Source organism: Salvia splendens, chromosome 16, assembly GCF_004379255.2.
Source record: "Salvia splendens isolate huo1 chromosome 16, SspV2, whole genome shotgun sequence".
In the NCBI taxonomy this organism is placed as follows: Eukaryota; Viridiplantae; Streptophyta; class Magnoliopsida; order Lamiales; family Lamiaceae; genus Salvia; species Salvia splendens.
Genome location: NC_056047.1, coordinates 10858756 through 11114664, shown reverse-complemented (window position 1 = coordinate 11114664; position 255909 = coordinate 10858756). Strand labels below are relative to the sequence as shown.

Here is a 255909-nt window from a genome sequence, read left to right as displayed (position 1 = left end):
AAACATTCTCTTCGCATGACACATCTGATGTGGAGGTAAATGATCTAATATCTGAGTTGAAGGTTTTGAAGCTAAGTTTGCCGGAAAGGCCAATGTCTTCTATGGACATTTTTGAGTATGTTAGAAAAATGGATTCTTATCCAAATATCTCAATTGCTTATCGCATATTATTTACTGTGCCTGTGACTGTGGCATCGGCAGAAAGAAGCTTTTCAAAGTTGAAACTGTTGAAGAATTATTTAAGATCTACGATGTCTCAACAACGGCTGAACGGGCTTGCCACTTTATGTATTGAGAAGAAATTATTAGACGAGGTTGACAACAACACCATCATCAACGACTTCGCATCAAGAAATGTTAGAAGAAATTTTTGAAGGCAATATGTAATAATTATTTGAAGTGAATTTCTTTTGATATGCTATTAGTTTTTTGCTGGATGAAACTTATTATAAAATGGAAGGAAAAAATATATAAATAGGGCCTCAACTTTTAGTCTCGCCCCGGGTCTTTGGAACCTCAGGACCGGCGCTGTTTGCCTTGAAGACTGAAATAGGTAAAATGGAAGAAATGAGAGAAATAAGTATAAATAGAATTACCTTGAATGAATTAAAACTTTAAGTCCAGAGACTTTCCAATTTATTTTAAATAAATTATCAAATATGCCGGCTGTAATAAATGAGCATGAAAAATTGATTGCTCTCATTCGCATCAAAAAAATTGTTAATCCTGTTTTATACTAGTACTACTTAATTACTTTCATAGTTCGTCGGAAAAATATTACTCTCTTCGTTCATCAATAAGTGTCTCATTTTGCTAATTTTTACTATTTTTTTATAGTGAACCTGATATTACACCAACTTTATTCACTCACACTTCAATATAAAACTAATACAGTATATAAGACCATTCACAATAGGAAGAGCCCTCCCAAAAATAACTATATATATATATACAAATTTTCGAATAAATAAATTGCAAAAATTGTTAAAATATTGAACAAGTTTAATAATATTGTCTGTATCATTGACCTAGGTTAAAAGCTCATCATTTTAAAAAACAGGTTTTAAATATTTTATGATTCAAAAGCCATACACTGTTACCCATTAAAAACAATCCATTAGAAAAAATGAAAAACAACGTAAAATAATTAAAAATCTGATAAATTTAAAATGTATTTGCATCCCTGTTGTCAAAGTCCAAAATGTGTCAAAAGTAAACGGTTCCATAACCATCGAACTCATCACAAATAACAGAAAATTAGACTAATACAAATATATCGCATGCAAATGATCTATATAATATACTGTAGATTAAAAGTGATGATTGGCTTGAATTTATTTTTGATACAATACTGCTTTACTAAGCATAATTATTCAATAATTAAACCAAATCTGGGCCACTTAATCTTATAGGTCATCGTCTAAAAGCCCAATAACAAAATTTGGGCTACTTATTTTAAAGCAAATAAACGTTTCCTTGTCCGAGATCTCCCTCTATTCTCATTCCCTCACTCTCAAATGAATTCCTTAAACCCTTCTCCAATTTTGCAGTGAAACACGCCACCCTCAGCCCCCTTCCTTCCGTATCCTCGGCCGTCCTTCCAGCAAGTCGACTCCCCTGCCGCTGCTGCCGTGGACGTGTTCTCGCTGTCTTCTTTCTCAGCAACATAAAACTTAGTTTACTTTGTCTACCAGGTCTATTTTTCTTTTTCAGTGTTGCAACTTATCATACTTCCCATCTCAATCTACTCTCGTGTGACATTGCTTGCCCATTTTCTCGAGAATTGGAATTTTGGATCTAAAAATTAGTGATATTATAAGATATGCGAGGTATTGAAATTTGATGTCAAATTGTTTAAATTTATCGTTGCGAAGTGTAAAAGTGTATTGGACAATAAGTAGTAGCTCATGGCAGTCTATTGGACAATCAATCAACAGTAGCCGTTGGCGGGAAAATGACATTTATGTGATTTCCCCGGAAGCTCTGTTTTTGTAGTTAGTGTAGATATAGATGTTCTTCACTTTCTTTCTCCAATTCATGATGCCAATACGGGTTCTTCAACCTTACAGAATGCCACGGAAACCAAAAAAGAATAATCGACTAGTTACCTTTTCCCCATTTGGTCGGTCGATAGCTATGGCTACTCGGAGTTGGAGGGCCACAAAAGAGGTTGAGAAGCCCGAGCGACAAAATAAAGATTTAGCAACCTCTTCCCGTATGATATTTGTTGGCTTTTCTGCTTCCTTTTTGCTTCAATGTTATTATTGCATTGTTTTCTAATGTTGTTTGCTTATCTATAGTTAATGGATTCAAAGACAATATCAAAGATAAAATCCAGCAGTCTGACTCTTCTGATGATGAAGAATTTGAGGTTGGTTTGATTACCACTATCTCTTTGGTTTCATTTGATTGTTGTTACTTGTTAGCCGCATTAGTAGGAATGTGTTTCTTGTTAAAATATTCTAATTAATCAATTATTTGTTTGCTTAGGGGGATGTTCAAGCAGATTTTGTTTTCTTTGATCCAAAGCCTGATGATTTCCATGGGGTGAAGCTCCTCTTGCAGACTTACCTTGATAACTTACAGTGGGATCTGAGTGGCTTTGTCGACTTAATATTGGGTCAGCCGACTGTTGGCACTGTAGTCAAGATTGAGAATGATGAAGATGATGGAGTATATTCTGTTGTTTCTGCTCTCAATTTAGGGAGATATAAGGCAAGCAGCTGCTTTCTTTTTTGTGTCTTTAACAATTACAATTAATTTCTTCCTTCACTCATAATTAATTTCCAAACAATTATTGTAATTATATCTCTCTGTGCTGATTATAGGGTTTGCATGATTATGACCATATTACATGAGCCCTATATGCATATCCCTCTTCCGGAAACCATTGAGAATCTTGAAGTTGAGTTCTGACATGTGCTATTTTATGTTTCTATCAGGATAGCAAATGTGTGCTTGAACTCAAGGATTTCTTGCTTAAAGTGTGCCAGGATATGTATGTGTTGGGAAAACTCAAGTCTTTAGTTGGAGAGCATGTTCAACATGTTGGTCTCTTAGTATCACAGCGTGTTGTAAATCTCCCACCTCAGCTTTTGCCTCCACTTTATGATGGTCTCTTTGAGGAAGTGGAGTGGGCTACAGAAGATGAGGTAAGTGACAATATTATTATTATTATTATTATAGACATTTATATTAATTCCGAACCTACTTCTTGAGTTCTTGGTAGAACACAAGTTTCTTGAATTTTTTAATCTTGAATTGTATTGGATAAAAATCGCGTAAACTTTCTAATCGTTGGAGTTGATAAATTATACGCCATGTGGTTGAACTTAATCATAACAACTTCAATTTTAATTTTTTTACTCTTGTTACACAACAACCCCTTAGGGGAAGGGCAAAACAAGGGGGACAACGGGTAGGAGAAATGGAGGTTTGGGCTCTAGAAGGATTTGGTGTTGCTCATATTTTACAAGAGATGCTTACTTATAAATCTGATCATATTAGAGCGCGTCAAGAAGTACTTGTGTAATTATCTCTGGTGATGCTTGAGATGCTTACCTTTTCCTTTCCTAGCTTTTTAATATTGATCTATATGTCTAGTTTGGGGTGATAATTTTCTTATATCATTATCTCAAGTTTTCTCTTACTATATTTTATTTTTTCTAGCCTACCAAAGAGCTCCAGAGTTCCTTCCGCTTCAGATTTTATCTAATAATTAGCAAAATTTACAAGGTAAATTGTTGTTCGTTCTGTCCTGGATTGCTAATATTTGTAAATCACTAAATTTCTGTGTAAATTTACAATTTCTCAGAGTTTGTTTGTATGCATGCATGCAGCACAAAAATGCAGACCAGAACAGAGGGACTCTGAAAAATGGAGAAGAAAGTGTGATTTACAACAGACCTGAAGATGAAATTTTCTTTGAGGTACCTTCTGGAATGTTTTCAGTGCTGCTACTCTCTTATCAGTGTGCAAACCTGACTTCTATAAAATGCTTCTGCAGCTTAGCTCATGGTCATTCAGTTTTCGCCTACATGCACAGCAGGTTACTGCTAATGAGGCAAGTTCTTCCATTCAACCTTAAGATGTTGTCTTTAAAATATAAGACGGCCGTGTATTCCGTGTTTTCAGCGCTTCTCCTGTGCATGTATTCCCATATTTCAAACCACATTTTCTGTTATACGTCATTCTGTGTACCAATGTGGTTCTGTATTGCGAAAATATTATATAACCTCATCGTTCATAATATTTCAGTTACCTTATTGCTAAACAGGGACACGCTAATTGGCAAATAAATCATGAAAGATGGTCAAATTCCGGTCTGTACCACTCTTTTAAAAAACTGAATTATATCACAAAGTTTGCAAGTTTTGCAATTATCCCATCCGTCTCCTTTCTGATGAAATACACTGATGATGCAGCAACCAGTTTTCAGCAAGCCAGCCACCACATAAACATGTATCACATAAGGAAGGGAGTTAACATTCATAACAATGCCATAACATTTGCATGTGTTTAAAACTGATTGCCACATCATTGCGTATTTTGCTGGATAGGAGAGTGATGGGGTAATTGCGAAATTACAAACTTTGGGATTTATAATTCTTTTTTTCGAAAAGTATGGGACATAGCAAAATTTGACCATTTTCATGATTTATTTGACAATTCCCTTTAAAAAATTACATGTAATCATTATTCTAAAATCTTTCAAGTATCCTGAGGTGAGCACTATTTTCTTCTATTGCTTCAGGTTCTATTACGTGTGTATTTTCTGATGCATCAGTGATCTGCTTTCATATCCATGATTATATTGATTTATAGTTTCTCTTAAAGTGCAAATGCATTCATCTTCTTGCATAAGAAACTGTTTCTTGCTGATTTGAATTCTCAAAAAGATGCAGCTGAAGAACTATCGGCCAATGGGTTTAGTGATGGCTGTTGAAGCTTGTAAGATATCAAGTTTCAGGGAACAGTTGCATTTGTTGATAGATGAATGATACCATATGAGGTTTCAGCAGGTATGCTTTTATTACGACTCTCCCTCTCTCTTCATTTGGTTGTCTGTACATGATCTCCAAACTTTTCTGGCAGTCTCTTGAGTTGTATGTTTGCTTCTCTTTTACTCTCAGTGGGTACTACGAATAGTTGTTCCACATTTCAAGTCTGCAAAGATAGATGCACCGAAGAATGGGCAGACCTCTACAAGTCGAAATGTGCCTTTTATAACTTTATAATCGAAAGAAATTTTGGTTAGTCAGATGTATGTGTTCATGCTGTTTTGAATTTGTGCGTTTTTAGCTGCAAATCTCTTGGGAAGCTACGAGTTGCCGATGCAAATTGCACTGCTCTCTCTGCTCACAGACAGCAGTATGGATTGCTTTATTCATGCTCAAATTTTATTAATTACCAAGGAGTAGTATTTAGTCACTCAAGGTTCATCATCTTTTACAAAACATCCAAGTCCTTACATTCTTTCTATTTTATACCCCATGTTGTATGATCTTTTCCCCTAGCATTGTCTTCAAAGTGTTGACTGAATGAGATCCATGTGTAATACTTAGTAATATACTAAGAAATATCGATTAGAAGCTATAGTAGAATGGTGGGGCTATTCTATGGTAGGTTAAGCTATTGCCTAATGTGCATGTGATCCCATTACTTTCTCAATTCCTCCCATCCAGTCTTTCTCTCTCTCTTCATGTGTGTGTGTGTGTGTGTGTGTGTGTGTGTGTGTGTGTGTGTGTGAGAGAGAGAGAGAGAGAGAGAGAGAGAGAGAGAGAGAGAGGCACCATTCTAAATTCTCCTAATATAGATAAAGATGGATGTGGAACTGTGGATCCATCCTAGTAAGAGAAAATGAATTCATACTTTTATTGAAGCTTATGTTATGTCTATAGGAATATTGGGTACCTTTATAATTATTGATGCGACCCATCCTCTACTCGAATAACATCTCACCTTTTTCCAATACACAATCATTCCCATTTTATCACTTCATATGCAATACACATTTCAGATGTTTATCTTCACAACTAGTACTACTTGATAACTATATTAAACATTATTTTATTTCTTTCAATTTGTGAATCTCCCGTCATATTATGTTATACTCATCCGTCGCTTAAAAGTATGAACATTTGGTTCGATACGAGTTTTAATGTGATTGGTAAAGTAAGTGATGGAGATAAAAGTTGTGTAAGTATTGTAAGTGGATAGTGGAATGCACATCATTAGTAGTGTAGATGAAGAATTTTATTTTCATATGCTAATTTATTAGTAGTTAAAAAGAACGAGATAAATAGCCAAATTTGTTTACCTTCCATTGGTGGAATTACGCCTTCATTGCAAAAATTTAATCACCATGCTTATAAAGAAACAATCGGATTAATGGCAAGACTAAGTTACAACAAATAATCTTATAAAGAAAAGGACTCTAACCACTTTTATAAACAAAAGTGACATTCTTTCGGAATAAAATTGGAGTTGTTAGGCCATCAGCAACGCGTCTCGTTGCCACGAGACGGCATCGAGACAGTGTTGCAGCCCCGCGTCTCGTCCCGGTCTCGGCGAGCGTCTCGTCCCAGCGCCATGTGGCGCGCGCTGGCGCTTGGCCGCGTGATGCAATAAATCACTTTTTTAAAAAAAAAATTGATTTTAATTATAAAAAAAAAATTAATAAACGGTAATATGACTGTTCAACGGTTATTTCTATAAAATTGTATTTTAAATTATTATTTTTATTTATTTTGCCACGAATTTAATTATGTATTTTTTTAGGATTTTAAGTTGTAATTTTATTTTATTTAATGAAGTGTGTTTTTATTAATTGAATTTGTTGGAAATAAAAATAAAAAATGAAATTGAATGAATAGTTAAGGGATGAGATGATTAAGAGACGGATAAGAGATTTAGGGTTGCAGGTGTTGTCTCTTAGTTAAGAGATGAAGTGAAAAGTATAGTGGGACCCATGAATAGTTAAGAGATGAGACGGTTAAGAGATGGATAAGAGACAGCGTTGCGGATGACCTTATGCATGTAAGATAATTTCGATGAGCAAGAAAAATGGAAAAAATGATTTTCAAATTTCTCGAGTAAACGTGGAGTTTTTCAGAGAGATATTAATGGAAAAGGGACTAAATTATTTTCAAATTTATAAGTGTAGGATGCTATTTTCAAAATAGAGTTGGGCAATATGAATTATAAGGGTGGAAGTTAGGTTTAACATACATGGTGCGGATCACTTGAAACCTATTAACCATAAGTTTCAATAATCTTTAATTACAATATTAATTATCTTGCATAAGAAGGGAAAAAGAAGCACCCCCCACTACATTTCTGTTCATGCATGATCGTTGCTCATTTATTTCTTTTTCCTTTTTTTCCCTTTTGTAAACGTTCAACTTGCAATATTCCTTTTTCTAATTCCGCTTATGTCAATATAAGTTAGGCGGGATAATAATACTTCCACTGAAAATTGATAGGAGTAGTATTTTTTATAAAAGGAAATTAATCATTGTTAATAATCAGTATAATTATATACTACTACTAGTAATATTGCATGATTTGAAACGTGTGTATGTTGAAAAAGTGTAACATGTATTGAAAGCTTTGAATATCGAAAATAACGAATAATTATGTCTTGAGCTAAATCAGAACAAGATTGTGGTGGATGATATGATATGCGTTTGCAAATTTTTATAAAAGAAAATGTCTTTTTAGATCTGTCATTTTGTTCAATCAAATCGTATGGCTAATTGGTTTCTCTTTTTCCTTTTCTTTTTAGATCTGTGGTTTGGGTTTCGCAGATTGGAATCTTTGATTATTTAAATTCTAAGCTACTGCTACTCTGTTGAGTTACCAAGAGTAGGTAATACTACTATATGATTATTTATTTGAATGATATTCTTATTAACTTAAGAGAACGTGGAAAATATATTTTTATTAGAAATTCTTATATACTCCTAATTAGTAGAAGAAATTATACATATATTGTTGGGTATCGGTGGTGCACACCCGAACTCCACATTAGTATGATATTGTCCGCTTTGGGCAAAGCCCTCACGGTTTTGCTCTTGGGGTACTCCCCAAAAGGCCTCATACTAATGGAGTTGGGGTAGCCCATTTATATGCTTGCAACTCTTGTTCATTCTCCGATGTGGGATATGGTTTGCTTCACCACAATCCTCCCCTCAAACCAAGACCACCAGACCAAGACCACATGTCTGTGCCCCCATATTACAGGTCACCAGGTCACCACAAGTCTTGGTCGAGCTCACGGAGAGACATCGGAGAACTTGCAAGCGCAACCCACCGAACCCCGAGCCACACAGGCCCAGCCCCTGAACCAGGGCTCTGATACCACTGTTGGGTATCGGTGGTGCACACCCGAACTCCACATTAGTATGATATTGTCCGCTTTGGGCAAAGCCCTCACGGTTTTGCTCTTGGGGTACTCCCCAAAAGGCCTCATACTAATGGAGTTGGGGAAGCCCATTTATATGCTTGCAACTCTTGCTCATTCTCAGATGTGGGATATGGTTTGCTTCACCTCAAACCTCCCCTCAAACCAAGACCACCAGACCAAGACCACATGTCTTTGCCCCATGTTACAGGTCACCAGGTCACCACAGGTCTTGGTCGAGCTCACGCAGAGACATCAGAGAACTTGCAAGCGCAACCCATCGAACCCCGAGCCACACAGGCCCAGCCCCTGAACCAGGGCACTGATACCACTGTTGGGTATCGGTGGTGCACACCCGAACTCCACATTAGTATGATATTGTCCGCTTTGGGCAAAGCCCTCACGGTTTTGCTCTTGGGGTACTCCCCAAAAGGCCTCATACTAATGGAGTTGGGGTAGCCCATTTATATGCTTGCAACTCTTGTTCATTCTCCGATGTGAGATATGGTTTGCTTCACCACATATATAATTAGGAAAGGGAAAAGAATGCCCGCACGGGCTTAACTCAGTTGGTTCCTGGGTGGTAGATTGTCCCTAAGCAGACAGGATCGAATGCTGGCAGCCGCAGTGTGGGAGTTTCACCACTGTGGTGGCTCCTTGTGTGCTGGTTACCAGTGTAAGTTCCTCCCACCTAATGGGCCGCTGAGGTATCGTGTTTGAACCCCTCCATAGCGATGTCGGGCCGGGTTATGGGGGCGCCTGGGGTGAGCGAATCACCTTTTTGTCCCTAAGGAAAGGGAAAAGAAACATGACGTATATATAAATGTGCTGGAATGAAAAAAAAAACTGATCATGTATAGACTATAGAGCACCAATAATCATTCAAAAACAATTGTTAAAATAGTGCGATGAATAAATATAGCAAGTACATGATATATAGCCGGCTGTTAACTATAGTCAATATATCTATTTATAGAGAGGGGTGGATATAAACTTATATAACTTTTTTTATTGGTATTATTTTTATAAATTTATTTATTATTTACATATTCCAATAATAATTGTACTAATAATTTCAAAAAATTTCGTCAATTCTTGTTTACCCTATATAATAATAATTATAATAGTAATAATTGTAATTATTATTTTTTATTATTATTATTATTATTATTATTATAATAAAAACTAACCATATAGTGTTAGATTAATGCTTTTTTATTATGACAATTGACAACTGCTAGATCATATAAAGATACTATCCAATAAAATTAGTTTTTAGGTCACATGTTATAAAAAAATTATTCGATCATAACCCTGGTCCTGTATACTGCTATATTATGTAGTAGGAACTAGGAAGTTACTCACATTAGTCCACAAATCAACTTAATTAAATAATTTAACTAAAACTTCAATTAATATCATATTTAAGTCTCACACTCCTACAGTTTATTCAAGCTTCTCATACATTTAATTTTACTATTTAAATGTAACGCTGGAAGATATCTTTTGGTTTTAAGTTAATGAACTTATCATCAATTAAACGAATAAATGATACAACCGACAACTATTCATCTACTGTTGACGTCATAAATATTTCCAGAGTACTTGGTCAAACATTTGTGCTCACAAATATTTGATGTTGGTGTATGTTAGTAGTAATATATACATATCGAAGTACTAATTCATATATTCCTTCAAATGAATAGCAAAGTCTAAATACTGAATTTTTTTCCGGCTTCCAACTAAAATGTAAAGTGTTATAATAAAATAAGTTTGTGAAAATTCGACGTATTATCCATGTCCAGTATGTCCTCACTATTTAAATTTATTAATAATAACGCCCTACTATAATATAAAGTATTAATATTAACAAATAAGTTTGCAAAAATTTCGACGTATGTCCATTATGTCTCGACTATTTAATTTCATTCAAATAACCAATTGGCATAATTGTAGCATATACTTAGTCACCCATCAAGCAGCCGGCAATTACATAAAAAAAACTATATAACACAATTTTGATTAGGAAACTTACTAATAAAACTATATAACACAATTTTGATTAGGAAACTTACTAATAAATACTCCATCCGTCCTATAATAATAGAGTCATTTTTCTATTTTGATACGTTCCATAGTAATATAGTCATTTCTCTTAGTAAAAGTCAACACATTTCTCCACACATACTTTACTCTCTCTTACTTTATTCTCTCTACCTTTTTTTATTTTTTATTTTATTCTCTCTTTACTTAACTCACCTAACACAATTTTCTTAATCTCCGTGCCGAAAAGAAACGTTTCCGTTACTATGGAACGGAGGGAGTATTATGCTAGTCATCCATCATGGTTCCAAATGATTGCCAATATTTTATAATAATTTGATGTGAGATTTATTAGTTAATTGTAGAAAAACTAAAAAAAAAAACTTTCTGTAGAGAGAGAGTGTGACCCATTCATACTAGGTGTAACAGTTAAATATTGACTAGTGCGATATCAGAATGAGGTATTTGCTGTCCAAGTTTCCGAAAATTGGCAATAATTTATAGAATTAGGCTGCTTGTTAACATTTGATTTCTACTCTAAAATATTGACTGATAAAAAGTTGAGTTTTGTATGTAAAATAGTACTACCAGCAAAAATTATAGTGGAAGAATTCAAAAATATAGTACATATAAATAGAGCAGGGGAGTACTGAATATATTTTACTAATATGTATTGCGTATATATCAATACCATTTCAAAATAGAAAATAGCGTTAAGAACTAGCACTTTGACGTTCAAGCTATGAAATTAGTGTGTGAATTTACGAATTGTGGACTTCTAGATTCTGCACACCGTTTTAGAAAAAATATTTGAATTCAAACACACAATTTATTATATCTGATTTTCCTTCATACCCCAAATTAGTTCCAACATTAAAGTGGCCAACTCTTAATTTAATCATTTCATGCCATCAAACGGGACCTAAGAGCACCCACAATGGGGCGCCCGATGACGTCCATCGTCCTCAGGCGCGCCCGATGCTCACGGCCTATCGTCCGCCGCATTGTGGGCTCCGCGGACGATGGTCGCGGACGATGACACGCAGTTTCATTTTTTTTATAAATACCCTTCATTTTTAACATTTCATTTCGCGATTCCACTCTCGAAACTCACATTTTTTATTACTACGAAATGGATTCATCAAGTCCCAACAGTCCGATGTTCAGTGGTGAGGCGCGTTGGTCGGGTACAGAACCCGGCGAATATCGATCATTCGCAGCCAACACGCAGTACGAACCCGAATTCAGCACGGAATCGTACGATTTGTCTGATATGGGGCCGTCACCAAACCGACCCGTCGCCCCCTCCCGCCGTGCCACCGCCGAGGCCGCCGCCACCCCATCCGCCGCACCCGCCAAAAAGAAGCAGACCCGGCATCGCGGGTACAAGTTGCCACCTCCGGAAGTATGTGAAGAGTACGCACCCGGCCGTACAAACTACCAGCCGGATGAAACCCTCATATTGGCGAGGTGTTGGGTGGATATATCGGAGGATCCGATATTCACGAACAACCAAAGGCAGATCGCGTACTGGGAGCCCATCGCCGAGCGCTACAATGAGGCGAAGCCACCGAAAGCGTACAAGCGCCAACAGGAGCAGCTTCGCAAGCACTGGGACCAGGTGAAGAAGCAAATCAACCTGTTCTCGTCGGAGTACGAGAAGTGCGCGCGGGGGCAGGGGAGCGGCGAGAGCTTGAGCGACGTGCGCTCCAAAGCGCTGTTGTCGTACCAGTCCCTGTACGGCGAGTTCAAGCACTAGGCCATCTGGGCGCTCTTGAGGGACAAGCAGAAGTTCCAAGGCGGGATTGTGCACACCGGGGGAGAAAGAGGCCGAAGGCCACCGAAGCTGGTGGTGGCACGAGCAGCGACTGCGGGAATCGTCCGGTAGACCTCAACCAAACGTACATGGAGGATGGTAGTACCGGCACACCGATGTCCTCCCTGCGTCCCATAGGCGTCAAGGCTGCGAAGGCCAAGGGGAAGGCTACGGCGAAATCATCCTCGACCACCGCAACCGCATCTTCGTTCCCGGCCCCGACCCCGACCCTGAAGGCCGTCGCCTTTGAGTCGTTGGCAACAGCCTCGATGGCGAGGACGTTGTTGCAGACGCACAAGGCCCTTAAGAAGTGTACGGACCCCGATGAAGCCGAATATCTCCGGGCGTTGATCGATGAGCTGCGCCGGAAGTTAGGAATTGCGTAGATTAGCCGGTTTTAAGTGTAACTTGAATCGTGTAACTTTTTTTGTAATCAATATTCGCCGGTTTTTAATTACTCATTTTTTTGTTAATTTTCGTTTGCATACTATATTTGAAAACATTTAAATTAATTAAACAAAATAATAGTACAACTGATGACGTGGCGCGCCTTAGGGCGCCCCACTGCAGGTGGAGGGTAGGAGGATAAAACTGATGATGTGGCGCGCCTTAAGGCGCCCCACTGCTAATGGTCTAAGGTCAGGGGCAAACGAGAACTCCTAAAATTGGACGGAGGGAGTATTATTGGAATAAAAAAAACTTTTGCATATATTTCAACACCAATTTAAATTTAAAATAGATATAGTTTTAATAATGGGGTAGGGTAAATAAGAAGTTTTCAAGATGTAGAAACGAATTTCAAAAGCTACATTTATAAAAGGGTGATGCAAAATGGCCATAATATGGCCAGCCATAAACTTATAAATATTTGTGCGAATAATGCTAATTCAACAAAATCGATACACCTCAAAAAGAGTAAACATGTTGAGACTATTGTGCCCTTTACTTGAAATATACAACTCCTAATATCGTCTATACAAATATAAGTATAACCCATGTAGTTGAATATTTTTTTTATATTTTTAATTTATTATGTAGTTTGTAAATGCATATTAATCACAATAATTAACTATGGTTGACAACCGTCATTTATACCAATACAAATTCGACAATTCACTTCTTATAACATTTGCACCTCATGATACGCAAATTATTGGAGTTAGTATTTTCATAAAATTATCATTAGCACAATTACAAATTCATTAAATTTGCTTTATTATATATATTGAATTTAAGTAGTTATAACATTGCAATAAAGAGAAAAAAGATAATTATGTAAACACAACTATATCATAGTATATAAAAATAATTAGTATGTTTATTTTTAAAATTATATTATAATGCACCCTACATTTTTAGTATAAATGATAATTTTAAACTATAACATGATTAAATATTATAGACTATCTGATTGTGTTACAACTTAGTTATTATTGATTTCAATTTAATATGATCAATAGAAAAACATTTAGGGAAAGATAAAAACTTAATCTTAGACTAAAAAATTGTTTAAAAATAAATTACTGCAAATAGAAAATTAAAAAATAAATAAATTAAAAAAGAAATGTAAATATCGGATTAAGGAAATGAAATTGGAAAACAATTATAATTAAATAGAAAGGGTAATAGTGTAAAATTATTGGAACATTAAATTACCTATTTGAGCTATAACATTTAAATTTTACTAAAATACCATTTTATGGACGGTCATAATATGGCCACCTAGAATTTCCCTTTATTAAAATACCTGAAGAAATGCTGATGCCACGTGTCATTGACAGTGAATACATGCATGTGCTAAAAATAGAAAACAGCCTTAAAAGTACCAACGATGCAGGTTGGCGGTAAACTGATGACACGTGTCCCCATCAGGGTGAAGGTGGCTACTCTCATCACATGATCTTTAACAAACTCGGAATGGGTATATTTCCAAAATGTATGTTTTTTTATTCTTATTTGAAGATACAATTTTTATTATTATTGTAATATTTTTTTATCATTTTAAATTTAACTATAGTTACTTTTAGCATATAGTATGGTGTAAAAGTATGACATATCGGCTCCAAAAACCCGGGCGAAATCAATAGTTTAAATTTTCTATTTTCAGTCTTTAGTTAATTTCGTTGGTTCATGAGTCATACTTTAACTAATACCTTTAAAATGAAGTTTATACTAAAGTTTCTAAAACTGAAAAGATATACTACTAATTGCTTGGATATCGTTTTTTATCTGACTAAATTAAAACCTGTATAGTAGTTTGTTGAGATTCACATTTTAGTATTTTAGATATCTTGTTCTCTCTATAATAAGAAATAAAATATTTTCTTGTTCTCTTAGTAGTATTTTATATGGTTCTTTGATGCAAGTGAAAGTTTGATTTTATGTACTTTAAAATCTTGACTCCACTGAAAAAGGGGTAAAATACAATGAGTACTTATTTAAGAGGACGTTTTATTGAAGATTTTGTTCGGAGAGCAGTCACAAAAATTATTATTTTTTTGGTTATTCATTATGTAAATAAATAGATTAGAGGGGCCTAACATTACTTCCTCTCTCCATCAACAATGTGTAACAAATAACAACTGCTTCATTTGGTGTACAGAGTGTAATTTTTTAATCCATTTGTAGTAATTTATCTTACACAACATTTCTTAAATAATGGAATACTTTCCTCACTAATCTATCTACTACTATAGTATTTTACTTACTAAAATGTGTCATTTCTAAGAGCATCCGCAATAGAGGCGAGCACACCGGCTCACCGATTTTTAGCGCTCTTCGGTCCGCTCACCGAACTATTGCAGTCGACCAGCGCCGAATCGGCAAGCGCACGCCGATTCGCTCGCCGATCAGCTCGTCGCTATTGCAGCCTCCGATCGGCGAGCGACCGACGAGCGCAATTTTACTTTTTTTTTTTATTTTCGAAACTCTATATATACGCGATTTGAACTTCATTTTCATTCGCACCACTTGTTTTAAGGAGTATTCTCTCTATCTTAATTTCTGTACAAGATCAACAACGCGAAATAAGTAACGCGGGTGGTAGTAGTAGTGGTAGTGGTGGGGATGCTGAGGAGTACGAACGGTGTTTGAACGAACATTTGGATGCCTGTACGTCCCGAGAGATAGACCGACTGCTACAACGGGCCTTGCAGCCAGCGGTACCTCGACCTCGACCTGTTGTCCACCGCCGATCATTGATTGAGCGGGATCACGTAGCTGCACATCAGCGGCTATATGCCGACTACTTCGCACTGGAGCCGCGGTTTAACGCCAACCTTTTCAGGCGGCGTTTTAGGATGAGCAATGCCTTGTTTATGCGTATTGTTAACGCTTTGGAGCATCGATATTTGTGTTTTCGCTTCAGGCACGATGTGTCTGGTAGACCCGGCCACACACCTATTCAAAAGTGCACTGCGGCAATCAGGCAGCTGGCTTAAGGAGGCACGGCAGACATGTGGGACGAGTACCTCCACATCGGCCAGTCGACTGCCCTTGAATGTATGAAGTATTTTTGTCAGGGCGTGATTGAAATATTCGGTGAGCAGTACCTTCGAAGCCCTACCCCCGAAGACTGCCAGGAGCTGATGCAGATGCACGGGGTGAAGCATAGGTTCACGGGTATGTTAAGCAGCATAGATTGTATGCATTGGAAGTGGAAGAACTGCCCCGCTGCCTGGAAAGGGTTCTACACGACCGGCTACAAGGGAAAGAATCCCACGATGATCCTCGAGGCCGTAGCTGATTACCGGCTGTGGATTTGGCATGCATATTATGGGGTAGCCGGGTCAAACAACGACCTCAACGTCCTCAACTCGTCGCCCATTTTCAACGAGCAGTGCCAGAGCGTTGGTCCGACCATCAGTTTTGTCACCAACGGGAACCAACATGATATGGGCTACTACTTGGCGGGTGGGATATACCCTAGGTGGCCCGTCTTTGTGAAGACGATCAGATGCGCATCGGATGAGAGGAAGGCCTACTTTGCGGAACGCCAGGAGTCTGCACGCAAGGACGTGGAGCGCGCATTTAGTGTGCTCCAGGCTCGATGGGCGGCAATTAGGGGTCCAACGCGTTTGTGGCATATCGACTGCATTGCTGATATAATGTACGCCTGTATTATCATGCACAACATGATTGTCGAAGATGAAGGTGTACAACTGACTAGTTGGGCCAACGACGATAACGAAGCCGGTCCAAGCCACGACGATAACGAAGCCGGTCCAAGCCACGACGTGGCCACCCCGAACGTACGAAGTGGGGTACCTCACGATGAAGCCGGCCGCATCCAAGCACATGCCGACATGCGCTAAGTGGAAGCTCATATTCGACTCCAAAAGGATTTAATTGAAGAGTTGTGGACGCGGAGGACTGCACGACGTTAGGTTTTTTTTAATTATGTAATTTTTTTAATGTACCTTTTTTAAATTTAAATGAAATTAATGCATTTTCCCGTATCTGTGTCGTAAGTTGAATTCTGTATTTTGTGTGATTGTTAATTATTTGTTTTAGTGCTGATGATGTGGCTAGACTATGTCTGGGCTATTGTTTATCCAGTTGCTTGTCCTGATGATGTAGTAGGAGGGATTCTAGTGCTGATGATGTGGCAGATGAGTTTATGGATGAGCTATGACTGAGCTATTGCATGTCTAGTGGATGATCTAATTCAATTCCACTCTCAAATGACTCTAGGTATGTAATTTTATTTAAAAGTAAAAGAGGGTAAAAATGAATGAATAAAAAATGGTAGAGAAGTCAGCAAAAAGTAAATGTACACGTGTGGGGTAGATGTGGGAGGAAGTCACACGTAGACTGCGGTGTGCGCGCGCATAGGAAATTGAGAAGATAAGGGTGTGCAGTAACGGCGTTATATGTTCCGTCCTCGTGCTTTGACGGAGGTAGTGTGTGATGTTGACGGCGGGGCCGTCTGGTCAATATGTCTCCCTTATGTGGGGCACATCTCAACCTGAATCTCCTTATCATTCATCGGAACTCAATCTTAGCCACACATTCAACACTCTCTTTTCTTTTCTTTTTTTTAAAAAAATAATCATATTATGTACTCCTCCAGTGGTATGTATTTTGTGCTGAATAATGAATATTAGTAGTTCATTTAATAGTTGAATAACTTCTTAAGCTGAAGTAAATAGATTTTATAAAATTAAACAAAATGTTCTTGACAAATCTGGATTTGAATTTGAAAGTGAAGCCACTTGCGATAAAGATAAAGACAGGCAGTTCTACCTTCCATGCTTAAGCAAGAATAAAGCTGATTTCTTCAATATATAAAGTGTATTTGACAGCTATAACTAAATTAACTAATACTCCTCCACAAATAATCCCTTGCATTTCTTGGGCAAAAAAGACTTTGGAATTATTCATGCACGTTTTTGCACACACAGATTCTCACACAAACCTCACCTCTCTCTGCGTTATTTTGCATTGAAATTGTCAAATGTTAAATCCCAATTAAATTTATTATTTTTTAAATCCCACACACTAATTGATAAGGGAATAACTATTTTAAATCTCAAAATTCATCCTCACTGGCTAAAATTTTATATATACAGTTAATTTAGAAGTGTAAACGCCTAAACAGTAAACAGAGCTTATCTACCAAGATATAGAAAATAAAAAATGTTATATTTGTCAGTATAATATTTTACTTAGATATCTCATAAAGTAAATCTTCATCCTACAAAAGTAAGAAGGTTAAGGTAATCCTTTTTTCATTTACTTGAGGTTTTATATAGCAGCGTGAAGTTGACTAAGCAAGAGGCTAGCTCCAAATAGAAGCAATTCTTAAACATCTTTTATAATTGTTAATTCATTTTAACAGCTTTACCATCACAAGTTCCCATTCACCATAAAAGAAAGAGAATTTTAAATCGATGTAACTACTTTAGAAATTAACCACATTTAACATTTAATTTACCCAGGCTGTGAACTAGAACTTACCAATCAAAATTTGGGATCAGTTATGATGATGTTCTCTCCCAAGAGCATGCACAGTGGGATGGACGATAGCCCGTCCTATGCATCCTCCGCCCCATCGTCCTCCAATGTAGCTCAATGGACTATGCGATCTCCTTCCTCCGCGCCCTAAGCATCCTCCGCAGACGATGAACTAATTTTTGCATCCTCCGGCCTATCCTCCGCCCCATTGCGGGGGTAAGGAGGATAGGTCCGGACGATGCACACATTTTTCATTTTAAAAAATTTTTTATTTTGTATTTTCTTCTATATATATATCACAAATTTTTTTTACTTCATTTCACTCCACTCTCTTCCCATCTCATTTTCTCTCTAAATTCAATAATGAATTCCGACGATTTTTCATATTTGCAAGCATAAAATATAGTAAAAAAAATAAATACTTACAATAGGATTTGCCTTTAATTTGTGGTGTTTTTATATTTATTCTTGCTAATTGATATATTTGCAAACATAAAAAATAAAAAATAAATACAATATAGGAGTTAAGGTTATAGGGCAGGCTATAGGGTGTCCCACTGCAGGTGAATGAGATGAAGGATAAAATACTGATATGGCAGAGGATAGGGCGGGCTATAGAGCACCCCATTCTGGATGCTCTTGAGCTCATTTCATTTCACTCAACATATGGAGGAGTAAATAAAGGTGAATAGGATTTGAATTATTGGTCTTCTTTGTACCAATCTCTATGCTGATTATTAGTAAAACAGCATAATGTTACTAATTATGATACTAGCAACATCTCCAGTAGTGATAGGAGTATTATATTATTGAGTTTCTAAATTCTAAACTTTCTTAGTTATTTATGTCGCACACAATAAAATAAAAAAAGAAGAAAATATCACTTGTCACCCTAGTATATGTGTATGATTGATGTGATTTTCGACTTAATAGTTAGGCAGATTGGTCCGAATATAATTGTCAATAATATAACTGTGATTTTTCTAAAAATATTATAGATTTATAGTATATAGATTTCCAATTTCGATCATGTTCGAGAATAATTATGATATATGTAAACGTCCCTATGTTGGGGTTATGGACCGTATTATGCCTAAAAATGAGTACGATTTATTTCATCTTTAATGAACTCACTTTGTGTTCCCTAATCTTTATATGGGTCCTATCATCATATATATAAGTTCAATTTATTCGTTCATAAATCCAAGTACAACATAAAAAGTAAAAGTATATTAAAAAAGGTATTTCAATAAAAGGCACCATTATAGCTTTTTTTACCAACTCAATTTCGTTAGCTTTTTTCACGGTGTATTAATTGGGTGCAATTTAGTTTCAAATTTTTTATATACTCCACTTGTATAGAAAAAAATGGCTAGGGTGTTTTATGATTTTATCGACTGAGGATAGTATTTAGCTATCGATGAAAATAATCCAATTATATGCTTTGTTGATTATTTGGATTGATAATCCAGATTTGAAATGTGAATAGGGACGGAACAGCACCAATAAACACCCGGATGGTGCAACTTAACTTGCACCAATATTTAATGATTATTTTTCTATAAATAGAATTTTGGAAGAGATGGAAAATTAAATGCGGAAGCCTATATTAGAAAATAGTTGAGTGGAAGCTTTGACCAATATTACTATTTCCCAACTCCATTGGTAGAATAGTTCACATTTTTTACAGATCTCGGATGGATCATTAACCTAACTTGAAAAGAAAGAGATGAGATGATAGAATTTGTTAGCAGTAAGAAATTATTACCAATGATACCTCTGGTCTGGTAGTTGTGTGTCGAAGGCATCTCTTCAATTCAACTCTCCCTTTGATTCGTACCTCTATTTTTCAAGTCCCCAATAAACAGAACACACACACTACACTACACTACAGACAGTACTGTCATCTCTCTGGGCCACCGAGCAAAAACTCAGAAACAGAGGACATATGAGAAAAACCAAGCAACCCTAGGCCAATCCCCAATGTCCTGATTCTTCCCTTCTTCTTCACCTATTCAACACCTCTACCAAGCCAATCTCCGTTCTTGATGAAGCGCGACCACTTCAATCGACAGAATTTCTCCTCCTCCGCCAACCCCAACATGTGGCCCTGCCAGCCCGACGATGCCGGCGTCGACGAGCTCTTCGCCGTCCTCGGCTACAACGTCAAGTCCTCCGACATGGCCGGCGTTGCTCAGAAGCTTGAGCAGCTCGAGGAAGCCATGGGCACTTTCCACCAGGAAGGCCTCTCCCACCTCGCCGACGAAACCGTCCAATACAACCCCTCCGATATCGCCTCCTGGCTCGAATCCATGATCTCCGGCTTCAATACGATCCCCGAATTCGATTCCTCCTCGGATCCCTTTCTAGAATCTTCCACTTCTGCTAACAGCAAGATGCCGATTGACCTCGATTTCGGCTCCGATCTACTCGCCATCCCAGGTAAAGCCGTCTACCCTAGACCCCAGCCGTCGCCAGAACAGCACCAGCCGCTGCCGAAGAAACTCAAAACTTCAATCGCTGCAGTGGCGCCTCCGCCTCCTGCGACGCCGCTCCTGGTTGACTCGCAGGAAAACGGCATCCGGCTCGTCCACACGCTGATGGCGTGCGCCGAGGCCGTACACCAGGAGAACTTCAAATTGGCGGAAGCGCTAGTGAAGAACATCGGATTTCTGGCGGTTTCGCAGGCCGGCGCGATGAGGAAAGTCGCCACCTACTTCGCCGAAGCCCTAGCGCGGCGAATCTACAAATTATACCCAGCCAATCAGCAGGATTCGGCGTTCAACGATATGCTGCAAATGCACTTCTACGAGACCTGCCCTTACCTCAAATTCGCCCACTTCACCGCCAATCAAGCGATTCTCGAGGCCTTCGCCGGGAAATCCCGGGTCCACGTCATCGATTTCAGTATGAAGCAGGGGATGCAATGGCCCGCACTGCTACAAGCGCTGGCACTTCGGCCCGGAGGCCCGCCCAGCTTCCGATTAACCGGTATTGGCCCGCCCTCACACGACGAAACCGATCATTTAAAGGAAGTCGGGTGGAAATTAGCTCAATTGGCGGAATCGATCAATGTGGAGTTTGAATACAGAGGCTTCGTAGCAAGCTCCTTAGCCGACCTCAACGCCGCAATGTTGGAAATCCGCGAGGGAGAAACGGTGGCCGTGAATTCAATCTTCGAGCTCCACCAGCTCTTAGCCCGGCCGGGCGCAATCGAGAAGGTGCTTCAAGTGGTCAGCGAGTTGAAACCGGAGATCTTAACCGTGGTCGAGCAGGAGGCTAAACACAACGGGAGTGCCTTCCTTGACCGGTTCACCGAGTCTCTCCACTACTACTCCACCTTATTCGACTCACTGGAGAGTTGCGGCGGCGGCGGCGGCGGCGGCGAAGAGGCGGTTAGCGTCCAAGACAAGGTGATGAGCGAGGTTTACCTAGGGCGGCAGATATGCAATGTGGTGGCCTGCGAAGGGGTGGACCGGGTCGAGCGCCACGAGACGATGGAGCAGTGGAAAACCCGGTTCGGGTCGGCCGGATTTGAACCGGTTCACTTGGGGTCTAACGCGTACAAGCAGGCTAGCATGCTGCTGGCGCTGTTTGCAGGTGGGGATGGTTACAGAGTGGATGAAAATAATGGATGTTTGATGCTGGGATGGCACACCAGGCCATTGATTGCCACCTCCGCTTGGAAACTCAGTTAAAAGACTCAACTCACTGGGTTGACTCAGTTAGTGAGGTGTGTGGCCCACCACTTCGCTATTGTGGGTGTGTCTGTTTCATTTTCATGACCTAGTTGAAAATGATCTCAATTCTTCTTTTTTTTTTTCCTTCTAAATTATGTTTAGGTATTTGTTAAAGTGAATTTTGGTGTTTGGTGGAATCCTGTAATTGTGAGGGGTGAATCTGGAATAGCACAATGTGTATTTGGATATAGCTTATGCATAATAATAATAATAATAATAATAATAATAATAATAATAATAAGAAGAAGAGAAAAGCAGTGTTTTGGGAGGGTCAAATGGGGAAGTGGCACGGCATAATAATAATAATAATAATAATAATAATAATAATAATAATAATAAGAGAAAAGCAGTGTTTTGGGAGGGTCAAATGGGGAAGTGGCACGGCATGCCATGTGTTGGTGCTGTACTCAATCTAAATCATTTTGATGAAAGTTTGTTATATTTTGGTATAATTATTGGAGTGTGGACCATTTGATTCTTTCATCTGCAGTTGCGTTGTCTATGCTTCCTGAAAATGATGTTTCACACAAACATTTTTGGAAACCAAAACAGAGGTAAAGTTATAGTGAAAAAAGTAGAGCGTGTTTTACCTGTTTAATGCAATCGATTGCTACTATGAAACAAGCCTGTTTTAGTTTTAGTACTACTAAACAAGGAGTGAGTTTATGAATGTTTTAAGGATACAATAAGTTCAACTAGGTTGTCTAATACTGTCTTAATGGATGGTTACAAGTACATTTGTTGAGACCACTATGAACATCCCCATAGCCACTCTCCAGGGCGGACGGCGTCCGTGCCAGCGGCGCGATACAGCCCCGTCCGCCGCTGTGCTGGCGCCAACGGCACGGCGCTGCTCGATAATAAGAGTACGTCCGTGCCACTGAGCAGGCCGACGTGGCAGCCTCCTATTGGCCAACGGCAATGCCGTTGACTTTTTCTAATTTTTTTAAAATTCAAATTTAATTTAAAAAAATCTTTTTTAAATAAAAATATTTTTCTACTTCCCAATAAATTATATCCGTTTTCTCCCCACTTTTACTTTATTTTTCATTTTTCCCCAAAATTCACATTTTTCATCTATAAATACCCTCATTTTCACACACAAAATTTCACAGCACACTATACAATTATCATCTAAATTCTCTCATAAATTCTCAATCTTTCAACGCCGGCCGCAAGAAGGAAGAAGGCGACTGCCAACCGCCGACGGGCCGCGGCTCCATCCGCCCCGCTCCCTTTGTGCCACCTCAACCCCCCACCAACTCGTTGTGGACCCTTTTGGCTCAACTCGATTTGGCGGATAGGTCTCGGATGACTCCCGAGCAACTTGATTCACATTTGGCAATGATACGGGGTCACCGAAAAACATTGGGGATAGTGCAAGAAGGCTAGTCTTCCACGGGGGTATTTTTAATTATGTAATTTTTAATTTGTAGTATTGTAATTATGTAATTTTTATTTTTTTAGGATTTTAATTATATAATTTTTAATTTTTAGGATTTGAATTATGTAATTTTTAATTTTTTAGTAATTTGTAATAGTATTCCGGGTTTTTTTAATGTATTCTAATATTATGGAAATGTTTTTATTTAAATTGAATAATAGAATGGTGTGACCCTTGAGCATGTCATTGTGAAAGAGCATGACTGTGAGTGTTGTGCTCTTGGGGAATAGTAATGAGTAAAAAATGAATAAAAATAGGTCCGGGTCAACTTCCATGCTCTTGCCTAAGAGAATGGATGGGAATGCTCTAATTCTCGAGACCTGGGGTATGATATAGGGTGGAAGAGTTTAGGGCATCAGCAGTGGGGCGCCCTATGGCGCGCCACGTCATCAGTTTTATCCTCCTACCTCCCCACCTGCAGTGGGGCGCCCTAAGGCGCCCCACATCATCATTTTTTTTAATATTTACAAAATCCATACGAATTTAAAAACACTTAATAAATTAAAATACGAATTTCAAAAACTTCATTTCATTTAATAAAAATTAATACATTACAATGCGAATTAAAAAAATGCAAACTCAGCGACGGCGGTTACGAGCCCACACTTCTTCAATCATGTCGCTCATGAGCTGCGCATGATCCTGTTGGTTGCGCATTGAGGCCTGTCTAGATAGAACCTCATTGAAGCCTAACAGTAACCCTCTATCGGGTGTCTCGGTCGACGTGCCGGACGAGCTAGATGCACGGTCATCTTCATTCCAATCGGAGATGCTTCCGCCTTCATTCTTGACTATCATGTTGTGCATGATTATGCACGCATATATGACATCGGCGATGACTTCCTTGTATCAGGAATGAGCCGGCCTTTTCACAATTGCCCACCGTGATTGGAGCACACCAAATGCCCGCTCGACATCCTTCCGCACCGACTCCTGCTTTTGCGCAAATAAAACCCTCTTCTCACCAATTGGGCAGCTGATCGTCTTTAGGAAAACTGGCCACTGTGGGTAGATGCCATCGGACAAGTAGTACCCCATATGGTATTGGCGTCTGTTGGCAGTGAACTCGATGGCCGGGCCATTGCCGTTACATTGCTCGGTGAAGAGGTTGGACGAGTTGAGGACGTTAATGTCGTTGTTCGACCCGGCTACGCCGAAGTAAGCATGCCAGATCCAGAGTCGATGGTCAGCGACGGCTTCGAGGATCATCGTCGGGTGGCTGCCCTTGTATCCACTTGTGAATTGGTCTCTCCACGCCGTCGGACAATTTTTCCACTGCCAGTGCATACAGTCGATGCTCCCGAGCATCCCAGGAAACTCGTGCGCCGTCTCGTGCATCTGCATCAGACCCTGGCAATCAGTGGCAGTCGGCTTGCGAAAATATGTGTCGTCATAGGCCTTTACTATCCCCCGACAAAAGCGCTTCAGACACTCGCGGCCTGTAGAATCCCCCCAGTGGAGATACTCGTCAAAAAGGTCCGCCGTGGTGCCGTATGCCAACTGCCGAATAGCAGTCGTGCACTTTTGCAATGGTGTAAGGCCGGGTTTGCCGATGTCGTCCTCCCGAAACGTGAAGTATTCATCACGTGAAGACAATGTCCGAACAATGCTAAGAAAAAGGTACCGCGACATTCTAAACCGGCGGCGGAAAACAGTCGGACCCCATCGTGGTTGATCGGTAAAATAGTCTTCAACCAGACGTTTGTGAGCTTTCGGGTGGTCGCGTCGGACATACGTCCTATGTCGAATAGGTCTATGGACTTGCTCAGCCGCCGCTGCCGCCGCCTCCTCCTCGCTTTGCATTGCCGCATAGCATGCCGCCATGGCCACTTCAACGGCTGCATCTAATGCTTCTGACGTCGAACTACTGGACTCAGAAGAACTAGAACTATTGGTGTCGTCGCCGAGATTCATTTTGGTTGGATGTTGAGAGAGAATATGTAAAGAGATAGTCGATATGTTCGTATGTACAAATGAATGAGAAACGAGATTTAAATAGAAAATAAAAAACGCGTGCCATCGTCTGCGACCATCGTCCGCGTAGCCTACAGTGGGGCGGACGATGGCGCGGCCGATGGCCTATCGTCCGCGGCCATCGTCCGCGTAGGCCGCAATGGGGCGGACGATGGCGCGGACGATGGACATCGTCCGCGCTATACTTCGCGCCCTTAGTATAGGGCGCGACGATCGTCCGCGGCCTATGTCACGCACCCGCAATTGGGCGGATGATGGCGGGCGCGGACGATGCGCGGCATCGGGCGTGCCATCGTCCGCCCCATTGCGGATGGCCTTACAGGAAATTAAACAGATACACGATACTAGCATCAATCTTGTAGAAGCGATAAATAAGGGAATCAGCATGATTTGCAATTATTGTTTGTGATATTATCAATGTTCATGGCATGTTATTAGTGAGCTGGATGCTTAATTAATCATTTAACCATAACCACAATTAAGTGATTAAAATTCTGTTAGCCATCAACTAATAATGACACGGTTTATCGATCACTTCGATGCCACTTTCTTCCGTTTCTGCAATGCTTGAATTCGAGATTATTGAAATTTGAATGATTAAATGTATTAATCGACATATTATTGTTATTTATGTGTGCCACTGATAGAATTTATTAATTTTAATTATAATTACAGAGTATAAAATTTGAATAGAAACACATAATCTTGAACTTAAAGAAACATTGAAAGCAGAACACACGTGGAAAACAGAAAATGGGATAACGAACATAGAATTAAGTTGTACCTTGCGTGTAGGTATTATATTGATTTCATTTCATTAATTCAAGTATCATGGTTTTGAATAGTTTGATTTGCATATGTTATAAAAAGTGAACTGAGAAAATAATTAATGATGGTATGCAGATCTAGTTAGAGCCTTCATTTCAATTATAGTTGAGCTAACAAACATGATCGATGTTCTAACATTAATTAATAGCAACTGCCAGACAATTTGTTGCCTCTCATGACAGAAGCTATGATTAATCATGTTATGTCTATCTATTAGCCATGAATTACATCTTCTAAGGCCATCCACAACGCTGTTCCTATACCGTTCCTATACCGTTCCTTAAACCACTATTTGAGGGCCCCACTGTACTTTTTTACTCCATTCCTTAACTAAGGAACGGAACCTGCAACCCTCCGTTCCTTAACCGTTCCTTAACCGTTCCTTAAATTACTATTCATTCAATTTCATTTTTTTTTATTTCCAACTCAATTCAATTAAAAAACACACTTTAATAAAAAACAAACACACTTGATTAAAAAACACACAACATTAAAAAAAATTACAACTACAACTTAAAAAAAATAAAAACCACACAATTAAAATCCTAAAAAAATAAAAACACACAATAAAAAACACACAATTAAACGTGGGAAAATTAAAAAACTACTCTGCCGGCGAATCATCCTCCGGAGGCGGTCGAGGTTTAGGGGGAGTCGGAAGGTCAAGATGTGCTGCCATAGCAACAATTCCGTTCCACCAGGCCGTGAATTGGGCGTACGAGAAGCGGGAAGTGTCCGCCCGGTCATGTACGCCACCATAAGTGTGTCCGAGCGTCCCCGCGAGCCCGATCCCGAGGCCGACTGGCTTGATTCGCCTCGGCCCTTCCTCGCTCTAGCCGCCTTCGCCGCCTTCGTCCCTTGCGGCCGACGGCGCCCAACGCTGGATCCCCCGTATTCGCCGGGCGTTGGATCCCCCGTACCCCCAAACACCTGCGGTTCACCCTCGCCGGCCTCACCGGTGTCACCAGACGAGTAGTTGCCGGTCGCCGTGTGCTTCGTGCGCTTTGAGGTTGAGCCCGAGCTCGAGCGGACACCGCCGGCCCACCTTTCCTCGTCCTTGACGAGCTGCCAAATATCAACATATTTGAACTGTACACCGGTGTCCTGGTAGAAGACGCGCAAAGCCGCCCTCAGAATGTCGGCGCCCGAAGCTCCGCTTTGGTAGTTCGCCGCTTCGGCCGTGTAGATGCCGCAAAATTTTTTGACCTGTAGGTCGACTCGGCCAAAGTGAGCACGGAGCATTGTATATTTGCGCTTCCGGGCCCCTTTCGGCTTAGTCTGGTGGTAGACATCACGGACCTTTTCCCAGAAGCACTTGGCGGCTTGTTGATTCCCGACGATGGGATCGTACGAGACGGTGAGCCAGGCGGTGTACACCGCCTTTGTTTCTTCGTTGGTGTAGGGATGCCGGCCCAGATCCTCCGGTTCCTCCTCCTCCTCCTCCTCCTCGGGTGCCTCAGACGCAGCCCTGGAGCTTCCACCGCCTCGGCCTCCTCCCTGGGTGGGTTCAACGGGGATATCCTCCCGAATCTGGGACAAACTCTGGGAAAGCCGCGAGCCGGAGGGTCGAGCGTAGGCATCCACATCGAAAGTGGGTGGTTGGTACCCACCCGGCGTCGCCGACCCCTGGGTGCCCGGCGTCGACGACCCAGAACCACCAAGTGTGTTGTACATGGTCTCCCAATCGCCGAACGCGTTGAGATCCCACCCACCGGCGCCGCCACCACCGTAATTGCCGTCGCCGGACATTTTGTGAAGAGATTGAATATGAAAATTGGAGAGGAATTGATGTTGATGTAGGAAGAATAGATGTGTAGTTGTGTGAAATGAAGATGAAATTAGGTGTATTTATAGAATAAGAAAATAAAAAAAAAATAAAAAAAAATGTTAAACGGATATAAAAAACGGTCATATGACCGTTTACACATTTTTAAATTTTTTTTTTTTTTACAAAATTCGAATTTTTTTAAAAAAAAATGATTTATTGCGTCATAATTAACGACGCCCACTCGCGGGTCGGCGAGTGGGCGTCACGCACGACGCAGGGGCGGCCACGTCTCGCAGGCAGCGGCGGCGCGCGTGGAGGAACAAGCCGTGCCGCGTCTCGCCGGCACGGCTCACGGCACGGAATGGGGACGGCCTGGGAACGGATTGGCGAGCCGCAACGCGTCGCGCCGGCGAACCGTTCCGCCGGAACGGAACCCGCGACGGCCACGGCCCGCGTTGCGGGTGCCCTAATAACTACTAAAATCACAAAGATAAATATTGATATACTAATTAGGAGTACTTTCAAAAAATGAATAAATAATAACCATGCACCGAACTAATTAGTGTGTCAAACATTTAACAATCGAATATTTCATGAATGGGACAATCAGACATGTGATATACAACAAAAGTAAAAAAGCAGTGGCATGAATATAATTTAGTATAGTTATATTACTTAATCATGAACTTTCACAATAATTTGGTTTTTCTCGTAAACTTTAAAAGTTGCGTAAAAAATCATGAATTTTATCGGATTGTGTAAATTTCTCAAACGACCCGACCCGATAGTTTTCCGGTATAAACATATCCTATGTGGCAGCCGGAAGCGTGACTAGGCAGCCGGAACACAAAATTATGTCGTTTTGTGTGTGGCAAAAAAAATTTAAAAAAATGCGCTGCATATCACAAACAATTTCGCTGCTGGAGGAAAATAATTTCGTATCACAAACAATAGGATTCATTTGTGTGGTTTATACTAATATTTGAATTGAAATATACGGAATACAACACTTAGTTTTTATTTGCAGAACCTTTTCATACTCTCTCCATTCTCTTTTATGATTTTTGTGTTATGATTTTTGTGTGTTATTTTCTCTCCTCCGTCGTGAACCCATGCCACAGAAGCAGCCATAACTCCCTGATGTCGCTTGTCTCCCTCAGCCTTTGGTCCATCTTTTCCCCCAATTCCATGTCAAAATCATAAATCCCTAAAATTTCCCATCCATTTTGCTTGAGAAATCGACGCCAGCAATCGTCGCCGCATTGTACGACTGAACTAGTGGAATGCGGCGTTAGTCAAAAAAGGGGTCGGCGGTGGAGAAGAGATCGACGTTTCGAGAGACAGCAATGGAGTAAGAGAAATAAAAATAGAATAAAAATGTATTAAACTTGTCAGACCGGTTTTAAACACTAGTTAAAATATTTAAAAAATAAAAAATTTAAATCCAGCATATATCAGCGTCAACAACATCATCCACGTAAGACACTTAGGGTGTGTTCACTTTCGTAGATATAGCAAGAATTGGGGTTAATTCTTTGGAAATATGGGGGAAATCTGTTGTTTGGTGTACATGTTTCAATTCCGTTAGGCCCAATATTGTACAAGGGCCCGCACTGTTGCAGCCTTATTTCCCCATATTTATATCATTCAAAATTCGTGTGTTTTAATTGTTGGTTGTATTGTTGGACCATGAGTTGGACATGTAAATGCCCCTTTTGCCCCCCAAAAAATCAATTCCCTCATGCAGTCAACCAAGTAAAAGGGCACGGGATGGAAATATGAAATTCAGTGCATAAAACATCTCTCCAAAACATGTCTAATTCTTATTAACTGAACATTTGTTTTTATTTCATACTTGGTGGGCCACCCACCCTCAAATCTGATACAGTTTGTTAACCTAATAATTTCATATCAGTGAAACTGAACACACCCTTACACACGTCAACACTCTACTTAGCCGGAATACCCGACTCAGGAAATCGGCATACGGGAGCAAAGTTCATGATTTTTGACGCAACTTTTAAAATTCACGGGAAAAACCAAATTATTGTGAATGTTCATGATTTTAGAAGCAATTTACCCTTTGTTGGAAAGAAATAAAAAAAATCAAATCACAAGGAAACAAATCAAGGAAATATGAAATTAATATTGTGATTGGTAATTACCGTGTAATAGGCAATTAGAATTATGGTAAATCTTTACCTTATTTTGTATAGTCCATATCCTATATAAAGGAGTGTAAATCCTGAGATAATTCAAGTTAAATGAAATTAAAACATTTCAACATGGTACCAGAGCATGACTCAAAAAAGAATTCATCATAGCCTAAACAAACCTCTCTCGACCTAAGGCAGAATCAAGTCATGGCCGAAGAAGAAGAAACCGAAATCAAACTCAAAATCTCAGACGACCACAAACTGGGAGTGAGCAAAAATGTTACCTTTGTCGTGAAGCTCAATGGAACGAATTATTCGTTATGGGCGCGGCTTATGAAGATCCAGATCAGGAGTAGGAGGGTACGCCGACACATCAACGACAATCTGCCACCACTCGAACCAGGGGAGGCCGATTACACGGAGTAGGATGAGACATACTTAATTGTCTTCTCGTGGATCCTAGACAACATCGAGACTGATATTGTTATCGATTTCGCCCATCATTAAACGGTAGAAGCCTTATGGAAAAGCCTAGCCGTGACATTTGAGAGCACATCCGATCCATTTTTACTCTTCGACCTGGAAGAGAAGGCAGAGAATGTTAAGCAAGAAGAACATAGTCTTGAAACATATTGGCGTCACTTACATGGAACGTGGATAGACGTAGATCGATGCCAAGAACAGCCGGTCACATGCTGTGACAAAGGAGTGGACCAATTCCGGCAGTACATCGAAACACAGCGGTTGTTCAAATTTCTAACCGGACTCAACCCAAGATATGATCAAATGAAGCGAGAAGTCCTCAAAGATCGACCATGACCCTCAGCCGAGGTCACGTACGGCTGGATAAAGAGGGAGACCGCCCGACTTAAAATTATGCCGGAAACCACCGTCGAACCAGTCGGCGCAACCAACGACACCATATCATCATCGAGCAGTATCGGGCTCGGATTCGAGGCCTGAAATCAGCAGCGGGGTGGACCACCGCCGCATCGAACCGGGACACCAACCCCCCCAAATCGCTGACCATTCAAACAAGACAAATCGAAGCTTTGGTGCTCACACTGTGGAAAGCACAAACACACCAAGGAATCGTGTTTTCTCCTCGTCGGATTCCCGAAATGGCGGGACGAAAATCAAAAGGCCAGGGCGAAATTGGCGATCGGGATGACCGAAAATGGAGGGGGCGTGTTCCCGGCGACCGGAGCGGGCAACCAGGAGGCCGCCGACTCTCACGGTTGGCAGGAGAACAGGGGTGGTGCAATCAGGGAAGTGGCGATCGCCGAGTTCAGACGAGATCTTTTGGAGGTAAAGGGTTAGAGTTTTTTAACCCTAACCCCTCTTTATTGTTTGCAAATAAAACCTCAAAATCTGCTAAATCTCGTTTTTTACCCCATGACATACCCACCAATTCTGGTTTATTACACAATACACCCCATGATGAGAATAATGTGCAATTGAGTCCTATAGGAGTTAAAAATACGAAAAATAACCCCACAACTTCAGAAAAATCCTTTATTGACCCTAATTACTTTGCACCCCTTGAAAATACCCATATTGCGTGTATGGCGAAAAAATTACAGGGTAACACTGGAAGTGAATGGATCTTTGTGAGGCTACAGATACTATGACTTATGATAAGAAAGATTTTTCTACTTTTAATGAGGCAACTAAAAGCCAAATTCAAACAGATGATGGGGAATTGACATCTGTGAATGGGAGTGGAACTATTGAAATATCCTCGAGTCTGAAACTTAAGAATTGTCTCTATGTGCCTAAACTATCTCACAAACTAATGTCTATTAGTCATGTGATAAAGGAGTTGAACTGTACTTTATTGATGCACCCAAATTTCTGTGTTTTACAGGATATCAGGAAGAGGAGGATAATTGGGCATGGCACTGAGCGTCAAGGCCTCTATTATGTGGATGAGATAGCTCACCAAGGGGGCGCCACGATGCTTGCTCATGGATCTGCTGATAAAGAAGCTTGGTTGTGGCACCGGAGAATAGGTCATCCTTCAGCGGGTTATTTCAAATTACTTTTTCCAAAATTTTCCCATCTTAAAGACATTCCTTGTGAGTCATGCGTTTTGGCTAAGAATCATAGACAATCTTTTAAATCCAGTAATGCGCGTGTTAAAGATATTTTTTTCATTGTTCATGCTGATGTGTGGGGCTCTGCGCCTATTACTGGTGATCATGGTTTTAAATATTTTCTTCTCTTTGTCGATGATTGCACGAGAATGACTTGGGTATATTTTTTGCGAAATTAATCTGAAGTTTTCGAAAAGTTTGCTATCTTTTTTAAAATGATTCAGACACAGTTTCATAACTATCTCGGTTCTTAGGTCAGACAATGGTAGAGAATTTGTTAATAGAGACATGGAAGACTTTTGTAAGAAACATGGGTTAATTCACCAAACCACATGCCCTTATGCACCGGAACAGAATGGGGTAGCTGAGAGAAAAAATAGAATTTTGCTTGAAATAACTCAAGCTTTGTTTTTTGACTCGAATGTTCCAAAATTCCTTTGGCATGAAGCTATTGCTACATCGGTATACCTTGTTAATCGTCTTCCTACAAAGATTCTTGACATGAAAACACCCCTCCAAGTTCTTTCAAAATTGACAAAAATCCCTCAACCTTTCACTCTTCCGCTTAAAATCTTTGGATGCTCTGTCTATATGCATATACCGAAACACGAGCGCACAAAATTTTCTGCGTGCGCCGTGAAATGTGTTTTTTTGGGATATGGGATTAATCAGAAGGGGTATAGATGTTATGATCTGTCTTCTAGGAAAATAATCACAACTATGAATTGTAACTTCCTTGAGTGTGAATACTTCTATCAAACCCAACTTAGCGGTCAGGGGGAGAGTATGAATACCCTAAGGGATATGAGTGGACCCCCAAGTTGGTTGGTGCCCCAATCAAGCAACTCAGAGGCGGAACTAACAGAACAAGCTAGCGCCACCTCCTCAGCCGACCATGCCTCAGTCTAATCCTCCTCCAGTGATATCTGAGGTAAACTCCGAACCTGCCCATGAAAGTACAATCATTACTTCTGACCTTTCTGAGACAGATGAGGTCACCACTATTGATGGGGATACTGGTCGATACATTCTTCCTCAACGCGGCACTCGAGGGATTCCGCCCAAGAGGTACAACCCAGAGAAGATAGGGGCTAAAAGCAGATACTTAATGGCAAATCTTGCTAAAGCTAATCTCACAGAAATGGCTAGAGCATTCACGACAGCTCTGTATGAAGAAGAAGAGATCCCTCAAACTGCGGAAGAGGCTATGAAAATAGCTCATTGGAAAAATGCAATGATGGTAGAAATAAAAGCACTAATGAAAAGCAAGACATGAGAAGTATGTGCCAGACCGGAAGGTGTGCGAGCCGTGGGATGCAGGTGGGTCTTCACCATCAAAACGAGACTAGATGGGTCAATTGAGCGATATAAAGCCAGGCTGGTAGCAAAAGGGTACACTCAGACGTATGTAGTTGATTACGCTGAGACGTTCTCCCCAGTTGCTAAGATGAACACAATCAGGGTCCTTTTCTCCATTGCGGCCAACAAGGAATGCCTATACACTAATTCGATGTCACTAATGTCTTCCTACATGGTGAACTCTCAAAACCAATCTATATGGAGGCTCCTCTAGGTTTCTCTGAAGACTTTGAAGGTGGAAAAGTATGCAAGCTTAAGAAAACGGTGTATGGGTTGAAGCAGTCGTCTCGAGCTTGGTTTGGGAGATTTACCGAGGTAATGAAGAAGTATGGGTATAAACAGAGTAATTCTGATCACACTCTGTTTCTGAAGAAAAGGGAAGGGAAGATCACATGTCTTATCATCTATGTAGATGACATGATTCTCACTGGTGATGATGAGGATGAAATCGAGCAGATGAGACAAAATCTTTTCTCTGAATTTGAGATGAAGGACCTTGGATTACTAAAGTATTTTCTAGGGATAGAAGTACTAAGGTCCCAACATGGAATCTTCATAAATCAAAGGAAGTACGTTCTTGACTTGTTGGCAGAAACTGGAATGTTGGACTGCAAGCCAGCAGATACTCCTATGGTCCAGAACCATGGTTTGCAGGTAGCAGAAGGAGCAGAACCCACTCATCGTACAAGATACCAACGCCTGGTTGGGAAGCTGATCTACCTGTCCCACACTAGGCCTGACATAGCATATGCAGTTGGAGTTGTGAGTCAGTTTATGCATAGGCCTCAGGCAGCCCATTGGGAGGCAGCACTGCGGATCGTCCGGTACTTAAAGGGAACACCAGGATATGGGGTAATGTTCAAGAAGCATGGACATATGGACATATATGGATACACAAATGTTGATTGGGCAGGAAATCTGAATGATCAAAAATCAACTGTAGGGTACTTTACATTTGTTGGCGGCAATCTGGTTACCTGGAGAAGTAAGAAACAAAAGGTGGTAGCTTTGTCAAGTGCAGAGGCAGAATTTCGAGGGATCAAAAGCGGATTAACCGAGATCCTGTGGCTAAAAAGGCTAATGACCGAGTTGGAGCTGATGCCCTTCGGACCTTGCAAACTGTTCTGCGACAATAAGGCAGCCATCAGTATATTCGAGAACCCAGTGCAGCAGGATCGGACAAAACATGTTGAAGTAGATCGACACTTCATCAAAGATAACATAGAAGCAAAGGTTGTGGAACTACATTTTGTCAGATCCGAAGACCAGCTAGCCGATATTCTCACCAAGGCCGTGGACTCAAGAAGCTTCCATGAAGTATTGGGCAAGTTAAGTATGGACGATCCCCTTTCTTAACTTGAGGGGGAGTGTTGGAAAGAAATCAAAAGAAAATCAAATCACAAGGAAACAAATCAAGGAAATATGTAATTAATATTGTGATTGGTAATTACCGTGTAATAGGCAATTAAAATTAGGGTAAATCTTTACCTTATTTTGTATAGTCCATATCCTATATAAAGGAGCGTAAATACTGAGATAATTCATGTTAAATGAAATTAAAACATTTCAACACCCTTTAGTATATTATGAAAACATGTAGAAATTTCAATATTTCAAAGCTTGAAAGTGCTGTGTCATTAAACGGATTAATAATCTGTATGAAACTGAAACTAATTGTAGCATGCTCAAGTATTAATTGAAACTTAAGGTCGTATCAGCATCGATAATTAATTATAAATGAGATTAAATGAAGTGGAGCCATTGTTAGTTAGGGTCTGTGCCACGTAATACAGCCCACTATATTATCAATTCACTAATAATTGTCGCCGGAAATTAATTACTATCAGATTGGATCAAAAAAGCCGTTTGTAAAAATATTAATGAGTTTGTAGTCTCTACACCACAATAATCATCAATTTCATAACCATATTTTTATGAAAATGTTTATTGTTATTTATGATAAAGTCACATAAAAAATAGACAAGGTTATACTACACCCGTTCATAATAAATAGACAATTATACTACCTCCGTCCATAAAAAATTGACAATGTTGTAAACGGCACTAGTTCACATTTGAAATGATGTGTATGATTATTATTTGTTTAAAACTTTACATAATTGGAATTGGTCTAGCTAATTTTGATTGCCGGATCAAATCGGTAAAATTAGTCTATTTTTGTGGACAAGTAAGCATATGTTAATTTTAGGATAGTGTTGAATATTGATTATATGAATGGAACTTGATTGGGTGATTTGCACATTCTAATAAATGACGTAGAAATTAGTTAAAGTTATAAGACCCAATCCATTGAATTTGTGCTGTTGTGCATAATTATGAACCATTAAGACATCATTATCCACTAAGAACCCACAAATTTATTTGTTAATTAATTTGTTACATAGTATAGTAGTATTATATAGTTAGGGGTTGTTTGATTTGGAAAATTATATCTCATGATTTAATATGTATTTATATTTAATTCATATAATTAAATCTCATAACTTAATTTTATATCGATTGTCATATAATAATTAGTCATAGTTATCCATTTAACTAAAATAATTCTATAACTTAATTTTAGGCGGGATAATCATATAATAAAGAGGTATGACAATCGAACAACACATTAAATAATATTTTTATCTTCCACCTAGGATAAAGCAAGGACATTGGATCTAATGCTAAAATAATGAATTATACACATATTTCGTCTTAGTTATTCATTACAATTATAAGAATCAATGTATCCAAATTTACTGCTAGTATTTTTATATTTTAGGCGGCATCCAAATTTATTCTATATATTGAAACTTTAACATAACGGAGTATATACTTCAACGAGGATGACATAGAATTAATTGGTTGCATTGACTTTTTCAATGAGATTCTTAATCTACATGACGAATTGAACCAGTCAATTATAGACTAGTATTAAATGAGGTTTGAGTCGTACGTTGTTAATATTTCCCATTTTAATTAAATATAATCAGTTATTCTTAACACTAATTCAAGCCTGTATCGGAGTATGTTATACTGTGGAGTACAATAATTTTCAAATTGTGTTCAATCATTCCAAAAAGTACAACGTTACTAGAATAAATAGTAAACTACGCAAATGGTCATTGAACTATGCGTTTAGCACGCAAATGATACCTAAACTTTAAAAATATCGTGGATAGTCCTTGAACTATAGTATAATCACATTTTTGATACTTTTTCACTATTCATCACAATTTTGCACCAAAAATGTCCTACAAGGCATGAAGTACATTTTTGGACTTTCATATCTAGGTACTAGATTTGATATTTTTTTTATCTTTATCTCTAGTACTAAATATGATATTTTCTTATAGTTTGAGTATCTAAAATGTTATTATTCACTTCACATTTTCAATCACTTTATATCATATCTTCTTTCTCTCTCTTTCTCTAAAAATTTTAGGAAGTAGAAAAATTTAAATAAAAAATAGTATGATTAATTTAAAAAAATTAAAATTATAAATTTATAAAAATAATTTGGAGCAAAATTTCATTTTGATTGTGATTTAATTATTTTTTTAATATTAAAATTTATTTTTTAAAATTAAAACTAAATTCTTAATTTTCAATTAATTATAATATTTAGTAATAATAAATTTATTGAACCAGAACCAAATTAAATTTAGCTAAAATTTATTTTGATAATTAAATTTATAATTTTAAATTTTATTCCATATTTAAGAATTTCATAGTGTATTCTTTTATTTTAAATTTTTACTTCCTAAAATTTCTAGAGGAAGAGAGAGAAAGAAGATATGACATAAAGTGATTGAAAAAAGTGAAGTGAATAATATCATTTTAGGTACTCAAACTATAAAAAAAATATCATAATTAGTACTAGAGGGAAATATAAAGAAAATATCACATGAAAGTCCAAAAATGCCTTTCATGCCTTGGGGGCATTTTTGGTATAAAATTATGATGAATAGTGAAAAAGTATAAAAAATGTGATTACACCTTAGTTCAGGGACTACCCACCATATTTTTAAAGTTTAAGTACCATTTACGTGCAAAACGCATAGTTTAAAGATCATTTGCGTAGTTCACTCTAAAATAAATCCTTGTGTCATTTTCACTATAATTGTAGTACTATAAAATAATTGGGGACTGGCACTCTAAAATTTACTAACATTATACACTTATTAGCATTTCGTTCTATTAAAAAAGGGGTTTCTCTGCAAGTTGTAGTGTAACTTCTAGATGAAGTGTAGCTCGAACATTAACTACCAACGAGCAATATTTAATGTAGTACTAAATATTGATACAATAATAACAATTGGGTAAACACCACCTCTCGAATACTAATTGAAAGTAAAAAAATCCATCTCATCTTACTTATCGTCATTGATATTTTTTTATTAGGCTATAACTGGACATTTTCTCAAAGTTAAAACTATATGCTGAAAAATCCATATCACTCACTCACTCACTCACTCATCATTAGGCTTCTAATTGGCTGAAAATGAGCTTTAGGTTTAATTTACTAGCTGCATTGGGCTAAACTCAGCTTTTTGTCAACCTTCAACCCCCAAAATTTGGATCATGTTATGGTCTTGTTCTACCGTCTAGGTCGGCCCAATACTCGGTTATCCTAGAATATCATTGAAAACATTTGGAATGCATAGCTAAAACATTGCTTAAAGGCCCCGTCGGTTTGCCAGGAAAGTAAAGTTAAAAAATGAAAATGATTTCCTGGAATATGATTCCGATCACTTTATTTCATATGTTTGGAACATGTCAGGATTTAAAATTCTATATTTAATTTAAACATAAAATTAAGATATATTATCAATATCATACTTCAATATATTTTACTAATATAACTTTATACAATGTATTATTAATTGGGTTGTAGTTTTCATCATTTTATACAACATGAATATATATCTAGCAAAGCATGAGCTTGAAATAAAAGGGGCTCAACAATACAAACTAGTGCAGTTGATTCAAGTAGTGTGAAAGATATAAAAAATTATCTTGGCTATAAAGAGATCAAAGAATGTGATTATAAGTCAAACGTGAAAGCAAATTCGTTTGCAAAGCCTAAATATGCTTTTCCAAAATGAAGTTCAGGCAATCAACATTGTGATGGCTAATTCCAATTTATTCCCCACACAGATTCTTTATCATTCTTCCTAATTTAATTGGAGAATCACATATAATGGTGTTTCAATCTCAGGCGGCCAACCCCAAGATTACTATGGTTGGCTACAGTTTCGATTTTGCTAACAATCAATTACACGATCATGTCAATCACAAGAATAATTCCATTACAAGAACGTATCACATACATCAAAAGTAGAAAACAGAAAAATACTCCAAACACTAAACTAGATAATTTTGTCAACTTGTTCATGAATTGAGAAATACAAAAAAAAATCCATGAAGAACTTTGGTTGAAGAAAGAATTATATAAACTACATATATAGCAAACCATAAATTCGTTGATGTGAATCAAGAATTTTAGTAGATAACCATGAAATTGAAAGATAAGGGAGAACAAAACTCGATAGAGGTGAGATGCGGAGGAGAAATCGGTGATAGAGATAAAAAAAAATCGGCAGAGATATGAAGGAGGAGGAAAAAATTCAGTAGAGATAAATAATGGAGAAGAGAAATCGATAGAATTAAAAAGAAGATATCATTTTTTTTTCGTATTGTTCAAAATCCTCAAATTAGGAAAAAGAATAACAGGTCTGAGGAATCAGAATCCCATAATTTCCACTAACTTTCCCTAATTTTAGGAATCACATTACTTTCCTTGTTTTCTTATTATTGAGACAAACACATGATTTTAAAACTCCAGAAATCAAATTACTTTTCCCTGTAAAAATCCTGACAAACAAATGGGTTTGAATTGATATATTTTGCGTCTGTCCTGGTCTATTTGGACTGCAGATAGATCATATGCATTACATTGACCAAGAATTGTGGGGATATTCCTGTAGCAATTTTCCAATTGAAAAACTTGAAGCCATGATATCATGTAAAAACCTTTTATTTGTCTATGTTCATTTTGATAAACTTTATCTTTTAGCATGAGGATATATGACATGAGTTATCCCTATTTGCAAAACATGATCACAACCATGAAGTATTGTATGATTATTAAGAAGAATCGTGATTTTTTAATGTCCAAGCCAATTAAACGTGGCATCTTAAGAAATTGTTTAATTAATGATACGACCCACCATGGCATGGCAATTTCCGCGTCATCGCAAGTATTGTGCGAATGGGTGTCATCGCGCGACCTGGAATCGCCACGTCGCCTTCAGGATGATCCCTCCATTAAGGGACGTCCTTAGATAAGGAATGGTTGTAAAGGCATCCTTTAAGATCTATAGCGTATCAATACTTCTAAGACCATCTCCAATCATACACTAAAACTCATTTTTGGTGTAGATAATTTCTCCAACCATCATACATCAAACCCAAACCCATTTTTGAATTTTTCAATGAAATAACACCATATTTGGTGTGGCTGCAAAATTTTTGTGAGATAAATATATAAAAATAGTGTAAATGGTTGGGGTAAAACTACGTAAATGGTTGGAGATGGACTAAAGAGGAATGGTAGCATTAAAAAAAGTGGGTTATAATAAAATCCAAATCCAAGTAGTTTTCATCCCTCTTAAAAGAAAGTGGAGTACATGGATGACAGGATGAACATTGTTAGAATTTTACATCCAAATAATAAGAAGTGTAGCCGTTATCCAAATTCCAATATTCAAAATTAAGCAGAATTTGGGCTTCAGAATAATCAAACTAGAATGGGCCAAATTTGGGTGATTTAGGCAGGAGAGTGGAGATAGGTATAAGTTAGTGGGCCTAAATCAGTGATATTTTACCTTTTCGCCAATTGTAACGTGACATAAAAAAATCGCTTCATCTATATTGCGTTACTGGCTGCAATTCAATTTTTTTTTTCTTGACTAGTTGGAATTGATCTTAAAATGTCATTTGATCATGATGATCTTTTTACATAGAACAATTATGATGGTATTTTAAAAAAATGCTTAGTAGCAACCAATTAGCTATTATCCCCAAAATCGTTAATCTTTGTTTGTTTTCAATTAAAAAAACTGAATACCTTATCTTATTAGTTATTTCAACCCAAATTAGAGGATGAGATATGAGCCTATCAAGTTTGATGCTGCTTTATTAAACCGATTTGACTACCAACTGTTCTCTTAGAAAGCAACATGTAACAATAGGACTTTAGTCGGCGGGGTTACGTACCTTTATAGGAGTATATATAATATATAGAACGTGGCCGGTTTATTAGAGTATCCACGGTGAGGGAGCAGCGGCCCGTGGCTCGGTGCGCGGCCCCCTACTGCAGAGAGCCGAGAGACGCGGCTGAGGCCCGAGAGCCGCGGCCGCGGCCTTCACGCGGCTGAGCCGTGTGAGCCGCGGCCCTCCACTGCAGCGGGCCACGTTTCGCGGCTGGGCCGCGATATAATTTTTTTTTTTAATTTTCAAAAATTATTTTATAAATATTACTTTCATTTCCATTTTTTTCCACTCCATTTTACACTTCCAATCCCCAATTCAAACACCACTCTTTCCAATCTATTTCAATTCAACTTTTGAATTATGGATTCCGACGATGAACAAATCCAAGAAGTGGTAAATCTGGAGTTCCAAAACCTTGTTGCATCGGTGCAACGTGAAGCTGACGAGGCGGAGGCGGAGGCGGTGGCGGTCCCTCGGTCGTTCTATCATCGGCGGTATATCGATCGTGAGCATGCCGGGGCTGACCGCCGGTTGATGGAAGACAACTTCAACGAGAACGCCCGTTATCCGCCAGAAATTTTCTGTCGGCGATTCAGAATGTCGTAAAATCTCTTCGTCCATATAGCGACCTGTTTGGCGCAGCGGTTTAAGTGCTTCAACTTGCGATATGATGCCACCGGCCGACCCGGCTTGTCGACATACCAGAAGTGTATGGTGGCAGTTAGGCAGCTTGCCTATGCCGGGCCCGCCGACATGTTCGACGAATACCTACAGATGGGCAAAACGACTGCCCTACAGACATTGAGGCAAGTTTTGTAGGGGCATTAATGATATCTTCAAAGGGAAGTATCTAGGGAAGCCAACGGCCGATGATTGCCAGCAACTGATTGATATGCACGGGATGGTACATCATTTTCCAGGGATGTTGGGGAGCATCGATTGCATGCACTGGGAGTGGCGGAACTGCCCGGTGGCTTGGAAGGGGCAGTTCACTTCTGGTTTCAAAGGCCGACATCCCACGATGATCCTGGAAGCCATTGCTGATTATCGCTTGCGAATCTGGCATGCGTATTTTGGGGTCGCTGGGTCGAACAACGACATCAACGTTCTACGCTTGTCCCACCTGTTCAATGACGAGAGCCGGGGTGAGGGTCCGCAAGTTAGATTCATGGCCAACGGCACGCAGTACAACATGGGATACTATTTGGCCGATTGGATATACCCTCGTTGGCCCGTGTTTGTGAAGTCGATCCGACAACCCGTTGGGCCGAAGCAAACCTACTTCGCGAAAAAATAAGAGGGTGCTAGGAAGGATGTTGAACGAGCTTTTGGTGTCCTCCAAGCGCGATGGGCCATCATACGGTGCCCGGTTCGACAATGGCACGAAAATGATGTATCAAACATCATGACTGCATGTATCATATTGCACAATATGATAATAGCTGACGAAGGATTTGCTGCAGAGCGATGGACACCGGAAGATGGTGCTAGTTCGAGCTCGGGTACTGCCATGGAGCCCCTGCAGATGGGTGTACCACGTACGAATGAATACTTGATCCAGCGGTACACCGACATACGGAGCCATATATCGCATACATCACTGCAGGCTGATATGGTTGAAGAGGTCTGGAACCGTAGAAGGCGCGCCGCAGAGTGATATGGGTTTTCGGGTTGTTGTTTTTAAACTAGAAAACTTTCGTTGTATAATTTTCCTATTTTAATATAATACAACGAAGTTCTTATTAAATTTTTTTTTAGGTTATGAATTTTTTTTATTCCAAATTATTTTATTTTAATTAAAATTATAAATATAATAAATTATAGTCTAATAAAATTTATTGAACTTAAATAAAAAATATCATTTAAAAAGGAAATCAAATTATTTTTTTTAGAGAGCCACATTTCGTGGCCCTCTTTGTTTTTGTTTAGTTTTGTTAATTTACCATTGCGGAGGGCCACAAGAGAGCCACAAATGATGGTCGGGCCAACTTTGGTGGCCTTCAAGGGCCACCATTGTGGACACTCTTACACATGCCGTAGGTAAGTTGGCTTCAGAACTAGAATAACATTAATTTACTTTACTACTCTCTTTATCCCATAAATTTTATCGCATTTTTCATTTTTGTCCTTTCACAAAATTGGTCACATTTCACCTGTTTATCAATTTTTAGTAGTGGACCTCATATTTCACTAACCATTCTCACTCGTATTTTATTATAAAACGAATACTTCATCTGTTCCATGTTAATTGAGTCATTTTTCTATTTCGTGAAGTTCCAAGTTAATTGAGTCGTTTTTATTTTTGGCAAAAAGTTACCATCTCTCTTACTTTATTCTCTCTTAATCTCTCTTACTTTATTCTCTCTAACTTTGTTCACCACCCACTTAAAACACTATTCTTAAACTCCGTGCCGAAAAGAAATATCTCTATTAACAAGGAACGGGGGGAGTACTATATAAAAGTGGGACCCACGTTCAATTAACATTTTCAACTCACTTTCTATTATATTTCTTAAAACTCTTGCCCATGTGACAAAATTTATAGGACGGAGATAGTACTATTTGTTGTGAATATGGTGCAGTATGATTGACTCATGTATTATCAAGATCAACCTTCATGTGCTTTTTTTTATGATAAGCAAACGCTCAAGTCACAAAACGAGCTACAAAAAGGCAAGCCAAAAGGCAAAGCCGCCAAAAAATCGAAACCCCCTACCTCTCAAAAAAGCAAAAAAACGACCTAAAAAAACAGCCACACCAAAGTAACAAGCCAACCATCCCCTCATCTAGCCAAAACCCACAAGTCCACAACAATGCCACAAGAGAAGGTAAAAACAATAAGAAAGGAAAAGAATTTAATGTATTTTGAAAATAATGCTAAGCCCTTTAATCTTTATGCTGACGCCAAGCTCAGTAAGCTGCATTGAACCCTCTACTTCTAGTCTACAGTCTTCTATGTTAATTAAAAGCCAGGGTAAATCCAATTAGCTTAAAGATTCAGCTACGTAAATATTTCAAAGATCTATTGAATTCTCTCTTTGTTTAATAATGATTATAATCGTTTTCGCATTTTAGAATTAAATAGAATAAAAATAAGAACAAATTCACCGATGAAATATCTATCATAACTGTAAATTTGTCCAATTTACTTTATTTATTTATTTTGAGGCAATATTTTATGCCCTCTTTTTCGGTTGTGGGCAATTGTTGGTCCACTTTTATGTTATGAAAAGTACAACATAGGCCCATTAACTACGGAAAGTTGCACTGCAAATTAACTGCAACATATACATACATATACATACATATACATACATATGCATTTACTCAGTGAGAGGCGTGGGAGAGAGAGGATGACTTCTTGTTGCAACTTTGACTAACTTTTGATTTCTAAATTATTAATTTTTGCTTCCAAACGTGATTGTAACATATACATACATACATATGCATTTACTAATACAAGTGTCGTGTTTCATATTTTTCAATATGAAACACTATTATTAACTTCTCTACCGCTTGGTCAACTCATACATACTCGTGTCATTCTTATTAGTTAAAAGTTGTATTGATGTATGAAAAGAATGTTCTTGTAAGTCACATTTAGATTCAAAGTCATATTTGAAACACACAATTATAATTTTGATAGTAATTATATAATCTTTAATTTCACATAAAGTTATCCATAATATCATTAAAATAGGCTGTCCATTATATTTTGCGACTTGAAAAAAATTCCTTTCCCCTTTTTTGGAAAACAACCTCTTAATTAGCTAGAACCATAGAAAAGATTGCATTACAAAGACATACTTTCATTTTCAGTCAATTGATCAGAGTTTGATTCTTCATTTATTATAGCACATGGAGTTGGTCACTAACAATAACAATTGCATTTTCAATGGAATAAAAAAAATGAAAACTTTAAATATACATGTGCTATAAGTTCAAAACAGCATAAGTTTTTTTTATGGGATTTATCTATTGAAATACAGTATTTTAGGTGGTGTTTAGTTGTTTACTTTTTATTCTCAATAGTACAAATATTTAAAAATCTTAAATTTTTATTATAAATTTTTAATGTATTCTTTCTTTTATATTTTTATTCACTGGGACACTCAAGTCGACACTAATATCTATATGATTGGAAACTATCAGCCGATTATTAGAAAAGAAAATAAATTAATTGTAAAACCTATCAAGAGTATGTTATCCCAAAATCTCAATTCACCCATCACAATACACAAAAAATACGATTAGTTAAACTAGTTGCATGATTAAGCTACTTTTTTGAGATATCCCAAAATTTCAATACCACGAAACTTCATTTTGGTTAGAGACTTGCTTTCCTTAGATTTTAAGTTACAGAAATTATATACTGTAGTAGATTATAATTCGATGGAAGAACAAGGGAGTTTCGTAAATGACCAAAAATATATAATTAAATATCTTAAGAAAATTTGCAATAATCTGATCCCATGTGATAAAAGTAGTATCTTATGTTTTTAATTTCGTGGGTGTATCAAAATTGACTATTGGTCCGTTAGTACGTGTTCAACGTCTGATAATAGGTTATTAATCAACATATAATGTTTGTAGAAATCATGGTAATAAATATGCTCGGTCAATGGATTTTGACCACATAATAAATGTGACGAGACATTTAATTTTGTGAAATTAAATGACATAGCGTCGATCTACATTTTACGTAGATAAATGTAGTATATTCACTTTCTCAAATCCGATTTCCGGTGAGTGAGAAATAGTTGATTAAAGTTGGGCATAATTAGCTTTTAATTAAAGTTTGGAGTTGGAGCTTAGGGAATAATTAACTAGTGTTAATTATCCCACATTGGAGGATTAACACATCTTTTAATGTGTATAAATTAAGTGACTTTATGTTACTTAATAATTATAGTGGACCAAGATGGGTGAAAGAGCCCACACGCGCGCGCCGCCGCCACCCGCCCGAGCCCGTGCCCGTGCTCGCGCTCGCGCACGCGGCCGCGGGCCTCGGGCCCGGGCCCGATCCCGATCTCGGACTTGGACTTGGACTTGGCACACTCCAGCCACACGCCTGCCACGTGAGAAATCCACACGCTCCACACACGGGCACAGTCACGGCTGCCACGTGAGAAATCCACACGCTCCACACACGGGTGGCACACTCCAGCCACACGCCTGTAACCGACGTCGGTTACGAATTGCCATGATGAGCCTTCAATGGCTGGTTGACCCTGCATGGTGGCTTGGCCTATAAATAGGCTAGCCATACCACTGCATTAGGATACACATACAAGCACTCTGCATCATAAGCTCTCTCCCTCTCTCTGCATTGTTTTCTGTCGAAGCTCTGCCCTCTCCTCCATCCCGTTCGCCGGAGCTCTACTGATTGCGGTGCTGCATCAATAGAGACGTAGCCGTTTTACCTTTGGGGACGACACGCCAAACCGAAGAGCACTACCGGGGCGTATCTCGTCTTGCGGGAAGAGGCCTCCTCGACTCGGCTAATCATACTGGTTTAGTAGTTTCGATTCTACGTTGTAATTTCTAAAGTTCAGTTCTTTCTTTTCCTTTCTTTTGGGTTGTATTACGCCCAGTTTTGTTATCTCTTGTAATCCCCAGAAACCAACAATCGCAAGACGAGATAACTTGCCTTTGAAGGGATTTGGACCTTTTAAATTGAACTTAATAATTTCGAAACTTAAACACCTTTGCTGGAGATGTCGACGGAATCTAACACCACTGCTGCCGCCACCACCGCCGCCATTCCTTCCACCATGGCGACCACTGGACCGGTCAACACGTCGTCGATTCCAACGATGATGCCCACTCCCGGGCGCTATCCCTCTTCATCAACAACCCCTTGGGAGTTTATTAACCCTCTTGGGCTCACTGGTGGATCCACCTCGAGTGGATCGGTTGGTTCCACTTTTAGTGGTTCCTTCGGATCCTTTAATCGATCGAGTGCTGGGGTCTTCGGGCCTCACACGAATGTTGGGGCCTTCGGGTCTCATGCGAGTGCTAGTCCCTTCGGGGATAGTACGTTCATGGCGGGCTCTATGCCTAACGTGAATGGTGGGGGCTCTATGCCCAACCACGTTGTTGGCTCCTTCGGGGGCAACAGAATTTGTTCCTTCCAAGGACCAACTGCGGCACCTTTGGCACCAAGAATGATGCCACCGGCCGAGAAACCATCCAAGTTTGGAGGATCAGACTTCAAGAGGTGGTACCAAAAGATGTTGTTCTACTTGACAACATTGGGCGTCGCCAACTTCCTCACGGAGAACGAGCCGCCCGCGCCAAGCGACCAAGAGACTAGGCTCGAAGTCATGGCGGACTATGAGGCTTGGAGAAAAGTGGATTATCTATGTAAAAACTTTATATTAAGTGCATTAGATGATAGCCTCTATAATGTATACTCCAATGTAACCACATCTAAACAAATGTGGGAGAGCCTAGAGAAGAAATATAGCATAGACAATGCTGCAGGGACTGAACAGGTTGTAGCATCCAAGTTTATGGACTACAAGATGGTCGACTCTCGACCCATCATGAAGCAAGTCCAAGAGCTCCAAATGATCATCCACTCCTTAGTGGCTGAAGGGATGACCTTGCCCGATAAGTTCCTAAGGTGCACGATCATTGACAAACTCCCTCCAAGTTGGAAGGACTTCAAGAGTTATCTCAAGCACAAGCGAAAGCAGATGACCGTTTGAAGACTTGATCGTGAAGTTGCGCATTGAGACAGGTGTGCGCAAAAGCGACCAAAAGGCTAAGGGATTCACCCCAAATGAAGCCAAAGCCAACCTGTTGGAGCGGGGCGGTCCCTCCAACAAACCCCCTCGCCCAAACCGTCCAAGCGACAAAGGGAAGGGAAAGCAGCCTTCAAAGAAGTTTGAAGGCGACTGCTACAAATGTGGCAAACAAGGCCACTTTGCTAAAGACTGCCGCAGCAAGAAGAAGAAGTCGGCTGCCCACGTCATTGAGAAGGAGTTCAAGGACTGGGATGAGAACGACCTCATTGTTGTGGTCACTGAAGAGGTCAACCTTGTTAACAACAACAAGGGTGGCTGGTATATTGATACCGGCGCTACTGCACACGTCTGCGCATATAGAAGTATGTTCTCCACCTACAACAACGTTGAAGGGAGAAAGATAAACATGGGGAATCAAGCCTCGTCTGAAATCCTCGGAGTTGGTGATGTAATCCTCAAGATGACGTATGGCGTCTCAATCACCTTGAAGGATGCGCTGCACGTTCCGGACATCCGGAAGAACCTAGTTTCAGGATCAATACTAGTGAATAAGGGTTTTAAACTTGTATTTGAATCCGATAGGTTTGCATTGTATAAGTTTGGGAAGTCCCTCGGAAAAGGTTATGTAACCGACGGACTTTTCAAGCTTAGTGTAGCAACACTGCGTGTTCCAAAGCCATTGGCTAATAAGAATAAAGCTTCTACTTCCTCTTATTTGACCGAGTCTTCAAATTTGTGGCATTGTAGATTGGGACATGTAAATTCAAAAGCCATTAAAAGATTAGTAAATTTAGATTTACTAAAGGCTAATGATTTGGATATCCAAGATAAATGTGAAATTTGTCTTGAAGCAAAAATGACTAAGTTGCCGTTTCATTCGGTTGAACGAAGCACAAAACCCCTTGAATTAATTCACACGGATGTATGTGATTTAAAGATGGTGCAAACAAGAGGTGGTAAAAAGTACTTTATCACTTTCATAGATGATTGCACAAGATATTGCTACATTTATCTTTTAAGAATTAAAGATGAAGCAATAGAGGCGTTCAAAAATTATAAGAACGAAGTTGAGAATCAACTTGGTTGTAAAATCAAAATGATTCGAATCGATAGAGGAGGAGAATATGTAGCCCCGTTTGAGGAGTTATGCAACGCAAGTGGTATAATTCATCAAACAACTGCTCCATATTCACCACAATCTAATGGTGTTGCAGAACGCAAAAATCGAACTCTAAAAGAGATGATGAATGCGCTGCTTCTAACTTCAGGATTACAACATAACATGTGGGGGGAAGCTGTTTTGATAGCCAACTATATCTTGAATAAGATCCCTCTCAAAGGAAAAGATGTCACTCCTTATGAGTTGTGGAAGGGAAGGAAGCCATCCTACAGATACCTCAAAGTGTGGGGGTGTTTGGCAAAGGTGATGGTTCCTCCGCTCAAAGAAGTTACAATCGGACCTAAGACGGTTGATTGCATCTTCATTGGATATGCACTTAACAGTAGTGCATATCGATTTGTTGTTCACAAGTCTGAAATATCGACTATCACAGTAGGAACAACAATTGAGTCGAGGAATGCTGTATTTCTCGAAAATACATTTCCTTGCAAAGAGAAGGAAAAAGTCTCAACCAATTCTGAGACAAGAATTGAAGAAGCCACTAGTTCTAAACCAGTGGAAGAAGAAGCCACTAGTTCTAAATCAGCGGATGCGGAACCTGAATCGCGCAAACGTGCAAGGCCCGATCCAAAAGATACAGTACTAAGACGTGGTAATAGAGTCAGAACACCAAAAAGTTTTGGTCCTGACTATATTGCTTTCATGTTGGATGAAGAACCAACATCGATAAAAGTAGCCTTTGCTGGCCCAGACGGGCTGCATTGGAGAGAAGCTGTTCAAAGCGAAATTGATTCAATTTTGCTAAACCACACATGGGTGTTGGTTGATTTGCCCGAAGGTGCTAAACCTTTAGGATGCAAATGGGTTCTTAAAAGAAAGTTTAAGGCCGATGGAACAGTTGATAAGTATAAAGCCCGATTAGTAGTAAAGGGTTTTAAACAAAAGGAAGGACATGACTTCTTCGATACCTATTCACCTGTAACAAGGATTACATCTATACGAGTGCTTCTCGCTATCGCTGCATTACACAATCTTGAGATTCATCAAATGGATGTAAAGACCGCGTTTCTAAATGGTGAACTAGAAGATGGAATCTATATGGAACAACCCGAAGGGTTTGTAGTACCTGGACAAGAGAAAAAGGTATGCAAGCTCGTAAAGTCCCTATATGGATTGAAACAAGCGCCATTGCAGTGGCACTTGAAGTTTGATAATGTGATGTTATCAATTGGGTTTAAAATCAACGAGTGCGACAAATGTGTCTACATCAAGAGCACTAATAACGGTCATGTTATAGTGTGTCTCTACGTTGATGATATGTTAATCTTGGGTAGCAACACTCAAGTAATTAACGATACAAAGGCAATGTTAAAGAGAAACTTTGACATGAAAGACATGGGTCTAGCCGATGTAATTCTTGGAATGAAGATTCTAAGAACGAATGATGGAATCATCTTAACACAATCACATTATGTTGAGAAGATATTGAATAAATTCAAAGCCTATGATGGCGCGTCGGTTAAGACTCCAATTGAACTCGACGTTCACTTGAGCAAGAACAAAGGCGAGCCCGTTGCACAAGAAGAGTATGCACGGGTCATCGGGTGCATTATGTACTTGACTAATTGCACTCGACCTGACATTGCTTGTGCCGTGAACAAGTTGAGTCGTTACACGAGCAATCCAAGCAAAGAGCATTGGAGAGCTCTTGTGAGGGTTTTGAGATATTTAAAACATACTCAAAATCTTGGGCTACACTTCTCGAGATACCCCCCGGTACTTGAAGGGTACTGTGATGCCAATTGGATATCCGATAATAGAGACTCACTTTCAACAAGTGGATACGTCTTTACTATTGGGGGAGGTGCTGTATCGTGGAAATCCACAAAACAGACATGTATAGCCCGATCAACAATGGAATCGGAGTTCATTGCCTTAGATAAGACGGGTGAGGAAGCCGAGTGGCTTAAGAACTTCCTTGAAGATATTCCATGTTGGTCTAAGCCAGTGCCACCAGTGCTAATCCACTGCGATAGCCAAACGGCTATTGGAAGGGCAAACAATGGTTTCTATAACGGTAAGTCTCGACATATACGTCGACGACATAACACCGTGAGACATTTGATCACAACTGGCGTGATTACAATTGACTATGAGGAGTCAATAGATAATCTAGCGGATCCGCTAACCAAAGGGTTAAACCGTGATCAAATGAATAAGTTGCTAGAGGGAATGAGTTTGAAATCCACAAACTAAAGAATTATCATAGTGGTAACCCAACCATGATGACTGGAGATCCCAAGAACTTGGTTCAAAGGGACAACTAAGCTATGAGAGTTCATGAGAAACACTCAACTATATCTATTCCCTAGAGAGCAATAGAGTGTTGGAGAACTTGCCTAGTGGTAAAGGCCAAGTCTATGACTTCTAATGGTTCTTATGAATCTCAAAGAGATGGAGTTCTCAAAGAGACCAAGTATGACAAGATACTTGACTAAGAATCACCTATGTAAGTGGGAAGTGTGGTCGCTTCATAAAACACACTTATGAATCCAAAGTGGTGTCCAAGACCGCAATGGACACAAAACGTGAGAACGGATGAGGTTGAGGTGTTTAAGCGTTAACACCATTGTCTCGGTGCACGCCGTGGGGGATTAGTTCAAAGCATCGCGCTACTAAGCCGCCTGTGTATCCGATGGTGTCGACTATGGAAGGTTCAAGGCCAACAACTACCTATCCTTATGCTTATATGCCTCTCGAGGGTTGAGCTTGTGTCTGCATGCATATGCATTCGGCTATTTCCACTCATGTGGGGGGTTGTAGAAATCATGGTAATAAATATGCCCGGTCAATGGATTTTGACCACATAATAAATGTGACGAGACATTTAATTTTGTGAAATTAAATGACATAGCGTCGATCTACATTTTACGTAGATAAATGTAGTATATTCACTTTCTCAAATCCGATTTCCGGTGAGTGAGAAATAGTTGATTAAAGTTGGGCATAATTAGCTTTTAATTAAAGCTTGGAGTTGGAGCTTAGGGAATAATTAACTAGTGTTAATTATCCCACATTGGAGGATTAACACATCTTTTAATGTGTATAAATTAAGTGACTTTATGTTACTTAATAATTATAGTGGACCAAGATGGGTGAAAGAGCTCACACGCACTCGCGGGCGCGGGCCTCGTGCCTCGGGCCCGGGCCCGATCCCGATCCCGATCTCGATCTCGATCTCGATCTTGATCTTGATCTTGATCTTGGACTTGGACTTGGCAATTGGTTTTTGGGTGGTCTTTGGGCTTGGTGCTTGGCCCAAACTATTCTTTTTAGACCACCGCCGAGTCAGCAATCCAAGTGGCTTGACACGTCGTCAAGCGAGGCACAGTCACGGCTGCCACGTGAGAAATCCATACGCTCCACACACGGGTGGCACACTCCAGCCACACGCCTGTAACCGACGTCGGTTACGAATTGCCATGATGAGCCTTCAATGGCTGGTTGACCCTGCATGGTGGCTTGGCCTATAAATAGGCTAGCCATACCACTGCATTAGGATACACATACAAGCACTCTGCATCATAAGCTCTCTCCCTCTCTCTGCATTGTTTTCTGTCGAAGCTCTGCCCTCTCCTCCATCCCGTTCGTCGGAGCTCTACTGATTGCGGTGCTGCATCAATAGAGACGTAGCCGTTTTACCTTTGGGGACGACACGCCAAACCGAAGAGCACTACCGAGGCGTATCTCGTCTTGCGGGAAGAGGCCTCCTCGACTCGGCTAATCATACTGGTTTAGTAGTTTCGATTCTACGTTGTAATTTCTAAAGTTCAGTTCCTTCTTTTCCTTTCTTTTGGGTTGTATTACGCCCGGTTTTGTTATCTCTTGTAATCCCTAATGTGGTGATTATAAGTAATTGGAACGCCATTATAGAATATTTTCAAGACATTGAACTAGTTAAAATGTACGCTACATTTGCAAAAGATTATCTGTCAGTGTGTCCAAGCACTAAATTTGTTATGGTGTAATTTAATTTGTGATCATTGTGAAAAGAGTCGTTCTCCACATACAGTGAGTGATACAGATATGAATATACTAATACTTATTATTTTATTTAACGCGAAAATAGATTATAAATACATTTAATGTTTAATCTCCTTAGTTTTTAGCATAATACCATAATTAATGCCATTAATTGTGCGTACCAAATTGTGAACAATCATAAGTATATATATGGTCGTCGCAATTTGCGGAAAAAGTGTACATACATTCATACTTGCCTCCTTTCCATGTAACAGATTAAACACGTTTATTTTTCTTTCACCCATTTAATAATATATTGTTTCTATCCCCGTACCAAATCTTATTCCACAAAAGAAATCTCGATTTAAAATCTACTATTCAAATCATATTAATAGTATAGATAAATCTCAAATTTATTTAATACTCCGTATTATATTATTTCTATCCCCGTACCAAATCTTATTCCATAAAAAAAATCACAGTTTAAAATCTACCATTCAAATCAGTCATATTGTATAGATAAATCGCAATAATATGAGATTATGTTCAACACTAATCAATATATACATTATTTATAGTTAGAGAAGAAAATGATTATAAAGTTACTATAAATTCAATACAAGTCTCTTTATGAACAAATAGAGAAATTTATCAACAACTGGAAAAAAATATCAACAACTGGAAAAAAATATACTACTATCAAATACTAGATTTTTCTAAAAAAATTAGAGTAATAGAGCAAAAGTAAGGTGACCTTAAAAAAATTATATAGCATGAATCATTTGGATTATATTCCGCAGCTATCTCAATCATGAAATTGCAATTTATTAAGATCTAACACTATGACGAGCCTTTTGATAAACAAAAGAAGGTTTAGGTGAAGACTCGAAGGCCGAGTTGCAGTGAGTTTAGATAGTGATTAATAAAGTTTTACTCATTTGTTTTTGTTTTTTTTTTAATTATCAAGGATATTCACTGACGGGTCCAATGACTATTCCCCGCACTAATTTGTAGACACTTCAAAGGGTTGATTTGTTTCAATATCATTAATAAGATTGGAATAATGGTAATATAAAATCAAAAAGATGAAGAATTCTAGGGGTGGGGATTCGGTCGGTTCAGTTCCGACCAAACCGATTAGTCGGTTAACCGAATCCTATTTTTTCCAAAATCTAGAACCGGAACCGCACCCTTTGTCGGTTCGGTTCCTTGAGGAACCGATTGGTCCTAACCGACAGGTTCTTCGGTTCCACCAAAGGAACCGAATGAGAGAACACCGGAGTGGAGAGTTGGACGGCAGCCTTGTCGGAGAGAGCAGCGGTGTGGAGAAGGCAGCAACCTCATCGTCCCCGGCACGAGAGAGAGCAGCGCAACGAGGAGAAAGCAGCAGCCTCGTCATCGCCGGTGTGGGAGAGAGCAACGGTGTTGGCGTGCTGTGAGAAATCGAGAATTTAGATGAGAGAGGAAGATAAGTCAATGTACCTATATCATTATGGGATATTTAAGTTATTTGCTAATGCTCCATATTTATCTAATAAGTTAAGTTCTAAATTTTAATAAACAAAGTAGTTGTCATGAGATTTGTTATCTCTTTGATTTGTGTATTCCCTTGTCTAAAATGCATACAAATTATAGGGACATAGAGTTTGGTTTCTATCAAGTTCTTTGAAACTTGAAAAGATAAAGTTTATGAAATTAGATTGAATTTATAAAAAATCAAAATTAAACACACTAATCGGTTCTTCGGTTCTAACCTTTTGGTTTTCGGTTAGAACCAAAAACCGCCTAAATCCTAAACCCACTAACCGGGACCGAACTTTAACCTTATTTTTTCGGTTCTCGGTTAACCGATAACCGAGAAAATAAGGTTCGGTTCTCGGTTAACCAAGAACCGAGAACCGTTTCCCCACCCCTAAGGAGTTCCTTGCCTCTTCCTAGTTTTGGCCTCTCAGTTTATTTATGAGTTATAAATCGCATATCAAACTCTCTTTCGTTTTCAACTGCAAGACCACATGTCGTTGAATTGAATTTTGACTTATTGTAAAAGAATTCATGTTTTACCATCTATCCAAGGCAACTTGTGAATTGATTTAGTAATTTTTTGTAAAGGAAATAAATAAAATGATAAATTATAAATCAACGGTCACGAAACACTCGGTTTTTATCTCAACAAAATCCAGCTCACACACAGCGGCGGATATCATTTTCAAATAAAACGTCTGAAAAATAAAATTAATCACATTCCTAACCTAACCCTAATTGGAGATTGCATTCACATTGCGTTATTATAAATCCACACATTCCCTCCTCCGCCTTTGCGTCATCACAACTCTACCTAATTCCTCTCCGTTCAATTCGAATCGATTTCTCCCACACTCTCTTCCTCCGCCGCTGCCTCTCGATTGATCCTTTTCCTGTTTCAATTCCTCTTTCCAGTTGTGTGATCATCCCAAAACGATTCACAGTTTTCCTTTGTGAATGGTGGAAATCTCGGGCGCACAATTGATGGTCATCCCTTCTTCTTCTATTCAAAGAAGAGGGGTTTCGCTTTCGACCGCTACCTCCTTCTGCTTCGGCTCTTGCATGGAAGGCTGGTACTACCGCTGCCAAGGCCTCGACCCGTGAACTCACGCCAGATTCATTTTTTTTTATTTTCCCCCTTTTTGATTTAATTCGTTAATTCTCACTCGTAAAAGAAAATCGAAGAAAAAACAATGTTGCTTTACAAGCAGAAGAAGACTCCGGCGGCGAAGGTGAACCGGTTCCTGATCAGCGTTACGTTTCTGGGTAGCGCCGGTCCAATCCGGTTCGTGGTGAAGGAGGAGGAGCTCGTTGCTGCTGTGATTGATACGGCGCTGAAATCGTATGCGCGTGAGGGCAGGCTCCCTATCCTTGGATCTGATCTCAACAATTTCATGCTCTATTGCCCGATTGCTGGAACTGAAGGTAATCAATTGAAAATTCCAAGTGCAATTGCACTAGTTTGTGTATTGCTCTGTTTTTCTCCAAATTCAAGGCTATATTTTTGATAATTTGTTTGTCTAATACTGTATATGTGTTGTGTTACAGCTCTGAGTCCATGGGAGACGATTGGATCGATGGGCGTTCGGAATTTTGTGCTGTGCAAGAAGCCTGAAACGGAGAAGGCAAAGGCGACTGAGAGTGAGAAGCTGCCCCGCAAGGGATCTGGCAGCTGGAAATCATGGTTCAATAAATCACTCAATTCCAAGATATCTTCCCATTGAATAATGAGATGGTTTTATTTATTATCTATATTTTGTTGGTTTGTTTCGGCTTGGTTGTGAATTGGGGTTGAAATAACTTGAACCTTTTGTTCTGGTGCCCTGCTTTATTTTGATTCATCAGTCATTTCTTGTTTTTCTCCTCTTTTAGAATTGTACTCTTCATTGATTGTGCAATTATTTTTATTTTGATTCAGTCGGTTCTTGTTAATCTTTTCAATTGTACACTTCATTGAATCATAGAATCATTTTTTTTATTTAGTCAGTTGTTATTTTTATTCGCTTTGCCAACGTAGTTTCGGACTCATTCAGACCAATTACCAAACGATGTTAGTATTAGTACATCCGTTGTTAGTTGTGACTCTTAAATATTGATGTTTGATTAATTAATTGTAATATTCTTATGACTTCAATACTACTACTAGTAGTAGTTTTTAGTAGGGTATAAGTAATTTGTAGTAGCGTTGATCTTATAATCCTCGTGGGCTTTCTTGATGGCAATCGCATCACCTGGGCTGTCGATTGGGAGTGTAATTGGTTGTGAGTTTGATTCATTTATAGCTAATAAATCGATGCCCAGAATCTCCAGATTTAGTATTGGATACTTTCACAATTTTTTCAGAAATTAGTTTATACTCCCGTCCCATGTTAGGAGTGACTTTGACTTTTTTGTTAAAATGGAGAAATACTAAAAACTTAAATTACGCTTCCTCCTTTCTATAATAGATGTCACACTCTTTGGGTTATCCACAAAAAATATCATATTTTCTTTTTGGAAAAAGATCGGTCTCACGTCAATGTATAAGATTTAAGAATATGTTTTCTCTCTTCACCTAACACATAAAACATCTCTTTTTTTATAAGGTTAAATGAACATAAATTTAAAGACCGCGCCACGGAGGACTCAAACCTGAGACCTTTGGCCTCGAGCAATATTAACCTCTCTACCATTTGGCCAACTCACACATAAAACAATATCTCTTAAAATCATGCGTTATCGCTCAAATATGACATCTTTTATGAGATGAAGAGAGTACTAACTTTTTATATTAAAATTATTTTGTTCATATGCCATAAATCAAATTAAAGTAATTTTATGATAATTCTAACGAAATCTCAATTGTATACGTTCCGACGAAAAAATATACACGAAATTGTAATTTGTTTTCTTTAACGACTTATAGAGTAATGCTCTTCATTGCATTGCTAGATGCCCTAAGTCAATATACATAATGCCCTAAGTTCAATGTAATGTTGTTTAAGTATATTTTCAAAAAATTTATAGGCAGTTGTATATAATGCCCTAAGTGATGTATATATAATTTTTTAAGTATAGTGTATGTAATGTCCAGAGTTCAATGTAGATAATGCCGAAAAAATTGTAATGTTGTTTAAGTATGTTTGAAATAGCAAATATATAATGCCTCAATTATTTTATAATTTATTAAAGTACTTGTTTTATTTGAATGTTGACCTTATAATAAGTTAGACAAAAATTGAGAATTAGAAGGAAAAACTAGTTAGAAAGAGAAATTTGAGAAAATATCGATATTTGAAGGGTATTAGGTAAAATTAATGAAAAGAGAAGAGTTGAAAAAATATTTTGAAGATCATTTATAAAGTTATAAATTGTTTATGACTTATTTCGCAAAACACGTCTAAATAAATGATTATTTGCCCGAATGAACACCCCATACACTTTAAATACTAGTCGCGCATGGCTTCGCCTGCTTTAATAAATGTTCCTTTCCATTGTTATTCTGTTTGTATATGTAATTCTCATGTGTATTATTTTATTTGTTGTCGAATGTATAATTTGTATTGAAATGTTAGAAACATAAATGTAGTGATAGTTATTTTGTAAAGCCTGATAATGGTATCGCGTATTTGCAGTTATTGGATAATCTTTCTCATCAATTATTGTTTTGAAATGTGGCTGCAATTTGGTGAGTAACGTGAAAATCCATTCAGCTGCAACACTCACATGTGAACACTACAAATTCTGATATGTCAAGTATTATTTTCAATCATTTAATTATGATCAAGATTTAATTTGAATTCATCATTTTGCCAAAATGAATTCGTAGTATAGAGTTCAAATCTTATTGGTGTCGAAAACTATATCATTTTGAATTCATAATATTTCATCAAACGGAATGTATGAGTGTTTGTTGGTCTAGAAGAAGTGATTTTGGTCAATATTTTGTAGCTTCTTCCTCTCTCGAAATTGAAGTTGTAATCAGTTTGTTTGTATAGCCAGCCTTAGAAACTTGATGTACACATTTTGGGAATGATATAGGTCAATTAATCTAAAATTTAAAAGATATAAATGCAATTAAACAATGGAAATCACAATTTCTGAAGTAACACCTATTAATAAAATACCATAAGATTCCATCTTATTATGTTATACCATAAGATATAACAATGCATTTAAACAATGGATATCACAATTTCTGGAGTACTACTCATTTCAATTTCCCTTTATTCAATCAAGGCTCAAAAGCCCGAAAATGAATCGAATGGGCCTCGAGCTTAATAAGGTCCAACGGGCTTGTTGAATTGGCCGAAAATATTGAGAAAACTCTATTTTCTTTGGAAAAAAGGAGGAAAAAAAAGGCAAAACTATCCAAATCCTATTCATGGCCACACCTATTTAAATTGAAGAAAATCTTTTTTTTTTATAAAAGTAATCAGAATGTTATTGGTAATCTATATTACGCTGTTAACTTGTATCTCCCCTAGTAATATTAATTTAAATATACCAACAAGGTAAATTATGATAATATATCCAATTTGAGATAGGTTGAAGAAATATAAATAGACTGTTCAGGTAGAGCGAGGCATTAACTTGGCAGGAGTAGCGATGGTCATTAAATTTGTGAGACAAACTAAAAAATAGTGTAAATGGTTGGAGTAAAACTACTTTTTAGTATGACGTATACTTAAAAATGAGTTTGAGTTTAGTGTAAATAGTTGGAGATGCTCTTATCATCTTCCAAAATGCAAAATCCAAGTCAGATATCTGAATTTGCAGTTACTATTGTAAATTTTGAAACATTAGGGTTGAATTTGCAATTTTGAAACTCTGAAATACAAATATAGTTTCTTTTTATTTTTTTCTGACGTAAGAAATATGCATTCATAAAACACCCAGCCCGCCTAAATTAATCCCCCGCCGTCCAGCTCCGCCGCACGCGCACCGCAGAGGTAGCTCAACTATTCAGTGGTACATTTGATGAATGACGGAATCAATTTAACTGTTTCTCTATGATTCTGTAAACTTGGCACTGCCGAACACAGTAAATTTGGAGGCAATTCTCGTTTTTCTATTTTTATCCAATTAGGTTTTTTATGTATTTGTATAAAGAATTGATTTTCCTGAGATTTATCATGCTTTCCTTCGATTTTAGTTTCCTTGACAAATATTTTGATGATGCTGGGTATGCTTATTTACCTAACTCGCTTATGCTATTTGTATTTGATGGCATGAAAATGCCATTTTAAATTTAAATCAAGCATCGAATACGGAATAGAAGTTAGCATATTATGAGTGGATTTAGCCTATCCAAGAAACAGCAATTTATTTCCTCCATTGCTGTTTAGTGGTGTGAAGTCCTTTAAGTAGGAATGAAGTTGTATTGAAATATTTGATGTTTCTGCTTGATCGGTAGTTTGGCTTTGCACATATAATCTTGTTCCCGATGCATATGTTAGGTATTTTTATAGTAGTATTAAAAACTGAATAAGATTTTTTTTAACTTTTATCAGTGAAAAGAACAGTCTTTTGTACACCAAATATGTAAAACAAAAATCATCACCATTCACCAATGTCTCCTGAATGAAGATTTAATGAGCGTAAAAAACGGTCGCATTTCAACTGATTTTTTTTGTGCATATTGAAAGAACAATCATGATTTAGTGACAATTTGGTGTGTGTGTGTGTGGGTGGTGGGGGTTGGTTGGATGAGTATTTTGCTATTTGGTTTGACTTTCATATGTTGATAGATTTGGTTTATCAGTTAGCATGGTGTGTTTGGTTTTAACCAAAGCGACCATATGGTCTCCCCTAGACGTCACCACGGTTCCGGAACCGGCGGTTCACGGTTCGGAACCGCCGGTTCCGGTTCAATAAATTGATGAACCTGAACCGGCCCGGCCAAGGTGTGGCGGTTCCGGTTCGTGAACCGTGGAACCGCCGGTTCAAGTGAACCGTGGAACCGCCGGTGATTGGCCGGTTCCGGGCCGGTTCGGCCGGTTCGGCGGTTTGTTTTGATTTTTTTTTTTTTTTTTTTTGCATTTTGTAAATTATAATTCAAGTTTAAAATGTAAAAAAACTTGCGTAAATAACATTAGAATGAAGCGATGTACAAATGTAATTTTATTGATACAAATTACAACTTCAAAATTACAAATTACAACTTTAAAATTACAAATTACAAGTTAAAATTTACAAATTACAACATAAAAATTAGAAATTACAACTTCAAAATTATAAATTACAAAAGACTTAAAGTCTTCATTACAATTTACAAAATTACATATTCGAAATAAAGGGGAGAAAAAAGAAATAAAGGAAAAGGACTTGAGCTCAACTTAAATTTAAACTTAAATTTAAAATTTAAGTTGAAATATAAGTTGAGATGCCTACGTATCCTCAATGCTCAATTGCATTTTGGAATCAAAGTCCACGTAGTTCTCTTACCTTGCTTACCTATTTGGCTTGATCGGAAGTATTGGCGCCTACTCTTCTTCGTCGGGGAAGTAGTCTTGGTCGGGTTGTACTACTAGTTTGTCCCAATCCGGTTCTTGGTCTCTAATTTCGGCGGAGCACCAATCATCAAGTAACATGGTGGCTTCCATGTTTTGTCCGGTGAGCCTACTTCTTCGGTCGTCCAAGACGTTGCCTCCAACACTAAAGGCGGACTCGACGGCGACAGTGGAAGCCGGAACCGAAAAGATCTCCTTGGCCATTGATGCAAGGATGAGAAAATCTTTCTCGTGTGAAGACCACCAATCTAGGACGTCGATTTGTTGGGGAACGGGACCTCCTTCTTCCTCATTGAATGAAAAGTGTGAGTCTAAATATAAATCTAACTCACTTACCGAATGTGCCGTCCTTCCTCCGCTGCTGAAGGCGTATAGGTCCGCCAATTGGGATTGGGTGTCGGGGTCATCAACTTGGAAGAAGCCAAAGTTCTGTGTTTGACGGGGGGGTCTAGGTCGAACTTGGTGGGTAGTGTTGTACTTGACTTCGTAATGGTGAAAGAGAGACCGCAAGTCGAACTCAAAATTTCTTTGGAGGCTTGGGAGGTGGGGGAGGTTTATTTGGAATGTTTGGGCAAGGTTTATGTAGTTGTCGTCGTCGTCAGTTTGCAAAGCTCGGAGTGGTTCAAGATCAATAGAAGCTAAACTGTTGTAATAAAATTCTAAAATTTTGAAAGTACCAACTAGTTTCCACTTTGGATCCAAAACTTTGGCAAGCAAAAAAACTGTTGGGATCTCATTGAAATACTTGAGCCATTTTTCAACCATGTAATATAAAACACACATAAGCTCAAGATTGTTTGCGGAATTTTTCATTGCAGTTTTAAAACCAAGTGATATGATCATGCAATGTTCTAAAACACGAACGGATGTGCAATAATACACACCCGATAACTCCATAGTTGCACTTCGAAATTTTTTGAATAATTTAAATAAACTCAGGCTTTGTTCCCAACAAGAAGATGTTAGATATAAATCATCAACAGGGTAAGTTCTATAAAAATCAACTAAATAGTCTATATGCTCCATTGTAGATTGCAACATGTCATATGTAGAGTTCCATCTAGTAGAAACGTCTAAAGTAAACTTTGTGTACCTTATTTTCTTCGAGTGGCAATACTTCTTCCACGCCTTGCCAATTTGAGGCTTCTAGTGGATCAAGGATACAGCTGTAGTAATAGGTTGAATATGTCTTTGCCATAAAGACAAAGCATCTTGTACACATAAGTTTAAAATATGACAAATACATCGTTGATGAAAATACTTACCACTTAAGGCGGTAGTCCGCACATAATCTTTTTCCGAGCAAGTATACCAAATGGTGTTCTCAAATTAAAGACTTATCATATAACATATTAAAACATATTAAAACTTACTAACATATTAAAACTTATATCATATAACATAATAAAACATATTAAAAAACTACTAACATATTAAAACTTATTATAACATATTAACATAGTAAAACATTTAATTTAGAAGTTTAGAACTTACTTGTAATCGAAGAGCGGCTCGCCTTCCCACCTCCTCCGCAACTTATGCTCTAGAAGGGGCACGACGACGACGAGAGTCACTTTGATCTTGGGCAATTCCCTTGCCCCGATCACCACCACGACGAGATGAAGACATGATATTATGGAAATTGGAAGTAGAGAATAGAGAGTAGTGTTTATGTGATATTAACGTAAACAAGAACAACGTGAGTAAATTATGAGCGCAAATAACGTAAACAACTTGAGAGAAAGAGGATGGAGAATAGAGAAATTGAGATTGAGAGAGAAATTCTTATCAACACAAGAATGGGGTAAGTAGAAAATGAAGATGAGGGGGTATTTATAGGGGAAAAATGTGATTAAAAAAAGAAAAAAAAAAGAAAAAATTTCAAATTTTTGAAATCCGGCGGAACCGCCGGTTTTTGGTCAGAAACCGCCGGTTTCGTCAACGGTTTTCTGACAAAAACCGGCGGTTTCTGACCCGGTTTCTGAAAAGGCTACCACTAGGCTACGTCTAGGCCGGTGGTAGCCTGAAAAGGTGTCGGAACCGGCGAACCGCCGGTTCGGAACCGCCGGTTCCGGTGAAAACCGGCGGTTCGGAACCGCCGGTTACGGTTCGCAAATTTCATGAACCTGAACCGGCCCATCGGAACCGCCGGTTCCGGTCACGGTTCGGAACCGCCGCCGACGGTTCCGGTTCCGGTTCGGAACCGCCGGTGACGGTTCCGGGCCGGTTCAGCCGGGCCGGTTCGGTTTGGTGATGTCTAGTCTCCCCTAGTTCTGGTGCAGTGCAAACACATTTTTATGTTTGAAAGACGTGAAATGAGTTTACTGTTAGGTTGGATTAATTTATTCATTGCATTTTGCCATTTGTAGAATCGTAGTATCCACTGGAGTCTGGAACTGGCTTAATGGGTTCGTGTTTAAGTTGTGTGTATGCCTGAGAGGTATATCATTTGGTTTTTCGTCAGAAGCAAATTTGAAACTTCTGGTGCACCATGAAAGCTCCCATTACTGGTAATTTTCTTTCTTTTTTCATGGCAGATTGTATCATGCTGCTGTTGTGTTTCTTTCTTCTTCGTCTTCGTCATTCTTAAAAAAAAACAATCTTACTCTTAGAAGTTTAAAGGTTTTTTCTTCTGTCTCTGTTTGTGGTTTACTGTTTGTATAGGGGGATTGTGGTCCATTTTCTATTCCTCATGTTGTTTTCTTCTCTACTTGAACTTTAAAAGTTTTGTTTTTGAGTTGCATGCAGATCTGCTACAGGGTGATTTTCCAGAAGTGATAGAGGAGTATTTGGAGTATGGAGTTATGAAATGTATTGCATTTAATCGCCGTGGAAACCTTCTTGCTGGTATAATTTTGCTTTAATTTTTTAAATCTCTTTCAATTTATTTATTTCTTTATTTTACTATGTATTGTCGATAATATAACTAAATTGGGTCTCTGAAAAGCGAGTAAGTTGCATATCATACTGGTCTTGCATGAGTGGAACTTTACCAGGTTGTTCTTGGAACTTTCCAATCTTTCCGGAGTACTATTTAGCTTGCTATATTAATGCTATTATGTTTTAGTCCACTCCTTGATTTGATTTTACCAGGTGTATAATCTGCATGTTCTTTTGACACTGCTAACTCCATTCTTAGAGCCAAAACTTATAGACCTCTAGCATTGATTATTATTGATTTGAAGTAAGGATCCTTTCTGTTCCTTAAAAGCATCCATAATGGGGCGGACGATAGCGCGCCCGATGCAATTTAAAGTAAAGATTATCTCTGTTCCTTAATTACTAAGAGCATCCACAATGGGGCGGACGATAGCGCGCCCGATGCAATTTAAAGTAAAGATTATCTCTGTTCCTTAATTACTAAGAGCATCCACAATGGGGCGGACGATAGCGCGCCCGATGCATCGGGCGTTCTATCGTCTGCCCCTGTGGGTTGCCGGACGACGGACGAAGCGCGGACGATAGGGCATCGTCCGCCCACTGTGGGCGACGCGGACGATGCAACACGTTTTAGTTTTTTTTTTTTAAATTCAAAAATTTTGTTTATATAAATACCCCATCCTCAGATTTCATTTGTAACTTTTCGATTCACTTTTCAACTCTCAAATTACGCTATAAAATGGATTCCGGTGGATACTCAAGTCCTGGTAGCCCGATATTTGGAGATGGCGCACGGTGGCCGGGTACACAACCTGGCGAATATCGGTAGTTCGACGACAACACGCAGTACGACCCCGACTTTAGTTTGCATTTATATATTTGAAAACATTTAAATTAATTAACAAAACAATAGTAAAATCTATAGGGCACCCCACTGCAGGTGGAAGGGCAGGAGGATAAAATGCCGACGTGGCGGTGCATAGGGCGGGCTTTAGGGCGCCCCTTAGGCCGCCCCACTGTGGATGCCCTTATGTGAAGAAATTCTTATAGCTTGTGGTCTTACTGCGCAAGACATGCCTTGATGCAGTTACTCTTTGCATTTTGATCCATATGGGCAATACCTGGTCATTCTTGTTTCCCTTGTTCCTTTTGCCTTTTTTGGTCTTGCAAATTACCGCCATTCTAACTTTGCTATGTTTAACATGCCAGCTGGGTGCTCCGACGGAATTTGTATCATATGGGATTTTGAAACCAGAGGCATTGCTGTGCTGTGGAAATAACAAGTGTTTCTTGGTCCAAGTATGGCCACTGCATACTAGCTGCAGCTGTAGATAAGTAGCTGACTCTTTGGGATGTTGTCAAAGGAGAGAGAATGGCTCGAACTGTACTACAACAAACGCCTTTGCATGCTTGTCTCCATCCTGGTTTATCCAACCCGTCAATTTGCTTAGCTTGTCCTCTGTCATCAGCCCCCATGATTGTCGACTTGCTTACAGCGACCACAATTGTGCTTCCTGTGTCATTGTCTGACATAGGAAATGGTGCCGCCCCTCCGTCTGGTAATAAAATTCCAGATGGATCTGCTCCTTTTTCACCTGCTATTGCGTGCTTCAGCAAGTATGGCGATTGGGTGTATGTGGGAAATTCCAAAGGAGAGATACTAATTATTGATAGTGTAAGCATCAAAATACGTGGTATATTTTCTATACCAGGGAGCGCGCTGATAAAGAATATTGCATTTAGCAGAAGTGGACAATATCTTCTGACAAACTCAAATGATAGAATTATCAGAATCTATGAAAACCTTTTGCCATTGAAAGGCGGGCATGAAGTGCTGGACAGAGCAAACCAGGAAGCCATTGAGCAAGATGAAGTACAAAGATTGAAGCATGCAGGATCAGGGGCTCTAGCTCTTTTCCGGGAGTTTCAGGATTTGATCACCAAAGTGCATTGGAAAGCACCGTATTTTAGCGGTGACGGAGAGTGGGTTGCTGGAGGTTCTGCTAGCAAAGGAGAGCATAAGATCTATATCTGGGACATGGATCGGCGTCTTGCAAAAATTCTGGAGGGTCCAAAAGAAACATTGCTAGATTTGGCCTGGCATCCTGTCAAACCTATAATTGCTTCCGTTTCCATGACTGGAATTGTTTATTTGTGGGCAAAGGACTGTACTGAGAACTGGAGTGCATTTGCTCCAGATTTTAGAGAGCTCGAGGAAAATGAGGAATATGTGGAACAAGAAGTTGGGTTTGATTTGGTGCCTGAAACAGAGAAAGTGAGCAGTGCTTTTGGTTTTTATACTTCTTTGGTGTTTCCATGCTAAGATGTTGATATATTTTCAGGTGAAAGAGTTGGATATCTACGAAGACAGAGACATTGATATTGTGACAGTCGAGGAAGGAGATTCTGCCTTGAGTGATTCAGACATGTCACAGGAAGAAATATTGGTCATCTAAGAAATCCAGAATGTAAGATTTTTTGTGTTATCAAGAATCAGCTTATCATTCTTCGCCTCTTCAATTCAAGGATTGCAATTATTTTGAAACAGAAATTGTGAGAAGCAGAAAGTAATCTCCTTGGAACTGTAAGGTGTGTTGTAGCTTGAGGTTTCTAGTGAAGATAAGATGTCTCAACAGCAGATGAGGGAGATCATGTATAGCCTAAGATTCGAGGAGGGCGTCGATTCATGTGATAACAACTCTTAGAAACAAGTACGCCTCTATATTGCTTCCTGCACTCAAATTTTCTTGTGAAAATACTATAGTGGAATTGTTCTGTTTTGTTATGTTGTCAGATTTCTCGTTGTCTTGGATAAATTCCTTGGTTCTTCTCAGTTCATTGAATTCCCTAGGAAATACCAACTGTATACTTTAGAAATTTTAGCATGCATAGTGAATCTACAAATCTTCTCACATAATCTTGTATGGATATATGTTTGTCTGGGACGAACGACGGGAGTATATGATATTACTAAAACCAAACGAGACGTTTGTTTCGAGTAAAACGATGGATTGATAAAGTGACCCAAGCTAATATACTATTCACTTCGATACATTGATTAATTTAAAGCTTGTTTTGTCATTTTATACATCCATATAAAACGATATCAATTACTGCAAAACTGTCCCTTTAACTAATTGAATTTTGTTTTCCAAAATTTTAAAGTTAGCATGCTTCAGATTCATTGTACCAGTGCAGTTTGAAGATAAGTTGACCGTAAATCATAGCTAGACTATAGTTTAAGTTTCAATTTTAGAATAAATTGTTTATTTTGAATTGTTTGACAGAAAGCCAAAGTTGTGAGACATAGGATCTGACATTGGTAAACCCACGTATTATAGAAACACATTAGCACACCATGTAACAACTTGAAGTTGGACAAGCAAATCACAGACAGCACCCAGATTTCACACCTAGCAATAATTATATTTGACATTCTAGCTTTTAATTTTGTTTTAGAAGGTAAGCATCAATGTCTTTGGCCATGGTCCCAAGAAATTGAAGATGAGAGTGTGGATGAGGCACACCATCATTAGCCTTGTCATATTCCACACTCCATTTCACTGTATTCACACCTCCAGCTTCGAGTGTCGCTTTAAAGCTTTTGAAGTACTTGGTAACCTCTCCGTCGATGAGCTCAAACGTGATCGACTTATTCACTTCGTCCACTGCCACGATCTTGTCCGTAGCAATCACAGGAACGCCTAAAACACGATAAGAATATATTGTGATGACGTATTGGTGTGAAAATATTATCCCTCGTTCGAGTGTGAACGATATAAAAGAAATGAAGGTTTTCTCGCATGATAAATTTACACACGCAATCCACTTAAAATAAAATAAAAATAGACATTGTTACCCATGACATAAGTCCAGAGCCTAACGGAGCCGATGCTCTTTCCGTCTCCTTCGAGCACTTGAACGCTTTGCAGCTTGTCGGGGCAAATTGAGGGCATGAGGTAGGTTTTGTTGTGGTAAATATCGAAGAATTTATGGGGTGATGATGCTATTAGGGTTTGGAGCTCGAGTTTATGAAGTTGAGCCATTGCTTGGTTTTGGTTAGTAAAAATCAAGTGGAGATTATGGCTCTACTTATATTGGATTCGAGAGGGAGTGCAATTTATCCATTGTCGTAAGAATTTATTCGACCTAGCAATTGGTGGGACTATTATTCTACGCATATTTTGACCTTATGAGCACACTAGATTCTTAATTTATTTATAAATATGCTTAATTATAAATCTATAGTGCTTTAGCTGAAAGTGGTTCTAACTTTTAAAGTGCTTTATTGAGCTACAAAAAAGGAAATTTTGATACTAAAAAAAAGGTGAGACAAGAATAGAGAAAAGTTTATCCATTATTGAATACAATGGAGAATGATTGAAAACAAAAATGTGCATGATTCATTCAGTGAAAGAAACTGTGCACTTATAAAAAATTGGAAGAAATTTAGTGAATTCTGACGTGGCAAAGATACTACTCCACATGTGATTACGTTCAATAATAATTAGGGATTTTTAGCTGGGTTTTAGGAAAATATTAATCCTAAAACCTTATTTGCCTAGTTAATTTATTGTTCACCGCAAAGCCCAAAATTTCGATTTTTCTAGTGAGTTGTTGCAATACTCTGCCAAGTTAAATATCAAAGGTTATTTATGAAGATTGGTAAAGAGGGCTGTAATATCTTTACCAAAAAAATAAGATGGCTGCATTATCACGCGAAAAAAAAAATTAACTACTACTACTATATATAAGGAAAATTAAATTTTGTATAACAAGTTTATATGATAATAGGTATATAGCAAGTGATTCAATTGAAAATTATCTTAAAATGAAAACTTGAAATGTTTTGTGTTGCAAACTAATATCAGTTGAGAATTGTTATGATCTGTTATCAACTGATATATTTTGTGCTTCCAATTGATAAATCCCCAGATTCTTATTTGAATATAGTTTTGAATTGAACCATTCCCTATATATGTATATTGCTATTTTATTTTTTGTACGAAACTCTGAAAATAGAAATTTCAAGTTAAAAGATACTACTAGTTCATTACATGATAGGTTATTGGGCTTCTGGGCCTGACCTTTTACACCAAGCGTATTTTAATCGGGTCCAAGCTAAACTTAGGACTTACATTTTGGTGTCTTATTATTAGTATAATACCTCAACTGTATGTCTGTAACATATATATGTTGAAGAAATGAAAAATAAATCTGTGCTGATTTTATATAGTTTAGTCGATCAATTTTTCTAAAAGCGGTTAATTTAGACATGAATGGTTGTTATGGAAACTTTATGGAGATAAGTCTTGAATTAGGTTATTGATATTGAATAGATTAGGCAGTCAATCATAAAATCAAAAAAAGGAAATCTAAGTGTCAGCAGAATACATACAAAATCTTGATAACCTTAATTCAGAAGAGTCGGATATAAAAGTTGGGAGTTGGAATTGGAATGTCGTTCCAAATTTCTCTTCTTTTTTGTTGGTATACTCTTTCCTTTTCTTGGCTACTAATTTACAGTGGTCCTCACTTCCCACACTTATTTCTCATACTCTCAAATCTTGAGGTTGGTCCCCTCACTCTCACACACACTCATCAAATTATAATATTTCATCCCTAACTAAGTGGACCTTCATGTCATTAATCCCTTCATAAATTGTGATAGCATCACCAATTGTTTAAAATTTCCTAATACTATGCGTAGCTTGTGTGTTTTAGCATTTGTTGTAACAAGTAATTATACATTAACCCTACATAGTTTAAATTAGGTTAATTATCCCATTATAAGTAACTCTTCTATTCTATATTGTTTTTTGGATATTTGGATACAATGCACATGGAACACACATGCATAGGTATTACTATTTCACAAGTGTAATTCGTATTTTTGGTAAGGTTGAGTCTGATATGAATAAGCATATAATTATGGGATGTTGAGGGGGATGGAGGTGACCTTCATTGATAATTATTAATGGCATTAGTAATAAATATGGTATGCATTTGATTGGTTGATGCAACCATCCTTCATCATAAAGGACTTTCCCCACCAGCCTGTTTTGGCTATTCTTCTTAACTTCATAATCGCCAGCTTTCATTTTCTTATATTGGATGACAGGACAAATTCCTACTCCATGCTTGTTTCTAGGTCAATCTTGAGGAGCACTAGATAAACTAATTTCTTTACAAAAAGAATATCATGCAATTAAATATGCTAATTTGTATTTTAAATATATTATAGTATGTCAAGAAAATGTTTTTAGTCTTGGTGTCCAATTTAAATTAAGAAAAACATATTATAAAAAAAGCAAAAAAAATGTACTGATTGACAAATATACCTTCAACTCAAAGGAAGCTTCTTTTGCGCTTCACATTACAAAAACTTTCGATACAAGTAGTTGCGTCTCTAATTTTATGTCCTTATAAGATGAGTTTGTTGTACTGTATATTTGTTTCATAGATTGTCGATTCATTACTTAATGTTTTGTGCATAAGTTTATCCAATATTGTATTTTGATTATATATAATAGTTTATACTCTCTCCGTTCCATAAAAATATGGGCATTGGGTATGACACAAGAATTAAGATAAAATTGGTAAAGTAAGAGAGATGAGAAGAATGGTATGGTAAAGTAAGAGAGAGAATGAGAATAGTAGTTAAAGTAGAGTTAGTGGATAGTAGGACCTACATTATTTAATTGATATAACTTTTCCAAAAAATGGAATGCACATATTTTTGTGGGACGGACGAAAATAGAAAGTGCACATATTTTTATGGGACGAAGGGAGTATTTATCAAGCGCCTGAGGTTCGGGGGTGGGACTGTGTGTCGCGAGGGAGAGGTCGGGCTTAGATCACGATTGGGCCGCGAATGCGGTTTGGTTCGTTGACCATGCCGTGTACTTTTTCCTTTTTGTATTTTATTTTCCAATTTTATAATATTTTTATTTTAATTATGATAAAAGTAAGAAATTATTCGTAAAGAAATCCCCATTTTTCTAAGTAGCTTGTACAAATCTGTGTGCAACAATCACTAGCTATTACCAAATTGAATTTCTAGAGTGTATTTTCAAAATCTAAAATTTTAGTGCTCAAATTAATAGTCCACGATTTTTTTTGGAAAGCCCCTGCATATACAGTACTCCTATAATTCTAACTGGTATTAATAAATATGAAAATTAAATGGATTATCTATAGTTGTACGTACACTCACATGTCATGTAATAAAAACTAATTGTTCATGAATGAGTGATATTTAATGTTGCATCTATCTGGCTTAGAAAATCATATTGAGTGAGAAAAAATTGATCACCAAGCAATTGCTGCGTACCGTAGCATATTTGGTGGGGTACATGCAATTTTAGGCTCAGTTTTTGTCGTTGATGTTATTAATATCCAATTATCAAAGCTCGTTTGTTAAGAGTTAAGACCGTGTTTGAGCTAATTAAACCATTCTCCTAATCACAGGGTCATGTCATGTGAATATGAATATTTAGTTTGAAGCATAATGTTATTGGATCAATTACATAAGACTGGAACTATGGTGTCTAGAACTATAGAGTTTAATAAGGTTCTTTTCAAGTTATTGATAGTTTAAATCAACATCAAATAAATGAAGAATAATTATTGACAGACCATCACTACTTAATGATTATTGCTAAGGCGTCTTCTCCTTGTGCTACTCTGTTTTACCGCTTGAGCACTGGTCGGTGAAGTCTTGGGTGTTGCGTTTGTCGGCTCTTTTAGTATGGTCTTTTTGGTCTAGGTGTTTTTTCGGGGATAGGATCCCCTGCTGTGCTGCCTCAAACATCCAATTAAAATAATAATTTATTAATTTAATTAAATTGATTATTTTATTTCTTTGTGTGAGGCTGCAGCCCCTGCTGTGCATTTCAGCACAGCAGGGGATCCTATCCCGTTTTTTCGTTGCTTTTGTTTCCTTAGCTCGTTCATTTTTTTAGACTGAATTATATCTTGAACTGCACCTATTTTACATGTGGTTTAAGCCTTTATTTTATATAAAAAAAAGTAAAATTCAACTAGTACATAATAAATTAACATCAAATACTACATTCGAGTGTGGTAGGGATTGGTCACACAATATAATACAGTATTTAGGAGCAAACATTCATTTTGAGGAGGGAGGAAAACTTTTTAGCTCGTTGACAAGATTAATTGGTCTTACATTAAATTCTGGCTTTTACGAATCTTTCGAAATATGTGTAGTATATATATTCATGCAAAATTAAATAATCTCCCATTCCAATAAGAATTGTTTATGTTTTTTAGTTAAAAGATGCAATTCCCACGAAGTTTCTACGCCTACTTTATGGATCTCTTCACCTTGAGAACACCTACCTTTTGTTACGCAAACAATGGCATCGAAACACCAAATGCTCAATACATTAATACTACTACTAATTTGTTATTCATTTTGGAGCAGCTTCGAAAATTTTAGAATATTCAAATATATATATATATATATATATATATATATATATATATATATATATATATATATATAGGGTTGTGATCAATTGAGATTTTTTAGCCTAATTGAGAATTGAGATGCATTATAAGCCACTCATTTTTATTAAATGAGTGGTCCAGAATTTGCCACATGGAAAATATTTTTACATTAATTAATTGTGAAAGGGCATATTTGTAATTTCATCATATATTTTATTTAATAAATATTGTTTTTATTTTTTTAAAAAAATTTATTTTTTTTTTCGATTTTTTATTTTTTTATTTATTTATTATTATTTTTTGTCAACTACATATACAATTCATGTCAACTACACACATGTAATGTCAACTACATATACAATTCATGTCAACTACACACATATAATGTCAACTACATATACAATTCATGTCAACTACACATATATAATGTCAATTATAAGCTATTGACATTTGATGTGCAGAGCTATTGACATTTGATGTGCAGACTACACATCGTAGTTGACATAATGTCTCAGTAGTTGACATCGAGCGAAAATATAAAAAAAATAAAAAAAATTAAAAAAAATCAAAAAAATTAAAAAAATTAAATTTTTTTTAGTTGTTGACATTTTAATACGAGTTGTTGACATTTGATATTCTGGCTATTGAAATGAAATGACGATAATACCCCTTAGTTGACATAATCTACTTGCAGTTGACATTTCAAAATGAGTGGCTGAAAATGCATCTCAATTCTCAATTAAGCTAAAAAATCTCAACCTAACAAGACCATATATATATATATATATATATATATATACACATCTTCATGTAATCTGTAAAGCAACATTATCCTGTTTCATTAACTTTCCTCTGAAGTAAAATTTATAGAAACTAATACTAGCATCACTTTTGTAAATTAGTGGCATGTTTAGAATTTTATACTAATGGATTAGATATACTAGAGTCTTATAAACATTGTTTGATTAAATGAATTGACGCGGTACTTAATTTGAACACAATGTCACTTATAATTAGTCTTTGATTTATGAATCTTAGCACACACGATTGAATTTCTGGTAATCTCATGTCAAATTAATTATAAAAATCGAAACTATATAATTAATGTAATGAATATAGGATTGCGTTCACAATCTTGAGAATGCGTGTTGGACATGTGAGAGGGACAGGCATCCCTCATTGAGAAAGATAATCAATTAGAAGCATTTAATTCAATTAAACCACTCTCCAAATAATTCTCTCATCGTTTCGCTCACAACCTTACGTTTCTCATGGCTTTTTTCCAAAAAAAAAATAGTACTCCGTATTTGTTTTTTATTTTTACGATGAGGAAAAAGTCCTCAATTTTATCTATGTACACAAATTAATTTAGTGACGTTAATATTTAGTTAGTTATTAATATGAAAGCTTTGATGCGTAAGAGCCAAGAGGCCAGCGCAATCAGTGAACAATGATGGTAAAAATCATTCATTTTAATATTTAAGCAACAAGCTAGTATAGTATTTATACTTTGACGTAGTATCTATTTAAAAAAGTGAACCCTAGTCTCCATGCACAAATATAGCCTGTTTGTGAATTTTTCGACATATTAACAATATTTTCTTTGCCTTTTTAAGCACTTGTCTGAAAAAAAAAGATAGATAGACTAGCTAGATTCAATCGACATACAAAGTTGTACAGTGTAAATTAACCTCAGTGTGGTTTTGAATTATCAAATCTGTCCCCTAAAAATGAAGAATTTGGTCAGAAAGTTATTATAGCCTCATTAGTGAATATTGCAGCGTCAATTTTTGCCAATAATTCCAGCTAGCAAAGAATTGAATACAGTATTTAAAAAAGGAATGGGTAGTAGATGCATATGAGTAACTACAGCAATTAATACAACCACAGCAATGTCTTGACAGAAGAATGTACATACATCATTTTGAAAAATAAAAATAAACAACTTGATGCTGCAAATATCATTTCATCTCCTATTCTAATATTGATAACAGTTATCGGAATATGAGATGAAAAACTATTAACAACCTTTTTTTTCCCCTGCTCTACTGACCTGACCAAGAACAGTCATGCTAGCTACATTAAATTCTAATTCAGAAAGAGAAAAAAAGATGATGAGTGAAGCTAATAGTGGAATAAACTTGCACAAACTTTTCTCTACCAGAAATCTAAAAAGGCCTCATGCAATTTTGTCACCTAGTTATGAAGTGGGTTTGGGCCGGTGTGAACCAATCTCTTCTCCTCATCATAAAAACCCGGTCTGGTCGGACCGGCCGGTGTTCCGAACAACCGGAATTTTCTCGTCGGAGCCGCGGCGGCGGTGACGTGGGTTGTCTCGGCTTGCGATAGAGAACAAAGTTGGGAGAGGATTAAGAGGATGCCAAGAGAGAGAGGAGCAATTCTTGAAGTGGGATCCAATCTTCTTCTTCTCCTCTCTCCTCTTGAAGGGAGTGTCATTTTTAGAGAGAGAGAGTGTGGGTTGTTAAAGTGGGGCGGGAGAGGAAGAAATAAAAAAAGATGTATAAATAGGTAAAAACTGGTGAGATCGTTTATACTGACTGACACTATAGCTAGTGGTATAGTAGTAGTATATATATATATATATATATATATATATATATATATATATATATATATATATTAGTATATCAATTGGAAAATTCTAGTGTGTGTGGGTGAATACTCTCCTTATCTCACATGATACTGACCCTTGATTCATGGAAGCTTCTTATGTCAATGAATCTTCCAATTTAAGTAGGTGCAACAATGTTAATAAAGCATGGTTTTTGATATGCATGTAATTAGAGAGAGGGAGGGGTATTAATTAATAGGCGGTTTCGACGAGTCAAGAAATGAAGATGAATGTGGAAATGGAGGCCACTGTGAAACGTGATCTTGTAGTACCAATTTTGTTTGCCCCTCTCGGAGAAATTTTCTCTCTTTTTTCTTTCAAACATAGCTAGGGTTCAGGGCTAGTTAGGGTAATTCATTTATACGAGGTATGTGTATAAGAATAATTAATATCTAGGCTTATTGTTGCACTTAATTCGACTCATCTCAAATTGTTATTTTTATTTTTTTAATGAATAATTAATGATACCTACATTGGTTGAATACCCATAAATTCACCTAACTTTCAATATTTTTTTCGAACGTTTTGAATCTAGTATGCCCAACTCTTTTTTTAATGATACCTACATTGGTTGTCTAATTTTTCTCAGGAGGTGGTAACGATCAGAGAGAAATGGAGAGAGGTAAAAGAATTTTCTTTTTTTAATCATTATTTATAAATTTAATAAAATTAAAAGACGGTTGTAATTATTATGCTAGCTAGTTTTGATCTTGCAGTTTCTATTTTTTCCAATTTATTTATATGACAATCAGTCAAAATCTCGGGTATTAGTAATTTTTTAAAATCAAGTGGTTTGACCTACCATCGCAACATATGTGTGCGTGTCAGACTGGCTTTTGTAAAAATGTAATTTGCATTTCTATACATGACATATGATTTATTTATGGTCACAATTTTGTCAAAGATACTTTAGTTATTTTTCTTACTTTTATAGACGACTTAAGCAAAAGTCCCCCGTAATAAGAGAAATATCAAAAATTTAGGCGGAATTGTTAACTATAGTAAGTAGAAAGAAAAAAGAAATATAAAAAGTGGACAGAGAAACTAAAAATGAAAGGTGAACATCGATCGTGAATGGGACGTAGGGAGTACGTATTGACTCCAAAGGCTCGTTTCCCACATAATAAAAGCTGAATTCAAACCCATTGTGACTAAGATCTAAAGATTCAAGCTTTGTAAATTTCACAAATCCACTATAGATAAACCCTTCCCAAAAATATTGTGAAGCTAGAAGCTTCGGGAGTGGGTTTATTTGGTACTATTAATTAGTTTTCCTATAATTGTTTCGAATTCGCCTTATTCGGTCGGCAGGAGGGAGAGGAAGCGGAGGAGCTCGACCGGCCTTACCCCGATATGGTTGGGTATGTGGCGGTGGAGATTGGAGAGAGAATTCATTGGGAGATTTGAAAAATATGCTATTTAGTCTATGAAAAATAATCTGGAAAATTTGTAATATAAAGCACTAGCTTTTGAAAAATATGCTATTTAGTCAATAACTTATAAAACTAGCTTATTAAATCATAATTTTTGTAAATTTCTCAATTATTCACATAATTAAATTTTTGATAAATTTATTATTTTTTATACTTTTCTTCATTATATCTTCATAATTACATGATAATATCATATAAAACTGCTCATAATAATATTGAACAATGCTAAATTTATACAAAAGTTAATCCAAAATTATGATTTAAATGACAGATTTTATCAAAATTTTAATTGTATTGGATAATTGTTTTGGGGTTGATGAGAATTCAACCAAAAATTGTGATTTAAATAGGAAATGAAAGAAAAAATAGATAAAGTAGTAGAGGGAAATAGAAAAAGTAAAAGAGAAGGAGAAAAAATGATAAAGTATTAGCGAAAATTTTCAATTTTAGAATGAGACTATTTTTCATGGACATCCAATATGACAGAATAAGACTATTTTTCTTGAACAAATGGAGTAATATATTTTATTTATTTTGGAGTACTAAATATAAAATATTGATTTAAAATTAATTAGTTGAAGTTGGGTCCAATATTAAGCCCGTCGAATCCACATTGACTTATCAATGTTCGACATCTGTTGAATTTTATCGACAAAAGGCGGATTGACAATTGGGAAAATTATTACACAATTCATCTAATCACATTAACTATTTTTTATGTTAAGAAAAATTAGAAAATGTCATAAGTTGGAGATTTTAGCAGTTATTACTCTTTTTAATTACTGAAACTTTCATTTCAATTATGTATATTTTAAAACTTTTAATACACTCTATACTTTCAGATTATTTACAATTTACAAATATATATAATACTCCATAAAATAAGAAGGAATTTTTAAATAATAAGAGCCAGAAATAATGAAATTGAAAGGGATGAGACAAGTAAGTGGCGTGAGAGATCAAGTGAGGTACACCAAAAAAAAAGTTGTTGATGCCTTTCTAAAAATGTCAATAATTATACTTCTTCTTTTATTATTGTCACAGTAATAATTATAATTTCTGATTTATGGATTCCAGAAAGCTTTACCAAGTCAAATCCATGCGTCGTATGTTTTTTTTTTTTTAAATCTCAAGACCATGATCTTTATTCAAGTTAGGAAATAAGTGAGGAGAAAAATATTCTGTCATGCCTAATTCCAGAGAGAGATTTAAAAGTCAAATCGATGGACCATAGTTGTCCCTAAATTAGAAATTCTTCAATCAAGCCCATATAATTAACAATAAATCCCTATTTTCTGCCAGAGTTTCCACCAAAGTTCAATTCCCGCGGTATTTCTCTCTTTTTCATCTACTCTCCAATCCATGACGGGTTTTTTCGTTGTTGATAACTAGGTGCTTTACTATTTCCTGTATTGTTAATTTTAGGATTTTTATACTGCTGATGGAAAGCTTAAGGATGCTAATTTATCCATGATTTGTATCTAAACTTCTTAGCTAGATTAGATTACTGTCGTCATATTAATTTCGATGCAATATGCTTTTTGATGATCTTTTTTTTCTCTTTTTTTTTTGTTGCTGTGATCTGTTTGTTTAAGAGAGAAATCAGTTCATTGAATCTGAAGATGTGATCTTAAATGAGACGGAATCTATTTGCATAATTGAACTTCCGTCACCTCTACTGATGTTTTCTGATCGTGTTATTAGGAAATTCACTGCAAACGGAGAAAGAATTAGGATTTCCTTCCCTTTTAGGTTTTATCTGCATAGCCAAAACTTTCCCTTGTCTTTCTCCTGGGAATCTAAATCAGCTTTTTGACTTAAACTATGCAAATTGAAGTTTCATCTCTTGTTCGCTTGCATCAATTTTTCCCTTTTAATATACTGGTTTGTTTTGGTAGAATTTTTTATACTTGACTAAAGTTTTAATGTGCTTGAATAAACTGTAGTGGCATGCATTGTTGAATCCCCTACTCCATACTGAGGCCTATATGTTATCTTTGGCAATCAGCCAATTCTAGTTGACTGATTGCCAAATTTGTCATATACGATGACTCCCGAGGGTTCACTAAAGCCCAGTAAGAAGGCCTTGAATGGAGTACACGGGGTTCACTTATTGCCCCACTCACCATTTACAGTTCAGGAGATAAAGCAACATGGGGAGTTGAATCGGTCAGCTTGTGGAACTTCCAGCCTAAGACGCAGCAAACAGCCAGTACCTCTGTGAGTCTAGATTCATATTTGACATTTATTGTTGATCTTGTTTCCTTCTCATCGTTGTATATGTAAACCTCTATGAGTAAATAAGTAGTATTTCGTCTTTATAGTAATTTGTTCTGCTGCTAACATTAGGTACATTATTTATCAGGAAACTTTGGCAAGAAAGACCAGCTTTCCTAAGGCCCATCCATTGCTGTACTAATGGTACCCTTTAGGCACAAAATGATATTTTGTATAATTGAAGTTCTACCAACTTATTTTCATTTTCCTTTTGGCCTTCAGTTTCTGAATTAACGGGTTTTTTGCTCCTTTTAGTTGATAGAAGCTTTGCTGAGAGAGTTGTTAATGTGCTCACTTCACTTCCATTTGTTGCCCTTGGGATTCAGGCCCCAAGGTGATAATGTCATATCATCACAGATAATTGGCAGATAGATAAACCTTTATGTGATTTTGTAACATTTTTTTCGCTGGTGCAGGAGAAATCTTAGTTGTACAATATACGGGAATTCTCTAATTGGAGTAGGAGTTGCATCAAGTTTGTATCATGTTTCAAGAGGGACATGGAGGAAGTATCTTAGATGGGCTGACCGCATGATGATTGCCACATCAACATTGGTGAGTAATGAGTATAAATGTATAATCCTGTGGGTTTACATTTCTGTCAGTTTTGAGTTGCAGCCCTAATTTCTGTCTACTTTCCGGAAAATAAGAAGTTATGTAGTTGGGTGTAAAATTTGTCAGGAACTAGGGATTAATGAATATTTTAAAGTCGATACAGAGTTTTTTTCAGTCAACAAAATTCGATTGTAGTACTATGTTAAGTCAATACAATTTTGTATTCAAGAAAATTCATTTGATACTAAAAGTTGACAAGTTCATAATATGTACCACTACTTCTGAGAATGGTTAGCCATAGAACACATTCCATTACCTATAGTTTGCTAGTAAGGAAGGTGAGACCTTTTAGTGGAATTACTTTATAGTGACTTATACCATAGTAGTATACTGTGGTGTTTTGTGCTCTCTCGCTTCTGCACTGTTGCAATATCAGGCCAAGAAAAAGTTTACTGAGTGCCCATACTTTAGCTTTGTATTCTTTCAGGAGAAAAATAATCAACATGATTGTCAAAACTAGTTTCTAGATACGAAAACCAATCAAGACGCCCTACCTAAAGAATGGTAAACCTTACATGTAAAAGATGAAGTAGTATAAATGAACGCCTAGAACAGAAACTAATTCTATAAGTTTTATCTCGGAACATCCTGATCACGTGCAAAGACAAATCTGTGCACAAATAAAAGGGTATCTTTTATAACTTCTTTTAATGTTGCTCTGTCACGCTGGTTTTTTTCTTAGCTCACCCTCTTAAAGCGCACATAATTCCTTTCAGTGTTTAACAAGAGCACTTAGGAATGACAACTCAAAGTTGTTGATGGCCACATCTGCTCTGGTTCTACCGATACAGCCTCTGATGGTGACAACAGTTCACACAGGATTGATGGAGGTAGCTTGCATCTTTATATACTGGTATTTAGTCAATGGAGAATGTAGATGTTTCTCGTATTACAGTATTGTCTGCACTTGTGACCTATTCTCTAGCTTCTTATAATTATCAGGGGAAAGAAAAATATTTTCGTTACAGAGGCAAAAGAACACCATGTGATTATAGTAACAGGGATTATAAAGGAAAATATTAGTTCAAATACTCAGGAAATTTAACATGGACCTTTTGTATTTTGCTCAGATTTTTGCTATTAATTATTATCAGTCACTAATTACTTATGCCTCAATAAAAATTGCCTCGGACACATATAATTTGATGATTAAAAGGTGTTACTTCAAATCTTGTTGCTCTCTCCCTCTCTGTGAGATTAGAGTGGCATGGTAATATATCTTGGCCAGCTTATCGTTAGCCCGTTCGCAAACTGTCTTGAGTTTGGGGGGTTTCTTGTTTATGCCAGAGGTAAAGAGAGATAAGAGCAGCATGGAATAAAAATGACAGGATATTTGGTACAAGCGAAGGGGCATTAATTGCCGCCTTTCTTCTTATTTGTGAGATGAGACTATAAGTACTTGATGCTCTGTTTGGACTAAGAATATTCCACTTTTCTATAGTTATATTACTTCTTTAACTTCAGACTCATTGGGCAATCAATGGGCAATCTTAACAGCATATTTGAAAGTATTCAAACTTAATTTTGCTCACTTTATTAAAGACATTTAATGAGTCCACATTCTATACATGGATTGAAGCTTTTGGATTCTGGGGCATAATCTTGAGAACCTTTTTATCCATCATCTCAACTTTTTAGAAGATATAACTGTTATCATCGAATTATCATGTTTCCAACTGCATCATGGATTACACGTAATAAGGAGATAATGTTAATGACACTTCATTTTCATGGCTTGCTACTCGTTCGAACCTGTGAGCTTGTTCTGATTTAAAATCTGAACTGTATTTCTCTGTGCCCTAGTGAAGTTTGGGTCACAATAACAAGGTCTTTGACAGGTATGACATCTGCTTATTGATTTAGGTTGCATTTGCGAAGCGAGCTGTTGAAGATCCAGACCTCAGAGTGGCGCATAATGTGCATAAAATGTCATCAATAATAGGTGGTGCTCTTTTCATTTGTGAAGACTATTTTCCTGAGACCCCATATCTACATGCTGCTTGGCATCTTGCTGCTGCCGTTGGTGTTGGCACTTGCAACAAACTCTTGGAGTAAGCACGCCTCTCCTTATTCATCCACATAATTTGCCGAAAAATCACTATGTACAATGTACATGCATCTTGGAAGCCTTAGGATTCTCTATACTAGAAGCACAGTTCCACTCACATTAGAGTACTCATCTGTCTCATTATTGACTGTATCATTAAGCAGTACTACACATGGAGGCATTGCTGCCTTTGGACGAAATGAGCAGTTTTGGAAGGTGAAAACTAAATGAAAATCAATTCTTTATTGAATGACATTGTTATGTGGGCTCTATTGTTGATGTTTATTGTGCTGTAATTAATACAATATCTTCCCGCTATGAAATATACATTTGGTATTGATTTTGTCAATGACATGTCGTCAAGAATCATCAGCTAAATGTTACATTTTCTTTAATTATCTCGTCCCATATGGATCAAAACAACAATATATGTAGGCAAAAATTTGTACTGAATGAATCTCTGATGTATGGTATGGTGCATCATCGCAATCAGAGTTTATTAGAACTAGAATTTAATTGGGATAAGATGCATCGTCGTTGGAGTATCCCACATATATTTGTATGTGTTTAAGAGAACGACCATCAATCAGTCAGTACTGACAACTTAATATATGTATACATATTGGGTTACACACAAAATAGTTCAATGAGTTAATCTAGGAACCTTGATTACTTATAGATACAATTAATTATCTCCTATATATAGTAATATTACATCAATTTCTTTTGGTGTTGATTATAGGGTAGTGATAAATTAACAAAAATTCTATATACAAAATTGGATAATTTAGTTATTTTACATTTCAACATATTTATAGTAATAATATATTACATGTTTACCCTTATATGATTATTGAAGAAAACATTAAGTTCTCTAAATTGAAGATGTATAAATTAAGAAAATGATTAATTATAGCTTCCAAATATGTTGTATCTGAACAATATTAGCAGCGTAATTTTTTCTTATATAGTGTAGACAAAATATTGAATTTCTTCTTCCATTTTATTTTAAACTCTAAACTTTTTATTTGCAACTTTACTATACATTGTCGTCTCAAAAAATCATGCCTCGTTATCTAACAATTTTATGAAAGAAAATTAAATATGTTATATAATAGTAAAATTTGAATCATTTTATTATTAAATCATTCTTAAAATAGTAATAAATTAAAAAAAAACACTATCACCTTTACTAGCTAATTAATGATTACTAACTCAATTTTCTTATATACTTTACTCCTTCATATAAAAATTATGGGACGAAAATAGATATAAAATATAATAGTGAAAAATAAATTTAAATAATAATAGTCATTCATCGTCTAACAATTTTTATTTTAAATAATTCTCAAGATTGTAAATTATTAATATGACTGCACATATATATAAGGTTTTAATCCATGAAAATCTAGATCTAAATATAAAAACGCAGAACAAAATCATACTCAATTAATTGATAATTATTGAGTCATTTTCTCCATATGTTTTACATCTTTATGTAGAAAATATGACATAAAATTATTTATGATATACTCCATTCGTACACAAAATAAACTAATTTTATCATTTTGAGTCGTTCACCGAAATTAAATCAATTCTAAATAAGAAAAGAGTTCAACAAATTACATTACACATTATTTTATCTACAACTTATGCCATTAGAATTAAAACAAAGACAAATGAACACTATTAATAATGTGGAAATGGTGAGTACTTTACTAATTGCGCATTAAAACTCGTGTCATATACAAATTGATCTATTTTTTTATGGAAATGGTGAGTACTTTATAATATAAAAAATAAATTAAAATGATAGAAGTCATTTGCGTCCAATTATTTTATTCTAAAATAATTATCAAGATCGTAAATTACTATAAAAATGACTATACATATACATACTTGCTTTTTAAATACTATCTCCTAACTAATAATGTTAATTTTCTTGTATGCTATATATCTTAACGCAAAAATATTGAAAAGAGATTAGAAATGATATATAATATTGAAAAAAACTTTAAATTGACAATATCCTCATTAATTATTTTATTATTAAATAATTTTAATGATTAAAAATTATAAAAAATCCTGCATGTAGACTATATCTTCACACAAAACATGAAACGAATTAGATATGATACTATAATAATGGAAAATAAATAAAATTGATAAAAACCATTCTTATCTAATTATTTTATTACTAAATATTTTTTACAGTATGCGTATAATATAAAAGTTTAAAATAAATTAAAATAATAATGATCATTAACATTTAAATTTTAAATTATTTTTAATGCTGTAAACTTTACAAATGACAACATATATACATACTTATATAATTTGTGTAATCACTTAACTAATTGTTGATCATCAAGTCAATTTTCTTGTATTACTCTATCTCTTCACGCAAAATTTTTGAAACGAAATTAGATATGATATATAATACTAAAAAATAAATTAAATGGATAATAGTCTTTCACGTCTAATTATTTTATTAGTATTAAATAATTATTAAGATTGTAAATTATGAAATTACCACATGTATATATACTACTTAATGTCTCACTGCTATCACCCACATAATTGATGATTATAAAGTCGATTTCTTTGTATACTCTTTGCATAAATAAATTAAAATGATGACAGTCATTCATTCAATTATTTTATTTTAAAATAATTCTTAAAATTATAAATTATAAAATGACTATATGTATATATTTTTAGGTTTATTGTTATCACTTAACTAATTGATAATATGTATTTTCTTGTATACGTTGCATCTTCAGGCAAAAATCTCAAAACAAAATTAGACATGATATATAATAATAAAAAAAAATTACTTTTTTAATAATCATTCTTATTCAATTATTTTATTGATTTTATTACTATTAACCATAGGTGCTCGAAATCTAGGATTAAAATACTTAATAAAAAATAAGTTTAAAAGTTCTTAAAAATGATTTTAAAAATAATTAGCCATAAGGAATAAGTCAATAGGATTTAAAAAATGATTTTAAGTTTATCGGTTTTATTGTTTAATGTTATATAGATTTGTTAACGAAATTTTAAAACTTGTGATATCTTCTAAATATTAAAAATCAAACACTTTAATTTGAATTAGCTTAAATTTTGGGGTTTCTATAAATTCATAGATGTTATGAATGGATTTAAAGATATTTAATGCTGATATCTGTACAAATATAAAAAGGGCAATTTAGTAAGAAAATAACAAATTAATAAAAAAACCGTTTTAAATAAAACCGGTTTAAAATATAAGGGTATTTTGTGTATACAAATTGTTGTAAATTTATCTTTACTCTTGATTATATACTATGGGATTTTAATAATATAATGTTCAATCATCATAATATAAAGTCAAATTAAATAGTTATATATGATCGTAAAATTACAGTGATGACAAGTTAAAGCAATCCCAGATATGTGGTCTATTAATATAAGAATACACATGGAGTAATTAGTTATGTGCATTATTTTTTCTCTTGCAATAAACATTAGGTTTCGTTGTTTATGATAATTAAGTTAGGTTGGTATATTAGCTTCCCCATTTGAAGAAATTAGAAAAAGAGCGACGACCAATTAAAAAGAATGAAATAGGTTTAAAGATATGGAACAAGAATAATAGGAATAGGGTAGTAATAAAGGGCGTAATAAAGAATATGGTTGCACGTGTGCCCAAAATATTAAAAAGGGTGTTACTATATGCTTAGGCTTATCTACTATAGTCTATATAGGTAGCACATATAATTAATTTCTCAATAATGACGTGCCGCATTTATATAAATAAATCAGTCTTTAGCTAATTATAAAAACACTGCTACTAAAGGCCAACTTCTTGGGTAGACAAAGAACTAAATTCTGGTTTTTATGAGTTTAGTTGAGCATTAATCTACCTCAATAAAATCACATTCACACTCAACAAAATCAAACTATTAAAATTGTCACACTCTAAATGGTCTACAGATGTAACGAGCCGTAGAGGTGATTGCACTACGAAGCCATCACTAATAGTTACAGGGGTGATTGCTTGTTTATCAAATTTTGGCCATATATCTTAATTTTGCTCATCATCATAAAAGATTTTTTTATTTGTAATAATACTTTGAATTAGTTCATGGTAATTATGATTTGATTATATAATTTTTGAACGGGAGGAGTGACTTAATTAGACTAGTAATAACTTTAGCAAAACCCCAACTATCGAAGTGAGGTCGATTGGACTACATTTCTGATTTTAAATGCAAAATTAGGATCAAATTCGAAATCGTTTTTAGTTGTATAGGAATTTGGTAAAAACTGTGAATCAGGGCATGTTAATAAAGATGGTTAATGTAGATTGGATGTTTCACACATTATAAATTTTCAAGTATGAGTTGTCAATTTTTGTAGTATGAACAGTGAAACTTAGGCCATCCACAATGGGGCGCCCTTGTCCTAGCGACAAGGAGCTTAGACATTATTGTATGAGGTGTCGAGTTCGAGCCCTCACATCAGTTGTAATTTCCTCCTATCTATAGTATAGAAGTTCATTTGTAATTTCCTCCCTTATATATAAGTTAATTTAAAAAAAAACAATGAGGCGCCCTAAAGCCCGCCCTATGCACCGCCACGTCAGCATTTTATCCTCATGCCCTTTCACCTGCAGTGGGGCGCCCTAAGGTGCGCCCTAAGCATTTTCTTCTATTTGAATATTTAAATAACTACAAAAATTAGGAAAACCCTTTATTTCATTTACAAAATTAATACATTACAATACGGATGCAAACTCAGCGACGGCGGTTACGGGCCCACACTTCTTCAATCATGTCGTTCATGACCTGCGCATGGTCGTGTTGGTTGCGCATTGAGGCCTGTCTAGATAGAACCTCATTGAAGCCCGTAGGTAATCCTCGAGCAGGGGGCGCAGTCGCCGTGCTGGAGGAGCTGGATGCAATTTCGTCATCGGTCCTATCGGTGAGCCTCCCACCTTGGTTGCTGGGCAAAATAGGTAACGAGGTATTCTAAACCGGCGGCGGAAAACAGTCGGGCTCCACCGTGGTTGCTCGGCAAAATAGTCTGCAAATAGACGTTCGTGAGCTGAGGCGTGATCGCGTCGGACAGACTTCCGATGTCGAATAGGCCTGGGGATCTGCTCCGCCGCCGCTGCCGCCGCCGCCTCCTCGCGTTGAATTATGGCTAAGCATTCCGCCATTGCGTCGTGCACGGCTGCATTTAAGGCTCGAGTCAAGGTCGGACTACCGTCCTCCTAGGAACTCCGGTCCTCGTCGTGGTTCATTTTGGCTTGTGAGATTTGGAGAGATGTGAGAGATGAGAGAACTGATGCGAGAAATGTTCGTATGAAAAATGGAATGACAATTGAGGTTTAAATAGACAAATTTTGAATTAAAAAAAAAAACAAAAACGCGTTGCATCGTCCGCACCATCGTCTGCGCCTCCCACAGTGGGCGGACAATGACGCGGACGATGCCCTATCGTCCGCGCTTCGTCCGCGGACTAAGCGTCAGGAACGGACGACGCATCGTCCGGGGAGCCACAGTGGCGGACGATAGCGCCCCCGATGCATCGGGCACGCTATCGCCCGCCCCATTGTGGATGACCTAATTAGCTGATGCACACGGCCGTGAAATTCCCTGCTTTAAAAAACAATTAAGAGAAAAAAAGAAGATAGTGTAAATAACTTGTTTTGAAAGTGAGACAGTAGTAGTAGTAGTGATAAGCTCATCATTGTCACGTCGCTTTTACCATAAAAAATCTCCCAGAATTTCACATCACTCATCCATCTTTCTATTGTCCTTTTCACCTCCCTCGAATGTGAACTGTCAAAACATACCATACATATATGTATATATGTGTGTGTCAGTGTGTGAAGTTGCATGTAAAATTTCTCCTGTCAGAAAGAAAAAAAAGAAGTGATATCTATATTTTGAAGTAATGAATGTGTGCAATTCCCTTCCCATTTCAGAGTCAAGTCCTTATCCCTAACACACTGAATTCCCTCTCAATTATAGGAGTACATCCCTTTCAATTTCACACCTATATATTTGACATCTCTCCATCAACATAATCAAGATTATAGAATGCCTCGCCCTCTCACCCACTTCTGCTCCCTTCACAACCCTAAACTCAACCCATGGAGTAATTTCATTTCTTCATTTTTTTAAATATTTTTTTAAAAATTTGAGTTTGTTAGTACGTGTATAATAATGTATGATATTGGAATGATGTGAAGGTGATGAGTATGCGGGAAAGAGAGAGACGGCGAGATGGAATCCGACGCCGGAGCAAGTGCAGGCTCTTGAAGAGATGTATCGGCGCGGAACACGAACGCCGTCTGCTGAACAAATCCAGCAGATTGCAGCCAAGCTGAGAAGATTTGGAAATATACAAGGCAAGAATGTGTTTTATTGGTTTCAAAACCACAAAGCAAGAGACAGACAGAAGAAACGTCGTCAGCTTGGACTCTTACCTCCCACAAAACAATCAGGTTTATATTCTTTATGTTACATTACTATATAAATATTACTCCACTCATTAATTATATTAAAGAATATGATATGAAATCAAAATTTGTAGACAATGCTCTATTTTTAGTGCATGCATGTTTGCCGAAATTAGATAGTATTTCAATTGAAGACACTTGGTGTGATATAATGTTGATGATGTTGACGGCACAGTAGCTAATGTTTAACAATTGAGATTCCAAATAGTAAAAATAGCTCCCCTACAAATTATTTTTTAAGTACATGAATTTAATCAGAATATGTCAAATTCTTTTTATTTAGACGCAATATATATTCTTTTAATAAGAGTGAGATTTGCTGAAGACTAAAGCTGATTTGACCTTGCAGAATTAAGCAGGAAATACTTGGAAATAGAGCATCCTAAGAAAGTGGCTACAGTGTCAAATTCCATCACAGCTTCAAAGGTACTAGTAGTAGTAAATAGCCTCCTATATTATTGCCAAATTATTTAGTAATAACAGTGCACAAAACTCGAAAATGTTTGACTTAGGAGACATTTAATAGAAGCAGAGATTATCGTAGTAGCATGAAGGTCACAAGGTTGAATACAAAAAACATACTACCCTTTTGTATGGTGGAAATAGAATGAGCCCCAAAAGCTGCAATTTGTCATGTTTTCTGTTGGAGCTGTTGTCTTGAAAAGATTCCAACATCTTGGACAGAGTGCATATTTATTTACTCAAATTTTCTTTAGATAAAAAAATAAATAAAAAATACTCCACTACTACTGTGAGTTGGAGCTCAATACCATATTTTTTACAGTGTTAGGTAGGGATGTCAATCGGGTCGGTCCGTCGGGTTTCGGATCAATCCTGGTCAGACTGCGGGCTAATCGGGTTGTGATTTCTTTCGGGTTGTAGAAGTTCAACCCTGACCCTAAAAGCTCGGGTTTCGGGCTAGCCCATCGGATTAATCGGGTTACTACCGATAAGATTAACATGCGATCAATCCAATAAATAATGACGAAAATTAGTTATATTCATAAAATGCTAAATATTTAATTATGATAAATTTGAGATATATGCTTAAAATCAATCATAAACATGAACAAATACTATTATTTGAGATATTTCGTGAAATTTTAATGCATATTTTAGAAATTTAAATATTTTTTTAGTGAATTTGAAGTTTTTAATTTGTTTATCAATTATTATATTAACAAAAATTTAATATATAATTTATATATTTAATATAAAATTAAAAGCTATTTTTTAGCTATCTATATTATAAAATTAATCAATGAAGTGCCGAATTAGGATTAAAAAAGTAGAATAATATAAATTTTATCGGGTTTCGGGCCAGCCCATCGGGTTTTCGGGTCTGGCCCTAACGAGTTGCGGGTTAATCGGATGCGGGCTAATAGGGTTTTGATTTTATCGGGTTAGAAATTTCCAGCCCTAACCCTATAAATTTAGCAGGCTATTCGGGCTAGCCCACGGGTTTCGGGCTACACCGACATCCCGAGTGTTAGGTCTCTTGTCCATGCATTGTTTAAATTTTTCTTCATCTTCTTCTTTCGTAGTACTATGGAGGAGGAGAGGTGGAAGAATGTAAGAGTGAGAGGTGGGCACAATTGGAATTGCAGCAACAGAGTGCAACATCAAATAGTTCAGACACCAGCCGCAGAGTAGCATTGGACTTGTCTTCTTCATGCATCCCTCCCAATAATAAAATTATTCACAAGAGCCAAGAAAATGGCTACCCCTTGATTGCACCCAACCTCTGCAAACTGCTTACCCCGAAGAAGAATGATGATTTCGGAGAAAATCCAACTCTCGAGCTCTTTCCAGTGAGTGGAAACAGTTTGAATTCGACTAAGGAAGAGTTAGATGATGTTTATGCTTCAGCTAAATTAGTTCCTACACAGTTTTTCGAGTTTCTTCCCACAAAAAACACTCATGGTTAGGTTGTGAAGAAACATGTGTTATGTGTACCTTTAGTTTATGCAGTAATTTTTAAAGTTGAAATTACATTTAAGTTGATGTGACTTGGCCCAACCAAATCTAGTGTCTATTACTGCACAGAATCTGAAACAAGACAGCGACACATTAACTGAAACCAGACAATGCTATCAAAAACACTGCACAACTCTGTGATCTGTTTTCTTACAACACATGTGTGAAGGGGATGGATGAGATGCAATGTATTTTACATTTTAGAACACTTTGAATGAATGGATCCTGCTCTAGGGTGGTGTTGTACAGCTAAAATCACTAATATACAGTACAAACATGGACATTTCCGAGCTTTTTCCACAAACAATCTTTCGCCGGAGCTTCTTGAGTCGATTGATCCACAATGATGCGCTAGGCTAGCTAAGCTGAAGAAATTGACACGGTGTGATTTTCCGTGCTGTTCCAATAAGTTACAGGGTTATACCTACTCGTTGCATCAAGCACAAAAAGATGCAGATGAATACCCTGCTAACAATCATACTCTTCCTACAAATTACTATCCACGATCTGGATAAGCAGAGTGGTGCCCTCTCCGCGAGGGAGAGCTAAAAAAATTAAAGAATCAGAACCAAGATATCGGGTTAGCAGCAGCCACATGTGTAGGACCCCTTATGCTGTAGATGATGATCTTGAATCCTCGGTCTTGTTCACTTTGCACATGCAATCTGGGCAAGGAACTGAATATATCGAGTCATTCGGTCTCTTGAGCTCAATACCCTTAGAGTCGCTATGACTTCGGATATTTAGCATTTGACGCTTGAAGCTTGTCCACCTGGGGAAACCATCCAAGAGAAATATTAAGTTATCATGGACATGTTTAAGACTGAAACCATCATCAAGCAGCCGAGACGATTAACTAGAAAATATAGTGAAAGTGAAAGATAAGAGCAACTATTCTCATCCATGACAAACCATTGGCATGTTGCCCTTGATAAGGTGAAACACAAAATTGAAACACTGTATAATTCATAACTCATAGAAAGAGTGGAACCAATTTTTAACTATTTTATGAGTCCCTTCAGATTTCACTATTTAAAACTTGAAGCACTGTATAACTTCAAACTTCCTGGTGACTGCATAACCAGCACCAACACTCCACATGAGAATTGAACAAACTGAGAAGAAAAATGCATTACCCGTTATTAAGATTATCAAATAATAATGCTAATTTCCGCTTGTCAGGCCTAATTGTCCTGGAGTGGCCACCATACAAATATCTTCTATGCCCCAAAAGAAACTGAGGGAAATTCCCACCTTGAGTTGTTACAAAGACTTCACTATGAAGACACACAGTGTAATCAATGGCAGCCATTCGGGATGAGTAATTCTGGAAATGGTAATGGAATCAAGCCGCATAACAGTATGTGAATAAGAATTGGAATACCACAAAAGACCAGAAGAAAGAAATAACAAAGAAATGTAGTGCTTTATCCACACCTGGAATGGAGCTAGTTCCTCAGCAGATGCCAGCATCTCTTTTGTTTGTAGTAATGGAAACATTTCCAATAATGGAGCCATGTACCTCTTAGAGTCATATATCTGTCCTGATGCCAAATAGATTGATGTACTTTTGTCGAAGCCCATTCCCCTGAGCATCAAACCTACCTGATCAATAAAACATCAGTAGGAGATAACATGATAACGTGTTATATGATTATGCAACAGCCAATTGTTTTTGTTTTTTACTCAGAAATGCAAAAGCAAGTTTCCTAAAAGAGAAAAACCAAAAACAGATCTTAAAATATGGAAGACATGGATCAAATTCAATCTTTATATTTTCTTCGGAATTTTCCATCTGCCAAGTGTGACACAGTACAGATCATGAAACTACAGTACACAGCACACTGTCTATTAAGTCCATGAAGTTAAACAAAGATTAACCTTTAGCTCATAGAATCACCACAGTGTGCTATACATCTAGGCTATTTAACCTTTAAGTTAAATTATAAGGAGTTTTGAACAAATTTATGATGAGAGACGTCCCCATGAAAGACGGAGAGAAGACAAAAAGAAGTGGTTTATGTAAATGATTAAAACAAAACAATACTATCATATTCTAGAGAACCAAAAAAGTGATCAGTCTTTAACAAAAATGAAAAGTGTAAATTCAGAATATACGGATATAATATTATATAGTTAAAAAGTTAAAACTCATAATATACGGAAAATTCAGAGTATACAGATTTATATAATATAGTGACCTCTAAAGGTGTTAATGGACATTTCCCATTTAATCTGATCGCTCCAGGCAGAATGACTTTGCCACGTTTAGTAAATTTTCCCTTCCAACCTCTTTCCCTAGCAGCATCCATGTCTAGTTTTTCTTTTTCTCCACCATCATATACACAACAAGAAAATGCAACCATGTCCTACAACAAGAAGATAATCAGTGATGAAATATTTATTCCAACATTTCAGGTAGACAAAATCCCATCACATCCTATCTAACCTCCTCAAAGCGAAGATGCACAGAGATATATTTGCCACTATTATTTACACTGAGCTTTTTCATTCTTGCAACCAAAGTTTGACCCAAACTTGATATTGGGTCTGAAAACCTTAGAGCTTGATAATTTGCCAAGCATCTAAGTCTTTGTACAGCTGGTGGAGCATCAAATGACAATCGATTTGCAAAAGGAGAAATCCTTATAATCCTGAGATGGTCAATTAAAAGGGTTACAACTTTGAATATCTACTTCCAATAAACAAGTAAATTCAGAGGAGAGAAAGGGAAAATTATCTAACTAGAACAATTTCATGTCCCTTTCTCTCTATCTCATCTTATAGCTACAAGTTAGTTTCAGTAGTGGTGAGATAGAGTTGTTGAGAGGTCATGGATATGAGGAAGTGATGGTGGCAGTAACAGAAGGGGTGAAGGAGGGAAGTAAAGGGGATGGTGATGGTAAGATCTTAATGATGCGTACTTATCAGATCAAAGAGTTTGTCAAATTGGCACATTTTCACTGAATTACTCAAGTCAGGGATAAATTGAAGAATTCAGAAGACTTAGCCGGGTAATACACTCAAATACAGCAACAGTTTGGCTTCCATTCCCGGGCTATAGGCCTCTGTAATGGATCTCTACAGTGATTCAGATTCAGAAGCCATTAGCATTACCTTGAATTACAAGTCAAGTACAGCAGTAGAGTTCCACAAGCTCATATAAGCATATAACATAGACAGCATTAGCAAACTCTTCCCAATGAGAAAAAAAAATCTCAAAACGCGTGTATATAAAGACCCATGTTAATCTTATTAATCAGACATCAAAACAAATTGTTCTGAACCATTAAGAAGTGCATGATGGAGACTGACTAAGAATTACAAAGAAATGAACACAAGAAAGACTGAAAGAGGAATACTCACTTTTCTTCAAGTAGCTTTGGAAGAACTGTATATGTATAGTATTTGATAGGCGACCAGGCTTTTATCCTGAAGTTGTACACATTGCTCATGTTATGGTCAAATCGCTCCATTATGTTCCCCGGAATCGTTCCAACTATCCGAACATCATTTTCAAGGGTTTTATTGAAGAATTCTTCATCATATATGTCACCAAATTTGCTGGACATAGAACAGCAGCATTAGACATTCGCTCTCTGGAACGAAAAATATGTCATCCACGTATTGACAAATGCAACAACCATTTAAACCATGGTAAATGTAAACATATGAATATTCATTGACAATGTGGACTAGGTACAACAGCATACCACTCTGAAAAAGGTAACCTTTTTAATCAAAATTAAGAGCCTAATGCCTACATAATCAAAGTTCAATATAAAGCACTACACACATAGCTATTCACACTTCCCAGATACTTGGGTGCACATTTTTCTGATCCCATAATAAAAGCTGAAGTTATGTTTAGAAGAACTCAGTGTTATCGAAGCAACGTTTGCTTCAGAAAAAATAATTCAGAAATGAAACATGCCACGTAAATCCTAGGAGGAGAAATGGTGCATCCATTTATTATGTGACCTACTATTAGTCAAAAGATCAAGCCTTTTCCACCTTACTTTGAAGAAGGCTCACTCAGTCAGTAATTAAAAAAAGTTTCTGTGCCTTGATGGCCCTTGTTACTTAAAACCATGAGCTAAGACATCCTAGATTATGTACAGTATCACAGGAAACTCAAACCATATTCCCCTTTCGACTGTTAAAGGTGTATTGAAAAACGGTTCAGCTAGAATCAAAGAAAGCTAAACAAAATACTAATGCTTTCATGGAGATCCAACACAACTTAAACATCTCCATCCTACATTTTACTGATTTGGAATCTCTCAGAAAATCACGGAAAAGTGGACTCAGGCGTATGTATATACAAACCATATCATGTCTTTCAAAATATAAAGCAATGATAATTTAATAGTGTCTGCAATGACAGAGAAATTCCCAATACATTAGCTTCACCAATTAACCAAATAAATACTGTACTTCCCAGGAGATGATAAATCAAATGGATGCACATATGTATTTGTGGTACAGGTCACAGAAACATAAATTCCATATTTGCATCAGTATGATAGAAACATAAGAAAACAATCAAGTGAACTAGCTAATACAGTTGATAATTCTGCAACTCACCTCGGATCCCTCCAGATACTGTGATAATGAAAGTTTGGAATCACAAGAGTTGCATTAAGGTAGCCAGCCACAGCAACAGCATTGCATATCTGACATCATGAAAATGGTACGGAGTGCTGCTAAACCCATGATACAAAAAAATCATCACAATAAATACACTGGAACAGAAACAAAAGGTACCGATGATCTCTGTTGATTTAGACCACCATTGGCCTCGACAAATATATATCCATTTGACTCTGGTAAGCCTGAAGTATCCAAACAATTATAGAAAATTTCAGATATCCTCAGTTGAATCTCAATAGTAAGGAAGTTAAGCAAACAATTATGGTATCAAATATTTCTGGAGTTAAAAGAAGGTAACACAGGACACAGATGCAGGAGAAAAGAAACCATGCAAAATAAATTGATGCCTAGACTAGTCACTTATCAAAAGAGAGAATAATAGACAGTGATTACTTTGTTTTAATTTTATTATCACTTTGGGGTTTGGGCCTTTGGGTAGGAGGAGGAAAACATTACAGATTGTAGTGCTAATTGATCCTTAAGACCATATGCATAACTTACTTCATTGATGAAAAGCAGTTCGAGTGTAAATGACCGAAGAACTGTGAGCCATATACACACTGTGGAAAAATGTTGTGAAACATAAAACACAACGCCAAAGCTTCAGTAAGTTTATCAAAGTTATTTTTTTATCAGGTAATAGTACTACTCTAGAACTGCTCAAATTTGAGCATTATGCTGCTAACTACATTTAAGCCAGATTATGAGCAACATAATAAAAAGAATTGAATTTATTAATCCTGCTCCAGGTAGTTCCATTATTCCATACCTTCAGAAGACTTGTTGATACATGGTCTCCATTCACCGACTTTATAAGAATGTTTCCATATAGTTGATATCTGTACCCATTAACAGCGTTCAGCATTACAGCTATTAAAGATTGAAAACTTTCATCTAACCATACAGCTTCAATATTTCTCACACTGATTTATTTTGTGTGTCCACATAAAGACAAGCATACATACGGAGCCCTATAAAAGGGAATGAAGAATGTGAAAACTACTACATAACAACTATTGTCCTTTTGGCTGGTCAGAACGGTGAAAGCCCTTTCAGAGTATGGACTTCTCCCTAGTGTACAGCCAAATGTGATTGCTTCAGACCGTTAATCCGGTTCTCACAAACATGGCTGTACTATACCACTACTCCTCAAAACCTCTTTGTGGCCCGTTACCTCACAATACTACACATTATATTTAGATCAGCAAACAAGTTATTCAGCTCTAGACTACAAACAGCATAATGTGTGAGGCAAATTTCAAAGCTATACTAATGAGAATTGAGAAATCTTGGCACCTCAAATTCAACAATGCACAGCTGGCGGAAAGCTACTGTCTCAATATTAACAAAAAAGGGTCTAAAACACCGTAAAATTCCTCAATCTAAAATCGAAGCAATATCAATCCCGGTGACAGATTACCAAACATATGTCGGGAGTTGGGCAGATGAAATAAATTGCATACAAATCAGGCTTTTAGCTGAAAGGAAATCTACCGTGCATACTTTACTGAGTACTAGGAATGTGAGGTGTCGAAATCAATAAGAAAATGAGAAGTCGCTATCGATCTGAATCTTAATAACTAAAGTCTTGAGCATTTAATATCCTAACCAAAAAAAAAAAAGAAATTCAAAATGAGGCGAAGAACTGACCGCATCGGCAGAGGAATTATCGGAGTCCATTTCGGGACGGAGCTTGTCATAGAGCTGGGGGCTGCGGTAGACGGAGCCGGGGGGAGGCCTGTGCGTAATGACCGGAACGATGTCGAAGGAAACCGTCCCCATGTAGAAGAGAATACCGGCGATGTAGAGGAGAGGCGCGAAGAGGAAAATCCCCTGGCGCTTGAGGAGGAAGGAGAGCAGGAACCAGACGAAGCGTTGAGTGAGCGTCTTGGGCGTGGAGCGGCCCGATTTGGAGCTGCGGGGGCGGTAGCGCGGGGAGCGGCTGAGCGGCGAGGAGGGCGGCGATTGGGGGCTGCTTTGTCCGCTGCTCGGGAGCCGATTGTAGGCTTGCATCGCGCGGTTTTCTTCACATGATAATGATGATTGTGGTAATTCAAATTTTCATGATTCAAATGGCGATTTGATTTGGTGATGCAGAGGCGCAGGCGTGGTGGTCTGTGTGTAGGTGGAGGGAGAGGGAGGAGCTGTGAGAGGTGGCGGGGCACGTGACGTGAGAGAGGGACGCACGTGCTGGCAACAACGGACAGACAGGACAACAGACACAGTAGGAGGGGAAGGAATGAAATAGGATGATGATACACAAATACAGAGAGAGAGAAACAGAGATGGGTTTCCTTCAAATTGGTTTTTTTAGGGAGTCAACCCTCGATTTTCCTCAACTTTCTTCGATTCTTGAGTTTTTTCTTTCCTAATTCAATCTATTTTCTCACATATGATGGCACCATGGACCATGGGTTTTTTTTCCATAAAATTGACTTCTATTTTCACCATTTTCTCAACGTCAAATGGACCTTATTTGTAATTATTATGGTAATAATAAAACCGATGTACCTTTGAAATGGAAAATGATAGTTATTGAGATAATAAAAAAAATACTATGATTGTAAAAAATGTTATTACAATCTATCCATAAATAACCTAGCAAATGTCCGAATTATTGTGGTAATAATAAAATTGTTGTAGATAATGAGTTTTGATGACATCTCATTTCAAACGAATGAGAATTTAATAAACGCATTTATAAAAAAATCAAACACTCATGGATGAAAGTTGTACGTAGAATGAATTTGGGCAATAGAATGAATTATATCAACGTTATTTTTTCGGAATTATATTACAAATCGTATTATTTAGAAAGTGCTGAAAATTATAGTAGTAAAAGTTCGCTAATGTTCTACGAAAATAGTTGCAACATTATTATACGACTTCAATAACTTCTCTGTGAGGGAATGTAGAATTGGTAGAGATCAAAACAAATTTGCTAACTGTAAAATTCTTATGTAAATCATAGTAGTATATGAAGACTAATAACGGAAGGATTTAATGATTTGCACTTGAAGACAAACAACATTCACAAATTCAATCTTGAATAATGTCTACGATAATTTGGGGGAAGAATATGTAAGTTATTCAAGTTGGACATGAGCTACGATGCAGATGAATACACATCTATTAATCAATGATTTCCAAGATTCACTGATCTCGTCTTACAAGAATAATACTATTAATAATTAATAATGGAGGAGGATCTGGCTCCACAACTTTAGTCACGAAGTTTCCTTGTTGCTGCATAACAACATAAAACAATCTCCTAATGTATTGAATAACATATAATATCACATGACAAGATCCTTGAATATAACATCTTTGTATGATAACTTATAAGAATATTCCACTTCCACCCAAAAGATTACACATCTTCAACAATATAGTATATTGTTAAATGGAACATCAACTACCCCACTTGGTTTACATAGGCATTCATAATTACCTTATAAATTGTTAAATGCAAGCTTAAATTTCTCTCTTTTAACGTTCCATGTCAAGGACAAGTGGTGTTACACTCTAATATCTAAGAAATGTCATAATTAATCTGGTCGAAACAACAAATTTTATGCATTCCCACTTCTCCAAACCATATTGTTCTACTTCTACTCCTATTAGCCCCCTCAGCAATTTTGAAGACTTACTTCTTATTACAACTAATTATCTATGATGAAACAAGTATTCAGTTGTGATAGCAAACATTTGCTGGTAATTCAAATAGTAGATGATATCAGGCTATATATACTAGCTAACAAGTATTAAGGCCACATTCAAACACTTGTGATAGTAGAAAGAGCAGAAATATACACAATACAATTTGGTTTTCTAAAATTTGAATAAAACCTTATACGGTTCATCACCTTCACAATTCCAACACAGAACCTATGTTTTCTATCTATCCTTCCTAGGTAAAAGGATTTAGAAGCAGCTCCAAATTTATCCAACAAACATCAAATTTCAGGACAAAATCAACACAAAAGCACAAGTTAAATGAATCATCATTAGAATTCAAAAGAGATAATAGCAACAATCTCAATGAGTTGTACCATTGAAAAAGCAGCAGCAGCAACTAGACTTAGAAATCCCAAAACCATATCAGACCTCAATTGACAATTCGCAGGAACAAAGTCCCCAACAATACATTGTTAAATGGAACATCAACTATCCCACTAATAATTGTTAAATACAAGCTTAAATTTTTCTCTTTTAATTTTCCATGACCAAGGAAAAGTGGTGTTACACTCTAATATCTAAGAAATGACCTAAGTAATCTGATCAAAACAAAACATCAAAACAACATATTTTATGCATCCTCATTAGCCCCCTCAGTAGATTCAAGTTCACGTTTTTGAAGACTTACTTCCTATTACAACTATGGTAAAACAAGTACTCAGATTGTGACTGCAAACATTTGCTGGCCACACTTTAGCTATCATGGCCACATTCAAACACTTGTGATAGAAAGGGCATAAAATTACAATATGGCTTTCTAAAATTCAAATAAAATCTCGGTTTCATCACTTAAGCACAACTCCAACACAGAACTTATGCTTTCGATCTAGTCTTCCTAGATAAGGAATTCAGAGCAGCTCCAACAAGCATCAAATTTAAGAGCAAAATCAACACAAAAGCACAAGTTAAATGAATTATCCTTAGATTTGAAAAGAGATAATAGCAACAGTCTCAATGAGTTGTACAATTGAAAAAGTAGCAGCAGCAACTAGACTTAGAAATAGCAAAACCAAATTCCCATATCAGACCTCAATTGACAATTCGCATGAACAAATTCCCCAATCAGTCATGCAAAGTGCCCAACATATCTTCATCTCTGAACAAATGATACCTGCATTCCACCCCAAACCAAAACTCAGTCAAAATATACCCCAAAAATTACACGATTCTAAACAGACACAATCTTGACCATAAAAGCTTACTCTTTTTCACCCAATTTCACTTGGGTGCCGCCGTATTCCGGCAAGAGAACGGTGTCGCCTTCTTTCACAACAGCTGGGATATTATTCCCTGCTTTGTCGCGTAGCCCAGGTCCAACTGCAATCACTTTACCAGAGTTCAACTGCACACAATCACATCAAATCTCCCATCAAATACAAATCGAAATCAATGGTTCCTGAAAAGAGAAACGGAGAAATCAATTAATTTTAATACCTTGGATGATTTTTCAGGGAGGAGAATTCCGGCGGTGGTTTTGGACGGCTGAACAATTTTCTCCACAAGAACTCTGTTGAGAGTGGGGATCAGTCGCCTCGCTGCCATTGCTCAGAAACTGGATTTGGAGAGTGCAAAGGTTTGCTATTGCAAATGTGGTAAAGGCTAATAAATATTTAGAGAGAGGGAGGCTACTAGTCCAAGGATGGTGGTAGAAGGTTCTGGACTTTCTTAAGAAAGGGGTTAGGGTTTAGGGTTTTGAGGAAAAGATTCTGCCCTAAAATTTAATTGACATATTTTAACAATTGTAAATGAATCAACGAATTCACATACTCATATTAAGAGACTAATTCACATATGCATTATGTAAACATCATCTGTAGATATTAGTATCGTTTAATCCATATTAGTAGTATTATTTTTTTAAATTTTATCCATTTCATTTAGTTCTAATACTTTGAAATGATTATTAATATCATTAATTTTATAATTTACACAAAAATCAACGTTTCATTTGTTCAATTAGTAACAAACTAAATGTATAAAATAAAATAAATAATCAATGTTTCAATTGGATAGATCGAATCACTTTTGTAGTTTATTCATAAGCTCATTATGTTGTAGATTAGTTGCCTGAGTTGCCTCCACATTTGCATGTCACCAGAGCACATCTGGGACACCATTTTGCAAGTGCCGGAAAGTTGCTCTTATACGACTTGGTAAGGGGGTGCTAGTGTGCTACTCCTTCAGGGCTGCCGGAAAATCAGAAAACAGTGGCAGAGAATTCATAACACTACTAAATCCTTATATTTGCCCATATCATCTTTTTTTTCTTAAATCCTATCACCATTTAACTATTTTGTCAGATCACATCACTGCTACCAAATAGATAAGTTAACGATCCCTCAATTCAACTATAAGCTTTTAGTCTTCTCTTTATGATGGAATCATAAGCTCTATATACAACTCTCCTCTATTTAAAAAAAAACTCTCCTCTATTCTTCATAGGTGAACACCGTCAACTGCTGAATATTCGATCTTATTATGAGATCTCTTTCACACATGTACGCAACAACAAACATATAGAGTTTACCAAAAACAAAAACACCACAAACTTGACCTCTAAATGTATAAATGAAAGCCAATAAGCTTACTACAAGAAGATTCCAACAAAATTTCATAATCGCCAGCATCCGCCTTTGGCATAAAATTATTAATCATCAGTCATTTGACTCCATATAGGAATTGAACATGGAGTTTCAGAAGAACAAAGACGCAAACTGGTTATAAATGTTGTTTCACTTGGGTTTTGGCTGTGGGGTGTTAGCAAATTTCCATGATATCTTATAAAGAGCTTCACCTTGTCTCCCTCCTGCCACTTCTTCAACGGGGACAGCTTCACAGATCTCTTTCAGATCATCGTCTGTCAGTTTCACATTCACAGAACCGACGTTCTCATGTAGATTCTTTATCTTAGTTGTTCCTAAACAAATCACAAGAGAAATAGAGATATGAGATTTATTAGCTGAGCCTTCTCATATTTTTTTTAGTTTATACGAAAATTGCTGCTGCTATTATAATTTCAAGAACCTTCATCTTAATGGAAGAAATTCAACTGATTTATGCTTTAGGCCTGTATTGATAATGGTTCATACCCAGCTACATGTTAAATCATGATGCAAATGATAATAATAGCAGTACTTGCAAGAAGTCATCATCTAAAGTTTTTATTATGTCTATATAGCCCTATCTAATGAATTATTTCATTACAGGAAATGCAAAATCACAGTAAGAGTCACTGACCAGGAATAGGAACTACATCAGCACCCTGATGAAGAACCCATGAAAGAGCAAGTTGAACGGGAGTACAGTCGTGCTTCTTAGCCAATTCTTCTAGGCGATAATAGATTGTCTTGTTCTTTTCCCAATTCTCCCCTGTAAACCTTGGGTGTGATTGCTAGTCAAAGAACGTTATTGCCATTAGTTAAGTTAAAACAGCGACCAAGTAGGAAATCGGTTTTGAAGACTGCAGGCATACCAAGTAACTTTCTTGAGGTATGTTTTCCACAACTTTCTTCCCAGCAAAAAGGCCACGGCCAACTGGGCAGTATGGAACTATACCAATGCCAAGTTCCCTGCCATCCATTTTAAGGGGTCAAAAAAATCATTTGATTTGAATCAAGCTCTGAAAGTGAAGTAGAGTAATAGAAGTTAAAAATGAATATAATAATGTGCATGCGTGATTGATCCGAGCAACAGAATATAACATGAGATATGTGCACAATATACTATGAGATAAGAATTGTTGGTTAAAATGGTTGCATTTGAACTGAACATCTATCCTGCTGGAGTGCTTTATTCAATGATGATGGAAAAACCTGCAGAGAGGAATTATTTCTTCTTCGATGTCACGGGTCCAAAGGGAATATTCCATTTGTAACGCTGTTATGGGATGCACAGCATGTGCCCTTCTTATAGTGTCTGCATTAGCTTCAGATAGACCAATGTACTTAATTTTACCTTCTTCGACTAATTTTTTGAGTTCCTCCATCTGCAAAAATTACCAACAAAATGTGAAAACAAGAATACAATAAGATTGATATAGGATTATGTGAAAAAGACTTACTGTTTCCTCAATGGGTATAGTGGTGTCAATTCTATGTATGTAATACAGATCAATGTAATCCACTTGGAGGCGCTTCAGGCTCGCTTCACAGCAAGAGCGGGCGTACTCAGGAGTACCTTTAACTAGAATCCCAGAGCTCGTAAATGCAAAAAAACCAAACTTCGTTGCTAGTTGGACTTTTTCCCGAGGCAGCTCCTTCAATGCCTGACAAGTTCGAGTTTTCAAGTAAACGCCCAGATAGAGCTGTATAGAAATTCATCTTGGATAGTAGTTCTGTGTTTAGCATTTTTCTTTTATACTAATGGTTAAAAGACAGAACACACTACCACAAAGAAAGATGCACCTCAAGTGGTTCAGATTTGTACAAATGAATCTCCTTGAAGGAAAATTGACAGTAAAAGTCTCTTTTATAAGGTGAATAGTTTTGGTTAAAGGCAACCCTGCTACAAGTGGTTCAGCATTGTACAACTGAACCTCCTTGAAGGAAAACTTGTAGTAGCACATTTTATAAATGCAATGTAGATACCTACTCACACTCGGTTTCTCACACCAGTGGACTAATTGGTGGCTGAAAATCTCTATTTGGAGTATATCATAGCTGAATGGTGCACAAACCAGGTGAAAGCTAACAATATTCTAAAACCCTACTTGCATTTTTTATCCACTTCAATAAATGATGTTATCCTTATAAACATTCAATTCTGTCTTCTTAAAGTTCCACAAAGCACTTCAAGAGATTTGGTTGCATTAAGGGTACCAAGTTCAAAAGAAATAGTCACCTGGAAGTAAACCAAGAAACGAAAGACCATGTTCGACTAAATGCAATAAGTCTAATATCATTCTAATGATAAAATGCTACGCCTGCTTTGTCCTCTACATTACTGGGTGATGAATATATTCACGACGACTACTTTGTCTTATACAGTTATACTAGACTGATAGCACAATAAATGCTCAGAATATGAATAATCAATAGTATGTGATAAAACATACGGAATTGATATTAGTCCACACTTATCAAAAGATCAAATGCTGTTCCATTTTTGAAACTATAGCAAGCACAATCACCCCATTTACTTATTTTCGAAGAAATGAGCTTGCAGTTACGTACTGATCACTTGGCACCCCATCATAACGAGGATCAAGACGAGTTACCTGCCCTATCATGTATTCGTTCGAATGTTCCTTCCCATAAACATCAGCAGTGTCGAAGAAGGTTATGCCATTATTAAACGCCTCTTTGACTATTGCAATGCCATCTTCCACAGAAATAGGGGCATTGTAGAATCCAGTGAGCCCCATGCAACCATAACCCAATTTTGACACCTGAAGGAGGGAGAGTTATGTCATGTCAGATCAAACGACAAATTGAAGAACTGTCACTGCTCCAAACTAAACATTCCAACTTTTGTAACTAGCAAAATATACTTTTATCTCCATAATCTTTTGGTAAAAAGAAAAAAAAATCAGGCAAATTTGAATGACAAGTGTTAGGAATGTCAAACTCAGATCTAAACATCTCAAACCACCATTGATAACTGCTACTTCTATACACACACACAAAATTTGAATTTGTACACAGTTGTGAACTTCTACTGCAAACGTAAGAGTAGCATGAATCGAAAAGCAAGCATATCTATGCAGAAATTCAAAACGCCTAGAGTTCCTTACTCAAAATTCGATGATAAAAATAATGGGAAATGATGGATCAAATTAAGTGTAGGCGCACAATATATTCACCTCAAGTCCTTGGTTTCCCAATTTGACTCTTTCCATAGAAATTTGCGCATCCATGGCTCCCAAAACTTCGATAATGCAGAAACACAACTTAGAAATTAGCAAACTTTGAGAGTTGGTGTTAAAACATGATGATACTTCACCTAACTCCTCCAACTACCTCTGTTCCTTTGAATTTATTTTTCAGCTTAGTTGAAAATGGGCTAAACCAATCGGTTAAGGGAATTCTGTTTGGGCTACATCTCTCCTTGAGCCCAATTTAGTTGGGCTCTCCATTTCAACAATAAAGCACATTGTCGCGGGCTTCATTTATATTTAGAGCCACATTTGAGAATCTAATTTTGAATTCGGCTAAACACCAATGACTGAAATTTTAAATTATTTTCTTATTTTACAGATGTGACCAGGTTTCGTCCAAATCAGAAAATAATGGAGTATAGTATCACTAATCGTTAAACACCCGAGATCTAGAACATATCAAGTGTTATAGTACTATATGTTTTTAATAGAATTGACGACAACTGACAGTCTGACACAATAGAGTTTGAGAGAGATTGCCAAATTAGGGTTTATGATATAAATGAGGGTGATATTGAAATAGGGAAAACATAAACCTCGGCATGATTTTGTCAAAAGTTTATGAACAACCTTGTAACCTTTTAAAAATCGGCCATATAGTAGTACTAAGTAGTGGTATAAATTTTAGAAGCTCGTGGCTAACTATTAGTTTATAACTATCCTAATTGGGCGATTACTTTATAAATACATTTAAACACTGAAAAAAGACTAGTACTACTATATGTTTTTTTATTTATTTTAGTAGTAGTATGTAATATTTAATTTGTTTACATAAATCTATCAACCACTTAAAGTATGACAAGTGTACTAATAGAATTGCTCAAGAAACCAGGACTAATTGATACAAAGCGGCGGACATGATATTACCTTTTTTGTCTTCTTCTGACCCACCCAACAAAGGACCATTGGCTATTGTTTAAGTAAATATAAGGTCGAAATTAAGAAAAGAATAGGCAATTCATAAGAGTGGTGCACACACACACTTGGAATATTCTAAAGGCTAATCTTTGCACGTGTGGGCCTACACTTCCATAATAGATATTCGAGAAAATTATTCTAGTGCACTTTGAAAACGGAATCTTTTATTATAACCACTAGTATTATAATTAGAGTGTTTTTAGTACATTTAACATATGTTAGTGGTAGTATGGGAAATCAAAAGGTCAAATGCCAATTAAAATGTAATACTATTTGTTACTCAAGTATTTTGTATGGAATCCCATCACTCTTGGATTGAATAATTATGATGATGAGCTCGTGGTATGTGTCATAGACTCATAATGGAATATATGAAGTTCAAAATAGATAGCTACTACTCCCGCCGTCCCCTATATAAATTTTGAGGGAATATCATTTTTGGTCCACGAACTTTGCCAAAATATCATTTTAGGTCCGTGAACTTTGAAAATATCATTTTAGGTACGTGAACTTTGAGTTAGTATCATTTGAGGTACTTTTTACTATTTCCAAGTTTTTTTGGACGAAAATACCCTCAATACCTTAAAGTGTATATTTTTAATAAATTTATCATATACTCATAATTTTTTATAAATATCTTACAATATATTTTTGACAAATTTTCTAAATATAATTTGACCTTAAATATTATCACTTAATTTTGTGACATGCAAGTAAAATTGCTTCTTCAATTTTTTATATTAATTTTTTTTAAAATTGAACAAAGAACTTTTCTTTAATAATAAAAAATTGACAAATATATTTTTTTGACAAATTCTTTAAAAATTGACTTTACAATATATTTTTGACAAAATTAAGAAAAGTTCAATTCTTTAAAAATTGACTTTACAATATATTTTTGACAAATATATCTTTTATTCAATTTTTTATTATTAAAGAAAAGTTCTTTATTCAATTTTTTAAAAAATTAATATAAAAAATTGAAGAAGCAATTTTACTTGCATGTCACAAAATTAAGTGATAATATTTAAGGTTAAATTATATTTAGAAAATTTGTCAAAAATATATTGTAAAGATATTTATAAAAAATTATGAGTATATGATAAATTTATTAAAAATATATACACTTTAAGGTATTGAGGGTATTTTCGTCCAGAAAAACTTGAAAATAGTAAAAAGTACCTCAAATGATACTAACTCAAAGTTCACGGACCTAAAATGATACTTTGGCAAAGTTCGTGGACCACAAATGATGTTCCCTCTTAAATTTTTTGGTTTGATTTAGGCATGATAAAGGTGAAGAACGGTGGTGGAAAACGTTAAGTGGAATGTAGATCCTATTTTTTTATATTTTTATTTATTTTATATTCGAATGTGAGTGTAAAAATTTAATTGAGTGTGATTTACTACGTACCTAAAATAAAAAAAAAGTCCCACTAAACTGTGGATATCCCAAATTAGCAAATTACGACATTATTTCATGAACGAAAAAAAGTATTTAAAATAAATGAAGAGATTAGACATGCACCATAAGTTTTTTGTTGTAGAGATTAGCCAAACATCACAAGTTTTTAAAATAGAGTAGCTTATATACAAATAGACGATATTGTTTAACTTGCTAGCAACGATAGTCACATATAATTTTTCAATCATATCATATACAAGTATCAACCGTTTTCATTGTGGGATGGTTTTAAACAATGTCAAACATCATAGCTTTTCGACTGATTTTTCAAGTTTCAAGATCATAAATCTAGATTTTAACTAAATTATATGGTTAATTTTTCCTTTATTTAATTATGTACTTATAATTATGCGCATATGTAGAATACTAATGAATACAAGTATTTTAAATAAATTTTAATTTACGGAAGTATATATTTAACAATTCATCCTCTTTTTTTTCTTGGAAAACATGATTCAAACAATATCAAATACACTAGGTGTTCATATTCAAGAGAAAAACAAATGAAATAGATATTATAATTAACACGCTTAGTTTGATCCATAATATTTATTTTCAGTGTAATATTTATAGAATTAAATTAAATATAAAAGTTTGTGTATCATTACCACTCACTTCATATTTCTACAGAAGATCAAATGGAGTGTAACTAAATGTGGACCTTGTGTGGTAAACAAAATATTGTTGCTCAGCCAAAATTCAGATCCATATTATATACGGTCAAATATAGATATGATTGTCTTTGTAACAACAAAGTGGTCGTGCCGGAGTGGTTATCGGGCATGACTAGAAATCATGTGGGCTCTGCCCGCGCAGGTTCGAATCCTGCCGGCCACGGCTTTTTTGTTTGTTTTATTGGCTAATACTGGCTATCAATATTAAGAATTAATCATTTTCATTGATGCAAAAGATTTTAAAATATTACTACTTTGAAATCTATGAATACAACAAACATATCTATAAATTTTTAATAGTACCCTAAGCCAAGGAATTTCCCAATTGAACATGATTTAACTAAAATTTTTGCAGATTGTTTAATATTCACAATATTTTTATTCTCATTACATTTGACTTTGGTAGAGAGAAGTGCTATGAACTTCAATTTACTACTCAATAATTTAGTAAAATTATTGAAGATGGATTTCAATAAACTAGGAAATATATTTTGTAAAGGTACAAAACAAAAATAATGTAAGAACAAGATAGCATCTTGTTATGGCCGAACAAAGATAAACTAACATTTGTAAAAGTCAAATACTACTAAAAGTGCTTAGAAGAATGAAAAAAGGGTGAAAGATGGTGAAATATATTGTATCAAAAGATATTAAGGTGAAGTTTCAAAAGGGAAAAATGTTAATTAATAAAAAGATGAAAGTTCATGTACTTGGCTTTCATAAGACGAAAATAATCAAACAAAACAATTGGTCAGATTCCATATTTGTTAAATAATGCTTGAGATTAATATATTTAGGAAAAGTTAATTTTTTTTAAAGTTAAAAAGTTAAGATTTATATTATTATCTTTCTATTTTTAAAATTCTTTTTGAAGCCAAAATTGTTAGCAGACACGTATAGAGGATGGATGTTCTTGGTAAGCTAACCTTCATTGGAATTCAATTTTGTTTTTGTCAAGAGGGTGAGATAAACGCAAATGTTGCATGGGAGTATAATTTAAAAATGTCATATTATTCCCCCTTTTTCTTCCCATCCACAGACCACAGCTTCCTTAGAGAAATATATTCTACACCCTTATAGTATTTGCGTATAATATATCATTACATGCATTTGTTTAGAATAAATCATTTATACTCCATGTATTAGTATCTTTATTGTGATATGCATTAAATAAAATAAATGTACTAATAAATGTCAAGCGCCCAACATATACGAAATGAAATACTAGCTATGTAACTAATGTAAGTTTTTTGGTGATGTTATGAAAATACAATGCAAATGTTTATACGAAATGAAATGTCAAGGTGCTATTTGCAATTAATTGCACTTTGTATATATGGCAGTACCCCGATCGATTTTTCGTCTATTTTTTTTCCAACTCTATACTAACTTTTGAAACTCATAAAAAAGTCTGAACTTAACATTTCTTTACATTCGATTTTGTAAAAGCAACATTATTAACATTTGGTTTTTGGCCACAAGAGTCCAAATCCATGAATTTTTTTTGACAAAGGTAAAGTTCTTTTTGATAACTGATTTCAAAAGTCATGAGATATGAATTTGAAAAAATAGCGAAAAAGTTATTAAAATTCATATCATGGGATCTTCATGAAATTATATTTATGAAATTTACTAGAGTGTATAAATTTATGATTTTACGGAGGCTAAACATTTTTATTTTAGAGACCAATTAAATTATACTACCTCTTATACTTAATGTTTACACATACGTACCCAAACTCTCAACCTCTGCTTATAAATGAATTGAAATGTTCTACATGTAACAATGTATATACTAAAATCAATTCTACAATACCACCTTCAATATTCAACCAACAAACACACCACTCGAACTCGACCCAACAAGAAATTAATGGAAGAAAATTGGCCAATTCCCTAAAGTGCCCTCACTTTTGAGGTGTCAATTGGCTGAATACACTCCATCTTCTTCGACTGTGGAGAGAAAATTGGATTCAACTTCTCATTCAAGACGTGGAGCGGCGGGTCGTCGGAAGGGGATACCACATCCAAAAATTGCTGGGAAAGAAGCCGCAGAACCCGTTTCAGCTTTTCCCTCCCCATGTGTAATGTCCATTTTTTTTTATTTAAGGGGTGTTTGCTTTTTGTGAATATCTTGTTTAAGATATGGTGTGGTATGTTTTATTTGTTTTATATTATTTATGGGTGTGAATATTTAGTTTTATGGTCATTTGAAAAGCAAATTAATATCTTAATTAATAAATTAAACCCCCCCCCTCTCTCGGTTTTTCTCTCCCTCTCCCTCTCTCTTTTTCGAAAACCCTCCCTCTCTCCCCACTAATTTCTCAACCTCCCCCACTCCCTCTTAACCGATTCATTCCCCTTTTTCCAATCTTTTTCTCTCTTCGGTCTCTCTCAATCTCTCATCTCTCTCTCGAAGTGTTCTCTCACCGGTAAGCTCCCTCTCTCCTCCTCCATCTCGGTTTACCTTTCCCCATTCATTCCCCCTCATCATCATCTTGAATTCTTCAAGGTGTTACGCTCGCTCGTTGTGAATCGGAGTCGGAGGAAGAAGTAAACCGCTCGAATTACGTTTGAACTATCCGGGAAAGGTAACCCAAACCCTAACCCTTGTTAAATTCGAAAAAACATGCATGTAGGACGTTTTTGGGAAGGTTTAGATGCTGAATAGGTTTTGTGATTATGTGTTGTTGTCAAGCATGTTTTGATAGTAACTGACAGTGGGTTCCGACCCCGTTTTGACTGAGCAAACGATCTCCTTTTGGTACGAAATTTTAACCGTATAAACTTGGATGCGTCTTCGGTGTGGTGTGTAAATTTCAGCTTCATTGGATGTCGTATGATTTTATTATGATTTTTGCAAGTAGACTGCGCAGATTCGCGAGTTGTATGTTTTTGGGAGATGTTTTCATGTGCTTTGGGTGTGTTTCTGAGTGTTGTGTTTTGTGAAGTATGTGGGTGTGTTTGGCCAAGAGATGGCTCGGGAAAATCAGTGTTTGGTTCGAGAGTTTCGTGTGTGTTGGCCGAGAGTTTTAGGGTTCAGCCTAGGGCAGTTTTGTGGAGAGTTTGGAAGGGATGACCCAGGTGTTTGGGTGTGTTTTGGGACGTAGGATGCGTGGTGTGTTTTTCGTATAGGGTTTGAGAATCGGGGGTCAGAGGAAAAGGGGTGTAAACTAGGTGCCGAGCCGGACGGCCGAGATGGTCGGCCGAGGTGCCGAACAGGCGGCCGAGACGGTCGGCCGAGGTGCCGAGCCGGACGGCCGAGATGGTCGGCCGAGGTGCCGAGCCGGACGGCCGAGACGGTCGGCCGAGGTGCCGAGCAGGCGGCCGAGATGGTCGGCCGAGGTGCCGAGACACAGGCGGCCGAGACAGCCGGCCGAGGTACCGAGCCAGGCCGAGACGCCGAGCCTTTTTCCCGAACCTGTTCCGAGCCAGGTGAGCCGTTTGTGCAGTGTGGGTGTTCCGGGAGTTTGAGTGTTGTGTTTGTGTCGTGTGCGCGTCTTGGGTACGTGGTATGCGTGTCGGGTGCGTGCGTGGTGTGTTTCGGACGTGTTTTTTTTTGTGTGTTTGTTATAACATGTTGTTAAGTGTGTATACGTGTAACGTGCTAGATGTTGAAGTCATCCAAGTAGGAATCATGCATTGTCGTTAAACATCGTCTACCCTGACTCTAATTATGATATTTATTTATCTTTCAAAAGGGTGACTGTTACGAGGAAAGTGTGGTTGAAGGGAACTGTTTTAAAAGCTAAGCAATCGAGGTGGGCTTTTCTACCCTACTTTTATGTGGGCTATTTTTTTTTAATACGGACTTTGTTCCGGAAATGTTTATGGAGGTGAACTGTTTGTCTTGCCAATTGTTTTGATTTGAAACCTATCTGAAGTGGTTTACCACATATGTTTAATCGAATTCGGGTCTGTTGGGCTGCGAACCCTCAGGCTAGTGTACACGAGACCGGGAGCCATCTGAGAGCAAGTTGGCCGGTCTAGTTGACCTGGGGTGTGGCCACGCCCCTTGTCACCGTTGGATCAGATAGTGTATGATGGTGGGAATAAGGGTGGCAATATCTGAAAATGACTGCGCAGTCGAATTTATGAAATATATTTTGTGTACTTGGGTTATTTTCTTACACTTAAAACCCCAAGGTTACACTGATGTGGCATGACAAACTATGATTTTGGCGTGTGTCCACTGAGTGCAATAAGTACTCAGCCCTGCATGTTGTTTTTCTTAATGTGCAGGTTGAGCGACGATGGGGATGACGGATGTTGAGCAATTATAGTCAAAATTGTGTTTTTACTTTGCCTTTTGGATGGTGTCGTGTCGTCATACCCGGCATTATCTATCTCTTGGTCTTTTCCGCTGCTTTGTAATCCGATACAATGTTTTCATTTAACTCTGTTTACTTTAACTTTAGGAATGTCGCTACAGTACTTTGTTTTGAAGTGAACTTCCTCTAATTAAACGTTTTCGGGTCAGGTATTCTTGTTCCCCCCTTTCTTCCCCGCTTCTTTATTCCTCCCCTAGTCGCGGTCCACCGTACTTCCTATCCTTAGGAAATGCGGGCGTGACAGAGTGGTATCAGAGCCTAGGTTTTCTTTCTGCTCTGGACCCAAAGGTCTTTTTCTGTTTTGACTAAGTTTTCAAAAGTGTCATTGGCTCACCATCCGACTCATCGCACTCAACCTGAAATGAGGTAATGAAAATTTTGAATTTTTGGAAAGTATATGGAAGTGGAGGAAATTATGAATGGGTTTGGAAGTAAATTTTGTAAAGTTTAAGAAAAGGTTGATGCATGTAAAAGGGTACAAATTGATGTGAAAAGTTGGGAATTATTTGAGTTATGAACTGTTTTTGTGTGTCGAATGTACTTGAAAGCATGTAGCTGATGTATGATGATTTGATGACGTGATTGTTGATGTGAGCTTTTATGGGAGAATGTGTTGGCCTTTTGAATGTTTGAACTTAGACGTGATAGGATTTCACTAGTGCTTCTTGGACCTATAGTAGACAAGGACTTTTGGCCTTCGAACACCAGCGGGTTGGGAGTTAGAACATCGATACGTCTGCATACACATATCTCTCTCTCTTCTTCGGTTATGCACTCTGTTTTTATACGCGAGGCGGTTGTTTCTGTTTTTCTATAGATGGCGCGTATGTTCCGAACCCCGCGACGGAGTGATCGCGATAGACTTAGGGCACAGAGGGTGCTCAGAGATTATAGAGTGTACCGGAAGAAGGATCATGTACCGTTGATCGAGTTCGTGGCACACTTCGATACCCTCTGGAGGGCAGCTCAGGAGTTCGGAGTGACAGAGCATGACGGCATTGAGAAGCTAATAGAATTGCTCCCCGACAGCTGGAAAGAGTGGGCCGAAAGAACGGCGAGGAGGTACACGTGGCATGAGCCCGCTACCGATGACATGGTGGGTGACATGGCTGGCTTTCGGAAGGCCGTGTATTGTGCACTGGTAGACTCTCGAGAGGAACAGCCCCCACAGGATGTGCAAGAGAGGATTGTGTATCAGGACAAGTATGTGAGCATGTACGAGGGTGAGCAAGGGTTTGAAGGTGACTACGGGGAAGAACCCGAGGAGGCTCCGCAAGGGAATCCCGAGGTGGCTCTGCAAGAGAACCCCGAGGAGGACGATGACGAAGACCCAGAGGAAGGGCCTATGGATGAGGATGATAGAGTCGTAGTCTAGAATTAGAATAGTTCGTTGTCTTTTCAGTTTTTGCTTTCAGTACGATCTGCTCTTGAGAACAATGTTGACCTTCCTTCTTTTATGAGAATTTTGATTTTGATATATATCCTATGTGTTGCATCTTATACTACATGAAGATTTTAAAAGAAAATTTTGAGAAAGTGGTAATTTTGGATGAGAATCGTAGTAACACTTTTTGGATATTGAATCAGAATGCCGCCAAGACGTGTACGCCAACCACGACAAGTACCCAACGTGGAGGCACCACCTCCACCACCACCTCCACCCCCGCCTCAGCAAGAAAGATTCATAGTTACATTCTCCAGGCAGAATCCCCCTAAATTCGATGGACAGGGAGATCCCTCAAAAGCCGAAGAGTGGATACGCGGCCTCGAGCGTATTTTCAGGGTCATGGAGTGCACAGATAGGGAGCGCATTGCTTGCGCCACCTTTCAACTATCAGGTGATGCCGATTACTGGTGGGAGACTCGGCAAAGGACTATGAATCCTGCACGCCTGGAAGCGCTATCTTGGGAGGAGTTTAAAGTGGAGATTGATAACAAGTATGTCCCAAAGACGTACAGACGGGCCAAGGTGGTAGAATTCCACACGCTGAGCCAAGGCCGAATGACTGTAACTGAGTACGACCGAGCCCTCGCGCAGATGGCACGATATGCGCCCGAGTTGATGGACACCGACGAGAAATGGGCGGTGAAGTTCCGGGCCGGGCTCAAGGATGAGATAAAGGCCGCATTGGCTTGTCGAGGAGAACTCTCCTACTCGGAGATCTTGACTTGTGCACTGGACGTGGAAGATGCACTCCCTAAGCCAAGAGTTGTGGCAACAACAAACGCGACACCCCTGCAAGCTCAGTCAGGCCACCAAGAGAAGAGGAGGTGGGATGGTGACCAGGCTCAGTATGGTGGTAAGAGGCCACAACACATGAGGAACCCACCCTACAATGGCGGGAGACAGAATACTTTCCAACCGAGGGCAAACTTTCCGCCGAGGAACCCTCAATGTGGAAGGTGCTTCAAGTACCACGCCGGGGAGTGTCGAGACCCTAGGTGCTTCAACTGTGGTGGAAGTGGCCATTACTTCCGAAGCTGCCCAAATAAGAACATGGGAACGGGAACGAGACAGAACCAGCTAGGTTTCCGTCCACAATCCCAGGCACTACCTGCACCTCCACCGCAACAACGCCGCCAAGGATTACCATCGCAAGCAAGGGCCTACGCCTTGAAGGGGAAGCAGCCGGCAAACGGGAAAGAAACCTTTGGGCAAGGAAACTTGGCAGGTATGGGCACACTTCTCAATATGCCTATAGTTGTCTTGTTTGATACGGGTGCGTCGCATTCCTTTATATCAACGTCTTGTGTGGATACTTTGGAATTACCTACTGTTAAGACCGAACCCACTATGAGTGTGACCTCACCGGTAGGCGGGACTATAGATATATCCCGATCTTGTGCATGTGTGAACTTTGGAATAGGTGAACTCAATTTGTTGGCTCATAATTTACAAGTAATGACGATGGGTAGCGTAGACATAATCTTGGGTATGGATTGGTTAGCGGAGAACCACGTTACCCTTCATTGTAGAGAAAGGGAAATCTCGTTTGAAACCCCCGGAAAGGAGCCGACGAAGTTTCACGGAATCCCATTGAGCCGACGCAAGTCCATTGTCTCTGCGCTGCAAGCCACTACAATGATGAGGAAGGGATGTCCAGCGTACCTTGTTTATTTGAATGGGGAGGAGAAGAAAGACAGGAAGATAGAAGATGTGGAGATAGTGAGTGAATACCCCGATGTTTTCCCCGATGCATTGCCGGGACCCCCACCCGACAGGCAGGTAGAATTCACGATCGATCTGGAGCCCGGATCGGCACCAATATCCAAAGCACCTTATAGGATGGCGCCAAAAGAGTTGGAGGAGCTTAAGGTGCAACTACAAGAGCTACTGGAATTGGGATTCATTAGACCTAGCGTGTCGCCATGGGGAGCACCAGTTTTGTTTGTAAAGAAGAAGGATGGAACGATGAGGATGTGCATCGACTATCGAGAGCTAAACAAACTGACGCTGAAGAACAAGTATCCACTACCAAGGATAGACGACTTGTTTGACCAACTTCGAGGGGCAGGAGTCTTCTCTAAGATGGACTTGAGGTCTGGGTACCATCAGCTGAGGGTTCGGCGAGAAGATGTACCCAAGACGGCTTTTCGAACAAGATATGGTCATTATGAGTTCGTCGTGATGCCTTTTGGACTGACGAACGCCCCGGCAGTGTTCATGGACCTTATGAACCGCGTGTTCCATCCATTTCTGGATCGGTTTGTCCTAGTTTTCATCGATGATGTGCTTGTTTACTCAAAGAACGAGGAGGAGCACAAAGAGCACTTGAGAACCGTCCTAGCAACTCTAAGGGACGAGAAACTATATGCCAAGTTCAGTAAATGCGAGTTTTGGCTCAAGGAAGTGAATTTTCTGGGACATGTAGTAACCTCAGATGGAATTCGTGTGGACCCGGCCAAGGTGGAAGCGGTGCAGGAGTGGAAGTCACCTTCTACACAAAACGAAATCCGAAGCTTTTTAGGACTGGCGGGCTATTATCGAAGATTCATCGAGGGATTCTCGAAGATAGCAAGGCCAATGACGCAACAACTGAAAAAGGGAGTCAAGATGATTTGGACACCAGAATGTGAGGCGAGCTTTCAGTTGTTGAAGGAGAAATTGACCACCGCACCAATCCTAGCCGTGCCAGAGCCAGAGACTGACTATGCGGTGTATACGGATGCGTCGAAGGTGGGACTTGGATGTGTGCTTATGCAGAAAGGGAAAGTGATTGCATATGCATCGAGACAATTGAAGCCCCATGAGCTGAATTATCCGACGCATGACTTGGAACTGGCAGCCGTGGTACATGCATTGAAGATCTGGAGACACCATCTCTATGGAGTCCGTTGTGAGATATACACGGACCATAAGAGCCTAAAGTACTTCTTTGAGCAAAAGGAGTTGAACATGCGCCAACGTAGGTGGCTCGAGTTGGTAAAGGACTACGATTGTGGTATAAATTACCATCCGGGAAAAGCAAACGTAGTGGCCGATGCTCTTAGTAGGAAGTCTCAATCTCAGCTGGCCACCTTTCTTACTATCGAGGAGAGTTTAATCCAAGAGTTCAGTAAGATGCGGTTGGAAGTAGTGAGAATACCCGAGACTGTGGAAGGAATAGTAGCCACGTTGGTAATGGAACCCGACTTAAGAGCCAGAATTGTAGAAGCTCAACGGCGAGATACGTTACTAGAAAAGATTCGCTCAGAAGTGAGGACGGGTGAACCCGGAAGTTTCCGTGAGGCAGCGGATAACGGTCTCACCTACAAGGGAAGGTTGTGTGTGCCTAAGGATGAAGGCCTGAGGATGGAAATCATGAGAGAAGCACATGAAACCCCATACGCTGCTCATCCAGGGAGCACCAAAATGTATCAAGACTTGAAAAGACAGTTTTGGTGGAACGGTATGAAAAAGCATGTTGCGGCATTTGTGGAGAGATGCCTGGCATGTCAACAAGTAAAGGCGCTACACCAACGGCCCTATGGGAAATTGCAACCCCTCGAGATTCCGGAATGGAAGTGAGAACATATTGCAATGGACTTTGTGGTAGGACTGCCAAAATCCCAGCGAGGGAACACGGTGATTTGGGTGATTATAGATCGCCTCACCAAATCTGCCCATTTTGTGTCGGTTCGTGCCACTTATGGATCCGATCAGTTGGCTAAGGTATATGTACGGGAAATTATACGCTTGCATGGAGTTCCAGCGACAATCACATCTGATCGTGATGCTAAATTCACTTCTAGATTTTGGACAAGCCTGCAGCGCGAGTTGGGGACTAAGTTGAGTTTCAGTACAGCTTTCCACCCACAAACCGACGGGCAGTCGGAGAGAACAATACAAGCCTTAGAGGATATGCTACGAGCCGTGGTGCTTGATCGAGGCTGGGGTTGGGAAGAAGTGTTGCCATTGGTAGAGTTCGCGTACAATAATAGTTACCAGGCGACTATCAAGATGGCTCCATATGAGGCATTGTATGGGAAGAAGTGTAGGTCGCCACTTTATTGGGATGAAGTGGGTGAGAGAAGAATTCTCGGACCAGACTCTGTAGAAGAGATGATAGAGATTGTCCGACAAATCCGTGGGAGGATCAAGGAGGCACAGGATCGACAGAAATCTTATGCGGATGTTCGAAGGACCGATTTACAGTTCGAGGTCGGGGAAAAGGTCTTTCTGAAAGTTTCCCCTTCTAAGGGAATAACCCGTTTTGGAGTGAAAGGAAAGCTGAGACCTCGATTTATCGGCCCATACGAGATTTTAGATAGAGTCGGCGTGGTAGCATACAGATTGGCCTTACCACCAAGCTTTGGGAATGTGCACAACGTCTTCCATGTGTCACAATTGAGGAAGTACGTGTTTGACCCCACACACATCGTTCACCAAGAAGAGATGATGGTCCTAAATCCCGATCTAAGCTATGAGGAGAAGCCCGAGGCCATTTTGGATCGAAGAGTGCAAGAATTGAGGAATAAGTCATTTGCTTCGGTGAAAGTACGGTGGAGGAATCATGGAGTCGAAGAAGCAACATGGGAATTAGAAGATAAGATGAGAGAGAAGTTTCCGGAGCTGTTTGAATGATCTTGGACGAAATTTCGGGACGGAATTTTTTTTTAAGGTGGGAGGAATGTAATGTCCGTTTTTTTTTATTTAAGGGGTGTTTGCTTTTTGTGAATATCTTGTTTAAGATATGGTGTGGTATGTTTTATTTATTTTATATTATTTATGGGTGTGAATATTTAGTTTTATGGTCATTTGAAAAGCAAATTAATATCTTAATTAATAAATTAAACCCCCCCTCTCTCTCGGTTTTTCTCTCCCTCTCCCTCTCTCTTTTTCGAAAACCCTCCCTCTCTCCCCACTAATTTCTCAACCTCCCCCACTCCCTCTTAACCGATTCATTCCCCTTTTTCCAATCTTTTTCTCTCTTCGGTCTCTCTCAATCTCTCATCTCTCTCTCGAAGTGTTCTCTCACCGGTAAGCTCCCTCTCTCCTCCTCCCTCTCGGTTTACCTTTCCCCATTCATTCCCCCTCATCATCATCTTGAATTCTTCAAGGTGTTACGCTCGCTCGTTGTGAATCGGAGTCGGAGGAAGAAGTAAACCGCTCGAATTACGTTTGAACTATCCGGGAAAGGTAACCCAAACCCTAACCCTTGTTAAATTCGAAAAAACATGCATGTAGGACGTTTTTGGGAAGGTTTAGATGCTGAATAGGTTTTGTGATTATGTGTTGTTGTCAAGCATGTTTTGATAGTAACTGACAGTGGGTTCCGACCCCGTTTTGACTGAGCAAACGATCTCCTTTTGGTACGAAATTTTAACCGTATAAACTTGGATGCGTCTTCGGTGTGGTGTGTAAATTTCAGCTTCATTGGATGTCGTATGATTTTATTATGATTTTTGCAAGTAGACTGCGCAGATTCGCGAGTTGTATGTTTTTGGGAGATATTTTCATGTGCTTTGGGTGTGTTTCTGAGTGTTGTGTTTTGTGAAGTATGTGGGTGTGTTTGGCCAAGAGATGGCTCGGGAAAATCAGTGTTTGGTTCGAGAGTTTCGTGTGTGTTGGCCGAGAGTTTTAGGGTTCAGCCTAGGGCAGTTTTGTGGAGAGTTTGGAAGGGATGACCCAGGTGTTTGGGTGTGTTTTGGGACGTAGGATGCGTGGTGTGTTTGTCGTATAGGGTTTGAGAATCGGGGGTCAGAGGAAAAGGGGTGTAAACTAGGTGCCGAGCCGGACGACCGAGATGGTCGGCCGAGGTGCCGAACAGGCGGCCGAGACGGTCGGCCGAGGTGCCGAGCCGGACGGCCGAGATGGTCGGCCGAGGTGCCGAGCGGACGGCCGAGATGGTCGGCCGAGGTGCCGAGCAGGCGGCCGAGATGGTCGGCCGAGGTGCCGAGCCGGACGGCCGAGATGGTCGGCCGAGGTGCCGAGCCGGACGGCCGAGATGGTCGGCCGAGGTGCCGAACAGGCGGCCGAGACGGTCGGCCGAGGTGCCGAGCCGGACGGCCGAGATGGTCGGCCGAGGTGCCGAGCCGGACGGCCGAGACGGTCGGCCGAGGTGCCGAGCAGGCGGCCGAGATGGTCGGCCGAGGTGCCGAGACACAGGCGGCCGAGACAGCCGGCCGAGGTACCGAGCCAGGCCGAGACGCCGAGCCTTTTTCCCGAACCTGTTCCGAGCCAGGTGAGCCGTTTGTGCAGTGTGGGTGTTCCGGGAGTTTGAGTGTTGTGTTTGTGTCGTGTGCGCGTCTTGGGTACGTGGTATGCGTGTCGGGTGCGTGCGTGGTGTGTTTCGGACGTGTTTTTTTTTTTGTGTTTGTTATAACATGTTGTTAAGTGTGTATACGTGTAACGTGCTAGATGTTGAAGTCATCCAAGTAGGAATCATGCATTGTCGTTAAACATCGTCTACCCTGACTCTAATTATGATATTTATTTATCTTTCAAAAGGGTGACTGTTACGAGGAAAGTGTGGTTGAAGGGAACTGTTTTAAAAGCTAAGCAATCGAGGTGGGCTTTTCTACCCTACTTTTATTATTTTTTTTTAATACGGACTTTGTTCCGGAAATGTTTATGGAGGTGAATTGTTTGTCTTGCCAATTGTTTTGATTTGAAACCTATCTGAAGTGGTTTACCACATATGTTTAATCGAATTCGGGTCTGTTGGGCTGCGAACCCTCAGGCTAGTGTACACGAGACCGGGAGCCATCTGAGAGCAAGTTGGCCGGTCTAGTTGACCTGGGGTGTGGCCACGCCCCTTGTCACCGTTGGATCAGATAGTGTATGATGGTGGGAATAAGGGTGGCAATATCTGAAAATGACTGCGCAGTCGAATTTATGAAATATATTTTGTGTACTTGGGTTATTTTCTTACACTTAAAACCCCAAGGTTACACTGATGTGGCATGACAAACTATGATTTTGGCGTGTGTCCACTGAGTGCAATAAGTACTCAGCCCTGCATGTTGTTTTTCTTAATGTGCAGGTTGAGCGACGATGGGGATGACGGATGTTGAGCAATTATAGTCAAAATTGTGTTTTTACTTTGCCTTTTGGATGGTGTCGTGTCGTCATACCCGGCATTATCTATCTCTTGGTCTTTTCCGCTGCTTTGTAATCCGATACAATGTTTTCATTTAACTCTGTTTACTTTAACTTTAGGAATGTCGCTACAGTACTTTGTTTTGAAGTGAACTTCCTCTAATTAAACGTTTTCGGGTCAGGTATTCTTGTTCCCCCCTTTCTTCCCCGCTTCTTTATTCCTCCCCTAGTCGCGGTCCACCGTACTTCCTATCCTTAGGAAATGCGGGCGTGACACCATGTAAGGCTCTTCATCGTCCTTTGATTTAATTTGGAGTTTTTCCTCATCCGAAATTAAGATCAGCATATTCTTCGACAATCGAAGAATAGCTTGGGATTCTTCGACATCTGTCCGGTTTTACACCTCTACACGTATTGCGGCAAATATTTCGGCACATAGCAATTTTAAGAACAGGTTGCAGACAAATACAAACACCAAGTAATGGAGTGGGCACGACTCACCTGTTGAAGTTAGTTTCTTCAACCCAACTTCAACAATTGCACCCTCTGCTTGTGAACTTTCTGAAAAATCGCTATGTGCTCCCACCATATGCTTCCCGCCTTTTTTTCCCGCATTGAGACGGTGATGGAGGATAAAAACTAGGGTTCCCCAAATGCTGAGGACTTTTTCGACATTTCATCAAAAAGAATTAATTATTATTCTGAGCAGTGGTCACTGTTGGATACAGGAATGGGTCTTGGACAAATAAGCCGAACAACAACATAATTTTTCATTTCTGTGGGCCCATGCTGAATACACAAACCCAGATTTTATTTCATGGGTTATCTCAAGTTGAAAGGTGAACAAGCCCTTACTATCATATGATAGCCCTGATTAAAATTTACGCATTACTGAAATTTGAAACTAGAAAAAATTATCTATCCCAAATATAGATTAATCAACCTTAATATTTACTACTACTACTACTACTATTTACAAATTGTGACTTAATTATAATAAATAATTATATTTGTCTGTGTGAATTCTAATTAATGATTTAGAAAATTATAAGCTTAAACGTATTGGAACAGAGAAAAATTTGTTAGACAAGTGGTTTTTCATCACGTGATATATATCCAATTTAAGTTTCCTACTATTTCACTAGTGTGTAATGATAAAACTGTTGATTTTAACCCTGAAAACAAAACATATCTTCAAAGGTTTGTCTGTTGCTAGATTATATTCTATTCCTTTATCTCATTTTTCCAATAAAAGAGCTATTCTAGTTACAAAAAGTAAATAGATGTTGGTATACTAATCAATCCCACTCCATAACAAATTAATCCACGTATTATTATATGGATTAATTTGTTCCTCGCGATGGCACAAAATACGCGGAACATTTGTTTTTAAATGTATAGTGTTGAAATATCACCAATTGACATGTTGTTGTGCACTCCACTTCGTGTAAAAGTAGAATACTCGTATTTTGCCACCAAAACAAAAGCAGCATATTGACACATGTTGACGTTGACACGTTATTATTCTCACTTAGTGTGTAAAGCATCGATCGGTAGATCATATACGTCCGCAAAATACTACTCACTATAATATTTAAAATAAAGTATCTAAATCCAATATCATATCAATAATATTAATTTCACTATATTGACTTTTTGTGTTTTTTCCTTTTGTGGCAGTGGTCATGGCAAACGATATTGATGGGCCTTTGCTTCTTGGTCTTTCTTCTATTAGCAAGACATATCGTACGTTCTTAAAACCAATTCTGATTTCTGATATTTAATTTCTACGCACTTTGGAAATTTTATCTAAAAAATCACAAATTTTGAAAATATGAAATGTGAAAAATTGAATGAATGAGGTGGCATGCAGAGCACTAAAAGGCCAAATTTGTTCTGGGTATCAGCTTGTGCACCATTAGCATCGGTCATCCTCTCAACTTTGCTGGTTTTCGCTTTCCAAGCTCAAAACCATGGCATCACCGTTGTAAGTCTCTCTCTCTCTCTCTAGATCTGTCTCCAACGCTTGATTAATTAGCGTATCATTTTGTTAATTAATTATTAGATCGGACAACTAGAAAAAGGACTAAACCCTCCGTCGTGGAACATGCTGCGTTTCCACGGCACCTACCTCGGCCTCGTCGTCAAAACCGGCATCATCTCCCTCACCGTAAACCACATCTTCTTCTTCTTTGATTAATAATCAAAGAAAGAGACGAGATTAATTGTTTTTTTGCAGGAAGGAATTGCAGTTGGAAGGACGTTAACCGCGCTGAAGAATTACGAAGTGGACGGAAACAAGGAGATGATCGCGATCGGGATCATGAACATCGTCGGATCCTCCACCTCCTGCTACGTCACCACCGGCGCCTTCTCCAGATCCGCCGTCAACCACAACTCCGGCTGCAAAACCGCCCTCTACAACGTCGTCATGGCCGTGACTGTGATGGTCACGCTCCTCTTCCTCATGCCGCTCTTCCACTACACCCCTAACCTCGTGCTCGGGGCCATCATCATCACCGCCGTCGTCGGCCTCATCGATCTCCCCGCCGCCGCTCACATCTGGAAGCTCTACAAGTTCGACTTCCTCGTCATGCTCTGTGCCTTCTTCGGCGTCCTCTTCGTCTCCGTCCAGGACGGCCTCGCCATCGCCCGCGAGCATTCTCAAATAGGACTACACAAATATTTTAATCTTTTTGCATCGGATCAATTTTAATTTTCTTCTACATTTGTTGTGTTTAATTAGGTGGGAGTATCTGTGTTGAAGATGGTGATGCAGATAACGAGGCCTAAAATATTGGTGTTAGGAAATATAGGTGGTTCAGATTGTTATCGTGACGTGCATCACTACAGAGATGCCGCTTCTGTTCCTGGCTTCCTCATTTTGAGCATTGCAGCTCCTATTAACTTTGCTAATGCTACTTATCTTAGGGAAAGGTAATTATGTATTTAATTGGCTGCAAATTAGATGTTACTCACATACTACAAGGATTAATTTGTTTGGTTATTTTCTGCCAGGATTTTGCGGTGGGTATGTGATGAAAATGGCAAAGAACTCAAGTTTGTGATTCTTGATTTGTCAGGTGAATTGAAGACTAATATATGTTGATGTGCATGATCAATGTTTTTTTTGTAAAGTTATTATGAAAATGGTGTCAGGTGTGAGTGCAATTGACAAGAATGGAGTGTCATTCTTCAGAGATATGAGGATGGCACTGGAAAATAAGAATCTAGAGGCAAGAAAAAAAAATGTAGTACTACTAATTAACTATATGTTGAATTGCAAAATAAATGTTGTTTAATTTTAAAAAAAATTAGTACATAGTAGTGATGATCTGATCCATTCACAGCTTGTGTTGGTGAATCCACTTGGTGGAAAAGTTGGAGCGAGGCGACGACGGAACAGCCTATTCTCTCTTCTTGAGTGTTGCCCAAGCAGTGGCTTCTCTTACGCCAAAAATCAAAAAATAAATAAGCATGCCATCTCTTGTCTCAACAATCAATACTATCGTGCTTTCAATTTGTATCAACCAAGCATTCCTCATTAGTTAATTTATGTTCCTTGCTTGATGACTGGTGTGGTTTCTAGCTTCATGATTCAGCAACTAATAGTATGTAATATGTGCATGGTGTTCATCATGGGCACTTCATAAAAGGCAAACACACAAGTTCCTTTGGGAAATCCATGAGTAAGAAAGCGATGTCTAAATTATACAAGAAAATTTACTTATTGATAGATGGCTGTTGTGGCTATAATAATATTAATATGAGATTAATTTGATCGTAATAACTTTGATTCTAGTTTGTCGACAGAGGCCATTGGACTCTAATTGGGCTCATATTTATACCTTAGATGGGCCTCGGCCTACTAGGGATGATCGTCGATCCACATTGGCACGTCAACCGTCATTGTAAGAGCATCTCCAATAGCACTGGACGTCAAATAGCCATCAAATAGCCTTCACACTGCCACATCATCAGCACTACAATTCTCCTGCCACATCAGCTTGCCACATCAACTGGACATCAAATAGCCCTCACATAACCTTCACACTACCTATCCACATCACTAATAACAATTATATAATTTAATTTACACTCGTATCAACATACGGAATTTAATTTACGAGACAAATACGGGAAATTCGAATAATACTATTAAAATTTAGAAAGTACATTAATTTAAAAAAAAAGTACAATAATTTAAAAAAAGTACAAAAATTAAAAAAGTACAATATTTCTATATGGAAACATAAAATATTCAAGGATGTCTCTATAAAAGAGAGACAACCTAGAATGATTTTTGTCCCACATCGAATGTGAAACATAAAACATTCAAAGATGTCTCTATAAAAGAGAGACAACCTAGAATGATTTTTGTCCCACATCGAATGTGAAATATAAAACATTCAAGGATGTCTCTATAAAAGAGAGACAACCTAGAATGATTTTTGTCCCACATCGAATGTGAAACATAAAACATTCAAGGATGTCTCTATAAAAGAGAGACAACCTAGAATGATTTTTGTCCCACATCGAATGTGAAACATAAAACATTCAAGGATGTCTCTATAAAAGAGAGACAACCTAGAATGATTTTTGTCCCACATCGAATGTGAAACATAAAACATTCAAGGATGTCTCTATAAAAGAGAGACTACCTAGAGTGGTTTTTGTCCCACATCGAATGCGGAACATAAAACATTCAAGGATGTCTCTATAAAAGAGAGACAACCTATAATGGTTTCATAATTCGCAAGCCCATTAAATATATATGGGCTATTACGAATTTCTTGTATAAATTTATTTGTAAAAATTGTTTTTAAATATTAAAAACAATTTTTATAAATAAATAGTATTTTTAAATTTTTTTTTAAATTCGAATTAAAAAAAAAATTTAAATCCGACGCCGATCCGGGACGCACAATGGCGCCCGTGAGGATCGGCGTCGGAACCGGCGTCAGCGCGGGAATCGGCATGGCGACGCCGATTTCGCCGACGCCGGTTCCAATGGTTCGGCGTCAAACCGGCGTCGGCGAAAAATCGGCGTCGCGGTGGTGACGCCGGTTAATGGAGATGCTCTAACATAAAATCAATAACTATACACGTTACCAAAGAAATATGACTAAATATTTTGTAACGAGTATACATCAAAATTAGTACTCCTCCGTCCCATAATAGATGTCACACTTACACGAGATTTTAGGAGATATTATTTTGCGTATTAAGTGGTGAGAGAAAATATAATTTTATAATTAATGTGAGAGGGAACTTTTTCAATGTGACATCTTTTATGAGACAAACTAAAAAAAAATGTGACATCTACTATAAGATTAAGGGAGTAGTATATATATGTGTAAAATACATGTAAGATCCAAGACGAAACAAATTAAAAGTGTGGGATACCAATCTTTCCATACATATAGATCTTACTTAATTTCATAGTTCAATAGGCGCTTGTAAATTTAAGTAATTCAATAAATATTTCGTCTGGTATACTGAGTAATTTTTATTTCATGTTCCAAGAGGATCACACATAGTGAACAGAATTCTTAACCTATTAAGTTGCGTTTCATTAAATATTTTTTATTGAATATATCAATTTTTCATATTATAAAGGATACTCGGAAATGCAGTTGAAAATTTCCTTATACACAAAAATTACTATATAGCTAAATTTGACATTGCAAGGACAAAAAGGGGGTGAATTTATACAGCAGCAGGACTTAATTGTGGAAAATCTGTACAGAGCAAGAAACCATGGGAAAGGGCAAAGAAAACGACCATGAATTGAGCTCCAACAAATATGGAGTCCCTCTCTACGGCGCCGCTTGGGTCCCATCTTTCGCCCTTCCAGCTAAATCTGATAGCCAAACTACTTCCAATCCACTCGTTTTCCTAGCCGGAGGCGGCGGAGACGGCCACAGCGGAATACCAAATGCCCTCCTCCTCTCCGCCTTTGATCCCGAATCCAGCTCCCTCTCTGATCAGCCGGTCACACATTTCACCATCTCAATTTTATATTCCTCGAATCATGATTCATTCGTTGACATTAATTTGTAGTTTATTTTGTAGAATTCTGAGGCTGTTTGGTTGAATCTGGCACAATTTTTTCGATCTGATTATTTTGTAAGATGGAACTATGAAAAATCAAGGGGGTTTTATCTGCAATTGCTGAAAACAGCAGATTTTACTCTTGTGCATTGTGGGTAGGCTAGATGATGCCCTATCCTCATGATTGTATCGTATGCAATAAAGGCGAGAGATTTGAAGTGTTACTTATGTTGTTTGCTTGAGTTTGATATTCCTTTGTTTTGCCATGTGTATTGTTTAAGGTGGCAAAACTTGGAACTGGTAGTGATCTTCCGTACAGAATTGCAGTTCATCCCGGAGGAGATGGCGTTATTTGTTCATTTCCAAAAAACTGCAAGTATGTTCAGTCTCTTTTATGCTAATGAAGTACTAGCGCTTATGTCGCAGTTTTGGATTCAAATGCAAAATTGCAAAGTTCTTTACACCACTTCTTCGCTTTGTCCATGAATTATTGTTGAAACTTTTGATGAGTTTACATTCATTGGTTCATCTCTCAGATTGTTTGAATGGGATTCAGAGGCGAGCACGGATGACCAAAGTTTAAGTTTGAAATCATCAGAGAAAGTCCTTGAGCCTTTGGAAGAGGAAGATGTTGTACAACAATTAGCGCTGACCTTTAACAGTGAGGGAACTTTACTTGCTGCTGGCGATGAGGTAAAGAATTATAGATCCGAAAGTTTCATGAATGTGATTAAGACTTGAAAAGAAAAATTGCTAACAATATTGAATATTATAGAGTGGAAAAGAAACATTGTTTAACCTTAGAAGTATGTGATATGGTTTTTGAAAGAGTTGCTACCTCTCAACAATTGATCTTTATTGGAGTACGTATCCACAAAGACCAATTGAATTTCCTATTTTAATGTCCGATAAAAAGGTGGCTTGAAACAAGATCTATATCTATGGACTATGTAAGACACGAATGATGATCTAGTTTCTGCTTCCTTGGTCACAACTGGCCTTTTCCCTGTCACTGTAATTTTAGCTGTTGCATTATTGTCTGGATGAGATTATCACATGTGATTGAATGGATTGTACGCTCATTCATGTTTAACATAGTCAATGACAGTGAATCTGAAGCCTCTTGCATACTAGCAGGTTTAATAAGTTTTGGCATTTTAGAATCATTTATAAAACTGCACATTTGTTCTAATTATCTGACACTTGTGCAATGCAGGATGGTAAGTTAAGGGTTTTCAAGTGGCCAACCATGGAAGCTCTTCTCAGTGAGGCAACTGGTCATTCTTCCGTGAAAGATTTAGATTTCAGGTTCTCTGTAAATTGCATCATATAGCACATTTTGTGGTTGAATAATAGGAAGCAGGTTGTTACCCAAAAGTAGAGATTTTGTTTCTGATACTTTGGTTGTTCGATGCAGCCCTGATGGGAAGTTTCTTGCCTCTGTTGGTGGTAGTGGCCCTGGAAGGATTTGGGATGTTGAATCATCATCATCTAGAGCTTCTCTACCAAAGGAAAATGTAAGGGCATTCGCAAAGTGTTTGGGCATGGCTAATTATATATTCTGCTAAATAACAAAAATGCTTAGCTTGCTGTAATTTTATTGCAAAGAATCCCAAACATTTTGAGCAATGGTTGGCTGCTTCAGAAGAAAATATTGATTGAGAAAAATAGGAAACAGGTAGTAAAAGCTTATTGGTGTACTAGGAATAGTGGATATATTTGGTTGTGTATGTGGATAAAAAGTAGAGAACAATTTCCTCCACAAGATCATTTGGCAAGTTTCTTCTCAATATAACATTATTGGTTTGTCTGTTCTTTCTCTTCTTGCCCCAACTTCTTTCTAGAGACTAGAATGCACCGTCAATATTAACTTAGTGCTTTCAGCCACAAACAAAACTGGATGTGTCTGTTTTCTATATAAGACCACTTAAATTTTCTCAACTGCAGGGTGAGATTTTTGGTTTTTGTCGGTTTTCACGCTGTACTGACACAGATCAGGTTCTGTATACAACGACAGTGCGAGGTTTGTAGCTTCTAGTACATCCATGTATCTATTGAAAAGGACATGTTAATTTAGTACTTACCATGTCTTGCTAAATAGATAAAGGTGGTAGTATCGTAAAGTGGAACCCAACTTCGTGGAAAAGGATAAGTTCAACATTTGTCTCCAGGGATCCAATTTCTGCTTTTAATGTATCACCTGATGGGAAGCTCCTTGCTATGTAAGAATATGATGATTGGCATGGCCTTTTCTTTGCCCATTCATGAAAATAAACTGTTTTTACGATTTAGAAGACTAAGAATGATGCACTCTCATCATTATAAAATCTGATAAAGATTCTTAAAACTGTGATAATATTTTAAGATGCTATTAGTTAGCATAATCATGGATCCTGTTGTTTAACTTTGACGTCTCCAACTGATAATATTGCAGAGGAACAATTCAAGGGGACATTCTGATTATAAGTTCTGTTAACATGCGGGTACAAACTGTTACCAAGAAAGCTCACCTAGGCCTTGTAACTGCATTGGCATTCGCACCAGATTCAAGGTTATCAAGTTTTGTACATCTCATAACAGTTTGTTAGTTTTGCAATCTTAGTATAAAACTATAAATTAGTACTGATTTACTTTGTCGACAGGGCTCTTGTGTCTGCATCCCTAGATTCAAGTTCAAGGGTGACATTAATCAAGGATGTGAAGAAAGGTGGTGGTATGTACTCTTCTCTTATATGTTTGACATACTATGATTATCTATTACTCGAGTTACCATTATTAGTTTGCTTGAATAGCTGATCGCAATGCACATACGATATACTACTATCATATATCCTTAGATATTACATATAGCTCAACTCTGTTTAAGCATACCAGTCTGGATCTATGAGAGGCTAAATTTTTTTCTAGGAAATTATATCGTTTGAACTGTAACTAGGTCATCTAACAAAGTCTTCAGTCAATGAATTCAAGCATTGGAATACAATCACAACTTCAACGGTTTATACTTGTATCATGCATCAGCTTCTCCACAAGTGGATAGTATGAAGTGTGAAGACAGTATTTGATTTATCAGTTTCTTGATATTTTATTATTTAAACCTGCTTATCATTTCTTATAATTTGCAGGCATAAACTTATGGATCATTCTATTCTTGATTTTACTAGCGGTAGCACTGTATTATGCCAAAGAAAGTGGATATTTATCTCTGCAGCAACTTAAATACAGAAATCACTAAGACACCATTTGTTGATGGTGGCAGACAGATTCCGGATTTACATATTATTTGCTTCTTTTGTGTTTCACAAATTCATATAAAAAATCGGGATACCTTTTGTATGTAGTAGAATGAGTGCATGTACCATTGTTGTTATGCTTAACCCAGTTTTGCTACGTTTACCAGTGGATGGATGCTCAATAATGTAAAGATTATAATATAATTAGTTTCTTTGTATGAGCATTTTGTAACCTGTTGCTGACCAAGCAAACTTATACTTGTTTTGTGAAATCAGTTTTTAAAATTTGTTTTAACGGCATCTATTTCTTAAACATATCGAGGCGTTCTACATTTACTGTTTTCTCATTTTATGACTGTTGATAAGAGAAATGAAGCACGGCATTCACACTGCCAAGAAAATCAGATTATTCACAAATGAATGGTCTCTTCACTGTTAAGAGGGGTGAAATATTATCGTTTTTGTTTACAGAACCTTTCCTAACTGTTTACTGTAGGCTTTGTCCAATGTATTTCCTATACAGAGGGCAAAATATGTATAGCAATAATCAAATTCATGCCCTTCAATCCTCCAATCTCATATCACTTTTGAGGGTTAGAAGTATCAATTATTAGTTTATTACTGTGAAGCTGTGAAGGGGAAATTCGGAACTGTGAATGGCCCTCGTAAGCGAACCCAGCATGGCTGGAATATGTGTTCTTCTGCACTATCATTGTCGCTTCCTTTGGTAGAGTGAATACCCGAGAAACGCAGACATTAGAAACGTCCAAAGCACCTGCAGTATAAAGTACAAGTAAGTTAATGTACACATGGCAGGTGCAAGAATATCAATTACTTAGAACACAGAGAGTATATACAGTGTTAATTGCATGCAATCTTTCAAGACGTTTAATTCTCGACTGCATGTCTTCAATAACGCCTTCTAGTGGAGAAGCACCCCTACTTTGTGACGATTCTGAGGAAGAACGGCTACCCTGCTCAGCACCATAAGAATATACCAGAACATGAGAAACTATAAATTTTTCATGTGATATTTACCCCTAACTTGCTTGATTCTCGCAACCAAAAATTGACAATTACGCATGATGCTCGTGTTTTTTTTCACCATTATATAATTAAAAACAAACGAAAAGTAAATGCAAGATCCTCAGAAGTATGAAACCCGTGAAACCAATTATAGACACCTTCAAGACATTATTATGAAGTCAAACATGAGACATTACGTCATCAAAATCAATTACTACTAACTTAGGAAGATTATTCCTGAACTTCCCTTCTCTCTCTTTTTTAGGAAGATTATTTGCCTGAACTTGATTGTAAGCAACAATCGACTAAAGAGAACAGAAAGTTTAGTCTAACAACTGATAGTTACAAAACAGAAGAAAGTCTACTGTTAAACCCCTTGAAGGCTAGTGCCGAGGCATTCTAAGGTTGTTCCTTGCTTGTGGATTCACATTAACTCGCTGTATTATTATACACTCTGGCGATGATGTGGATGGCTGCTTTGCGTGATCGATTCCGCACAAGGTGAAAATGTCAGGTTCAAAAGATACCCTAGGTTGGTTTGAAATTACAGTGTTTGCTATCCATTAGTTGTCTAATACATAATCTTAGAGGTAAGATAGTTTTCTATAATAACCATGCATATCATCTTTTGTGGGTGTGACAACTACTAAGTTTGAAAAGCAGAGGCTTTTAGTTACGGCTGCATAAGTAGTGGGTGATTATTAGTTAAGTTGTATTTCTAGAGACATCTAGGTCCAGATTGCATCTACATAAAGCTTCAATATTTAAATTTTAGCATGCAGCTCAACCTACCACCCCTCAAACAAAAGAGGATACCTGAGACAATATATATTCAACAAGTTCTTGCAATCTTGCAGCTTGCTGAGAATGAATTCCCCTAGAACTCCTTTCCACAGCAGGTAAACTTTCCAGAATTATCTCTAGATAACTCTGAGATAAAAAGAAAGTGAATTGGCCAAACCAGGAAAAGATTTCACCCACTGCCAACTTATAAAATGCATCAATGTATAGTGGTGCAACAGGGTATATGTAAAAGCAACCGCTACCTTTGTGGTATATGAACCATCCAACTTAAGAGTTGAACCAGCAGCTACTACTGTTTCTTTGTTTACCGCCTTGATTTGAAGGTAAGGATTTGGAACATCTTGGAGATGATCCATCTCAATAAGAATCTAAAAAAATAGAAAGAAATAGGAGCAAATGAAAAAAGATGATAGTTTTTAATAAGTATTAAGTAGTCAGTTCAATGAGAATAAAGTCTTCTGGAGATGCAAATCAAGTGCCAAGCACATGATGCTGATAGCTATGATGAAAATTAAAATCCTCCTATGTTAGGATCCAGTACTTGCTTATGAGGAAGAAACTGATAGAGATCAAGCTAATGATCTCCATTATCTCTTGAGATTATTTTCATTATTATGGAGATTGTTGAAGATTACAATTGATAGAGATCAAGCTAATGATCTCCATTATTTCTAGAGATTATTTTCATTATTGTGGAAACTGTTGAAAGGTTACTTTAAATGTTGAGGATTTGTTTCTTTGTTTATCTATAGGTTGATCCTTATAAATAGCTCCTCTTTAGAAGAGCTAGATATCTCGGAAAATAAAGTGTATTAGGACGGTATCAACCGTAGGCCTCCTCGGAGGATTATCTTGGCCTCTTTGGAGGATTGTTCTTCTTTTATATTTATTGAATCCCAGTTCTTGTTTTACTTCCGCCTTTCACTCCATATCAATTTGGTGCGGTGAACGTGGATCGCATCATGTGAACACTCAGAGCACACTGAAAAACGTCTTGACAGATTGGAGAAGGCGGTCGCGAACATCAAAGTGCAAATGAGCACATTCGAAGCCCGGATCTCTAACTGTATCAATGATGCCATGGCACCATTCTTGCAGGATCTGCAGTCTCGTGGCTTCATTCGGGAGCGCAGGCAACAGATCGCATTCACTTTAGATGATCAACCTTTATCTCACACCAACAATACCAAGTCCCACAACTTCAACACTGAGCCACCGCCGCCCCTACTTCCTCTTGCACCTAATCCGCCCCCAACCAGCCCCCTTGTGCAGGAGATACAACCAGTTCAGCAACCCGTGACTCTCCCACGTTTGGATGCACCATCCATCCCTGCAAATCAGCATCTCCATAAGTTGCCCATCACCCAACCTAATTTTGCACTTTCACCATCCATTTCACAATCAAAACTGCTTGCACTCTCTCCACCCCTCACTGTACGTCCAGTTGGGGCAGGCCATCTCTCTTCACTCATGTTTTCCTCTCCCAATTCCACATGTGCATTCAGTGAAGCTAGTTGTAGGCGTATGACAGCCAAACATCTTGAGTATGAATGGCTACTTCCAAGCAATGCATTAATGTTGTTGGTCGTTCTCTATTGTTTGGCAATCTGGATTCTCTTCGAAAGCACGAGTACGAGCCTCCACCGATCAAAGCAATGTGTTTATGTTTCAACTCCAGCCTTGTGGGCAAGGCAGTTTTGACAGCGAGGCAATTGATAGAGATCAAGCTAATGATCTCCATTATCTCTTGAGATTATTTTCATTATTATGGAGATTGTTGAAGATTACAATTGATAGAGATCAGGCTTAAGATCTCCATTATCTCTGGAGATTATTTTCATTATTGTGGAGATTGTTGAAAGGTTACTTTAAATATTGAGGATTTGTTTCTTTGTTTATCTATAGGTTGATCCTTATAAATAGCTCCTCTTTAGAAGAGCTAGATATCTCGGAAAATAAAGTGTATTAGGACGGTATCAACCGCTGGCCTCTTCGGAGGATTATCTTGGCCTCTTTGGAGGATTGTTCTTCTTTTATATTTATTGAATCCCAGTTCTTGTTTTACTTCCGCCTTTCACTCGATATCGATTACTAGGAATGGAAATGATGGTGATTGGATCCAAGTGATTGCTGATTTCTAGGCCTATTGCATTATCTTTGATTTAGTTTTAAATTAAGAAAGTTAGGATTTCATGGGATTTGAATAAATTAGGGATTGATTGAATAATTGAATTAATTAGAGCAAATTTGGTGGGATTATTGTCTACTGCACTCCTATATATTTCATAGGGGAGCTTGAAGAATGTATCCAGAGAGATCAAAGCTATTAGGCGGTGAAAACTGAGGCCTCGGTGAGAGGATTATTATCTATTTTATTTCCAAGTTCTGTTGGTTCTTGTTTACAAAAGCTTGAGAGTCATTTTATGTTCTTTATCTTTGAGTTGTTTATCCATTGGTTCTTACTGCCTTATCACTCCATAACAATTTGGTGCGGTGAACGTGGAGTGAAAATAGTCTCCCCAATGTGAGGCCCACGGAGCTCGCGTAGAACAGGTTCGAGGCAGCGAAGAATTCTTTCATCAAGTGACGTATCTAAAGAGCGGACATGAGCAGTAAGTTCTGCCACTGCCTTCTCCAAACCCTCGACACGTGAGAGCATGTCATCCGAGCGTGATACAGAGGAACGTGTATCGACCATTGTTCACCGCACCAAATTGTTATGGAGTGATAAGGCAGTAAGAACCAATGGATAAACAACTCAAAGATAAAGAACAGAAAATGACTCTCAAGCTTTTGTAAACAAGAACCAACAGAACTTGGAAATAAAATAGATAATAATCATATCACCGAGGCCTCGGTTTTCACCGCCTAATAGCTTTGATCTCTCTGGATACATTCTTCAAGCTCCCCTATGAAATATATAGGAGTGCAGTAGACAATAATCCCACCAAATTTGCTCTAATTAATTCAATTATTCAATCAATCCCTAATTTATTCAAATCCCATGAAATCCTAACTTTCTTAATTTAAAACTAAATCAAAGATAATGCAATAGGCCTAGAAATCAGCAATCACTTGGATCCAATCACCATCATTTCCATTCCTAGTAATCGATATCAATTGTAATCTTCAACAATCTCCATAATAATGAAAATAATCTCAAGAGATAATGGAGATCATTAGCTTGATCTCTATCAGAAACTGTCCAAGTCCTGACTTATCATTATGAAATTTAGTTCATCCGATAATAAAAAGACTAGAAATTCGATTTAGTTCAAACTTCAAGGTGTATTTTGGAATTTTAATGTTCGTTGGAATTTATAATCCATGTCATATAAAACTTGGCTTTTCAGGTAAAGAAAAAGAGGCAAGTTACATAAAAATATAAGAATAAAAACTGACACACATATAGACACATTATTATTCTTAATTGGAGAACAGTTGCAGAAAATCTCTAACAGGACATCAGAATATAAGTACCAGAAAGCTCAATACAAATATACCATAACCCTTTTTTAAACCAAAAAATAGATGTTTAATGCTTACAAATTTTGATATACTTTTAAATATCCAACTTATTTTCATTTCTAAGGATTTTAGTAATTTATATACACATTATCTATTTTGATATAAAATGAAAATGGTTTGAATCTAAATATTTTCAAATTGTTATAAAATTAATCTATTTGTGAGTGCATTACCTAAAATGCATTACTTTTACATGCATCACACAGCGTTTAGCTAGTCAAAGAATAAATGCAAAAAGGTATTGTGTCAAAGTCATCCAACCAACAGTTTTTATGGACATCCAATTGAGTGGTGTTTGGGGAACTAATTGAGGTGAACAATGCACGAAAAGAAGCAAACCTTTCCGTCTTGGTAAATATAGGCAGAAGCCTCAATATATGCCACAGCTTGATACCTGAAATCACAGGGATATAGCATGGATAATTAGAAACAGAGGAATGTGGTATCAAAAACCAGCTCAGAGCATCATCTGTCTTATTACACAGCATGTTGACAAACTTAATGTGATGAAAGATAACTCTTGTGTTTTAAGATCACCTCATAGCTTACACCAATTAAAAGTATCATAAAAATAACAAATCTGTCGGGAAGTGGTGAGTTTTGTAGACCCTACCCACTACAATAAATGGAAAGTGACAATATTTGTGGATAGGCCGAAAAATGAATTATGACAATTTTTTCGTGGATGCAGAGAGTATCAAATGATCATAAAAAATCTGAATATCATTCAAATTTACAAAGAAGATCTCAACATGATCATACGTTAAGGAAGAGAATAAGAAGCACAATCAGACATACCCAAGATTAAGAAGACCCGCTACTGTATTTATGCTGATATCAAAATCCACTTTTGGCTGAATAATAAAGTCACCTTCTGTAATAGGCTACATAAAGGAGGAAGTGAGAATGAATGTCCAAATGACATACAGATACAAAACAACATGCACAAGCTGCTGGGAAAGAAACAAACAGGCTCAGTATAAAAGCAAACCTCTCGAATAAGCAGGGCGAATCTACCCTCACATATCCGGACTCTTATACAATCACCCTCTGTCAACTGACCATTGGCAGGTATTCCAGACAGCCGTAGATAAATGTCAATGAAGTTCTGAACTGAACTGCATATCTTAGTTGCATCCAGAATTTTTAGAATATCTTGATAAGCAACCTGCAAAGTAATAGTACATTAAACAAATATGAATTACAATTCAAGAGAAGTAAGAAAAAACTTACTTGCTTGTTACTTTTCAACACAAACAATGAGCTCTCAGGTGATAGCACTGGGTCAAAGTCATTTCTGATCTTCAGCTGCAGATAAAAAGCTTCCATATCACAATAAAAACTAGTGCATTACTGAAACTTCTAATCGCATTTCCCTTTAGCAACCCAAGATCTTTATTGACATAAGGAAACAAACGTTATACTCAATAATGTACATATACAAAATAAGTAAAATAGTGGTAAGTCAAGAAGATTCTCCAAAACGATTACAAACCAATTTTGGCACATACAGCATCTTGTACAAGATAAACTGAAAATACTGATCCTCAACCTCAAGTATCATGAAATTCCAAACAACATACTTGAATAGTGATCATGCAATCTTTTCAAGAATCATAAATTGAACTCCAGTGAAGAACTAACATGAGCTTCAACAAGATGTGGTTCGATATGCTGCTGGAACATTGGAAACACAGTCATCATAATTTCATCTTGGGACACGAAGCATCCGACTCGTTTTTTGTCTCGCTGAACCCGAGAAATCAGATGCGAATGCACCCCTCCGACCTGTTTTATGATATGGGAATCATATTTCAGCTAAAGAAGTGAATGAGGTTCGATTGAGGAGATCCTTATCATACTTACAACAGCAATCCATAAGTCAAGATGCTTTCTGATATCAGGATGCAAAGCGTAGACACCTTCAAAAATTATCTAGTACACAAACAAACAGTTCCTTTAGAAGACAAGAGAGGTCAGGTATGGAAGCAAAGCAATCATCTCATTGTATATATTTCATTGTCATCCAGCATAGCATTCTTAGTCATCTTTCCAGTTTCAGTTAAAAAAGTCTCCACTACTAGTACTATCCCTTATCATCGAGTGGTTCATATATATATATATATATATATATATATATCTTAATGGACACTTCTAGTAACCCCACTCAACTATTTTGGCAATGTGGGGACAAATGGCAATAGGTGATAATGGAATCTGTTGTATTCCCAAAGTGCTACGGTCCCCATTCCCGTGGGCTTTTTAAGTGTTAGTTTTAAACTACTAAGAGGCAGAGCAAAGAAAAACCAACAAGTGGATACATTTTTCCAATAGAAAATGGAAGCAGAGAAACTCAAGTTTTACCACAGCACAATCTTCAGATACTTCGAGCTCTTTGAGACCACTTCGAGAACCAGTCTCCAAATCAAATACAGGCACCTTTGTTCTTCTGCTATGCTTTACATCATCAATGTTCTGCAATTGCCAGATAGGCAAATGGTTACTCAAAGCAAGAAAACAGATTCTTGAAACAAGCGAGGATAAATCCAAACTATCATGGATCTTATAATTTTCTCCATCCAAATACAGACTTCTCATGATGACAATTTTTTTGACATCCTACACTAAAGTGTTGATGCAGAACTACTGAAAATCTGTATATGAACTTTGAAGACAAGGATGAATATTTGTGCTATTTCTTCCCCACTACAACTGCTTCAGTACTGCACAATCTCCACAGTGGTCATACAAAAGTGTTGTGTTTAGCTTTGCACATGAGTATCAAACTAATATCTAAAAGATAATTTCCATCCATGCTCCTACGATGGCATTAATGAGAAGCCTTGAGAATTCACAAAATTAAGCCTGTATACTCGCCACTCCCTCACAAACCATAGCAAGTTTATTAACCATTAAAAGACACCAATATCATGGGTGTTCAAACATTTACCAAACCAATTCCAAAACCGAAACCCATGGTTTAACTGTTTTATGAATTATGATGGCTTCAATAAAGTAATAAGCCAAATTCCGTGATGTATGCACTCAAACAATGAGGCGGGGAGGATTCCATTTCTGCATGAGTAAGTTTACTGTAAGTTCCAAATAACTCATACAGCTATTCCTCACTACCTAACCATATGGGCAGCTCTATAGTAGATAATATTCTTATATACGTTCAAAACATAAATTGTCAGGAAAACTAAAAAGCATATTAAAGATGCATACTTTTGACAGTAAAGCCAGATCAAGAGAGCTGAAGTCATCGTACTTAAAATCCTTCATTTGTTCAGATTTATAGTAGCTCTCCAGTGAGATGACTTCACAACCAACTATGTTTGCCATCTTACGAGCCAAACTCGTTTTTCCTGATCCACTGGGACCGCCTGAAACAAGGGTGAAAATTGGTTAAATAAGGAATTTAAGCTGTGGAGACCCCTGTTTTTTTGTCCATTTCTACACCAAGGGGTTGAGTGGCTCATTTCTACATAGTATTAAAGCAGGCCCAATTCAATGATGGATTTCTTTGGTTCACGTATGGAAGTCCAATAATCGTTTCGGCCCATACGTGTAGGGCATCTTGAGACCCCTAATTCTTGTCCTATATCTACTTGGTAATGATCATGTCTCTTCTATATAAGTTTGGATAACCTACCCTCTTATAAGGCATTTGAAGGGGTAAGTGGTCCATTTCTACCATGCCACATGCCAAACTACTGCATTTATACTTTTATAGAAATGATATGGTATGGAAAGCCTTAAATAAGAACAGAATGCAGATTTTGAAAAGAAAAAAAAGCATTGTCGCATAGTATATAACAATCTGATGCAATGGTTATAGCTCTTCAATAGAAATTGCAAACATACATGCTTTACAATAGTATCATTGACAAACTAATACTCCCTCCGTCCCATTTCATGTGACACATTTCTTTTTCGCACGTGTTTTGGGAAAATCATAATAAATAGTTAAAGTAAAGGAAAACATGTGCGAAAAAAATGTGTCACATGAAATGGGACAGGGAGTAAGAAAATATGGCATAACGAAACTACACAAATGCAGCAATGACATACCTATTCTGGATGTTTGGAGCAAAAAGAACTGGACAATTTGTAGACCCCTCCTATTATCCTATATCTTGAACAGTTTACTCATACCATTTTCAAAAAAGCCGTCTACCGTCCTAACCCTTTTAAGAATTCCACCAGTTTCTTCTCTAACCCAGCATTTCTTTTTCATCTCAAATTATTTTCTAGATTATTTCTTTAGCATAACAACAAAGTGGCTTCAGACTTAGACCTCCATTTGCATACATCAACTTTTTAATCAGATCATTCTTATAAGAATTTCTCAAGTACACCATTTGCTTATGAAAAAAACATAATCTTGTTTCAAAAGATGAAGTCCATATTCCACTGACAGTGATACAATCTTTGCTGGTTTTTCTCCGAAGTTCAGGTAGCTATCTGCCTAGAGTATAGCCATCTTTGTTTCAACTAACTTCAGTATTGTAATTAATTGCTTTAAGAAGTATATATAACTACAAAGTTTTCCATTAGAGAGCTTATGATAAAGCGTTTATCTTACCAATTCCTACTATCACTGGAGGTCCCTTATTCTCCAACAGCGCCTGAAATATGAGCCCACATGACAGAGTATGAGAGTATGGCATATAATAACTTTAAACTGTAGATAGTGGAAGAAGTAAGAGATTACTTGTATTGCTTGTACAGCTAGAAGCAGTCCTCTATCTAAATCATATGACTCGGGCATTGGGGCAAGTAGCTGGGCATCTGCCGAAGAATGAGGACCTGTAATTTTTTTGTGAGAAGGATTGAGCCATAAGGATACAATAAGAAGTTTCTACCCAGCTTTCAATTCACTTATGCGGACATATCTACGCACAATATTAGCAAAAAATGCATACCAGTGGCAGTAGATCTATCGGATAGGAGAGGATCTGGTGTGATAAAATGCCATGTCGCTAAAACAGGCTCCATTTTAGACTTGGTAGGTGAACGAGTCCACGGCTGAGGTAAATCTTCGATGTGGTTGACTAGATTAGGAGAAATGCGAAGTGGCTTAGGAGCTGCAATCTTTTGCTCTTGAGTGGTGGCAGAAGTTGTACTGGACAAAGGTGGAGGTGTATTAAGCCGTGGAACCGCTGCAATTTTGATACATCTATTAGATAAAACTATATCTGATGATCACATAAGTTTGATTTAATGACACTGAGAATGTCAAAAAAATTCAGAGGTTTCCACATTGAGCCACTAGAAGATCCACCAAGTAATCATTAAAATCAATTTCTTTCCTTCTCTCTTCTTCTTCTTCCCCACTCTCTAACTTTTCTTTGGAGTAAACCCTCTAAGTTGTGGAACCATTGCAACTAAGAACCACTCCTCCACCATTTTTAAATCCTCACAGTAACCACATTAATTTTTGAATTACTCAGGAGAATAACTTATCATGACCTCAAACCATCAAAATTTGACATTTGCATGAGCAAATTATTGACATTTTTTTAATAAATAGTACTCCCTCTGTCCCCGAAAATTTGTCACTAATTTCCATTTTCGTCCGTCCCTAAAAATTTGTCACCTTTCACTTTTACCATTTTGGTAATGGACCCTACATTCCACTAACTTATTCCCACTCACATTTTATTATAAAACTAATATACAAAAGTAGGACCCACATGCCACTAACTTTTTCAACCCGTTTTCTATTACATTTCTTAAAACCCATGCCGGGTCAAATGGTGACAAATTATAAGGGACGGAGGGAGTACTATAAAAGAAAGAAGGTACAAACAAGAGAAATAAGCTGAGTATACACATGCGACGTGTCTGTATGCAATAAGTACGTGTGTATGTACATTCATGTATAGAAAAGTTCCAACCTTGTCTCTCTAGTATCATCTCGAGATATGATTTAGTGATCCAAGGTCCAGTTATACCTATCCTTGATGATTCCATCCCAACTATCTACAAAAGATATAGACCACATCAAACATTAGTTCAAATCCATAAATTTTCTGGTTAAAGAACTCAACAGTAATTTTGGATCCTTCCATTTAATATGTTGTGTGTATTTGAAAAAAGAATAAAAAAGTGAATATTCGTAAAATAGTGTTACATCTAAAATGATGAGGCCATAATCAGTAGTAGCTGACATGGACAACAAATTCCAAAGATAGGGAAGAGCTACAGAAGATATTACGGATATACGACATCATCAGCTAAAAGTGGACATGTAAGACTTGCTAAAAAGGGTTCTGTTGGAATCCATCCTCTTGTCCTCATCATAGGATATCTAGCCATTTCACGCGCATGGATGCGCCATGACATGCTTAATCCAAAGGCTGGGGGTGTTCTAACCATCTAAACAAGCAATCTCGAGCACCCTTCATCGGGTGATTACATTTTCAATGAAATTTAAAGGAAGGCTTTGCGCTTAATCCCGGAGAGCAGAAAAGAACGATGTCAGAATGTTAGGTATCCTAACCAATCTGTTCTTTCTGGTCAGTTAATTTATATATGTATTTTAGTTATAAGTTGCAGAGCATAATTAAGTTTTGCAAGATTGAAATTAGCACTGTGCTCGAGTATGGATCTACTTAACGCAAAACCTGTTTTCCTGGTCATTGGTCTGTGGCTGCTTGTTTAGATGGTTAGAACACGCCCAGCCTTCAAATAAGCATTGCAGGGCTTGTCCAGACCCCTGAAATTGCTGTATATCATATGATGTTGCTGGGAGGATGGATTTAAACAGCACCTTTAGTAAGTTGTATACCAACTTATAAGCAAAAGTTGTTGGATGATTCCAAAAACACAGATGAGACTTTACTATTGGGGTAGAAATGTAGTTATTTATGTCCCGGAAATTATGGAGGAATTCGAAAGTTGTGGGTTGTACACCCGACCCTCATTTTGTTGCAAAGAAGGCTATCCGTGTAGCCAGATGTAATAGTTACCGATAGCATTACAAGGACCAAACCAGAAAGACATGGATAGGTAAAGCAAGAGAAACTGGACTTGACCTCCTGGTGTTATGGAAGTACTGCGTCCACCAAATGAACTCGAAAAACTATTATTTCCAATAAGAGAAGCAAGGGGGCTAGTAGAGTTTAGAAAAAACAGATGATTGTTTAAGAGACTTTTTTTATTAATAAAGTATTTCTTATTTTCATTTGAAATACATTTATGTGACTTGTACTAGGAGTTACAGCTAGAAGAAGAGCAAATAGCACCAAGAGAATTATCACAGTGATGATCAATTGTATCATAAAGTGTCAGAGATTTGAGGACACTCAATCCACGGAAATTCCAAACGACAACAACATCAACATCAATGGTTTAGCCCATGAACTTGCACAAGATTTGAGGGAATTGTTCCAACCAACAGCAAGAAAGAAATGGTCCAAAGTTAAGGAGTGGTATAGAGTCCAGATTTCGTACTGCTAGAGTCAAGAAAATAAAGGGACTTGGAAATACAGTTGTCTCGGATTACAGTTTTAGAAATGCAGTAAGATTCGTAAGGGAATTGGAAAAAAATAGAAGAGTTCGCACCTTTCTACTTGTGCCCCTGAGAACCATATAGGTCTCTCCTAAAGTGTCAATTGTTTCCATTGACACTGAAAGATTACCATCAACAGCCGATGTCGATGCCCTTTTATAACTCACTACCACTGTATATCCCAAAGCCAGCAAACCTCCCAATGTCATCCGCCCAACCTGATACAGTGTCCAAAGGATAAGTTAGAGACATTAGGCCTCGACAGAAAAAGCTATTGGGTAATTGGTTAGATACAAATTCTAGCAAGAATGCCAATGGGTACATAAAATATGGAGTATCGCAAATCTGCAGGGCCCTGCCTTTTTTATTTATTTATAGTGGAGAGTAATGACAAGTAAAATTAAAAGAGCAAGCAATGAGCAACATCAATCTCTCAAGTTACCAGTGGAAGGTCACTGCATTCAATAATTGATAAGACAATCTTTTATACATATATACATGAAAATCTCATTTCTGGATGAACTCTTGTTTAACACATTCAATGCTGCAGTTACATAAAGAATAATCGTAGGGAACAATTTTTTTATCCTCTAAAGTTGCAGAATATTAGAAAACCTAAAGATTATGAACTTGGATGGAATGGAAGAACTTGGTGCATATTCATGCAAGTGAGAAATCAATACAATTAGCAGCTAACCAGGTCATGGCATAAACTCAGACCACTTCTTCTGCTTACTTTCAAATGTATATTGCTAAACTGATGTGAATGGTGTACTCAAAAGTTTACTGGCAATGAGAAAAGAAAAAAACTAAAGAGGGAAAAAAAAAGGAAAACCTAAGTCTGAAAAAAAGAACATAAGACAGCAAGCATCGAATAACTGAGCAATATATATATATATATATATATATATATATATATGAGTATGTAGTGCACTAGCTGTACAACTGCAATAGCAATCTATTGCAACATGTGTTGCCCTTTGATTGCAGGAACAACTTATTGCAACGCATTTTCTCCCAAAAGCAAATATTGTAATAGCAAACTATAGTTCCATACTTCGATAAGAATCTCCCTACTTTGCTCATACCAGTAAAAATAATGCTCTTTTTTCAGAGTCAACAACTCTTTATATTTTTTGGGAGCATAATTTGGTGAAAACAGAATTATATTCAGTGCAAGGGAGTTGCTTCAAATGTAGTATCTGAGAGTTTAAACAAAACTTATTTTCAGCTATAGAGAATGTAAGTACAATCTTTAATGCAAAAATGTTTTACCTCAAATTCAGCTCTTGGCCGGATGATGTAATTCTTATCAACAATCCTCTGATCACCCAGGGACAGATAATACTTAATACCAGACTGCCGTACCTTGATCCAATCATTTATTCTTGCTTCTTCACTTGCACGAGGTGGTCTCAAGTACATCTCGATACAACTTGAAGCAAAAATCCACAAGCTCAGATTCTAATAACATAAAGAAAGTAGCAACTGAAATGGAAAGTGACCATTGTAATGGACATCAAGACCAGAAATCCCGACTGAACAACTTACTTGTCAACTTGAGCTTCCTTTCCTTCAAAAATGAGGGCATCATATTGAGACTGTTGCAACAATGAATTCCGGATTCCAAGCTAATAGTTAGGTAATTGAAGATATAATATTAATGAGATCATAAATTGCAATACCAAGATTTTAGATTCTACACATAAAACATTTTTTCTTCTGAAAAGTCAAGCATGGTAGAGAACCTTTTCCAACTTACAAGGACTTCTCCTTAGTTGACAGTAGATCAGAAATCAACATACCTCACTTTTACATTTAAGCTTGTAGATTGGCTCTCTAAATGACGAAACAAAACTGTTGTTAATTCTGATCTACGGAAAAAAATAAATCCAATCAGAAATAAGAAAAAATGAGATAATAATCAACGATACAAGGATACCATATACCAACCTGTGCATGATGGAGGTCTGGCTCAATATGCTTAGTGAAGAGAGGAAAAATGCTGTCGATGAGGTAATCCAGCGAACAAGACTCACCAATATCATATTGAACTTTGGAAAGCAAACTAAAATGAACACCACCAACCTATTTTGCCAAGCATATAGAAAATTAAATTCATAGAAATACGTATTATGACTAGAGCACACGTTCTCATAAAAGAACAGGTTCTGGACAGGTAAATGAATATCCCCAATTCGATAATTTGATATAATGTAGATTATGGTTACCACAGCAACACGTATATCTAGCAAAGAGCGTAGTCTTGCATGAAGGGCATAAGTGCCATCTACTATAATCTGCAACCATGCGAAGGAGAAACAATTCAGTGAGCTTATATACAAGTTCAGCAAAAGAGTAACTACAAGTCGACCTACCACACCAGATGAAATACTTTTTATGGTATTTGATCCAACTTGTCTTCTTCCTTGAAAATCAAATATTGGGATCAATGTATCACGGCCATTTACCAAGTCCTATAACAATTAAACCACAGCATTAAAATTTGTACTATTCCTAAACACCCATTATATTTTACTGAAAAAACACACATTCTTAAATCAAAGCACAAAATATAGGTTTCGAGTACTTTAATGGCATTCAAGGAGCGACCATTGGCAGCCAGGAAGGGGACAGCATAAAATGGAACGATGCAGTGGTGACCAGTGCTTCTTTGGTAGGGCACATACTTGGCACTGGGGCCTATTCCTTACTCTTACGAACACCAAGTCACGCTTCATACACAAATCAAAAGGTGTTCTTTCCAAAATCAAAATTCTGAACTTTTCTCACATTTTAATTTGTGTAAAAGAAGCCTCTTGTAAAAATCATTGTTCGTGTAATCAGGAGCTACAAATATATGATCTCTTATAAGCTATTTTACAACATCCACATAGTATCAAGTTTTCTCCACAATCAGCTTACTATTTTCATTATGTTATAAAAATTATTCGAAATGAATTGTAACTATGTTCACTTAGTAGATGTAAAAGCATAACCAAGGACATTTAAATGTCCTGCCCATGCTTTTGGCTTTTTAAACTACTAGTGTAGTACTATTTTAAGCATTCCAATAGTTGTTCAATGCATTCCTAACCAAATTAATGAAGATTTACTTACCTACATGACAATGTTGGTGAAGGAAAATACATACCTCAAGATTCCGGACAAGGAGTTCAAAATCAATAGAATCTAAATCATTGCCATCATCAACCCCTGTGCGATAGTTCTCCATTGAGATAACAGTGCAACCAATTACAGATGCTACCTTTTCAGCCAAGCTTCAATAACCATAAAATTCGTAAAAAGAACAGATAGTGTGAGAGTAAACTCTAGAAGCAACAATAAAAACTATCACTGAAATCACATATATTTATGTAAGAGGACCTTGATTTTCCTGATCCAATTGGACCACCAATTCCCACACTCACTAATCCATCTTTCTTTGACCTAAGTTCTTGAATAGATTTCACCAACAAGTAGTACCCATGATCAAATGACTGCAAAAATACAAAAATTTCATTATACGATACTAAAATGACAAGTGAACAAAACAAAGAATAAAAAAGTAAAGCATAAACATTCTACCAATTCAGAACTTCAAATGTAGACTTTTCCTAACTGTGAATCATAAATTAAAGTGAATAAAGGCAACAAGATCACAATAAATACAGCAGAACCAACCCACAGATGCATATGACTTGATCATAACACAACGTCAGTTTCCCACATTACGATAATCCACCGGCTAGCTTCTTACATCAACACAACGGACTTATAATTCAGCATACCAAATTTCCTTAACTACTCCAGAATTTCTCAAATTAGACTTCTTTAACCAATTCAACAACTGCCACTGAAGAAAATAAACTACCCAAATCCAAAGAGGGGGGGGGGATAACTTACCACGTGGAGAGGGAGAGACTGGAGAATGGATGATGATGAAGAAGAAGTGGAAGGCTGCTGTTGATAGAAATCACGACCACCTTCTTGGAATACACGCCGCACCACCTGATCATCCATGCGCTGCTGATTCACCGAAAATGATTCGATTGCTTCCAACTGATTAAAATCGATTTGATGTTGGGGGCGACAAAAAAATTAGTTGATCGAGAGAGGTGGAGTGCTTGATTTAACAGAGAATCTGTGGTGCTTTGCTTTGTGGGTTCAATGCTTCAGCGGTACGAAAACTGTTGAACATCCGAAGAAATTATTTTTCCCCATCTCTAATTTCGCGTATAAATATTAGGCGGGTTTTATGCTGTGTCGATGCTCCCACTCACAAAAATAGTCCACATTTTTATATTTTTATCACTTCACTAAAATTTTTTTACTGTAGTCTGTTTTATTAATTAAGCATTAAAATTAACATTATTTTTATTAAATTCTCTATTTTTTCTAATATAACTATTTAAAGAGGGAGAGATAGAGTATACTTTTTATTTACAAATTCTGAACCAATTTGAAGTTTGAAAGGTAAAAGCAACAATTTTTTTTTGTAACTTACCTATTCTTAACAAATTTTAATTTGAAAATATTGATGGCATTCACAACATCATACACTAAAATACATTTCACTTATATATCTATAAGTCTCACATCTACTTAAACTAGTATTCACACCCGTGCTATGCACGGGGCATAAGATTTTTAACTAATGAATATAAACTAAGAATTAAAAACAATATGCAGGTTTTCACAAAAAAATAAACGTAAGGAGGGAGGATGAAGGAGCGGTGCTCTGGCCGGGGAGATGGTTTCCGCCGCCGGTTAAGGAGGAGGAGGAAGGAGGGAGGGAGAGAGAAACTTGATAGAGATGGAGGCATCGCATGTTGCATTAGGGTTTTAGAATATTATTAATTTATTGTATATTGTTTGAAATTTTTGTTTAATATTTTGTAGGCTTTTAGTACTTCTTATAAAACTATGTAATCAATTTATAGTACATCTTTCTTGATTAAATACAGTTTTTAATTTGCATTTTATATTTATTGAACTTTGTATAATATATATTTTTTAAATAATTTTTTAATAAATATTTAAGTTTATACATGGTTAGAATTAAGTTGACTTTGATTTACTTATATTTCTATCTTTTAGACTTTCCAAAATTTTGAAATATGTATATATTAAATTTAAATTTGGCTAAACCGAAATAATTATACAAAATGAAGTTAAATTAATGTTATTATTAAATCACACTAATAAGATGTATGACTAATGAGAAAAGTATAAGTGGAGTAAAATAATAAGATGTATGAGTAATGATCAAAAAGTATAAGTTTGTTAGATAAAGATACACAAATAAAGAACCTGTTAGTTGAGTAGAGATTAAAGGAAAAAATTAGAAAGGCCCAACAAACAAACCAATTGTTCATAAGTTTTGAAAAACTTCTTTGTAAACAACATTAATAGTAGCATCACTTCTATTATCATCTTCATCTCCACAAACTAAAATCTTGAGACCTCCACGACTCGTAACTCTAGATATAACAACATACAACTGTCCATGACTGAAGACTGGTTTTCGTAAAAATAATCCAACATGAGATAGAGATTGTCCTTGACTTTTGTTGATGGTCATTGCATACGACACAGCCAAAGGAAATTGTCGTCGTTGGAATTTGAATGGCAACCTTGGATCAGATGGTATTAAAGACATTCGGGGGATCAAAACTTTATGACCAACATTATGGCCACCCAATACTTGTCCCTCCAAAACATAATCACCCAAACGTGTAATTACCAGTCTAGTGCCATTACACAATCTATTCGAGTGATCTATATTCCTTAACAACATCACAGGAGTACCGACTTTCAATAACAATTCATGATTAGGTGTACCTGAACACTTCAACTTATTCAAGAATTCAACAGAATGTATCTCAGCTAAGCCATTTGAGGTCAAATCTGAGTTTGAGATACTATCAGAACTCAAATAAACTCGACCCTCAGACTGATCCAACGACATCATGAATTGGTTAACCTCATCGACAACCTCTAAAGTAGGAGCAAGTATGGCACGATCATGCAAACATTTCATCAAGTCCTCATGATTCATATAGGATGGATATATCGTTGAAACAATTGTTCTAAGAGGATCCCCAGAATTAGACAAAACAATGTCAGAAGGAAGATCAATAGTGACATCACCATCATTTGGACCACCAACAACTCCATCTCCAATAGAAGCAACCCAAGAAGAAAATTCCTTCAGTTGTGAAACTTCATCAGAAGGTGCAGCACTCAAAAGTCGCATGTTTTTGGTCAACCTCAGAACTGTGCAATTCCTCCAAAGATATGAAGAGTTAAGAGCGGCATTCACAACATCTTGCCTACTACCCTTAGGAACAACTGGTAAGATTTGTCTGAAATCACCTCTAAAAACAACTGTTTTTCCACCAAAGGGTTTGTCCGTACTATGTTCATTACATACACGCATAATATCTCTAAAAGTCCTATCCACAGCTTCTACGCAATGTTTATGAATCATCGGAGCTTCATCCCATATGATAAGCTTAGCTCTTACAATCAGTTCAGCAAGTGCACTCCCTGGTTTTATATTGCACATAGAATCTTCATTAACAATGATGGGAATCTTAAATCGAGAATGAGCTGTTCTACCTCCAGGCAAAAGTAAAGAAGCTATGCCACTCGATGCCACGTTTAAAACAATATCACCCTTAGAACGAATCTCGGCTGACAAAGACTTCCATATGAAAGTTTTACCAGTACCTCCATAACCATAGACAAAAAACATTCCTCCATCACTTGAATAGACAGATGACATAATAGTATCATGAACATAAAGTTGTTCATCAGTGAACTTGGTAAGAAATTCCAAATGTTCTCTTCCTAAAGATTCACGATCATAACATAACTCATCGCTAATCAACTTATTGTCAAATGATTCAAAATACTCCGATCTTGGATAAGGCATGCCCTGGAAATCGCGCAAACTTTTCCCAAAATTTAACAACAATTTCTCAATCTCCGCCAATGCAAAATTCTGAATTTCTTCGTCATCCAACATCAAACCTACGATAATACATAATTCATTACTACAACTAAACAATAATATGTAAATAAAAAAAGAAAATAATAAACTAATTGTATACCTGCATCATTTCTTAATTTTCGTTGGTTATACTGAACATCATCTGATAAATATTTCCAATAACTTCGCCAAACAAAATCCAGCCTTGAAATAGATTCTGATGTCAATAAACTCACAAATAACAATCTTATAGAATGCGCAGAAGACCAAAAGGATGCCTCTATAATGCCATCAACATATTCTTTATCATCATCCAACAATCCTAATGCATAGCAGGCATCTCGAAACGTATCATATTGAACCCCATTGACACATCTAATGTCTTCGTATGATGTAGCTCCTTTAACAATATTCAACAAACATCTCAAGTAATAGATATCACCAGAACCTGGAGCAACATAAAACAACCTCCCTATGGAAAACCGTTGTTTTCTAGGTTGCCAATGATGGGTTTTCCACACAAATTTGGTCGGAAATTCTCCATAAGTGAGATTTCGACCTTCAGAATAAATCTTATTTGCCTCCATCCAACCCAAAAACTTGCTTTGATGAATAGTATGACGATTTAGAACGTTGTCCAACGGATCTGATTCATTAAAAATAACATGTTGTTCATTCGGAAGGTGAAAACTCAGTCTTTCAACAGAAGGCTCCTTATATTGAATTTCAAATCCGAAAATTCTCCAAGCAGCTTCACATGACGATATATACCTACAATCATAGTACAAACTAACTTCATCCAAATTCTGCCTAGCACCATCCGCACCAGTTTGGAAAAAAGACGTTGTAACACGATCATGACCATTGTTTATGTACTTGAACAAATACTTGATGGATTGCGATTGATTGCACCACTCAACATTGATGTGACCACCGTATTTCATAAGCAATGCACGGTTATGTGGAACAATATATCTATTATCCAAGGGCACACCATCCTTCATAACAACACGACCATTATCTCTACGTCTGTAAACCGGAAAACCATCATCATCAAACTTTGTGGCATCAAGATATTGCTTTGGGAAATATTTTGAACATCTTCCATCACGCATGCAGGGAGAAGATTTACGAACAATACCACATGGTCCATGCACCATGAATTCTTTGACATTTTCATAATAGCAAGGATCAATTGCTGGATCAGGAATTTCAGCAGAAATAATCTCATCAATGCGTCTAGGTTGAGGTAATTTGTCCTCATTGCTTAAGAAAAGCAAAATATGGGCATGAGGCAATCCACGTTTCTGAAACTCAATAGTATACACAACTGCAAAGATTAATTTAACAAACATATTTATTAGAAAAATCAATAAATGGATTAGTTAGAAGGAAAGACATAATTTTCTAAACAATGATAACAAACCTGCTTTCACAGCTCCAAAAATTTGGTTGGTCTTAAGATCTCTTATCAAATTATCCAACTTCACTTTAAAAATCCTACAGACAACATCGGGTCGATCATCCGGTTTCAACCCCTTGGCACCAAGAAATCTAACAATCTCTGGCCATTTCGGATTACAAGTAAAGGTAATAAACAACTTTGGATAACCAAACCATCTACAAATTGCCATGGCATCTTGGTAATTCTGAATCATATATCTTGCCCCACCAACAAAACTTGAAGGCAAAATGATTCGTTTACCATGCATTGAACCATTTGTCTCACCTCGAAGAACAGCCTCCGCAAGACCATTATACATTTCAGCCCGTAATTTTTTCTGTTGTGTGCGTACGAACCTTAGACGACCAGTCTCAATCATAGTATAAGCATCAACAACAAATTGCTGGAATAATCGCCGAGCGTACAAAATAACAGAACACTCATTCAGTCTATCATGCAACCGGTATGCAAAATATTCTTTCAGACTAATTTTCTTTCTTTTGTTTGAAGAAGTGCAACTATCTGAAAAACCAATATCTTCGCTATAACCATCCTCACCATAAGCAAAAAGAAGTGGATACTGAAGTGCAAGATAAGAAGGACTTCGTTCCGTAATACGTTGCAATCGGCCTGATTGTTTTTCAACAATAATATCTCTATCACCCAAAGCTTCATCAAAATCACCAACCACAAGCAAAGCAACCTCGGAAACAGTAGGAAGGTTATAAGTTCTCCCATCCCTACCTCTCTTGCCAAGTAATCTTAAACTGACATTTGGATGATTTTCTTCATTAATCTTGTCTTTGACCATTCGGAAGGATTTGACCAAAACATTTTCTTCATCCAACATTTTTTGGAGATCAACAACTATTTCTGAATGCAGATTATTCAAATCATTCCTCCCCCTATAAAATAATATTTAATTCAACACAAATTAGTTACATAACAAAAAATTATTTATATTGTCTTCATAAGAAAATAAACATACCTCACAGAGTTTATCCTACGATTAATCTCATTTTCCGTATCATAAATGTACAATTGGGCAAACTTTGGAATACAACCATCTTCAGGCAAATAGACTACCCATTAAATGGTAATTTTCGCCATGCAAACGAAAAGTGGGTGGAGAATGACCTGTGTTGATACTATTATCAACTTTACCTCCCATAGAGGTAAATCCAAACATCGAATTATATGATCGGATATTTTTCAAATAATGAGTACTTTTCGAGTCATTAGAAAACATCAACCGATATAATACTCGAGGAGGAGGTATCATATTAGGAATCTGGATATTCCCATTCATACAACAACCCGAATATCTTGGATTTGTCACATTACTTGGTTTCCCAAGACGTTCCTCGAACCAAAAAAATGCACCACAATGTGAACAATTTAATATAGCATCCCCGATATCCCAATATTCTGTTCAATATAAAAATAGTATTTTAACAAAATATACATTTTTCAAAAATAATAATTCCCTAAACCTTATCATGTGTATACAACAATAAAAGCATGATATTTTAATAATTCTTTTTTTTAAGATGTAAAAATTAAATACCTCGATTTTGATTTACGATCGACGAACAAATGATACTATCATTCACAATACACGAATTAGGCTGATCAAGTACACCATCACTCATAGATATTGAACTTTGAACGGATACACCAACATTAACTACATAAAAATGTAATAAAATTAGTAAGTTAGAATACAATACAATATGTTTCAGAGATATAATTCAATATTCACCATAAAATAATTTGCATTAAATTCTCAAAATAATAAAAAGAGTTTTAAGTACTTATTTGTCAAGAAGTTATTCATTTATATATAAATATCTATATTATATTAAAACAGGATAGCCATATATGCTGCACTTTAAAAAATATAATATATACGCATAAATTCTGTTCAAAAAAACCCAATTGAAATAAAAGATAAAAAAAATAACAAAGAGTAAATTAAATAAGAGGCCGAAAAAATTTATTTCATTAAAACGTGAACTTTTTGTTGAACACAACAATGAAACACATATTTGCTAAAAAAAATGCATTAATACATAAGAGAAGTCATCATCAATATTTTACAATGTTTTAATTTTAAAAATATACATAACTCATATTCTAAACCCTATACTACAAATAATACTATAATTCACAATACATGAATTAGGTTGATGAAGAACAATATAACTCATACCTATTGATCTTGAACAAATATACCAACATTTGATAGACCAAAAAAATAGTAAGATCAAACAAAACAAAATATGATTCAAGACGTAACTAAATTTACTATACAACAATTTCATTACAATCAATATAACAATTACAAATTTAATTTTTTTTCTCAAGTTATTATTATCTAATCTAAATACATTATATAAAAACAGGCCCAAAAATTATTCTACATCCATAACTTATCAGTCTAAATAAATTAAGAGAATGGCCCATCTGTAAACTAATAAACAGCCCAAATAATAAATTGCAGGCCCAAACTTTGGCCTACATTTAATCCAGTATAAACTAATGCTAATATCTTGTTTTAAAAAATATATTACGTAATCTTAACTTAGGTTTTTAACTATATCATTTGATAAACTAATTACATTATTGAATTAAATGAAATGGGTTAATTCAGAGTTTGTGTTAGAATGCCTTCACCGACCAAACACGGGAAACCCTAGCGGCTCGCAGATCCGCCGCTTTACACCCCTCCACCGCTGTCTTCTCTCCCTCCTCCACCACTTTCTCCTATCCCTTCTCCACCACCACGAAAAACGCCTCCTTGATACCACCACAATCGTACTCCAAATATCATGGGTATCCCTAAGATTCCGGTCAGCAGATCTGTTCCATCCTCCACAACCACGAAGAAGTTTCACGCCATTCTCCAAATCTACTGCTTCTCGAAAGCCCTAAACGGATTTGAGGGTACAAATCGAAGAGTTTCTCCACAAATCTATACACCAACTTCGATTTCAAACGAAATAAAGGTAAAATCCATTTCTTGCTTCATGAAGTTTAACAGATCATTAATTGATTTACATTTCCGATCTGTTATCATAGAACACTCATTGTTTTTCTAATCGATGGCAGATATTTATTCATCTGTACAATACCAGATCTGAGGCAACAAAATGAACATTGTTGGCGTCGATTCATCATCGAATATAGGTTTCTAACCTAACAGAGGATGTTAACTGCGAAAGGTAACTAAAATCCTTTCCCCAGCCGTTATCTATTTTGGATTTCTGTACATTATTGTCACATATTGGTGAAAACCTACACAGATCTGCCACCAAAATCGAATGCATTCATAATAGGCTTTAAAAAATTGTCTCAAAAACGTATAGCATCTTCAACATACATAAATCAATTATTTTTTCAAAGCATGTGTAAACATTAATCATAGTAGGCAGTTAAGACAATAAAAAAAATCAGATGGGTGTCAAATTCCAGTCAAAATAGAGAACTTGGTCTTTTGCACCAAATATGTACCTGAACTTGTCATAGTTAACTTCTCAGATACCATACTCTTAAGTCTTACTGATTTTTTTAATTTCTTCATTGCTTCAGAGCTGTTAATTGAAACCTGCACAGATTATAGTATAATATGAATCTCAAAACAAATACAATTTAAGAAAACAATGAGAGATAATGGAAACTGGAAAAGATGATATTTTATAGGTTTAGAACTCCACATAACCCCAAGATGACCTTTCAGTTCATCCAAGCTATGCAGGACCCTATACCTTGCAAAATGGGCTTTACATTTGATAACTTAGGTATTCCTGTTGGGCTTGTAACAAAAAATCAAAAAATAACTTCAAAATCAGCATATATCATTTATATTTCCCCAAAATATTTAAAATTTATCCAGATACTGTGAACTCTATGGGCTCAATTTGATATGTTACTTCATACTTGTTTTCAACAGGAAATGCAATGCATAACTGCCCCAAATCAAAATCACATTTTACGTGATTGATAAACACAAAAATGGCTACAACTTGCGGAGATTAGCAGATAAGTGTATAAACTTTAATGATATTTATGTTCCTATGCCATTTGCTTTTGTATTACATGTCTTTCACCCTGCCGAATGGGTTAAAATGATAATTTCACAGATCTTGTCTTTACATATGTCTTTCACTTCTTCAATGCTTACATCTAATTGTGATGCACTACAAATATTGGGTTAATAAGCATATAAGTACATAAACTTCAATGAGATTTATGTTGTTATGCCTAACACTTTTGTACAATCATATCTTGAAATCTCTTTAACTGTTCCACATGGAAGGTAACTGATCTTGTCTGTAAATATTGGACCAAATTCTTCAATGCTTACATCCAATTTAGATGCAGTACTAATATTGGCCTTACAAAGCATGTAAAATATGTCACAGTGTTAATAATCTGTTCAAGAATCTATGCAAGTGCAGCAGTGATAAGTTTATTAATAATCAGTACCAATCTATGCAAGCCTTACAAAGCTTGTCAAATATGTAACAGTGTAAAATATGTCACATTGTTAATAATCTGTTCAAGATTTTGATTCACAGTGTTAATAATCAGTACCAATTTTGTCCTTAAACAAAATATAACTAACTACAAAATTCAATCACATCAGATTTACGGTGAAAACATAGAATGCAGGGATAGTTTAGATCAATTTGATGTATTGGATGTAAGCATTGCCAGATGTGATTCACTCAGTTTTTAAAAGTTGCCTTCTGAAATTCAATCTAAAAAATCTGCATCTGATATTGCAGGTTTTTCTGTTTTGAATCAAAGGGGTTTCTTATCATTAGTTTCAAGAATGATAGACATGGCTGATAGAGAAGCAACTTAATTCCATAACTAAAAACAGGTTGGTGATGGAAGCTTAGACTTTCACTATTAATTTCATAGTTTTATCTCATATAGACATTTTTTTCACTGCTTTAGCTCTAATAGTGCATGGGATGAAAAAGTATCATTAGTTAATTTTGTTATTAGTGACTCAGTTACTCTTAAGATTGATTCATTAAAGATGTAAACTTTGATGGCACATGCTGAAATAAAAACTACACTTGGAATTAAGGGATTAAGGGATTAAATAAAGCAAAAGAAAGATCTTTAAACTAAAGCAAGAAGACCAAAACATGCTCATATAACTGTTCTGCCAACAAAACTAAAAACAAAATAGATAATCTGAGCATTCCACTCTGCCATGACATCAAAATGTTTCTCATCAATGGCACAAAACACCTAAAATGACTGAAAATCTATTACTCCTTGCTGACTTTTTGATTCTTGTTCTTCTGACAGCCAACAATATCATCACAACAATTAAAATCATCCTCCAAACACCTCTTAACAGAGCCTTCAATGTTGCGTTCATGATTAATCTCATTTGTTACACTTGACAAATCCGGAGTAACAAAACTTTTCTGAGATACCTGAAATAAAAATAATAACAGAAATATAATCAGACATTATTCAACAACAACAACATGTATTATTAAAAAGCAAAACCTCAACACAAAATATAATTACCTCTGGAAGATCAGAACCAAAAATTAGATCAGATAACTTTAGTTCTTTCATAACTTCCTGCGAACCAAGCAGTTGGGGGGTATACTTCTCAACAACATGAGGAATATTGCATACTTTGTTCACAGTATGTGGATAAGATTTGTAATACTCCAACTGATTTCTGAATTGGAGCTTGAACAACACACTCTGCCCCACCAGCTTCTTTGCTATTTCTTTAGCAATGTCCTCCACTGGCAAAATCTGTAATGTAAGTGTTTTTAGTAAAAGCTATCATAGTATAAAAGCATAATATCAACATTGTAAATAACAAACCTGATTATCAGCCCCTACGAATTCATAAACCTTTTTTCCTATCAGTTGGATCCCCTCCCTATCCCACACTAAAAGTGAAGTGTTGCTTGTATCATCAACAATATTGACAATAAATCTATACCTACATAAGATAAAAATTTAACATATGTTACTTAACAAATATTATAAAGTTTCTGTTCTATGCTGCAAAACAAACCTAAAATATAAAATTAATGCTATGATACCTTCTATAAGCATGGGAATAGGTGCTCTTACATACTGAACAGTTAAACTTGTTATCCTCTGCCTCCACCTTCTTAAAACAGGTCTTACATGACATGTAATACCATGTATCATAATGTGCTTCCACAGATACAATCTTTCCAAAAACCCAATATAAACCATCCTGTGAATAATTGGCAGAAATGAACTAATCTAATGTAAGACAGTTTAATTAACAAAATAAGTCAATGTAAACTTATTCATTTCAATTGGACAAAGAAGTATTTAATACCTCTAGACATTCTAAATCCTCAAGAGACTTCACTGTAAGATTTTCAAACTCACTGCTAATGAATGGTCCAACTTGACCCAAAGAACCATAGGGAATAAATCTCTCATCACCTTCAATTCTATAAAAATATCATCCAAAAATCAGTTGACAATAAGAAAATAAATAACTACATAGCTGTAGAACATATTCATCTTACAAAATGTGAGAACTATATTACACCTAATAGCTTATACCTTTTCCTAAAAGCAGTAACTTCATCTAATTCTGGATTAATTAGAACCTTCGACGCTTGAAAGTGTGTCGATATTCTCATTTCACCTAATACATAAAAAATCAGATTAGGAATACAGTTTATGTCAGATAACCAATGAAGAAAAATAAACAACAAAGAGACAAATGTAAGAGAAATGAAACCTCTGAATAAATTAGTCTTGCAAATTTGAACAATAACAATGGGAATGGTTCCTTTACTCTTTTTGAAATCTTCCTTGTAAGAATCAACATTTGATTCCCAAATTGTACAAAATATTTTATTATGCCTGTACACAAAAAAGAAGTGTTAACTTTCAGACAAATCCAAGTACAGAATTTTAATTTACAACTCTTCATACAACTTACTGTTCATCACTGATTTCAATCTCAATAAGCATGTACTTAGATTGCTTGACCTCTTTTCCTGGATTAGTGATAACTCCAATAACAACTGTAAAATAATAAATCAGAAATAAACCTATGTACTGAGTATTAAAACAAACATATTACAACATAGAATTTAAATCCTTACCAAAAAAAGTTGTGTCATCATACTGTCTCAATAGGGAAATTTCAGGGAATGGCTTGAAAGCAAACATCATTCTAGGAAATGTCAAATCTTTAACCTCAAACACCTCAGTGTAGCTATTCATCACCAGCCTAAACTGGTGGTTTGTAGCTTTGTTTTTTAGAGTGTTATTCTGCACCAAAAATTTTTTAATATAAAACACACAACCTTCCCTAATTGGAGAGGCCAGCTTTTTCATGATGTTATTAGTAAATGATGCTTGTATTCTTGTCCCCTGTAATAACACAAGACATTAGTAATTAGTTCCATTTAGTTTACAATAACAGCCTACTTCATTGGTAAACAAAAGATGATACCTCAATATCATGCAACACACACTCTAGGCTGTTATCATTCTTATCTTCGGGAACCCCTTCATACCTACGGACACATCTTACTTTGATGGTTGAGGTAGTGATTGCCTTGGAAAGATTAGTTAAGCATGTTACAAAAGGCGACATTTCTTCACAATCTGCTCAATTACATGGAAACATGAAATACTGTCAGGAGATGGACTGTACTAACAGATTAAACACTTAGTCCACTTATCATTGACATAAACCAATAACAATATAATCTCTTATTTGCAGAAAAAATGCAGGGGATGAGGTTGGTAATCTGTGCAAGCAGAAAGATGCAACAACGGGAGAGCTATATGTTGAAACTAAAGGGACTTGAAGAGGAACTTTCACAAAAATGGTAAAACACTTTTCTATTCTACATACTTCCTACTGATTTTAATAGAATGAAAGAAAGAAATAACTACCAAAATGTTAAGATACTTAGATTTCTAACATTCTTCCTACTGAATGTAAAAGAATGAAAGAAAGACAGCACTACCAAAAATCGAGTGCTTAGCTCTGTGAGAAGAAGTTGATGTAAGTTTTTAAAAGTGTGTAGCTAACTTATGTGTAAACTGAGTGATTAGCCATATTTATAGAGCAAGGATACCACCATGCACTGCACACATGTACACCAATCCATATTCCAAAAAAAACAGAATGATTAGGAAAACCATTCACATATCTCATTAAAAATATATACCAGATAATATTTTAGTATGTATCAAATAGGTATAAAAACTATAAAACAGTGTTATAAATGAATTAGCAATATTAGGTAATGCATTACACGAATTAATTATAAGAATCATAAATGACTGGCAGTTGTGTCTTGGAAAACGATCTACACAGTAAATGAAATTAATTGAATGGTCCATTTGCCTTGCCCAATAAATGACTGTGTTGATTGGTATTTCCTCTACTTAAACTAATCCAATTTTGCAGGAGTTCAAAACCTTTTGATTACAACCCTAAAAAGCAGCCGCCTACCACTCTCTCCACAAGAAAAAAATAGAGATAAAGCCATTCAAAAAGAAAGCTACCTACACAGAGGCTGCTAAAGTTCTAAAAATGGATCCTTCCATAAGAACCTCTTCAAGTCTACAAAGGTTAGGAGAAGGCCAAGCAATGCATATCAAAAGGTAACATATTTCATTAATAATATTAGCTGTATATCAATTCGAATAAGTATCATAATACCCTTTCTGTATCAAATCACCAATCATTAAGTACACTTCTAACATCAATAGCATACACCTAACTATCTTCCTATCAGTATAGAGTGTGCACTATACAATTGTATAAATTCAAATACAGTTAATTCCAACCTTAATATCTCCATTTTATGCACAGGTTATGAATTCTCATAAGGAAGAGAAGCAATTCATACCATAAATTAAGGTAATTACATTGCTGTCCAGAATACTTATACTACTTATCAGGTAATTACATTACTTTCCAGAATATTTATAGCAAGATAATTACATGACTTTCCAGAATACTTATCCTACTGCTTTCAAACCATAAATTAAGGAACCTTCTTCAATTGTGTTATTTGCGGATAGAATATATGGCAAGATTACTACAAATTACATATAGCACTGTACTGACCTATTCTTCAAATCAGGGAAAAATTGCATTGGAAACAGGTTTAATACCAAAAAAATTGCTTAGCAAGAAAGATATATTTAGATATTAAGCTGTCTCCTCTCTCTCTCTGTCTCTCTCTCTGTCTCTCTTGTATTCTATCTCTCTCAATATCTCTCTCCTCTCTCCATCTCTCCATCTCTCGTGTCTTATATTTCATATTTCATATTCTAATTTGTGAGTTGATGCTCTTCCCAATAGTGCTAAATAATACTAAATATCAGATTTTATAATTACAAATACTAACTTGGTGAACTGTTTTTTGTACAATAACACACTAAACGAATGAAATTATGTGTGTTATTTAATTATAGATGTATTCTTAATTTGTCACAGTAACACATTTGGAATTTTATTAGATATTTACAAAATGATACTCCTAAAAAGAATTTACAGCTTTGGAAACATTGCATATTTCTTGGTTGCAGTGTAGAATGGCCAATCAGCCGTCCATTTACTTGTAAACAATTACCTAGATAGCTTTGCAATTGTATTAAACATTAAACATTGTTTTAAGTAAATAAATTTGAATATAAAATATAATTGAAAACTTGCTCTTCAATGGTTGGCCATATGGAGAAATGACAAAAAGGGTAATCACAATAGCAGCACAATTTCCCGCCAAAAAGGGTAATATTGACTTTTCAACAAACTGTCACTTTAGATTAGTATAGATTACTAAAATTTCACATGTGCAATTGTGTCACAGAACTACTTCACTTTCACTATTCTTGTACCCAACTATTTTTCTCATTTTTTCATTCTATTATTTATATATTTTAGTTAATTTGATTTACGTATAAATGAAATTACTATTAAACCAACAAAAATTACACAACTTGAAAAAATAAAAAATTTATACTCCAATCAAAACAATTACATGATTAAAATAAAAAATATAGTAATTAATAAGTAATCATGATTATTATATTGTAGTATTACACACAAACCAAAGTAAATTAGTAGTACACTCTTATTTTTAAAAATCTGATTTAATTTTTTTTAAAAGTAGATTAAAATCGCATCATGTGGCGGGGATTTAGTTTGGCGACGTTTAAGCACTACGTAGTTTGACGACGTTTAAGCATTACTTTGAGTTAGAAACTACGAGATTAATAAGACAACATAAAAGTGATAGTCAGATTTCAGTTTTTCAGATATTTATTTGCACTTCCGATTTTTGGGTAAGGATTATTTTCATAGTTTGGGTTTTAGATTTTTGTTTTTTTAGATAATTCGATTTTATTAAGACATAAAGCTGAATGCGCACCTATAAACATAAGGCAAAAGTGAATTATGAATTTGGTGAAAAGATATTCTACCTAATTCATTAGGGCACCCGCAATGGGGCACCCGATGGCACGCCCGATGGCGTCCATCGTCCTCGGGCCCAGACGATGCCCACATTGTGAGTGCCCGCCATAGTCCGTGCCCTACGTCCGCGCCCTACGTTCCGGACGATGGCCTATCGTTCGCGCCATTGTGGGCTCGGCGGACGATAGGGCATCGTCCGCGACGTACGGCGCCCCATTGCGGGATCGGCGGACGATGGTCGCGGACGATGGCACGCGTTTTTTATGGCTATTTAAACCTCGTTTCTCATTCACTTGTTCGTACGAACATCTCACCTCTCTCATTTCGCTCATCGCTCACATTTCTACCTCTCTCAAATACCAAAATGAACCACGACGATGACGCCACTAGTTCTAGCTCCTCGGAGTCGGGTAGTTCGACCTCAGCCACCTCGGAAGCCTTAGATGCAGCCGTTGAAGAGGCCATGGCGGAATGCTTAGCCCAAATGCAGCGCGAGGAGGCTGCGGCGGCGGAGCAGATCCACAGGCCTATTCGACGTCGGAGGTCTGTCCGACGCGACCACGCGGCAGCTCACGAACGTCTGGTTGCAGACTATTTTGCCGATCAACCACGGTGGGGACAGACTGTTTTCCGCCGTCGGTTTAGAATGCCGCGTTACCTTTTTCTCAGCATTATCCGGACGTTGTCATCACGTGATGAATACTTCACGCATCGGGAAGACGGCGTCGGCAGACCCGGCCTTACACCGTTGCAAAAGTGCGCGGCTGCACTCCGTCAGTTGGCCTACGGCACCACGGCGGACATTTTCGACGAGTACCTCCACGTCGGGGAGACAACAGGCCGGGAGTGCCTGAAGAGATTTTGTAGGGGAGTTGTGGAGGCCTACGGCGACACATATTTGCGCAAGCCGACTGCTGCTGATTGCCAGGGCCTGATGAAGATGCACGAGACGGCGCACCGCTTTCTTGGGATGCTAAGGAGCATCGACTGTATGCACTGGCAGTGGAAGAATTGTCCGACGGCGTGGAGAGGCCAATTCACTAGTGGATACAAGGGCAGCCACCCGACGATGATCCTCGAAGCCGTCGTTGACCATCGGCTCTGGATCTGGCATGCTTACTTCGGCGTAGCCGGGTCGAACAACGACATTAACGTTCTCAACTCATCCACCCTCTTCACCGAGCAATGCAATGGCAACGGCCCGGCCATCGAGTTCACTGCCAACAGGCGCCAATACCACATGAGGTACTACTTGGCCGATGGCATATACCCACGGTGGCCTGTTTTTGTGAAGACGATCAGCTGCCCAATTGGTGAGAAGAGGGCTTTATTTGCGCAAAAGCAGGAGTCGGCGAGGAAGGATGTCGAGCGGGCATTTGGTGTGCTCCAAGCATGGTGGGCAATTGTGAAAGGGCCGGCTCATCTCTGGTTCAAGGAAGTCATCGCCGATGTCATGTATGCGTGCATAATCATGCACAACATGATAGTCGAGCATGAGGGTGGGAGCATCACCGACTGGAACGATGATGACGGTGCATCTAGCTCGTCCAGCACGGACAATTACCGCTGGGCTTCAATGAGGTTCTAGCTAGACAGACCTCAATGCGCAACCAACATGACCATGTTCAGCTCATGAACGACACGATTGAAGAAGTGTGGGCCCGTAACCGCCGTCGCTGAGTTTGCGTATTTTTTTTAATTCGTATTGTAATGTATTAATTTCTATAAATGAAATGAAGTTTTTTCCCAATTTTTGTAGTTATTTAAATATTCAAATAAAATGAAAATGCATAAGGCGCGCCTTAGGGCGCCACATTGCAGGTGGAGGTAGGAGGATAAAACTGATGACGTGGCGCGCCTTAGGGCGCCCTATTGCTAATGGCCTTAGTGTGTTCTTTTTTAATCTCTTCATTAATATGGTGCACTTGTCTAACCTTTTTCTTTGTTTACATGACTCTTCAATTAAATTTAGTAAAAGTACTTATATAATTAAACTGTACAACCATAAAACGCTCAATCCGGTAGCATATGATATGATGTGTATCGAGCTTTCCAATAGCCAATAGTGGGACCCAAATAGGTAGGGGACGATCAACCCTATTGTCGGCTCATAAGGGTAAAATACCTTTATCACTCCCGGGGTCCCTTATCGGAGATCCCTGGGGAAGAGGATCAAGTTGGCCCTTGCGAACAGCTTGGTGCACTATCTCCCTTCAACCCTTTGAGCGAAATGCGGCAAAAGAAAAGGAAGGAAAATCCATTTTAAAATTACAATTGATAAAAACATTTCATCAATGATAAAACTTTATTAAAAACTAAAAAATGACATTACAAATTCCTAAAAATTAAAACTTACATAATGTAAATTCTAAAAATTTTAAATGACATAATTTAAATCCTAAAAATTGAAAATGACATAATTCGAGTCCAAAAAATTGAAATCTAAAGCGGCGGTATGACCAGTATACCCATGACGTTGGAGTGCTTCAATCATCTGGTCATGCACAACTTGTTGTTGCGGTTACATTTGGGTTGTGTTGGTATTGAGTGCAGCCTGCAAATATCAGAATAAAATTATCGGATTAGGCGGCATAGGAGGGGTGGAGCTAAGGGGGTTGCTTAGGCTTGGGTCTCTCTTTCCCAGCGGCTAGCTTTCGTCGCCTCTATCCCAGGTGGACGACGGTGCGAACCGGCTCCGGACTCTACTCCCCCCGGCGTCAGAACTATCCAAATGTTCTCCAGCAAGCTAGCTTGCGACCTCGACCGTTTGGAGGTGGAGCCTGAGGAGGATTGGGTGCCACCCGCCCATTTATCCACATGGCGAACCCTCTTCCAAGTACTGACATGCTTGAAGGATCTGTGCATGATCTCTTAGAAGAACAACATGGTTGCAGTCACAACATTGGCTTCGCTTGTTCCGCTGCTGCACATCCTCATTTTGTCGCTTGCTCGGGCGAAATAATTTCGCAACATACTTATATTGCGATGAACAGTTCCACCGATCGCTTTGCGTTGTAGCTTTCCGTGACATGCTCCGAAAACCTTCTTCTAGTTTGGTTGGTGCCAAGAATTGGATCTTCAAAAGTGTTAATATATACCTCGAATAATTTACCAGCCTCGTTACTGTACGGAGTGCATACGTTGAAATTTGACAAAACCATCCCCTTCCCTGAGGGCGTTGTCCCCCACTTTCGTTGTCAAAATTGTCCCCCAATTTTCGTTGTCTATCATTTCTCATTTTTCTATTCGTAGACTAGTTAGAGCATCCACAGTGGATGCCCGATCTCACGCCCGATCGCCTGAGATCGGGCTCGGGCGTCGTCGGGCATCCATTGCAGACATCGGGCGTCGTTGGGCGCGACCAAAAGATCTGTCGTCCCGATCGGGTGCGTGATCGGGCGCCCACTGCAACGCGTCGCCCGAGCCCGAGCCCGATGATTTTCTAATTTTAACTATAAAAAATTAATTTTTAATTATAAAAATCGATTTTTAATTATAAAATATTAATTTTTAATTAAAATCATTTATAAAATTAAAATAAAACTATAATTTCACAATGATCCATACTAAAAGATGGATCCGTGAATTAGTGAAAGATTATATTTTGTAGAATATAATACTTCACACTAGGTGAGCAAGTTTTGTATTACTTCAGTAAACCTTTTATAGATAGGTTTTCAACTCCAATTTTCATTGTGACTTCGATGTGGGATAATTAGTTTTACACTTAAAAGAGAGTTTTTGTTGCTCCATGTAAAACTTTGCTTTATTTCAATACAAAATCTATGATTAGCCTAGTGGTAAATGTATTTTGAAAAATCATAAAGGTTGTGAGGTTCAAGCCTTAAACTCAACATTTTGTTTTTAATTTTGACTTTTATTATACTTTTCTCATTTTATTCGATTCTTTTCTATAAAAGATGTTTATATTTTTATGATAATATAAATTTAGTGTTTGATGAGTGCTATATTTTGGATCATGCATCATGTATTGTGAATTTGAGCAAGAATTAGATTTAGATGACTAGTTTAGGTTTTTTAAAATTTAGTAATGTAGTTTTTTTAGTTAAGTATGATATACTTTTTTTAATTAAGTAATGTAGTTGTTTTTTGAAATTTGTGGTGTTTAATATAATATATTTTGGTATTTTAATAGTTAAAAACAAAAATAAAAAACAATAATATTAAAAATAAAATGCAAATTGAGTTTAGTTAATAAGGCTTCCCACTAGGGCATCATTATTACAGAAAGAAGGGTCGGACTAAGAAATTCCCATTATGGTCTATCCGTGGATGCTTTTACTACTAATTAAAAAAGGAATTTATAAGAATGACATGAGTGAGATAAAATCATAAAACTGAAGTCTCATTGAATTGTCAAATCTTCTCTCGGGAAGATCGAAATGAGATCATATCTTGCAAAGTCAATGTCACCTAATAAATACAACCTCCTTTCCAATTAAGTGCATTTTAACAAGTGTCAAATATGGACAAATTAGAGCACACTTAGGTCATTAGCAACGCTGTCTCTTATCCGTCCATTAACCGTCTTTTAAATTACTATTCATGGGCCCGCTGTACTTTTTGACTCCATCTCTTAACCAAGGGACGGAACCTGCAACCCTCCATCTCTTATCCGTCCCTTAACCGTCTCTTAAATTACTATTCATTCAATTTCATTTTTTATTTTTATTTTCAACAAATTCAATTAATAAAAAACACACTTCATTAAATAAAATAAAAATACAACTTAAAATCCTAAAAAAATACATAATTAAATTTGTGGCAAAATAAATAAAAAAAAGACATAATTTAAAATATTAGAAATTAAAATGCAAATTGTTGACCATAAAAATTCCACGAACAAAAGAAAATCTTAGTCAAACCAAATTTATAATAGATGTGTATGAGAAAAAGCAAACGTCATCGATCGTTATTTGATGAAGTCCACTTCAGGTCATTCAACTCTGTATATTTTGATGCTCTAAATTCATTTTCATTTTTTATTTTTATTTCCAACAAATTCAATTAATAAAAACACATTTCATTAAATAAAATAAAATTACAACATTACATTCTTTGGGCCGGCGCGGCTTCCTCCGCCTCCCGGCGTCGATCTTCTTCAAGTGATTCTTCCATTATTCGACGCATTTGCTCAAATGGATCCATTAGATCGATTAACTTTGAGAGAAGAATAAAAGAGATGATTTGAGATGAAAATTGGAGTGGAAAGAGAGATGATTTGAGAGGATTAAATGTGTGTTTGTGTGTGAAATGAGGATGAAATAGGAGTATTTATAGAGTAAAAAAATAAAAATAAAATAAAAAAGGGAAAATAGTCGAAAACGGTCAAATGATTTATTGCGTCAGCGTGACGAAACCCACTCGCGGGCCGGCGAGTGGGCGTCACTCATCGCCCCGGAGCGCGCCACGTCGCGCAAGCGTGTGGCGAGACAGCTCACGCGCTGTGTCGGCGTGACGGGGTCTCTGCGGGATGGTGACGGGACGAGATGCTGCAACGCATCCCGCGCCCGTCTCGTCACAGAGGGACGGGACTCGAGCCACCCGCGTAACGCGTTGCGGGTAGCCTTACCGAGTCAATGGGAGATGAAAATATTAAGAACAGTAGATAAAAAAAATTAGTAGAATATAAATTATATATATATATATATATATATATATATATGTGGATGTGATCAATGGGAGATGATTAATGTTTAACTAACTTTAAATGTATAACTAGAGAACAAATCTTAGCCACACATTATTTTAATCCAATGAATAAAATAAGTAAACATTTTTAGTTAATAAAAATTGCATAGGGGTATTTTAGGAAATCAACTTTGTTCTCATATTTTACATACACACACCATTCATGCTCACACACAAACACACACTCTCCTTCTCTCACGAAGAAAGTGGCGGAGCAGCTTGCACCTCCTCTCCGGCGACACCCTCCTCCGGCCTGCCTGCCTCTCACGGCTGTCTCCTGATCTGTGGCCCCCTCTCCTCCGGCGACCCCCTCCTCTGGTCAGCCTCTCGCGGGCACCGGCAATATCTCTATCACCAGTGCCCTCGTCGCCTCTTGCTCCCGAACTGATTTTTGTAATCTCCATCGCACATACTCATGCTCAACAATCTCCATCGCCAATTGAAGAATCTTCATCTCAATAACTAATTTTATCCATCGTCAATTATCGATTTCACAATCTGCAAATTCACAATACATTCGATAGATTTTTATCGCTAGCGCTGAGATCTCCATCACTCACGTTGATTTGTTGTGATCTCCCTAGCCAATTATACAATCTACATAGCTCGCGCTCATGCTCAACAATCTCCATTATCAATTGCAGATTCTTCCACTGAAATATCAAACATCAATAAAGGCACCATCATGCATTATAATACTTCACTCTAACCATGAAATACATCACTCTAAGCATGTTTTTACTTCACTAAGATGAAAAAAACAGATCACTAATAAAATGCATCACAAACACTTTACTCTAACCATAGAATACATCACTCTAAGCATGTTTTTACTTCACTGAGATGAAAAAATAGATCACTAATAAAATGCATCACAAACACTTCACTCTAACCATAGAATACATCACTCTAAGCATGTTTTTACTTCACTCAGATGAAAAAACAGATCACTATAAGCATGCATCACATACACTTCATTCTAACCATTGAATACATCACTGTAAGTATGTTTTTATTTCACTGTGATGAAAAAACAGATCACTATAAGCATGCATCACAGACACTTCACTCTAACCATGGAATACATCACTCTAAGCATGTTTTTACTTTAATGAGATGAAAAAACAGATCACTATACGCAAGGATCACAGACACTTCACTCTAACCATGGAATACATCACTGTAAGCATGTTTATACTTCACTAAGATGAAAAAATAGATCACTATAAGCATGCATCACAGACACTTCACTCTAACCATGGAATATATCACTCTAAGCATGTTTTTACTTCAATGAGATGAAAAAACAAATCACTATAAGCAAGGATCACAGACACTTCACTCTAACCATGGAATACATCACTATAAGCATGTTTTTACTTCACTGTGAAGAAAAAATAGATCACTATAAGGAAGGATCACAGACACTTCGCTCTAACCATGAAATACTTCACTATAAGTATGTTTTTACTTCACTGTGATGAAAAAACATATCACTATAAGCATGCATCACATACACTTCACTCTAACCATGGAATACATCACTATAAGCATGTTTTTACTTCACTGTGATGAAAAAACAGTGCACTATAAGCAAGGATCACATACATTTCACTCTAACCATGAAATACATCACTCTAAGCACGTTTTACTTGATATCTCACACAAATTCCTTGAATTGCAACATTTGCACACCCTTTTATTTTTCTCCAATGTAAATTATGTTCTGCCAACAAAATTCCGCATCTCCAGCTTCATTTTCCCTCAGCCGTCGGATAGAGCAACTGAGCGACACGATCATCGCCTTTTTCTCTTCTGTCGCTCTCCGCTTTCCCAGTTTGAAGCCATTGGTCGGAGGAAACGGTGCTGGAATGAAGAAAACACGACGAGGAATGGAGGACATAGCACCGGAAATTGATGGAGGAAAGCATGGTGATGAGCCCTAACTATGCGACGACGAGGAATGGAGGAAATGGCGGCTGGAATAGAGGAAACTTGACGAAAAATAGAGGTCACGGTGGCGGAATCCTATGCATTCGACGGAGAGAGAATGAGATTCAGAGAAGAGACAGACGGAAGTGAATTGTTCAAATGAGGGAAAGAGAAGACCCACCTCATTTTAATTCAGCAAAATGACCAATATACCCCCAAGTGAACTAAATTATTCGTATAGTGAATCAAAACATGAATATAATACTAGAATTCTAAAAGTAATCTTAGCCATTGATTTTTTTTATCTTGTGGCTGAGATTTGTTCTCTAATTATATACGTAAGAGGTATTTGCCCCATATCACTACTCTGTGATCAATTGCTAACTAATTAGCGATTCAATATTAAAACTAATTTTTAATTATTAGATTAGGTGAGCTAGTGGTTGATATAACCTCAATAGATTATATTTTAAATTTAAATAATTATTAAATAAAATTAAAGGGTATTAATGTCAATTCTCTCTTATTAAAATTATCCTAAAACTTTAGATTTACGTAACCCATTCGATTTAAATTATTTTTCGCAAAAAGTATATTAATTAAAGGTAATTTTATAATGATTCTAACGAGATCTCAATTGCACATGTTACGACGACGTTCGGATGATGGAATTTGATGATTATTATTTCAGTTTTCGTATATGTTGGATTTTTATCAACAAATACATCAAAAGATCTCAATATAATGCATGTAAAATCTCAATATAATGCATATAAAATCTCAATAAACCGTGTTGATATTTTCGTGTACTCGAAACCGTCAACACAATTAAAAATGTCACCTAGAATAAACTTTCATTCAGCCAACTTTTTCTAGAAATATTAGTACTCGAAACCGTTCACTGCACGGAATATTAACATTTTGTTTGATAATTCCCTCTATTCATTATTAAACTCTCATTTCATCATTCTAAATCGTCCTAATAGAATTGTCAGCTTATTTTACTATTATTAAGAGTCACATTCCTTTACACATTCTAATTTGAATTTTATTATAAAAATTAATGAGTATAAAAGATGAGATTTATATTTCAATAATTATTTCATATTTTATTTTAAAATTCGTGACAAAAAAGACTCCTATTCGCAAACTTATTATATATGATATATTTAAAATTATAAAAGAATAATGTCAAAATTTTCATTTATTATGGCTGAATAGCAATAGCTACTGATGCTATAATTGTTCTATTTTCCATATATACTAAGCGTAGATCAAGTTGATAATTAAGGAAGGCATATTTGGGTTAAATATTCATTACTAGCAAGAGAACTAAATTGGTTGAGAATTGAGAATTGAGAGGCGCAGCGCGGCGGCAATGTCGTCGTTGCAGTTAAGCCCTCCCAAAATTGGAAGCCAAAATCTTGCCAAACAAGAAGAAATGCAACAACGTGTCCACAGTACCAACCAACCCATGATAAACCTGCAAAATTTCGTCTTGGCACTCGCCCAAGCTCGCCCAATACCTCCCTCCGCCGAAACCCTCATTCGGGATCGCCTCCACCGCTTTATTTCCGACTACAGAACCCCCGACCACCCAACCTACTCTCATGTAATCATCCTTTCCCTTTCGTATCTGTTTGTTACGTTTCTTTTCAAATTATATATGCGAATTTCATGTTTGAGGCCATATACATTCAATGTCACATTGTTGTATGAAAAGTTGAAATCTCATGTATCAAATCGTGGTAACATTGTTTCAATTTGGTGAAATTTTGTGCTAATATGTGGTATTTACCTTTTCAATTATATGGATTTGTGCGTGGTTTCGTTTTGGCAGTGTGTAATCACACATATTCATATGTTCATAGTAAAGATGGTTTGTATGGTGGCATTGTTTTGACCTAGGATCTCTTATATGATAGTACTTCTGTGTGTATGTGAGATGGAATTTGAGTTCATAATTTGAATGATAATTTTAATAGATGTATGTAGCATTATGCCTCCTATTTTTAATTGAGCTGGTCTCCCGTTGAGGATGGAGGGAGGAGGGAAGGGAGGACTGAGGAGGGTGTGCGAATTGATGTTTTCGCGTTTTTAGTTATCTGGTTGAAGTTTCTCATGTTCCAGATTTTGTTTTCTCGTTGTGCTTGTCAGATGATAGAAAAGGCTCTTGATGTGTTGAATGAGAGAGGAGGCTCCTCTCAGAAATCTATATCCCAATATCTCGAGAAAAACTACGATAATCTGCCTTGGGCGCATGCTGGTTTGCTGAAGCATCATCTGCAGAGGGCTTGTCAAGAAGGCCAGGTTATAAGAAGTCGCAGAAACAAATATCGGCTTGCTAGGGATGTGGATTCGGGTACAAAAGTCAGCAAGAAACCACGACAGACGAATTGGAAATGGGAGTGTGAGGCAGAGAAGCCCCAACAGCTTAAGCTTAGGTTGGTCAAGAAAAGAAATGACAAGAGCGAAGCAGTTAAGGAATGTGGTGAGAAAGAAGAAGCTTTAACAGAAAACAGGGAGGATCAGACGAAAAGTTGGCTATCTTGTGTAGATGGAGAAAAAAGTTTGCATACCAATTTTCCTTCCATTTTGCAAGATGGCATGATTGCTGCCGCTGATGAAAAGAACTACTCTGAGGAGGAAGACGGACCTTGCTCAGTTGCAGAAGCCGACATTCATACACCAGAGCATCGAGGAGACCATGAGCAGCCCGAGCCTTCCACTCCTGAAAGGCCTCCGGGTTTTGATTCGTTTGGAGTTGAGAATGTACATGAGTTAGATGTTGTGGATGTCATCAAAGGCCACGAAGAATCTGAGTTGCCTGCAGTGCTTCAGACTGAGCCAGATATGATGACTATAGATTCTTCGAAGTTTGCATTGTCGATTGAACAAGAACCTCAAGAACAACCCCCGTTGCCAAAAGAAGAGATTTTGCAAGGGAAGCAACTACGTAGGAGTCTGAGAACTCGCCCCGCCAGACCCCAAGTTGCTCAAGATATAGCTGCATTGCTGCCAGTAGATTGTCCTAAAGGGCGTCCGCTAACAGTCCGCAGGGGTCAAAAGATGTTGTTGAAGCAAAGCCCTAGGAGCTGGCCATCCACGAAAGCCACCTCTGTGGACAAACTTCAGGATTCTCCCAAATCTCGAAGCGAAATAATGTCGCAGCTACTCAAACAAAGTCCTGTAAAGTATGTGGATGACGGCAGAGAAGAGTTCAAGCAAATGGGATCCACTCGTGTGCCTAAACCGCATCTGCGCAAAGCTCTAAAAGAACAACAGCTTGGAAGACCACCAACACGTCGTTCTGCCAGGCTCCTGAACCAAACATGACGCATCCTCATCATATTTAACGCGCTTACTTGAATTTGGATGAGCAGAGTCTCAGCATTCCACTTAAAGCCCCAAACGTTGAAGCCACTGGAGACCTGCTAGGGTCGAATGCAAACCTTAAGTCTAGCCAGCTTAGGTGACTGGAGGAGGCTTCAAAAGACTGATTTTCAGTTCAACCTAGGACTTTATTCGATTAACTTATTTGTTTATTTATTTAAACCAATTTAATATGTTCTTGAATAACTACTGATTAGTTCATTATAAGCTCGTTGTATTACTTTCTAACATTTTATTTCTGAACTCAGAAACAATGCTGGCTAGTCAGCAAACATGGTAAGAGATGAAAACATCAAATTTTCACTATTTGTGGTATCTTGAAATGTATTTAGACGAGGAAGGCTTTGCACATTATATTAGAAACATATGTATACTAGTTGAGAATATGAGCATGTGACAGTAAGCCGAAGCATGAGCAATCATGAATGGCCACACACACACAGATTTTATATAGAAATAAAAAGTAATTAGAATATTGTTAGTGAAAGGTTTTCCAATTCGATATGTATTCAAGCTCTGATTCTATTATGAATAAAGCTATGCGGCCACATTATGACCAGCCATAATGTAATTAAATAACAAAAAAAATTGATTTTTTTTCAAATTTTTGGTTTAATACTACTTGATTTTACTTTTATATCATCTTCATTATATGTTGTTCAACATGTTAGTGTTGTTCTTTCGTAATTTTTGCTCAACTTATTACTACTGTCATTTCTTGATTGTTGCTCAACGTATACAGTAATTTGTGATATTAATGTGTTTTATGTAATGAAATTCAAAGATAAGTATCAACTCACAAGTTCATTCACACACATATAAGTTTATATCAGTAATTCTAATTTTTTTATACATGTAAATGGACTAAATTAACTCTTTATGGCCGGCCACGTTATGGCCATTTAGCATCACTCTTCTATTATACCATTACCAAAGATACTCTAATTTTTGTTTTTCCAATTCAAATTCCAATTCCAAAATTTCCAATTATATTTTGTGTAAATGGGGTGGTGAATGATGAGAATTTCCAATTCCGTGATTTACACGCTTGGGAGACGGGAGGGGACCACTCGCATTCCGGTGCCCTACCGTGAGGTCATAATTGGGTTCGTTGGTAGAGCAGAAAACAGAGGGGCCCCACCTGTCCAGGTGGTGGGCCCCCACACAACGGCATGTTTGGACTCTGCCCTCCCATCATTAATTAATGTCGCCCTCGTGTGTGTAATTCTACATCTACATTTACCCTAATTTCGTGTTTCCACAAAATTGCACCTCCCTATTCCGGAAATTTTAATTATTCATACAGCATCCTTCATGATTTACTTGTCTCGTTGCTCCATCATCCATGCTACAATTTTCAACTATGCTACTCATTTCTAATTATTGTGTTCCACCCGTGGAAATTTACCCAATCGAATCAAATTCTTTTGTTACTATATTTTAACTTAGAATTAAATAAACTATGTTGTATAATTTAGATTTAGAACTGGGTACGAATAATAATAATTTTATAACGTATCTTGATAAACTCGTGACATGATATCGAACTAGTTTGTTAAAAATATGAAGATACTTACCAATATTTTAAGAGTTAAAAACTAAAGAAAAAATATGATGTTTTTTCTCGAAAGTAACCCCCAACCAACATAGAGACATATATGATCGAAAGTGATCGTAATTAGGAGCTCGAGACACATGCTTTTTTAATTTGCATGATATACCAACAAATTGAATGGTTAGTAATCGTATATCCTTTCACTTTGAACTATTCTATATTGAGTCATTGTTGTTTGCTATGCTTGTACACTCCAACGTGATCTGCTCCGACTTCTATAGATATAAGTTAGTATTTTTTTTAATTCATTTTTCTAATTAGCATTGATAGTGATATGATAGTTAGGTAAACGTAATTTAAACTAATCTACTATTCATTTAAATGCCTAATATTTTCTTTGAAATACATGCATATATTGAGAAATTACAGTCACACGTGCATCGCCATCACCAAATAAATCTTTTCTTTAGGCATAATCATACATAAGTTCGTTCCACTATAAGACCAATCGCATATATTCATAAATTCTTGTTGGTCCATGAATACTAGTAATTCTTATATTTAGCAACATCATTTTCATAGTTACACTATACTACTACCTTTCGAGCATTTTTTTCACGTATTGTATGTAGTTATTTGAAATAGTATCCAACCTACCTAGCCAATGAAACATGGACCAAATTAATTAACGCTTAAGATACCATGACCAATTTAATCTAGAGAATATTATGTTGCTACATTGATTTGGTCCTGCTATTTTTCATGACATAGTGTGAAAGAGAGAATTATAAATTTATACTGTAATACGGGATGCATAATAGAGTAATATAGAGACTGAAGTATGTGAATTTGTACGTGATACATTAGAATTAGTTAATTAGGATTGACAATTCATATATGTGTTTCATGTCGTTATCATGTCAAGCACTTAAACGCGAGTATGATCTGACAGGGATCAGCTTGACATGCATGTGTGTTCATATAGTTTTAAACTTTAACTAAAACATGTACTAATAAAACAATAAAAATATTAAAACATTGATTTCTCGTGTTAATTAAACAAAAATAATATTCCAAAACCGGTTTGAAGTTGGTCTTACGTCGCATAATAATTAATAAGGATAAATAGGGATTGCTTTATTTAGTAACTTCATTATGCTTTTGTTAAGGGATAAGTTCCCTTAACAAGATTCCGGCGTCGCGATTGCGATCGTCGGAGGGATAAAAGGTAGTCGCGGGAGCTTTTCCCGTCGATCAAACCAAGAACAATACGGAATTGAAATAAAAGCGTAAAAATAAAATAGAAAGATAATTGATATTTCTTAATTGATCGAAATGAATAACAATGTCCACTATTTATAATAGTGGATACCCTAACTTAAGGAACAAGAAAATAATCCTAATAAATATGAAAAGATATGGTAAATCAATAACTAACTAATTAATAAAGATATGGGGATATTATTGAAGATATGCTCGTATAAGCTTTTCAAACACAATGTGCTGCCTGAATTCGTACAAATAAACTTGCCAGTAATCTGAACAAGTCCAAAGATTAATCCATTTTTAAATTAGTGACATTGCAATAATTTGGTGGATGCGATATGATTAGGAAGTTAATACCACAATATATCATGCTTTATAAGGTTTTAACTAGGGTTCCGCAACATAGATAAGGCTGTCTTTTTCATCTTGATGTAAACGAAAGAGCATCCTGCTTATTTTTCTAAACACTTAATCCCCACTTGTTCTCATTATTTTTTGAATATTTCCATTTTTAGATGCAAAATATGTAGTACTTCGCGTAACTCCAGCTCCCAATTGAAAAAAGGAGAAATAAATAATCCTCCAAAATGAAGGATTCTATAAGAACTTTGGTTCTTCCAAATCTTACAACTAATACGGATATTTATTTTATACATGAAGTGATGAACTGAGAATATAAATGCATATTACTCCATTATTTATTATTTAGGACATATTTATATGAGTATTATTACTGTATTAGGAATTTGTTTATTTATTTTAGTAGAGGATATATCTTTAATTGTATCTGAAAAATACAGTACGGAGTATTATAAATATCTACAGAGTCTTTATTAATTAATAATGAAAAATATGGTACTAATTATTGTTTTTTCCTAAACTCTCTCACTCTACCCATCGATATCACTCTCCAATTTCTATATCTCACGAAGTCACGGTTCTTTCTCCCTCTCTTCTCTACTTCTATTTTATTTTTGAGTGGTGCTAAATGGCCATATTATGGCCAACCATAATATTAAAAAATTATTAAAATTCTGTATAGTTAATGCCAAATTGTTGAAATTCATGCATCTAGATAGTAACAATCTTTTAAAGACTAATATACCCTCAAATATAAAATAGTTATGTAGAATATCTATTTATGTAGAATATCTATTTTTTAATCAAGGTCGAGACCTTAGACACATCACACATGTGCCAATAATATATCACCAGCTCGAAATTTGTCAATGGCCTACAAACTAAAATAGAAAGAATATAAAATACTAGTACTAGTATAACTGGAAATTGAAAGAAAAATTGATTAATTATTTTCCAATAATTTCATTTCAAATTCAAAACTATGGAGATGGATCTGAAATGGGAATACATTTTTTCTATTATTTATTTATATAAAGTACTTGTTGCAGAATTGATAGTTTTGTGTATTGAATTGTTTAGTTACATTGTTATACCATATTTAGAGAAGTGCAAAATCAAGTAATAAATGCATCCACGGCTAGAGGGAAACTAAACGATGAATTTATTCGATAAACGCAAACTATAACTTTCTATGAGTATGCTTTAAATAAATTATGTTACATTTAACATTTAACAGTATGCTTTAATTATATTCATGATATTATTCGATAAACGCAAACTATAACTTTCTATGAGTATGCTTTAAATCAAAAAATTTTTTGATTGATATCTTATTAAGTCAATCGATTTTCAATTCGATTTTATATTTAATTGAATAATTTGATATTCAAATGGTAGATCCATACATAGTTGAAATAATTGGATGTTTTATTGATTTTATATTGAATTGATAATTTAATTAACCTTAAATTTAATTGAACAAGTACAAAATTTAAAAAATAAAATTAAAAACACTGTTATTAAGATTATATACTAAAGTATAATATAAATAGAAATAAAGTGTAGTAGTAAAAATGTTAAGTGGCAAAATACGTCTAAAAAAAGAATAGAATAAGTGAGTTATAAAGAAAGGGTAATATTGTCAACGGAATTAAACATTAAATGAGATGATTATTTTATTAATATCTAAAAACACCTATATTTACTGAAATGCCATTTATGGCCAGCCACATTATGGCCGCATATACTTACCCTTTATTTTTTTTTTCCATAAGAACAATCCTGGCAACACATGAAATGATGTGTGAATTAATTAGTTTGGCATTAATATTAGGGAGGTGGTTGCCAATCATTTCAGCAGCTGACCTTTAAACCGACAGCTCCGGTTCAATAAAGCCTTCCCCCCATCATTCCTGCCACGTGCCCTTTCATAACCCTATTTTTAATTTGCCCCTGCTTTCCTTTCTTTTTTATCCTCAACCCTTTTCACTTAATTAATTTCAAAGGATTAAATCAAATCTATTGAAAGATACTAGTAGTATGAATATGCTGCATTCACATACACACAACAAGTATTCGGTTATTGAGAAGAAATCTACTACGACACCAAGACATGGGATGGGACAAATTCTTGTTTATTTCCAAGGCAGCCAATGTGAATAGACAATAGTGAAAGAGACTAGTACATGGAATCAACTGAGGGAACTATTAAAAGTCTTTTTTCCCCCAATCCTCTACGGAAAGCCCAAGCATGGAGCAAACAACTTTGGAGTAATTTTTAATGTACATCCTTAATAGTTAATACTATATGTAATTCTTTAATTTCTCGTGAAAACAACACCATTTCAGGGCAAGCATTAAATTGCAAGAAAAAGAAAAAGAAAAAGAAAAGGTGACGTTATATTTTCCAAAATCATGCGAAATTATATACATGTAGTACCTCGGTAGAAACATATAGAGTATATATTTAATGAGTTACATTTAGCATTTATGTACCCGTCCAAAAAGAAAATTATTTTTGTTTGAATAACCGTAACTCACACTTAATCAATGATCATGTAAATATTTGATGTTTGGACTAAGATAGAGGAACAACTTGTATAATCCTAAGTAGTGAAAAAAACATTCCAGTCTAGACGATTATATATGTGTATATTTCAAAGAAATCATGATTTTTTTGCCTTGACCATTTCGCATATGACCTTTCCACATTTCATTACTACCCTTTTCCCATTTACTCTCCGATATACTATATATGTATCACTCCACACAACATTAATTAAATATTCGTGTCTCCACAAATATAAATTGATAGCTTTTGTGGTCCTCTCTCCTTAATTTCTCATCATTTCATGGAGAATTGTCATACTCCCTCTTTTTGCTTGGACTTAACCATAGGCTTCTCTTCTTCATCTCTTCTATCCTCCGGTAAGAAACTAACCAACCTTTTCATGATTTCATTTCTTATTTACCTCACAATCTCTGATCTAGCTAGGTATTTCTCTATCATAACTCGAGTTTGCTTAATTTTGATGTACTATATTTTTGCCTTTTTTGTATTTTAAATGTGAGTTTTTCCTGATCTAAATGAGATGGATATAATATATATGTATTGTATTTTAGATGGAACTAAAAAGGGAACCTTTTATTGGGTGGTAGCATAGAATCAGAAACATGATAGTGTACTATATTGTTTGTCTTTTTTTTGTATGTATGCAAAATTAGGTCTGTGTGGTAAGAACTAATTATTTAAAGAATGTTTGTAGGGGAAAGTGGTGGTGGTAGCACAATGAAAGAGCTGGACATAAACCAAGTGCCCTCATCAGGAACCGAAGAAGAATGCATGGAAGTTGAAGAAGAAGACGAAAGCCCGAATGGGGGCGGCCCGGCTCGGAGAAAGAAGCTTCGCCTCACCAAAGAGCAGTCTCATCTTCTTGAAGAAAGCTTCGGACAAAATCACACCTTAAACCCTGTATGCAATAACAAAACCCTCTTTATTACATCTCCAAAATCTTCAATTACTAATATTTACTTGTCAGAGAAAAGTGATTACATGTTTTGTATTTGTATGTATTTAATCAAATGCAGAGAGAGAAGGAAACTTTGGCAGAAATATTAGGCTTAAAGCCAAGGCAAGTTGAGGTCTGGTTTCAGAATCGTAGAGCAAGGTATTTTCATATTTTGACTAATTCTAAATGGAAATCTACCTTAATTTCGTGAACTATGTTTTTAACATGTTAATCAGGTTTAATTAATTAGTTACAATTAGGCTCACTATTTTGGACATGAAGGTACTAAAGAGTGGAGTAGTATGTATCATTATATGTGTACTTTTTCTGAACAGTTGTATGTATAGCCGTATAGGTTGTTTAAGATCATGTAATTGTAAAAATTATATACTCCACATAGGTAGTTTATGAGATATAATTGTAAAAACTATAGTAAGGTTGCATTTGGCTATACTAAAGGTTGTCAAGGCACAATTTCCATGTCAATTGATTTGATATAAAGTGCAATTTTGTGCATCTAGTTCATTTTAGATATTAAACAGGCATCTTTTTCTTTGCTAGATTGGAATAAAATGTAAATAGTTATTTTTAGATTCTTTAATAATGTCGAATCATGTGAAAAATGCATAAAATAACACACATATACACATTATATGTTTCGACATTTATGGAATAAAAATTTAATGGTCTGGTTCTAAATAATATTGACCTTGTCTTGAATTTGGGTTTCATAAATTTATGACAATTAAAAACATGCGAAAATAAAAACTGGTAAATGTGTAACTGATGCGCAAGAATAAATGAAACCAGTCAAGATTTTATGCATACACGTTAATTTAAAAAAGACAATTTGACCGAGTCAATTAATTAGTAATAAATAGCTTTTCATTAATCACAATTACTTAGCCTAATTAATCTTGATTATCAACATTAATGATTCAACTTTGTATTACTAATGTTTAATAGGAGCAAGCTGAAGCAGACAGAAATGGAGTGTGAGTACTTGAAAAGATGGTTTGGATCACTGAGTGAGCAAAATAGGAAGCTGCACAAGGAGGTGGAGGAGCTCAGGGCAATTAACGTCGGCAGCCACCTCTTCCCGCCGGCTTCTGCCCTGTCGATGTGCCCTCGCTGCGAGCGCGTCACTGCGGCCTCCAACACAAAGATGTCTCATCTCCGGCGACGGCAACTCTCCGCTGCTTGCTATAATTAGTACTCCTAGTATTACTATTAAGTGTTGTGTTAATTCACCACTACTCTAATCTGAATTAGTATATATAATTATATAGACTAGTTTTTGAAGGACTCATTGCTGAATGCACTTAATATTGCATGGGAACAATCTTTGTTTCGCTTAATATGACATTATGATCCTCCAAATTGCGTGTTTTTCGTCTTATGAATGAATGTATATTATGATTTTGAGACAATCTATCAGAGTTTCGGATCAATCGCAATTTCATCGAGTTAGAAATTTTCAGCCTTCACCCTAAATATTAGGGTTTTGGGCTAGCGCAATTAACGAGGGATCTAGCTAAAATATTTAATTTAAATATCTTGTATATTATTTTAATCTTAAAGATTATAAATATTTTTGTGATAAATAGTACATACACATCTATATTATGAACACAATAAATACTAGGAGTATAAATTAAATATATTTAGCATATATTATGAAAATATAATGTGAATATAAGAAAAAACATCACCGCAACAAAAAACATATGATGAACTCACAAACAACGAAATATAATCAATTTTCAAAGAAATTTGGAGGAATAGTTCAAATGAAAGAACACATTAGGGCATATATATTTTTTTTAAAAGGAAATGTGGAGGAATAGTTCAAATTAAATAAAAAACCCTACTTTTTGCATCCAACGAGCTAGCTTGATTAGCTCGATTCCTAATTGGGTTGTAATTTTTCAACCATAACCCTCTAAATTCAGCGGGCTACGGGTATCGTATTTATATTGAAGTGACATCCCTACATGATAGGTATAGATACTAAAAGATTATAATTAGTACCATATTATATCGTTTGTAACAAAATTACAAAAATAGTTCGCTAGATACATGCATTTTTACTCAAAGCAATCTTGTGCATTTAATTGGGCTACACCTACACAAACAGTTCCAAGGCCTGTAATGGGCTATTTGAAAACAAGAAGCACATCCTTTAACTTTTATCTACAACTAAACCCAAAGTAGCTAGAAATTAAGTAGTTGGGCTGGGAACTTGGTTCAAGCATTATATTCAAATTGTTTTAAAAAAGCCTAAACTAGCATTTAATATGATCCAATTAAATGTGAACAAATGTATGCTTTGATAATTGATACCACCGCAACACAGGTGCAATCCAAATGTTATATTCCAAAATTCTACTAACTAACCACCAAAATAAATATGGAGTACTTTTTATATATACTAACTATCGCAAAGATTTAACTAACGATGATCATAAATGAACGATGATCATAAATGCAACATTCGTGTTTCAAATATTCATTGAATATATAAAAGAAGTCACGATTCAGACAAGAGAGCAACTTTAGGGTTGTTTCGCTAAATAAAACAATATTCCTTATAAAGAAAGAATAACGAAGAGACTATACACAAGAGAGCCCCTACGACAAGACCCTACTATATACCTTTCGCTCTCCTTTTCTAACAAAAATAAAATAAAATAAAATAAAATAAAATAAAAATAGCAAGATATATAGGCGCCTCACTTTTAACTTTATTCTCTATATTTTTATGAAAAAACAAGTTAGACTATACAAATTGAAGAAAATAGGTTCTGCTTTTCCTTCCACTCTTTTGTTGATAAAGAGGCTACGGCAAGAGAATAATGCTGCGGTCTTTTTTTCTTTTCAGGCCAATGTGTTGGGATTTCTTAACAAGGAGTAATAACACACCAAAAATCTAAATTGAGAGTTATTAGGCTTAATTTTTTTATGCATATGGAAGTATGGTGCAAGCACATTACGGCGATTCGCGTCATCAACTTCAAACACAAAGATTGCTAATATGAATCATAAATATTCAATTCGGTAAAACCAAACGACCAAAATAAAGTAATAAAAATACTAGATATATATATGATTAATTGAAATGAGCTAGGATAGGGACATCTTAGCGAGATTTAGAAGTAACCACACCACAAACTAATGTGATGGATACTAGTCCAAAATCAATGTCTACATATTTTTCATCAACTTTATATCTATATAATGATAATTAAAATAGTATTATTTGTATTAGTGTTAATTGACACAATAACATAAAATTTACCTAACTTGTAATCAGTACACCTTTATAACATTTTAACTACAACTTGACGACCTTTTAATATGGCATTTACAACTCTAAATTTTCATCTGTAAAACCATGTTTTATTAGTATTAAGGTGCTGTCGGTATTGCAAATTAATTGCACATTTATTTTCGGCAACTGACCACCTTTTGTTATTATCGTAATTATGTTCTTTGCATTAATTATTAGTAGTAATTATTAATTATTCTCAATGCACTATACACTTTGAGATGCTGTATAGGTTGGTATTTCAATATTTCATAGTCAACACACTATTAAAGTGCCCACGCAGAATATACAGAAAATCAATATTCATTCTTTATGTGAAAGAATAAATTGGTAAACGAAGGGCTCTAAAAAGCTGTTTCGCCTTTGGAATTTGCAAAGTGATAAAGACCATAGGCCATATACATAGTACTCCTAGCTTTAATTCGATTTTCCTTTTTTTTTGTTTAACCCCAGCCCACAGGTGTACTGAATCCGCCTTTTGGCAGAATTCGACTAATCCTGCTCGACCGGGCTTGCGGATTAAGGCCGAAAGTCTCCTAAACTAATTATGGTGCAATAAATTACATTAAAAATACTTCAGTCCTACTTCGTCCGTATGCTCAACTATATAGACTATCGTATACTAATTGTACCAATAAATTCAAACCTCTCGTTGTATATAAATAACAACTACCAAATTATATTTACGAATTTCTTACAAAAAACTGATCCAAGCGATTGATTACACTACTAGAAAAATTGCTTCTCACTACACTTTTTTTATCACACTTTATAAAAAGTGTCAGCATAGATGTACTATCTACACACTAGCTTTTCACTGCACTTTATAATATATTGTTATTGTACTTCAACATAAAAAGTGCCATCATAGATGTACTATCTACACACTACCTCTTACTACAGGTACCCGGTGCTACACTTGCATAAGTGCCATTATAGATGAAGTGTCAGCACAGTAATTTTCTAGTGACAATTTTAAGTGTCATTACAAGCCAATTTTCTAGTAGTGTTATTGCTCGGATTAAATATTTTTATCTGTTTTATAACTACACATGATACAATTTTAATGATCATAATTGATTTTCATAGCTATTGTATAATAATGACAAATTAACAAATTCAATTCAAATACAATGGAAAGAAAAGATGAAATAAAAAATTACTCCTATTAGCAATCTCATTAATATAGAAGTAGAAAAAAACCGACAATTATGTGTTAGATCACACGCCTCAAACGAACAAAGCTACTATTAATATTAATAGAATGCAAAATAATAAAAAACAGTAATAAAGAAAACGATGAGGAGTGATCCTTGAGCAGCAGTTGATGCAGACTGATCTTGATGTGGTGGCTTCCGGTAGTAATAGGGAAACCACGGCACTATAGGCTCCGGCGGCGGCTGTGCGCCGCCGTAAGAAGTAGAGGTTGGTGGTGGATCGTATGGGAAGATTCCGGCGGGAGGGTTGTTGGAGAGGGCCGGAGGGGTGGTAGTGGTAGTGGTAGATGGCGGCGTTGTGATCACCGGAGGGTTGTCTCCGGGGTAGCACGGATACGGGCACTCCTGCGACGTCGGGGTGGCCAGAAAGTTGAAGATTGTTGAGAGAAAGGCTAGAGTTAAGAGTAGCTTGTGAAGAGTGGAGGTAGCCATGCTTGAATGGAGTTGTGTATTTTGAGAAGAGTCAACACTAAGTATAATAATTTGTGAGGCGATGGGTATATATATATAGATATATATATGTGCCTTTTTAGTTAGAAATTCTCGTAAAAATAAGTATAAGGTATATTTTTATTTACCTTTCAAAAAGGTAAATATACCTTTTCAAATATTAAAAAAAAAAGTAAATAAAAATAATTACCATATTTATCTTTTTATGTGGAGAAGAAATAAATAAATTCTACTACAATATATTTCTTCAAAACTGGAGAAGGTATGATACCTTCTTAAATATATTTCCTATTAGAGAATGAGTTAAATAGAAGGAATAAATACAGTACTCTAGTTATTTGTATATGAATTTTATCATGATAGAAAGAGACCAAAAAGCTAGGTACAACTAAAGCAAAGGCTGAGGGGAGAGCTACTTTTAATGTTTTTAGTGTAAACTTTTGAAGCTGAACTGAAAATAACCAAGTTCTTATATACTATATTGATATATTTTACATACACTTTTATATGGAGAATTTGTATTATGGGGGTTTTTTTTATTTTGTTCATTTATATTTAAAGTACAAATTAGATTAAATTGTCATGTTCATGTGTGTAGTCCTCGTACACACGATTCAAAGTTTTATGTTATAGGAGTGGGTAAAGAATCACTCATCGGTGAAGTGGGCACACTTATCAAATCAAATACTACTACTACTAATAATTAATACTCCGTAAATAGATTCGGACCACGTATGTCCTACGTTTCTCGTTATAGGTTTCATTTTCCTTGCAACTTTTAATACACACAGCACAATAACATGAGTACATATTACACCTTTACCTTATTGAAGGTGAGAATAGATATGGTATATGTTACATTACATATCAAGTAGGAAAATTTATCCTAAAAAATATAATACCAATTGCTCTTACAATCAATATGAGACATTTAAGTCAATCCATTCGTAATTTTACCATTACTCTAAATTACAAATGATTTACAGTATGAAACTAATTACTTATTTTTTGTTGTAAATATAAGAGTGCCATGTAGTGCATGCGTGGGTGCTACGTCGTAGCTACTGTTTGATGAACTCTTTCACCAATCATATCCACCCACGTCCCGCATCTCACTTCTATTTAACAAAGATATTGGAGTTCATGGAGATGCGCCGCTCTCTTCCTCACTCCCTCTCTTTCTGTGTAGATGTATGTGCGCGTGTTTCATTCATGCTTATGAAGGAAAATGTTTGATTTGCTGTGGCTTTCAGAATGTGATAAACGAGCAAGATAAATATATATTGTGTTTATTGTAGTATGATGATATATGATGAATAGTATTGCACACAAGAATTGGTACATGAATGACTTCATGTCTTGTTGGACGAGTATTTTGAATTGCTACATTCTGAGAGCCAGAGCTAATCACTCATTTTCGCCCCCCGGCAACGCATTCAGATCAAAGGCCGGCGGCGTCTTCGTCTTGCTCACAGAAATCTGTAGCCAGTGAGTATCAAACAGTTATAATCACCACTTTTACCATCTACTCTTTCTACTTATCTACTTGCACCATGTATACTACCTTCTCCTGCAGCATTTTATTCTCTTCCTCCAGCAGCTTCTCCTGTTCTCACATATACATTTAATAAGGTAAGTGCCTAAAATTTATTTTTTATTTTCCTTTTATTTCTTGAATACATCTCGATCTGCAATTTCATCTAGTTTCTCCTTATACATTTGAATACACTAGTCAATTCAAAATCATGATATAGCTCTGCCTTGAAATTATCAAAGGTTTATGCAGTTCATGTGTAAAATTACAAGATGGAAATGTCTACCTTTCCGTGAAGGCTAGATAAAGACTCCAGAAGCAAATTTGTCTGCACAACCAACACAATTACATATCATATAAAACTCTTAAACACGAAATAAACAAAGTGAATACTGAATAGAGCATCAAGGGAAAAGGACACCCTAACAAAAATCTACCAAATTATGCACCCAAGGTAGATATCAATGGTAAGCATAAGAAACTTGTTAGCTAGCTTTAGATAAACTCAACTCAGTCCACTAAGAGCATCCACAGTGGGGCGGACGATAGCGCGCCCGATCTATCGTCCGCCACTGTGGCTCCGCGGACGACGGACGATGCGTCGTCCTCGCCCGACGCTTAGTCCGCGAACGAAACGCAGATGATAGGGCATCGTCCGCCAACTATGGGCGAGGTGGACGATGGCGTGGATGATGCAACGCGTTTTAGTTTTTTTTTTATTTTTAAAATTCGAAAATTTTGTTATATATATACCCCAGCTTCACTTTTCATTTGTAACTTTTCGATTAACTTTTAATCTCTCAAATTACGCTATAAAATGGATTCCGGTGGATACTTAAATCCTAGTAGCCCGATGTTTGGAGATGGCGCATGGTGGCCGGGGTACACAACCTAGCGAATATCGGTCGTTCGACGCCAACACGCAGTATGATCCGGACTTCAGTACGGATTCGTACGGTCTCTCCGACATGGAGCCGTCTCCAACTTGCTCAGCCGCAGATTCCCGTCGCGCCGCCGCCAGAAAGAAACGGACCAAGCACCGAGCGCACAAGTTGCCACCTCCGACAACTTATGAAGAGTACGCTCGCGGCCGTACGAACTACCAGCCGGATGAAACCCTCGTCTTGGCGAGGTGTTGGGTGGATATATCGGAGGACCCGATATTCGCGAACAACCAAATGCAGCTCGCGTACTGGGAGCACATCGGGAGTACAAGCGCCAACGGGAGCAGCTCCGCAAGCACTGGGATCAGGTGAAGAAGCAAGTCAACCTGTTCGCGGCGTAGTACGAGAAGTGCTCGAGGGATCAGGGAAGCGGCGAGAGCTTGAGCGACGTGCGCGATAGAGCGCTGTTGTCGTACCAGTCCATGTACGACGACTTCAAGCATTTCAACATCTGGGCGCTCTTGAGGGACAATAAGAAGTTCCAAGGCGAGATTCTGCACACCGGTACGGCGAAGAGGACGAAGACCACCGACACTGGTGGTTACATGACCAGCGAAAGCGGAACTCGTCCAGTGGACCTCAACCAGACATGCACGGAGGAAGATACTTCCGGCACACCGATGTCCTCCCGGCGGCGTCCCATAGGCGTCAAGGCTGCGAAGAACAAGGGGAAGGCGAAGGTGAAATCCTCCTCGGCCGCCGCCCCCCATCGCCGATCCTGACCCCGACCCCGGCGACACTTGTCTACGCGGATTTGGTAACGGCCTCGATGGCACAGACGTTGTTGGATACGCACAACGCCCTTATGAGTGTACGGATCCGGCCAGAGCCGAATTCCTCCAGAGGTTGATCGATGAGTTGAGCCGGAAGTTGGGGCTTTTGTAGGATAGTAAATTTTTTTTATTTCTAACCCGTGTAACTTTTTTTTATAATCAATGAATTTTTTGCCGTTCTTAGTTAATCGTTGTGTTTTTTCTAAGCTTGCATTTATATATTTGAAACATTTAAATTAATTAACAAAACAATAGTAAATGCTTAGGGCGCCCCACTGCAGGTGGAAGGGGAGGAGAATAAAATGCTGACGTGGCGGTGCAAAGGGCGGGCTTTAGGGCGCCCCACTATGGATGCTCTAAGAGGTGGTCTCCTGCAAGGAAGGACATCGGACTGCCTTATTCCATAAGGCAAAACTGGCAAACTAATTATAGGACAGAAAAATTCACTAAATCTTATTTATACTCCCTCCATCTCATCTCACCGTGGTTGAGTCTTATTCCTTTTTTGGCCGTCCCGTTGTAATTGAGTCTTTTTCCTTTACGGAAAAAAATCAATAAAATCAAACTTTCTTACTGAACTCATTCCTACTCTATTCCACTTAATTCATTGTCCAAAAGAAACGCCTAAACATTGTCGGGACGGAGGGGAGAATTCTTTACTTCGCCTCCTGGTCCCCACCTCTGGCATGTTACATGTTGGAGAATCAAATGGTTTAGCCAAGATTTTAAGCTCAGCTCTGCCTAGTCATGGTTAACACAAATGGCTTCCAAAAAGTGTAATTGGGCATAACATAACAACATAGTGGCCTATTGCTATATCTGCCTAGTCATGGTTAATACAAATGACTTCCAAAAGGCCAAGTAAGACTGATAACTTTTGGCAAAAAGAAAAAGATGGGATGATTTGATATTTGAGATGAACATGAAAGTCTAGTTAGGTACCTTAGTTGCCTACTCATGATTAGTACAAATGGCCTCCAAAAGCCAAGTAAAGACTGATAGCAAAAAGAAAACAGATGGGATGCTTTGATAGCTGAGATGAGCATGAAAGTCAAGTTAGGAACCTTAGTTGCTCGGGTCTGTAGTAGTGCAGTTTCAAACTGTTTCTCCAGATGTACAAAGTCGGTGACGCTGAGGTCATCAACGCATGGCTTGTCGAGCTCCCTGCAAAGATAAGAAGGGTTATTGTAGCCAAGCCACTACTTGCAAACCTAAGAAAGTAAAGTAGAGGGATGAACTGTCTGCCTTTCCACAATTTGAAGAAGCTCTTGACATTTGAGGAAACGTGAGTATTTTGAATATTGAGCCTGACAAGCAAACAGAAAATCCTTCATGATTTATTTAGTTTTAGGCATACCATCACCACCCTAAACTGATTTTTAGAGGCTAATTGACATGGATATATAGCATATAAAGAGAAGAAAAAAAAGATTCTTACTAGATTCTGTTTTAAAATTTAGTGAGGGAGAGTAGAAAATATCGAGAACCAAAAACTATAAATTCCGCAGAAAGTAGAATAAACTCAAAGAGAACTAAAGGTAGATAATTGACATGGATATACTCCCTCCATGCATACTATTATCTTCATAAAAAAAGTAATGATTACTACTGTATAAAATGTCAATAACTCTACAGAAAAAGTAATCAAACAAAGCATATGCTGCATACATATATTTATTTACATTTATATGTAGTGCATTTTACTATTTTATACACATAGTTACATAGTCATACAATAATCATGTGCATTTTAGAATGAAGATTGTCTAATAACATGTCATAGGGATATAATTACACATGTCCATTTTGTTTATGGTCTTTGGAGCGAACTATTAAAATGCCACAAACCTTAAAAAAAACAAAATATCTATTGAATTTTCATGTAAGTTGTGAAAGAGCCAGAATTTTAGAAAATGCAAGAAAATGTCTTTCACGGGAGTGGCAAATATAGCAAGATATTGAACTTGAAAATGCAATAAATGTCATGAGTTTTCATGGGAGCTGCAAAAATTGCATGCGATTGAAATTTCAAGCTTTTAGCTATGAGGTGGAAAATCTGAAGGTGAAGTTGACAAGTCCATTCTGCTAATACACTTTATCCTACCCGAAGTTGATAAAAGTCCTTTTAACAAGAAAAATTAAAAAAAAACATTTAAAAAAAACATATTTCAAATTTGATGTTTACTAAACTTGAAACGGCACAAGGTGGAATAAATTTCTACAGAATTTGCACATAACATGCATGTCAACTTTAAGTCTTCCATGTTATAGATCAAAGCAAAAGTGTAAGTCCAGGCCAAGCTCCATGAAAATTGTGACATTTATTTTCGTATTTCACCTTCCACAAATGTTCAAGATATTTTTGTATTTTCAAAGTCCAGGTTGTTTTATGGATAGTTCAAAACTTTAGGACTACAATGCCCTCTAGTTATGCGTATGTGCGGTAACATACAACAAAAATTCTATGTAGCAAATGAATATATGGTGCTTTATTCATCTACGGCAGGACTACAGGGAATCACTACATGATTGGTACATGCCATACTTATCTATATTATACTCGGACAACAACATTCATGCATGCATATACTTTTCAAACTTATTATATAGGAACAATGATAGAAGTTAGTTGGGGGGTTGAGAGGGTGATGATCAATAAGCTTTAGAGACAGAGACAGAGACAGCAAAACCCCCACCGAGAAGAGAATACAAAAGGGCTCGACAATAATATACTCATATAAATGAAAAGTAAACGATCACAGGATAACACCTTCGAGAAGGCCACACCTCCAAGGAGGGCAATGCCGGCAGCTTGACAAAAATCAATTAAATTTCTGAACGCTTTAAACTGAGAAGTAACGCTGTGTATAGACGACTAATGATTCTAGCTTGAAATAGAAGTCAAAGAATGTAAACTCCTAAACATGCTCAAACCAGGCAAAGATAAACTAAACATGCTAAGAGATATGAAAAAATCTGCAGGAAAAATAAAAGAGAAGTAATTGAAAATGCTAATGCTGCTCATCGAACTGTTTCCATTTCGCTTAAAAAAACGAGAACGGTATAGGAAAGGCACAGAGATTAATCAAATACAAGTGTATGAGACAGAAGGATAAAAACTGATGTATGGGGGTTTATAGGTTGTCCCATAATGTGAGGTAAGATGAATACACACCTTGTATGCATACCACAGACATGTTTTTGGCTTTACCAATAGAGAAACCCAAAAGGTTAAACCAGTTTAATTTCATAGGCAGAATCGCTTACCTGTGACTCACCAACTTGATTGGAGGGACCTGCTTCTGTCTCAGCCCGATTATTATACCGTTGAACAATCTCAGTCAAGCTGGATAGCAATATAATTTCAGGTAAGTGAGAATATCATTAAAAAGACAGAAGTTCACATGCAAGATTTATAACAGATAAATTAATAATATCGCAGTCTATAGGTAACTAACTATCCAGAAATCCTTGATACATCTATCACTCTGAAACTGAAAAGTAAAAACTATAATACGGATCGAGTTCGCGATTCTCTCTGCTGAAATCACATGCCGTAAACAGCAACCCTCTATCTCTATCACTTCGAGCAGAGATATGTGTTGGACCCTTTTCTCTCAGTGGTGCCGCCACCCATCGTCCTTTCTCCCAATAGAAAATTAGTGTGGTGAACGTGGAAAGAAATAGTGGCGCGCATGAGCGAGCAAGTCGAATGGTCAGAGGAAGGTAGAGACGAACATAACCACAATTTTGAGAGTAAATCCGAAAGCTTAGGGAACTAATCATGAACACACCCAGACCTGTCGTTCTCAAATGTTCAAGGCGTTCCACGAAAATGGGGAAAGACGGTGCTGAAATCCAATTGTCATTACACCCAAATATAAAGTCGCCTACATTCAATGAAAGTGACATGATCTCTTTGATAGTGAGGGCTGAACAATACCACCTTGTCACAACACACCAGTGGTATGCGGCATGCAAGTGGTCCTAATTTCTCCAAAAGTAGTTTGGAATGAGCTTCACTTTGAACACCTATGAAGCGTGACATGCCACTACGTAGGATGGGTCCTTGGAAGAGTACGTAGCAGTTTGTGAGATTCAGTTACCTCAGTTTCCAGAGCTAACATACCAGCAGTACGTTGGTTATTTCTTGGGGATCTCAAACCACGCATACAGTTACAAATGAAATATACAAATATCTAAAGCTACTCAATGCACTCCTCGGCAATCCCTCTTGGTATGCACTCCTAGGCAATGACCATACCCCATCGTTAAGCTACATCAACCTCAATCTCCATCCTATCATATGAACAACGACAGCATGGCTACAGTCATGGGTCCGAGGGCTTACTTATTGTAGGTGAATCAAAGTACGACAACCTTTACACCGCAAACTTTCGGCCATTCTAAAGTATTTTAAATGAAGAGTTTCAGAAACACATCGCCACACATCGCTGTGGGGACTTGTTTCAAAAGTGGGTTGACATCTAGTCCAACCCCTTGATGTCCGCTAAAAACATTGCAAGTTTTACTCCAAGAGGACAATGTTGAGAATAGCTAAACGTTCCACGATGTCTCCAACATAGAATCGGAGGGGACGCTGAGTCACAAGATCCTAGAGAAGGTTCAATTTCAAGTCCAATGTTTTAGCCTTGTGGAAAAGGCTAGTTTTTTGGGGGGGGCGGGGGGGGGGGGGGAAGGGTTCATACGCAACATTAAGACAATTACAAATACGATATTGCTAAGCTGAAGGAAGTGGGGGTTGTTAGTTGTGACAAGGTTGTGACAGCGGTTCCAGTGTACTATTATAAGGTGGATTTAACATTGTATTAGTCATGAAATGGTGGAGGAAGTGGCCATCATGCCGTCTTTTCCTTGCAAGCACTACTATGTTGACAACATTGTCATCTTTATTGCTTAATTTCTTGAACAACTTTGGTATTGAATTTTCACAGCAACAAAGGAAAAACATAGCTCCCGGTAAGAAACATATAACTATGCCTATTCAAATTCATGAATCCTAATTTCAAAATTAGTAAGTTTATATTTTGGTAGGCAGCTCAATGGCATAAGATGCATGGCCATTCAACTACCACTATGGCATAAGATGCATGGCCATTCAACTACCATTTTGCAAACACTTGCTTTCAAGATCGTAGTTTGATATGTAAGGATGCTAGAGTGTGAGTTACATATATTTTTGCTAGTACGAGTTCACTTGAAGTGTTTTTAAACAAGTAATAATTCATCTAGTTTCTTTTAAAATCTATTTATATTTTAATGACTTTCTCCGTCCTATAAAAAAATGTACACTATTTCTATTTTGGGCCGTCCCAAAAAAATACTTCCCTTCTTTTTATGGTAACTTTATTAAAATATTGAGGTTGACTCCCTACTTTCACTAACAATACTCCAATCACTTTGTTTCTATATGTGTCCTACTTGACCAATTATGCATTGCGACCCATGTCATTCCAAGAGTGTCTATTTTTATGGGCGAAGGAAGTATAACATAATACCATAATTAACAAACATAAAATAATACTCCCTCCGTCCCAAGTTACTTGAGTCGTATTCCATTTTGGGTTAGTCCCAAGTTACTTGAGTCATTTCTCTTTTTGGGTAAAACCAAAACATCTAATCACATTTATTTTATTACTTCTTTTACTTCACCATCTCTCTTACTTTATTCTCTTTTCTACTTTATTTTACTTTATTTAACTCACTATACACAACTTTCTTAAATCTCGTGCCGAAAAGAAACGCCTCAAGTAACGTGGGACGAAGGGAGTAGTTTTATTAAAAATAGAGAAATAGGCTCGTTCACAAGAAGATGCATGATTTGGTTTATAACAAATAAAGTAATTTGTACGAGAGAAATAAGATTCACTTGATTTGAATACTATCTATAAGGCTTCGGTCTTCAAAGGGCTAGAGAACCTAGTAGTATGTATAAGAGGATCCTAATTTTAAATGTGGTGAGTCTATATATTATTGTAGTTTGGTAGGTTGTTTAATATTTGGGAAACTTGCACAAAGTTGTCAAATGCAAGTGAAGGCTCATTTAAAAAAATTTAAACTTTAACATGTTACTCCACTATCTTGAATTTCTCCTCTATAATCTATCAATCTATCAATTACTATAAAATTGCTCCTTTCTTCCATGAAAAAAATCCTATAAGATGCTTTAAAATTTATTATCAAGCAAGTGCAAGCCATATTTATCTATAGATTAAGGCTCATAAGCTTAATCTAACTAAATGAGTTTTATTAACTGATTTAAATACACCTCTAATATTCAGGCTAGACTTAAGAGCATGAAGATATAATGCTATTAGTTAGTTTTTAGTTTCTATAAAAATATAAAAAAACATATAGTATATTAATTAATAATTAAAGTATAAATTAGTTATTACTAAGTTAATAGTGTAGTAATATTTTCAAGCTAATTGAACTAACTAATCTTGCTCACAAGCAAACTGAGAGTAATGTCCAGTTTATGGCATTATGCTACTCATTTAGTTAACAATTTCACCAAAAAATATATCTAAGCAAGATCCATGTTTCATTTACTCATTTTATAGCCTTAGGACTAGCCATATTACACACACCTAAAATCTATGCAAAATAACTTTCTCTATAAATACAAAGATTAACTATGTAAATATAAGTGTACCATGTAGCAACTTTAGAATATATATCTATATGGTCTACTATGTTTCTTTATGATTTTAACTATTCCAATGTTTAAATAAATACAAAGATAACTATGCTTGACAATATATAAAGAAAACTATGCTTGTGAGCAAGATTGTTAGTTCAATTAACTTGAAAATATTACTACATTATAAAATTGGAGACGCAAGGGAAAGCATCCTTAAGAAGGACAAATTTATCAACCATATACTAATCTTTTGGGTTTCTAAGATGTTTCTAGTTGTGTTCCTTAATTTTTGTTGAGACGCCAAGAATGAGGATACTTTTTGAAGCGTAGGTGATGTATTTAGAAAAAAACAAAAATAAACATCCTTAAATGAATACCTTAATCGTTCTTTTTATGTCGTGTAACTCACATATAACGTACGACCTTTCAATGCATTGCAATATATAAAAGATCCTCAAAAGTCAAAACGTTCCAACAAGGAAATTTTTTTTATTATATACCAAAGTTGACAATTTTGATTTTTTCGTTATCCGAAAACTTGTGGTACAAAAATGTAATTTTGTGTGAAGGGCGGAGCCAAATAATTAGTTTTAAGAAAGCTAAAACCAAATTTTTTAAACGGTAAGATGTGCTAAAATAAAAAATATAGTGAACATAAAGCACAAGGCAATTTTTTGTTTGGGGTCCTTACCATAGCACTGAATGGATTCACCCTTTGTTTGTGATGTTTGTGTGTACATAGCAAAAACTTCTTATCTTTTTGAAGTATACATCCTTAACGACATAAAATGAAAAGATCAAAAAAAGAATATATAGTTTTACAGTTTTTATGAAAAATTATCCCATTTTATCATTAGGTAGAAAATATATTCCACATTTCCACATCATCAAAAAGTGACATTGTTTTGATCCCCATCAATCTTGTGTGTGTTAAAAAACTACCGAATCTGCTGGAATTTCAAATCAAAAGACTTTATTGGGAGTCTCAAAGATCTTTTAAAGTTGCAAATGTTGAAAGGTCATGCATTACTAGACTATGAACTATAAGTACGATAATTAGTGGTTGTTATGATATAAACACAAATATGCTAAAATAAAATCATGACATTATTTTAAGCACAAAACATGAAGTAAACAAAACTATTGCATGCAATATCAACTACGAAACAAATAAAAATCTATAAAATTAAATCATAAACTAAACGAAGGCAAACAGAAAATGCATGCAATAAAATAACACAAAAAAATATAACGAGTAAACATAAACTAAATGAAGGTATAGTCACCCAAATGAAATAGTAACGCATGTGTTTTTTCAACTCTTCTAAGTATTACTAGAAGCTACTCATTACAGAAGAAAACTAAATCTACATAAATGATATAACTAATCAACATTCCAAATTCACCAATGACAAAGGTTGTGCTTGTTGATGGACATAAACCAACACCAACACATACGTATAGTTGACACAATTAAACGAGATAGGACTATAACTAAGCACCTTGCCCTTATCGCCTATTTTGCTGTGGCCTCGGGCAATCTAGAGTGAGTAATAGGCAGATTAATAAGTAATCTCTGTTGTGCTATGTATATTCCCTTGGAGGAGCCTAAAATGCCTTCTAATCCTTAACAAGAGTACACCTGCCAAAAGCCATTTTGCGAGAGCATGTCTCTATCATGCTTATTAGTATATATTCATTAAACACAAGTTCATACAAGAAAAGGTTGAATATCAATTGCCATTGCTAAGAGCTAAGTTCGCCTATTCTATCTTAAATTTCTAAACATTATTGCATGTCACAAATCTCATCCTGCCAAGTTTAGCTTTAACTAAAACTACACGGTTGGTGGCTACTTTTAAGGGCATCATTTTATGCATTTTCTTGCACTAGTTAAAGATACTGTTCACATGCACATGCACTATTGAGAAGGAAGCTATGATAGAAAATGCGCAGCTAGCTATAAACATTTGTGTTTGGTGTTTACCAAGTAGATTTGAGATAGTATCACTTAAAATTAGTAGAGCACCTAAGTCAAATCCACTAAGTCTGAGCACGTCTCTTACTTCAAGGCTAAGTATTTCTCTGAGCGACAAGTAACCGCCACCATTCAATAAAAATTATTCAGAGAAAATCACTTTGTAAGTCGGGAAAAGTCTATAATTCGACTGGAAAAACTCCATCATTATTGCGAATTCCGGTGCACATCGTTCCAGATTGGAGCGGGGATAAGGTTAAACGACGAAACACGATGTTTAAAAAAAACAAATATTTGGGGGGAAATCAAAATATGATAGAAGACGGCACCTTTATGCTAAATTAAAACCCAAAATTTCTATTTTGGGCAATCGTGATCACTCAGCAAACTCTCACCACGACTTCAAAACAAAACCAAGCACGAGATCTAAACTCAGCCATGGAAAATAGAGCATAATAAAATAAAAAATAAAATAGGAACCTGTTGGTGCTGCAGAAGTGGTAAGGCTTCCCCCGGCAAGAGTAGATAATGACGCCGATGTCGAGGTCGCAGAGCACCGATAGCTCCTTGGCCTTTTTAAACAATCCATTCCGGCGCTTGGAGAAGGTGACCTGGCGCGAGCTCTTATCCTCGATTCGCTTGATCTCGAGCTTCCTCCTCCCCATTTTCCCCAAATTAGGTCTCAAAAAAGGGTGGCATTGAGAGGTTGGGTTTTATCTTATGTGAAAAAATGATGGGGGAATCGGGGGGTTAAAGATTATCGCAAATAAATGCGGGGTAGAATAGAAGCGAAACGACGTGGAATCTAGTGTGGAAAGGGGAGGACTTCATTGTGGAAACCAAAACCCCAACACTTGTAGTATTCACTGTGGTCTCTAAAAGCGGCGAGGTGAAAAATTAAAATGAATTTATTTTAAAAAGGGACACGCTGTTATTCAACACGTGTGTAATAAATCAATCAATCCGACGTGGGCTCTACATACATGTGGGTGACTAGTGTATGTTGCTCATTCAAGTGAATAGGACAAGATGTTCTTCATCTGCTATGTAATAGGTATATTTATTTGCATAATATATATTCCTACTGTGTTATGAAACTTAATGTATTCAAGTTAAATGATTGGGTGAGAATGAGATTATCTTATGGATAACAATGAATTGAACGTTTGACTATTACACACTTCTTCCCATCATTTTATAATTTATTTACGGTTATTTAAGCATTCATGATTGTCTCAAATTCATATATTTCATTCATCCATAAAAAAAATATTTTTTTTAAATATCAACGAAAAATAGTCTAATTTAAAAATTAAAAGTTTCTATCAAATTATTAATGCACTATTTTATCTTTTTTTCCTCTTTTCCCCTCACACTTAATCTTAATCCACTTTTTTCCTCATTTTTATACAACTTTACTAATTTCTTATCAAAAATCCAAAGGACTAGTTTTATTAAACGGATGGAGTCCTATTATTTGCTAATTAATCAATTTAATTTATAAAGTTATCTAGATAATCAAATATGATTTGTTATATTATTGGGTATATGACCTCAAACTTTATATACGTATAAATGTGACATGATCAAATGCAAACTTCTAAATATTATACAAATTTCAAAGTATGATTTGGACAGTTATAAAATATCAATAGATGACAAAATAAGCTCAATTAAAAATGTCAACGCAGTATCAACGGTTGATGGTGTGTTGATAATATATTGACATTATTTATTGATATTTTATTACTGTCCATATCATAGTTTAAAGTTTATAAAATATATAGTGTTTGCATTTTGTCATAATCTATAGAAAGGAGTATATATACTTTCTAATATTTGTGGAGGGTAGAAAGGTTTAATTTTTCATATTCATCCACAAATCAATCACGTGCGTGTAGCTTATCTACATCCAAATAAAAAATAATTTCATCATCCACAATTCCACATAGTCTCAGGTAATTATCCGAACTTTTTGAATTGACTTATGTTCAAACACATTTTTTTCCTAAATGTCACAGACTATATTTTGAAAATAATATTACTACTCATTATCTTTCTGTTGTACTCAAATAAATAGTGTGGCAAATGGCAATATCCGACCATATTTTTATTATCCAAAACCACAGTTTGCGGAAATCGTGGAATTCCATCTGGCAGTTCCCATTCGCTCGAAGATTATAAATAAACACTACATATTTTACTTTACACGAAGTTGTGGTGAAAGACTCCAAAGACGTTTTCACATTGAAATGTTATTTTAACAAGTCCATACAGTTCCAGTTTGTATCCAATTATTTTAACAAGTATATACAGTCTGTATAAAAAATAAATTCAAATCATTGTCTGAAAATCTAAACTGAGTTATGAAAACCAATTTAAACCGAAATATCAAAATTTCATAAAAATGTCTAGAAAACAGAGATCTGAAAATATCTATATAAAATTATCAAAGAACTTATCCATACACATGTAAAATCTAAAACAACTAAACACGGTGGGGTACACAAATACAAATTTAGAAATATGTACAATTGTATATTGCATAATGTCAGGGCACTCACAATAGCGCCGATAAACCTGGCCGCCGCACCCAGCAAGTTTATCGATGCTATTGCACGCAACCGCCGAAAAATTAGTTGCGGCACCCAACCTAGGGATCGATGGTAGCCGCGGCTCGGCCGTCTGGGACTACGGTTGATCGGTGCTACTGCGAGGTGGTCCGCCGCTGATTTTGCTCCCGGTTTTGATTTATTTTAATTTTATTCAGATTTCTTATTTTCTAACATTTTAAAGGTTAACAAAATTACATGTAAAATTAAAAAATATATATTTATACTTATTATATAAAATTACATGTAAAATTAAAAAATATACTCTCCATGTCTCATCTCAAGTGATTGACTGCTTTTCGGCACATGTTTTAGGAAAATAATAATAAATAGTTAAAGTGGAGAGAAAGTAAAATAAGTACTAGAATAATATAAATACGACTCTCTTTTATATTATTCTCTCTCTTACTTTACTTTCTTTTCACTTTAATTATGTATTAGCATCTTCATAAAACAACGATAAAAAAAAATTAATCACTTGAGCTGAGATGGAGGGAGTATATATTTGCAAAACAAATTTTATTCGCATCACTTTATGAATGACATATATTGTACTAGCTTCAAGTTAAACTACACTCATTTATTTTAGGTTCAGGTACCTGGAATTTTTAGATCGGGCATCCGATACCAGTTTGGGAGCGCTACTGAGTATAGAAATTGGTTGGTTAGAATAGATAAATTAGACGTGAGACTTATGAGAGTCGAATGTGTTCTTCATTTTTAGACCATATGCAACGCTGTCTCTTATTCGTCCCTTAACCGCCTCTTAAATTACTATTCTTGGGCCTCACTGTACTTTTTTACTCCATCTCTTAACTAAGGGACGGAACCTGCAACCCTCTATCTCTTATCCGTCCCTTAACCGTCTCTTAAATTACTATTCATTCAATTTCATTTTTTATTTTTATTTCCAACAAATTCAATTAATAAAAACACACTTCATTAAATAAAATAAAATTACAACATAAAATTCATAAAATTCTAAAAAAATTAAAAATACATAATTTAATAATTTCCTCTGCCAAATTTTGCCCAAATATGCTCCATTAGATCATCTTGGAGTTAGGCGTGGGCGGTAGAGTCACGTGTCCTTGCCCGAATAGACAACTGTTCTTGTATAGACGGATGCATTCCACTGCGAGGCGGACTGCTTGCGGTAGAGCTTCCGGGGGCTTTAGGGTCGAACCAATTTCCCGCCTCTGGTCCTTCGTCTTGGACAATCATGTTGTGCAAGATTATGCAAGTATACATGATGTCGACCATACTCTCCATGAACCATGTACGAGCCGGGGCTTCGATTATGTTGAAGCGCGCTTGGAGAACCCCGAACGCCCTCTCCACATCTTTGCGAGCAGCCTCCTGCTTCTGCGCAAAAAGAGCCTGATTTGCGTTCACAGGCCTGTCGCACGTCTTCACGAAGGTTGGCCACTTCGGGTAGATGCCGTCGGCAAGATAGTACACCATTTTATACCACCGGTTGTTAGCGATGAAGTTGATGGCCGGCGCTTTACCATCCAAAATTTCGGCGAAGAGGTCGGATTAGTGGAGCACGTTTATGTCGTTGTTCGATCCGGGGACCCCAAGGTACGCATGCCAGATCCATAGCCGGTAGTCGGCAACGGCCTCGAGTATAACGGTGGGGTGGGTGCCTTTGTGGCCGCTAGTGTACGACCCCCTCCACGCCACAGGGCAATTCTTCCATTGCCAGTGCATGCAATCGACGCTGCCAAGCATCCCGGGGAATCCGTGCACTTCTCGTGAAGGTGGGGCAGAAACTGACAATTTGTCGTGCTTGGCCTCAGGAGAAATTCGTCGATGAAGGCTGCCCGGACGCCTTTGCAGAATTGGATCAAGCACATTCTCCCAGTGCTTTCTCCAATGTGCAGGTATTCGTTGAACACATCCGCCGTTTGTCCAGTCGCAAGTTGACGGATTGATGCATTACATTTCTGCAGCGTCGTGTGGTTGGGACGGCCGACGGCGTCGAACCTTTCTTGGAAGAACTCTTCTCGGGCTGCCAATGTATTTGCGATGTGGAGAAATAGCGGTTTCCGCATGCGGAAACGTCGACGGAAGTAGGTATCTCCCCAAACCGGGTTATCGCTGAAGTAGTCGCGGACTAACCTTGCAACGGCTTCTTCCCGGTTACGATGGATGTAAGTCCGGGAGCGTCTTTGGGGCGGCGCGGCTTCCTCCACCTCCCGACGTCGATCTTCTTCAAGTGATTCTTCCATTATTCGATGCATTTGTTCATATGGATCCATTAGATCGATTAACTTTGGGGGAAGAATAAAAGAGTTGATTTGAGATGAAAATTGGAGTTGAAAGAGAGATGATTTGAGAAGAATAGATGTGTGTTTGTGTGTGAAATGAGGATGAAATAGGAGTATTTATAGAGTAAAAAAATAGGAAAACGGTCGAAAAACGGTAATACTACCGTTTTTCGAATTTTATTTTATTTTTTTATTAAATTCGATTTTTTTATAAAATGATTTATTGCGTCAGCGTGACGAAACCCACTCGCGGGGCGGCGAGTGGACGTCACGCATGGCGCCGGAGCGCGCCACGTCGCGCGCGAGTGGCGAGACGTCTCGCGGGCCGTCTCGGAGAGACGGGTGTCTCGGCGGGCTAGGGACGCGACGGGACGTTGCAACGCGTCCCGAGCGCGTCTCGTCACGGAGGAACGGGCTTTGAGCCACCGGCGTAACGCGTTGCGGGTGGCCTTACTAGTACTATGTAAAGTAGTCCGGAGAGATTTTATTTCTCACCTTTCTATAATATTAATATTAATAATTATAAAATGCATATTTTTTAGTAATACATATTATGTTGTAGATTGATTTAATTTCACTCTGGATTGTTACATAATGAATAACCTAACCTAATGGGTCTGAATTTTAATTTTAGGTCCGATTTATTTGTGTGGGCTGTGCCCTGCATCATACTAAGTGGACATATTTCTAATTCTTCATACTACAATTACAATTCATTCCACGCGGCAGGTTCTCTTCTCTCTATGTGTTTCGTTAAATTGAAAACTCGTTGAAAACTAGTAGAATCATACTACTTATAAGACCATCCCAACAATAGCTCAACCATAGCCTAGCCACAAACTCCACATCATCAGCACTAAAAATCCGCCTGACATATCATCAAAACAAGCAAATAGCTCAGCCATAACCTAGCCACATCACTAATAACAATTATATAAAAATGAAATAATTAACAATCACACAATATACGGAATTTAATTTACGAGACATATACGGGAAACATTAATAATACTATTAAAGTTTTAAAAAGTACAATAATTTTTAAAAAGTACAATAATTTCAAAAAATTAAAATAATTTTAAAAAGTACAATAATTCACTCCTCGTCTCCGTCGTCGTCTCCTCCGTCGCTGCCGCCACTCTCTCCTCCACCTCCGTCGCCACCCTCGCCTCCGCCTCCGTCGCCACCGTGGCCGCCGCCTCTACTCCCGCCGGTCTCCCTCCGTGCCTCTACTCCCGCCGTCTCTAAGGGGTCCACCGCCGCCCGCCATTCGGCCATCGTCTTGACCATCTGAGCGCGCGTTTGTTGACGCGCGAAGAATTTGAGATCCGCTGTGGATTGGCCAAGGGGGATGCCGACTGGACCTCCTGGGAACCCCCGGCGACCCCCCTCGCCTCCCGTTGAGCCCGCTTGTGCCCAACCGGGCGAGTTCGGCGGGCGAACGAACGAGGGGTCGGGACCTCCTGGGCCGTCTCGGGGAGGTCGTGGGAACCACCGCTGCTGCCGCTGTAATCACCGGTATAGTCAATCGTTGCTTCTTCGGCCAGCCAGCGTCGACACCTAGTCGGAACTTCTCGGAGTCGTTCAACACAAGATAGCAGTTCCAGTAGGTGAACTCCTTATACAACCCGGTCTGGGGGAAGGCTTTCTCTGCTATCCTCCTGCAGTCTTCCTCCGTTTGGCCACTGCTCTGCATGCGGAGGGAATTGGCAAACAAACCCGAAAAATTGGGAGACGACAGCCCTGATTCGGTCCCACCCCTTCCGGCAATCCTCCCCGTTGCGTGGCCTCCCCTCCGGGAAAAATGTCTGGTAGGTTGCTGCTATCTTGCCCCACAAGTTGACGATCCTCTGGTTGTTCGAAGCGAGAGGATCATCGCAAACACTGACCCACGCCTTGCACAGCGCGACGTTCTCAGCGTCTGTCCACCTCCTCCGGACCTGGCTATCCTCACCCGGCTGCGACGACTCGCCCTTCTTCTTCCCATTGCCCTTCTTCTTTGGGGCGCCCCGCACTGCTCCCCCGCGGGAACGGGAGTTTCCGGAACACTGAGCATATCAATCCCCAACTCTTCCAAGGAGAAAGTCTCAAATTGCGTGAACTGCGTCTCCGTTGGGGTCGAAGTGTGCGAAGAAGCAGTCGAAAAATCAAAACTGGGGAGATAGACGTTTTCATCCCCCGGCCTCCCCTGCGTCCCCGGTACCCCCCTGTCGGGGGTTGCACCACCGGTACCCACCCTGCCGTCCCCTGCGTCGGGGGCTGCATCGTCGTCCCCCCTCAGGCATCATCTGCATCCCGGGTGCCCACCCCGACATTAGGGCTGGCAAATCGTGCGGATTGGGTCGTTATCGGGTCAACCCGATAACGACCCAACCCAATAAGGCCAAACCCGAACCCAACCTGTTAAGGAAACCCCAAACCCGAACACGAATCCGACCCGCCACCTCCAAACCCGAACACGACCCGGACACGACCCAAACACGATAGCGACACGAACCGCTTTGGGTTGACCCGACACGATAACAACACGATATCTACCTGAACACGATAACAACACGAACCACTTTGGGTTGACCCGACACGATAACAGCACGACAACAACCTAAACACGATAACGACACAAACCACTTTGGGTTGACCCGGTAGTGATACACGAACCTACCATATTTACATGATTACAGAATACAAATTGCTTCGAAAATTGATCAAGACTTTAAAAAGTCATTTAACATGAAGAATTGAAGATGTTCCATTTCAAACAATCACTTAGATTCAACATAATAACAATAAAATTCCAACAAAATCCAAAAAACCCAACAAAATACTTGTTTTGATAACGAAGAACTCCTTGGCACTCTGCAGACATAATAGAAGAACTCATTGGCACTCTGCAGCATGTTTTGATATCCTCAAATCCCTAACCTGTAAATTCACAAGGTAGAAATTATAGATTTCACATATCAAATCTATTCTAAGCCATTTAATAGAGAATAAGCTAACCTTTGATGCTTTCAAGAAGTAGCAAAAGTCAAGGTTGTTTAGGTTGTGGAGCTTCCACAATGAGCTTCATCATCAACATTTAAACAGTCCTCGGCTAAGTCATTTGTTGGTATTTCTCCTTTAATACCTTTAAAAGAAAATAAGAATTAATAAAATAACTATAATAATCATAAAAGTTGACATTAACTAAATAAAAAGTTAATACCTTTTTTTCCAAACAACCAATCTCTAGTGCAAATTATTGCCTCCGCATTGCTTGGCTTGAGTGAACTACGATATTGGTCAAGAACTCTTCCACCAACACTAAACACAGATTCAGAAGCAACAGTGGTTATGGGAATGCTCAAAATGTCACGAGCCATGCAAGCAACATGTGGATACTTGAATTGTGATCCTTTCCAATAGTTAAGTATATCAAGATTGGATTTGACATCCATTCTTTTCTCTTCCATGTACAACTCTAATTGGGATTTTTGTTGGCTCAATCCAAACTCAACATCCAGTATGCGGAGATGGCATTAAGGAAAAGTTCAACACAAACTTTTGTAACACCCACTCTTCATCAATAAAGTGACATGTCAGTGAAATATAACCATCAGAGGTAATGGAACTCCAACAATCTGAAGTCAAACTCAATCTACCAGGTATTTTACTTAATTTTGACTTCATCCTAATCTTTTCTCTTTCATACATTTTCAAGATATCAGCCTTCACTGTGTTTCTAGTAACCAATTTAATATCAGACTTGAGGTACTCAAAACAAGCTACAATGCGTTCATATTCTACGAATCGAAATGGCAAATCATGAACAACTATAGCAGAACATAGCATCGCACGAAATTGCTCAGAATCAAACTTAGATTTACCCCCGTTATAATTTCGCTAACATCCTTTGTGCTTTTTCTAGGACAATTGTCCAAATGACGTAGCATGTTTCCAGTTCCAGATTTACTTGAAACTTTGTGATATTTATGGCCACAATACATGCAATGACATGTCTTTAAACCAGCACCATCGTATTCGACTCTATAGTGATTCCAAACATCTGACCTTTGTTTTCTTTTCAGGTTTGGCTTTGGTGGTTTAGCATTACTTGGATTAGGACTCTCTGCAACCTCAATGGCTAGATCTCCTATGGTCTCACTTGCTGATGTTGGAGACTCACCGCGGCTGCTGGTACTCCCAACTCCAAAGTTGATTGGCATGATTACTAATTAATCTCTGTCTGCAACAATATAAAAAACATTCAGAAAATGAAAGAATAAAGCTGCAGCCAATCCAATACAAGAATAAAAATGCAGAATCGTTTTATTTCTCAAAAACAAATCCAGCTATACATGTGTAAACACTACAACAATAACAAGCACTGAAAAATACTGGAGTCAGCAATACAGCAAAGAGATAAAGCAATATCCTACTGAAGAGAAATCTGCACAGGAATATGAAAATTAAGAATAACCTATCTGTAAAAGGAAACTATAACATAAGCTGCCAAACTGTAACATAAGCTTACAAATTTATTTGTTTTACCCGTTCAAGTAACAACGTTTTAATAAGCATAAATACAACCAAAACCAAAAAGGAAACTATTTCACAAACGTTTTAAGATCGATTGATGAATTATTTCACAAACGCGAGAGACAACCACACGCACAAATAAACATAAATACAACCAAAACCAAAAGGAAACACGCAAAATCGAGCAAAATAAGAAATCTACTCAAGGACCTTGACTCCTCGGAGCTGGGCCGATGCGGATGGTGGATGTGTGAGAAATCGAGTGACGAGTGTAGGAGACTGGAGAAGTGGAGGGGAAATCTGGAAAATAGAAATGCAGCGGCGCATGAGGGGGTAATTCTAAAACCCTAATCTATTTTTTATTATTTTCTTATGTGATAGTGGCTAAATTAAATCTAATTAAAAATAAAAATAATAAAATATTAATTTTTAACTGGTTACCTGTATCCGACCCGCATCCGACCTGCATCCGACCCGAATTTTTCGTGTTCTTATTGGGTCAACCCAATAATGACCCGTATCCAATAAGACTTGATCCAAACCCAATTATTTCGTGCGGATTCGTGTCGGATTATCGTGTCGGGTCAAAAATTGCCAGCCCTACCCGACATCATATGCACACCGGGCTGCATCCCCGGTAGGGATGTCAATCGGGCTGGCCCGTCGGGTTTCGGGCCAACCCTACTCGGGTTGCGGGTCAATCGGGTGCGGGCTAATCGGGTTGTGATTTCTTTCGGGTTATAAAAGCTCAGCCCTAACCCTAAAAGCTCGGGTTTCGGGCTAGTCCAGCGGGTTAATCGGGTTGCTACCGATAATATTAACATGCGATCAATCCAATAAATAATGATTAATTTTACTAATATTCATACAATGTAAAACATTTAATTATTATATATTTAAGATATATGCTTAAACTCAATCATAAACATGATCAAATAGTAATATTTGAGATATTTCGTAAAATTTTAATGCATGTTTTAGAAATTTAAATATATTTTTTTGTGAATTTGAAGTTTTTAATTTATTTATCAATTATTATATTAATAAAAATTAAATATATAATTTGTATATTTAATATAAAATTGAAAGTTATTTTTTTAGTTAATATTAATCAATGAAATGTCGAATTGAGAGTAAAAAAAATAGAATAATAGAAATTTTATCGGGTTTTCGGGCCAGCCCATCGAGTTTTCGGGTCTGGCCCTAATGGGTTGCGGGTTAATCGGGTGCGGGTTAATCGGTTTGTGATTTTATCGGGCTAGAAATTTCCAACCCTAACCCTATAAATTTGGCGGGTTATTCGGGCCAGCCCACGGGTTACGGGCTACATTGACATCCCTAATCCCCGGTACCCCCTGCCACGCCGGCATACTCCCCCCAGCTGCCATCCCGGGTATCATCCCCTGCTAAGGGTACATGTTGTAGTACCCTGGCATCGGACCCCATCCACCTCCCAAGGGTACCGGGGGAGTTTGAGACCCGGTCGTCACTGGAGTACCTTCGTTGGTGTTCTCCATTTCTCGGTGTTGATCTTGTACAGAAATTAAGATAGAGAGAGTACTCGTTAAAACAAGTGGTGCGAATGAAAATGACGTGCAAACCGCGTATATATAGTGTTTTGAAAAAAAACGGCTACGCGATGCGCTAGGCGATCCGGACGCTGCAATAGCGCCGAGTGGATCGCCCAGCGCATCGCCTAGCGCCACGAAATCGCCGAGCACTAGGCGGTTTTTAATTCCGAAAATGGCTGGGCGGTTGTAATGGACCGCCTAGCGCCGGCGCTCTGCTAGGCGGTGCGCTAGACGCCATCGCGGATGGCCTAATTGGCGCCTACTTTAACAGTATCCAGCCAGATTCATTCTTCAAAACACTGCGGCGAGCAGAAAATACATGTCATTCAGAGGAAGAGCCCCCCTAGAGCCAAGCAAATGCCCTTCGATCTTTTCCCGGTAACGCCATGCATCCTAGTACTACTTTTTTTAATTGCAGTTTAGTTATCTGACGTAGTAGTTTTGATTCTAGGATAATTTGATTGATTAGATAGGAAATTCCGATAGGCGTTATGAATTATTCTGTGGAAGAAGTAAAGAAGTACTCTCAGTTTGTGTCCTGGTCACAGAATCTGCAGACCTTTTTCCAGACTTCTCCTTACCATCACCAAGATAGAAGGCTAACCCTACCGAGTACGTTTCCCCCCTTTTTAATTTCCGATCATTTTTGCCACTTTGATGGACAATTCTGCCATGATCCGATTTCAAATTAGGGGAGTTTACTTTGAAAGACATATCATTTAGTTGGGATGTGAATTTGTTTTCTTCCCTATTTAATCTAATGTGATTTACATGACTACTGCTTGTTAATCCTGAGACCTGATTCGAGCATCTATTTGTTTAAGCTTTAGCAAAAGATAGTAGTATAATCAATTCAATGGAGACTTATTGTTTAGTGTAACCGTGTGCTTAGAAATTACAGGCCAAAATAGGATACAAAATTTCATCTGTTTTGACTGAGTTTCCTACTCTTTGGTGTTTATCTCTATAAATTATTGCAGAAACGCAAAAAGTAGACATAGAGAGGTACTCGGATAAGAAATTACAGGCAACAACTGTTAAGCAACCACTCCACTTAATAATGATGGACAAAGATCATATGCCTGCAGAACTAGTCAGAGTTCGATGTTCTGTTTGTATATTAAACAACTGTCGTAGTTTGTTGCGTCAATTTTCAGATTGCTTGTGAATTTCTTGGTCTCATGTATGTCATATATTCTTTCACGTAACAGGTGGACAGCACACTGTCAAGAGAGTCAAGTGGGACAATGAAATAGGTAATGAGTTCGCAGGAATTAATATTTTTATTTGTTGGTGTTCATCATAATCATGGATGTCACTTAAATATGCTGCCCGATTTGTGAGCACTTTTTCCCTTTGAATTTTCTATCAAAATGTGCTGCTGATTGAATGAAGATTTGTAACGATTATAACAGACTTGAACAAACTTGTTCAGTTTGAGAAACTTGAGGAAAAGAATAAGGTAAATTTTCCATATCTCAACTGAAATTCTTTTAAGCGTTTACTTCATCTGAGTTACTCGAAGCAATGTCTTACTTTTTTTGCTTTTACTATGTCAATTTGATCTTCTTTTCATCTTTTTTTTGTCTGTGGAATATGTGGTTTTAGGGAACTGGAGAAGAAAATGAAGAGGAGGAAAATGAAGAAGATGAAGAAGATAGTGATGACAATGATTATACTACAAAGTATATTGTTGACCTCAGTGCATATCACTCAACTCAACTTAAATAATTTTCACCATAAACCTTAATTTTCTGCTATATTCAACATCTGACAACTTGTGAATGCTTGTTTTTCAAATTATTCACTCATTTAAGTTTCCGTTGATTTGTTTGTTTGAGATATAATCCCCTGGATGAGAATTATAAGAACTGTAGCTGATACATCTGCAATTTACAGGGTGAATATGTTGATGACGATGAAGTTGACTTCAATGATGAGGAGCCGAATGAGGATGGTATACTTGATCTTGCTCATGGCTTTTGCTTGTCAACTTATGTTTCCTTTGATCTCCACTTATGAATTTCCGATAATTGCAGATGACGGGATTTATTGAGTTCGCATCGCATTGTTCAACAACTTGGCTACATGTGGTATATTTTTGCTTGCAACATAAGCTCTAACTTAGACGGTGTTATAGTATGTATGTAGAGTTCTTTTTTTGTTTCTTAAAGAAAGAAAAACACCAACTGCTGGTAGGATTTAGACCTTGTTTACTTGGAGTTATGTTATCAATTTTTATAGTGGTGTTTACGTATTGTAAGCTGCAAAACGAAATAAACTTTTTGGTCTTTGGTTTATTCTTTGTGGTATTGAGCTAAAATACAACATAACTTCCCTATTTATAATACAAACTTCTTTATTTAAGTTAATTAAAATTAGAAAATATCACTATAGAAATTCAATCTCGTGAATAATTCTCTTGAAATAAACTAAACTGTAGGTATCTTCGCAACCAAAACCTAAACACTTCAAACGTTGTTTCCACCCAATCACATGCTGTAGCCTCTGAAATTATTTTTGGAAAATAAATAAAATACATCCACGATATTGCCCGAAGCATAATATTTTACTCCATATTACAATAGCCTACATTTCTATTTATTTCATGAAATTTCTTCTCGAAATTTATGCCATTTAAATCAAAAGGTATCTACATCTGAATATGCACATCGTCCTTATCTATTCTGAATTAAGTTAAATAAAAATATATGACATTTTAATTATTAAATAAAATAATTTAAAAAATCGGATAAAATTATAAAATGATAGTACTATATATTATAAAGTTTAATACTAATAATTTTAATACAAATCAAAGTTTCGTAGCCAATCTGATACAATGGACAATTATCTTATTTCATGTCTTTTGAAAAACTTCACACTCATAGCTAGTGATTGATGTACATACCGTTGTGTTATTATTATTATTAACACAATTAATTTTCTTGAGTAAATCAATTAATCATACTACTAATTAATGATTTTTTGGTAAAATGTTGGTCATGGGATCTTTTAAACTAAATTAATTACGCAAATAAAGAAGCTCATAAAAAATAAAAACAAAATAAATTTCCCAATAGAAAATATCCCTAGATTTACAGTTTACTAAAAATCTGCTCACAACATAGTTTTCTCTGCATTTCTCCCCTCTCTATCTTTCTCTAATTTTTCGTGGAGAGAAGGAAGCATTGGCGTTGGCTCAAGTTGCTCTGGAGATTCAGTTTCTTATACTATCACCCTAATTCAACCAATAAATAATTCGGCATATCTCTAATTCTTCATATCAATTCATTCAACGCGGCAGGTATGCTCTTCACTATGCATTGCGTTAAATTGAACAGATATATTGCATTACGAAACTGAATCTGCATAAATTTATGGAAATTTGAATGAGAATCTGTACAGAAACTGCATAGATCAGTTGCTTCGGAACAAATTTTCCTAAAAGGGAAAACTCGTTATGCATAGTTAATATAGAAAATCAGAATCATACTTCGGTAATGATATGATATTGGGCGCCCACTTTTACAATAACCAGACTCATTCTTCAAAGCACTCCGCCGAGCTCAAAATACATGTCATTTAGAGGAAGAGGCGGCGGCCGCGGCCGTGCAGGGCCGCCCAGAGCCAAGCAAATGCCTTTCGATCTTTTTCCGGTAACGCCACTATCCTACTTTATAAATGCAGTTTAGTTATCTGGCGTAGTTTTGATTCAAAGGCGAATTTGATTGATTGATTGATAGGAAATTCCAATAGGCGTTGTGAAGTATTCTGTGGAAGAAGTAAAGAAGTATTCTCAGTTTGTGTCCTGGTCACAGAATCTGCAGACCTTTTTCGAAACTTCTCCATACCATTACCAAGATAGAAGGCTAACCCAACAGAGTACGTCCCCCCCCCCCCCCCTCCTCTTAATTTCTGATCATTTTTGCCACTTTACTCCCTGCTGGTTGACAATTCTGCCATGATCCGATTTCAAATTAGGGGATTTTGTATGACAAGCAGAGTTGGGATGTGAATTTGTTTTCATCCCAAATGTTTTCTAATGTGATTTACATGACTAATGCTTATTAATCCTGTATTAGGAGACCTGATTTCAGCTTTAGCAAAAGATACTACTATCAATTCCATGGAGACTTAGTGTATAGTGTAACTGTGTCCTTAGAAATTACAGGCAAAAATAGGATACAAAATTTCATCTGTTTTGACTGAGTTTCCTACTGTTTGGATGATATAAACTTGAATCATTTGAGTGGATTCTAACTCCAAGAAACTATGCGATGAAATTTAAGGAATAAAACTTCAACTATAGGAAAAGGAAATATTCTATTGCTTGCTTGATGAAATGCCTCAAAGGCTTACAAGTATTTATAGAAGATGATAACACATGCCTGAGAGCACTGTGCAACTAACAATGAGGGAAACGTGCATGATTGAGAACTATGCCACAAACTGAAGAGGGAAAACGTGCATGAACTATGACTAAAGAGAGAAACGTGATTAATAAAACTACTTTCAAGATGAGCAAAAAAAAGAATTAGTCAACAGAAAATACGATGCTCATATCATTGGATGTGTTGTTGTAGATATAGTTTATGATGTTGTAGGCTTGATGGAGAAAAGCGTGCTATAAAAATTGAAAATGACGAATGGCAAAACTATATCTCATCTGAATATGACGTCCTGCTTTGTTGTTAATGAACTTGCAATGCCGTCAAATTGCTACTAATAATTGTGTCGAGCTTTTCTATGATACAGTTGCTTGCATTCAGTTGGTCTGATATATCTCTATAAGTTATTGCAGAAACGCAAAAAGTAGACATAGAGAGGTACTCGGATAAGAAATCGCAGGCAACAACTGTTAAGCAACCACTCCATCACTTAATAATGATGGACAAAGATCATATGCCTGCCGAACTTGTCAGAGGTTGATGTCCTGTTTGTATATTAAACAACTGTTTTATTTCGTAGCATCAATTTTCAGTTTGCCTGTGAATTTCTTGGTCTCATGTATGTCATATATTCTTTCACGTAACAGGTGGACAGCACACTGTCAAGAGAGTCAAGTGGGACAATGAAATAGGTAATAAGTTGGCAAGAATTAGTATCCTTATTTTTTGGTAGTCATCGTAATCATGGATGTCACTTAAATATGTCCTATTTGTGAGCACTTTTTCCTTCTGAATTTTATTTTGAGAATGTGCTTCTGAATGAATGAAAATTTGAAACGATTATAACAGACTTGAGCAAACTTGATCGGTTTGAGAAGCTTGAGGAAAAGAATAAGGTAAAATTTCCATATCTCAACTGAAATTCTTTTTAGCGTTTACTTCATCTGAATGTCTTACTTTTTGTGCTTTTACTATGTCATTTTGATCTTCTTTTGTCTATGGAATATGTACTTTTAGGACGCAGAAGAAAACGAAGAGGAGGAAGTAGAAGAGGAGGGAAATGAAGAAGATGGAGAAATAAGTGATGATGGTGATTATGAGCAGGTATAACTGATGACCTCTTGCATCTCACTCAACTCACATAATTTTCACCATAAACCTTATTCTTTTTGCTATATTCAACATCTGACAATCTTGTGAATGTTTTTAATTTTCAAATTATGCACTCATTTAAGCTTCCGTTGATTTGTTTGAGATATATTCCTCCGGATGAGAATTATATGAACTGTAGCTAATATGTCTACAATTTATAGAATCAAGATTTTGATGACGATGAAGATGATTATAACATGGCTAAGGAGAATGGTAAGCTTGAACTTGATCACGCCTTCTGCTTTTCAATTTATAGCCGTTCGTCCATATTTATGTTTCCTTTGATCCCCGCTAATGAATTTCTGATATTTGCAGATGAGGATATATATTGAGGGGAATGGATAGGTGACGAAATAGTTCAACAACTTGGCTACATTTGGTAGATTTTTCCTTGCAACATAAGCTCTAATTTAGACGGTGTTATAGAATATCTTGTTTTTTGTTCTTAAAGAGAAAAAAACACCACCCGTTGGTGCACAGTCGTAAGATTTAGACCTGTTTACTTGGACTTATGTTATCATTTTTTGGCGGTCTTTTAATGATAAACTATTCACATAGTATCTTTTTCAATACTAAAATATAGGGTTAATTGCTAAATGAAATCCACCAACTATAGCTTGTCTGGTCTTCATGTTTTATAATTTTTGCAATAATAGATTTCCAGTTACCCATAAAATGATATGGCTTGATATTAATGTACTTGTACTTTGGTTCGTATTCAATGTGTTGTTAACAAAATCTGTTGTGATTGCAAGCAAGCAAGCAATGATATACAGTACAGAATAACAGAATCTCCTTCTCTATTATACTTCCTCCGTCCACGAAAAATAAAGCACATTTTTCATTTTTTATTGTCTATGAAAAATAGAGCACGTTTAAAAAAGGAAAGTTTTCAACACTTTCTCTCTTATTAATAATATGGACCCCACATTTCACTAACGCTACTTCTCTCTTACTTTACTAATTTCACATTAAAACTCATGTCATTCACATTATAAAATACTGCATTTAATAGTATTAAGCAATTCGACAATTTAGGCGTCATTAATTCCAAGCCTGAAAGTAATGCTATTAATTTTCTTGGTAATGGATTAGAATAGGTAGGTGAACGTTCAATTCAGTTTCCTACTGAAAAACAATAAAATGAGACAGCAATCGAGTCGTAAGCACATAAACTTTCTATGAAATGTTGAAACTTGAAACTAATTGATCGATCAAAAACCGGAGGCTTTGTGTTATTATAGAAAAAAAAGATATGGGATAGCATATAAAGTTGTGCTATTTTAATATTTACATATCTCAATTATTTGACATGTATAACCAAATAAATACCTCGAGGTGATATGATAACATCTTCATAGCGCAGACATGTCTTTTTAGAAAAAAAAAATACTAATTGTTAATTACTTTAATGCCCTTAAACTCATAGATCGAATATTATATGGAGTAATTTTTTGGAAATTCTTTTTGCAATGCTAATCTTGAATTTTCGCTTTGGTCATCCAAGCAAGCACTAAGAAACGACTCAAATTAACGTGTTCATGGTTGCGACTTTGTACTAACCAAAACCAAGTGTAAAATTTACTTCTAAATCCTAATTATTGGAATTTTTTTCCCCTCAAGAAAAATAGTACTGCATATACTAGAAGGCCCGTCACCATGTAGACACAATATCACAAGCATGCATCCTGCATCCATGTAATAACTTGGACATGATATACAAGCATGCATGCATCCTCCCACAGTTCCACATTCAAGTGGCCATCTTAAAATATTATATTTCATCCACCCAAAATTGGATTTGAACATTCATCTATTCGAAACATAAATCAATAATACCAGTCATCTAATTTCTCCACACTTCAATTTTTGGTCACAAGAAAATCAAATAATATCCCAGCTTTAATTTCTCATTTAATACGATTTCCCAACAAAATTCGTATAATTGCACCACTTTTACCTTTTTTGGTTGTGTTCAATAGGTCTTCGGATATTGACACTATAGCAAGACATTTACAATTCCTGTGATTTGCAATGTTGATTTATCTCCGAACAAATTATAATCATACTACACATTCTAAAATACTTGTACATTTTTTTACCACCATTTTTTACCACCCAAAATCCCAAATAGTACTCCATTAAAAATTTGTACCAAACGTGTTGCAAACTAGTAAGTGACAAAATTTTAATTATGGCATTGTATGAAGTTAATTAATCCCTTTTAACCAAAGCACTCATTATTTCCTGAAAATCGGTGGAAGACATACTTCAACTATACATATGGTTACTATTATAAAATAATTAGGTTTGTTTTTGTGGCGATTTCATTACCATTGAATGGCAACAACCTCCATAACAAAAACTAACCAAGATAGAAAATTACATCACCAACCACCAAACCCCACCCACAATTAATCAAGAATAAGGAATAAAGTATAAAAGTTAGATAGATTGAACAAACCTTCTTCAAACGCATGTTCCTCCACACCTCAATACGTGTAAGGATCTTTTTCATCAAAATGAGCCCACAAATTGTTGAAGCATTTATTTAGAAAATTTACTTTTTCAACTATGATATCAGATTAATTATAATCATATACATGAACATGGTTCTATAAATTTCGGTTCGTCGCATCCTTGGAAATTTTGTAGATAATTTTACTTCAATAATACGTCTCTTCATTACTGTACCATTATACATGTAAACATCAGAGACACAACTTTCATGGTTTATTCTATATGTTATTTTTATTTTCCAATCATGCCATAATTCCTGCTAAGTTTTAATTAAATTTTAATATAGATTGTTTTTTTTTTCTTTTGATATATATACTTGATCGTTATTAAAATATGATTGTATGGATCTATACATATAAATGGTTACAATTTTTTATTAGAAATCAAGAATGCAAGGTTCATGAATGAAATATTCTAAAGTACTAGTAGTATATTTTATACTATAAGTCTATATCCTTGATTCATGGATGCATCGTGTAATTTTCAATTTTATAAAATGAGAGAATTTTAATTTGTGGGGAAATATCATCAAGACTTATAATAGCTGTCTAAATTGGACATGAAGAAATGAGCTGTATAATATAAAGATGCTTGATTTATTCCTTTGATGACACGCTCCTTTTTAAAGACTTCATAGCACCGTATGTTGCCATTGAATAAGTCAATACCCTAACAACTACATTTGCTAATATTATTAGGGGAAATAAATTAAAGATCATATAGAAATAATAATAGCATTGACGTATATGAAAAAAATGCATACTAACAAAGACACCTAAACCATACTAATGGTGTAATGGTGGGCCCAAAAAGTCCATAAAAACAGAGTTTTAATTTAATTTATTTTATTCGAGACAAATGGAACTAGAAACACAAGGTAGTGGATAATGCGTAACATCCATGAACAACGGATTTATTCGTAAAAAAATTGAATTAAGCACTAAATTAAATACTTATGTAATTAATTCAGAATCTATATTTATTGTTAGGACAACGGATTTATTCGTAAAAAATTGAATTAAGCACTAAATTAAATACTTATGTAATTAATTCAGAATCTATATTTATTGTTAGGCAGAGATCATATCCATTTTACAATTAACCAAGCAAAGAACAGAGTAAAATTCCCTAACAAAAAACAGTAAAAACGAAAAAGAAATCATGAGGCGTAAACAAAAAGAAATCGAAAACTATCATTATTCAATAGCAACGAAATAAGAGAAATTCATAAGCAAGTATCGAATAATCGAAACATAGATGCTCTGATCACCGAATTTTAACAAAAATTTCTTAGGAATTTATCTTTACCTCCTAAGAAAATAAAATCTTTTTCCACGGCCGTAAATTTTCACCAGAAGGCTAGCAGCCCTAAACCGGCGCTGATCAAGAATGGCATCAAACCGGAGGAGAAGCTCCGAACCGAACCGGAGTAGTACGGGTCGACCGGGTACAAATTTCCGGGCGGACCGTTTATGTATATGTAAGGCGGGTTCGGCGGGTTCTGGCCGCCGCCGCTGGGGGGCGGCGGGCAGTAGTTGCTCGGCGGCGGCTTCTTCTTCGGCGGAGGGGGCGGCGGAGGAGACGGCGGCGGGTTGCAAGGGTTGTTGCAAGGGCATCCACCGCACTTATTCTCTTCTTGGGATTTGACAGAAGTTGAGATTATGGCAAGAAATATGGTGAAGTGCAAGAATTTGAGGCCAGCCATCATGGTTTGAGAGTTGATCAAGAATTTTGATTTTTGTGTATGTTTGTAGAAGAGTGGTGTTGGAAAGGGTCTTGTTGAAGTTTGTTTAGGTGCATGGAAGCATTGGGAAAAGGGGGAGGGGAAGTTTTGGAGAAATAATAGGGGGAATTTAGTAGGGATGTGGAAGTGATGGTTATGGCTTCAATTATAATTTTTCTTTCTATCGAGGGGTTTGGCTTAATCTATAAGGCAAAGTCACTATTAGCATGTGGATGGTCCACTTTATAGGCCCCACTCATTAGGCCTTAGATTTATTGTTAGTGTGTATTCTATTAGTACTAATTAATTAAGTATAGTCTCTAATTGGATTTATGTAATTCCAATAATTGTACACATTTTCTTATAATACAATTGCGTTCTCACTATTCATTAGAAAAAAATTAAAGAAGATACCATATCTGTAAATCAATTAGTAGTTGGTAGAGCCACTTATAAGAATAAAAAAGGTTGTAATTTCTAACTATGCATGCAATAAATTGTCCACTATTACATTATTGTTTAAAGTTAATGTGAGTTTACTATTTGATTAATAGTAATTGTATTAATGAGAATTTTGATGGATATAAATATTTAAAAGTCAAGGGGGCTATGTTAGGCATGCCTTTCCCTCGGCCACAATCAAGGTTGCATGCATCACTAGAAGACTATGTGGAGAGGTTATATATCTATTATTGGAGCATCATTTGAAAGCAATTTTTAAGGGAATCATGCAAAGAAGAATGATGAATGCAATACTGTTTTTAGTAAACAAATTTAGACAACTCATCTTTTTTTTTTCCGAAGAGATTTCGACAACTCATGTTAGTTGTATATAAGCTTTTCTTCTGAAGACACCGATTTTCTTAAAATTATTAAAAATAAAGAGTAAGTTAATTATTTATTTTAATTAGACTCGTCTATGTCACTCATAAGTCAATTATGCAATACGTCGGTGGTCCGAAGATTTATAGTATAATGACGAGCAAGTATATTAGTATAAAACAGATTAATTATACTATTTATGGATAATTAATGTATATAATTCAATAGTTGTAGTATGTTACGATTTGGCAATTTCTTAAGAAAAACTTAAGTCAATTAAGACTGAGAGCGTGGTCACATGGAAACAAAATATTTATTAATTAATATAACCATGGACGGCACCTCCAATAAATGTCGCCATCAATTATAAGTTAACGTTACTTTAATTAGATGGAGAAAATGTAGCTATAATTATAAATTTTCTTTTTTATTTGTGGAAGCAGTTAAGTCAATTGATTTGTAGGTATATAAAAACCAGTGCTTTTCACAGCGTCTCCTTTCATGGGACCAAAACAAACAGAAAAGATAAATTTCTGAATACAAATTTTCTTTGACAACTCTTCTAGTAATACACGAATCTTCTTTGCAGCCTCTACAAATTTCCACGGTCATATAAATAAGAGAGAAAAATAAGGCGTGCTTAATGGCTTCAAAATAGCTTGAAGTTAGGTAATTCTAATTCATTCCAATTATTTTGTCGGACTGTATTTGAAGTTAGGTAATTCTAATTCATTCCAATTATTTTGTTTGATAAAATTAAGTAATTGATCTACATATTAAAATGAATTAGAATTACCTAACTTCAAATCTAATTCAACAGAACTATTTCAGTAAAGAAAACGACCGATTGATTTTTGGAAATGACAAATTAGGTCAAGACAAATGTTGTAAAACGACCTCTCTACTTCTCAATAAATTATACTACCGCACAAAATAAAAACAAAATTTGAAAGAAAAAACTTGAATTGATTAAAAAAACCATAACCAATTACATGTACAAAACATATGAAACTTAGTAATCATTAAACCCTTTTCACCAAATGAAAACCAAGACTAATTATTCCAACAAAAATTCGACCGTAAGGTTTCTTATCCTTACTTTCGATCTTCATCTTCAGTAAAACACTGAATATTGAACCATTTAATTCACACACCAAGTTATCCATGTACAAACTCTAGCATACTAGAAATAGATCTCCTTGGTACATATACAAAAATTGATGTCCAAATCCAAGTCCTCTCTAATCCTATACCACAATGTCTAAACACTAAGCTAATACACAACAAAACTGAATCCCCTATGATCTTCTCACATGCACATGTTGTGTGTTCCAAAACTGTTCAACTGTGGATTCATACTTGCTTCCCACGGCACATTCCCGGATTCATATAGATTCGGCTGCTGCCCACAATCATACACGTCTTGTTGCTGCACCAAGTCATCCCAATTGGGTATGTAAAAATCTTGTGCCATCTCCCAAAACATGCTCTGTACTTCACCAAAGCTGTAACTCTTTTCCTGTTTTCCACAGTTGATCACAAAGTTAGAAACACATCCTAGCTGCCTCCACACTACTACAAACAGATTGAAATTAAACACTAAACTACCAGCCACCATTAGAATTTAGTTGGGCCCAGATCACACTTGTACAAATATCAACTTTGTTGTGCATCAAGTTGAATTTATAAATCTTTAAGAAGTAAACCATTTTCTTGAAAACATAAGCTATGAAAACAATGCAAATGAGATTCTCACCTCTTTCCTGGCATCATTCATGAGAGACACCATCTCACCGACAAAATCAGCAAATCCCTACCAACAAAACGCACAAAATCAGAATACAAAAAGTGTTGAGAACATCATATAATTAGTTCTATCACAAAAAACACAACACCTACCTCGACCTCATCTTCATCGTCTTCACAGCTATACAGCCCTGCGTCATACAACATCCTCTTACTCCTATCCGACAACACTGTTCCATCAAATAAATTGCCAATCAGTTTCCAAAACTCAAGGATGAAACAAACACAGCCAGCCAAAATTGACAAGGCATTACACAGTACCTGAATAAGCCTCCTGAATTTGCTGAAATTTCTGCTTGGCCTCACCAAGAAGAGAAGGGGTTCTACTCCATTTATCCGGATGCCATTGCTGAATCATCAAAAGCACAAAAAGATTCAGCATTTTCAACATCCCAAAACAATTTGATTACAACTTCAATTTCGCAGTTAGAAATCTCTAATTTCGACAAAAGATTCATTCTTTACACAAGATAAAGATTTTCCAACAAAATACCATAGCGAGCTTCCGATAAGCGCGTCGAATTTCTTCGTCGGAAGCGTCCGTAGCGACGCCGAGAATGCTGTAATACAGCGGCGACCCTCCACCGCACTCCATCTCCGATCCTCAACCAAATCTCGGGATAAAATAGATGAAAACTGCAAGACTCTTGAAGCGGTTATTGTGCTATAGCATTGAAAATGAGGAGGCGTTGTGGGTGGAAAGCGATGGGGGCACAGTATATATAGAACGAGGAGATGATTCCTAATGTAATGGCGGTTTATGAATGAAAAATAATTGGAGTTGGCAGAAAGATGAAAAAATATCTAGGCGAGGGAGGTATCGACGTCTCGAACATTCTAGCACTTTATTTTTTCTTCCATTACGTCGAAATATCGTCTTCCCATTCCAGATTTTTTTGGCCATGTGTTTAGTAAACCGAGCAAGGCTTTTTTTTAAAGAATAAACAATAATTTTTTATTTATTCCGTGATAACTATGATAAACTTCAAGTAATTAATTACTAATTAATTCTCTATCTTAATTAATGCATATATTACACAAATCTCAAATCGATCATTACATATAAAATTGAACTAGAATTGCATTCAAGTCTAGGATCTATATAAAAAAAGTCAGATTTCACAATTGTATGTACTGCCGTCTGCCGGCATACGTCTGATGACTGGCTGACGGATATTCTATTGGGAAAAAAAAAATACATAAATTGAATTATAGACTAAAATAAATAATTAGATAAATAAAAAGTAAAAATACTAGTACTAGTGAGACAAGACACATGTTTAGAAAGTAAAGAAAAGTTACATGCTTATTGCAATTTATTTACTAGTGATCATCAGCTTATACAAACCAAGTTCGAGTTTGGAATGCTTATCTTACTATCTTAGCATATATTTATAAATAAAACAGTAGTAGTAAATGTTTTGGGCAATGATGTATATTAAAAAAATTAATACATATTATAAGATTCATTTATTATTAAAATAAAATAAATACATAGCTTTATCACTTTATATGGTTGATCTCTAGTGAAATATACACCACAATCCACATATAGTTTGCAATTGCATAATTGGACCACCATCAAATACACATGTGGACCTTCGGTCTGATAGCATGAAAACCATAGAAATTGATAGGGATGTTTCTGCAACTTATTCTCTTTCGGCAATTCGTTTGATGGGACTTTTTTCAAGCATTAAATAAAAGAAATAGTAATGATATTAGACGATAAGAGTAATTTGATAACCACCACATCCAATCAACTGGAAATTGGAATCCAAATTTTAATATTCCCCGTTAATCTTAGAGCACCCGCATCGAGTCTCGATGTAGGCTCTATCTCGTCTCTCCGAGACGAGACAGCGATGCGAGCTCCCGTCTCGTCCCCAACCCATCCCTTGTCTCACCGCAGAGAGGAAGCTCGCGCGCCAACTCACCACGCGTGTTGGCCACGTGGCGAGCTCCCGTTCGTCCGTGACGCCCACTCGTCGGCCCGCGAGTGGGCATTGTTTATTTCCGTTGAAAATATTTTTTTTGTTTTTTTAAAAAAATTCAGGAAAAATTCGAAAATTAAAAAAAAATCCCAAAAATATACCAGCTGTTTTTTTCACATTTTTAATTTTTCTTTTTGTAATTTTTTTAAGCCCACAATCACTTCTATAAATAACAAATCATTCCCACAAATTAATTCACCATAAAAAAACTCTCTATTCTCAATCAAACACTCTACATTCTTCATATCAAAACATTATTCTTCTCCCAAATTTAATCCATTCATGGATCCATTTGAGCAAATGCGTCGAATAATGGAAGAATCGCTAAAAGAAGATCGACGTAGAGAGGAGGAGGAAGCCGCGGCGCCTCAAAGGCGATCCCGAATTTACATCCATCGTGACCGGGAGGAAGCCACCGCAAGTTTGATACGCGATTACTTTTGTGAGAACCCGGTATGGGGAGAGACCTACTTCCGTCGTCGTTTCCGCATGCGGAAACGGCTATTTCTGCATATCGCAAATACATTGGCAGCTCGGGAAGAGTACTTCCAAGAAGGGTTCGACGCTATTGGCCGTCCTAGTCACACGACGCTCCAGAAATGTACTGCAGCAATCCGTCAGCTTGCTACTGGACAAACGGCGGATTTGTTCGACGAATACCTGCACATTGGGGAAAGCACTGGGAGACTGTGTTTGATGAACTTCTGCAAAGGCGTCCGGGCAGCCTTCACCGACGAATTTCTCCGGAAGCCAATCACCGCAGATTGTCAGTTTCTGCTCCGACTTCACGAACAAGTGCACGAATTCCCCGGGATGCCTGGCAGCGTCGATTGCATGCATTGGCAATGGAAGAATTGCCCTGTGACGTGGAGGGGGTCATACACGAGCGGCCACAAAGGCACCCACCCCACCGTTATACTCGAGGTTGTTGCCGACTACCGGCTATGGATTTGGCATGCGTATGTTAGGGTCCCCGGATCGAACAACGACGTCAACGTGCTCAACCAATCCGACCTCTTCAGCGAAGTTTTGAATGGTAAAGTGTCGGCCATCAACTTCATCGCTAACAACCGCCAGTATAAAATGAGGTACTATCTTGCCGACGACATCTATCCGAAGTGGCCAACTTTCGTGAAGACGTTCAACAGGCCGATGAACGAAAAATAGGCTCTTTTTGCGCAGAAGCTAGAGGCTGCTCGCAAGGATGTGGAGAGAGCGTTTGGGGTTCTCCAAGCTCGATTCAACATTATCAAAGCCCCGTCTCGTACGTGGTTTATGGAGAATATAGTCAACATCATGTATACGTGCATAATCTTGCACAACATGATTGTCGCCGACGAAGGACCTGAGGCGAGAAATTGGTTCAACCCTAAAACCCCGGGAAGCTCTACCGCAAGTAGTCTGTCTCGCAGTGGAGTGCATCCGTCTTTGCAAGAGCGGCTGTGTGTTCGGGCAAGGACACATGATTCTACCGCCCACGCCCAACTCCAGGAGGATCTAATGAAGCACATTAGGGCAAATTTTGGCAACCGGTAGACGCACATGATCGTCATTAGACAACTCTTTTTTCTGTTTTTTGAGTTTTGAGATTTTGAATTTAGAGAGAGTGAGTGGAAGATTTTAAATTATGTACTATTTTTTTAGGATTTTAATTATGTGGTTTTTTATTTTTTAGAATTTTAAGTTGTAATTTTATTTTATTTAATGAAATGTGTTTTTATTAATTGAATTTGTTGGAAATAAAAATAAAAAATGAAATTGAATGAATAGTTAACAGATGAGATGGTTAAAAGATGGAGGGATGCATGTGCCGTCTCTTAGTTAAGAGATGAGGTGAAAAGTACACTGTGACCCATAAATAGTGAAGAGATAAGACGGTTAAGAGACAAAGATGCGGATGGACTTAAGAGCATCGTTAACGCGGATGGCCTGGCCGCAAATCGCGAGGCCCGACCTGTCACAAGCGATGGAGGGCGTGAAGTTCTGGCCCAGGCCGGTCCCGGGGCCGCATTTGCGGCTCGATGACGGTCCCGCGGCCGGGCCTGGCCGGCGTTAATCGGGCACGGGACGCAAATCGCGAGTCCCAGCCCAGCGTTACATGCTCTTCGGGTGTCTATAAATACGGGACTATTGTGCACCATTCTAACGTACATTATCCATTTCAATCCTCTATTATACCCTTTGTTTCAGCATCAATGGATTGGTTCAACAACGATGAACGTCAGATGGACGAGTTCGTCAACTCGAACAATTGGTACATACCGGCATCGCCACCATCGCAGCCGACGCCTAGTCCGGGAGTCGGTAGCAACGTCGACGTAACATCGCCGGTCAACACCGAAGAGTTTGAGATCAGTGAGATGGAGCCCGCTCAAGGGCGGGGCCGAAGAAGTACAGTCCGCAAGAGACAATGTGGCTTGCGAGGAACTACGTCGACGTCGCCGAGGATCCTATCATCGGCAACCAGCAGTCCGGCAAGGTGTTCTGGGAGCGGATTGCTGAGAAGTATAACGCTGGGCGTCCCAAAGGGTCGTTCCAGCGTAGCTACGTGAAGCTGCGCAGGCATTGGGGTCGGGTCCAGGCGGATATGAGCAAGTGGAATGGAAAGTGGGCCAACGTAGTCCGGATGTGGCCGAGCGGGCACAGCGAGGCGGACCTCGTCGAGAAGGCGAAGGAGGCGTTCTTCGATGACGGGAAGAAGCCCTTCAAGTACTTCGACGTTTGGAAGTTCGTCGAGAAGAGCCCGAAGTACACCAGTGGTGCCGAGCCGACGACAACTGGGGCGGCGAAGAGAACCAAAGTTTCCGCCTCCGGAAACTACTCTTCGAGCGAAGGAGGTCCGGCGATCGACCTCAACGTGACGGACGACGACGTCTTCGCCTCATCTCCTAGCGTTCACAGCCGCTCGATGGGAACAAAGGCGGCAAAGAGGAAAGCAAATGGGAAGGCTACTGCGAGCAACTCCGCTATGACGCCACCGCCGATCAATCATTCTCTGGATAAGATGTCCGACTCTTTGTCGGAGATGAGTATTACCTGGCGGATGAGCCAGCTGACAGAGTTGACATCGAGGGATACCTCGACCATGTCGGAGTTCGATCTCGAGTTGCACCTTGTGATGATCGCCTACCTTCGCGCCCAAATGAAGAAGTAGTTTTTCTAGGATTTGTAATTTTTTTTCTAGGACTTTTTAATTTTTTTTCTCGGATTTGTATTTTTTTTCTAGGATTTGTAATTTCTTTTTTTGAATGAACAATTTATTTTCCCGGTTTGAATTGTTCAACGTATTGCATTTACGAGTAAAATATGTTGAAATTGTGAATAGTGTCATTTATTAGTTGCGGCCCGGGTTAGAGCCTCCAGGATTAGAGCGGTCGAGGAATGATGACGTGGGGGACCTGGGGCCTGAAATGAGGATGGAGTTAATGATGCCCTAATCTCCAGGGGTCAAAGATCCAGATGACAAACCTTAACCACAATCACTACAATCCCTCTCTCTCCACAATCCTAAACATGTTCAATCCATACCAAGTAATCCTCCTCCTTCTATTCCTCGCCGCCCCAATCCACTGCCGGAGGCCCCACGTCATCAATTTCCGATGGCCGAACCTCTATCCGGAATCCTTCGCCTGGGATCCCAAATCTGACCACTTCGTCGTCGGCTCCCTCCGCCACCGCCAGATCATCTCCGTCTCCGACGCCGGCATCGCCTCCTCACTCCTCTCCGACGATTCACTCCCCCACGACTCCTTCTTCGCCGGCATCTCGCTCGATCCCCGCCACCACCGCCTCCTCGCCGTCGTCCGCCGCGTTTCCCCTCCCTTCTCCGCCCTAGCCAGCTACGACCTCCGCACCTCCCGCCAGCTCTTCCTCGCCCCGCTCGACGACCTCCTCCCCTCCGCCGTCGCCGCCAACGACGTCGCCGCCGACTACTCCGGCAACGCCTACGTCACCGACTCGGCGAGCAACGTCATCTTCAAAGTCACCGAGCAAGGCGAGGCGTCGATACTCTCCACATCCAAACTATTCAAACCCGACGCCGTCGACGGCAGCCGAGACTGCGGACTCAACGGCGTCGTTTACAGCACCAAAGGCTACCTGTTGGTGACTCAGTCAAACACGGGGAAGCTGTTCAAAGTCTTCACCGACGACGGTTCCGCGAGGCGCGTGATTCTGAACAAGCACCTCAGGGCGCCCGACGGGATCGCCGTCAGGAGGGACGGCGTCGTTTTGGTCGTGTCGAAGCATAAGCTGTATTTCATCAAGAGTGACGACAGCTGGAGCCAGGGAGCGGTGTTTGACGAAACTGCCCTCGAGGAGGAGAAGCACGCCAGCGCTGTGGCGGTCGGGGCGGATAGCAGGGTATACGTGTTATATGGGAATGTTGACGAGGGCATGATGGGGAAAGACGAGTTTAGCATAGTGGAAGTGGAATCCGAAGCCGAGGGTAAAGAGGAGAATGTGTGGATTTTCGTATTGGTTGGTTTGGGATTTGCTTATTTCTTGTTCTGGAGATTCCAAATGCGCCAGCTTGTGCACAATATGGACAAGAAACATGCTTGATTTTTTTTCTCTTCCTTTAATTTTGATCGACTAATAGTAGTTGATTTTGTTTTTATACTAAGAAATAGCTAAGTTAAAGCTGTTTTCTTGATGGTCTTACATTTTATCAGTGGACTTGTACTCATCTTAAGATACAAGCATTTATGCTCAGTTCTCACTCCAAATAACTGCTGTTATTATATTGATATTTATGCTCTATTTTGATATATGCATTTGTACTCAATTTTTTAGAAGAAGAAACAGAATGTCTTTATTAATGAAATTGGCAATCCATTGGATAACCAAAATGTCAACATACAGATAGTGCAAATACAATAGGTTTTTTCTGAGATGCAGAATTAGGTCACGGGAGAGTGGTTTCAATAGGTTTATCATTTATGATACCTGGAAGTGCTGGAATCATTGCCCCTTCATGTTTGGACTCTTTAGATGTCCTTGGCTGCTCTGTTTCATCTTTTATCTCTGCCTTTGTTTCCTTGCCACCGTGATGTACCTTTGGTTTGGCTTCGCTCTCATCCTTTGGTTTCGGCTTTGCTTCTTTTGTGCCGCTTTGTACCTTTGACTTGCCTTCTGCCTCATCTTTTGGTTTCTTTTCTTCACCTTCATCTTGTGGCTTTGACAGACCAGACTTTCGCCTCAACTCTTCAAATTTCTCCCTTATCTTCCGTCTCATTGTCGCATTTCTAGTGCCCGCTTCAGCAGATGATGGAAACACTAGAGATAGAAGACCTACAGACGCAGCTGTCAAATGCAGCATTTCTCGCCTAGATTTAGCAGATGGGCTTTCCTGCAAGAGTGATTTTTCCTTTCCCTTCGCCTACAAGCAAAGTGACCAAGATAGATCAGATAAAACAACGGAACTGAACAATCAAAATGATAGTAAGAGAGATACTCATACGTATCTTTTGGCTTAACTTATTATGTAATTCATCCACTCAACTAAACCAAGTCTATACCATTCAAAAGGAAAATAGTTTGGATTGGCTCACTCTCAATTTATTCAACAAGCACCTTACTGCTTCAGCCTTAACATGACATCAGATAAGAACATAACATGGTCAGAAGCAATCAGCCCAACTACATCAAAGAGGTAAAATATAAATGCTGAGGCGGTGAGACTGAAGGAGATCAAAACACCAAACTTTTGAGTTAAGAGTAGTACTGAGTATCATATATCTTGGAGATATAGTAATGACAAAGATGAATGCAGACTGATAAGTGGATAACATGTGCAGACCACAAGCATGAACACACATCACTATTTTCTGATGATTAGTTCCATTTCCTCATAAGAACAAAGAGCAGTAACTTACATTGAATGATAAATTTCAGTTGGATACCTCTGGCAAAAACCATTGTCTAGTTACTATTGGATGGCAAACAACTTGCACTCTAATGAGCCAACAAACATCGATCAAATCTTTAGATTTTATAGCAAATGCAACTTTTTTAGTTTAGTAAAAAAGAGTTAAGAACTTGTAACACGATTACATTTATAACTTCCATATATTCCATTGCAACGATTGCTTAAATAACATAGAACACTAGAACACATGTTCTGTCAAATAATTACTCAATTATGGAAGATGGTAAATTATTGTTATAAACCATACAATTTGTTAAATATCTTCAGAAACAAACGTTGTGGATAACAATATCTGAACTGTGATCAGCAAGTCGATTTCCATTATTGTCTCACTCCAATATACTTCACATTCTCCCACTAGGCACTATTATAGAAGGAGAATAAAGCATTTCTCAATATTAATGGAGATAGATAGTGGGAAGTGTTCAATTTAATCCTTAAGGAATAGTTACCATAGCAAAAATCTAAGTAAGACATAATATCGTCATTGTGGCCAGACTCAGAAGCACTCTTTAGATGATGTAATCTCATTGTGAAACATTACAACATACATATAACTGTGTAAAGACTAGCATGTCAAGAGTTCTAATAACTCAAAGTTATAAAACACATCAGTTTATGGTATTGGTAAAATGTCTTGCCAGTGAAGAAGATCTTCAAAGTTTGGATGGACTTGGGAGAGCTTTAAAAGAGAAGATACAACAGTTGTGGGTAAGGCAAGTGGTGTAGAGGCTTTCAAATGATCCTAACTATTACTGTCAAGATGGTTGCAGTCTTTGTATATGGTCAAGAACTAAAGATAGAAACATACTACAATGCAAGAGCCATCAGACAACACATTTTGAGTTCACTTTAGATGTTGTGGATTTATTTCGTTCTGAGGGAGGTTAGTCAATAAGCCCCCCCCCTTACGCATTTAAGACAAACACTCAAGTCATTCTAGTAGAGAAAAACTTTCAACATTCTCTCTTGTTGCCAACAAAAACTCAGGTTTTTCTGTTCATTATCTAAATCAACTTATTTTGCAAAACTGCTAATTCTATAACTAAAACCACAGAGTTGAACCTAGGTTCACGACTTCGCGTGCATACTATCAATCCCTCACAGTTTCTATCTAATAACGATATGAGCTGAAGACTGAAGAGCAATAGATCCAGTATGTGTAGTAGTATAACAATATAAACAGTTGTTTAATTGTAACAAGCTAATTCATGGCTTTAAAACCACAATCGCACACTACCACACAAAACATCGTCACAGAACACTGAACACACAAGTAAAAACACGCACAAAATTAGATGAAGTGATCATGATCCATAAGTAGAAATAACTTATAATTAGAAATGAAGAATGTAACTGAGCAAGGAAGATAGGGAAAGTGAAGCTAGCAGTAGAAAATATAACCTGAAGAGGAGGTTGAGCTTGTCTATTCATCATTGTGACATCAGATACTTTGGATAGCGAATCATTTGCCCCGGCAACCGGAGGGATCCGGCAGGAAACTGGCTTGAAGGAGGATAACAACATTTTCCGGCGTAATCAACGGCTCCGATGGTAAGTAGGTGAACACAATTAAAGAGGCGGATCGCTCTGTTTACTACTCTACCAGTCTGCCTTCTTCAAGTCCCACTTATTAATTAGCTAAAGTGTATTTTTTTAGGAAGCCTTTTAATATAGTCGTAGACTGGCTCGAGTTTAACTTTATAAATAAAGTGAGTAAAAAAAACTAATGCAACATAAAACACACTTTTATTTTATATTTGTATTTCTATATATATGTCCGTTATAAATGTCTTGTTTTGGCTTTTTTCGATTGTTCTCTAATAAATATTTCCTCCGTCTCACAATAATTGTTACTCTTTTCTATTTCGGTCAGTCACATAATAATTATCACACTTTATTTTTACCATAAATGGTAAGTAGCTATCACATTCCGCTGACCCACTTCATTCATATTTTATTATAAAACCAATATAAAAAGTGGGTCCTACATTCCACTAACTTTTTCAATTTATGCTCACAATAAGAGTGACAATTATTATGGGACGGATGGAGTATTTTGTTTTTCTATTTTTAATAAGTGCACCCAAATTTCACTAACTCGATTTACTCATAGTATATAAAAATCAATATGGACTCATATTCCACTGATTCTGAGATACAGGCCAAACGGAAGAACTCATCCCAAAATACTAGTCTATTAGGAGAGAGAGTTCATTTAGTCTATATACCCCACATTAGTGTTCATTTAGTCTATATACCCCGCATTAGTTGATCATCTCACAATCGATGTGGGAATTGAGTCTGTAACATTCGACCATCCTTTAAGGGACAACGACCTCGTTGGTCACGGCCGGTTCTTTGCCAGACCACCACTCTGTGAGCCACCACTCTGAGTCGGCCCCAAACGCACTCTTTGGTCACGGCGAGTTCATTGTCTGGCCACCACTTCGGGCCATTTACAATTGATACAGACCAAAACGGGAGAACTCATCCCAAAAGACTAGTCTGTTAGGAGAGAGAACTCATTTAGTTTATATACCCCACATTAGTTGTTCTCATAACCGATGTGGGAATTGAGTCCGTAACATTCCGCTTAATGGAATTCATTTTCTAGGATTATGTGATAACTGAAGGGAGATTGCGCTGTTCCATTTTCAGTGGAATTGGATTGTTTCCTTTGAAATTTCATTGTGTTATCTGTTATGTGCATTGTCCTTATACTTTGGGTACCCATCGTCTTTCTGTTCTTGTGATTGTTAATTAATTGACATAATTAGAATTTAGTAAAATATAAATGTAATACTGTGCTATTTCCCATGCTATTTTGTCATAATTTTCAAAAGCAATGCTGCAGGTATATTACTTACATAAGTTGGCTCTCTCACCTTATTTTTTTATATTTTTGAAGTGATGTAAATGGTTTATGTGGAATATTAGCAAGAGGAAGAAGCAATAGCTAATTACCCTTTGATGATAGGAAGGCAAATGCTGCTATATGTAAGACATGAAATTTCGGAAGCAAAACATAAAGTACATGTCACTAGCAATGTAGACTCCTAAACACATTCGAAATAAAGTTCAAAACTATTCTTTACCAAGATTTATCATATGATTCAACAAGCTATAGAAAATATTACTATCATTCAGTTTCTCCAATAGAGCCCACATCTGATTATTTCATTTATGTGGAAACAGATGGAATCAAACCAACAACATTATCTATGGTTCAAAAATTTCTATTTCGAAACAATTAAAATTATCCTAAAAAATAAATAAAATCGTAGAAATTCAAGGACATACAATATGATTTCCCGGGTAATTATAGAACTTGTTATCATCAAGAGGCTCATATTTGTTGTGGCATGGAGATGGACCGGAAGGCGGGACCGGTCCTCTTGGTAGCCGGTTTAGGAGCAAAGACTCCATAACTCTAACCTTCAAAATTCTTGAGCCTTCTCCTCTTGAACACATTGTTAAACACCAAATTAAAAATATTAAAGCAACTCTTGAACTCAATCTCGCCCGCTGCATCTGCATCTTCATCTTCATCTTCTTCTTCTTCTCCTTGGATTTATTTTGCCAACTTTTTTCTTTCACTAGAGATGAAGAGAGTATTTTTGTAATATGGTTAGAGAAGCAATAATTGTAGATTTTGTATTATGCTACTATCTATATATACAAGTAACAACTTAATCGTCGGGTTGAAAACCATGCCGTATATTATGAAAATTTATTATTCACCAACCACATAATTAATACTCCAATAGTCTTGTTTTTTGGGTTAATTTTTTGGGACTAAGGTGTTTCACATTGAATTTAATCATTTATGATGATTTTTGTGGCAGCTTCAATTTGACATTTGTGGCAACAGAAGTTTGAACGGAGACTGCAGCCCCAGACGGCTTCCTTGTTTCTTTATTTTAAAAAGCATAATCGATTTCTTCATTTGAAAAGGATAATTAATTGACTTTTATTAATCAATCAACCATTAAAAAATTCTACTTATTTAGTGGGCCGATTCAATTTACACATGATATGCTTGTTTCTGTGGATCTGGAGATGTAATAACATTACTCCATTTACTACAGATTTTTTTCCCAGTAAAGTTAATACCAAATCCTCTAAATTTGCATAATCTTCAGAAAATTATAATAGTATCTGAATTAATCAAATCCAGTTTCGTGCTTTTAAGATTATTAATATTAATAATAAATTTTAAATTTATAAAAATAAAATTTTAAACTAATGATAAATCACTAAAATAGAACATTTAAATAATAGTATTTGAATAATACTTAAAATTATTAATTCATGTAGTATTTACTAAAAAGGCTTTATGTTGATCCATAATGTGCCTGCATTCAAATGACGTTCACCTTCGTTTATTTAATGTGTAGATATAAACCGATTAATTGTCTTTGATTGGAATTTGAACCAAGTTTCTTAAACTAGGTGTAGTCCACCAGATTACACTTATATTTCTCTGTGCCAATTTAATGAATATACAATTGCAATTCAAAAATTTTGGAAATACAGCCAATAATGAATGTTATTTATGGCGCTATATATTTGCATATATATTCTTCTGTCACTGGACAAAAAGTATTAATCATATTCAATTCATAGTGATACTTATTTCTGTTGGATGGAGAGAAATATTAATTATTATAGTTTCATAAATAAGTTCAGATTAGTAAATTAGTTTAATTAAGTGCAAAATGTAAGGGGGAAAAGCAAAGGTGTCCATATTCAAGTCAAAATCGTAGTGCAATAGAATTGGTTCTTGAATTCATTAAGTCAAATCTAGGAGGCGGCTCTTTGATTTATTTATTTTCCCTTTCATAGTTAGTACTAATTAACATCTATCAACTATAAATAAATGTGCATATTAATAACTAATTCAAGAGATTTAAAAATGGCCATTAATTATTTCAACTTTTTTTATAGTATTAAAATCGATTCGCATGGAGATTGAAAATCGCTTTCCGTAGTTATCTAACAAATTAAATATCGAAATGCTAACGAAAAAGTCGATATAAGTATTTTATAGTATAATTAAATTTCATAGAGTGGTTTATTACAAGCGAATATATTATTGTTTATTTGTTCATCGACGTCAGATGAAATTTTAGTGCATTTGGACTTTGGACACATTAGGCTCACTGCAGTTTTAAATCAGCCCAATCTACAATTAGGTTTAATGCACATGGTTGGACCCATTAGGCTCACTGCAATTTTAAATCAGCCCAATAGGTTGGGCTGGACCACTTATTATAGGTAAGAAATCTTGGAATTGTTTGGATCAAATCGAACCTCATTATTTTTATACCCAATAAAAAAGAAAAAAAAGAAGACAATAGATGTGCAGCTCAGATGGTAAGATTTTTCCCCGGTTAGAGGTTCGAGAGGTCAGTTGATCTTCTTTTTAATGAGAAAAAAAAGTTGTACTACAATGAGAACATCTATAATCCTTAAGTATTGACATATTCACGTGAATTTGAGCACCACTAACTTGCATTGAGCATTACGAAATTGAGCTATCAAACTATTCACATATTTTTCCTATTTCATATTTTTATTGTAAATTTTAATTAAATTAATTTATGAATAGACCAAAATTGTTAAATTTTATTAAAACAACTAAAAATTTACTTAACTGAGATAAAAAAATACTACTATTATAATTAAGACAGGGAAATAATAATTGAAAATAGTACATAATCATACTGTGGATAGGCCTTGTCGTACTTATCAGTTTTCATGCGCCACCTATCCTATGTATTTGTCGTGAGCATGAATAAATTTCGGATAATACTAAACCGCCGACAAAATACGCTCATCCAATATTGCAGATTTTTCAATGAAATAATTTGCGACGAGTTGGGGAGTTTTCAAAGAAATACACTTAATTGCAAAACACTTAGCAGGTTAATTAATTACAAATTAAAAGACTAAGAGATATCCACTTGCTTATAAACAAACACACACATAGCTATAAAAACCTTTACGCTACTTGCCCCTAAAAAATGCTTATCAAATAGTACTATGGAAAACATAAAACATGAAATTAGAAAATGTGTCGATTAATTTTAAGGAATTATATGACCTGTCTTTTCGTACATATTATTAGTAAGTAGGAGTAGTATTTATTTACATCATACCAAAGCTTATTTGAAAAAGACTCTCAAAAACTATTATCGTAAGAGAGAAAAGGGCAAAGCAAAAGCTGTCTTGCGTAGGGAGCCACCTCCTCCTCATCACTAAATTATTCAATGCATGTGTTTTTGTTTGTTTAAAGTTACAGTTAGAAAGGAAAGGAAAATATATAAGTAAGAAAAATAGGTAAAAAAGAAAAAGAAATTAATTAGGGAATGAGTATTATGGCAAATCTTGCCATTTTTATGTAATCCTTGGCCTATTTAAAAGAGGCGCACCTATTGTAATTGAATGAACAAGTTGAATGAATAATACTCATATATTTCAACATGGTACCAGAGCAAAGGCTCAGAACAAAATCATCATAGCCTAATACCTTTCCCGACCAAGAAGGCGGTTATTTCCAACCTGCAACATGTCAGACGATGAAGAGAAACCAAATATGGAGGAGACACGATTAAAGATGAGTAAGAATGTTACTCTAGCCGTTAAACTCAACGGGATGAATTATCCCCTATGGAAACGGCTGATGAGAGTAGCCATCGTGGGAAGATGAGCAAACAGGTATATCACCGGTACACCGCAGCCGCCGGAACCTGGAATGAAGGGGTACACAGAATGGGAGGAAGCCGATATGACAGTGTTCTCATGGATAATTGACAACATCGAAATAGAAATTGTTGTCGACTTTGCACATCACCAAACCGCGCAAGCTCTGTGGGAGAGCCTACAAACTACATTCGAAAGTACTGCAGATCCATATCTGTTGTACGATCTAGAGGAAAAGGCAGGCCGAAGCAAGGGGAACATGGGCTAGAAACATATTGGTGACATCTCCACGGAATCTAGGTCGAAATTGACCGATGCCAACATCAACCTGTGGATTGCTGCGACAGGGGGATTAGCCAACTTCGAACGTATGTAGCAACAAGACGGCTGTTCAAATTCCTAACAGGCTTGAATGCAAGATATGACGGGATCCGAAGGGATATTCTCAAGGAAACTCCGTTGCCCTCAGCCGAGACCGCATATGGTCTGGTAAAACGAGAAGCTACGCGGTTGAAAATCATGCCAGCAGCAGACATCGATCCCCAGACCGGCGCAATCAACGATGGATCATCATCGGGCCAAGTCGGACACGGGTTCGCCGTCAGAAACCAGCCATCACCGCGACCAAAACAGCCACCACCACGAACCGCCGCGCAACAGCCCAATCGTCAAGGCGGTTTCAAACCCGACAAATCAAAATTATGGTGCTCTCATTGCGGAAAACAAAGACATACTCGAGATACCTGTTTCCTCCTCGTTGGATTTCCGGAATGGTGGGATGAAACTCAAAAGGCTAAAGCTCGATTAGCCATCGGAGTCGAAGATGGAGGCGGATTATTTCCGCAAGGAGCAGGGAATAGGGAGATGACTAACACCCGTGGGAGAGCAGGAGATACCGGTCCTCAACCGGGTGGAGGCGGCAGGCCCGGCGAGGCAGCCTTCGCGGAGAAGAAAGGAGGCGGGTCATATGGAGGTAACGGATTGGGGTTGAGAAACCCCGATCCCCAATTTGATTTTCAGAATAAACCCCAAAGCATGAGTAATTTAATTTTTGGTCCTTATAGTTCAGAATATATGCAATATGACTCGGGAAAATTACAGTTAGGACCCCAGAAAGACTATATTCCACGTTTGACCTCAAAACTGTCTGAAAATTCCGTCTTAAGCCCAAATCGTTTTGCACCCTTGGAAAATATACCTATTGCATGCATTGCCCAAAGTAAAATTGACCCTAAGGAGAGTGAGTGGATTTTTGATTGTGGGGCAACTGATACTATGAACTACGATATGAAAGATTTTTCTGAATTTAATGGGGCAACTAAAAGCCAAATTCAAACTGCCGATGGAGAGTTGACCGCTGTGGGTGGGAGTGGAACCATTGAAATATCCCCAACCCTAAAGCTTACAAATTGTCTCTATGTGCCCAAATTATCTCATAAACTTATGTCTATCAGCCACATGACGAAAGAATTAAACTGTACGTTACTAATGCATCCAAATTTCTGTGTATTAAGGATATCAGGACGAGGAGGATAATTGGGCGTGGCACTGAGCGTCAAGGTCTTTATTATGTGGATGAGATTACTCAACAAGGTGGCACCGCGATGCTTGCTCACGGATCTGCAAATCGGGAAGCTTGGTTGTGGCACCGCAGATTGGGGCATCCATCCTCGGGTTATTTAAAATTGCTTTTTCCAAAGTTTTCTCATTTTAAGGATATTACTTGCGAATCTTGTGTTTTGGCAAAAAACCACAGACAACCCTTTAGATCGAGTGATACTCGTGTTAAGACTATTTTTTCTCTAGTGCATGTCGATGTTTGGGGTCCAGCTTCTATTGTTGGTGATCATGGTTTTAAATATTTTCTCATTTTTGTGGATGACTGCACTAGATTGACTTGGGTATATTTTTTGAAGCATAAATCAGACGTTTTTGAAAAATTTACCCGTTTCTTTACAATGATCCAGACACAATTCCAAACCACGATCAAAATTCTTAGATCCGATAATAGTAGGAAAATATGTAAGTAAGGAAAATAGGTAAGCAAGGAAAAGAAATTAATTAGGGAATGAGTATTAGGGCAAATCTTGCCATTTTTATGTAACCATTGGCCTATTTAAAAGAGGCGTACCTATTGTAATTGAATGAACAAGTTGAATGAATAATACTCATATATTTCAACAGTTACTATAAAGTTAGTTAGAGTCACAGTACTAATACTTGGAGTTGGTTAATTTGTCCATTTAGAGCACCCGCAACACGTGCCGTTGCGGTGCCTTATTTCGTTCCGGAGGAACGGAACCACGGCGGCACGCGTTGCAGCCGCCCGTGTCGTCGCCATTCCGTGCCGGTGCCGTGCCGGGTGCCGTTCCCGCGAGACGCGGCACGACACGTTCCGCCACGCGCCGAGGCGACGTGGCGGCCTCCCATTCGACGCGTGACGCCCACTCGCTGCCCCGCGAGTGGGCGTCGTCACGGTGACGCAATAATTCGATTTTTTTTAAATTCAAATTTAATAAATTTTTTTTTTGCAACGGTATTGTTACCGTTTTTTTTACCGTTATTTATTTATTTATTTATTTTTTTAAATTTATTTACTCTATAAATACTCCTATTTCATACTCATTTCACTCACAAACACACATCTATTCCTCTCAAATCCTCTCTATTTCCACCTCAATTTTCATCTCAAATCAACTTTGTTTTTCTTCTCCAAAATTTAATCAAACTAATGGATCCTTTTGAACAAATGCGTCAAATATTGGAACAATCACTTGAAGAAGATCAACGACGGGAGGCGGAAGAAGCCGCGCCGCCCCAACGATGCTCCCGTACGTACATCCATCGTAACCGGGAGGAAGCCGCCGCAAGGTTAGTACGCGACTACTTCTGCGATAACCCGGTTTGGGGAGATACGTACTTTCGTCGCCGTTTCCGCATGGGAAAACCGTTATTTCTCCACATCGCCAATACTTTGGCAGCCCGGGAAGAGTTCTTCCAGGAAGGGTTCGACGCGGTCGGCCGTCCCAGCCACACGACGCTGCAGAAATGTACTGCAGCAATCCGCCAGCTTGCGACTGGACAAACGGTCGACATGTTCGACGAATACCTCCACATCGGAGACAGCACTGGGCGAATGTGCTTGCTCAAATTCTGCAAAGGCGTCCGGGCAGCCTTCACCGACGAATTTCTCCGGAGGCCAAGCACGACCGATTGTCAGTTCCTGCTCGACCTTCACGAAACAGTGCACGGATTCCCCGGGATGCTCGGCAGGGTCGATTGCATGCACTGGCAATGGAAGAATTGCCCGGTGGCGTGGAAGGGGTCCTACACGAGCGGCCACAAAGGCACCCACCCAACCGTTATACTCGAGGCCGTTGCCGACTACCGCCTTTGGATCTGGCACGCGTACTTCGGGGTTCCCGGGTCGAACAACGACGTAAACGTGCTCCACCAGTCCGACCTCTTGACCGAAGTTTTGGATGGTAAAGCGCCGGCCATCAACTTCGTCGCCAACAACCGGCTTTATAAAATGGGGTACTATCTCGCCGATGGCATCTACCCGAAGTGGCCTACCTTCGTGAAGACGTCCAGTGGGTCTGCGAACCCAAAGCAGGCTCTTTTTGCGCAGAAGCAGGAGGCCGCTCGCAAGGATGTGGAGAGGGCGTTCGGGGTTCTCCAAGCGCGCTTCAACATCATCAAAGCCCCGGCTCGTACGTGGTTCATGGAGAACATGGTCGACATCATGTATACGTGCATAATCTTGCACAACATGATTGTCCAAGACGAAGGACCCGAGACGGGAAATTGGTTCGACCCTGAATCCCCCGGAAGCTCAACCGCAAGTAGTCCGTCTCGAAGTGGAGCGCATCCGTCTATACAAGAACGATTATCTATTCGTGCAAGGACACTCGACTCTAGCGCACACACCCAACTCCAACAGGATCTAATTGAGCACATTTGGGCAAACTTTGGCGGATGAAATTATTAAAATTGTGTACTTTTATCTTTTTAGGATTTTAATTGTGTGCTTTTTATTTTTTTAAGTTTAAGTTGTAACTTTGTTTTAATGTTGTGTGTTTTTTAATAAAGTGTGTTTGTTTTTTTATTAAAATGTGTTTGTTTTAATTGAATTGAGTTGGAAATAAAAATAAAAAATGAAATTGAATGAATAGTAATTTAAGGAACGGTTAAGGAACGGTTAAGAAACGGAGGGTTGCAGGTTCCGTTCCTTAGTTAAGGAATGGAGTAAAAAAGTACAGTGGGGCCCGCAAATAGTAGTTTAAGGAACGGTTTAGGAACGGTATAGAAACAGCGTTGTGGATGGCCTTAGAAACTATACTATTACTCTCCAAGTTTAGACTATAGTTACATCGTCCACTTACGATCTGCTACGCTGCCGAGATTGGCGCTAATGCCAGTTTCGATTTTTTTGCTTTTGATATTTTATAGCTATATTTAATTTTTATTTTTGCAATTTTAATTTCTCTTTGAGTTAATGTGATTTATTATGAATAGTAATAAGTATAAAGGAAAAGAAATATAAAAGCATGCTATTTTAAATGTTGGTAAGGTTGGTACAGTACTAAGGTTGTGAGGGATTGGAGAAGATGATCTGATGTTATTCCATTAAGATCCAAGTTGGAGATTTATTAATACGTGGATACTTATATAATTACACAAGAGATCAGGGACCAAGTTTCAAAATTGCACAATTCAAATGAGGGAGCTCAAACGGCTATTTCAGTTAGAAGAAACGGTTGAGCTGTGAATTTCTTTTGTGGAGTTGGGCTACGGATTGAGAGCTCATAACAAATTCAGTCCATTGAGTGAAGAATACACTATCTGAGTGAGGAATCAAGAGAGCATCATCTCTGTTTTGGTGTTGAGTTCACGAGAGGGTGAACATAAGGATTCTTGAGTGTATTTCTCTTAAAGTGTTCGTGTTTGTAGCGTGCGTTTGTAATCTTGATCCAGTGGAATAAACTTTCACCATGATTCTCCCGTGGACGTAGGTTCATTGAACCAAACCACGTAATTGTTGTGTTCTTGCTTTCGTTTCTTGCAGCTGCATTTATAGTGTTCGATAGATTATTCAAGAGAGTGTTCTTAATTTGTTGATTGATCGCGGTAGTTCTAACATATGACTCATAGAGTTTTTTTATTTTTGTTTATTATTTAATACGCAACCCCATTCTCCCAATAACTTCTTAATTATATTAAAGTTGTTAGCTAGGATTTAGTAGAGCACACTCGTTTTTCTTAAGACCCAAGGAATTCTAACTTTATGTCACTTATTTATACTTTTTCTAGATGGATAAATACACACAGTACACATAATTTTACTGGATTGCAAAAAATTGCAGACAGGAGATTTAAATGTTTGGCGGCATTTGACTAATTAAAAAGAAAATCTGATGGTCTATTTTGTTTGGTAGTTTTTTTAAAACTAGTTGTAGTATTTTTTAATAACAAGATTTTTAAGAGTGTCCACAATAGGGAGCCCGCGGCGGCTCCCTATAGCTGAGGACGATGGCGGCCAGAGCGAGGGGGTGGACGGCCATGCGCCGAGTTCGCGCCGAGGCAGCGGCGGTGCGGCGCTGACCGCAGCGCCCTATTGCACGCTGGAGAAAGCCGCAGCATTGCCCGACTCCAATTTTGTGATTTTTTGTGATTTTTAAAATTTTTATCTATAAAATATATATTCTCAAATCATTTTTCTCATTGCATTTCATTCTATTAATTTTGTTCCAATCAAATTAAAATATATCAATAATTGATAAAATAATGTGACTGTGATGTGTCCACTATTGAGTTGGACAAATTTTTATGGCCGGAAGAATTTTGGTAGCTGGGCCTTGGGCGGGTTTGTGATTGTGTCCACATTATTGTGGACACTTTGAGAAATAACTTATCATGTGTATAGAAACACTTCAACATATTAAATTTTATGTTTAGCCGAGGAATGTAATGTAATTGATTTATTATTAACCAGTACCAAAAGATCTTTTGTATATTAGTATCAGATTTTTATTTACATACTTGAACAAAACCTAGAAAAACCCAATAACCATATCCAAATTAATAGAAAAACAAATCGATATCTTAAATTGTACTCCTACGACAAATTTCTCAAAATTTTAGAATTCAAATAAACATATAAAATAAAATAAATAATACTAGTATTAACAGAAATTATATGAAAGCAATAATAATAATAATAATAATAATAATAATAATAGTATTCACATAGGGGTTGTTCGGTTGCCCCTACTGACCCCAACTTAATCTCTCTCGGCGACTAGTCCACCGTTCGGTTGCTACGATAGATTTGTTGCTCGGCCCGTTGGCTCGCGTCGCATTAGTCATGGCCCGTCTTGATAGTATTTCTATCACACCAATCTCGCGACAATTCAACTCATCCCTACCCCTGCGATTAAATTTGTCTCATCGCTCTTAATTCTCTCCCACCTTTGCCGTGCCCCACCTTTGCGAAATTACTAATATTTGATGGGAAATTAAATTATTGAGAAAATAATTCTTATTCAATATGCTAGCTTCCACTAAGAGCAACTTTTCATGTGGAAACTCGTCATCATGGAATATATTCTTTATTAAAAGTTTAAACTGGGTCCATATACTTTTCTTTTACTACTTGAAAGCAAAATTATATACCCGTATTGGTTTTACGAGTCAGAGATCCAAATAATACTAGTATAATTTCAATTTTGAAAAAAAAAATTACTCTATTTTATATCGATGTTTGAGGTTTTGCATAATTGTATCATAAAGTTATACTTATAAATTAATTAATATTGAGGCATATTTAGGAAAAAAAACATTAGAGTGCTGCAACGATTTTAGTATTATTGAATTCAAGTCTGTGAAGCATGGTGGGTAGATGAGCATGAGATGTGTGACGGTTTTTAATTTTGATGGAGTAGCATGCGATTGCCCAAATAAATAAATGCACCCTATTATTAAAATCTGATTACTGCTGTAAAGTTAGGAACCAAAATCAATACATTAATTCTATGACAGTTTCCGACTTATACCGATATAGCCTCACGCCATATTCAATTCATCGTATTTAATTGGTAAGAAATCCAACCACCAAATTCTTGTAATCCCCTTTAATAAAATAAATAAATAAATAAATAAATAAATAAATATAGACAAAATCAAGATAAAAGGATGGTTGGATTTCGTTTTCATATAATCCTATTCCTATGTATGAAAGATTACGCAGATTATTTGCTGACATGGAGTAAGAACACATGCCTGAGAATATTTATGGGAATTTTCTTATATGAAGTTGAGGAGTGAGAATGAAGGCCATGGGGAGGAGAGAGAAGCAAAAGACTGCTTGCAGACGCGGAAGCAAAACCAAAAAAATGGTTGTGGTCTTGTGGATATGAATATGATGGGATCAACCACCATTGTTACTGCAAGAGCTAGAGATGGAATTATCTGCCTACACTTCCTTTTCCTGCTCCTCAATCTCATCCCTTTCATCATCTCATTCTCATATCTTGAATAAATTTTTTTTTCCTTTTTCTTCGTTTGTTAAATATAACAAGAACACGTTTTTTCCTTTTTTCTTGCTTTGCTATTCATCAAGAACTGATTTTCCCCTCTCCTTGCTTTGTTAATCATCAACAACTCACTCTTCCTTTTTTATTTGCTTTGCTAATACTCAAGATTTGACCTTCTTCTGAAACAAGCCCACTTTTATTTTTGAATTTCTTGATCTGGAAATTCGATGAGGAGAAATTCTTGCTTTGTTGCTTGACGAACTCACTTTTTTCACCATCTATTTGTGGGCTTTACTGTTTTATTGAGGCAAAAGTTGGGTCCTTGTTGATGCCTGGTGAAAAGCTCTGGATCTTGGTCTCTGTTTGATGAGAGAGCCAGTTTTGAAATTGAAAGTTGATGATTCTGGGATTGGCCGAGTCAAGTTTAAGGTTTGAATTTGTTTGAGGAATGTTGGACACCATCTTGTGCTGCTGTTGTTTATTATTGTCTGTAACCATGCAGTTTTTGGTTTAGATCTAATTTATTTTGTGTGGATTTCTTTCAGGCAGTATAGTCCCCTTTGGTGATACCTTTCCTGGTTCTTAAGTGACTCTGTGCCTCATTGAAACGGTGTAGAAAAAAAGAGAAGTATATATACGTGACATCTAACAGAATAGGTAGTGAACCCAATATTTTATTCTGGGTTTTGATTTTTGATTAGTTAGGAAGAATTGTGATTAATAGTTGAATATATATTAGGAGAATAGCAATATAGCATAACTGTTTTAGGCCTAATTGCCTGATTGATCTACTACTGTCTGTTTGTGGTGGGATTTTACTGCTCTATGGCAACACATAGTAGTACACTGGTGAATTTGATAGCCAAGATTAGATCTTGGATGTCTTGGGGAGATAGTCAATCTAAAACGACTGAGAACAACTGCAACGGTTTCTGCCATTGTGGTGCGAGTGCATTAAATTCTCGTATCAAGTATCGCTGCTTGAGCTGTGGAAGGTGGTGGTGTGGGAAATGTGTGCAGGGAATCGCTTCTTTAGATGTTGCTGCTCCTAGTCGTTCAAATGAGAATACTGAGGCTATCTTTGACATCAAGACATGTAAACTCTGCTTTGAGCTTGGTCCTATAGGTAAAAGTACCCAGAGGTGCAGTAGTAAGGTTTATCCTTTTGCATCTCCAGGACAAAGCCTGGAACCATCATCACCGACTTTTAGTGGTGAGAAATTCGATGGTCATTTTCCTCACAGTGTGGATGGAATCACAGATGAATCATATTCTTACCAGTCATCTCCAGTATCCTTTCATCATTCATCAAGCAGGTACGAGCTGGATTTCTTTTTTGCAGTGTACAATCATCTAATCTTGAGCTGAAACTAGTAGTATATAAATGCTTTTGTTTTGATATCTTGAACCAGAATAGTATAATTGATGGAATTACTGAATTCTCTTGTTGAAACCTGTTTGTTAACTCTGTGGGGTGGAACGTTGATGAAAGATTTTTTAACTGAGCATGTGCAATTTGCAATCCTACCTTACGAGAATCTATTAAAGTTTGTCTTTTATATGTTAACATACTCTTATTGCTCCATAGAACTTTAATAATTGTAACTAGAGACTTTTCTAAATCAGAAATTATGCTTAATTTGCTTTTGGAGTTTAAAATTTATGAATCGTGTTTTTTTCAGGAGTGATGAAGATGCTGGAGAAGTTTCCGCGGGGCACTTTTTCAACGCTTCAAGTGAATACCTTAACGACATTTCTGACATAGATTCTGTCTGTCCTCGACCTAGACATGAATTTTGTAGTTTCATGTCTCTTGGTTCAAGTCCATCAGATAGTCCCTCTAGGATCAGTATTAATTCCAATAGAGTCGGACACTGTGTAAAGCAAGAGCTTGAGGTGGACTCAAGTTCTCGAGATGATAGCTCCTTCGACCCAGAGCAGGCTATTTTAGAAAAGTCTGCTGAAAGAGTTTGGGATTCGAGCAATGTTGAAACTAATGGTCTCATTTGGATTCCTCCTCCTCCTGATGATGATGCCGATGAGGAGGAAAATAGTTTGTGTACACATGATGATGAAGATGATGAAGCTGGAACCTCCTCTGGTGCTATGTTTTCCTCTAATAGCAGTCTTGAGAGCACGTTGTTAGCAAAGGAGAAGCTTCATCTGGATTCCAAGGAGCCCTTGAGAGTCGCTGTGCAGGGGCATTTCAGAGCTCTTGTATCACAGCTTTTGCAAGGGCCGGGAATAATCTCGACCGAGAAATGGCTAAACATAGTAGCAGCAATTGCGTGGAAGACGGCGTACTATATAAAACCTGATACTAATGGAGGAGGTAGCATGGATCCCTGTGACTATGTAAAGGTCAAATGTGTAGCTTCAGGAAGTCCCAGTGAAAGGTAAATATTCTTTGTTATTAGGTATGAGTTGATATTTGCAAGAAAGTGCAACCTAACCTGAATTTTCCATTAGAACATGACTTTTAAAAACGTTGCAATTACAACACTGCCTTTTACTGTTAGAACATCCTCAATTTTCAGCTATAAGACAATTATGTCTCAACTTGTGTCATATGCAAAGGACTAAAGTTTTGTTTCTTTTCAATAACTGCAGCAAACTTATCAAAGGAATAGTTTGCACGAAGAATATAAAACATAAACGTATGATGTCTCAATACATAAACACCAGAATACTACTCTTAGGAGGAGCACTCGAGTATCAAAGAGTTCCCAATCAGCTGGACTCTTTCGATACATTACTGCAACAGGTATATCCCAGATTAGGGTCTCCATTTCATTTTCTTTCAATATAAAAGCATTGGCTAAAATTTTGATTTGAATCTGATTCAGGAAAGGGACCATCTGAAGATGATTATTTCAAAAATTGAGGCCCTCCGTCCTAATGTTCTTCTTGTTGAGAAAAGTGTGTCTTCATTTGCTCAAGAGCAGCTGTTAGAAAAAGAGATCTCGTTAGTTATAAATGTTAAGCGGCCGCTACTTGAGCAGATTGCAAGATGCACTGGTGCTCTTGTAACTCCATCCATTGATCATTTACCCAAAACAAGGCTGGGGCACTGTGAGCTCTTCCATTTGGAGAAAATCACAGAACATCATGAATTGGTCAATCAGTTTAACAAAAAACCATCAAAAACTTTGATGTTTTTCGAAGGTTGTCCCAGGCGATTAGGTTGCACGGTAATATATTCACTCAATTCACATGGGTTGTCAGTTTTTTTTGTTTTGTTTTTTAGATGCATCATGTGGTTGTAAGAGCAAAGCATGCACATATTCTACTTAACTATTAGGGAAGATAGTTATGATTGCTTCATTATTAAACGAAAAACAACTTTGAAATCTTGGAGTAGTTTGATGAATGGAATCTGCCATATTTTTTAGGTTGTACTGAAGGGTTCATCTCTTGAGGAACTCAAGAAGGTGAAAAATGTGGTCCAGTATGCCATCTTTGCAGCATATCATCTCTCACTAGAGACTTCATTTCTTGCTGATGAGGGTGCAAGCTTTCCTAAATTCTCACATTTTAATCCGAAGAAAATGACTCCTGATAAGGAAATCCCAGCCCCCTACTCTGTAGTAACCACCAGCTACAAAGAAGAAATTGGCGCCCTTCCGCGCATTGGATCAGAAGATCTCAATTTGGAGCATGGATTACAAGAGTCCATGTCTGTGCTTGGCGTGGTTGAATCTGACGATCTCTTTCCCAACAATGAGATTATATACAGAAAAGCACTACTGGATGCATGTGATGAGAACTTGGCTTTGGATGGAGCCCTCGACAACACGAGGCCTACTTGTAAACATGCAGGTTTATCCCCACTTGAATCACCAAGTCAAGTCAAGATGACCAATGATGCTGAAGCCTCTATTGAAAATCATTCAGCTAATGACATTGACAATAGTCAGAGCATATTAGTTTCTTTCTCCAGTAACTGTATCCTGAATGGCTCTGTATGTGAACGTTCACGGCTTCTTCGTGTGAAGTTTTATGGCCCTTCTGATAAACCACTAGGGAGATATCTTAGGGAGGACTTGCTTGATGAGGTACTTTTTTTTTCTTTTTCCCTTTCTAGTATACTTCTTTTGTTGTTCATTGTTCTCGAATTAGCTTATAATTTCATTACATTCTAGTGTTTCCAGTCATCTCGTTGCCATTCATGCAAGAAATCAGCTGAAGCCCATGCCATACGTTATACTCACCAGCACGGTAACCTGATGATCAATGTGCAACGTCTCTCTACTGTTAGGCTTCCCAGGGAACAAGATGACAAGATTTGGATGTGGCACAGATGCCTCAGATGTGCACATGTAGAAGGAGTTCCACCTGCCACACGAAGAGTCGTTATGTCAGATGCCACGTGGGGACTTTCTTTCGGGAAATTTCTTGAACTTAGTTTTCTACAATATGCCACAGGGAACCGGGTTGCAAACTGCGGTCATTCCATGCAAAGGGACTGCCTCAGATTTTACGGGTATGTGACATTTTAATTGGATTCCATTTCTATATTGTATTACTGTCTTTAATGGCACAAACAATGATGTTATTGTTATTGGTATTCTGATTCGACAGGTTTGGAAGTATGGTTGCCTCCTTTCAGTATTCTCCGATTAGCATCCTTTCTGTTTGTTTGCCCCCTCCGATTCTTGAATTCTGCAGGCCCGGAGAACAAAGCTGGCTAAGACAAGAAGCATCAGAGGTTCGTGAAAACTTTAAAACCTGTTCATCTCATTTCTTTGAAAAGATTGGTTATAATGATAATACAATTATTCTAACTATACCTTTTTCCTCATATTAGCTTCTGAGCAAAGCAGAAGCCCTATATACCGAGATATCAGCTCTACTTCAGGACATCAATCTCCGAAGCTTATCTTCTATACATGAATTCTCCGAAGCAAGTGACCTGCATGGACGGATCTTGGAGCTAAGCGACATGGTTGCTAAAGAACAGAGCTATTACCAAGTGAGTACTTATTGTGCAATGCATTAAATTTCTCATAACTTAGTAAATTTAAATTTTAATTTTAACTGATGTGCTTTTTTCAGGATTTGCTACAACTACCTAGCAATGAGATTCAAGGACACAATCAAGCAGAAGTTGACATTCTTGAGATTAACCGCTTGAGACATTCCCTTTCAGTCAATTCAGATGTTTGGGATCGGCGCTTGTATTTGCTCGACTCCCTCCTCAGGAAAAGTTCTAGTCTGAAGGTTCCCTATGATGTCGAAGCTCGCATCACACGAACAGATTCTGAAACATATACGAACCCTTGCAGCCTTGACCGTCGTCATGAAGAAACTAGGGTGGAGCACCCAACAATAGAGAAATCTTTCCTCTCGGATAAAATAGATTCTGCCTGGTGTGGTGCTGATCAGGCACTTATGGGAGCTTGCTTGCTTGACAACCTAAATAGTGATGTATCCGAAACTACGTCAGCAGCCAAACAAATGAATCAGAGAGACAACCCTACTTTCAGAAGATTGTTATCGCGGAAGAGAGTCTACTCCTTCGATTCTGTTCAGAGGCTAGAAGAGAGAATGAGTGAAGAGTTGCCGCCTCATTTGCATTTGTTGACACTTCGGTCATTTCATGCTTCTGGGGATTTCAAGTACATGGTCAGGGACCCCGTTTCGAGTATACAGAGAACATACTCTCACGTATCACCAAGTGAAGCTGAGAAGTTGAAAATTTCAGCACGTGTCTCGCCCTCTTTCATTCCGTTTCTCTCTATTCTGCCTGAAGGAGCAAGACTATTGGTTCAACAAAATGGTCAACGTGATGTTTTCATCACTGTTTATGACAACGAGCCCACGAGCATAATCTCATATGCCCTTACCTCCAAAGAGTATGCTGATTGGATTGCTGATAAACCGAATGGGAATGCAAGAGAAGTGAATGCTGGTAGCCTATTCAACGTCTTGAACCCGACAGCTGCCGACCTTTCCACATGCCCGTCTTTTGGTTCCCTCGACCTGGATTACATGCAATATAGCAACTACTGCTCCGAAGATGCATTTCTCTCTGCAGATCCCAAAAGTTCGCCTCACTGCAGAATTTCTTTTGAGGATGGGTCTTCAACGACAAAGATGAAGTTTTATGTTACTTGTTACTTTGCAAAGCAGTTTGATGCTCTTAGGAAGAGATGCTGCCCCGATGAATTGGACTTTGTGCGGTCCTTGAGCCGCTGCAGGAGATGGAGCGCGCAAGGAGGGAAGAGCAATGTCTACTTTGCCAAATCATTTGATGAACGTTTCATAATCAAACAGGTGACAAAGACCGAGTTGGAATCATTCAACGAGTTCTCCTCCGAGTATTTCAAGTATCTGACAGATGCTCTTAGCTCTGGAAGTCCGACTTGTCTTTCCAAAGTACTTGGCATTTACCAGGTACATTCATACCTCCGATCTTGCTCTTGTCGTTAGTATGACGTGGCAGTCATAACTGTATGCTTACTTGGTAAAAACAGGTTGCAGCGAAACCCTCAAGAGGTGGCAAGGAGACGAAGATGGATTTGATGGTGATGGAGAATCTCTTCTTCAAAAGAAGTATCACGAAGATTTATGACCTGAAGGGCTCAGCACGATCCCGATACAATCCAGACACGACGGGAGCAAACAGAGTACTGTTAGACATGAATCTAGTGGAAAACTTGCGTACGGATCCCATATTTCTCGGAAGCAAAGCCAAGAGGAAGCTGGAGAGAGCGGTGTGGAACGACACCTCATTTCTAGCGGTAAGCCATCAAAAAGTTCTCTAGATTGGTAACGCATTATTAGAATTGCGCCAACTCTTATAAGGTATCAGAGTAGGCTCATGTCGATGTGGATTTCTTCAGTCCCTTTATAAGGGGCTTTTGAAGGAGTTTACGGGTCCAATTGTAATACGCGTGATGTTGTGTTTTGCAGTGGGTGGACGTGATGGACTACTCGTTGGTGGTGGGGGTGGACGAGGAGCGGAAGGAGCTCGTGCTGGGGATCATCGACTACATGAGGCAGTATACATGGGATAAGCACTTGGAGACATGGGTGAAGGCATCTGGTATTCTTGGTGGACCAAAGAACGCTTCACCAACTATTATTTCACCCAAACAGTACAAGAAAAGGTTTAGGAAAGCAATGACAGAATACTTTCTTACAGTGCCAGATCAATGGTCCTCCTAATTACATTGCTAACCATTCATCTATAGAAAATAAAATTAGATTAACACTCTGTTTGCAGCCTTTTTTGGTGGTTGGATGATTGTGATTACATCTTTAGAGGCTTTTGGTAACATACAATAATTTTTGGATTTATTATCCCAATTGACTCAAATTTTTAAAGAATTGACTATTATTTCTCTAACCAATTAACTAATTAAGAATGTGTTGCTATGCCGGTTGACCAATAAAAAGTTTAGATGCCTAAGAGAAGAATTTATAATGGAAAAAAAGTCTAATAATAAATAAATAAGATCGGAATAAATGTAGGTTATATGGCATAAAGTTTGACTAAAAATTAGAAAATGTAATCATTCACGGAACAATAAATAAATCGGAAATCGACAAACATGTACATGCATGTATAAGTAGTGAGATTAATATAGAGGCAAATTAATCATCCTCAATATCATAACATCTCCAATTTCTTCATATACATACCAAAAATTGGCATAAATACATGCGCTGCTGATAATTAGGAGATAAAATATTTACTCCTACTACTTATGAACAATTACTCATATTATAATCTTAGACTACGAAGCCACAAGATGGATTTCTCCTTCCTCCACAAGCGAAAATCCAACGCGCTTCTGCAAATTGAGGATAAAAATAAATAATCAACTAATTCAAGTCGTTATACTACATTTTACGACAAAGTTAAATAAATAATAGCTGAATTTTACACTGTAATATGATTTTTAAGTCATAACTAATCTAATTTGTGGGGCATTGAGAAGTTGGTTAACACCCCAAAATTATTTATCCTTTATGTCATAATCTTTCTTTTTGGTTGTTATTGTACTTTATTTCGCTGTGTAAACATTATAACAAACTTTAGCATTCTTTACAGGTTGCAATTTCTTATAAATTTGAAAAGATGTCAAACTTTTTTTTTTATCGAAAGTGAAATGTGAATGGGCATGTTATGCTAAAGTTGAAGTCCAATGATTCTTTTCTTAAAGCTGAAAAAGTTATTTTTATTATATTATTTTCACCTTTATTTATGCAATAATGCAACATAACTAACGTGGACAAACTTATCTTATGAGCAAGTTGCATGTATATACATAATATAATACTACATCACAAGTATCATCAAAAAGAGGAGTTAACAAATTTAATTGAATTTGTGATCAAATTAATAGTGTAAAAAAAGATTAAATAAAAAATATTCTAGAGAACTATAACTACAGTGTATATGTTTGGTGAGGGCATTTGCATCTGGTAGAGGAAGACTAATAGCATCTCCAATGCTGGCGGACGTCAAATAGCCGTCAAATAGCCTTCACACTGCCACATCATCAGCACTACAATTCTCCTGCCACATCAGCTTGCCACATCAACTGGACATCAAATAGCCATCAAATAGCCTTCACACTACCTATCCACATCACTAATAACAATTATATAATTTAATTTACAATTGTATCAACATACATAATTTAATTTACGAGACAAATACGGAAAATTCGAATAATAATATTAAAATTTAAAAAGTACATTACTTTTAAAAAAAAGTACAACAATTTAAAAAAATTACAAAAAGTAAAAAGTACATTAATTTAAAAAAGTAAAACAAAATCACTCATCGCCGCCGTCCTCGTCTCCGTCGTCGCCCAACGCTTCTTCACTGCCGTCGCCGCCGCCTCCGTCGCCACCTACGCCGCGGCTATTCCCGCCGGTGTCCCTCCTCATCGCCTCCAGTTCTTCACGCTGGCTCTGGAGCAATACGCGAAGAAAATCCTTCACCTCGGGGTCCACCGCCGCTTGGAAGTCGGCTAAGGTCTTCACCATTTGAGCGCGCGTTTGTTGGCGCGCGAAGAATTTGAGCTCCTCGGTAGACCTGCCGAGGGGGGATGCCGAATGGACATCCTGGGAACTCGGTGTGCCCCCCCTCGCAACCTGCTGCGCCCGCCTTTGCCCAACCGGGCGAGGTCGGCGACCGAACGACCGAGGAGTCGGGACCTCCTGGGCCGTCTCGGGGAGGTCTGACGAACCACCGCTGCTGCCGCTATAATCTCCGGTATAGTTCAGTCTCTGCCTCTTCGGCCAGCCAGCGTCGACGCCTGCCCGGAATTTCTCCGACTCGTTGAGCACAACGTAGCAGTTCCAGTAGGTGAACTCATAGTACTTCTTATCCGGATCGGGGTAGGCTCTTTCCGCAATCCTCCTGCAGTCTTCCTCTGTTTGGCCACTGGTCTGCATGCGGAGGGCGTTGGCGTACAAACCCGAAAATCGAGAGACGCCAGCCCTGATTCGGTCCCAGCACTTCCGGACCTCCTCCCCGGTGCACGGTCTCCCTTCAGGGCAAAATGCCCTGTAGGCTGCAGCTATCTTCGCCCACAAGTTGACGATCCTCTGGTTGTTTGAAACGAGAGGATCGTCGCAAACACTCACCCACGCCTTGGCAACCGCAACGTTCTCCGCGTCCGTCCACTTCCTCCGGCCCCGGATTTCGGCGCGGGGCTGCGACGACTCGCCGACCTTCTTCGCCTTGCCCTTCTTCTTACCCCGCCCTACTCCCTGGCTTTGAATGAGAGTTTCAGAAACGTCGTTAATATCAAAACCCAAGTCCGCTAAGGAGAAGGTCTCCGAATACTGTGCATCCGTTGGGGTCGATGTGTGCGAAGAACCGGTGGAAAAATCAAAAGTCGGCCGATAGGCATTGTCCCCCCCGTGCGTCGCCTGCGACTGTGGAATCATATGTTGCGCCGGTGGCATCATCTGCTGCGCCGGTGGCTGCATGCCGGGTGCCCACCCCGGCATCATCTGCATAGGGGGCTGCATGCCGGGTGCCCACCCCGGAATCATCTGCTGCCACGGGTACACGTTGTAGTACCCGCTCATTGGAGGCCAACCACCTCCCCCAGGAGCCGGGGAAGTATGGGACCCTGCCCCGGGAGTCGGGGGCGTCTGAGACCCTACACCGGGAGCCGGGGGAGTCTGAGACCATCCCCCGGGATTAACTGGAGTACCTTCGTAGTTGTTCTCCATTGCTCGTTATTGATCTTGTACAGAAAGTAAGGTAGAGAGAGAGTACTCGTTAAAACAAGTGGTGCGAATGAAAATGAGGTTCAACGCGCGTATATATTGTGTTTTGCGAAAAAAAAAAAAAAAATATTTAAATCCGACGCCGGTTTGGCGCCGATCCGGGAGCCACAATGGCGCCCGTGAGGATCGGCGTGGGAACCGGCGTCAGCGCGGGAATCGGCATGGCGACGCCGATTTTGACGCCGATTTCGCCCACGCCGGTTCCAATGGTTCGGCGTCAAACCGGCGTGGGCGAAAAATCGGCGCTCCGGTGGTGACGCCGACCATTGGAGATGCTCTAATAGATCATCAACAGTTCTTCAGAAATTCAACATTTGTTAGTTAGATGCACCTACTCACAAATACACAATATATACTTAATTAAAAATTGAAGTACTATATACATATAGCCCACGTACAATGATGAATGCATTACTTCACTCACCGTGTGAATATAATTTATAAAAACATATGTGTAAAATAATATAAAGATAAATAAGTGGAATTTCTAAAAATATATGTACGTGGTGAAAATATAAAATGAGATGAGACTAATTCTTTCGAAATTGTCAAACTTTTTGGATATTATTGGGAGTTAGTGCAACAAAATAGAAAATTTCAACTTCTTTATCTAAAAACTATACTCCATAATAATTTCGAATGACCTAATCAATACTGAATCCCTATATACCAAACTATAATTATAAACAGTTTTTTCATATTTTATTTGCATATGGTTAGTTTAATAGAGCAATCTAACGATAAAACAAATACCAAACTCCCCAAACATGCCATGAAAACCGGACCAATTATATTTGAAATTCAATTAAAATTTCTATAGTATTTATTTTTTTAAAAAAACATACCTCGCGCGATTTGCTCGTGCCCTGTCTCGCCAATCCCCGAGCACCGCCGCCGCAATGCACGTCGCGCTCAGCCGTAGCGCCGCCGCCTCCGGTCATGCAAAGGCCGACAATTTTCTCGGCCACGTCAGCACCATCCTTAGTCTCAGCCATCAGCTTCTCCACCTCCGCCTTGCGCAGGCGCAGCCTGACTCTGACTCCGCCGCTTTCATCAACGCTCGCCGCCGACCTCACGGCGGATATATCGGATGCCGATCTCCGCGAGAGCATCAAGCTCTCGAGGCGGTCCTTGGCGGTCATGTGGACCCCCGAACGCACCCTCCGCATCATGCCGGCCTCCGGAAGGCTCGGCTGCTCGACGAGGAAGTAGAGGCGCCTCGGCTTGAGCTCGTGGTGCGGCTCGAGCGGCTGGGCGCGGGCGCCAAAATGCACGACCGCGTCCGAGGCGAGCAGCACGTGGCCCGGGTGGTTCTGGAGAACCGAGCTGGCCTGGACCGGAGTCTTGAGCTTGAACGTTTCGCCGGTGATGTTCATTATTTTGACGCTTCTTTTTCCTCCAAAAGCGTTGCCCATTGTTGTTTGTGTGATATTAGCGTGGAAATGGTGAGAGGTATAAAAATGGGGAAAGGATTAAGTATGTCGACCTTCTATTTATATAGCTAAAGTGGGGTCAAAGGAAGTGCTATTTTTGTTGACAAAGACATTATCATTATCTATTCGCACCCTCTAATTTTCCCGCTTGTTGCACACGTATGGAATTTTAATTCAAATACTTGCTCGTATTTAATAATGGAATACTACTTTTTAATCATTAAACCATAATGTTTAGGGCACCCCTTCGGGTTTCATCTCACCCGTCCTTGGAGTCCAGAGCCTTTGTCCTAGCGGCAAGGAGCTTAAACATTATTATATGAGGTGCCGAGTTCGAGTCCTCTTGACATCAGTTATAATTTCCTCATTCATATATGATATATGAAGTTAATTTTTTTTAAAAAATATCTCACCCGTCCTTGGACTGCGGGCCAATGACTAAGTTAATCGAAATGAATGAATATTCAACCTCAATCCAACTCTAAATATTCAGATTTCAGGCTAGCCCAACATGCTAGCTTAGATAAAAGCTAAAATTACTCGTATTATAGAATGAAGAATTTTTTTAATTACTCATATTATAGAATGTAGAATTTTTTTAATTAGGGGAATTTAGGAATATATATTCTGAACACTTATATTTATATGCATGAACATAATGATAAGATTATTACTTTTTTTTAATCCCACACACACAAATACATACTACTAAAATAATAAGAGCATCCCCATCTGTGCTCTTGCCAACGAGCACGGATGTGGGCCCGGACCCACTTTTACTCCATGCTCTTAGGCAAGAGCACAACACCCACATTCGTGCTCTTCCGCAAGGACAAGCTCAAGGGTCCCACCATTCTATTATTCAATTTAAATAAAAACATTTCCACATAATTAAAATCCTAAAAATTTAAAAGTACATAATTAAAATCCTAAAAATTAAAAATTGCATAATTAAATTCATAAAATTAAAAAAACTCACTACTCGTGGCCGAATTTCGCCCAAATGTGTTTGATTAGGTCTTCTTGTAGCTCAATGTGGGCTCGGGTATCGCGCATTGTGTTCCTTGTTTCGATCCTCTCGCCCACCGTCGTATGCACACCTCAGTGTGGGGAGACCTCGCGGTTGAGCTTCCGGCTTCATCCTCGTCGTACAAGCTAGCCGCCATCGGTCATTCGTCAGCTATAATCATGTTGTGCAAGATAATACACGTGTACATGATGTCGGGGATATTTTTCACATACCACAGCCGAGACGGGGCCTTCACAATGTTAAATCGGGCTTGAAGGACCCGTCTCGGGTCTTGCGGGTTGCTGAGCGTCTTCACGAAAGTCGACCACCTTGGGTAGATACCATCGGCGAGATAGTAACCCATGTGGTATGCATTTCCGTTGACGGTGAAGTCGATCGCCGGTGCTACACCATTCAAAACATCATTGAAGAGTGGTGAAGAATAGAGCACGTTCAAGTCGTTGTTGGATCCGGCAATACCAAAATATGCATGTCAAATCCATAGGCGGTAGTCGGGACCGCTTCAATGATAAGTGTTGGGCCGCCGCCTTTGTGGCCGCTTAAGTGTTGCCCCCTCCAAGCAGTCGGACAATTCTTCCACCTCCAATGCATGCAGTCAATGCTGCCAAGCATACCGGGAAAACCATGGACTGTTTCATGAAGACGAAGCAACCGTTGTCAATCATCGGTGGTGGGTGCCCGAAGGAATTCCTCACCGAAAGCTGAACGAACGTCGTCGCAAATTTTTTTAAGGAAAAGGATTCCAGTTGACTCACCGACATGCAAATACTCGTCGAAGAGGTCAGCCGTTTGCTCAGTAGCAAGTTGTCGGATAGCACACGTACACTTCTGCAACGCCGAGACACTTTACCGACCAGTTGCGTCTGTACTTGTTTGAAAGTATTCAACACGGGCGGATAATGTGTTGACAATATGCATAAACAAACGTTTTGACATGCGAAAACGGCGCCGAAAGTAATCTTCCGGAAACCGCGGCTGGTCGGAAAAATAGTCGGCAACGAGCCTTTCGTTGGCTCCCTCCCGGTCACGATGGATGTAGGCGAGTTGATCTAGTTGGTCGAGGAGGAGGGGCGGGGTATTCGCGGTGACATAGGCTTCATAAGCGGCACAATATTGTTCATAGTATTCTTGTTCTTCGCGCTCCGCTTCCGCAATGAGATTCGTGAAATCCATTTGAGAGGGTTTGAGTGAGAGAAGAAGATGTAGATAAGTTGTATGAAAAAATATGAATGAAAGATGGATGAGATACGATTTGATGTGAAAAAATTGATGATAAATGTGTGTATTTATAGATGATTTTGGGAATAAAAAATCAAAAAAATCAAAAAAATTCCAGAAAAATGGTAAAAAAAACGGACATATTTTTGGGAATCTGAAAATATATATTTTAAAATTTTTGGTATTATTTTCTATTTAAAAAAATGAATTTCCAACAAAAATGCCGTTGGCCAATCAGAACACGCCACGTCAGCTGCTCGCTGACACGGACGTGCTCAATGAATCGAGCAGTGGCGGACGCCGTCCTTCAACCGCTGTTGATACTCTAATAATAATAATAAACTAAGAATTATAAATAATCTAATAGTATTAAATTAAAAGGAAAGATATTCACATCGTTTTGTACTTATGTTGAAGTATTCCTTGTGGTGTGGTATAAATGGTTCGACAATCTTTCAAAATTTGCTATGGAATTACCGAAAGTGACTTAGGCCATTCGCAAGACTGTCTTTTATCCGTCTCTTAACCGTCTCATCTCTTAACTATTCATGGGTCTCACTGTACTTTTCACTCCATCTTTTAACTAAGAGACAGCACGTGCAACCCTCCATCTCTTATCCGTCTCTTAACCATCTCATCCCTTAGCTATTCATTCAATTTCATTTTTTTATTTTTATTTCCAACAAATTCAATTAATAAAAACACACTTCATTAAATAAAATAAAATTACAACTTAAAATCCTAAAAATATATATATAATTAAATTCGTGGCAAAATAAATAAAAAATATAATTTAAAATACAATTTTATAGAAATTATAAAAAATACTCCGCTAGTGAATCATCCCCCGAAGGCGGTGGCGGTGCACAGAAGCTACCTGGAGGCGGAATACCAATTTGTCTTGCCATATACTCAATCCCG

At 37.4% G+C, this 255909-nt stretch overlaps 23 protein-coding genes, 2 long non-coding RNA genes, 1 other non-coding gene and 2 pseudogenes across 42 annotated transcripts; 17 read left to right on the top strand and 11 right to left on the bottom strand.

The window, feature by feature from the left end:
• The first annotated feature begins 1497 nt into the window (after positions 1–1497).
• On the top strand, positions 1498–5670 carry LOC121772590 (protein BCCIP homolog). 3 transcript variants are annotated; one of them, XM_042169746.1, is made up of 10 exons: positions 1498–1694; positions 2070–2215; positions 2301–2371; positions 2491–2715; positions 2943–3152; positions 3670–3735; positions 3840–3929; positions 4007–4063; positions 4905–5021; positions 5133–5670. In XM_042169746.1, the coding sequence occupies exons 2-9, from the start codon at positions 2071–2073 to the stop codon at positions 4998–5000; spliced, it is 960 nt and encodes a 319-aa protein (XP_042025680.1). In that variant the 5' UTR covers positions 1498–1694; position 2070; the 3' UTR covers positions 5001–5021; positions 5133–5670. The 3 variants fall into 3 exon arrangements, with proteins under 3 accessions (XP_042025680.1, XP_042025679.1, XP_042025678.1); XM_042169745.1 differs by lacking the exons at positions 4905–5021; positions 5133–5670 and adding exons at positions 4277–4322; positions 4425–4894; XM_042169744.1 differs by lacking the exons at positions 4905–5021; positions 5133–5670 and adding an exon at positions 4277–4895.
• Positions 5671–19881: 14211 nt separating this feature from the next.
• LOC121772474 (DELLA protein GAI1-like) lies at positions 19882–22146 on the top strand. Its single transcript, XM_042169591.1, has one exon. The coding sequence runs from the start codon at positions 20267–20269 to the stop codon at positions 21914–21916; it is 1650 nt and encodes a 549-aa protein (XP_042025525.1). The 5' UTR covers positions 19882–20266; the 3' UTR covers positions 21917–22146.
• A 32878-nt stretch (positions 22147–55024) lies between these two features.
• Positions 55025–56259, top strand: LOC121769791 (uncharacterized protein At4g22758-like). The gene is made up of 2 exons (XM_042166546.1): positions 55025–55702; positions 55826–56259. Exons 1-2 carry the CDS (start codon positions 55471–55473, stop codon positions 55999–56001), a joined length of 408 nt encoding a protein of 135 aa, XP_042022480.1. The 5' UTR covers positions 55025–55470; the 3' UTR covers positions 56002–56259.
• Positions 56260–63259: 7000 nt separating this feature from the next.
• Positions 63260–66349, top strand: LOC121770177 (annotated as a pseudogene).
• A 613-nt stretch (positions 66350–66962) lies between these two features.
• Positions 66963–67749, bottom strand: LOC121771007 (MLP-like protein 34). Its single transcript, XM_042167804.1, has 2 exons — positions 67508–67749; positions 66963–67352 (listed from the first exon to the last, which is right to left on the bottom strand). The coding sequence occupies exons 1-2, from the start codon at positions 67692–67694 to the stop codon at positions 67093–67095; spliced, it is 447 nt and encodes a 148-aa protein (XP_042023738.1). The 5' UTR covers positions 67695–67749; the 3' UTR covers positions 66963–67092.
• Positions 67750–77337: 9588 nt separating this feature from the next.
• On the top strand, positions 77338–81473 carry LOC121769749. 3 transcript variants are annotated; one of them, XM_042166501.1, is made up of 7 exons: positions 77338–77577; positions 78132–78405; positions 78551–78606; positions 78718–78796; positions 78879–79017; positions 79794–79907; positions 80916–81052. In XM_042166501.1, the coding sequence occupies exons 2-7, from the start codon at positions 78233–78235 to the stop codon at positions 80919–80921; spliced, it is 567 nt and encodes a 188-aa protein (XP_042022435.1). In that variant the 5' UTR covers positions 77338–77577; positions 78132–78232; the 3' UTR covers positions 80922–81052. The 3 variants fall into 3 exon arrangements, with proteins under 3 accessions (XP_042022435.1, XP_042022434.1, XP_042022433.1); XM_042166500.1 differs by having other exon boundaries at positions 77341–77514; positions 80941–81473; XM_042166499.1 differs by having other exon boundaries at positions 77341–77577; positions 80941–81473.
• A 5575-nt stretch (positions 81474–87048) lies between these two features.
• Positions 87049–89632, top strand: LOC121769717 (WUSCHEL-related homeobox 3-like). Its single transcript, XM_042166456.1, has 4 exons — positions 87049–87274; positions 87369–87623; positions 87988–88064; positions 89183–89632. Exons 1-4 carry the CDS (start codon positions 87217–87219, stop codon positions 89564–89566), a joined length of 774 nt encoding a protein of 257 aa, XP_042022390.1. The 5' UTR covers positions 87049–87216; the 3' UTR covers positions 89567–89632.
• A 76-nt stretch (positions 89633–89708) lies between these two features.
• On the bottom strand, positions 89709–96733 carry LOC121769716 (protein ESMERALDA 1-like). Its single transcript, XM_042166455.1, has 10 exons — positions 95919–96733; positions 95038–95107; positions 94383–94450; positions 94203–94291; positions 92982–93179; positions 92065–92269; positions 91817–91984; positions 91053–91220; positions 90752–90942; positions 89709–90387 (listed from the first exon to the last, which is right to left on the bottom strand). Exons 1-10 carry the CDS (start codon positions 96279–96281, stop codon positions 90225–90227), a joined length of 1683 nt encoding a protein of 560 aa, XP_042022389.1. The 5' UTR covers positions 96282–96733; the 3' UTR covers positions 89709–90224.
• Positions 96734–98911: 2178 nt separating this feature from the next.
• Positions 98912–99658, bottom strand: LOC121772761 (10 kDa chaperonin, mitochondrial-like). Its single transcript, XM_042169975.1, has 3 exons — positions 99441–99658; positions 99209–99348; positions 98912–99117 (listed from the first exon to the last, which is right to left on the bottom strand). Exons 1-3 carry the CDS (start codon positions 99546–99548, stop codon positions 99069–99071), a joined length of 297 nt encoding a protein of 98 aa, XP_042025909.1. The 5' UTR covers positions 99549–99658; the 3' UTR covers positions 98912–99068.
• An 885-nt stretch (positions 99659–100543) lies between these two features.
• Positions 100544–103948, bottom strand: LOC121772431 (perakine reductase-like). Its single transcript, XM_042169542.1, has 7 exons — positions 103807–103948; positions 103222–103392; positions 102067–102270; positions 101819–101991; positions 101479–101575; positions 101244–101397; positions 100544–100923 (listed from the first exon to the last, which is right to left on the bottom strand). The coding sequence occupies exons 1-7, from the start codon at positions 103858–103860 to the stop codon at positions 100739–100741; spliced, it is 1038 nt and encodes a 345-aa protein (XP_042025476.1). The 5' UTR covers positions 103861–103948; the 3' UTR covers positions 100544–100738.
• Positions 103949–107019: 3071 nt separating this feature from the next.
• On the top strand, positions 107020–107101 carry TRNAS-AGA. Its single transcript has one exon. It is a non-coding gene; the product is annotated as a tRNA-Ser (tRNA).
• Positions 107102–121434: 14333 nt separating this feature from the next.
• On the top strand, positions 121435–123363 carry LOC121770176 (annotated as a pseudogene).
• Positions 123364–125488: 2125 nt separating this feature from the next.
• LOC121769825 (SEC12-like protein 2) lies at positions 125489–129295 on the top strand. Its single transcript, XM_042166588.1, has 10 exons — positions 125489–125784; positions 126126–126220; positions 126381–126537; positions 127061–127152; positions 127262–127361; positions 127792–127867; positions 127946–128066; positions 128279–128395; positions 128487–128557; positions 128970–129295. The coding sequence occupies exons 1-10, from the start codon at positions 125551–125553 to the stop codon at positions 129077–129079; spliced, it is 1173 nt and encodes a 390-aa protein (XP_042022522.1). The 5' UTR covers positions 125489–125550; the 3' UTR covers positions 129080–129295.
• Positions 129296–129439: 144 nt separating this feature from the next.
• LOC121771496 lies at positions 129440–146167 on the bottom strand. 7 transcript variants are annotated; one of them, XM_042168283.1, is made up of 26 exons: positions 145861–146167; positions 145342–145454; positions 145109–145235; positions 144333–144431; positions 144186–144254; positions 143908–144042; positions 143760–143828; positions 143506–143555; positions 143230–143389; positions 142008–142172; positions 140339–140423; positions 139364–139600; positions 139153–139247; positions 139024–139066; positions 137664–137821; positions 136800–136910; positions 136302–136370; positions 136080–136223; positions 135669–135743; positions 135427–135603; positions 135234–135319; positions 134775–134829; positions 131150–131275; positions 130920–131033; positions 129935–130051; positions 129440–129852 (listed from the first exon to the last, which is right to left on the bottom strand). In XM_042168283.1, the coding sequence occupies exons 1-26, from the start codon at positions 145975–145977 to the stop codon at positions 129787–129789; spliced, it is 2862 nt and encodes a 953-aa protein (XP_042024217.1). In that variant the 5' UTR covers positions 145978–146167; the 3' UTR covers positions 129440–129786. The 7 variants fall into 7 exon arrangements, 5 of the variants coding, with proteins under 5 accessions (XP_042024217.1, XP_042024221.1, XP_042024218.1 ...); XM_042168287.1 differs by lacking the exons at positions 145342–145454; positions 145861–146167 and adding an exon at positions 144545–144689 and having other exon boundaries at positions 143760–143823; XM_042168284.1 differs by lacking the exons at positions 130920–131033; positions 131150–131275.
• Positions 146168–147328: 1161 nt separating this feature from the next.
• On the bottom strand, positions 147329–151245 carry LOC121770175. The gene is made up of 3 exons (XM_042166957.1): positions 150378–151245; positions 149073–150281; positions 147329–148992 (listed from the first exon to the last, which is right to left on the bottom strand). Exons 1-3 carry the CDS (start codon positions 151243–151245, stop codon positions 147329–147331), a joined length of 3741 nt encoding a protein of 1246 aa, XP_042022891.1.
• A 1997-nt stretch (positions 151246–153242) lies between these two features.
• On the top strand, positions 153243–154390 carry LOC121771664. Its single transcript, XR_006044190.1, has 3 exons — positions 153243–153403; positions 153507–153619; positions 154348–154390. It is a non-coding gene; the product is annotated as an uncharacterized LOC121771664 (long non-coding RNA).
• A 1293-nt stretch (positions 154391–155683) lies between these two features.
• LOC121770173 (replication protein A 70 kDa DNA-binding subunit D-like) lies at positions 155684–157661 on the bottom strand. Its single transcript, XM_042166956.1, has 9 exons — positions 157541–157661; positions 157375–157459; positions 157171–157295; positions 156990–157074; positions 156757–156874; positions 156488–156648; positions 156264–156384; positions 155952–156191; positions 155684–155854 (listed from the first exon to the last, which is right to left on the bottom strand). The coding sequence occupies exons 1-9, from the start codon at positions 157659–157661 to the stop codon at positions 155684–155686; spliced, it is 1227 nt and encodes a 408-aa protein (XP_042022890.1).
• A 417-nt stretch (positions 157662–158078) lies between these two features.
• Positions 158079–159681, top strand: LOC121771413. The gene is made up of 4 exons (XR_006044033.1): positions 158079–158275; positions 158863–159059; positions 159271–159318; positions 159545–159681. It is a non-coding gene; the product is annotated as an uncharacterized LOC121771413 (long non-coding RNA).
• Positions 159682–169862: 10181 nt separating this feature from the next.
• Positions 169863–172211, top strand: LOC121770677. Its single transcript, XM_042167438.1, has 2 exons — positions 169863–170134; positions 170680–172211. Exons 1-2 carry the CDS (start codon positions 169901–169903, stop codon positions 171856–171858), a joined length of 1413 nt encoding a protein of 470 aa, XP_042023372.1. The 5' UTR covers positions 169863–169900; the 3' UTR covers positions 171859–172211.
• A 5681-nt stretch (positions 172212–177892) lies between these two features.
• LOC121771158 (homeobox-leucine zipper protein HOX3-like) lies at positions 177893–179977 on the top strand. Of its 2 annotated transcripts, none has more exons than XM_042167945.1 (4): positions 177893–178024; positions 178363–178568; positions 178685–178764; positions 179572–179977. In XM_042167945.1, exons 1-4 carry the CDS (start codon positions 177949–177951, stop codon positions 179816–179818), a joined length of 609 nt encoding a protein of 202 aa, XP_042023879.1. In that variant the 5' UTR covers positions 177893–177948; the 3' UTR covers positions 179819–179977. The 2 variants fall into 2 exon arrangements, with proteins under 2 accessions (XP_042023879.1, XP_042023880.1); XM_042167946.1 differs by lacking the exon at positions 177893–178024 and adding an exon at positions 178041–178091.
• A 4836-nt stretch (positions 179978–184813) lies between these two features.
• Positions 184814–196345, bottom strand: LOC121771435 (agamous-like MADS-box protein AGL27). Its single transcript, XM_042168216.1, has 7 exons — positions 195974–196345; positions 190119–190197; positions 188097–188158; positions 187916–188015; positions 185421–185462; positions 185165–185206; positions 184814–185079 (listed from the first exon to the last, which is right to left on the bottom strand). Exons 1-7 carry the CDS (start codon positions 196156–196158, stop codon positions 185008–185010), a joined length of 582 nt encoding a protein of 193 aa, XP_042024150.1. The 5' UTR covers positions 196159–196345; the 3' UTR covers positions 184814–185007.
• Positions 196346–206708: 10363 nt separating this feature from the next.
• LOC121770549 lies at positions 206709–208767 on the top strand. 4 transcript variants are annotated; one of them, XM_042167277.1, is made up of 7 exons: positions 206709–206845; positions 206937–207079; positions 207679–207723; positions 207883–207929; positions 208076–208152; positions 208367–208424; positions 208507–208767. In XM_042167277.1, the coding sequence occupies exons 2-7, from the start codon at positions 206959–206961 to the stop codon at positions 208588–208590; spliced, it is 432 nt and encodes a 143-aa protein (XP_042023211.1). In that variant the 5' UTR covers positions 206709–206845; positions 206937–206958; the 3' UTR covers positions 208591–208767. The 4 variants fall into 4 exon arrangements, with proteins under 4 accessions (XP_042023211.1, XP_042023210.1, XP_042023212.1 ...); XM_042167276.1 differs by having other exon boundaries at positions 206760–206845; positions 206919–207079; XM_042167278.1 differs by having other exon boundaries at positions 206766–206845; positions 207016–207079.
• Positions 208768–209566: 799 nt separating this feature from the next.
• LOC121770548 (DNA-directed RNA polymerase III subunit RPC7-like) lies at positions 209567–212570 on the top strand. Its single transcript, XM_042167275.1, has 9 exons — positions 209567–209774; positions 210009–210126; positions 210214–210352; positions 211272–211394; positions 211506–211550; positions 211708–211754; positions 211876–211962; positions 212172–212223; positions 212326–212570. The coding sequence occupies exons 2-9, from the start codon at positions 210046–210048 to the stop codon at positions 212340–212342; spliced, it is 591 nt and encodes a 196-aa protein (XP_042023209.1). The 5' UTR covers positions 209567–209774; positions 210009–210045; the 3' UTR covers positions 212343–212570.
• A 5562-nt stretch (positions 212571–218132) lies between these two features.
• LOC121770622 (chaperone protein DnaJ-like) lies at positions 218133–219690 on the bottom strand. Its single transcript, XM_042167374.1, has 5 exons — positions 219375–219690; positions 219143–219230; positions 218975–219051; positions 218832–218888; positions 218133–218594 (listed from the first exon to the last, which is right to left on the bottom strand). The coding sequence occupies exons 1-5, from the start codon at positions 219474–219476 to the stop codon at positions 218385–218387; spliced, it is 534 nt and encodes a 177-aa protein (XP_042023308.1). The 5' UTR covers positions 219477–219690; the 3' UTR covers positions 218133–218384.
• Positions 219691–224264: 4574 nt separating this feature from the next.
• LOC121772523 lies at positions 224265–225627 on the top strand. Its single transcript, XM_042169657.1, has one exon. The coding sequence runs from the start codon at positions 224335–224337 to the stop codon at positions 225436–225438; it is 1104 nt and encodes a 367-aa protein (XP_042025591.1). The 5' UTR covers positions 224265–224334; the 3' UTR covers positions 225439–225627.
• A 34-nt stretch (positions 225628–225661) lies between these two features.
• LOC121772524 (microtubule-associated protein 1B-like) lies at positions 225662–228453 on the bottom strand. Its single transcript, XM_042169658.1, has 2 exons — positions 228209–228453; positions 225662–226255 (listed from the first exon to the last, which is right to left on the bottom strand). Exons 1-2 carry the CDS (start codon positions 228329–228331, stop codon positions 225782–225784), a joined length of 597 nt encoding a protein of 198 aa, XP_042025592.1. The 5' UTR covers positions 228332–228453; the 3' UTR covers positions 225662–225781.
• A 12286-nt stretch (positions 228454–240739) lies between these two features.
• LOC121772529 (putative 1-phosphatidylinositol-3-phosphate 5-kinase FAB1C) lies at positions 240740–248352 on the top strand. Of its 2 annotated transcripts, none has more exons than XM_042169665.1 (12): positions 240740–241476; positions 241593–242363; positions 242730–243443; positions 243658–243811; positions 243894–244238; positions 244440–245102; positions 245199–245530; positions 245629–245755; positions 245855–246019; positions 246103–247443; positions 247524–247790; positions 247963–248352. In XM_042169665.1, the coding sequence occupies exons 2-12, from the start codon at positions 241873–241875 to the stop codon at positions 248215–248217; spliced, it is 4854 nt and encodes a 1617-aa protein (XP_042025599.1). In that variant the 5' UTR covers positions 240740–241476; positions 241593–241872; the 3' UTR covers positions 248218–248352. The 2 variants fall into 2 exon arrangements, with proteins under 2 accessions (XP_042025599.1, XP_042025598.1); XM_042169664.1 differs by having other exon boundaries at positions 245190–245530.
• A 977-nt stretch (positions 248353–249329) lies between these two features.
• LOC121770711 (uncharacterized protein At1g66480-like) lies at positions 249330–252752 on the bottom strand. 2 transcript variants are annotated; one of them, XM_042167477.1, is made up of 2 exons: positions 252153–252752; positions 249330–249574 (listed from the first exon to the last, which is right to left on the bottom strand). In XM_042167477.1, the coding sequence occupies exons 1-2, from the start codon at positions 252720–252722 to the stop codon at positions 249542–249544; spliced, it is 603 nt and encodes a 200-aa protein (XP_042023411.1). In that variant the 5' UTR covers positions 252723–252752; the 3' UTR covers positions 249330–249541. The 2 variants fall into 2 exon arrangements, with proteins under 2 accessions (XP_042023411.1, XP_042023412.1); XM_042167478.1 differs by lacking the exon at positions 249330–249574 and adding an exon at positions 249575–249637.
• Positions 252753–255909: the final 3157 nt, after the last annotated feature.

What these genes read in the sequence shown, in the direction of transcription:
- LOC121772590 (XM_042169744.1), top strand. Translation starts at nt 2,071, where the DNA reads ATGCCACGGAAACCAAAAAAGAATAATCGACTAGTTACCTTTTCCCCA. An exon ending in TCAATTTAGGGAGATATAAG is followed by an intron (nt 2,716 to 2,942) that starts GCAAGCAGCTGC and finishes TGTTTCTATCAG; the next exon opens with GATAGCAAATGTGTGCTTGA. An exon ending in AGCAGGTTACTGCTAATGAG is followed by an intron (nt 4,064 to 4,276) that starts GCAAGTTCTTCC and finishes ATTGCTAAACAG; the next exon opens with GGACACGCTAATTGGCAAAT.
- LOC121770622 (XM_042167374.1), bottom strand. Translation starts at nt 219,476, where the DNA reads ATGGAGTGCGGTGGAGGGTCGCCGCTGTATTACAGCATTCTCGGCGTC. An exon ending in AATTCAGGAGGCTTATTCAG is followed by an intron (nt 219,052 to 219,142) that starts GTACTGTGTAAT and finishes TTGATGGAACAG; the next exon opens with TGTTGTCGGATAGGAGTAAG. An exon ending in ACGATGAAGATGAGGTCGAG is followed by an intron (nt 218,889 to 218,974) that starts GTAGGTGTTGTG and finishes TTTTGTTGGTAG; the next exon opens with GGATTTGCTGATTTTGTCGG.
- LOC121769749 (XM_042166500.1), top strand. Translation starts at nt 78,233, where the DNA reads ATGACTCCCGAGGGTTCACTAAAGCCCAGTAAGAAGGCCTTGAATGGA. An exon ending in CATCCATTGCTGTACTAATG is followed by an intron (nt 78,607 to 78,717) that starts GTACCCTTTAGG and finishes TGCTCCTTTTAG; the next exon opens with TTGATAGAAGCTTTGCTGAG. An exon ending in CTTGGGATTCAGGCCCCAAG is followed by an intron (nt 78,797 to 78,878) that starts GTGATAATGTCA and finishes TCGCTGGTGCAG; the next exon opens with GAGAAATCTTAGTTGTACAA.
- LOC121772431 (XM_042169542.1), bottom strand. Translation starts at nt 103,860, where the DNA reads ATGGATGCGCAAATTTCTATGGAAAGAGTCAAATTGGGAAACCAAGGA. An exon ending in TGGGAAACCAAGGACTTGAG is followed by an intron (nt 103,393 to 103,806) that starts GTGAATATATTG and finishes TCCCTCCTTCAG; the next exon opens with GTGTCAAAATTGGGTTATGG. An exon ending in GAAATAATTCCTCTCTGCAG is followed by an intron (nt 101,576 to 101,818) that starts GTTTTTCCATCA and finishes AATGGATGGCAG; the next exon opens with GGAACTTGGCATTGGTATAG.
- LOC121771158 (XM_042167945.1), top strand. Translation starts at nt 177,949, where the DNA reads ATGGAGAATTGTCATACTCCCTCTTTTTGCTTGGACTTAACCATAGGC. An exon ending in TTCATCTCTTCTATCCTCCG is followed by an intron (nt 178,025 to 178,362) that starts GTAAGAAACTAA and finishes GAATGTTTGTAG; the next exon opens with GGGAAAGTGGTGGTGGTAGC. An exon ending in TTTCAGAATCGTAGAGCAAG is followed by an intron (nt 178,765 to 179,571) that starts GTATTTTCATAT and finishes AATGTTTAATAG; the next exon opens with GAGCAAGCTGAAGCAGACAG.
- LOC121771007 (XM_042167804.1), bottom strand. Translation starts at nt 67,694, where the DNA reads ATGGCTCAACTTCATAAACTCGAGCTCCAAACCCTAATAGCATCATCA. An exon ending in GCTCTGGACTTATGTCATGG is followed by an intron (nt 67,353 to 67,507) that starts GTAACAATGTCT and finishes ATCGTGTTTTAG; the next exon opens with GCGTTCCTGTGATTGCTACG.
- LOC121772523 (XM_042169657.1), top strand. Translation starts at nt 224,335, where the DNA reads ATGACAAACCTTAACCACAATCACTACAATCCCTCTCTCTCCACAATC.
- LOC121770173 (XM_042166956.1), bottom strand. Translation starts at nt 157,661, where the DNA reads ATGAATAGCTACACTGAGGTGTTTGAGGTTAAAGATTTGACATTTCCT. An exon ending in TATTCCCATGCTTATAGAAG is followed by an intron (nt 156,385 to 156,487) that starts GTATCATAGCAT and finishes TATCTTATGTAG; the next exon opens with GTATAGATTTATTGTCAATA. An exon ending in TTGGTTCTGATCTTCCAGAG is followed by an intron (nt 155,855 to 155,951) that starts GTAATTATATTT and finishes TTTTTATTTCAG; the next exon opens with GTATCTCAGAAAAGTTTTGT.
- LOC121770175 (XM_042166957.1), bottom strand. Translation starts at nt 151,245, where the DNA reads ATGTTGGATGAAGAAAATGTTTTGGTCAAATCCTTCCGAATGGTCAAA. An exon ending in TTTTGGAGCTGTGAAAGCAG is followed by an intron (nt 150,282 to 150,377) that starts GTTTGTTATCAT and finishes TAATCTTTGCAG; the next exon opens with TTGTGTATACTATTGAGTTT. An exon ending in AAAATTAAGAAATGATGCAG is followed by an intron (nt 148,993 to 149,072) that starts GTATACAATTAG and finishes GTATTATCGTAG; the next exon opens with GTTTGATGTTGGATGACGAA.
- LOC121770549 (XM_042167277.1), top strand. Translation starts at nt 206,959, where the DNA reads ATGAATTATTCTGTGGAAGAAGTAAAGAAGTACTCTCAGTTTGTGTCC. An exon ending in GACAATGATTATACTACAAA is followed by an intron (nt 208,153 to 208,366) that starts GTATATTGTTGA and finishes TGCAATTTACAG; the next exon opens with GGTGAATATGTTGATGACGA. An exon ending in TGAGGAGCCGAATGAGGATG is followed by an intron (nt 208,425 to 208,506) that starts GTATACTTGATC and finishes CGATAATTGCAG; the next exon opens with ATGACGGGATTTATTGAGTT.
- LOC121769717 (XM_042166456.1), top strand. Translation starts at nt 87,217, where the DNA reads ATGCCTCGCCCTCTCACCCACTTCTGCTCCCTTCACAACCCTAAACTC. An exon ending in CCCTAAACTCAACCCATGGA is followed by an intron (nt 87,275 to 87,368) that starts GTAATTTCATTT and finishes AATGATGTGAAG; the next exon opens with GTGATGAGTATGCGGGAAAG. An exon ending in ATTCCATCACAGCTTCAAAG is followed by an intron (nt 88,065 to 89,182) that starts GTACTAGTAGTA and finishes CTTCTTTCGTAG; the next exon opens with TACTATGGAGGAGGAGAGGT.
- LOC121769791 (XM_042166546.1), top strand. Translation starts at nt 55,471, where the DNA reads ATGTTGCTTTACAAGCAGAAGAAGACTCCGGCGGCGAAGGTGAACCGG. An exon ending in CCCGATTGCTGGAACTGAAG is followed by an intron (nt 55,703 to 55,825) that starts GTAATCAATTGA and finishes GTTGTGTTACAG; the next exon opens with CTCTGAGTCCATGGGAGACG.
- LOC121772524 (XM_042169658.1), bottom strand. Translation starts at nt 228,331, where the DNA reads ATGTTGTTATCCTCCTTCAAGCCAGTTTCCTGCCGGATCCCTCCGGTT. An exon ending in AAGCTCAACCTCCTCTTCAG is followed by an intron (nt 226,256 to 228,208) that starts GTTATATTTTCT and finishes CTTTGCTTGTAG; the next exon opens with GCGAAGGGAAAGGAAAAATC.
- LOC121772529 (XM_042169664.1), top strand. Translation starts at nt 241,873, where the DNA reads ATGGCAACACATAGTAGTACACTGGTGAATTTGATAGCCAAGATTAGA. An exon ending in TCAGGAAGTCCCAGTGAAAG is followed by an intron (nt 243,444 to 243,657) that starts GTAAATATTCTT and finishes CAATAACTGCAG; the next exon opens with CAAACTTATCAAAGGAATAG. An exon ending in ACGACACCTCATTTCTAGCG is followed by an intron (nt 247,791 to 247,962) that starts GTAAGCCATCAA and finishes TGTGTTTTGCAG; the next exon opens with TGGGTGGACGTGATGGACTA.
- LOC121769716 (XM_042166455.1), bottom strand. Translation starts at nt 96,281, where the DNA reads ATGCAAGCCTACAATCGGCTCCCGAGCAGCGGACAAAGCAGCCCCCAA. An exon ending in AGTATCTGGAGGGATCCGAG is followed by an intron (nt 93,180 to 94,202) that starts GTGAGTTGCAGA and finishes TTCTATGTCCAG; the next exon opens with CAAATTTGGTGACATATATG. An exon ending in CCAAAGCTACTTGAAGAAAA is followed by an intron (nt 92,270 to 92,981) that starts GTGAGTATTCCT and finishes TGACCATCTCAG; the next exon opens with GATTATAAGGATTTCTCCTT.
- LOC121772761 (XM_042169975.1), bottom strand. Translation starts at nt 99,548, where the DNA reads ATGGCAGCGAGGCGACTGATCCCCACTCTCAACAGAGTTCTTGTGGAG. An exon ending in TCCCTGAAAAATCATCCAAG is followed by an intron (nt 99,349 to 99,440) that starts GTATTAAAATTA and finishes GATTGTGTGCAG; the next exon opens with TTGAACTCTGGTAAAGTGAT. An exon ending in GTGAAATTGGGTGAAAAAGA is followed by an intron (nt 99,118 to 99,208) that starts GTAAGCTTTTAT and finishes GGTGGAATGCAG; the next exon opens with GTATCATTTGTTCAGAGATG.
- LOC121772474 (XM_042169591.1), top strand. Translation starts at nt 20,267, where the DNA reads ATGAAGCGCGACCACTTCAATCGACAGAATTTCTCCTCCTCCGCCAAC.
- LOC121769825 (XM_042166588.1), top strand. Translation starts at nt 125,551, where the DNA reads ATGGGAAAGGGCAAAGAAAACGACCATGAATTGAGCTCCAACAAATAT. An exon ending in GCTCCCTCTCTGATCAGCCG is followed by an intron (nt 125,785 to 126,125) that starts GTCACACATTTC and finishes GTATTGTTTAAG; the next exon opens with GTGGCAAAACTTGGAACTGG. An exon ending in GGATGTGAAGAAAGGTGGTG is followed by an intron (nt 128,558 to 128,969) that starts GTATGTACTCTT and finishes TATAATTTGCAG; the next exon opens with GCATAAACTTATGGATCATT.
- LOC121770711 (XM_042167477.1), bottom strand. Translation starts at nt 252,722, where the DNA reads ATGGGCAACGCTTTTGGAGGAAAAAGAAGCGTCAAAATAATGAACATC. An exon ending in GCACGAGCAAATCGCGCGAG is followed by an intron (nt 249,575 to 252,152) that starts GTATGTTTTTTT and finishes CTGATGTGGCAG; the next exon opens with GAGAATTGTAGTGCTGATGA.
- LOC121771435 (XM_042168216.1), bottom strand. Translation starts at nt 196,158, where the DNA reads ATGGGGAGGAGGAAGCTCGAGATCAAGCGAATCGAGGATAAGAGCTCG. An exon ending in ATCAAGTTGGTGAGTCACAG is followed by an intron (nt 188,159 to 190,118) that starts GTAAGCGATTCT and finishes TTTGCTTGTCAG; the next exon opens with GCTCAATATTCAAAATACTC. An exon ending in ATAAAATGCTGCAGGAGAAG is followed by an intron (nt 185,080 to 185,164) that starts GTAGTATACATG and finishes CACTGGCTACAG; the next exon opens with ATTTCTGTGAGCAAGACGAA.
- LOC121771496 (XM_042168283.1), bottom strand. Translation starts at nt 145,977, where the DNA reads ATGGATGATCAGGTGGTGCGGCGTGTATTCCAAGAAGGTGGTCGTGAT. An exon ending in ATCTGGCTTTACTGTCAAAA is followed by an intron (nt 136,911 to 137,663) that starts GTATGCATCTTT and finishes TGGCAATTGCAG; the next exon opens with AACATTGATGATGTAAAGCA. An exon ending in TGTTGAAAAGTAACAAGCAA is followed by an intron (nt 135,604 to 135,668) that starts GTAAGTTTTTTC and finishes ATTACTTTGCAG; the next exon opens with GTTGCTTATCAAGATATTCT.
- LOC121770548 (XM_042167275.1), top strand. Translation starts at nt 210,046, where the DNA reads ATGTCATTTAGAGGAAGAGGCGGCGGCCGCGGCCGTGCAGGGCCGCCC. An exon ending in GCCTGCCGAACTTGTCAGAG is followed by an intron (nt 211,395 to 211,505) that starts GTTGATGTCCTG and finishes TTCACGTAACAG; the next exon opens with GTGGACAGCACACTGTCAAG. An exon ending in CAAGTGGGACAATGAAATAG is followed by an intron (nt 211,551 to 211,707) that starts GTAATAAGTTGG and finishes CGATTATAACAG; the next exon opens with ACTTGAGCAAACTTGATCGG.
- LOC121770677 (XM_042167438.1), top strand. Translation starts at nt 169,901, where the DNA reads ATGTCGTCGTTGCAGTTAAGCCCTCCCAAAATTGGAAGCCAAAATCTT. An exon ending in ACCACCCAACCTACTCTCAT is followed by an intron (nt 170,135 to 170,679) that starts GTAATCATCCTT and finishes TGTGCTTGTCAG; the next exon opens with ATGATAGAAAAGGCTCTTGA.